This window comes from Scyliorhinus torazame, chromosome 27, assembly GCF_047496885.1.
Source record: "Scyliorhinus torazame isolate Kashiwa2021f chromosome 27, sScyTor2.1, whole genome shotgun sequence".
In the NCBI taxonomy this organism is placed as follows: Eukaryota; Metazoa; Chordata; class Chondrichthyes; order Carcharhiniformes; family Scyliorhinidae; genus Scyliorhinus; species Scyliorhinus torazame.
Genome location: NC_092733.1, coordinates 22184625 through 22472982, shown reverse-complemented (window position 1 = coordinate 22472982; position 288358 = coordinate 22184625). Strand labels below are relative to the sequence as shown.

Sequence of the window (288358 nt, the reverse complement as noted above, 5' to 3'; positions counted from 1 at the left end):
CATGTACTTAATGATCTGTTGAGCTGCTCGCAGAAAAATACTTTTCACTGTACCTCGGTACACGTGACAATAAACAAATCCAATCCAATCCAATCCCAACCTCTGAACGAGCGCCCCACCCAAGCCGACCCCCCCCCCCCCCCCCCCCGCACCCTATCCCGATGTCCCCTTTAACCTAACCCGCACATCCCTGTACACTGAGGGGCAATTTGTCACGGCCAACCCACCTAACCTGCCCGTCTTTGGTCCGTGGGAGGAAACCGGAGCACCCGGAGGAAACCCACGCAGACACAGGGGGGAACTCCACACAGACAGTGGCCCAGCGGGGAATCGAACCCAGGTCCCTGTTGCCGTGAGGCAGCAGTGCTAACCACTGTGCCGCCCCTAGTTATAAACTAACCGCAGTGCCCCATGAGTGTGAAAAAATGGGGCCTGCGGAGTCTAGGGGTTCACAAGGGGGCATTCGCAAGAGTTACCGAATCAAACGGAAAAGGCTAGATTTTTCTAAATTGTAGCTTTGTGCCGACTTGCTCACTTCCCCAGTTCCTCAGAATGTTAACGGTAATCTGCATCCTGTCTGCATTTAGTTCACACGCTTTTGATAATCCCACTCCCCTTTACTTAACAAAGGAATGCATTATATTTTATACATATGTATTGATGCAGCTTAAAGATGGGAATTTGCTGCTACGCTGGATTCCGTGACTGTGACACTATGATTAAGTGGGAGGTTTCAGTGAAATTGTGCCGCAGATGTGTGGACCCTACGTCTGCTACAGTTTGAGCTTTTTAACTCTCTCCCGCCATCCCAGTTTCAGCCTGTGTGCATCCCGTCTTGCGTCGTGTAACCTCGGAGGATTGCAGTGGTCTTTACGCCCAGCTTCTCAGCTGAAGGCACGACGCGCTTGTCAGCCGCTATAGTCTAACGTGGGAGTCCAAAGACAAAGCTGACTTGCTAACCGTGTCGGAATCTGTGAAGTAGATCAACTCATTACTCTGTCAGCGCTAATTCTCCCTCTTGGTGGTGTTGACTCCTGCTTTAGTAGGACATCGGGGTCAGTCTATGCTTGGCCCAAATAGTCATCCTTCAGACATGGCCAAGGCAGTGGCAGTTCTACTTTGGAACGCCCGATCCTAACATCCGCAATATGTGAACTTCCTATCAGGTGGGAGGCTCATTAGAGAGTGATTATGAACATCTTGCACCACGCGTGCCGCCATCACATAGAATCCTAGAATCCCTACCGTGCAGAAGGTGGCCATTCGGCCCATCGAGTCTGCACCAACCCTTCGAATGAGCACTCTACCCATGCCGACTCCCCGCCCCTATCCCCGTAACACCATAGCCTAACCTGCACATTCCTGCACACTAAGGGGCAATTTATCATGGCCAATCCACCTAATCTGCGCACTGTGGGAGGAAACCGGAGCACCCGGAGGAAACCCACGCAGACAAAGGGGGAACGTGCAAACTCCACACAAACAGTGACCCAAGACCGGAATCTAACCCGGGTCCCTGGCGCTGTGAGGAAGCAGTGCCAACCTCTGTGCCACTGTCCTGCCCAATGCGCCCGCATCCACTTTTAAATAAATTTATATAATAATAATCTTTATTGTCACAAGTAGGCTTACATTGTCACTGCAATGAAGTTACTGTGAAAATCCCCTCGTCGCCACATTCCGGCGCCTGTTCGGGTACACGGAGGGAGAATTCAGAACGTCCAATTCACCTAACAGCACGTCTTTCGGGACTTGTGGGAGGAAACCGGAGCACCCGGAGGAAACCCACGCAGACACGGGGAGGACGTGCACCCAATTCTTTTTTTTTTCTAATTAAGGGGAAGTTTAGCGTGGCCAATCCCCCTACCCTGCGCACCCTTTTTGGGTTGTGGGGGTGAGACCCACGCAGACACGAGGAGAATGTGCAAACTCCACACGGACAGTGACCCGGGGCCGGGATTCGAACCCGGGGCCGGGATCGAACCCGGGGCCTTGGCGCCGTGAGGCAGCCGTGCTAACCACTGTGCCACAGTGCCGGCCCGATGCCCCCGCATCTGTTAGCAACAATTGTACGATAAAAACATGACCCACAAAATGCCACGTGTTGGAGGGTCAACAAAACAGGGGACAGGAAATGTATCAGCCACTGTGTGATCCCAGTCACCCAGCACCTTACCCGCACCCAGCACATTACCCCACAGTGTGTTTCCAGCACGTTACCACACTCTGTGTCCCAGCCTCCCCTTTTCAACGTACGCAAAAGATTTTGACCATTTTGTTGACGCTCAGCTCCTGCACCAGAACAGGGTCTAGGAAAGCACCGTGGACACACGGGCAATCTGCGGCAGATTTGCTCCAATTAAACCCGGGGGACCCTCACCCAGACCTGAAGCAAAACAAGGCTGCAGTTTGTGCTGGTGATGATGGGGCTGGCTCTTCTTATTTCTCATACCCGCTTTAATTCCTGATGTGCAAACTGTGCACAGAAAGGAGAAGGAGCTATTCCGTGAAGGAGGGGGCGAGGGACTGAGCAAGCACTGAATCGGTTTGTTCGACCCAGTTGAACAAAATCCTGAAGAGATCCCATGTTCAAAGGGGGGGGGGAGAATTTGGGGTCTAATGTGTATCAATATTTAACCCACGCCCAATGTATCAAATAGCAGGAGAGCCGCGATTTACAAATTAACGCGGCACGCAACTGTGAAGCTTGACATGGATAGAAAGTGATTGTAGGATTAAATTAGAGAGACAGCTGATGGCGAAAGCAGTTTGAATGTAGCGATTTGTTCTGAGGGGCGATTGTGGGACTGTACATTTTGGCGGATGATAAAGGTTTGCGCTACACCGCCTTCCGAAGACGGGGCGGCGGTTACCAGCTGAGACGCAGCCTGAGGTAACCTGGGCAACGTTACAGGGTGTTGAGGTAAATGTGCTCCTAGGGGTGAACAGTGGAAATGGATTCAGACTAAACTAGGGGGGGGGGGGTCACTTCTGCTATCAGGGGTGTGACCTGACTGGACAGTTAACGGACTCAAAATACCAGGGGGAGCAAAGACCCCAGTGGCTTCCCACCGCAGCAAAAACACAAAAAAAAACTATACTGATTTTACTTCGAAATTCGTTGATTCACTCTTCTGTGTTGGAAGCACGTTTGAAAATTCTGAAACTTGAGGGGAAAGATTTATATTGGGTCTTGCGACTGCTCATGTGAAATCCATGATTTCGCTTCCGTGGATAATTGGTAGGCCTTGTAGAAACCTGAAACAAAGACTTGCATTGTTATATTGCCCTCCACCACCCTCAGGATGACCAAAAGGGCTCGACAGCCAGTGGCGGGTGTACCTTTGAGGTGGTTTCACTGTTGAAAAGAGGAGAGCCAATTTGTGCACAGTAAGCTCCCACAATAACCAGGTCACATGATCACTTTTCATGTTGCTGATTGAGGGACACGTTTTGGGCTAGGTGGGGTGGGGGGGGGTGGGGGGGGGGGGGGGGGGGGGGTGGATAACTACCCTGGGATGTTTCTTAATAATCCTTAATCTCTATTAGTATCACAAGTCGGCTTACATTAACACTGCAATTAAGTTATTCTGAAAATTCCCTAGTTGCCACTCTCCGGTGCCTGTTGGGGTACACAGAGGGAGAATTCAGAATGTCCAATTCACCTAACAAGCACGTCTTTTTTGGGCAGCACAGTGGCTCAGTGGTTAGCACTGCAGCCTCACAGTGCTGAGGTCCCAGGTTCGATCCTGCCTCTGGGTCACTGTCCGTGTGGACTTTGCAAACCCAAAGATGTGCAGATCGGCGGATTGGCTACGCTAAATTGCCCTTTAATTGAAAAAAATGTATTGGGTACACTAAATTTATTTTTAAAAACTAACACGTCTTTTTTTGAGGACATGTGGGAGGAAACTGGAGCACCCGGAGGAAATCCCCACAGACACGGGGAGAACGTGCTGATCATCATGGGCGGCAAGGTAGCATAATGGTTAGCACTGTTGCTTCACAGTGCCTGGGTCCCAGGTTCGATTCCCGGCTTGGGTCACTGTCTGTGCGGAGTCTGCACGTCCTCCCCGTGTCGGCGTGGGTTTCTTCCGGGTGCTCCGGTTTCCTCCCACAAGTCCTGAAAGACGTGCTCGTTAGGTGAATTGGACATTCTGAATTCTCCCTCTGTGTACCCGAACAGGCGCCGGAATGTGGCGACGAGGGGATTTTCACAGTAACTCCATGGCAGGTGTTAATGTCAGCCTCCTTGTGACAATAAAGATTATTATTATCTAGCTGAGAGGTTCAGCAGCTGGTTAGAAAGGTTTTAAGGGCAGCACGGTGTTTAGTTTAATAGTTTAAGGGGATCAGGGGTTATGGGGAGCAGGCAGGAGAATGGGGATGAAAAAATATCAGCCATGATTGAATGGCGGAGCAGACTCGATGGGCCGAGTGGCCTAATTCTGCTCCTGTGTCTTATGGTTTAAAGGCAGCATGGTAGCACACGTGGCTAGCACTGTGGCTTCACAGCTCCAGGGTCTCAGGTTCGATTCCCCGCTGGGTCGGGTCACTGTCTGTACGGAGTCTGCACGTCCTCCCCGTGTCTGCGTGGGTTTCCTCCGGGTGCTCCGGTTTCCTCCCACAGTCCAAAGACGTGCAGGTTAGGCGGATTGGCCGTGATAAATTGCCCTTAGTGTCCAAAAAATGTTAGGAGGGGTTATTGGGTTAGGGGGATAGGGTGGAAGTGAGGGCTTAAGTGGGTCGGTGCAGACTCGATGGGCCGAATGGCCTCCTTCTGCACTGTGTTCTATGTTCTATTACTTCAGGCAGTTATTTCCCCAGAAGCTAATTAGCGTTCACTGGACGGCACCCTGTCGTCACCCTTCATGTTGGTCCAGATACCACAGCCCAACACTGACCTTGCACTTATCGGTCCACGCCCAGAGTCAAGCAGACAGACACACACCCATAGTCAGGCAGACAGACACACACCCATAGTCAGGCAGACAGACACACACCCATAGTCAGGCAGACAGACACACACCCACAGTCAGGCAGACAGACATACGCCCACAGTCAGGCAGACAGACACACACCCACAGTCAGGCAGACAGACATACGCTCGCCCACAGACACAGACACAGTCACAAACCACCCACACACGATACTACATGTAAGCACACACACAAACACACATGCACACCCATACACACCAATGCATATGCATCGACACACACACCTACCACACTTGCGCATGCACACACATATATATCCAGACATGCACACACACACACACACACATTCTGCTAGAAGGCACTGTATAACAGTCAGAAGCCGTACCCCAGTCTCATTTCCGCCCCCCTTCCTAGCCCAGTTCCAAAACCCCACACTTACTGTCCAGCCGAAACCAGTGAGGTGTGAGCCGGCTGGGTACACATCCCATTCCATCGGGCACCACCGGGAACCACTCGGGATCAGAGCCCTTTGGGCATGGCACCTTGACGGAGAAATGCATAGAGATTGGGTGCCTCCTGCTGAGGACCAGGTAGAGGTGCAACGGGCAGGTTAATGTCAGCCTCCTTGTGACAATAAAGATTATTATTATCTAGCTGAGAGGTTCAGCAGCTGGTTCGAAAGGTTTTAAGGGCAGCACGGTGTTTAGTTTAATAGTTTAAGGGGATCAGGGGAGTTTCAGCTGGGAGTTTCAGCGATTCTGGGAGTGGCAAAGCATTAACCCATTGAGGCCATGATAACTGCGGGCCCCGTCCACGGCAACATGAGTGTTTGCGGAAACACCAATGTTTGCTTGTCTAGCAGGAGATGGTGGATTTACCCTGGACTGTGGGTTAGACACAGACTGCGGAGAGTTAAACCTGGGTAATGGGTTCAATCAATTGTGGGTTAAGTTAAATATGGACTGGTAGCGGTGTGTTATTTCTAAATAATGCACAAAATTGGAAAAGGTTGATATAACGTGGAAAGAAAAACTTGCATTTATACACCACAACCTCAGGGCATCCCAAACTGCTTTACAGTGAATGAACCACCTGTCTGAAGTGTTGTCACTGGTCTAATGTAACAAAATAAAGATTCCTTTCTGATGAACTGATGTGTGTGAAGCATCTTCAATTGTTTTCACACAGCAAGGTGCCATTTGAGGAGAAGGGGGGCGGGGGGGGGTGTTTATCGTTCCGGAGGGCTGCACCTCTCCTTGTGTTTTACATGGATCCTCTCTCCGCCCACGGCAACTTCTCCCAGTTAGGCCACCCATTAATGTTGTCCACGATAGCGTTTTTTTAAGGGGGAAGAAAATGCAAGCAGAGAGTCACTTATCGTCACATTGGCGATGATGGCTAAATTTGAAATTGTGGGCAGCACGGCGGCGCAGTGGGTTAGCACCGCTGCCTCACGGCGCCGAGGTCCCAGGTTCGATCCCGGCTCTGGGTCCACTGTCCGTGTGGAGTTTGCACATTCTCCCCGTGTCTGCGTGGGTTTCGCCCCCACAACCCAAACGATGTGCAGGGTCGGTTATTTGCCACGCTAAATTGCCGCTTAATTGGAAAAAATGAATTGGGCACTCTAAATTTTTTTTTTTAATTTTTAAATTTGAAATTGTGTCTGAGTTGAAAGGAAGATTTGCATTGATATAGCGCCTTCGCGGCCTCCAGGCATCCCAAAGTGCTTTATACCCAATAAAATACTTGTGCGGTGTCATCAGTGTTGACAAATAGGAAATGCAGTGACCAAATTTCTGCACAGCAAGCTCCCACTAACAGAGAAATGATAATGAGGAGGTGACGTCTTTTTATCATGTTAGCTGAGGGGTAAATATTGGCCAGGGAGTGCTCCCCTGTTCTGCTGCGGGGTCCTTCACATCCTCCTGACAGGGCAGGCATCTTGGTTTGATGTTGATTGGGAAAGACAGCACCTCCAACACTGCAGAGCTCCCTCCGTTCTCTGCCGGTGGGTCAAACTCCTTTACATGGAGCTCATTAGTGGCTAACACGAGAGGGTGGAGTGGTAACATTGGATCACTGCTGATCCCTATTACTACTGGCTGTGAGGTCCAAAATCTACGCAGTCGAGAGGAACATAGGAATTATAGCTAATGAGCTGCTCTCCCTTGACATTGCACATGAAGAGGAATGTGTAATCCTCAGCTGACCAAGGGTCGGAGGGCAGAGGCTGGAGGCGTGCCGCCATTTTAACATTCTGATCAATTCTCTACATTATAAATTCCTGTGTCTTCCTCTAGAATGGAAACTGTCCCTGAAACTTATCACACTGCAATTACCGCCGTTTCCAGTGGCTGTGCTGCAGTGCCTCCATTGGTGGGAAGGTGTAATTACAGCGTGACGTGTTTACATAGCTAGTTCTCATTATAATTGTGGGTTTGGGGATTGGGGATGATTTTTGGAATTGCCGGAGTTGCTGGCGGGGAAGGGAGGGGGGTCTTCTTCCTGAGCTGGAGGTTGGCAGTGCCGCCGGGGTCTCGGCCTAGTTAGGGGATTTGTGCAAAATTTCTAAAACTGGAGAAGATCAAAGTTTGCTCTCAGGGTGTCGGAAGAGGGGTTCGATGCAGGGTGAAGGACATACTGTCCTAATTGGAGATCTATTTGTCGCCGCTGGGGGGGGGGGGGGGGTCGGGGCGAGGGGGGGAGGGCGAGGGGGGGAGGGCGAGGGGGGGAGGGGGGGAAAGGAAGAGGGGGGAAGAGGGGGGCTAGGGAAAGAGGGGGAGGGGGAAAAGAGGGGGAGGGGGAAGAGGGGGGGGGGAAAGAAGGGGGGGGGGGTCCCCTGGCCCTAGTCTGAGGAGGGGCCAGAGGAATGACAGGATCACCATCTATCCCTCACTCAACATAGCTGGGGAAATGCTGTCTGCGGGATCTTGCTGTGTGCAGCTTGGCTGCTGTGTTTCCTCCGTTGCAGTAGTGACGACATATCAAATGTATTTTGTTGGCCTTAAAGCCCACTGCGCCCTCCCGAGGCCATGAAAGGTGCTATATAAATGCAAGTGCTTTCTCCCTTTTACCTTGCCTTTTGCCCCAAGGCTGGACCACATAGCTCAGGTCTTTGGGGCAGTGGGTTAGCGACCCTGCCTCTGAGCCAAATAGCTGAGGGTTCGAGTCCCACCCCAGGACTTGACGGCCGAGGAAGGTGCGATCGTAACGCGGCGAAACAGGTTGAGTATCAACCTGCAAAATCCTTCCCAGCAAGCTAATGTCTGGTGGTAAGAGCAATCCGCGGTTGATGTGAAGCGGTGTCCCCCCAGCTATAAGCCCTGGCGACAGACCCGCGACCTGCTCCGGGGATTATTAACTATGGAATTCTGCCTTCGAGACCACTAGGTTCGGGAAGAGAATTGCAACGGCCCACCTCGCACACTATTAAAATCCACTGTCACGAGGTGGTCAATCTGACTGCAGCCTTCTCTCTGATTTGGGTTTTCCGTCCTCTCCTCTTCACCTCATTCATCCCAGTTGGGAAGCAGCTGATCTTCGTAATCCTTACCACGGCATTCCTCAGTGTTCCCCCCCCCCACTCGATCTCCCTGTCCAGTACATGGCTGTAGCAGTGAATGCCGCTAACTACATGAGGGCTTTAAATGAACTGTACGAAATTGGGAAAAGCCTGGAGGAATTCTGTGCACTGCGGGTCCTTGGCCCGACTCTGGCATTTTGACCGGAAAATACAGAAATGATCCTTTTAATCCAGTGGAAAATCTATTTCATTTGACTTAATTTCATTGCAATAACCCGCCATCATGCATGGCAACACCATTCCACTACTTAACGGGGTGCAGTGCTCATCATACTCGAGGCTACAAGTGCAAAACTCCTCTAACGTCTGCTCCTTGCAGTTTAGAACAGCAAATTAATGTCAGCACGGCGGTGCAGTGGTTAGCACTGCTGCCTCACATCGCCGAGGTCCCAGGTTCGATCCCGGCTCTGGGTCACTGTCCGTGTGGAGTTTGCACATTCTCCCCGTGTTTGCGTGGGTTTCGCCCCCACGACCCAAAGATGTGCAGGGTAGGTGGATTGGCCACGCTAAATTGCCCCTTAACTGGAGAAAATGATTTGGGTACTCTAAATTTTTAAAAATAGAACTGCAATTTATACCTCAAATTCATTTATCAAAAACAATACCCCTCATTCCAAAACCCGGGGGCAGGGCCAAGTTGAAGGGGCAGGGAGGGGTCGAAGGTCGCAGGCGGCTACGGGTCACTGTGCCGGGGCATGGGTGACAAAAGGTTTTTGGACAATAGCCTGAGGTAGCGCGGGCAGCCTGCGTCGCCGGACAGGAGTACAGGAGGAAGGTCGGGCTGAAGCAGCTCAGTCCAGGGGGCATCGGAATTGTACAATTATTATGAATATGGGAGGGTTGGGGAGGAGAAAATTACAATTATATTCTGCAAGGATGCCCCTAACATTCTACTGCGCCCAGCTGATAGGCCAGCGTCTTGCCACCTACGTTTTGGTCACTTGGTCGTCTTGGCAACTGACCACTTTCTCTGCCTCAGTCCAAATGCCCCCCTTCCTTCACACCCGTGGTATTGGGAAACGGGTCTGTTTTTATAACTGCTGTGACCCACCAAGTACATAGCATACTGCTTGCTGGGTAACGAGACAGGAGCAGCGGCAAGCTGTATTGGGCGGGTTCACTGTAGTTCAGCAGACCTGATTTGCAGGCGGGCTTTGGCCAGCTGGAGAGAGGCGGGAAGTGAGCACGCGATTCTCGGCCTAACGATTCTGGCTCCCAACAAGATCTGACACCTTTCTCCGGTATCGGCGCGATGTCCGCCGACCGGCGCCAAAAACGGCGCAAATCAGTCCGGCATCGCGCCGCCCCAATGGTGCGGAATCCTCCGCATCTTGACCGGCCGAGCCCTAACCTTGAGGGGCTAGGCCCGAGCCGGACTGATTTCCGCCCCGCCAGCTGGCGGAAAAGGCCTTTGGTGCCCCGCCAGCTGGCGCGGAAATGACATTGCCGGGCGGCGCATGCGCGGGAGCGTTAGCGGCGGCTCACGGCATCCCCACGCATGCGCTGTGGAGGGAGTCTCTTCCGCCTTCGCCATGGTGGAGACCGTGGCGAAGGCGGAAGGGAAAGAGTGCCCCCACGGCACAGGCCCGCCCACGGATCGGTGGGCCCCAATCGCGGGCCAGGCCACCGTGGGGGCACCCCCCGGGGCTAGGACGCCCCGCGCCCCCCCCAGGACCCCGGAGCCCGCCCGCGCCGCCTTGACCCGCCGGTAGGAGAGGTGGTTTAATCCACGCCGGCGGGACAGGCATTCTAGCAGCGGGACTTCGGCCCATCCGGGCCGGAGAATCGTGGGGGGGGGGGGGGGCCGCCAACCGGCGCGGCACGATTCCCGCCCCCGTCGAATCTCCGGTGCCGGAGAATTCGGCAACCGGCGGGGGCGGGATTCACGCCAGCCCCCGGCGATTCTCCGACCCGGCGGGGGGTCGGAGAATCTCACCCCGGCACACCGCTGGCTTCCTTCTCCCGCTACAGTTAAAACCTGAGCTACAAGTAAACATCCCCAGAGTTCTATTAAAACCAGTTGACGAGTGATAATAGTAATGGAGCCAGTTTTTAAGTCAGCCTCGCGTTTAGCAGCTGTGCAGCACAGCTGGCTAGCAGCTCGGAGTTATAAGGTTCTACCTTCCAAGTCCTTGAGCAGAGCTGACACCCCATCGCAGTATTTTGTTTCTATAAATTTAGAGTACCAATTCATTTACTCCAGTTAAGGGGCAATTTAGCGTGGCCAATCCACCTACCCTACACATCTTTGGGTTGTGGGGGCCGAAACCCACACAAACATGGGGAGAATGTGCAAACTCCACACGGACAGTGACCCGGGGCCGGGATCGAACCTGGGACCTCGGCGCCGTTCGGCCCATCGTGTCTGCACCGGCCCTTGGAAAGCCCAAGCCCACTCCACCACCCTATCCCCATAACCCAGTAACCCCCACTTAACCTTTTTGGACACTAAGGGCAATTTAGCGTGGCCAATCCACCTAACCTGCACATCTTTGGACTGTGGGAGGAAACCGGAGCTCCCGGAGGAAACCCACGCACACACGGGGAGAGCATGCAGACTCCGCATAGACAGTGACCCAAGCCGGGAATCGAACTTAGGACCCTGGCACTGTGAAGCCACAGTGCTAACCACTGTGCTGCCCGATTGCTGTCCCAAGAACTGTGCAGAGGCGGTGGCATAGTGGCATTGTCACTGGACGAGTAAACCAGAGACCCAGAGCAAATCTCTGGGGACCCAGGTTCAAATCCTGCCACTGAAGTTGGTGAAATTTGAATTGAATTAAAAATCTAATGATGACCATGAAACCATTGCCGATTGTCGTAAAAACCCATCTGGATCCCTAATGTCCTTTCGGGAAGGAAATCTGCCCTCCTTACCTGGCCTGGCCTACATGTGACTCCAGACCCACAGCAATGCGGTTGACTCTTAACTGCCCCCGAGAGGGAAACTAGGGATGGACAATAAATGCTGAGACAGCTGAGCTGTTCAATTGGTCTTAATCCTCGGCCCTTTCTCTGCGAGGGTGAAGATATTCCTCTTCATCCAATTCCCTTTTGGAAGTTACTGCCTCCACTGCCCTTTCCGGAAGAACCTTCCAGAACATAACATTCCGAGGTAGTATGGGCTGAGGTTAGAAACAGGAAAGGAGAGGTCACCCTGTTGGGAGTTTTCTATAGGCCTCCAAATAGTTCTAGGGATGTAGAGGAAAGGATGGCGAGGATGATCCTGGATAAGAGCGAAAGTAACAGGGTAGTTATTATGGGAGACTTTAACTTTCCAAATATTGACTGGAAAAGATATAGTTCGAGTACATTAGATGGGTCGTTTTTTGTACAGTGTGTGCAGGAGGGTTTCCTGACACAATATGTTGACAGGCCAACAAGAGGCGAGACCACGTTGGATTTGGTTTTGGGTAATGAACCAGGCCAGGTGTTGGATTTGGAGGTAGGAGAGCACTTTGGGGACAGTGACCACAATTCGGTGACGTTTACGTTAGTGATGGAAAGGGATAAGTATACATCGCAGGGCAAGAGTTATAGCTGGGGGAAGGGCAATTATGATGCCATTAGATGTGACTTGGGGGGGATAGGTTGGAGAAGTAGGCTGCAAGTGTTGGGCACACTGGATAAGTGGAGCTTGTTCAAGGATCAGCTACTGCGTGTTCTTGATAAGTACGTACCGGTCAGGCAGGGAGGAAGGCGTAGAGCGAGGGAACCGTGGTTTACCAAAGAAGTGGAATCTCTTGTTAAGAGGAAGAAGGAGGCCTATGTGAAGATGAGGTGTGAAGTTTCAGTTGGGGCGATGGATAGTTACAAGGTAGCGGGGAAGGATCTAAAGAGAGAGCTAAGACGAGCAAGGAGGGGACATGAGAAGTATTTGGCAGGTAGGATCAAGGAAAACCCAAAAGCTTTCTATAGGTATGTCAGGAATAAGCGAATGACTAGGGTAAGAGTAGGACCAGTCAAGGACAGGGATGGGAAGTTGTGTGTAGAGTCTGAAGAGATAGGCGAGATACAAAATGAATATTTTTCGTCAGTATTCACTCAGGAAAAAGATAATGTTGTGGAGGAGAATGCTGAGACCCAGGCTATTAGAATAGATGGCATTGAGGTACATAGGGAAGAGGTGTTGGCAATTCTGGACAGGCTGAAAATAGATAAGTCCCCGGGGCCTGATGGGATTTATCCTAGGATTCTCTGGGAGGCCAGGGAAGAGATTGCTGGACCTTTGGCTTTGATTTTTATGTCATCATTGGCTACAGGAATAGTGCCAGAGGACTGGAGGATAGCAAATGTGGTCCCTTTGTTCAAAAAGGGGAGCAGAGACAACCCCGGCAACTATAGACCGGTGAGCCTCGCATCAGTAGTGGGTAAAGTCTTGGAGGGGATTATAAGAGACAAGACTTATAATCATTTAGATAGGAATAATATGATCAGGGATAGTCAGCATGGCTTTGTGAAGGGTAGGTCATGCCTCACAAACCTTATTGAGTTCTTTGAAAAGGTGACTGAACAGGTAGATGAGGGTAGAGCAGTTGATGTGGTGTATATGGATTTCAGCAAAGCGTTTGATAAGGTTCCCCACGGTAGGCTATTGCAGAAAATACGGAGGCTGGGGATTGAGGGTGATTTAAAGATGTGGATCAGAAATTGGCTAGCTGAAAGAAGACAGAGGGTGGTGGTTGATGGGAAATGCTCAGAATGGAGTACAGTCACAAGTGGAGTACCACAAGGATCTGTTCTGGGACCGTTGCTGTTTGTCATTTTTATCAATGACCTAGAGGAAGGCGCAGAAGGGTGGGTGAGTAAATTTGCAGACGATACTAAAGTCGGTGGTGTTGTCGATAGTGTGGAAGGATGTAGCAGGTTACAGAGGGATATAGATAAGCTGTGGAACTGGGCTGAGAGGTGGCAAATGGAGTTTAATGTAGAGAAGTGTGAGGTGATTCACTTTGGAAGGAATAACAGGAATGCGGAATATTTGGCTAATGGTAAAGTTCTTGAAAGTGTGGATGAGCAGAGGGATCTAGGTGTCCATGTACATAGATCCCTGAAAGTTGCCACCCAGGTTGATAGGGTTGTGAAGAAGGCCTATGGAGTGTTGGCCTTTATTGGTAGAGGGATTGAGTTCCGGAGTCGGGAGGTCATGTTGCAGCTGTACAGAACTCTGGTACGGCCGCATTTGGAGTATTGCGTACAGTTCTGGTCACCGCATTATAGGAAGGACGTGGAGGCTTTGGAGCGGGTGCAGAGGAGATTTACCAGGATGTTGCCTGGTATGGAGGGAAGATCTTATGAGGAAATGCTGATGGACTTGAGGTTGTTTTCGTTAGAGAGAAGAAGGTTAAGAGGAGACTTAATAGAGGCATACAAAATGATCAGGGGGTTGGATAGGGTGGACAGTGAGAGCCTTCTCCCGCGGATGGAAATGGCTGGCACGAGGGGACATCGCTTTAAACTGAGGGGTAATAGATATAGGACAGAGGTCAGAGGTAGGTTCTTTACGCAAAGAGTGGTGAGGCCGTGGAATGCCCTACCTGCTACAGTAGTGAACTCGCCAACATTGAGGGCATTTAAAAGTTTATTGGATAAGCATATGGATGATAATGGCATAGTGTAGGTTAGATGGCTTTTGTTTCGGTGCAACATCGTGGGCCGAAGGGCCTGTACTGCGCTGTATCGTTCTATAACAACTCTCACAGCGTGGGGAATTTTAAAAAAACTTTTGCCAACGATCTTAAACGTGTGTCGTCTGGTTTACCCATCCTTCCATCAGGAAAAACAGCAGGCGGACCTTCATGACCTCGTCGCGGTGGGTGGGGGAGGGGGCGGGACCGGAAAGTGCAGGCGATTCAAAAGCCCACTGAGCTTCAGCAGAGGACCCTGCCACCTGGAGAGGCCTTAAAATTCCGTCCCTTTTCTCTCTTTACTTATTCCGCCAAGACACCTCCAGAGTTTTGAACGCACCTATTTAATTGAGGATAGCACAATTGCTTCACAGCTCCAGGGTCCCAGATTCGATTCCCGGCTTGGGTCAGTGTCTGTGCGGAGTCTGCACATACTCCCCGTGTGTGCGTGGGTTTCCTCCGGGTGCTCTGGTTTCCTCCCACAGTCCAAAGATGTGCAGGTTAGGTGGATTGGCCATGATAAATTGCCCTTAGTGTTGGGTGGGGTTACTGGGTTATGGGGATAGGGTGGAGGTGTTGACCTTGGGTAGGGTGCTCTTTCCAAGAGCCGGTGCAGACTCGATGGGCTGAATGGCCTCCTTCTGCACTGTAAATTCTATGATAAATTTAATCTTCTCTGTCGTGCGGGCAACAATTCCAGTTTCTCCGGTATCTCCACATAACATGGCCCCTCCTTCCTAACAGTCAGAGGGAGGGCTCGAAGTGTTGATGACTGTTCATAGGGAGAGCAGGGAGCACTTTATTTTAGAGATATAGAAAGGGTACAGCAGAGAAAGAGGCCATTCAGCCCAGGCCTGTACCAGCTGTGAAAGAAAACCCAAAAACTAGCCGCTCATTCTCATCCAACTTTGAGGTACGACAATTTGATACACTTTGCACCTCACCTGGGGAAAGAGGTTTTGGAGGGGCGGGGGGGGATTTGAGGAGAAACTTTTTTTACCCAGAGGGTGGTGAGGGTCTGGAACGCACTGCCTGGGAGGGGGGTAGAGGCGGGTAGCCTCACATCCTTTAAAAAGTACCTGGATGAGCACTTGGCACGTCACAACATTCAAGGTTCTGGACCAAGTGCTGGAAAATGGGATTAGGTAGGTAGATGTTTTTCATGGGTCAGTGCAGACTCAATGGGCCAAAGAGCCTCTTCTGCGCTGTATTACTCTGCGATTCATTCCCCCCTGCACTTCCTTTCCGGTTTTGAACTCTCGTAACTTGCGTTTCACCGACCTGAAGTTATACCCTTCCGTTTCCACAGATGATTGGAACTTTGGACAGCTCCCGGGCTGCATCGCAAAGTGTGGAGGGTGAGCGTTTATTCTTGCATTTCCCGAATAACAACTACAACTTATTACTATAACGCCTCTAATGCAGCGAAACACAGAGGGGCACTTCCATAGAAACGATACAGGACAGAAAGGGGCCATTTGGCCCATCTTGTCCATGCCGACCCAAAGACATCCAAGCGCCCTTTCTCATTCCACCTTCCTGCACCCAATCCATAGCCCTGTAGCTTACAGCACTTAAGTAGAGATTAATAATCGTTTGGTTGTACAGAACTTGCTGATAGAAGAGACACGTCGGCTTGCACTCATTAGGACACTTCACAAGACTAGCAAAATAAGGAGAAAACAATTTAAACTGTATAAGGAGGAAGGGCTGGTTGGCTGGCAAGTAGACTCTGATCGGGGGGCTGCCATGGCGAGTGCACCAGGTGATGGTAACTGACAGTTAACTGCCAAGCACTGTTTGAAATTTAAACCAGGCAGTCTGACCCTGATTGATCAAAGCACCACCCTGCAGTCAGTGAATAGTTGTCACTTATTTTGATTAGCTGAAAGAGGTGCAATGTGTGTACAGGTTCTTTCTGTCTGCCGAGAACAGGGCCCCGTGTATTAATATATGTAGCCTCCAATACATGCAATTGAGCGTTTAGCGCTCCCTCCTCGAGCTCCCTTCACAGTTGGTTTATCTTGCGAAGTATCCTGATGAGCGAAAGACAGAAAGCTTTGACCACATGTCTGCTTTTTAAGTAATACTCAAATAACTATGTTTTTTATGTAAATCTAACCCTTCTCTCTCGTCCAAATAAGTTGGCCTGTTGTTTAAGCCTGCTTAAAATCTGATGAGGAATTGAAGCTGGCTGGGGTGGGGTGGGGGGGGGGGGGGGGGGGGGGGGGGGGGGGGGAGACAAGACGCAGCTAAACTGGTGACATCACATCAGGAGCCAGCCTCTGTAAATCTCCAGCTTTTGTCCGGGGCCTTTGTCAGTTACGAGCGTCAGGAATTGTAACGAGCGAATGAAAGCAATTACCATATGTAACAATTACATCCTGTGTTCCGCGGCAGCACTGCTCCAGTCTCCACTTGTAAAGCCACAGAATTCCCCTTTTGTTTCCCAGGCTTGTCCGTTTGTGGTCAGCATTATTCGTTTGGGGAATCAACTTTTACCGAGGAGTGACCCTGGCACCGGAGAGGTGGGAAAGACAGGCCTCTGGGGACAAGGGGCAAGAGATTCCGCAGGGAGGGATAATGTAGAATGGCTTGTGCTTATAGGGTCGCTTTTCACCATCTCGGGATGGCCCGAAGCTCTTTGCAACCAACTAGCTTCTTTTTGAGGAGAGGTCACTGTTGTAATGTCGGAATTCTGCAGCCAAGCTCCCACTAACAACGATAAAATAATGACGGGATACTGGCCGGAAGGCTTACGGCAGGATTCTCTGGTTCGCAGAGAATCTCGTTGCCAGCGAAGGCCCCCCCCCCCCCCCCCCATCGCCGTGAAACACGCGGCTGGGAGACCAGAGAATCGGCGCTCCATGATTTTCGGTGTTGGTTCAGGGATAACTCGGCGCAACATTGAGGGCCGAAGGGCCTGTACTGCGCTGTAATGTTCTATGTTCTATTGACCGGCCGGACCAAAGTGCTGGAAAACTCAGCAGGCCGGAAGGATAAAAAAAAGGCTGGGTATATTTTAACAGGTGAGTGTTGTTGAGTGTTTTTTAGCGTGGCCAGTCCACCTAACCTGCACGTCTTTGGTCTGTGGGAGGAAACCGGAGCACCAGGAGGAAACCCACGCAGTCACGGGGAGAACGTGCAAACTCGGCACAGACAGTGACCCAGCGGGGATTCGAACCTGGGACCCTGGCGCTGTGAAGCCACAGCACTATCCACTTGTGCTACCGTGCTGCCCATACTTGGTCTCCATATTTGAGGAAGGGTATTCTTGGATTGGAGACAGCACTGCGCAGGTTCACTAAATTGGTCTCTGGGATGAGGGGATTGTCCTACGATGAGAGGCTGAGCAAATTGATCTTTTAGGGAGGCACGGTGGCTCAGCGGTTAGCACTGCTGCCTCACAGCGCCAGGGACACGGGTTCAATTCCGGCCTCGGGTGCCTGCCTGTGTGGAGTTTGCGCTTTCTCCCCGTGTCTGCGTGGGTTTCCTCCGGGTGCTCCGGTTTCCTCCCACAGCCCCAAAGATCATAGAATCCGTACAGGGCAGAAGAAGGCCATTTGGCCCATCGAGTCTGCATCAACCCTCTGAAGGAGCACCCTAGCTAGGCCCACGACCCCACCCAACAAGCTGCGATGGTCGGGAATCGAAACCAGACCACTACACCACTCATCGCAAAATGTGCAGGTTAGGTGAATTGGCCACGCTAAATTGCAGATGAGGTTACGGGGTGGGGTGGACTGGGAAGTGGACCTGGGTACAGTGCTCTTTCGGAGGGTCAACACAGGCGTGATGGGCGAATGGCCTTTTTCTACCACTGTAGGGATTCTCCGATCCTCTGGAGTTTAGTCGAATGATCTCATTGATACCTGTAAATTACTGCGGGGGTTTGAACGTGTGGACACAGAGAGATTGCTTCTGTTGGTCGGGGAATCTTAAATAAGGGGGCCAATTATTTCAGACTAAGGTGAGGAGAACCGGAAGGGTTGCGTCCACCCCTGAGGCTCCATCGTCGAATATACCGAAGGCTGGGATGGACGTATTTTTGCTGTCTCAGGTGGCACAGTGGTTAGCACTGGGGTCCCGGGTTCAATTCCGGCCTCGGGTCAATGTCTGTGCGGGGTCTGCACGTCCTCCCCGTGTCTGCGTGGGTTTCCTCCGGATGCTCCGGTTTCCTCCCACAGTCCAGAGACGTGCAGGTTAGGTGAATTGGCCGTGATTATGGGGATAGGGGTAGGTTAGTGGGCCTGGGTGGTGTGTCAGAGGGTCGGTGCAGACTCGATGGCCTCCTTCGGCACTGCAGGGATTCTCCATACGGGGAAATGGGTGGGAAAGGGGACTTGAAGCCATCATCGTATTGAAGGGCAGAGCAGGCTCGACAGGCCGAGTGGTCTACGCCACCTATAACTCGTATTCCAGTAGCACTAAAGGGTTCTTTTACATTCACCTGAGAAGACAATGGGTGGGATTCCTCCATCCCCCCCGCCCCCCCCCTCGCAGTTTAATTTCCGACGGCGAAGACCGGCCGTACAATCGTTTGGTCTCACCAATGTCTACAGGGTGTTGTGTTCCCCGTGCTCTCCGCCATTGAAAAAACATGCTGTGGGGGAGATCCCACTGGTGTGAAGGCTTGAGTTAGTGTCTCCAGTTGTGCGATCGGCCCTCGTTACGCTTTGAACGAGCGGCCTGGATTATGTGCTCCAATGCCTGGACCTGGCACTTCGTTTTTTTTATTTTTGAAATGCATTTTTTTTACAAACATGCATCAAAACAGGTTACAGCGAACGAACCCCCCGGGAAACATACTTCCCAGCAATCAACTATACAGTCTGTACTGATTTGTTCCCTTTTTCACCCCACCCCCCTCCCCCGCGACGAACAGTCCCTCAAACACGGTCACAAACACCCCCCACCTTTTCTCAAACTCCCCTGCCCCTTAACTCATACTTTGTCTTCTCTAATCGCAGGAAGTCGTACAGGCCACCCAACCAAGCCGCTACCCCCCCCCGGGTGGCGATGCCGACTGCCGCTCCAGCAAAATTCGCCGCCGTGCAATCAGAGAGGCGCAAGCCAAGACATCGGCCTTCTTCCTCTCCATGAGCGCCGGCTTCTCTGAGATCCCAAATATCGCCACCAATGGGTCCGGGTCCACCTCCTCCTCCACTATCCCGGCTAAGACCGCGAACACTCCCGCCCAGAATCTTCCCAATTTTTCGCAACCCCAAAGCATGTGCGCGTGATTCGCTGGCCCCCGCCCACACCTCTCATACTCATCTGCTACCCCTTGAAAGAACCCACTCATTCTCGCCCAAGTCATATGCACCCTGTGCATCACCCTAAACTGTATCAGGCTCATCCCTGCACAAGAGGAGGTCCCGTTCACTCTATGCAGTGCCTCACTCCATACTCCCCAATTGATCTCCCCTCCCAATTCCGCTTCTCCTTGATCTTCACCAGCCCATCGCCTCCCTGCTGGACCGCCAATGAAGCATTTATTCCTGAACACCCCAAGGAGCCAGTCTGGCTGATACGGTCACATTGCAACTAAGTGGGCCAATAATTTCCTTTACCTTTTTAATAGACCCAATATTTATAATAACTCACAAGGAAACTGCCATAAATGTTGGTGAATTTATTTACGTATGTACAAGTTATACTTTACATAGCCTCTCACTCCCAGTGCAGGCCCTACTGGGAGGACAGGTCTTACCAGGCCCTGACTGGAGTCTGGGGCCTGCTTTTATCTTGTGTCTTAATGAGCCCTCCGGTGGTGAGTCTCCGCCCCTCCCTGGGGAGCTCGTATTCAATGAGGCCCATTGGGAGATCAATGATTGTGGGGGTTCTAACAATATTCAAATCAGGAAATTACATCACTCCCTCACATTAAATCTTCCGCAAAAACCAGACTAATTTGTAATGGAAAATTATTGAGAAAAGTGCGCAAGAGAAAGCACGGACTGAAGGTCGACAAAAACTTCTGTATAATTTTTTAACCTTTAAAGAAAGACTTGCATTTATATAGCGCTTATCACATCTGCCGGACATCTCCAGGCTCTTTGAAGTTAATTTTAAAATGTAGTCACTGGGGTAATGCAGGAAACGTGGATGGTTGATTTGTGCACAGCAAGATCGCACAGACAGAAATGTGATTGTGACCGGATAATTTTTGCACGTGTGATCGAGGGATAACTATCGACAAGGACGTTGGGGAGAATTCCCCTGCTCTTTTTCAAAATTGCACCATGGGATTTGTTTTTTTTAACCTCTGTCCAAGTCGGCAGGTGGGCCCTACGTCTATCGGCAAATCTGAAAGAACGATCTTCAACAAGCTCATTCAGCACCGGAGCATCAGACTTCAATCTTTATGCTTAAGCCCTGGAGTGAGACTTCGAAGGCTTGTGTTCTGCCAGCGGAGTCCCAGTTGGTACATTATTTTGAAGGAGGGAGGGTCGAGCACCCTATGCTCGTGCACGAAGAGTAATGAGCAAAATATTTGGCCAAACATCATGGAGATGAGTAAAATGAGAAGAGAAAATCAATCCTTTTTCATCTTTTTGAGACGAGCTTGAAAACGCTCCAGATAGCCGAGTCCCCAATGTGATTCACCCATAAAGGCATAGTATTTTACCGGACAGAAAGAAACCCTTCGGCCCATCCTATCTGTGTCGGCCATCAAGCACCTATCTATTCTCATCCCATTGTCCAGCACTTGGTCTGTAGCCTTGTGTGCTTTGGCTGATTTAAATGCTGTGAGGATTCCTGCCTCCACCACCCTCTCAGGCAGCGAGTTCCAGACCCCCACCACCCTCTCAGGCAGCGAGTTCCAGATTGCCACCACCCTCTCAGGCAGCGAGTTCCAGACCCCCACCACCCTCTCAGGCAGCGAGTTCCAGATTGCCACCACCCTCTGGGTCAAAAGGTTTTTCCTGAAATCCTTTTTGAAATCTCCCATCCCTTACATCTATGCCCCTGGTTATTGATCCCTCTACTAAGGGACAACATTCTTCCTATCTTCCCTATCTATGTCCCTCATACTTTTATGCATCCCGATCAGGTTCTCCCTGTCTTCTCTGCTCGAAGGAGAACAGCCCCAGCCTGACCAGCCTCTCTTCAAAGCTGAAACGCTCCAGCCCAGACAGCATCCTGGTGAATCTCCTCTGCACCCTCTCCAGTGCAATCACACCCTTCCTGTAGTGTGCCGACCAGAACTACACACATACTCTAGCTGTGACGTAACCAGCGCTTTATACAGCTCCATCATAACCTCACTGCTCTTATATTCTATGCCTTGTTTTTTTTTATTTAAAAAAATTAATTTAGAGTACCCAATTCATTTTTTCCAATGAAGGGGCAATTTAGCGTGGCCCATCCACCTACCCTGCACATCTTTGCGTTATGGGGGTGAAACTCACGCAGACACGGGGAGAATGTGCAAACTCCACACAGACAGTGACCCAGGGCTGGGGTCGAACCTGGGTCCATGAGGCAGGAGTGCTAACCACTATGCCACCGTGCCGTCCCCCATTTTCCTTCTGAACCACCTGTCCTGCTGCCTTCAGGGATCTTTGGACATGTACCCCGAGGTCCTACTGCTACTCTGTACTTCCTAGTGTCCTACCGTTCATTGTGCATTCCGAAGCTCGGAGCTGACATCTCTCTTATTTTACTTCGCGATTCGAGGACCCCGATCACTTCCCAGTTGCTCATATTTAACTGTTGCAGCAATTTCCCCAAACGCTTCAGCCTCTTGAACGGGAGCAAAAGAAAATGATAACAGTGACCCATCCAACAGAACCGCGATCAAAACGCAGAATTTGAATGAGCCAAACCCCCTTTCCATTCAGACACCACATGGACCAAACCCCTCATAGAATCCCTCCGGATCAAACTCCTTCCTGTTCCGTTATTGTGGAAATCCCACTGGGCCTAACACGTTGCTTTTTGCTTCTGCCATACTAAATTTCGTGGATAAAACACTTCACATAATTATGGACCCGAGTCGTCCCATCCATTCTCAATTGTATAGTTTCTCGACGCACCAAATTCCTTCTCCTACATACCGAGTCTTAGAATTGTTAAGGCACAGAATGAGGACATTTGGCCCCTCAAGTCCATGCTGGTTCTCTGAAAAGGAGTCTAGTCAGTCACAATCCCCCGCCCCCGCTCTAACCCCCATAGCCCGACAGGTTCACGACCCTCAAGTGCCCCGGCCCATTAGCTTTCAAAATCATCAATTGTCCCCACTCCCGCTACTCTCCTAGGACGTGCGTTCCAGGTTACTACCACTCGCTGTGTTGAGGAATGTTCTTCCTCACGTCCACCCCCTCTGCATCTCTTGCCCCAAACCTTAAATCTGCATCCTCTAATCCTCTTCCTATAAACTAAGTGGGGCTAGCTCTTCTTTGTCCATCTTATTTGTACACCTCGATCAAATCTCTCCTCAATCTCCTTTGCTCTGAAGAGAGCAGCTTCTCCGACCTGACTTTCTGGCTAAAATTCCCCATCCTCGGAGCCATTCCGGTAAATCACCCACTCGAGGGCCTCGCATTCTTTCATGGGTTGTGGGCGTCGCCGACTGGGCCAACATTTATTGTCCCTTCCCTAATTAGCCTTGAACCGAGCAGCTCGCCCACCATTACAGAGGGTGGCTTAAGTGTCAACCACATTGCTGTGGGTCTGGAGTCCCACGGAGACCATCCTCCCCTCGAGGGGCATTCGTGGAGCAGATGGGTTTTTACGACAATCGATGATAGTTTTATGGTCATCGTTGCTGAGATTGGCTTCACATGCCAGATTTTATTAATTGAATTTGGATTCTACCAGCTGCCGCGGTGGGATTTGAACCCGCGTCGCTAGAGCATTTCACCCAGGCCTCGGGCCTAGTCCAGTAGTATTACCGTTGCCATGGTGAGATTTGAACCCGCGTCGCTAGAGCATTTCACCCAGGCCTCGGGCCTAGTCCAGTAGTATTACCGTTGCCATGGTGAGATTTGAACCCGCGTCGCCGGAGCATTTGAGCGAGGCTTCGGGCCTAGTCCAGTGATATTACTACCATCTCCCTACTGTGCGTGACTGTTGTAACCCGCAAGTGGCCTACGGGATGGGAAAAGTTAACTTCCTTGTGGCCCTTGCAGAATAAACTCCCCCATTAACTGGGAGGGGGTCCTCTAAACAATGTGTAGTTGTACCATATATAAAGCCAGCCAGTTTTGGCACTGCCTGGAGAGAAAACCAAGTCGGGAAGTACTGGAGCTGTACATAATAGTAAATTGGAAAATAATGTAAGCTGTTTGATTCAACCAACTCTATGCGGACCCTTCGTTGCCCTTCCAAAAACGACACTCCAGCTCTGAGTGAACCTGAGTTAATAAATATTGCACACAAAGGGATTAAACCTCTTCCCATTTCCCACTCCTCACACGGAATGTCACTGCAGCAAACAGTTTCCCATTTCCAATAGGTTTAGCCACGAGCTAATGAGAGCGGTGGAACATTCCGGACGTTGGAGGCTGCCGGCTGGGCTAATTCTGCTTGGTGTCGAGTATTTCGAATTGAACTGCTAGCTGGGCGACTGAATAGGCTGCAGGATCAATTTGTGAGTGAAAACCATTCCTAATTTAAACATAATTCCAATTCAAAAGCTTTCTTAACAAGTGGACTGTAGATTAGGATTCAGCTAACTGAACATCCAGGATTCAACAAACTGAATATCCAACAGAAACTTGTAATTGGAAGCAACATATACCACGTTGCAGCAAATATAAGTGTCAAGTTATTTGGCATGTCAGGATTCTTGCGCCAGAAGTATCTTTATGTATAGAATGCTCGTTAGGTCACAGCTGGAGTATGTGTGTAGTTCTCGTCGCCACACTATCGGAAGGTTGTGATTGTACTAGAGAGGGTGCAGAGGAGATTCACCAGGATGCTGTCTGGGCTGGAGCGTTTCAGCTTTGAGGAGAATCGAGGAAGGTTTTCCCTGGAGCTGAGGAGGCTGAGGGGGGACCTGATTGAGGTGTACAGAATTATGAGGGACGAATCTTTCTCCTCGGTTGATGGGTCAATAACCAGGGAGCATTCATTTAAGGTAAGGGGAAGGGGGTGTAGAAGGGATTTGAGGAAAAGCTTTTTCACCCAGAGGGTGGTGGGAATCTGGAACTCGCTGCCTGAAAGGGTGGGAGAGGCAGGAACCCTCGCAACAATGAAGAAACGTTTAGATAGGGCAGCACGGTGGCGCAGTGGTTAGCATTGCTGCCGAGGTCCCAGGTTCGATCCCGGCTCTGGGTCACTGTCAGTGGGAGTTTGCACATTCTCCCCGTGTTTGCGTGGGTTTTGCCCCCACAACCCAAAAATGTGCAGATTAGGTGGATTGGCCACGTTAAATTGCCCCTTAATTGGAAAACATTAATTGGGTACTCTAAATTTATTTTTTAAAAGTCTACATGACCACTTGAAATGCTATAACATAACGGATCAAGTGCTGGAAAATGAGATTAGAATAATTAGGTGTTTGATGGCTGGCGCAGCCATGATGGGCCGAATGGCCTCTATTTTGGACTGTAAAACGGACTCGAAAGGACACAGAATATTTTGGTGCTGCGTTACATTGTACATAGTATTTAGAAAGTTCGACAAAAGAATCAACCCAAAGCCTCCTTGATAACTCACTTAGTAAATGCAGAGCGTGGTGTCAATCTGGATCAGGAAGATCCCATGTTCCACTCTCAGTCCGTGCTGAGGTGAGGTGACCTCTCCAGATGTGGCCTCAGCAAGACCTCCCCCAGTGAGGAAAAGCATCTCAGTTCTTGACAAGGCCGCCGTCATTGTCCTGACAATCCCGAAGATCAATCTCGGAGACAGCCGTCGGGAGTGACACCCGTGAGAGAGATAGGAGGGAGGGGGGGGGGAGGGAGGGGGTGGGTGGGGTGGGGGGGAGGGGGCTCCCATCGCATTACAAAGAAACAGCGCCTTGGTTAAACAAACACATGTTGGAATTTGGGGAATAAGATGCTGTTTGGTTGACTCGTCCAATCGAGTAACGGTTAGTCTGTTGGATGGTCAATTGGGGAAGTCGGGGCGGGGGACGAAGGAGGTCATGTGTTGAAGCTACATCCAACCTGAGCTAACCAGGTCAGTCGTGATCCCTGCAGGCACATAGACCATCCGCCCTCTCGGCTTGCATATCCCAAAATGGCTGACCTGCACCCATGTGACCACACCCAAGTCAGAGTTGGTCCCTTCAGGAGAGAAAGTCGGAAGGAAATCTAACCTACTGGGATTATTTGCCTCGGTGTTGTTTGTGAAACTGCAGATTAGGTTTGTGCTGCCTCCCAAACAACAAAGAACAAAGAACAAAGAAATGTACAGCACAGGAACAGGCCCTTCGGCCCTCCAAGCCCGTGCCGACCATACTGCCCGACTAAACTACAATCTTCTACACTTCCTGGGTCCGTATCCTTCTATTCCCATCCTATTCATATATTTGTCAAGATGCCCCTTAAATGTCCCTATCGTCCCTGCTTCCACTACCTCCTCCGGTAGTGAGTTCCAGGCACCCACTACCCTCTGCGTAAAAAACTTGCCTCGTACATCTACTCTAAACTTTGCCCCTCTCACCTTAAACCTATGCCCCCTAGTAATTGACCCCTCTACCCTGGGGAAAAGCTTCTGACTATCCACTCTGTCTATGCCCCTCATAATTTTGTATACCTCTATCAGGTCGCCCCTCAACCTCCTTCGTTCCAGTGAGAACAAACCGAGTTTATTCAATCGCTCCTCATAGCTTATGCCCTCCATACCAGGCAACATTCTGGTAAATCTCTTCTGCACCCTCTCTAAAGCCTCCACATCCTTCTGGTAGTGTGGCGACCAGAATTGAACACTATACTCCAAGTGTGGCCTAACTAAGGTTCTCTACAGCTGCAACATGACTTGCCAATTCTTATACTCAATGCCCCGGCCAATGAAGGCAAGCATGCCGTATGTCTTCTTGACTACCTTCTCCACCTGTGTTGCCCCTTTCAATGACCTGTGGACCTGTACTCCTAGATCTCTTTGACTTTCAATCCCCATTGCTGCCCAGTTCCTTTCGCTTGCTGGCCAGTATATCAAGGAAAAGCATTAAAGCCTGGCTAAGGGCCTGACACAGTCTAATTCTGTAAGATTCAGGTCAAGCATGTGGTGCTTTGGTGTGTATAGTACTCGAGGAGGAAGGAGAGTCGGAAATGGTTCATTTCCAATTCTTGGTTTAGGAAAAGTATAAATAAGCAACAATCCAAGTCGCAGCCAGACCATTCTGGAATGCCGGCACCAGATGGGCGGGCTTGTATCATGTGTCATTAATGAGACCGCCGGTGGGCCTCCGCTCCTCAGCGGGGGAGCTGGTTCTCCATGAGGCTCATGGGGGGATGAATCGGGTTATCCTCATGAGGGTTGTAATATCCCCCCCCCCCCCGCAAAAATCTGTACATCCCTCTGAGGTAGGGAGTGTGGGAGGTCGTCTGTGCTTGTGGTTGCGTAGGGGAGGGGCTGGGTAGGGGAGGGGGACTGTAGTGTGCCGGAGAACATCGTTTCCACGGTGACCGTCTGGGGGGCACCTCTGCCGATTTTTCCCTGGTACGGTCGCCGTCGGAAACCTCTGATGCTTGGGTCTCCAACTCGGAGTCCGAGTCGCGTCTCGGTGTCGGGACCCGGGGGGGGGGGGGGGGGGGAGATGCCCCCATGTGCCAGCCTGATCTGACTGGAAGACAGTTCCTCTGGTGGGGCGTGTCCTAACACCGGCCCCCTTCTCCTGAGGTGTTCGAGGTGCTCCCACGTTGTCTGTTCGCGAGTCTTTACTTGGTACAGGACTGGTCCGGTCTGTTGTCACCACAGTCCCTGGAATCCAAAGGGCTCCGTCCGTGAAGTTTCGGACAAACACCACGTCCCCTGGTTGGGAACTTGGTCAGTGTCTGCCTGCCTCGACTTGCCTCTGGAGGTCCTGACTGTATTGCACTCTCTCGCCAACGTGAGGCTGAGGTGGGTCTTGAGCCTCTGCTCATCAATAGTTCAGCCGGTGCTACGCCAATCTCGGCATGTGGTGTAGTCCAGTAGCTAAATAGAAATGCTAATCTCGTTTCCATGCATCATATGGTCAATATCTTCATCTCTCTCTTGAAGGTTTGCACTGCTCGATTGGCCGGTTCGAAGAAGGTGATACGAGGCCGTCTGGATGTGTCTCACAATGCCTTCCTTCATTTTCTTCCCCTAATGGACACTAGTGAGCCAGATGGGCTTTTACGACAATTGATTTCGCTATCACTGTTAGCCTTTTAAGTCCAGATTTTTATTGAGTTCAAATTTCATAGTCTGCCCTGGTCCGATTCGAACCCGGGTCCCTGAAGCATGTCGCTGGGTCTCTGGATCACTGGTCCAGTGGCAATACCACTACTCCACTGCCATCCTTTATAAAGTGATCAAACATATGAGCAAACTCCTCTTTTTGCTCGGTGTCTCCCATTAATGAGGTGGCACTGTACTAAGGCTCTCTCGGGAATGTGGATGATCCCATGGGAAATGTTTTGGGGAACAGTGGGTGCGGGGTGGGGTTGGGGGGGGGTTTGCGACAGGCCAGTCTTTCCCCTTCCACCAACGTCAGGGAGAGATGGATTGTTCGGTCAAAGAAGCGAAGACCACATGAAGAAAACATTTTGAAGCGGCTTATGGTTACGACCTGGGAATGCATTGCGTGGGAGCGTGACAGGGACAGTCGCGGCGTTCAAAAGGAGAATTGGAAAAGCACCCATAGATTTTTTTTTAAAAACACTGCAAGGTAGTGGAGACTGGGCGAGAGGAGTGGGACTAGTCGGGTTGCTCTTGCGGAGAGCTCGTATGGGCATGGTCGGCTTAATGGCCTCGTCCTGTGCCCTAACCGTTCCATGGTTCTATAAAAACATGGTACTTTTTTCCCCCAAGGTGAGCAGGCAAAGTTCTACCTGGTGAATATTTATCCTCAATCGACAGCTAAAACAACATCACCTGGTTCTATCACCTTGTCGTGCACGAGAGGGGGGCTGTGTGAAGGCTCGCTGACGCATCCCCTACGTTACAGCAGAGAGCGTCATTGGTTGTAAATCGCTTGGCAACGAGCTGAGGCTGCGAATTGTTGCCATAGCAATGCCGGTTTTTCCCGCCTTCACCTGGGAAGTTCCTCGAGCCGGGATTCCCCCCACCGTGGTGGAATTTCCAGAGTGGGGGTGGGGGGGGGGGGGGGGGGGGGGGGGCGCCATTGGCTGAGGGGTTGTCCGCTCACGCGGCTGGCGGGCGATGCAAATTGCCATCAGCGGGACCGGAATATCCCACCAGCAGCCAATGGGGAGCCGCCTCCGCTGACGGGATGCCTGCCGCGGGGGTGGGAGGTGCGGAACACCGCGGCCCCTGCCTCCCGCCATTGTCTCCTTCTCTCAATATGTCACTCCCTTTCTTTTGGTCTTTCTCTCCGAGACCCTAGTTCAGGTAAGATCCCACCACTCTATTTTAAAAAGAGTTATCTCTGTTGTCCCGGTCAATATTTAAGTCTCTCAATCAAAATAATATATATTTTTTTTTAATCTGCTGGGAGTGACTAAAACACTTCAAAAGTGAAAAGCGATCTTGGATTTCCCGAGATTGTGAAAAAAATGAAAGATCTGCATTTATATAGCGTCTTTCTCAACCGCCAGATATCTCCAAGTGCTTTGTGGTCGATGAGAAACGTTTCAGAGTGTGGCCGTTGTTGTTACAGAATCCGTGGGCGGCACGGTAGCACAAGTGGTTAGCACTCTGGCTTCACAGCGCCAGGGTCCCTGGTTCGAATCCCCGCTGGGTCACTGTCTGTGCGGAGTCTGCACGTTCTCCCCGTGTCTGCGTGGGTTTCCTCCGGGTGCTCCGGTTTCCTCCCACAGTCCAAAGACGTGCAGGTTAGGTGGATTGGCCGTGATAAATTGCCCTTAGTGACCAAAAAGGTTAGGAGGGGTTATTGGGTTACTGGGATAGGTTGGAAGTGAGGGCTTAAGTGGGTCGGTGCAGACTCGATGGGCCGAATGGCCTCCTTCTGCACTGTGTGTTCTATGTTCATACAACCCCCACAGAGCAAGACGAGGCTATTTGGTCCATCGAGTTTGCACCCTGCCCTATCCCCGTAACCCCACCTAACCTACACATCTTTGGACACAAAGGGGCGGTCTGTAGGAAAGACAGCAGCAAATTTGCGCATGGGAGGTTTCCCCCAAACAACAATGTGATAATAACCAGATAGTCTGTTTATTTTTATTTATGGTTTTGATTGAGGGATTATTGGCGATAACTTTTCTTTGGGGGGAAAAAATAGAGCTGTGGAAAGTTATCTGAGCAGGGAGATGTGATCTGAGAGAGAGAGAGAGAGAATCACCGGTGAAGGGAGAGAGGGAAGATGGCGAGACTGGAGACAGAGAGAGAATGATGGAAGAGCGAGCGAGAGACGATGAAGCATAGGCGGGGGTAGTCTTGAGGGGACGGTCTGGAAAGAGGCAGGGAACAGGGATTCTGAGAACTGGTGGGAGCAGAGAGGTGTGGGTGGGCGCAGACAGATACAGAGCCAAGCAGGCCGGGAGAGAAAGGGGAGGGGGGGAGGGGGGGGGGAAGAGACGGAACGACAGAAAGAGAGAGGGAAAAAAGCACTCTGGGATGGAAAGAAAAATGGGCTTGCAGAGAGTCAGAGCCACGCAGTGGGTAAAACAAAAAAGGTATATCAAGACAAACAAAGAGAAAGGGACAGAGATAGAGAAGGGGTGGGGGGGAGGGGGGGGGGGGAAGAAAAAAGTGTGAGAGCAAAGAGAGGAAGAATGAACAGGTGTCAAGGCAAATAATCCCCTAGGAGCTGTCTAGACATTTTTAAAGCCTTATTATCCAGTAATGTTGGTGAGGATTGACCTTTAACCTCTCCCCCCTCCCCCCCCCCCCCCACCTACAGCAGCAGGTGCTGTTACTGTCCAGATGACCACGCCGTGGGGGCGACCCCCCCCCCCCCCAGCACAATGGGGCCCTTTGTCGCTCTGGTAGTTTATGTTCAAATACTGCTCTTATTCAGCTCAACTTGATTTTTTACTTTTCCTTCCCTCAACTCTACCCCCCCCCCCCTTTCCTCCTCCAGCCTCTGTAAGCAAGCAGAGCGAACGAGACGGGGGAGGGGGAGGCGAACTGCCTTGGACACTGCACGCTGAATATTAAAGAGCCTCTCAGTCAATAAATTCTCATTAATCTGTCTCGTCTCCAAATAGTCTATTGATATAGCGTTGCGCTTTATCTTTGCTGCCAGTGCCTGCTCGATATGAAATGAAACATTTAATGGCACAATAGCCTCATTTATCCGTTCCCCAGAACCAAGTCCCCTTCACCCATCGCCGTATACTGGCTCCTGACCTGACAGCACTTTGATTAGAAATGGTCAAGCTTGTTTTCAAATCCCTCCCGCGAAGGCCTCGCCCCCTCCCTGCCTCTGTAACTCCCTACCCCTTAAAGCCCTCAAGAGACAGCTTGGCCTCTCGAATTCTGGCCCCCTTGGAAACAATGTCTCAGCATCCACCTTCTCAAACCCCCTCGGAATTTTGTATAATTCAATGGGATCGTCTCTAGTTCTTCGAAACTCCAGGGAATCTGAGCCCTGGGTTGAGTGGCTCATCGGAAAGGTGGAAGCATGGCCCACGCTCCCCTTGGGTAGGGAATTCCCAAACATTTGCTCCCGCGCTCGGCAATCGTAGAGTCCCTACGGTGCAGACGGAGACCGTACAGCCCATTGTGACTGCACCGCCCCTCTGAAAGAGTACTTCACCCTATCCAACTCCCCACTCTATCCCATTAACCCCTCAATCTCACCTACACATCTTTGGTCACTAAGGGGCAATCCACCTAACTCGCAAATCCTTTGGACTGTGGGAGGAAACCGGAGCACCCGGAGGAAACCCACGCACACACCCATGCAGACTCCACACAGACAGTCACCCGAGGTCGGAATTGAACCTGGGACCCTGGAGCTGTGAGGAGGCAGTGCTAACTGGGCAGCACGGTAGCACAAGTGGATAGCACGGAGGCTTCACAACTCCAGGGTCCCGGGTCCGATTCCCAGCTTGGGTCACTGTCTGTGCGGAGTCTGCACGTTCTCCCCGTGTCTGCGTGGGTTTCCTCCGGGTGCTCCGGTTTCCTCCCACAGTCCAAAGACGTGCAGGTTGGGTGGATCGGCCGTGATAAATTGGCCTTAGTGACCAAAAAGGTTAGGAGGGGCTATTGGGTTACGGGGATAGGGTGGAAGTGAGGGCTTGAGTGGGTCGGTGCAGACTCGATGGGCCGAATGGCCTCCTTCTGCACTGTATGTTCTATGTTCCAACCAGTGCCACCAATCGATAAGTGCCCCCAGTTGACTTTCCCCACCCCGGCATCGTTTGCGGATACTGGCAGCATCTGGATTCCTGAATTAAATTCCAGCTGCACGGCTCACTCTTAATATTCCACCCATCGCCTTGACAGGAGCCTGGGGTGAGGGTTTGCTTTTGGGTGGGGGACAAAATACAAAGGCTGGCTGCAGCTCGGAGTTGTGCTGTCTCCATGCACTTCGATCATGAGATTCCAGTGGGAAATATGATTCACAGAAACGAACCATAGATCCAGCCACTGCCAACGTCTCGTTAACCAGAATATCCTTGAAGCAGGCTTCCCAGAACATTGCTGTATAATAAGCAGTCCGGGAGCATCATTTTACAGTGACGCAAAGTTGAAATTGTTTCCTCGTTGGTTGTGAAGTCAGTCCAAAAATAAAATTGACTAAGGAGATGCTGCTAATCTGTGTGTGGTGCTTCGGCGCGGCGGCTGGTTTCGATAACGGGCAGTTCTCCGTGGGAGATTTTTGAGGATTTTTGTTTTTTGACAGTGCGCTGGCCTGCAGTATTTCGTCTTCTGAGCTCGCTGATCTGCACTGACCCCTGGATGGGCAAAGCCGCAATTTAAAAAAAATTCCCCTCCCTCCCGGTCACGGAGCGGAGCAGAAGGATGCCATTCGGCCCGTCGGGTCTGCACTGGCTCTCTGAACGAGAGTTTTACCTGGTTCCACTCTCCTGCCTATTAACCCCATGACATTCTCTATTTTCATGCAGCAAACTCTGCCCCCCTCTCCAGCAACTGAAGAGAGGCTGGTTGGGCCCGGTTGTCCGGCACCCTGAAGAGAGGCTGGTTGGGCCCGGTTGTCCGGCACCCTGAAGAGAGGCTGGTTGGGCCCGGTTGTCCGGCACCCTGAAGAGAGACTGGTTGGGCCCGGTTGTCCGGCACCCTGAAGAGAGACTGGTTGGGCCCGGTTGTCCGGCACCCTGAAGGGAGGCTGGTTGGGCCCGGTTGTCCGGCACCCTGAAGAGAGGCTGGTTGGGCCCGGTTGTCCGGCACCCTGAAGAGAGGCTGGTTGGGCCCGGTTGTCCGGCACCCTGAAGAGAGGCTGGTTGGGCCCGGTTGTCCGGCACCCTGAAGGGAGGCTGGTTGGGCCCGGTTGTCCGGCACCCTGAAGAGAGACTGGTTGGGCCCAGTTGTCCGGCACCCTGAAGAGAGACTGGTTGGGCCCGGTTGTCCGGCACCCTGAAGAGAGGCTGGTTGGGCCCGGTTGTCCGGCACCCTGAAGAGAGGCTGGTTGGGCCCGGTTGTCCGGCACCCTGAAGAGAGGCTGGTTGGGCCCGGTTGTCCGGCACCCTGAAGAGAGGCTGGTTGGGCCCGGTTGTCCGGCACCCTGAAGAGAGGCTGGTTGGGCCCGGTTGTCCGGCACCCTGAAGAGAGGCTGGTTGGGCCCGGTTGTCCGGCACCCTGAAGAGAGGCTGGTTGGGCCCGGTTGTCCGGCACCCTGAAGAGAGGCTGGTTGGGCCCGGTTGTCCGGCACCCTGAAGAGAGGCTGGTTGGGCCCGGTTGTCCGGCACCCTGAAGAGAGACTGGTTGGGCCCGGTTGTCCGGCACCCTGAAGGGAGGCTGGATGGGCCCGGTTGTTCTCCTTCAAGCCGATGAGGCTGAGGGGGGGGGGGGAAACCTCATTGAGGTGTACAAAATTAAGAGGGATGTAGATGGGAAGAAACCTTCTTCCTTCGTAGAGGGGTCAATAACCAGGGGGCACAGATTTAAGGTAAGGGGCAGGAAATTTAGAGGGGATTTGAGGAACGTTTTCACTCGGGTGGGAATCTGGAACTCGCTGGAAGGGTGGCGGAGGCGGGAACCTCACAACATTTAAGAAGCATTTAGATCAGCACTCAAAAAGCCAAAGTACAAACGGCTACGGACAAGATTCTGGAAAATGGGATTACGATAGGTGCTTGATGGGCATCAAAGACACAATGGGCTGAAGAACGTCTTTCTGTGCTGTAAAACTCTTGACGACTCAACCCTCTGTGAACTCTCCTCTTGGCTCATTCCCAACTTTCATCGCTCGGCCATTGGCCCTAATCATTCCCTCTCCGCCTCATTCTTCTCCTTTGAGGAATCTTCTTAAAACCAACCTGTTTGTGCTAATATATAATTAAACATGAGCCCCAACATTCGGGCTTTTCCTCGCTTCATATTTGCATCGACTTTTCTTATTCATTCAGGGGATGTGGGCGTAGTTGGCATTTATTGCCCGTCCCTAATTGTCCTTGAACTGCGTGACATGGGAGGCGATTTCGGGTAGTGAACCACATTGCTGTGGGTCTGGAGTCACCTGTAGGCCAGACCGGGTAAAGACGGCAGATTTCCTTCCCTAAAGAGGTGTCCGTGAATCAGATGGATTTTTATGACAATGGCATCGTTCTACCCACCATTAGGCTTTTCATTCCTGGGTTCTTAATAAATTCAAATTTCACTGGCGCTGAGGAGCCGGGTTCGATCCCGGTCCCGGGTCACTGTCCGTGTGGAGTTTGCACACTCTCCCCGTGTCCGTGTGGATCTCACCCACACAACCCAAAGATGTGCAGGGTAGGCGAATTGGTCACGCTAAATTGCCCAATAATTGGAAAACAAAAAGAATTGGGTACTTTTAATTTATAAACTAAATTCAAATTTCACCAGCTGCTGTGCTGGGATTTGAATCCAGGTCCCTCAGAGCATTGCTTTACGATCTATCTATCACTAATCCAGGGATAATGCCACTACGCCACCACCTCTCCTCAAAGAAAGCTGTAGATTAAGGGCTAGAGATTGATTTACATGATTAATCAACGACCCCACTATTGTATCGTGCAGCGACCAGAGCCATGGAAGACAAAGCTGATGGACCTCGGCCTATTTTAGGCCTAACATTTCCTATTTTCCTTTAGTGAAACCACGGCCTGTTGACGGCTGGTTTCCTGCTTTCCTTCCTCCTGACTGACGTCAACAGAAAGTTACATTTACGTAGCACCCTTTATGCAGCGAAGCATCGCAAACCGTTTCCCAGGTGCGCGAGCAGACATAAAAAGCCATATAATGCGCTCGGACTGACGACTCCAGGTGTAATTGGTCAAAGAGACGGGGCCAAAGCAGCATCTTAAAGAGGCGGAGAGGCTTAGGGAGGGAGACCCAGCGCTCAGGCCTCAGGAACCCGCAGGGCACAGCCTACAATGGCGCAGCGATTAAAATTGGGGATGCACAGGGAGGTCGAAATTGGAGGAGCGCAGAGATCACGGAGGGTTGTAGGGTGAGAGGAGCAGGAGGACGGGCATGGAGAGGGCAGAGGCCTCAAGGTTTGTAAAACAAGGGCGTAAATGTTAACGTTGATGGGCGGCACGGTGGCGCAGTGGTTAGCACTGCAGCCTCATGGCACCGAGGACCCGGGTTCGAGCCCGTCCCGGATCACTGTCCGTGTGGAGTTTGCACATTCTCCCCCGTGTCTGCGTGGGACTCGCCCCCACAACCCAAAAAGATGTGCAGGGTAGGTGGATTGGCCACACTAAATTGCCCCTTAATAGGGGAAAACGAATTGGGCACTCTAAATTTAAAAAATATTAAAGTTGATGCATTGGTGGATTCTACTTTGTCCCGTGACATTTATACTCCATCAAACTCATTCCCAGTGGGACACATCCTACATTGCTCAGAAGGAAAGCACGGGAAAGATTCAGACGCAAATAAACCTTGTTACTTTGCCCCTTTTGAGAGCCGGGCTTCAGTGTGGTTCATGTCTAACCTAATTAATCACAGCAAGGAGTTGCGAATAATTAAAACTACCCCATTGCCCTTTATTATTTTTTGGAATGGGCTGAATGATTGTGAATATTTCCTCGGCAGCAACGCGTAGGCGGCTGGGAACATGCGGCCCTCTGGCTGAAGTGGAAGGCGAGCATTGCCCAGAGCTGGCATCATTACTGAATCCACAGGGAGCTGATGATTATAGCGAAAGGGATTGCCACACCCACCTCCTAATCCTTGATCTTCAACTTGGCCGTCAGCCAGATTCGCCTGACGTAGGCTGCTCCCATTTCGGGAGGAGGAGAGGGGGGGGGGGGGGGGAGGTGGCCAGGGGGAAGTGCAAGAGCCTGTACCAACTGGAGAGAATGCAAAAGAGCCCGGTTCTGTCCCACACACGAGGGAGCTGCTCGCACAGCTCGGGGTCTAAGGCTGGAGGGGGCACGTTTTACGGTAAGGCTGCCTCGCAAGACTTTTTCAGTTTTTCTTTTCTGTGCCCCCCGATCTTTAATCCTCTCCTGAAAGTGTTTAACACTCGCTGGGGAGGGTTACAGCTTTGCCCCGTGTCAGTCGCCCTGTGTCTGTGGTGGAGGGCAAGCCCATTGAGTGTTTTTTGCCGTTCTCGAACATGCCATACGGCATCGCCTCCATTATAGCTGCGGAGGCTGAATACATTTAAGAAGCAAATAGATAGATTTCCAGGCTCTGAAGGTGTATGGGAAGAGGTGGGGGGGGGGGGGGTGGCATGAGGAACAACCATGATCTTATTGAATGGCGGAGCAGGCTAGATGGGCCGAATGGCCTAGCCCTGCTTCTAGTTTACTGTTTCTATACTTTGTTTTTTTTAATTTAGAGTACCCAATTCATTTTTTCCAATTAAGGGGCAATTTAGCCGTGGCCAATCCACCTACCCTGCACATCTTTTGGGTTGTGGGGGCGAAACCCACGCAAACACAGGGAGAATGCGCAAACTCCACACGGACAGTGACCCAGAGCCGGGATCGAACCTGGGACCTCGGCGCCGTGAGGCAGCAGTGCTAACCACTGCGCCACCGTGCTGCCCCTCTGTGCTTTTTGTTTCGCCCTCTAAAACAGTAAGTGTAAAGCGAAAGACATATATTCCTGCCAGCCATTATTGCAAAGCGTGAGCCAGTCAGTGAAGAATCCTGGAAAGTGTACCGCTGTTAGTAATGTTGGAGACGGCGACAATTTGCGCATAGCAAGCTCCCAGAATGACCAGGTAATCTCTCTTTTTTTTAGTGATGTTGTTTGAAGGGCAAATATTGGTCTGGGTGAGGAAGGTAAATGCAATGTTAGCATTCATGTCGGGGGGACTAGAATACAAGACCAGGGATGTACATCTGAGGCTGTGTAAGGCTCTGGTCAGACCCCATTTGGAGTATTGTGAGCAATTTTGGGCCCCGTATCTAAGGAAGGATGTGCCGGCCTTGGAAAGGGTCCAGAGGAGGTTCAGAAGAATGATCCCAGGAATGAAGGGCTTGTCGTATGAGGAACGGTTGAGGACTCTGGGTCTGCACTCATTGGAGTTTAGAAGGATGAGGGGGGATCTTATTGAAACTTACAGGATATTGCGAGGCCTGGATAGAGCGGACGTGGAGAGGATGTTTCCACTTGTTGGAAAAACTAGAAGCAGAGGACACCATCTCAGACTGAAGGGACGATCCTTTAAAACAGAGATGGGGAGGAATTTCTTCAGCCAGAGGGTGGTGAATCTGTGGAACTCTTTGCCGCAGAAGGCTGTGGAGGCCAAATCAGTGAGTGTCTTTAAGACAGAGATAGGTTCTTGATTAATAAGGGGATCAGGGTTCTGGGGAGAAGGCAGGAGAATGGGGATGAGAAAAGTATCAGCCATGATTGAATGGCGGAGCAGACTCGATGGGCCGAGTGGCCTAATTCTGCTCCTATATCTTATGGTCTTATGGGTGAGAAGTCAAAGAATCACCACAGTGTAGAAGGAGGTCTTTCGGCCCATCGAGCCTGCACCGACCCTCTGAAAGAGCACCCTACCCAGGCCCATGGTCCCACCCTAACCCCACCTAACCTGATGGACACTTGGGGGCCACTTATCACGGGCAGTCCGCCTAACCTGCACATCTTTTGGCGTGTGGGAGGAAGCCGGAGCACCCGCAGGAAACCCACGCAGACACGGGGGAGAATTTGCAAACTCCACACAGAGAGTCACCTGAGGCCGGAATCGAACCCGGATCCCTGGCGCCGTGGGCAGCGGTGCTAACCGCTGTGCCACCCTGCGGCGCGACCCTCCCAACCTTCATTGAAATAGGGGCGAGGCATCTTTTGCGTCCTCCGAGAGCTCAGGTGGGGCCTTGCGATCTCGTCTGCAAACTGCTGCCGAAAAAAAAACCAGGGAAGGTAAAATAATAAAACAAAAGGGGTCTCCGAAGAATCAGCCGCGCTAAATTGCTACCCAGTCTTTCTCGTGCACCTCGAGGACTTGAGAAATCAGGATGGCAGAGGTGCTCAATAAATAACAAAGACCTTGGCATATGGCCGAGGGTTTTGAACAAGTTGGGAAGGAAGCTTGTAGGTCACTGCTTATAACCATGAATGAATGGAGCTGAAGTTCCACATGGCTGAACAGCAACAGAGGCTGAGCATTTAGCACAGGATTCCGTCAACGGAGTATAGACAAATTGCAAATTAAATTTAATACTGATTTTAACTAATCTTCACTGATCAGAAATAATATGCAGCTCTCTGAGAGCCCATTAAATGTTATGAATATGCAAAGAAGGGATGGACTAGGATTTCACAAAGCACTTGGCAGACCATGCTCGGAGAATTATAGAAACGTACAAAGCTGAAGGAGGCCATTCGACCCATCGCCCCATTGCTGGCCATTTGAAAGAGATTTCCCATTTAACCTTACTCCCCTGCTATTTTCCCTGTAGCCTTGTAATAGGTTCCTCTCCAAGTTTAAATCCAATTCCCTTTTATTGCATTTGCCGCAGTCTTTCAGACTGTGTGTTCCACGTGTGGGGTGTTATCTCAGGAAGTGTTGGCGCCCCCACCTTGCGTCCACCTTGTCACTATTTTAGCAGAACTTTGAACCCATTTCAGTTCACAGAGTGAAGGCGGCCGTCATGCCCAGCTCGTGAAGTGCGCTGCCAGGGTGGCACGGTGACACAGTGCTTAGCACTGCTGCCTCACAGCGCCAGGGACCCGGGTTCTATTCCGGCCTCGGGTGACTGCCTGTGCGGAGTTTGCACATTTTCCCCGTGTCTGCGTGGGTTTCCTCCGGGTGCTCCGGTTTCCTCCCACAGTCCAAAGATGTTAGCTGCGTTGACCATGCTAAATTGCACCTTAAGTCGGGCTACATGGTGGTGCAGTGGTTAGCACTGCTTCCTCACGGTGGCGAGGACCCAAGTTCGATCCCGGCCCCGGGTCACTGCCTGTGCGGAGTTTGCACGTTCTCCCCGTTGTCTGCGTGGGTTTCCTCCGGGTGCTCCGGTTTCCTCTCACAGTCCAAAGATGTGCAGGGGTAGGTGGATTGGCTTAGGCTAAATTACCCTTAGTGTCCAAAAAAGGTAAGGTAAGGTCGGGTTATGGGGATAGGGTGGAAGTGTGGGGATAGGATAGAGGTGTGGGCTTGGGTGGGGTGCTCTTTCCAAGGGCCGGTGCAGATGTGATGGGCCGAATGGCCTCCTTCTGCACTGTAAATTCTGTGATTTTGTGAACTGGAGGCCTGTGACCAGTGGTGTGCCTCAGGGATTGGTGCTGGGTTCACTGTTATTTGTTTTATATATATATATATATATATATATATATATATAAATGATTTGGATGAGAATGTAGGAGGCATGGTTAGTAAGTTTGCAGATGACATAAGATTAGTGGCACAGTGGATAGTGAAGGTTATATAAGATTGCAATAGGATCTTGGGCCAGTGGGTGGATGAATGGCAGATGGAGTTTAATTTGGATAAATGTGAGGTGATGCATTTTGGTCGATCAAATCAGGGCAGGGCCTACTCAGTTAATGGTAGGGAGTTGGGGAGAGTTACAGAACAGAGATCTAGGGGTACAGGTTCATAGCTCCTTGAAGGTGGAGTCGCAGGTGGACAGGGCGGTGATGAAGGCATTCAGCATGCTAGGTTTCATTGGTCAGAATATTGAATACAGGGGTCGGGACGTCTTGCTGAAATTGTACAAGACATTGGTAAGACCACACTTGGAATACTGTGTTCAGTTCTGGTCACCTTATTATAGGAAGAATATTGTTAAACTAGAAAGATTGTGGAAGAGATTTACAAGGATGTTACCAGGACTTGATGGTCTGAGTTATGAGGAGAGGCTGGATAAACTGGCACTTTTTTCCCTGGTGCATGGGAAACTTAGGGGTGAACTTATAGAGGTCTATAAAAAAAATTAGGAGTTTGGATAAGGTAGACAATCAACATCTTTTCCCAAAGGTAGAGGAGTCTAGAACTAGAGGGCATAGGTTTAAGGTGAGGGGGCAGAGATACAAAAAAGACCAGAGGGGAAATTTCTTCATACACAGCGTGGTGAGCATCTGGAGCGGGCTGCCAGAGGCAGTGGTAGAGGCGGGTACAATTTTGACTTTTAAAAAGCAGTTAGACAGTTACGTGGGCAGGGTGGGTATAGAGGGATATGAGCCAAATGCGGGCAAGTAGGATTAGCTTAGTGATGGGCGGCATGGACAAGCTGGGCCGAAGGGCCTGTTTCCATGCTGTAAACATCTCTGACTCTACGTATTTAAAATGCGGCTGGAAGCTTCAATAATAGGGTTGGGGTACGAGAGGTTGCGATAAATGGATTTCTCTCATTTTTCTTATGTCAGTCGGCCATTTGACAGGGGGCAGCATCGCAACCAAGTCTAATCCTGTCTTGACTGAACTTGTCCACTTTACAGAATGGGTCCATGGATAGCAACCAGGAACGGAGGTTCCCTTCCTCTCCCAAAGGTGCTGTGGCCATTTTTCAAGGCCTAATTGCCGCTCCGCTAGCTAAGCACAGATAGCAATTGCACTTGGGCCTTTTTTGGTGGGTCAGGCTTGCGGGCTAGCACCATGGAGGGGAGCCACCTCATAGAATGACTGCTCAAACTTCATAAAGGATGCTGTCCCGCAATGATGTCATTTTAAAATTAGAAATTCAAACTCCAACAACAATTTGCAGTTAAATAATGGAGCAAAACATCCCAGAGGTGTTTATAAGAAGCCTTATCAGACAGAATTTGGCACCGGGTCACGTAAGGCCACATTGGGTTGAACAAAGGCAGAGAATGGCTTCCGTGCTGTAATCATTCAGTCCATCGGGTCTGTGCCTACAGCTCACCGAGTCCCACACTGCTAGCTTCGTAGAATTTACTTTCCTGATAATTATCCAGTTTTCTTTTGAAAGCCACGATCGAATTGTCTCCATTGCCTCAGGCAGTGCATTCCAGATCCGAACAACTCTGTTTACAAAGAAAATTCTCACATCACCGTTGGCTCTTTTTCCTCTAATCTGTGCCCTCTGCAAGGTTCTCCATTCTTCTGCCAAAGGGGCACAGTTGCTCTCTTCCTCCTTCGGCTGGACCCCTCATGGTTTTGAAAACCTCTGCCAAACCCCCACCCATTCCGGCCTTGGGTGGGCGTGTGCAGGTTGCACGTTCTCCCCCGTGTCTGCGTTTCCTCCGGGCGCTCCGGTTTCCTCCCACAGTCCAAAGATGTGCAGGTTAGGTGGGGGTCACGGGGATAGGGCAGGGGAACGGGTCACGGTCGGGTGCTCTTCCGGAGGGGCAGTGCAGACACGATGGGCCGAATGGCCTCCTTCTGCACTGTTGGGATTCTAACACACTCCGCCACTTTGTTCTCCTCTAAGTTACTCTTTAAAACATTTCAACCTGGTTCCAGGAGCGAGAGACTGCATGTCCTTCTCAAAAAAAGAAAATGTAGAATCATAGATTCCCAACAGTGCAGAAGGAGGCCATTCGGCCCATCGAGTCTGCACCGTATCTTCGAAAGAGCACCCTACCTAGGCCCAATCCTCCCCCCATCCCCATTGCCCCTCCCAACCCTTGGACACTAAGGGGCAATTTATCACGGCTAATCCACCTAATCTGCACAGCGTTGGACTGTGGGAGGAATCCCACGCAGGCGCGGGGAGAACGTACAAACCCCACAAAGACACCCGAGGTCAGAAAGCTCCACTCAGTCACCAGAGGCCGGAATCGAACCCGGGTCCCTGGCGCTGTGAGGCAGCGGTGCTGACCACTGTGTCACTGTGCCGCCCTTGGGCGGAATGGAGTTGGGGATGGAATTCCATGGTTTTGGGCCTAAGCTGTGGCCGCAACGTTGGAGTGAGGGAAATGGAGGTGGGGGAGGGGGGATTGTAGACATTTAGTCAAGGCGGTGCCTGCCTGAAGCGTGCCCAATGTTGCTGTTTGTTGATGGAGTTAGGGGGTCGCTGGCTACGCCAGGATTTATTGCTTATTTGCAAGCCGCGATATCTATTTGGGGCCTTGTTCATGGTTTCATGCAGACCTCTCACTGATTGGGGTGTTGTCATGCTCTTCAGGACAAAAGGGTGGAGTGGGGCGGGGGGGGGGGGGGGGGGGGGGTGAACGGGGGACGGGTGGGGGGGGGGACACAAAAGCACTATCTGTTGTGCTGGGGAGTGTCCAGATAACAGGACTGGGCTGTGCTGTCAGTCCCTCCCCTTTCCCTGGCATGTAACCTGGACATGCAAACCATGAAGTGGCTGTTTGGATACGGTAGCGTTCGATGGGAGGTGGGGGGCGGGGGGGGGAGGGTTCTGTTCAGAAATGTTTCAACACGAGCTCAGGGCACTGTCGGAAATTGGACAGGAGGGCACAAGTGTTTTCCCGTGCATCATACCTTGACCAGGATTCTTGTTTTCCGGTTGACTGAGGGGGAAGTGCCTCTGCGGCCCGAGGCAATGCCCCTCAAAATCTCTCTCGCTCTGTGGACGGTACCGCCCTCCACTTTCCCCCAAGTGGCAAACCCTCAGTCCTGCTTCTCCACAGGGTGCATTGAACCCAACTTTAACCTCTGTGCCCATCCCGGGAACATTCAGAAAATCATGGTCTCTTTGAAGACGACCTTAGTGCACAAGGAATCGAGGCAATGTCAGAAGGAAATCGGTTGTCAGGTGTGCGGGGGTGGGTTGGAGAGGGGTGTTTAAGATTACCAATGTCAATCGGAGGATCCCTTGGTTTCATCGTCGACCTCTCGCCTCCAACCATACAAGCTCCTGCCCTCTGATAACTGGTCACCGATCACCATCCTTCCCAGCACCACCTTGCCTATTCATGCCAGTCTGAACAATGATCAACTGGTCACCGATCACCCCGACCGCCTTGCCTATTCATGCCAATTGGAAGTTAACAGATTCTGTCTCCCAATTGGATGATTCGGCTGAACAGCCATTTTTACTCCTCTTCATTCGCTGGTCAACAAAGATTGTAAGGAAAAACGGACGATCAAATTGAATGCCCCCGCAAAGAATTTTCTCCAAGTTTGCTTTCAGCAGAGTCTGAGAGATTGTGCCCTCGGGGTATTTAGTCGCTGCGCACGATTATGTCAGCTCGAATTGTGAACTCCAGTACTTGTGACACCCACGTCCTTGCCATCTTCAGGCGAAGACAGGCGAGCTCGAGACTAACCCTCTGAGTGCTCGGTGCCCTTTTTCAGCATTAAATCTGCGCGCACCCTCCCTGCCACACAGCGTCTGTGTAGCAATGATGGCTGCAAGGACTGAGCAAGCGGCAGTCAGAATGTCGGACAGCGTTGAGAATCTCCCTGAGCCATGGCATATGGATGATGAGGCAAAGATCAATGAGAGGATTAGACTTATTGTACAATCACCGTGTCGCACTCTGTGTCACTAGCAGCCGGTCAGCTCCATCTGCAAGAGGACATTAAATGCTTTGGTTGTCTTTCGATTTTAATCTCGGGCGATGGTGCAAAATGAGCCACCTTCGTAGAATTGTCCAATCTTCCTACTCCGTAAATGTGGTAAGAAGGGGCGAATCAGGGGCAGGGTGTATAATAGACGATCAATTGAATATCATCCATCGCATTGCCCCAAGTTCAAATTAGTCTTTGTTTTGTTTCAGTCTCACGGCGCCGAGGTCCCAGGTTCGATCCCGGCCCCGGGTCACTGTCCGTTTGGAGTTTGCACGTTCTCCCCGTGTCTGCGTGGGTTTCGCCCCCACAACCCAAAGATGTGCAGGGTAGGTGGATTGGTCATGCTAAATCGCCCCTTAATTGGAAAAAATGAATTGGGTACTCTAAATTTTCTCTGGTTAACTGATTTCTCAGACACACACACGTGTACATACACATGCACACCACATGCAAAGACACCCCATACAACACAAACACATACACACGTACATACACTAACAAAACACAGACACGTATTACATGGACATTCCTACATCACACAAAAGCAAAGAAATACCGGCACACACACACACTTTCTACCCCGCCAAAGCATTCAATCCTCCAGAAAGATATTTTGCGTTAAAGTCTACAAGGAAAATGAATGAACATGCACAGCAGTTTCTAAAGACTTCTGGAAGAATATCATTTTTTATGAGGTCTTTGTTCTCCTGGCTCAGAATTACGTCCACTCTCTTAAGATTTCCAATTAAGGGGCGATTTAGCGGGGCCAATCCACCTACCCTGCACATCTTTGGGTTGTGGGGGTGAAACCCACGCAAACACGGGGAGAATGTGCAAACTCCACATGGACAGTGACCCGGGGCCGGGATCGAACCCGGGTGCTCGGCTCTGTGAGGCAGCAGGGCTAACCCACTGCGCCACCCTGCCGCACCACACTCTAAGACTGACGCACCCTATAAAACACCCCAGCTACGTAAACTGGATTAGACTTCATCCTTTGATCCAGGAGATTGAATTTTATTTTTGTGATCACATTTTCTGTTTGGAAATGGGAGGTGGGGGCGGATTTTGTGCAGCTTTAAGAAGCATCAAAGTCGGGTTTGGCTCTGCCCTCGGCTGATGTCCCTATGTCTGATTGGCAGTGAGCCCTCTAAACTTCCTTTTCTCTCATTATAGGGCTGGAGCAGCGGCCTTTCGGCACTGATCCAATCCGGGACCTCTCCCGCATTCTCCCTCTGACGTTGTGCACGCATCCAGGACGAAGGTATTAGCCAGCTTAAAGAGGTTGCACAGGTGAGTCGGACGGCACAGGTAAGAGATCGGAAGTGGCGGAGCTCCCCACTCCTTCCCGTGCCAATGAAGGATTTCCCAAAAGCGTTTGAAATCCAATTCTCAAGTCTGATTTTAAGAATCGTGACAACCAATTTGCGCACAGCAAGCTCCCGCGGACAGCAGTGCGACCATCACCGGGTAATCTGCTTTGGCGCTGTCACTTTGGTGCCAGGGACTCCTCCGCTGCCGCCGAATCTTTTGCTTCCGCCTCAGACACCAGTAGGGATCTTTTGATTTGATTTGATTTATTATTGTCACATGTATTAGTACACAGTGGAAAGTATGGTTTCTTGCATGCTGTACAAACAATGCATACCGTACATAGGGAAGGAAGGAGAGACTGCAGAATGTAATGTTACAGTCATAACTGGGATGTAAAGAAAAGATCAACTTAATACGAGGTAGGTCCATTCAAAAGTCTGATGGCAGTAGGGAAGGAGCTGTTCTTGAGTCGGTTGGTACGTGACCTCCAACTTTTGTATCTTTTTCCTGACGGAAGGAGGTGGAAGAGAGTATGTCCGGGGTGCGTGGGGTCCTTAATTATGCTGGCTGCCTTTCCGAGGCAGCGGGAAATATAGATAGAGTCAATGGATGGGAGGCTGGTTTGCGTGATGGACTGGGCTACATTCACGACCGTTTGTAGTTTCCTGCGGTCTTGGGCAGAGCAGGCTCCATACCAAGCTGTGACACAACCAGAAAGAATGCTTTCTATGGTGCATCTGTAGAAGTTGGAGAGAGTCGTAGCTGACATGTCAAATTTCCTCAGTCTTCTGAGAAAGTAGAGTCGTTGGTGGGATTTCTTAACTATAGTATCGGCATGGGGGGACCAGGACAGGCTGTTGGTGATCTGGACACCTAAAAACTTGAAGCTCTCGACCCTTTCTACTTCGTTCCCATTGATGTAGACAGGGGCATGTTCTCCTCTACGCTTCCTGAAGTCGATGACAATCTCCTTTGTTTTTTGCTACACTGGAAAATCAGCCGCCATGCCGGGAATCTGAAATATAAACAAAGAGCTGGAAAGGCCCAGCCGACCCAGCAGCACCTGTGGAGACAGAAATAGATGTGACTCTTGAGCATCTAAGATCCTGGACGTTCTTGACAAGGTGGACCTGGGCAGGATGTTTCCTTCTTGTGGGTGAGTCCAGAGCGAGGGGGCACGGTTTTTAAAATGAGGAGTCGGAATTTTAGGGCCGAGATGAGGAGAATTTTTTTTCTGAGGGTTGCGCCACTTCGGAACTGTCTGCCTCAAGAAGGCGGAGGAAGTGGAGTCACTGAATATTTTCGATGGGGGCGGATTGATCCCCCTGCCGAGCAAAAATTAAAGGGTATCGGGGGCCGATGGGAATGTGGAACGGATCGGCCATGATCTTATCGAATGGCAGAGCAGACACATAGATTACATAGAACACACAGAGCAGAAGGAGGCCATTCGGCCCATCGAGTCTGCACCGACCCACTTAAGCCCCTCACCTCCACACTATCCCCGTAACCCAATAACCCCTCCTGAACGTTTTGGACACTAAGGGCAATTTATCATGGCCAATCCACCTAACCTGCACATCTTTGGACTGCGGGAGGAAACCGGAGCACCCGGAGGAAACCCACGCAGACACGGGGAGGACGTGCAGACTCCGCACAGGCAGTGACCCAGCGGGGAATCGAACCTGGGACCCTGGCGCTGTGAAGCCACAATGCTATCCACTGTGCTACCGTGCTGCCCACGAGGGGCCGAGTGGCCTACTTCTGCTCCTATTTCGTCTGCTTGTGAGTAAGTGGGCTCTGAAGAAGTGACATATTGGACTTGAAGCGGTTTTTCTCCCTCCACAGATGCTGCCAGACCTGCTGAGTTTTAAATACTGAATAATAAATACTGGTTTATTATTCGGTGCAGCAGTTAGCAGTTTGATAAAGGTCTGGGTAGCCCATTCACTAAATACTGCAGTGGGGGGGGGGATGGGAATAATAATAATAGTCATTATTATTGTCACAAGTAGGCTTACATTAACACTGCAATGAAGTTACTGTGAAAAGCCCCTAGTTGCCACACTCCGGCGCCTGTTCGGGTGCACGGAGGGAGAATTCAGAATGTCCAATTCGCCTAAAAGCGCGTCTTTCGGGACTTGTGGGAGGAAACCGGAGCACCCGGAGGACACTCACGCAGACACGGGGGAGAACGTGCAGACGCCACACAGGCAGTGACCCAAGCCGGGAATCGAACCTGAGACCCTGGTGCTATGAAGCAACAGTGCTAACCAGTGCGCCACCGTGCCGCCTCTACCTCAAAGGAAACTTAACTAGCCAAGCTAAAATGTCATTGCCAGGGGTGATGATGCGCCCCAACCTCAAACTTTATGAACCATTCCACGAAACAGTCGCTTCCGACTTCTCTTAACTTTTGTCCCTGGCACTTAAGCCCTTCACTACAGCCGACATTTGTGGTCGGGCGGTGGAGTTGGTATTGAATGCACTCCCGGCGGGAGTAAGGAGCTAGGGCGGGCGGGGCGGGGGGGGGGGGGGGGGCGGGGGGGGGAACTGGGCCTTGGCACTTGCAAAAAAAAAAAAAAAAACGGCTGCACTTGGATCGCACAGCAAAGCGTGTGCTGTAGAAGATAACCCCAGTGGATGCTTTCCCTCTTTCCAATCTGCACAGACGCGCACTGCTATTCAGGGGCGGATTAGAGCAAACGTACGTCCATCGGGCCCTGTGCATTTTTCCAGCTGGAAGCTTCTCCAGCAGAATTAGGTCACCACACATCGAAACAGTTGGTCATCTGTTCTGCATATTATCTCCCTGGACAAAACTTTTGTGTTGTTATTTTTATTCTGCGATTAAATATTCACGAGCCGTGTTATTTTTAACCATTATTCTAATTTGCCAGCTCTTTCTTCCAGAATAACATATTAAACTTTAAAGTCCTGCACAGCTTCTATATTTCTAAATATAGAGCCTTCTATATATTTTTTTGCATGAATGTGCTTGTGGAGGCGGTGATGCGTAGCCGGGGTGGGGGGGGGGGGGGGCTGTGCGCTGGAGCATTTGAGTACAAATGCCGATCGGCGGGTACCTTAGACTAGCTCCACATGTAAGTACGTAAGAACTAGGAGCAGGAGTAGGCCACTCGGCTGCTCGAGTCTGCTCCATTCAATGAGATCATGGCTGATCTTTTTGTGGGACTCAGCTCCACTTACCCGCCCGCTCGCCATAACCCTTAATTCCCTTACTGTTCAAAAATCTATCTCTGCCTTAAAACATCCAACGAGGTCACCTCAACTGCTTCACTGGGCAGGGAGGGAATCCCTTTGGGTGAAGAGGTTCCTCCTCATCTCAGTCCCAAATCTGCTCCACCTTATTTTGAGGCTAGGCCCCCCCGAGTTCTAGTTTCACCTGCAGGGAAACAACCTCCCTGCTTCCAGCCTTTTTAAAAATAAATTTAGAGTACCCAATTATTTTTTTTCCAATTAAGGGGCAATTTAGCGTGACCAATCCTGCTACCCTGCACATCTTTGGGTTGTGGGGGTGAAACCCACGCAGACACGGGGAGAATGTGCACCTATCTATTCCCTTGATAATATTTTTTTAAAATAATATTTTATTAAGGTATTTGAAAATTTTTACAACAGTAACATAAACAATGACATCAACATGGTAAAATAAACATTTCCCCTCCACCAGCCCTATCTTCACACACCTCGACCATACAACAACAATCCCCCCCGTCCCCCCTTGGAATACTGCATCTGCTGACACTTTTTACTTGTCCCCAAGAAAGTCGACGAACGGCTGTCACCTCCGGGTGAACCCGACCATTGACCCTCTCAAGGCGAACTTTATTTTCCCCAGACTGAGAAACCCAGCCATGTCACTAACCCAGGTCTCTACACTCAGGGGCTTCGAGTCCCTCCACATTAATAAGATCCGTCTCCCGGGCTCGCAGGGAGGCAAAGGCCAGGACGTTGGCCTCTTTCGACCCCTGAACTCCCGGCTCTTCCGACACTCCAAAGATCGCTACCTCCGGACTCGGCACCACCCGTGTTTTTAGCACCGTGGACATTGCCTCAGCAAAACCCTGCCAAAACCCTCTAAGCTTCGGGCATGCCCAAAACATGTGGACATGATTTGCTGGGCTTCCCGCGACCTCGCACAACTATCCTCTACCCTGAAAAACCTGCTCATCCTAGCCACTGTCATGTGTGCCCGGTGGACTACCTTGAATTGTATCAGGCCAAGCCTGGCTCGTGATGAGGATGTATTAACCCTGCTTAGGGCATCCGCCCATAGGCCCGCCTCTATCTCTCCACCTAGCTCGTACTCCCACTTGCCCTTCAGCTCCTCCACCGGAGTTTCCTCCGCCTCCGAAAGCTCCTGGTAAATATCCGATACCTTCCCCTCCCACCCAGGTACTGGAAACTATCCTGTATCCCCCGTGGCAGCAGCAGCGGAAAGGCCGGTACCTGATTTCTCAGGAAGTCTCGCATCTGCAAATACCTAAACCCATTCCCTGCTGGCAATTCAAATTTATCCTCCAAGGCTTTCAAGCGGGGGAAGCTCCGATCTATAAATAGATCCCCCTCCCTTCTAATTCCTGCCCTTTGCCAACTCCGGAACCCGCCATCTAGCCTATATTATTGGCTGCGAAACACTTTGGGATGTTCTGAGAGAGAATTTCCTTTATTTTTTTTATCCAATGGCTATTCCTCAAGTGTCAGCCACACAGTGCCAGGATATCTGGTCGCAGAAGGTACTGACCCAACACTCACAAGCTCGCATTTTGCAGCAAGGGGCGCAGAAGTACTCGAGAACAGGCCTTAATTCCGTTAAAAACTCAACTGATTCCATTAATATCTTTTAGGGAAGGAAATCTGCCATCCTAACCCGGTCTGGTCTACATGTGGGGCAAAATTCTCCGCAATCAGCGCAATGTCCGCCGACCGGCGCCACAAACGGCGCGAAGCAGTCCGGCATCGCGCCGCCCCAAAGATGCGGAATCCTCCGCATCTTGAGCGGCCGAGCCCTAACCTTGAGGGGCTAGGCCCGCGCTGGACTGATTTCCGCCCCGCCAGCTGGCGCGGAAATGACTTTGCTGGGCGGCGCATGCGCGGGGAGCGTCAGCGGCCGCTCACTGCATCCCCGTGCATGCGCAGTGGAGGGGGTCTCTTCCGCCTCCGCCATGGTGGAGACCGTAGCGAAGGCGGAAGGAAAAGAATGCCCCCACGGCACAGGCCCGCCCGCGGATCGGTGGGCCCCGATCACGGGCCAGGCCACCGTGGGGGCACCCCCCGGGGCTAGGACGCCCCCGCGCCCCCCCCAGGACCCCGGAGCCCGCCCACGCCGCCTTGTCCCGCCGGTAAGGTAGGTGGTTTAATCCACGCCGGCGGGACAGGCATTCTAGCAGCGGGACTTCGGCCCATCCGGGCCGGAGAATCGCCGGGGGGGGCGCCAACCGGCGCGGCGCGATTCCCGCCCCGCCAAATATCCGGTGGTGGAGAATTCGGCAACCGGCGGGGGGCGGGATTCACGCCGGCCCCCGCCGATTCTCCGACCCGGCGGGGGGTCGGAGAATCTCACCCGTGATTCCAGACCCACACAGCAATGTGGTTCACTCTGTTTTTTAATAAATTTAGATTACCCAATTATTTATTTCCAATTAAGGGGCAATTTAGCGTGGCCAATCCACCCACCCTGCACATCTTTGGGTTGTGGGGGCGAAACCCACGCAAACACGGGGAGAATGTGCAAACTCCACACGGACAGTGACCCAGAGCCGGGATCGAACCTGGGACCTCGGTTCGCCACTGCCCCACCGTGCTGCCCTATGGATCACTCTTAACTGCCCCTCTTAGTCCAAATATGTGCAGGTTAGGTGGATTGGCCATGATAAAAATAATTGCCCCTTAGTGTCCAGGGATGTGCCGGTTAGGTGGGGTTTCGGCGATAAGGTGGGGGGTCGGATGCTCTTTCAGAGGGTCAGTTTCAGACATGATGGGCTGAATGGCCTCCTTCTGCATGGTAGATATTCTATGAAATATTGGTCTATTCTATACAATGGCTGAGCAAGCCACTGGGTTCAAGGGCAACTAGGGATGGGCAACTAATATTAGCCTTGCCACGTCCCATGGACGAATTTAAGAAAAATACCTTGTTGTGAAGCTTTATCCTGAGTGCTGCTGATTTCTATTTCTGCCCCCACCACCCCTCCCGCCCTAAACACCCAGAGCTACGACTTGGGTGGAAATATTTGGGAGCATGGAGCAAAAGGACATAAAGTGGCGGAGACAAACGAGAATGCTTCCTGCCCGCAGGGGGGGGAAGAAGATGGCCACCGAACGGGAGAGACGGCACCCTAGGGTGCCCCGGTCAGCTGTGGGGTGTGGGGTGTGGAATCCAACATTAATCACAGAACATGGAGGAAATTTTGCTTCCCTCAATCTTCAACGGCGCCTGGAAATGTCTGTTGCCGTTTTAAAACTCCCATGTCTAGGTTCTGTTCGAGGCTGAGGTATTAATTCGCGACGCGTCACCCACCCAGTAATTTAAAAAAGAGGCCGAAAATTGGGGGTCCTTTAACTCATCCTTATATAACCATCCACCCCCCCCCCCCCCCACCCACTTCCCCAGCCGTCATCTGACTGAAGAATTTGACTACAGGCTGGCCGCATTCTTCCACATTAAGATGAGGAGATTTGACCGCGGGGTTATACAGAGACACCGTCATCCTCAGTGCAACTCACAGTAATGATCAGACCCAATTTGACAGGAGGAGAGAACAGATAACTGCACATTCTAACCCAGAGCTCTCCGACGCAAATCCAGTCAATTCCACTCAAATGAATCTCTGTTAACCCGTTCGCTGCCCGCCACAGTTGCTCACGGGAAGCTGTGCCCACTCGCCTTGGCTGCAACCTTTGGCACCCGTCCCTGGCCCCCTCAGCAAATGGTAAGGGTACTTGCCGGCTGGCTCTCTGAGGGCTAGCGTTCTGGCTGCTCCCCCTCTTCAAAACGTATTGGGGGGGGGCAAAAGCACCGCCCGTCCTTTCCTTTATTCTTTTGTGGGATGTTGGGCGTCGCTGGCCAGGCTGGCATTTGCTGTCCCATCCCTAACTGCCCTTCAACCGTGAGTGGCTCGCTGGGTGGGTGGGGAGGGGGGGGGGGGGGGGCAGATGTTTTAGCCTTCGCCTCGCTGATTGCTCGCAGGCGGGTTCTGTTGGCTTGGAGGTCAGCCCCCCCCCGCCCCCGCTCAGTGTCTCGGCGTGGTTGGGGGACCGAATGGAGTTCCTGTATTTGGAAAAGATGACATTTGTTCTTGCGAAGGGCGGATGAGGGGATCTCCGGAGATGGACCTTGTTTGTTGTTTGTTTTACATTTTGGTGACCTGTTGCTGTCAAGGGGGGGGGGGGGACTGTGCAACGCCAACTGATACGAAACAGGAAAAGGTGATCCAGCACAAGAACAATATGCATCTTCGTTCACTTATTTTTCACACCAAGGTGATCTCCACTTCAGCCGATAGTTGGGCCAAGAGTTGAATTGACTAGTTCGGGTCTCATCAACATGGCGAGCTATGGTGTTGCCCCGCCTCAGTTCTGTTACTCATCTTTGCTGGTGTGGTAATTGGCTCTCTAACGTCACAAGTTCAATACCCGCCCTTTTCTTTATCATTTCAGGGGATTGTGACCAGCCGCTCTTGCCCGCCCCTAATTGCCATTGAATGGAATGGCTTGCGAGGGCATTTAAGAGTCGACCGCACTGCTGTGTGGGGTCTGGAGTCACATGTCGGCCAGCCCGGGTAAGAACAGCAGATTTCCTTCCCTAAAGGGGCATTAGTGAACCAGATGGGGAACAGTGAACCAGTCAACAGTTGCCTTGGTCACCGTTACTGAGACCAGGGCATGGGTGTACCAGATGAGATTTTTTTTAAATGACAGCTCAGTAAATCATTTTATATTTATTAATTGAATTAAAATTCCCCCCAAATTCCACGGGAGGATTTGAATCCATGTCCCCAGAGCATTAGCCTGGCCTCTAGATTGCTGGTCCAGTGGCATTAACACTTTTGGGAAGGAAATCTGCCGTCCTTACCCGGTCTGGCCTACATGTGACTCTAGATTCAGATTGACTCATTAATGCCCTCTGAAATGACCGAGCAAAGGGCGGCACGGGGCGCAGTGGTTAGCACTGCTGCCTCACAGCACCGAGGACCCGGGTTCGATCTTGGCCCCGGGTCACTGTCCGTGTGGAGTTTGCACGTTCTCCCCGTGCATGCATGGGTCTCACCCACTGTGGTAATACCAGGTATTGCAGTACCTGAGAGGTGGATGCCCATTGGCTAGACCTAGCAGTCTACCATTGGCTAATGTACATAGCTCCGCCCTGAGAGGCGGAGTATAAGACCCAATGCCGTCCCAGCAGCCTTCACTTTCTGTATCGAAGCTGCTGGGTACAGTTCTAGCTGATTAAAGCCGATTAGTATGACTCTCCTTGTCTCACGAGTAATTGATTGTGCATCACCCACACAATCCAAGAAGATGTGCAGGGTAGGCGGATTGGCCAGGCTAAATTGCCCCTTAATTGGGAAAAAAAATTGGGTACTCTAAATTTTTTTTTTTAAAAAGAAATGACCGAGCTAGCCAATCACTTAATGGGCAATAGATGTTGGCCCAGCCAACGATGTCCAATGGGGAAGAAAGTCTTCAAATGTAACCCTTTCAGTTCCCGTATCACTCTGATGAATCTACATTGCGTCCCCCGCACCCGCCCCCACCCCACCCCAACCCGTGGCTATTCTCGCTGAGGTACGGTGCCCAGAACTGAATGCCAGTGAGGGTGTAATCAAAGTGAATTAGTGTAGATTTGGTTTGGCCGGCGGAACTTTTCAGAGATTGGAGATGAGGTGCCGTTTTAACACGGAGTACAGAGTTTCACCTTGCACCAGAACCTCGATCCGCGCTTCTAATTGTTCTTGTCTTTCCGCAATTGAGCCCCCGGCGCAGAGTTGGCGAAACCGGCGCGTGACCCGGCCTTCAAACGCCACATGGACGCTCAGTGCGACGAAGTGGCGCGCACACACCGTTGCCGTCGAAGTGCACCAGAACGGGTTGTCGGTCGAAATGGCATCGCGTCTCGGCAGACCTCCGGAGGGACATCTCGGGGGACACGGAGTTGAGCTGCGGTGATTCGGGCAGTTTCCATGGAAACGGAAAATTTCACGAGCCAATTGGTGAAGCTTGTAATGAAACGGGCCTGTGGTGGTGCCTTGGGATCGCACTCTTCCAGGTCAGTGGACACTTGAATCTAATTGAAAGTGCTGGCTGTTAGCTTTTAAATATATAGAGCACCTTAGGCTAATGCACTTGTAAGGTCCGTAATTGTCTATCTTCATAAGATGAAAGTGATGTCTTGACAACTGGTGCATGAAAAGGATGGGACGTTTCTAGGTTATCTTGTTATAAAAGATGTTACAAGGGATTAAGCAGAAATCCACAGCCATGTCTTATGGTCTTGGCACATTGGGGGCATGCTGGAAAGTTGAAGGACATTGCTGAAGGCTGGGTTTATCAGTCTTTCAGTCCCCCTCCCCACTCTGCCTTTCTCAATTTGGGGCGACAATGCATCACATCTCCAGGGTCGGAATGAAATTCTGTCTTCTGCACTGCAGTAGGGGGGACACTGGAGCAAACGAGAGCACAACAGACCAATGTGAGTCCTTCACGCCCATTGGATGACGTCTCGCACAAAGCACCTTTTTGAGCGAAATACCGCAGGTGCTGGGAATCTGAAATAAAAGCCGTGACTGCTGGATAAACCCAGCAGGTCTGACAGCATCAGAGTTAACGTTTCGGATCTCCATGGTTCTTCTACAGATCCTATTCCTTCTGTGGAAGGATCATTGAGATCTCTCTTTCTCTCTGTCCCTCTCTCTCTGTCTCTCCACTGCCAGGCCTGCTGAGTTTATCCAGCATTTCTGTTTTTTTCGCATGGCGAGGAGCTCGAGATCCTCAGCAGTCCGTGAAAGCGATGGGCTGGGGGAAAGGGCCTCCTCCCAGAGGAGACTGAGGCAAAGTCAGACTTACACTTGTCACGGGCAGCGGCGGCACGGTGGCGCAGTGGATAGCACTGCTGCCCCATGGCACCGAGGACCCAGGTCACTGTCCGTGTGGAGTTTGCACATTCTCCACCGTGTCTGTGTGGGTCTCACTCCCCAACAACCCAAAGATGTGCAAGATAGATGGATTGGCCATGCCAAATTGCCCCTCAACTGGGGAAAAAAGGACAGCACGGTGGCGCAGTGGGTTAGTACTGCTGCCTACGGCGCTGAGGACCCGGGTTCGAAAACCGGCCCTGGGTCACTGTCGGTGTGGAGTTTGCACATTCTCCCCGTGTCTGCGTGGGTTTCACCCCCACAACCCAAAGATGTACAGGGTAGGTGGATTGGCCACGCTAAATTGCCCCTTAACTGGGAAAAAAAATAATTGGGTACTCTAAATTTAATTTTTTTTTTTAAATTGGGGGAAAAAAAGAATTGGGTACTTTTAAATTTAAAAAAGAAATGATTGTCAAGTGCTCTGCCCTGAAACTCTGGGTCCCTTCATGTTAATAAGCTTCGGAGAGAAGACGATGTAAATCGATCCAAATTTGGGTTTTTGAAAGACTGCCAGAGCGTGAGCAATAAGAATAAAGGAGTTGTTGAAGGGAGACAGACGGGAAATAGGGGTGCAATTAATCCTTTTGAGGCAGCACGAAGCACTGAATTATCCGTTCTCATTTAGGAATGTAGGGAAAGCAATGGGCCGAAATGAGGAGGTAAATGTAGTCACGTTCTCAAATTGCAGCAAAGGTCACGTGATCCAACATCACCTGATCAAACCGCCGGGGATACGGCCAATCAGAGTTGGAAAGACAACCTCACCATGCTCGTCCGGTTCAATGATGTTGGTGAATCTCCCCATTGCTTACCTTGTTTACGGGTCCCATCATTTCATTATAATATAAAAGCAAATCACCTCAGATGCTGGAATTCCAAAATACTAAAGAGGAAACGCTGGATAAACGCAGCGGGATAGGCAGCATCTGTGGCGAGAGAAACCGCGTTAACGTTTCGAGTCCGTACGACTCTTCCTCGGAGTCCATTATTTAATAACCGGCTCTCGTGAGGCCTGGCTGACTGGGTTCAAAGCTTTATCTTAACCATTTTTATTTTCAGGACGAGGTATGGTAGCGCAGTGGGTAGCATCTCTGCCTCTGGGCCGATAGTTCCAGGTTCGAATCCCACCTCGGGGCTTGGTGGCCGAGGAAGGTGCGTTGATAACACGGCCGGACAGGGTGAGTGACTCAATGAGCAGCAGTGAACAGAGGTTGGAGGAGGTGAAAGAAATGAAGTAAGCCCAGAACTGGTTCCTGGTTATGATGCAGCCTCTAAAGGGCAGCATGGTGGCACAGTGGTTAGCCCTGCTGCCTCACGGCGCCGAGGTCCCAGCTTCGACCCCACCTCTGGGTCACTCTCCATGTGAAGTTTGCACGTTCTCCCCGTGTTTGCGTGGGTTTCGCCCCCACAACCCAAAGATGTGCTGGTTAGGTGGATTGGCCACGGCTAAATTGCCCCTCAATTGGAAAAAAATGAATTGGGTACTCTAAATTTAACAAAAAATGATGGAGCCTCTACGATCACCATCCACGGCTTCCAACCGTAACGTGCATGTTGCCCCAGCAACCCGGACTCCTTACGGGGCTGGGTGATCGGATGTGCCTGACAGCTTGGGGTTTGATTCCCTGTTCCAGCTGGGATGGGTTAGGGACCTACTTCCTTGCGCTGTGTCCAACTGGAGAAGAAGATGATTTACTTTCTGATGCACTATCTATTACGACGAGACGAGAGTAGAGAGTAGTCGAGGCTCGTCGTAATTGATAGTGCATCAATTTATTGCACAGAGATGTGTGGCCTCCTACAGCTGCTGCCGAAATGGCTGCAGCTCGGTGAGCACACACATTTATACTCCGCCTACTGGGCGGGGCCAGAAGGCAGGGATCTACCCCCGTACCTGTAGTACAGGGGCCTTACCGTAATACCCTTGTATGCAGTGCAGTATATACAATGTAATACAACAGTGGTGATTAATACACTTTCCCCGTTTTGTTTTTAAGTCTTTGCGTGTCAGAGGTGTCCTCTAACTTTGGAACTGACTGGCAGGCAGTGCTTGACCGCAGTTCAGGATTTACTCCGTCTACTCTGTAACCTCTGTTCATTGCTATTCCCAGATGGCTTGACCGACGTCAGCAAGGTGGCGCTCAGCACAGAGCACTATTCCGTCACGGCCGAGTGTCATGGTCTGCGCAGCTGCATCCTCTACCGTGTCTCCCCGGGGGTTTGGGAAATGATTGGACGGAGTTCATTTCACTGAGCACCGGCGAGCCAAACTTTCTGCCGCTTCCAAACCCGGCCCCCCCCCCCCCCCCCCCGCTCGTCCCGACGGAGAAACGCAGGCTGACGTTGTCCGCGAAATCTCCAGCCGGAGCTCCGAGCTGTCAGTCTCTTTCGGAAGCTCTCGGTTGACACTCCTGGCATTGGAGTCGCAAGAAATTTCGACCGGCGGACTTCATTTTTGGAGATCGCTGTGACACTGTGTCATCCCCTTGTGCGTGTCCCAGGAGTGTACGAAGTGATGCCTCCAGACATCAGAATTCGCAGCTACTCCTGCCTTGTCACCTGTGAGCAGACATCGTTGGGACAGGGTGCTGTCCATCAACCTCTCCCCTCCGTCAACCTGCTCAAAATGGCTGTTCAGCTTAGCCTTGCTCTCAATATTGTGAGATTTAGTTTGTATTTTATAAGAACTAATTTCACGAAGAGCGACTTAAGTTCTGTTCTCAATATGTATGTCCCCTGTTCCCCCCCCCCCCCGTTACTCACTAACACGGATTCTCAAACTTTTCTTGCTGAAGGATGTCTTTTCAAAGAGATTAGCATTTTAGTTCACTGCCCCCCCCCCCCTCCACTCACCCACCCACCCATTTAATTTAGAATACCATATTCACAATATGAAGGCAGCACGGTGGCGCAGTGGTTAGCACTGCTGCCTCACGGCGTCGAGGACCCGGGTTTCGAATCCGGCCCTAGGTCACTGTCCGCGTGCAGTTTGCACATTCTCCCCGTGTCTGTGTGTGCCCAAAGATGTGCAGGGTAGGTGGATTGGCCACGCTAAATTGCCCCTTCATTGGGAAAGTGTTTTTTTTTTAATTCACAATATGAAAATGCTGCACTGGAAATCCCCTGTTTATTTATGGATATCTGTGAGATGGTTGTGTCCAACTTCTCACTTCACCGCCTGTCTACCCCAGCTAGAGGCACAAAATGTGCAGCCCAGAGGCTAGGGATCCTGTATTGAGTAACTCTCGTCCTGACTCTCCCCAAAGCACGTCCACCTTCTCTGAGGCACAGGTCTGGAGTGAGATGGGATATCGACCGCTTGGCTGGATGAGTGCAGCTCCAAAACAAGCTCGACACCATCCAGGACAAAGCAGCCCCGCTTGATTGGCACCTCTTCCACAAACGTTCACTCCTTCCACTGCCGACGAACAGTGCACCGTCTACAAGATACTCTGGAGGAACTCACCGAGGCTCCCTCCATAAGACATGGGAGAAGAACTCGGCCAATCGGCCCATCGAGTCTGCTCCGCAATTCAATGAGATCATGACGGATCTGATGTGATAATCCTCGACTCCACTTGCCCGCCTCAACTCCATAACCCTCGATTCCCTCCCTGATTAAAAATCTGTCTCTCTCACCCGTGAACATAATTAACGGCCTAGCCTCCCGTACCAGCCTCCCCGAACAGGCACCGGAATGTGGCGACTAGGGGCTTTTCACAGTAACTTCATTTGAAGCCTACTTTTGACAATAAGCGATTTTCATTTCATTTCTACAGCCCTCTGCGGTAAAGAATTCCACAGATTCACTCCCCTCTGAGAGAAGAAATTCCTCCTCATCTCTGTCGGAAATGGGCGACCCCCCCTCACTGAAATTCTGCCCTCTGGTCCTAGACTCTCCCACAAGGGGAAACAACCTCTCAGCATCGACCCTGTCAAACCCCCTGAGAATCCGATATGTCTCAATAAGGTCGCCTCTCATTCTTCTAAACTCCAATGGAGTAGGCCGCAACCTACTCAACTTTTCCTCTTTAGAAAATCCCTCCGTACTCGGGATCAACCAAGTGAACCATCTCTGGACTGTCTCCCTCCAATGCCAGTATATATTTCCTTAGATAAGGGGATGCTCTTCTCCGTATCCCAGGTGTGGTCTATCGAGTGCCTTGTACAGTTTTAGCAAGACTTTCCTTTGAACAGCATCTTCCATACTCAGCCCCTCTGTCACCTTGAAGGGCAAAGGTCAGCAGATGCATGGGAACACCACCACCTGCACCACGTTACCCCCACTGACGTGGAACTATATTGCTGTTCCTTCACTGTCACTGGGTTAAAATCCTGGAATTCTGTTCCATTCAGCACGGTGGGTGTTCCTACACCAGATGGACTGCGGTGGTTCAAAATGGCAACCACCATCTTTGCGAGATCAACTCGGGGTAGCACGGTAGCATTGTGGGTAGCACAATTGCTTCACAGCTCCAGGGTCCCAGGTCCGATTCCGGCTTGGGTCACTGTCTGTGTGGAGTTTGCACGTTCTCCCCGTGTGCGCGTGGGTTTCCTCCGGGTGCTCCGGTTTCCTCCCACAGTCCAAAGATGTGCGGGTTAGGTGGAATGACCGTGCTAAATTGCCCTTAGTGTCCACAATTGCCTTTAGTGTTTGGTGGGGTTACTGGGTTATGGGGATAGGGTGGAGGTGTTGACCTTGGGTAGGGTGCTCTTTCCAAGAGCCGGTGCAGACTCGATGGGCCGAATGGCCTCCTTCTGCACTGTAAATTCTATGATATAATAGAAGAACCAAAGCCGTCATTCTTTTTCTGTTATGAATTTGAAGTACCCAATTTTTATTTCCAATTGAAGGGCCAATTTAGCGTGGCCAATCCACCTGCCCTGCACATCTTTGGGTTGCGGGGGTGAGACCCGCGCAGACACGGGGAGAATGTGCAAACTCCACACGGGCAGTGACCCGGGGCCGGGTCCTCGGCGGCGTGCGTCAGGCAGCCGTGCTGCCCACCGCCTCCCCGAACCAGCTCCGCCCTGAGGGGAAAAACCTTTCCCTGCAGCGAGTGGGTAGGGTGCGGAATGCACTGTCTGAGAGGGGGGGTGGGGGGACGATCCAATCGTGGCATTCGTAAGGGGAGAGGCCACGGGGTGGGGGAGTGGCTGAGTTGCCCCCCCCCGCATCGGGGGCCCAATGGCCTCTCACTGTGCTGTAACCGGCCCGCGGTTCTCAAACCAGCTGCTGGCAAGTACTGCGACAATCGCTCCCCTGCCTCCGGCTGGCAGCGTGCAGGCGGAACCTTGCCTCTCTTGGCAATTGTGCCACTTAGTTCAGGGGGTCCCAATTAACTGAGACACGTGGGGCGTTTTTTCTTCTTCTTTTGTTTCGGCGGCTGGGGGGGGGGGGGGTCGTTAGCAATCCCGGTTAATCTGCCTTTGACAAAAAAAAAAAGATCGTAAGTGCCCATTATGCCACCGGGAGGTTGGGGGGGGGGGGGGGGGGGGGGGGGGGGTGGGGGGGTGGGATTGGACGGAAAGAGGCATTGAATGGTGCCACTGTGAGAGAGACGAATTCAGGAGGATGAATTTACCATGCAGGATATTTCAATTCCATTTATAATTGGGGGGGGGGGCAGCCATTTTAATGCAGGGCAGATCAGCAGACACCGAACATGTAAGGATTCAGGTCGGGATAGGGGAGGGGGGGGCTATGAGTGAAGTGAAATGAAAATCACTTATTGTCACAAGTAGGATTCAATGAAGTTACTGTGAAAAGCCCCTAGTCGCCACATTCCGGCGCCTGTTCGGGGAGGCGGGAATGGGAATTGAACCGTGCTGCTGGCCTGCCTTGGTCTGCTTTCGAAGCCAGCGATTTAGCCCAGTGAGCTAAACAGGATGAGGAAAGACTGGGGTTTGCCTGTTTGCAACAGGGGCTCCTGAGAGCTGAATTTCCAGAGGTCTGGAATCGAAGGAGCAGCGGCGGTAAATCCAGATTCCCGCATTATTAACAGCTGAAGTAGAAGAAGAGGTTCAAATTGTGAAAACCGGAATAAGATGAGGATAAATTCTGGAATCATTCCGGATGCTGCAATGGAGAGGGATGATGGAAGAGAGATTTTAGGATATTTCTGGTGGGTGAATTAAGATGGGCCTTCTCTGTCCACAACAATCTTCCGATTTTCCTCTCTGTCTTCACATTTATTAGCCAACAACGCTGGAAAAACTCTCGATGCTACAGACCTGCCATCTAGTGGTAGCGTGGAGCACTGTCACAGTACAGTACAGAAACCTTACCAGTTCTACCCAAAGCCCAGCTCCAGCTCTTCTGAAAGGGGCGAGTCAGAGTTTCACGAGGCTTTTTGACCCATCGTGCACATCCCGGCGATCGGCTTTCCGACTGACAACAATCTAACTTCATTCCCGATCCCTGCCAGTGAGGCCCTCTCAACAACCGACAGAAAAATCCCTCGCCAGGAGTGTGGGCTGTTGGTCCTTGGTGTCTTGTCCCACCAAAGGCTGAACTGCCTGTCCACACTCGCCGTCGACATATAGATTGGATAAATCAGATTGGCAAAAGCAGCCTGGAGTGTTTTCCGCGCAGTTTCTGCAGCGGCCAGAGAGCAGGCTGTGGTAGATCTGGTAATATGCATCATAATATGGTAACATAGAACATTACCGCGCAGTACAGGCCCTTCAGCCCTCGATGTTGCGCCGACCTGTGAAACCACTCTAAAGCCCATCTACACTATTCCCTTATCGTCCATATGTCTATCCAATGACCATTTGAATGCCCTTAGTGTTGGCGAGTCCACTACTGTTGCAGGCAGGGCATTCCACACCCTTACTACCCTCTGAGTAAAGAACCTACCTCTGACATCTGTCTTATATCTATCTCCCCTCAATTTAAAGGTCTGTCCCCTCGTGCTAGACATCACCATCCGAGGAAAAAGGCTCTCACTGTCCACCCTATCCAATCCTCTGATCATCTGGTATGCCTCAATTAAGTCACCTCTTAACCTTCTTCTCTCTAACGAAAACAGCCTCAAGTCCCTCAGCCTTTCCTCGTCAGATCTTCCCTCCATACCAGGCAACATTCTGGTAAATCTCCTCTGCACCCTTTCCAATGCTTCCACATCCTTCCTATAATGCGGCGGCCAGAATTGCACGCAATACTCCAAATGCAGCCGCACCAGAGTTTTGTACAGCTGCAACATGACCTCATGGCTCCTAAACGCAATCCCTTTACGAATAAAAGCTAACACACCGTACGCCTTCTTAACAACCCTCTCAACCTGGGTGGCAACTTTTAGGGATCTATGTGCATGGACACCGAGATCTCTCTGCTCATCCACACTGCCAAGAATCTTACCATTAGCCCAGTACTCAGTCTTCCTGTTATTCCTTCCAGAATGAATGATCTCACACTTTTCTGCATTAAACCCCATTTGCCACCTCTCAGCCCAGCGCTGCAGCTTATCTATGTCCCTCTGTAACTTGTAACATCCTTCCGCACTGTCCACAACTCCACCGACTTTAGTGTCATCTGCAAATTTACTCACCCATCCTTCTACACCCTCCTCCAGGTCATTTATAAAAATGACAAACCGCAGTGGCCCCAAAACAGATCCTTGTGGTACACCACTAGTAACTGGACTCCAGTCTGAACATTTCCCATCAACCACCACCCTTTGTCTTCTTCCAGCTAGCCAATTTCTGATCCAAACTGCTAAATCACCCTGTATTTTCTGCAGTAGCCTACCATGGGGAACCTTATCAAACGCTTTACTGAAATCCATATACACCACATCAACTGCTTTACCCTCATCCACCTGTTTGGTCACCTTCTCAAAGAACTCTATAAGGATTGTGAGGCACGACCTACCCTTCACAAAACCGTGTTGACTATCTCTAATCAAATTATTCCTTTCCAGATGATTATACATCCTATCTCTTATAAACCTTTCTAAGATTTTTCCCACAACAGAAGTAAGGCTCACTGGTCTATAGTTAAACCACCTTCCTGCCTGCCGGTACACTCCTGCAACTTTGAAACCTTACTCATGACCTCACTACTCTCAACCTCCTGTATACTGGAGCTACAATTCAGGTTCCCAAGCCCCTGCTGAACTAGTTTAAACCCTCCCGAAGAGCATTAGCAAATTTCCCCCCCAGAATATTGGTACCCCTCTGGTCCAGATGCAGACCATCCCGTTTGTAGAGGCCCCACCGACCCCAGAATGAGCCCCAATTATCCAGAAATCTGAAACCCTCCCTCCTGCACCATCCCTGTAGCCACGTGTTCAACTCCTCTCTCTCTCCCTATTCCTCGTCTCGCTATCACATGGCACGGGTAACAACCCAGAGATAATAACTCTGTTTGTCCTAGATCTAAGTTTCCACCCTAGCTCCCTGAATTCCTGCCTTACATCCCCATCCCTTTTCCTACCTATGCCGTTGGTACCTATGTGGACCACGACTTGGGGCTGCTCCCCCTCCCCCTTAAGGATCCCGAAAACACGATACGAGACATCATGCACCCTGGCACCTGGGAGGCAACACACCAACCGTGAGTCTCTCTCGTTCCCACAGAATCTCCTATCTATCCCCCTAACTATGGAGTTTCCAATGAGTAATGCTCTACTCCTCTCCCCCCTTCCCTTCTGAGCAACAGGGACAGACTCTGTGCCAGCGACCTGTACCCCATGGCTTAACCCTGGTAAGTCCCCCCCCCCAACAGTATCCAAAGCGGTATACTTGTTACTAAGGGGAACGACCACAGGGGGTCCCTGTACTGACTGCTTCCTCCCAGCCCCTCTCACCGTCACCCATCTATCTTTATTCTTCGGAATAACTACATCCCTGAAGCTTCTATCTATGACCACCTCTGCCTCACGAATGATCCGAAGTTCATCCAACTCCAGCTCCAGTTCCCTAACGCGGTTTCTGAGGAGCTGGAGATGGGTGCACTTCCTGAGGGGTGGATGCTGCCAGGAGACTTCCTCTTGTGGGAGGGACTAGAATCGGGGGAGACAGTTTAAAACTCGGGCGTCTCCCATTTAAGACGGAGATGAGAAGAATTTTTGTGAATCTTTGGAACCCTTTTCCTCGGAATGGTGGAGGCAGGGTCAGTGAATATCTTTGAGGCAGAGGTAGACAGATTGGTGGCCAACGCGTTATCCGGGGTAGGTGGAATGTGGGGTTGAGGTCACAATCCGATCAGCCATGATCTTTATTGAATGGTGCAGCAGGCTCGAGGGGCCGAATGGCCTCCTGTTCCTAATTCGCAGGTTCATAGCTCAGTTGATGCTCGGAACACTATGCTGGGGAGCTGCTGGTGTGCACAGAATGTCCATCGAGTCGCGACCGAATAAATGCACGAAACGCACCGACAAACACTAAATAATCTTAATTTCTTCATAATGGGTTGATTTTTGGCAAGACATCCTGATCATTGCTCTTTCCTGGGGGTGCTGCTTTTGAGGCTGGGTCACTGGGAGACTGCTCCCTCTGTAATACCCATAGAGCCCTTGCAGTCCAGAAGGAGGCCTTTCGGCCCATCGAGTCTGCACCGACTTTCTGAAAGAGCATCCCGCCTAGGCCCGCTCCCCCACCCTATCCCTGTAAACCCAGTTAACGTGCACATCTTTGGACACCTAAGTGGAAATTTAGCACGGCCAATCCACCTAACCCGCACATCTTTGGATCTGCAGAAAAATCTAAACTCCAGATGTGTGTGACACCGGAGAGGCTATTTCTGCTCTTTGTATTTGACATTTTCCCTGATTCTCTCCGCTCCTGTTAACCTTCAGTCAGGGGAGGCTAATCTGGAGCCTGAGCTGTAGGCCCTTCACCCACCCTCCTTCAAACTCACCCAAAAGATGTACAGGTTAGGCGGATTGGCCATGATCAATGTGGGGGGTTACGGGGATAGGGCGGGGGAATGGGCTTGGGTGGAGTGCTCTTTCAGAGGGTCGATACAAAATCAATGGGCTGAATGGCCTCCTTCGGCGCGGTAGGGATTCTATGGATTGAACGGAGGCGAATTCTGCGGGAGCCCTCATATCCAGCTATGCCTCCTCTGAACATAGATTGAAGATAGTTAATCCAATAGGTGCTGCTCCATCCAGTACAGCCCATAATTCACACATTGAGTAAGTGTTGGAGTTCTCGTTCTCCCTGCAGACACGATGAACAACTTTCCTGTTTTTTAAGGGATTGTCCCTGACTTTGATTGATTTGTTTGTTTGTTTGTCCCGTGTTCCCGAAGTGATGTCTTTTGTCCCGTATTTTCCAGGACCACCCTGTGGGGAAGACGGGTCCAGGGTGACTCGAGCGGCACTGCAAGTGAGCGAGTTTTCCAGCAGAGAGAGACGACAGCACTCTGCCTGAACAAGAATAGTTGTAGGTTCTACATCCCCCCCACCTCCCCCACCACCGGTATGGCCTCAGGAGCCCCACATCCCTCCTTACTGCCCCCCCCCCCCCTCCTTTCCCAAGTTGAAAAGCCCTCCCCCTCTGATGTGCCATCAATTATAACAAAAACGAGTCGTGGAACGAAACTGTGGCTTTAATAAGCTAAACGGGAACCTGCTGGCAAACTGATCCTGAACTGGGGCAGGGCCAGAGGTCGACCACCTTTATACAGGGCCTGAGGGGAGGAGCCACAGGCGGAGCCAGCAGAGACAACAAACAATATATACAGTACAGTAACAGTGGTTTACCACAATATATACAGTACAGTAACTGGTTTACCACACCCTCAGAGTCAAATGTCCCTCATTTTATTTTACAAGAATCAACCACCCTGATGTCCAGTTGGGATGAGTATGTGACAGGTGGAGGAGGAGCAATACTGAGGTTTGGAAATCTGACTGAACAATAACACTATAGAGCAGGTGGCCTGCTACTGTGAGTAAAACGCCTCACAGTTAGATCTGTCCGCCGCCTGAGGGAGTCTAGCACCATGCTGCTGGAACTGCCTTCGCCGTGGCAGTACCTTGAAAGACTGACGGCCACCGAGGAGATCAGCAAATAACCGGTTTATTAAGGTAACTATATGCAGGGAGTGAGATAAACGCTACCGTACTTTTTAAAACTAATTTCTACGGGATGTGGGTGTTGCCGGCCAGCCCAGCATTTATTGTCCCCCTGGGAAGGTGATAGTGAGCCGACACCTTGAGCCGCTGCAGTCCCTGTGGTGTAGGTACACCCACTGTGCTGTTAGAGAGGGAATTCCAGGATTTTGACCCAGTGACAGTGAAGGAACGGCCGATATATTTCCAAGTCAGGGTGGTGAGCGGCTTGGCGGGGAACCTCCAGGTGGTGGGCTTCCCAGGTATCTGCTACTCCTGTCCTTCTAGCTGGTGGTGGCCGGGGGTTTGGAAGGTGCTGCCTACGGAACCTTGGGTGCATCTTGTAGATGGTACACATGGCGTCACCGTTCCTCGATGGTGGAGGGAGTGAATGGTGGTGGAGGGAGTGAATGTTTGTGGAAGGAGGAGCAATCAAGCGGGGCTGCTTTGTCCTGGATGGTGTCGAGCTTCTTGAGTGTTGTTGGAGCTGCGCCCATCCAGGCAAGTGGAGAGTATTCCATCACACTCCTGACTTGTGCCTTGTGGATGGTGGACAGGCTTTGGGGGGTTGGAGGTGAGTTACTCGTCACAGGATCCCAACTTTTGACCTGCTTTTGTAGCCACAACATTTATATGGTGGGTCCAGTTCAGTTTTTGTTCAATGGTATCCCCCAGGATGTAGATAGTGGGGGATTCAGTGACGGCAATGCCATTGAACGCCATGGGGCGATGGTTTGATTCTCTATTATTGGAGATGGTCATTGCAGGAATTTGTTTTCCTCCCACTTGCCTCCTCTCCCACCCGGGGGGCGCTGACTCTTGCCGGGTTAATGCTTCCAAAGGCACCCCTAGCAGCCCCGCCTCTGAGTGACTCGCTCAAGCCCTGATACCTGAGTATGCGCATCGCGGCCGATCTCAGTCCCTTCCCCAGCTGACGGCGATACCTGCACCCTTCACTTTGGGAAGTCACTGGACATCATTCAGGAGTCCGCAGCCTGGCCTATTTGAACAACCCCGCCCTCTCTTAGATCATGAGCACCACTGCAGCACCTCCTGGTGGTGACGTAGTGGTACTCTCAGTGGACTAGTAACCAGGAAACCGAGGGTAGTGCTCTGGGGAGGTGAGTTTGAATCCCACAACAGCTGACGCTGAAAAAAAACCTGGGCTAATGATGACCATGATAACTTTATACTCCAGCTGCCAAAGTTCTGTCCACTCACTATGTCCCTTTGCAAGACTCCGTATGTGCTCTTCACATCTTACTTTCCTACCCATCTTTGCGTCAGTGGAAAATTTAGCAACCATACAAATCGTTCTCGATGGCTGCGATAACCCATCTGATTCACGGTCCTTCAAGGAGGGAAATCGGCCGTCCTTACCCGGTCTGGCCTTCATGTGACTCCAGATCCACAGCAATGTGGTTGACTCTCAAATAGGGCAATTAGAGATGGGCACTAAAGGCTGGATGGCAGTCTTGTGGCGCAGTGGGTAGTGTCCCCTTGCGTCGGAAGCTCCTGGTTCAAACCCCTCCCCGAGCTTTGATGGCCAAGGAAGGTGTGTTCATAACGCGGCCAGACAGGCTGAGTGTATCAATGGCTGGCGGTAAGAGACCCCTGGCCCCCGACGTTTGATGGGGAGCGCCGCCCCTCAAACTATACCCCCCTGGCGACAGACTACGACCTGTTCTGGGAATTACGAGCTATGGAAACGGATGAAAGTCTGCCTTAGTGACCACTAGATTCGGGGAGAGAATTGGGATAAATGCGGGCATAACCTGCGATACCCACATCCCATGATCATACTTAAAAAGCAGCTGACTTTAGCCAGGGCTCGGAACTAACATCGTCTGACATTTTCAGATTCGGCCTTGTCAGGGAAACTCCTGCTTGACGTCAACGACTCTTATTAAAAGAAGCGTCTTCCACGATGCATGGGGCACAAAGCGGCATTGAGCTAAGGACGGACAGTGTGCCAAGGTTTTATTGAGGTGGAGATGGTTGGGCGGATAATTAGCTTGGGGAACTAGCCCTCTGAAGGCAGGGCTGCCATTGGTAAGGTGCAGGGAGTGGGGGGGGGGGGTTGGTACGAAATGAAATGAAATGAAAATCGCTTATTGTCACAAGTAGGCTTCAAATGAAGTTACTGTGGAAAGCCCCTAGTCGCCACATTCCAGCGCCTGTTCGGGGGAGGCTGTTACAAGAGGCCAAAGTTCGAGAAACGCAGAGTTTAAGGAGAGTTAGAGGGCTGGGGGAGGACGGGGAGAAGGTAGGGATGGGGGTGGGGCTGGGGGAGAGAGTGGCGAGGCCCTGGAAGGCTTTTGAACAGAATGACGCTGGAGCGAGGCAATGGTCTCAAAAATATTCAACGCAGCCTCCGCTGCGGATCAGTGACGACCTCAGTGAACATTCAACGCTGTCGGTGAGTTTGGAAGTATAAATGAAACCATTGACCGTTGACTGTACCCTGCGGCCGGGATGGTAACTGCTGTGGAAGGGGTTAGGAGAGGGAACCTGCTACCACAAGGGTAGTCAGGAGGAATAGAACAAGCGCAAACAAGATAAACGCACGAGGGAAAAAGAAAAGCATGTTGTGGTGTTGGAGCTGGACGTTACGCAAGTTATATTTGTCGAGCAGTAGCTCCCCTGACTAGGCCGAACCTCAAAAGGCAGACGATCTTAGTTCCTAGCCCTGACTAGTGTTAGCAGCTGGAGGTGCTAACAAGGAGCTTGTGGATCATTGAACTACGAGAGAGCGGACAAGGTTGGGGGGGTGTTGCGGTGTAGGTGATGGGTAGTATGGAGACCCGTTGGGATGAATGGCCTCTGTTTCAGTGCTGTACATCCCAAAGTCTGGCCACCATCCACAATGCACAAGTCAGGAGTGTGATGGAATACTCTCCTTGCCTGGATGGACGCAGCTCGAGAAACACTCCAGAAGCTCGGCACCGGGCGGCACGGTGGCGCAGTGGTTAGCACTGCTACCTCAGGGCGCCGAGGACCCGGGTTCGATCCCGGCCCCGGGTCACCGTCCGTGTGGAGTTTGCACATTCTCTGCGTGTCTGTGTGGGTCTCACCCCCTCATCCCAAAGATGTGCTGGTTAGGTGTATTGGCCGCGTTAAATTGCCCCTTAATTGGAAACAATAATTGGCTATTCTAAATTTATTTTTAAAAATAGTAAAAGAAAAGAAGCTCGACACCATCCAGGCAAAGCAGCCCGCTTGATTCAAAGAAATCATAGAATTAAAGTGCAGAAGGAGGCCATTCGGCCCATCAAGTCTGCACCGGCCCTTGGAAAGAGCACCCTACTTAACGTCACACCTCCACCCTATCCCCATAACCAGTAACCCCACCTAACATTTTTGGACACTAAGGGCAATTTACCATGGCCAATCCACTTAACCTGCACATCTTTGGACTGTGGGAGGAAACCGGAGCACCCGGAGGAAACCCACGCAGACACGGGGAGGATGTGCAGACTGCGCACAGACAGTGACCCAAGCCGGGAATCGAACCTGGGAGCTGTGAAGCCGCCGTTCTAACCACTCTGCTACCGTGCTCCTCCTTCCCCAAACGTTTACTCCCTCCGCCACCATCGCACTGTGGCAGCCGTGTACCATCTACAAGATGCACTGCAGTAACTCACCAAGGCTACTTAGACAGTACCTTCCAAAACCACGACCACTACCATTTGGAAGGACAAGAGCAACAGATACCTGGGAACCCCACCACCTGGAGGTTCCCCTACAAGTCACTCACCACCCTGACTTATTACCGCTCCTTCGCTGTCGCTGCGTCAAAATCCTGGAACTCCCTCCCTAACAGCACTGTGGGTGTACCTACACCTCCGGGACTGCAGCGGGCACCTTCTCGGGGGGCAATTAAAGATGAGCAATAAATTGCGGCCTGGCCATCGATGCCCACATCCGGTGAACAAATTTAGAAAGATATTTTACATGCCAAACCGATGATCAGGTAGCTCTTACATGAGGCAGCAAAGTCGCGATTGGCCAAATGGCCTCGTTTGGTGTTGCACGGCTCTGATCGGTGAAAATGATGGTGTTGCATTGCACTCCTGCAGGTCGATTGGCTGCTTGGAGGTCACGGTCATGACTGTAGATCAGGAGATCCCATGGGAAAGTGGCCTTCATTCCCCCCCCCCCCCCCCCCCCACCAACCCCGCACACACACTCAATGGTCAGAAAGTGGCTGCGTTCAGATAAAAGGGCTTTTAGCGAGGGAACGGTCTGGGAATCTGATGTGGCAGGAGAAAATATCCGGCAAAGCAGGCCGACGGTAATCCGAAAAATGGCAATGGGCGGCGGAACAACGATGCCGGGACACCGAGTGCGGATTCGGCGCTCCTGAGGGCGGGGGCCTATCGAAGTTCCAGCCAGGCCTCAGCCGTTAATTTCCAGGGCAGGCTTGAGGCCGGCATCCCGCCCAGTCAGTGTTCGAGAGTGGGACGTCCGGCCTCCCCAGGTTGTTGACTGTGTCAGGGAACCCAGTAAATGCAGGAATGCTTCAGGACCCCACAGGGTAATTTGTCCCTGAGCGGTTTGCAGGCCTCTCGCCTGAGACCTGCTAGGCCGTGGTACTGATCAGAGGCGGCATTCTTTTTTTAAACCTGAGGGGTGAAACCAGCCTCTAGATTTGACCAGGCCTTGCTCCGAGACCTCCTATGTGTAGTCTCCGACCGGCGTGAGCAGCTGATTCCTACCCCTGGTAAGAGGAGGAGGCCGGGCCAGACACGTGCAGCCTGCGAGGAGGCGAGCAGCATTGGGCCGGCCAGAGTAAGGAAGGCCTCAGGGTGTGCAATCCTGTGCCAGTGTGCTACAGGGTGCCCTCTAGAGGGCAGAAGGTAAGTCAGTCCGGCTGGACCTCAAAGGCAGCGTGATTCAACAAGGACACAACTATCTTTGACCGTGCCAATGTGCATTTAAAGCCTTGCTCCGGTTGTATGGTTGGCACAATGAGCACAGCATCCAGGCTGGCACGCACTTCGCTAACAATGACCCCTCCCACCCGGCTTACTCACTCTTCCAACTTCTTCCATCGGGCAGGAGATACAGAAGTCTGAGAACACGCACGAACAGACTCAAAAACAGCTTATTCCCCGCTGTCACCAGACTCCTAAACGACCCTCTTATGGACTAACCTGATTAATACTACGCCTGTCTGCTTCACCCGATGCTGGTGTCTATGTATTTACATTGTGTACCTTGTGTTGCCCTATTCTGTATTTTATTTTAATTTTATTTTCATGTACTTAATGATCTGTTTGAGCTGCTCGCAGAAAAATACTTTTCCCTGTACCTCGGTACACGTGACAATAGACAAATCCAAATCCAAATCAACAAATCCAATGACGATAGGAAGCCTATCATAAAATAACCTGAACCTGTTAATGAGTGCATTCTTGGACTGATAATAAGTCTCTGGAGGCAGGGAACACTTTGGGACCCTCTTGCTCTGCTCAATCCATTCCATATTTTTTCAGGAGAAGTGAGACCACACTGTCCATCTCTCTCAGGAAGTTTGTAGCCCTGGGAGTTGGCCAGGAACAAGTATGACACTCAGCAGCCAAAGAAAAGACCTAATAATAATCTTTATAAGTGTCACAAGTAGACTTACATTGACACTGCAATGAAGTTAGTGTGAAAAGCCCCTAGTCGCCACACCCTGGCGCCAGAGGGGGAATTCAGAATGTCCAGTTCACCTAACAGCACGTCTTTCGGGATTTGTGGGAGGGAACCGGAGAACCCCCGCGCAGACACAGGGAGAATGTGCAGACTCCGCACAGACACTGATCCAAGCCGGGGATCGAACCTGGGACCCTGGCGCCGTGAAGCAACAGTGCTACCCACTGTGCTACCGTGCCACCCATAGAATAGAACCATAGAATGCATACAGTGTAGAAGGAGGCCTTTCGACCCACCGAGTCTGTACCAACCCCCTGAAAGAACATCCTACCCAGGCCCACTCCCCTGCCCCATCCCCACAATTCCACCTAACCTGCACATCTTTGGACTGGATATGATTTGAAAATGGATAGTCTGCTTCTTCAAATCGGCACTCCCAGCGGTAAGAGATCTTCTAACTGCTGAGCGGAGACTCCGGGCCCATCTGTGGCTTTTAAACCCACTCGAACAATCTGCCCCTTTTAAAAAAAAACAAGAACCACGCATGGCTTGAATCTGACTCTAAAGGCGTATCGTAGCGCTCACATCGGATTATGGCAGTCAATTGGGCCAGTAACGACCTTAAATTCTCCTGATTTTGGGACCGTATTATTCTGCCCAATGCAGGAGTCATCCTAATTGAAATGGAAGAAAAAACATTCAAAGTGCGAGGAAAAGACTTCCCAGCTGGAATTTGGTCTTCACCACCCGTGGGAATGGTTTGGCTACTCCGAACCCAGATTTCATTCCCTATCTTAGGGTCTCAAAGATGCAACAGCACTGAGCTCATTTACTCATTTCCACCGCCCATTGGCACCTGTACATTCAGCTGCCTCTTCCTTACCTCTGGAATTCCCGGCCTAAACTTCTACATCTTAAAACTATCTTAGACCACGCACCTGCCCTATTACCTCCCCATTTTGTCGAAATAGGGTGGCAGGGTGGCACAGTGGTTAGCACTGCTGCCTCACGGTGCCAGGGTCCCAGGTGACTGTGCGGAGTTTGCATGTTCTCCCCGTGTCTGCGTGGTTTTCCTCCGGGTGCTCCGGTTTCCTCCTGCCGTCCAAAGATGTGGGGGTTAGGTGGATTGCCCCTCAGTGTCCAAATGGTTAGGTGGGGTTATGGGCATAGGGGCAGGGGTGGGGTGCTCTTTCGGAGGGACCGATGGGCCGAATGGCCTGCTTCTGCGCTAGTGATTCTACGAATGCACCCCAGCGAAAAGACCTGGGACATCTGACTCCGTTTGAGGTGCTGTGTTGGATGGGAAGGGCTGCTACCTGGTAAAGTCGGCCACCTTTTCTGTAAAGGCCACAATCAACATTCATTGCTGTCGGTGGGTTGTGAATTATGGAAAACTCGCTGACCAATGAGTGGAACTGTGTCCGGATTGAACACCTTTCACTTGGGAGGATGCACCCGTCGCGGGTCAGTACATTAGAACAATAGAAGCCTACCTGACAGGAAGAGGCCATTCGGCCAATAATCCTCTCCCGGGTCTATCCCCAGGCAATCCAAAACTAGCCCCTGCTTTCTCCCAGCATCTGGTATATGTGTGCTGATTGTTGAAGGTGGCATGGAGGGTTGAGAAAAACATAGATGGGTTCCTGGGCTTTAGAAATAGAAGCAAGAAGTAAGTAAATCAGCGTAGTCCCAGATGACCATAGGCTGCTTACCCCTTTGAGGAGGGAGAGCTGACTGATGGTGATTTAACCAGAGGGTCACCACACCTCAGGCGAGGGGGAAGGTTGAGAAGGCGGGGCCTTCATGAATATCCTCAGCCCGTACGGAGGTTGAACCCGCCGCTGCTGGCCTGGCTCCGCATCACGAACTGGCTGTCTAGCCCACTGAGCTGAACCTGCCCCCGGAAGCACGGGAGCAGCAATGGTGAACCTTAACGAAAGGTTTGCCTCAGTGAAAGTATTGTGGATGCAGGACTTTATGGAGGATTTTTTTTTAAAAAACAATTTGTTCATGGGATGTGGGTGTCACTGGCTAGGCAAGCATTTATGGTCCATTCCTTTTATTTTAAATTTAAAGTACCCAATTCATTTTATTTTCCAATTAAGGGTTAATTTAGCATGGCCAATCCATATCTTCGTGTTTCGGGGGGGGGGGGGGGGGGGGGGGTGAGACCCACGTAGACACGAGGAGAATGTGCAAACTCCACAGGGGCAGTGACCCGGGACTGGGATCGAACCCGGGTCCTCGGCGTCAGTGATAACCACTGCGCCACCTTTATTGCCCTTTCCTAATTGGTCCTTGAAAAGGTGGTGGTGTGCTGCCTTCTTGAGCCACTGCAGTCCATGTGGTGCAGTTAGGGAGGGAGTTCCAGGATTTTGACCCAGCGATAGTGAAGGGGCGGCCGATATATTTCCCAGTCGGGGTGTTGGGTGGTTTGCAGGGGAGCTTCCAGGTGGAGGTGTCGTTCCCAGGCATCTTCTGCCCTTGTCCTTTCTAGGTCGCGGAGTTGGAAGATGCTGTCTGAGCAAAGGCTTGGTGAGATGCTGCAGTGGCTCTTGTAGACACAGCTCCCACTGTGTGTCGGTGGTGGGGGGAGTGGATATCTGTGGCTGGGGTGCCACACCTGGAAAAGCCTGATTGTTCCCCAAGTTGAGAGGAGTGTTGAGGCGGCAAATAGGGAATGCAAATGAACATCTGACAAAGTGATGCATATCTCTAGATCACCTGCACCACAGCAGGTGTTTTAAAGATAAAAGTTATTGTTTATTTTTTTCACCAAGCTTGAGACTTCAAACTCTGAAAGTCACTGTCAACAATATGTTAAATGCCATTTACACCTCACTGGAGAATGACAGAAAATTGCAGCTCATTTGGCTTCGTCACTGAAAATTCTGGTCAAAATTGTGCTCAATGCTGGATGGCTATCTGCTGAATCATAGGCTTTTCTTTTTTTTTAATGTCATTTTTATTAAAGCTTTTTTCAAACAGAATTTTTACACAACTAATAACAGAAAAATAAAAGGAAAATATTTAACAAAACTAGGTGGCTGTTATCATTATACAAAAAGAGAATATACATTAAATAAACAGTTCCCCACCTAAGCCCCCCCCCCCCCCCCCCCCCCCCGGATTGCTGCTGCTGCTGACATTTTAACGCTCTCCTAGAAAGTCAAGGAACTTTCCACCGCTGGGGGAACCCCAGCAAGGACCCTCTCAAGGCAAACTTTATTCGCTCCAGGCTGAGAAACCCAGCCATGTCACTAACCCAGGTCTCCACACTCAGGGGTTTTGAGTCTCTCCACATTAACAAGATCCGTCTCCAGGCTACCAGGGAGGCAAAGGCCAAAACCTCTGCCTCTTTCGCTTCCTGCACTCCCGGATCCTCTGACACCCCAAAGATCGCTATTTCTGGACTCGGCTTCACCCGCGTGTCCAAAATCCTGGACATAGCCCTCGCAAAGCCCTGCCAGAATTCTTTAAGCGCCGGGCATGCCCAGAACGTATGGACATGGTTTGCTGGACTCCCTGAACATCTCGCACAGCTGTCCTCCACCCCAAAGAACTTGCTCATTCTCGCCGTCGTCATGTGTGCCCGATGTACCACCTTAAACTGAATTAAACTGAGCCTGGCACATGATGAGGAGGAATTTACCCTGCTTAGGGCATCAGCCCACAAGCCCTCATCCAGCTCCTCCTCCCACTTGCCCTTCAGTTCCTCCACTGGGCTTCCTCCGCCTCCTGCAGTTCTTGGTAGATGTCTGACACCTTCCCCTCTCCTACCCAGATGCCAGACACCACCCTGTCCTGTATCCTTCGAGGGGGTAGCAACGGAAATGTCCCCACCTGTTTTTTGAGAAAGTCGCGGTCTTGGAGGTATCTGAAGGCGTTTCCAGGGGGCAGGCTGAATTTCTCCTCCAGCGCCTTCAAGCTAGGGAAAGTCCCAGCTATGAACAGGTCTCGCATCCTTCTAATGCCTGCCCTGTGCCAGCTTTGAAACCGCCCCGTCTATCTTGCCCGGAACAAATCCATGATTGTTCCATATCGGGGTCCAAACTGAGGCCCCCTCCTCCTTCCTGTGCCTTCTCCACTGACCCCAGACCCTCAGTGCCGCCGTCACCACCGGGCTTGTGGTGTACCATGCCGGCGGGAATGGCAGCAGTGCCGTTACTAGTGCCCCTAGGCTGGTGCCTTTGCATGACGCTGCCTCGAGCCACCCCCACACCGACCCCATCTCCATTACCCATTTCCTAATCATGGCTACATTAGCCGCCCAGTAGTAGCTACAGAAGTTCGGAAGCGCCAACCTTCCTCCCCCCGGCTGCGCTCCAAAAACAGTCTTTTAACTCGCGGGGTCTTGTTTGCCCACACAAATCCCGTGATAATCCTGTTCACCTGCTTGAAGAAGGATTTGGGGATGAAGATGGGAAGGCACTGGAAAACGAACAGGAATCTGGGGAGGACCGTCATTTTCACAGTCTGCACCCTTCCCGCCAGGGAATGCGGGAGCATGTCCCACCTTTTAAAGTCTCCCTCCATCTGCTCTATAAGCCGAGATAGATTGAGCCTGTGTAGGGCATCCCAGTTCCTAGCCACCTATATACCTAGGTAACGAAAGCTCCTCTCCACCATCTTGAGTAGAAGTCTCTCCTCTTGACCCCTAGCGTGGATTACAAACAAGTCACTTTTCCCCACGTTCAACTTGTTTCCTGAGAAGCTCCCAGTCTCTTAGGATCCGCATGACCTCCCCCATCCCCTCTAGTGGGTCCGAAATATACAATAGCAGGTCTGCGTAGAGCGAAACCCAGTGCTCCTCTCCCCCCCGAACCAGCCCCCTCCAGTTCCTTGAAGTAATCATAGGCTTTTCTAACACTGGGAAGCACAGTGGTTAGCACCACTGCCTCACTGCGCCAGGGACCCGGGTTTGATTCTGGCCTCGGGTGACTGTCTGTACGGAGTCTGCACGTTCTCCCCGTGTCCTTCCTCCGGGTGCTCCGGTTTCCTCCCACAGTCCAAAGATGTGCGGCTTAGGTGGATTGGCCTTGATAAAATTGTCCATTAGTGTTTAAGGATGTGCCAATTAGGTGAGGCTACAGGAATAGGACGGGGGATTGGGCCTAGGTGCCCCTTCAGAGGGTCAGTGCATACTTGATGGGCCAAATGGCCTCCTTCTGCACTGTAGGGATTCCATAGACTAGTTAGCCAGAACAGTGCTGAAATAAGATGGGCTCCAGGCAGCAATACAAATCATTGGTGTAAGCTACAAACTAATGCGAGCACAGCGTGCGATATCTATCTGCCCTTTTGTAAAGACTGATGAAAATCTGATGATTTTATCCTTTTCAAAAACAACCGATAGATCATTAAAATCAATATAACATAGTCACCAGGAAATCCAATACGGAATTCAGAAGAAACGCCTTTCCCCAGAGTGGTGAGACTGTGCTACCACAGGAAGTGATTGAAGCAAATAGTATACATGCGGTTAAGGGAAAGTTAGCCTGGACAGGATGGACCCTTCTGTAGAATCATAGCATTTACAGTGCAGGAGGCTATTCGGCCCATTGAGTCTGCACCAGCCCTTGGAAAGAGCACCCTACTTAAGCCCACACCTCCATCCTATCCCCGTAACCACACCTTCCCATTTTTTGGACACTAAGGGCAATTTTAGCATGGCCAATCCACCTAACCTGCACACCTTTGGACTGTGGGAGGAAACCTGAACACCCAGACACAGGGAGAAGGTGCAGACTCCACACAGACAGTGACCCAACCCAGGAATCGAACCTGGGAACCAGGAGCTGTGAAGCAACAGCGCTAACCACTGCGCTACCGTGCCTCACCCACTGTATCATTTCCGTGGTTCTATATGAGGGATGAAAACAGAAAGTTCTGGAAACACTCGGCAGGTCTGGCAGCATCTGCAGCGAGACAGAGGGAGAAAAACAGAGTTAACGTTCGGAACTGATCTTATTGGCTTGCTGGTGATTGGGACCGAGGGCCAGGGCTTGGCCTGGGTTCTGAGATAGAAAAACCCAGGGTGTGTGGGATGGTTGGTGGAGCTTGCAGGCTTCAGGCATGCAACAGGTAGGAACTTGAATTTAGGTCCAAAATTGCTGAAGCGTAGCAGGGGAAAGGGGCATTGAGCCCAGAGACTGAAAAGTAGCTGGTGCACACCTCCCTGTCAGTCTGTATGTCGACTGTGACCGGTTCACAGTAAATCCACAATATAAACTTCCAGCCACAATAGCAAATAGTTTTGATCAATTTGTTTTTAATCATTTTTTAAAATCTTGATTTCGATATTTACAGCCAGGATTGGGTACACACGTTTTCTGTGATATTTGCGGAACCCAGGCAGCCCACAAAACTATCTTTAACTTCAGGAATCCTCCCTTGGCAACACACCAGAGGCTGATAACAATCTTTAACCAATCCCAACATCTGGCCTTCAATTGGTAAATATGCAGCCTTCCCACCTCTTTAAAAAGATCTGACCACTCCAGCCACTGATTAAAACTCAAAAGGAGTGCTCGGGTGGAGGGAAGAATTGGGATTCACTGGCACTTCAATTGGAAAGGTCTTGAAATGCACTTTTGAGGAATTTTCTGAATAACGTCTATTTTGCTGTGGGAGAGAGAGGGGGGAGAAAGGGAAGCAAGGACCGGTTTTGAAGATGGCAAACAGGGCTTTTGATATGTGGACTGACTACCTGGGGTTGAGTAAGGTGGTGGAGAGCTTTCTGCACCAACAGCAGCGGGAGTCCTGTGCGAGACTGGAGCCATTGCGGGCTGGAGCAGGGGGAGAGAGGGACCCTGCACCTCGGGGGCATCACCACCAGCCAGTCGACCTGAGCAGCCACGGCTTAACCCTGGAAATGGGCACTGAACTTTTCTTGACCATTAATGTGAAAGGCACTGGGCGCTGCTCGCTGGGAGAGGATTCCCAGAATTGGGACAGGGACAGGGACAGGCGAGCTGATACGATTGGCGGGAAATCCAGTAGCAGGAGGTGGACCACAGCCGGGAGTGTGGGCGAGGCCAGTCCAGCCCCCTGTATTTGCACCTTCTGCAAGCAAAACGGGGAGCCGAAGCACATCTACACCTCGCATATCCTCAAAGACCAGAAGGACAGGATCGTGTGCCCGGTCCTCCGGTGCTACACCTGCCCCCTGTGCAGCGCCACCGGCGACAGTGCCCACACCAAGCGCTTCTGCCACCTGCTGCGGGGGAACTACAGGTCCATGTACACCAGAGCATCCAGGGACGCGGCGTTGGGGAATAACGCGGAGAGACGCTGAAACAATTCAATCCTGGTGTGCCTCACACTCTGCCAGAGGTCAGTGTCTGCACCCTCCTACCTGTCAGCAGAAAGTCTGAGCTCCATTTGTCAAGTCAGCTGTCAGCTCACTGAACACCACCTATCCTTGTTCAAATATTATAACATTTTATACTGTTCTGAATAAACAAACTACTTTGTTAGGATGTGTTTTTATTTGGTTCCATTGATACAAACATCACTGCAGTGAAACAACATGTCACTCTGGTTGCTCCCTCTGCCCACACAGTGAGCACTGGCTATTACAGGACCAGGGGCTAAGGGGCATCGATCGCCCAGTCCAGTGCCACATTGTCCCGGTGGCGAATGGTCAGTGCCCCCCCTCCCCCGAGTGATTTCAAAAACAGGTCAGCTCAGAAAATTGCCCTGTGTTTGCGTGGGTCTCACTGCCCTGTGTTTGCGTGGGTCTCACCCCCACAACCCAGAAGATGTGCAGGGTGGGGGGGGGGCGGTTGGACACCCTAAATTGCCCCTTAATTGGGGGGGACAAAATTATTGGGTACTCTAAATTTCAAATAAGCGCTCAGCAAATGCCCCCGAAACTGTAAAACTGGGGATTGCTGTGTTGATAACAAGGGTGTTGTTGCTAAAATTAAGCAGAGGTCAGAACCCCCCCCACCCCTCCCCTATTCCTGTGTCAATTTCATCCAGCTCTTTAGAATCCCGACAGTGCAGAGGCAGGTCATTCGGTCTATCGAGTCTGTACTGAAGGGGCACTCTGTAACTCGGCTCACTCCACCCCCCCCCCCCCCCCCCCCCCACCCCCCCGGGCCCGGTCCAGCATTGATCACGACCAATCCACCTAACCACATCTTTGGACTGTGGAAGGAAACCCACACAGACACGGGGAGAAGGTGCAAACTTCACACAGACATTCACCCGAAGCCGGAATTGAACCCGGAACCCTGTGGGGCAGCAGTGATAACCACCGTGCCTCTCTTTGCATCTTCGGCAATTTCCCAAAGTTCAAGCTGTAATCAAATCCCATCAACAGAACGTTTGTGTACACAATTATGAGGGACGTAGATAGGAACAAAGCTTTCCACTGAGAGAAGGCCGAGAGGGTCCTGACTGAGGTGTACAAAATTATGAGGGGCATGATCGGGTAGATCAGAAGAAACTTTTCCCCTAAGTAGAGGGGTCAGTAACCAGGGGACTTAGATTTATGCTAAGCAGCAGGAGATTTAGAAAGGATTGGAGGGAAAACCTTTGCACCCAGAGGGTGGTGGGAATCTGGAACTCGCTGCCTGAAAGGAACCCTCAGAAGCATTCAGAGGAGCACTTGTAACATCACGGCATACAAAGATACCGGACCAAGTGCTGGAAAATGGGATTAGGATAGATAGCGAGTGGGCCTAGGTTAACGTAAGAACATAAGAGCAGGTGTAGGCCATCTGGCCCTTCGAGCCTGCTCCGCCATTCACTGAGATCATGGCTGATCTTTTGTGGACTCGGCTCCACTTTCCCGCCCGAACACCATAACCCTTTATTCTTCAAAAAACGATCTTATCTTTATCTTGTTGGGGTGCTCTTTCGGAGGGTTGGTGCACACTCGATGGGCCGAATGGCCTCCTTTTGCACTGTAGGGATTCTATGATGGCTGTCAAGACATGATGGGCTGTATCACCCGACAACTCTAACTCAAGTGGAACCCACAAGTGGGGATTTGAAGGGCAAGTTGGATAATGCCAATGATTTAAGGTCATCAATTTTCATTCCCCGTTTCCTCCAAAGCTCTCAGTTTGGCCACTGTGAGAACCTTCGATAGATTCGTCTTCCACGTCTGAAGGGCACATCTGACCCCTTTCATAAACGCACCATTTTGCAAGATGCTGGAAATCTGACATATAAACAAGAGAAAATGTTGTAAAATCACAGGGGGTCTGTGTATTCCCAGTAGGCACGTCGCAGCCATCTGGACTCAACACTGAGTTCAACAACTTCAGGGGCGGGATTCTCTGGTCTCCCAGCCACGTGTTCCTCGGCGGCGTGCCATTTGATTGTGGCAGGATTCTCTTTACCCGCCACTTGTCAATGGGATTTCCCATTGAAACCAGCACGCTGCCAGGGTACCCATGGTTTGCGCTGCTAACAGGAAAAGAGCCTCCCAACGGTCAGGGAATTCCGTCCCCAGACCATACACTCAGTCCTCCATTTTGATATGGAATCATAAAATGTCCACAGTGCAGGAGGCCATTTGGCCCAGCGTGTCTGCACCAGCCCTTGGCAAGAGCAGCCTAGGTAAGCCCACTCTTCCCCATAACCCTACCTGACCTTTTAGACACCAAGGGTCAATTTAGCATGGCCAATCCACTTAGCCTGCACATCTTCGGGCTGTGGGAGCACCCGGAGGAAACCCACGCAGACACAGGGAGAAAGTGCAAACTCCACACAGTCACCTGAGGTTAGAATTGAACCCGGTCCCTGGAGCTGTGAGGCAGCAGTGCTAACCACTGGGCACCATGCCGCCAATTAGCTGATTTATTGGCAAACCTGCTCCCACCACAGGGTGGTCTGTAATTTATTATTTTGCTTTCAGAAGGCGATGCCCTTGTTCTGCTGTAAATACAATCTACTAATGACCTTTATACCATTATTAGCCCCTGCCTCCCGTCTTTAACACTCATTCCCACTCACTTTGTCTTGCGACCTTGACGTCTTTGTTAGACCTCCCGCGAGATCCCATCTATCCCTAATCTTCTATTTTGTTCCACCCCCTCTCTCTCTAACATCTCTACCTCTCTTCAACGCTGAAGAATCATACAGACTCAATGGTTTCTTTATCCACAGCTGCAGCCAAACCTGCTGAGCTTTTCCAGCATTTTGTCTTTTTAACCCCACCCCGTAAGACTCATTAGAAAAGGTATCAGGCAGCATGGTGGCAGCAGTGGGTTAGCACTGCTGCCTCACGGCGCCGAGGTCCCAGGTTCGATCCCGGCTCTGGGTCACTGTCCGTGTGGAATTTGCACATTCTCCTGCGTTTGCGTGGGTTTCGCCTCCACAATCCAAAGATGTGCAGGTTAGGTGGATTGGCCACGCTAAATTGCCCCTTAATTGGAAAAAATGTATTTGGTACTCTAAATTTATTTTTAAAAAGAAAAGGTATCAAGAGAATCATCCATCGAGTGCTTGGTTCATTTAGGCGATGATTCAGCCTTTTCAAATCCTTTTGGCACTTCAATAAAAGAAAACACTTTTAAAAATATATTTTAATTAAATTTACATTTATTTATAACAACATCCGCCGGGGCTATCACACAACAATAAAGAAGAATCTATAAAAGTGGATATACAACAAACAAGTCTACACCCAAGAGTAATATGTACAGGTAAGGGCACCTATTACTGTGCCCCCGGTGGTCAGTTACCGCAACCGTACGTACTGTTTTAATTATGTACATGCTGCCCCCTGGAACATACCAGGGGTTGAGTTTGGCATCAACCAGGCCTCAGTATTGCTGTTGTGGTCGTGTCCATGTGTGTCCCGGCTCCTTGTCCCTTCTGGCTCCCCGCTTGCCCAGTTTTGCTTGATGTCCCACCCCCCCTCGTTTCTCCTTCCATCGTCCATTTCGATCCGCCCCTTCTCCCCCCCTCCTATTTATTGCTGGGCACAAACAGGTCTTGGAATAAGCTGGTGAATAGCCTCCATGTATCATGGAAGCTTTCCTTCGATCCCCGAACGGCAACTTTTATTTTTTTTTCAATATAAGGAATTCAGCCAAGTTGGACCACCAGACTGCGGCCTCGGTGGTACTGCTAATCTCCAGCCGAGCAGGAGTCTCCGGTGGGCGATCAGGGAGGTATAGGCTAGGGCGTCTGCCCCATCCCCGATAGTTCTGGCTGTTCTGACACCCCGAAGACCGCCGCTAGTGGGCATGGCTCCACTCTCACAACCTTGAACGTGGCCTCGGAAAAGGCTGTCCAGTGCCCGACGAGTCTAGGGCATAACCAGAACGTGTGGGTGTGGTTGGCCAGGCCTCCCTGGCACCGTTCACATTTGTCCTCCACCTCCAGGACGAACCTGCTCATCATGCGTGTTCTGGTTATGTGCGCCCAGTGCACCTTTAGTTGCATTAGGTGCAGCCCTGTGCATGAGGAGTTGGAGTTTGCCTTGTGCAGTGATTCGATCTAGAGGTGGAGTTCGCCCTGTGCAGTGATTCGATCCAGTCCTCCCCCACCCCACCGAACTCCATGCCCAGTTCTTCCTCCCATTTCTCCTGTGTCTCATCCAGTGGTGACCGAACCTCCTCCAATAGTCCCGACTCTACAGGTCCCTCTTTACCTCCTCTACCAGACTCGATTGATGTGTCCAGTCGTGGGCTATTTGGACTCCAGGTATCGGAACTTCTTTTGGGTCAGCTTGAATGGCAACCTCCCCAGCTCTGGTTCTCTCCCCCCCCCCCCCACCCGGGTCCACTGGGAAAATATTGCTCTTGCTCAGGTTGAGTTTGTGGCAATAACTGAGGTTCCGCGCTCTCTGATGTCTTCAATTATTGCTCCCATGCTGGTTAGGGGGTTTGAGACGTAGAAGTGCCAGTCATCTGCAGAGACTGATACTCTGTGCTCCCCGTCACCCCTCTGGATGCTGAAAAACACTTCTATGCATCTTCCGCTTAATGATCTACGGCAGGGGCAAAGGGTGGGTTGTAGGTTGAAAATACACTCTCCATTCTTTGGTGTCCTTTTCTCATGGGATGTGGGCACCGTGGACAAGTCCAGCATTTGTTGCCAGTGTAGGTCCCAGAGGATGAAATTAGGTAGGAGCAATGACGCGACAAAAGTGATACATGGTAATAGACGCTGCTGTGAAAAATCAACAAATGGTGCCCCTCAGTCCTCAGGCTGATTGCTGCTCATCCCAGGGTCCCACTGAATCTGTCCACTGCCACAGTTGTCTTTCTTCATCTTTGCTGTTTCAAGTACCTCCGATTTTCCACCCCCCCCCCCCCCCCCCCCGATAAAACTGCCCCCTTGCATTGGTGGTCCACGAGCTGCTCTGGCGGTCAACTTGCCTGAATCGTTATCCAGCAATTAAAGATCCATTTCCAGGACACTGCTGCAAGCATCTTGAGAGAGAAAGAGAAAAAGGAAATCGCAGGGGTTTTAAAAAAAGTATCTTCCTTTCCTTTGGACACTTTTGTTTGTGGCAAAAATATTGGAGAGATGGCAAAAAGACCAAAAGAGCAGAGCAGATTAGGTCATAGATCATAGAATTTACAGTGCAGAAGGAGGCCACCTGGCCCATCGAGTCTACACCGGCTCCTGACAAAGCACCCCACTCAAGCCCACAACCTCACACCCTCCCCGCAAGCCAGTAACCCCACCTAACCTTTGGACACTACGGGCAATTTTAAAATTATTTTTTTAAATTTAGTGCACCCAATTCATTTTTTCCCATCAAGGGGCAATTTAGCGTGGCCAATCCACCTACCCTGCACATTTTTGGGGGCGAAACCCACCCAGACACAGGGAGAATGTGCAAACTCCACACAGCCAATGACCCAGAGCCGGGATCGAACCTGGGACCTCGGCGCTGTGAGGCAGCAGTGCTAACCCACTGCGCCACCGTGCCGCCCACACTACGGGCAATTTAATATAAATTATAATCTTTATTGTCACAAGTAGTCTTACATTAACACTGCAATGAAGTTGCTGTGAAAAGCCCCTAGTCGCTACATTCCGGCACCTGTTCGGGTACACAGAGGGACAATTCAGAATGTCCAAATTATCCAACAGCACATCTTTTGGGACTTGTGGGAGGAAACCGGAACACCCGGAGGAAACTCATGCAGACACGGGGAGAACGTGCAGACTCCGCACAGACAGTGACCCAAGCTGGGAATCGAACCCGTGGGATCCTGGCGCTGTGAAGCAACAGTGCAAACCACTGTGCTAACGTGCTGCCGCAGCTATTGGAGGGGTTTTCGTTTGTTTGTTAGTGGGCAGCACGGTGGCACAAGTGTATAGCACTGTGGCTTCACAGCGCCAGGGTCCCAGGTTCGATTCCCTGCTGGGTCAGTCTGTGCGAAGTTTGCATGTTCTCCCCGTGTCAGCGTGGGTTTCCTCCAGGTGCTCTGGTTTCCTCCCACAGTCCAAAGACGTGCAGGTTAGATGGATTGGCCATGCTCAATTGTCCTTAGTAACAAAAAAGGTTAGGACGGGTTATTGGATTACGGGGATAGGGTGCAAGTGAGGGCTTAAGTGGGTCGGTGCAGATTCAATGGGCCGAATGGCCTCCTTCTGCACTGTGTGTTCTATGTTCTTTTCCAATTGGGAGAGCAAGGGAATGAGGCAGCAAGGTGGACATCAGCGATGGCAGTGTGGGGTCGGGGGTCATTTGATGAAACCTCACTGAAATAATGCCAATCAAAATCCATACCTTGTTTTTTTTCAATTGCAGTATCCTGGTATCAGCAGGCGGGTTAAGGTGGCAGTCAGTAAAACACCCTGCTGGTGAGATTCTCACTGAAAAGCACGACACTCTCTTGAAGAGCTCACTCGCCTTGTAAATCTGAAAACGACTGCTGAATTTAATGTTGTGCTTTCTTCTGATATCGAACGACTGTGTGTGTGTGGGGGTGGCAACGATTCGTCTGTGCCTGATTTCATTGGAAGCGACAAACAGGGGGAACATTTACCAACAAGCTTAGAGGCACATTGCGCACAGCAAGCAGAATGAGCTGAGTTGAGGCACTGACGCCCAATATCTGTGCGCTGCAGAAGCAAAAAACTTCAGAGCTGCTCCAAACATGAAAACGTGCCTGAGTAAACTTTATTTTCAATGACGATTTACAAACATTTGAACGTAATGAGATCCGCCAATATTTGTTACTAAGTGAGCTGTTGGCATTGTTACCTACTAAACAAGTCATTTATCGCAGGAGTATGGAACAAACTCTGATTACATGCAATTCTGATTTTCCCCAGCACTTGGGAAAACCGGCCCTCAGAATTACAAGCACAATCAGAGTTTGTTAGTTAAACAATATGCATTGGAGCATTCTATACTTTCTAACTTAAAAGAGAAACACAGACCTGAGGAGTTCTTCCCTTACTTGTTTATCGATCCTACATTTAAAGGTTCTAGCCGGCATTGTTCTCATACGACGCGAGGAAAGGGCCATGACTGAAACTTCTGCCCAGCGATGAGAAATGATTCCCATTGGGGTCCAAGCCACACTCTTACCAATTGTTTCCCATGCAGATAACCATCTTCCAGTGATCCCCGCTTTGTGGCTGAGGAATATTAGCCTGCTACAGGTGACCTCCTAGTTTCTGTTCCTCTTCCTCCATTTCTTCATCCCCACTTCAAATCATAGAATTCCTACAGTGCAGAAGGAGACCATTCGGTCCATCAAGTCTGCACTGACCCTTCGAAAGTGCACCCTACTTAGGCCCAATCTCCTGCCCTATCCCCGTAACCCCGCACAAACTTTGGACACTTCGGGACAATTTAGCATGACCATTCCACCTAACCTGCACAACTTTGGACTGTGGGAGGAAACCGGAGCACCCGGAGGAAACCCACGCAGATACGGGGAGAACGTGCAGACTCCTCACAGTCACCCGAGGGTGGAATCAAACTCGGGTCTCTGGCGCTGTGAGGCAGCAGTGCTAACCATTTCCCCATGTTATTCCCCAAAGGCAACAAGATTTGCTCATGTGACAATTGAAAGCTGGAGTAAAAGTTAACTGTTACCCAGACTGGCGACGGGAGTTAAGCGACAATCCACAAGGATCAAAACCGGGACCACTGGTGTTCACCATTTACATGAACAATTTGCTTTTGGGGGTATCTGAAGTATAATTTAGAAATTTGTCGATGGCACCAAATATTGGGGGTGGGCAAATTGTTTATTGTTAATACTCTGGAGGGTTGCATCAAAATACCGGAACATGTTAAGAAATCTTCAGAGAGGGCATGTAATTGGCAAATTAATTTCAGTACAGACGAGTGTGAGCTGGCACTCTTTGGTGGAAATAATAAGGAGGCTGTGTGAACTTGTAAAGCACACAGCTGACTGGGTTAGAGGAGCAGGGGGTCTGTGGGTAGAGATACACAAAGAACTATAGGAAGTGATGCAGGTTAATAAAGCCATTGGATAAAACAAGCAAAACACCAGGACTCATTTCTGGGAAGGGCACCATTTAAAAGCAGCAAACTTATGTTAAGCTTATATTGAACTTTGGTTAGATCACTCTTGGAGCGGTTCCAGCCATCATATTATAGAAAAGGGATATAGGGGCATCGGTGAAGGTGCAAACAAAATAAACTAGGTCGATACCAGAACTGAGAGATTGTACAAATCAGGCAAGATTGAAGAATTTATTTTCTCTGGAAAAGGGAATGCCTGGTAATGGTAGTGAGCCCTCATTTTGAGTTGCGCCCTTTTAAGTTGTTTCGCTTTAACTTCCGTCAGTTTATAGGGCCCATATTCTCATTGAGTGTCGCGAGTTTCATTTTAAAGTAGATTTACGCTGAGTTTGACCTTGTGAGTGGATCAGCACCATTTTGGAATGACGTCTGCTGCTCCCCTGACCTGACCAGTCACTGCAGGCCCTCCGGTTCCAGATTTACCTGCTGCAATTCGAAGCTGCTCTTCCTGCCTCTCATCTCCAGAGCCCTCACCCGCAGGGAGAAGGGAGCGGCAAGAGGGAAGGCTAGGGAGCAGCAGAGGACATGAACCGGGTGGTCCGCAGCGATGGGGAGGGTCAGGAAACAGCAGAGGTTTCGAACCAGAGACTTGGCAGTGTGAGGTAAGGTCTGGGAGTGACAGATTTCATAAACTGGAGGGTCCATAACGACCGGGAAGGTCAGTGAGCAGCATAGGGCATGAATCAGAAAGTCTGCAGTCAGGATGAAGGTCAGAGACTGCAAACCGGAAGGTTGGCTATGAGGGTCTAGAGACTGGGGGAGGTTGCAAAACAGGGGGTCGGCAGTGAGAATAGGGATCGGGGGTGGGAAGTTCAGTGAGCAGGGTCAGTGACGAGCAGGAGGCAAGTCGGAAGTTAGCATATTTTGTTTATTTTACTTCAGAAGTTATTTTTAAGTTATTTAATTAAGAAATTCAGAAAAGTACTTTAACTTACACGGTGTATATAATGCTGTACCTGACGAGAAAAGTCCTAAAGAACCTAACCACAGCTTTTACATTGGTTTTAATGGGAAAATCTGGTTTTGTTTAAAGTTTTAAAGTTGTTTGATTTAGAAGCTGCACTTTTCAGGAAAGTACCGACAACTTTAAGTGAGGACTCACTGGGCGGGATTCTCCACTCCCGCGCCGAAGTGGCCGCGCTGTCGTGAACGCCGTCGAGGTTCACGACGGCGCGAAACGGCCCGGTCCCGACCGATTCAGGCCCTGACAATGGGCCAGAATCGGGGCCGCGTCATCTACACGCGCCAGGCCTTGTCGCCCGTGTAAAAGCGGCGCGGCATAGATGACGCGGCCGGCGCCGCATAACGGACATCATCCGCGCATGCGCGGGTTGGCGCCCTGCAAGAAGATGGCGGACGGATCTTGCGGGGCCACGGAAGGAAGGAGGTCCTCCTTCAGAGAGGATGGCCCGACGATCGGTGGGCACCGATCGCGGGCCACCCCACATCTGAGGTACCCCCCGGTGCAGGATCCCCCCTCGCCCCCCCGCAGGCCGCCCCCCCCAGCATTCACGCACCGCTCACGGCTGCAGCGACCAGGTGTGGACGGCGCCGGGGGGGAACCCACCGTTTTGGTCTGGCCGCTTGGCCCATCCGGGCCTCAGAATAGCGGGGGTGCCGGAGAATCGTCGTTTTCGGTGTCTCCGGTGATTCTCCGGCCTACGTAACTCGACCAGGCCGTTCCCGCCGCTTGGGAGAATCGCGGGAGGGCGTCGGACCGGTGTCCCGGGAATTTTGGCGGCCCAGACGATTCTCCCAACTGGCGCGGGAGTGGATAATCGCGCCCACTGTATTGAAGATAATGAAACGGTTTGGCAGAGAATATATAGAGATGTTTCTTACAGGCAGGTCCAGAACTGGGAGATATGAATACAAATCATTAATAAATCCAATAAGGGATTCAAGAGAAAGCTGCCGGCCAGTGATTAGAATATAAACGTCACTACACCACACGGAGTGGTTGAGGCTGCTCGTGTGGATGCTGTTAAAGAGAAACTTGATAAGCAGATAAGGAAGAAAAGAATGAAAAGATATAATGACGGGGTAATATTAGGGAGGGAAGGAAGCTTGTGTTGAGCATAAGGACTGGCATGGGCCTACTGGGCTGCGTGGCCTGTTTCTGGGCGGCCACTGTGTAAAACATGAAGACTCTGATCAGGTTGCAAGCCGTTAATATTTTTCATAGATCTTTTCTCTTCGCTGAATACGTTACATTTGTTGCTCCTCTTGAGATGTGTCTGCCAACTGGTCTCCCTCTCCTGTTTTTGTTACGTCTCATACTCTCCAGTTCCCGATGAGTGAACATAATGGCGCGACTGAGGAGATTATCAAACAGGGAACAGTTAAACAATGCCATACACGAATATGATGTACTTTATACAATAACATGATCAATGATGAATTGTTACAGCTCGGCTCAGTTTGCAGTGTTCTCACGTCAAGAGTCAGCAGATTGTGGCTTCAGTCCCAGAGTTGGGCCACAGTTGATAAAGTTGACTCTTCGGTGCAATAGAACATAGAAAATACAGCACAGAACAGGCCCTTCGGCCCACGATGTTGTGCCGAACCTTTGTCCTAGATTAATCATAGATTATCATTGAATCTACAGTGCAGAAGGAGGCCATTCGGCCCCCTGAGTCTGCACCAGCTCTTGGAAAGAGCACCCTACCCAAACTCAACACCTCCACCCAACACCAAGGGCAATTTGGACATTAAGGGCAATTTATCATTGGCCAATTCACCTAACCCGCACATCTTTGGACTGTGGGAGGAAACCGGAGCACCCGGAGGAAACCCACGCAGACACGGGGAGGACGTGCAGACTCCGCACAGACAATGACCCAAGCCGGAATCGAACCTGGGACCATGGATCTGTGAAGCAATTGTGCTATCCACAATGCTACCGTGCTGCCCTTAAGAACAAATAAATCTACACTATATCATTTTCCCGTAATCCATGTACCTATCCAACAGCTGCTTGAAGGTCCCTAATGTTTCCGACTCAACTACTTCCACAGGCAGTGCATTCCATGCCCCCACTACTCTCTGGGTAAAGAACCTACCTCTGATATCCCTCCTATATCTTCCACCTTTCACCTTAAATTTATGTCCCCTTGTAATGGTGTGTTCCACCTGGGGAAAAGGTCTCTGACTGTCTACTCTATCTATTCCCCTGATCATCTTATAAACCTCTATCAAGTCGCCCCTCATCCTTCATCAATGATGAAGGAGTGCAGCGTTGTCAGCAGTGCTGCCTACCCTTTCTGATGGTCCAGGTGTACGGCAAGGACCCAGAGTAGCACGTAAAGAAAAACAGAGTACTCTCACATCATCTACTCCCCCTCCCCAATGAAGATCGGAAAGAACAAATCAGCTGGCCCTCCTCTCACTGCACGCATTGTTCAGGAAAAGACCACTGCCTGTTCGCAGCCCTTTAGCTGCATATCAGACACTTTCTAGGAATTCCTTTCTCAATTCTAAACTTATGGTATGGCCCATGCTGCAGGGGGAGGAGGCCAGCCCTAATCCTGAGAAAAACAAACTGGCTGCACAGGAAACAGCACAGAGCACCACATCTCACCATCGCTCTGCTGGGAGAGAAAATGTGGCCACAGGATGGTCGGGTCGGGGATAGGAAAATGGCAAAGTTTACTCGCTGATGGTCAGGGTTTGAGGATAATGGCCAGGTTTGTTAGCTGATGATTGGGGTCGAGGATAATGGCCAGGTTTCTTAGCTGATGGTCAGGGGTTGGGGATAATGGCCAGGTTTGTTAGCTGATGGTCAGGGGTTGAGGATAATGGCCAGGTTTGTTAGCTGATGGTCAGGGGTTGAGGATAATAGTCAGGTTTGTTAGCTGATAGTCAGGGGTTGAGGATAATGGCCAGGTTTGCTGGCTGATGGTCAGGGGTTGGGGATAATGGCCAGGTGTGCTAGCTGATGGTCAGGGGTTGGGGATAATGGCCAGGTTTGTTAGCTGATGGTCAGGGGTTGAGGATAATGGCCAGGTTTGTTAGCTGATGGTCAGGGGTTGAGGATAATGGCCAGGTTTGTTAGCTGATGGTCAGGGGTTGAGGATAATGACCAGGTTTGTTAGCTGATGGTCAGGGGTTGAGGATAATGGCCAGGTTTGTTAGCTGATGGTCAGGGGTTGAGGATAATGGCCAGGTTTGCTAGCTGATGGTCAGGGATGGAGGGTAATGGCCAGGTTTGTTAGCTGATGGTCAGTGGATGAGGATAATGGCCAGGTTTGTTAGCTGATGGTCAGGGATGGAGGGTAATGGCCAGGTTTGCTAGCTGATGGTGAGGGGTTGAGGATAATGGCCAGCTTTGCTAGCTGGTCAGGGATGGAGGGTAATGGCCAGGTTTGCTAGCTGGTTGTCAGGGGTTGGGGATAATGGCCAGGTTTGCTCACTGATGGCCAGTGGACGAGGATAATGACCAGGTTTGCTAGCTGATGGTCAGGTTTGCTCACTGATGGTCAGTGAACGAGGGTAATGGCCAGATTTGCTAGCTGATGGTCAGGGATTGTGAATAATGGCCAGGTTTGCTCACTGATGGTCAGTGAACGAGGGTAATGGCCAGGTTTGCTAGCTGATGGTCAGGGATTGTGAATAATGGCGAGGGTTGCTAGCTGATGGTCAGTGAATGAGGGTAATGGCCAGGTTTGCTAGCTGATGGTCAGGGGTTGGGGATAATGGCCAGATTTGCTAGCTGATGGTCAGGGATTGAGGATAATGGCCAGGTTTGCTAGCTGATGGTCAGGGGTTGTGGATAATGGCCAGGTTTGCTAGCTGATGGTCAGGGGTTGGGGATAATGGCCAGGTTTGCTAGCTGATGGTCAGGGATTGAGGATAATGGCCAGGTGTGCTGGCTGATGGTCAGGGATTGGGGATAATGGTCAGGTTTGCTAGCTGATGGTCAGGGGTTGGGGATAACGGTCAGGTTTGCCAGTTGATGGTCAGTGGTTGAGGATAATGGCCAGGTTTGCCAGTTGATGGTCAGGGGTTGGGGATAATGGCCAGGTTTGCTAGCTGATGGTCAGGGGTTGGGGATAATGGCCAGGTTTGCTAGCTGATGGTCAGGGGTTGGGGATAATGGCCAGGTTTGCTAGCTGATGGTCAGGGGTTGGGGATAATGGCCAGGTTTGCTAGCTGATGGTCAGGGGTTGGGGATAATGGCCAGGTTTGCTAGCTGATGATCAGGGGTTGGGAATAATAGCCAGGTTTGCCAGTTGATGGTCAGGGGTTGGGGATAATGACCAGGTTTGCTTGCTGATGGTCAGTGATTGAGGATAATGGCCAGCTTTGCTAGCTGATGGTGAGGGTTTGGGTATAATGGCCAGGTTTGCTAGCTGACGGTCAGGGGTTGGGGATAATGGCCAGGTTTACTCGCTGATGGTCTGGGGTCTGAGTTACAAAAATGGTTAGGTTTGCTAGCTGATGGGCAGGCATTGTGAATAATGGCAAGGTTTGCTAGCTGATGGTCAGGGGTTGGGGATAATGGCCAGGTTTACTCGCTGATGGTCTGGGGTCTGAGTTACGACAATGGACAGGTTTGTGAGCTGGTGGTCAGGGATGGAGGATAATGGCCAGGTTTGCTAGCTGATGGTCAGGGATGGAGGATAATGGCCAGGTTTGCTAGCTGATGGTCAGGGATGGAGGATAATGGCCAGGTTTGCTAGCTGATGGTCAGGGATGGAGGGTATTGGCCAGGTTTGCTAGCTGATGGTCAGGGGTTGGGGATAATGGCCAGGTTTGCTAGCTGATGGTCAGTGGTTGGGGATAATGGCCAGGTTTGCTAGCTGATGGTCAGGGATGGAGGGTAATGGCCAGGTTTGCTAGCTGATGGCCAGGGATTGTGAATAATGGCCAGGTTTGCTAGCTGATGGTCAGGGATGGAGGGTAATGGCCAGGTTTGCTAGCTGATGGCCAGGGATTGTGAATAATGGCCAGGTTTGCGAGCGGTTGAGGATAATGGTTTGCTAGCTGATGCTATTGAGAATTTCATGTTTCATTTGCTGTTTTGCCCAATCCAGTTTTCAATTTCAAAAGCAATTCCACTTTCGAAAGTAATTCCAGGTACAAAACAAAACCTATTTTCCTCAGACAATATCTCGTTCTTCAGGAAACTTCCACTGATGTACAAAAATGTGAACCTACATCTGAATCTGGGGGTGAATTTTCCTGTCTTCTCACTGGTGTATCTGAAGATGTGAGAGCTCATAAAAATGGGTGACCTGCCCACCGTCACTCACCCACATCTCCCATATTACAATGGGTGGGAAACCAGGCTGGCCACTCACCCTTCGACCTAGCGAGGCCTTTTTTAAAATAAATTTTGAATACCAATTATTTATTTTAATTTTTCCAATTAAGGGGCAATTTAGCGTGGCCAATCCACCTAACCTGCACATCTTTGGATTGTGGGGTTGAAACCCACGCAGACACGGGGAGAATGTGCAAACTCCACACGGACAGTGACCCAGGGCCGGGATTCCATCCCAGGTCCTCAGCGCTGCAGTCCCAGTGCTAACCACTGCGCCACATGCCGCCCCACCGAGGCCTTTAACTGGCAAATTATTTGCCTAATTCTGGCTCCGTCGCTATAATATGTATAGCTGAGAGCAAGCCAGCGGGTGGAACCTTCTTTGGGGTTCCCCCATACCCAGAGGTACCCCCACTCTCTCACTCAAGGTCATACTCTCCTGTAAGCTTCCATGCCCTACCCTGCCTCTGAAGCAAAGCACCCCTCTCCCGCCAAATCACCCAGTTCCCTCCGCAGGTGTCTGCTAGGCAGGCAGGCCTGTCCAAAATCGCTAGGTTTACCTGAAATCCGGGACCCGCAACACAATTTCTCGGGGACTGACACAACTTAGCCTTGCCGCTGCTGAGGTGACAGAGCTGCCAGCCAGCCAGTCAGATTAGCCAGCAGCTCTCCAGGGTAGTATTTCCTCATCAATGAAAGCGGGCGTCCCCAGTCTGAAACAATTAAGGCTGAACCCAGCGTAACATCACCACAGGCTTCAGGTTGGTGCTATGCCAGCAGACTTATCGGTCGGGGAGGGGCAGCAGGTGATCCGTCCCCCACAAAAAACCACCCTCACAGAATCCGCACCTTGCTTGGCCCATGGCATTGATTACAGGCAACATTCTTGGGAAGCTCCACAGGGGCTCAACTTCAAACCAGGCCTCACAGCTCCCCAATTCCAGCAGACCATACTGCCAGTTAGAGACACAGGTTTCCCCATTCCCTACAATGGTTTCTCAAGGCTCCAGGGTGGGCTGGACGCTACTCAGAACCAAGCAACACTGCTGTTAAAAATGCTGCCTGCCTGGGAGGTTACCTGCAATTGTCATAATTGGAGTCAAGCTGACAGTGAGACAGGAATTTGTGTTGGTGAGAAGGCGTCAGAGATGTGTAAGGCTGACAATTTGGAATAAAGGAGTACTTCAAACAAAACGCTTTCCTCAGACTCTCATTTTCTCATCGAAAATTTCCACTGCGAGCGAATGAACTCCTACTTTCCCCATCCTTTCCCTAATGAGCCTGCTACAACCAAGTTGCCCATGTTTGGTGTGTGAACAGGATCTAAGCCGGGAGGTGAAGCCGAAAGCAAGACACAGGGCTTTTCTTTATTGATAAGGTTCATTGACTTGCTCAGTCTCACAGCTCTCCTCCCACTCGGCCCAGTGTCCCAGTTATCCCCTATTTATACGTGCTCAATTGTTTCTCTTAACTGTAACAATATAATTGACATTAACAACGTAATTGATAAGACATTGACACAGCGCTGCTTTTGGTTGCTTCCCTCTTTCACGGAGTTGCCCGACTCACACTCAGCGCCTCCGTGCACTCAGCTGGTCAGGAGCTGACTGCCCAAATACTCCCTCCAGCATTAATGATTTGTGAAACGATAATGCCCAGGGAAAACAGATATCTCCCCAGCGAGTCACATTTTTGTACAAATGATGGGCCTGAACACACAACACATTTGTATCTCTGTCACTCATGTGTGCGATAGTCAGCAGCAATCACCGCATTAAATGTCACAACACAGGACCCACACAGCACTCAATGATTCACTCGCAAAACAACCACTGCGATCATGCCACTCACATCAGTTGCTTTTCCTTCAGCGTCTATAAATTGCTTTGAACAGTCGTCAGAAATACCATAAACCTTTTCAGTGCCAGAAATGATTCGGGGGGGGGGGGGGGGGGGGGGTGAAGAGCCGAGCGATTACTCACTTTATTTTGGAAAGTTCATTAATGAGCCCGCAGACAACATGTGTAGCGTCTTCCTCTTCTTCTGCGGAAGGGGAAAAGGCCTGCCAATCGGATTCACTGCAACCATATGAAGGACAGATTCACTGTAGACTGTGTTGTTAATGGAAACACTCAAAGATCCGGTACACCTCGGGGGTAACTTTCAGCCGCTGACTGCCTATTTCCTGCCTGAGGTCCATCTGCAGTCCCCAATTTTAACCGGGATCAGTTCAAAACTCGTCTGCTGCAGTGAAAATGAAGCCCAGGACACTCTAACCCCTGGGCCTCTTTCTAAATGCCACGTCCCACCCATTTAGGTATTAAATATGATTAAACATGGCATAACTTCAGATCCATTGAAAACAAATCCAGAAACCTTACCATAGCCCAAAGCTTGAAACGCTGAGGTTTGGAGAATAATAGAAAACAATGAAATCTTTTCAATGAGTGCCTTGGACCTGTAACATGCCAGTTTTCCACATCCGCATCAAAGTCATTAGTGAGCACTCTGAGCTTTAGGTAGGTCACAGCAACTGCTCACATCAACTGGCCTTGCTTTCCCAGTGTGGTACTTATCCATTTGTCCATAGTTACCAGTTATCCAATGGTAGCTATAAATAAGATTCCAATTTGACATTCTCCCCGTGTTTGCATGGGTCTCACCCCCACAACCCAAAGATGTGCAGGCTAGGTGAATTGGCCATATCTTGTTACTAAAACAGTAAAAAAATTTATACAAGGCCAAACGGTACAAACCAACGTACGGGGAGGCAGGGGTAGGATACTCTGATTATTAAAACAGTTCACAACACAGTTGTACAAACACTAAACTTTGCGCTGGAGAGACCAGATACCCTTGCCTCTGTACCAACAGAATGGAAAGGAAGGGGGGGGGGAAGGGAGGGAGTCGTGGTGTTAATGGAGGGAGGGGGGGGGGGGCAATAGGGCATTGCCTGAACTATCCAGGGAGGCAGAAAAACAAAAGAACCTTCAATTATGATGTGCCTGATTCCGGGAGTCCCCCAGACGGAGTGAGGGGTGACACAGGTGAATTGGCGACGCTAAATTGACCCTTAATTGGGGAAAAAATAATTGGGTGCCCTAAGTTTATAAAAAAAAAGATTCCAATTTAGAACCAACTAACAGACAAGAGGCACAGTTTGGTGCCAAATGTTGATGGCAACTAGGAATTGTATTGAGAGTACCTCAAGCTCATTACACAATAGATCCTTATGGTGTAGATGGGGTAAGGGCAGAACGATGGCGCAGTGGTTAGCACTGCTGCCTCACAGCACCAAGGTCCCAGGTTCGATCCCAGCTCTGGGTCACTGTCCGTGTGGAATTTGCACATTCTCCCCGTGTTTGCGTGGGTGAGGGGGTGTTGCCTTTGGCGGGACCAGAACATCTTGCTGTTGGGAAGGGCCTGACAATCCCACCCAAGGGACGTCATTCTCCGACCCCCCGCCGGGTCGGAGAATCGCCGGGGGCTGCCGTGAATCCCGCCCCCGCCGGTTGCCGAAGTCTCCGGTACCGGATATTCGGCGAGGGGCGGGAATCGGGCCGCGCCGGTTGGCGGGTCCCCCCGCTGGATTCTCTGGCCCGGATGGGCCGAAGTCCCGCCGATAAATTGCCTGTCCCGCCAGCGTGGATTAAACCACCTTTTGAACGGCGGAACAAGGCGGCGTGGGCGGGCTCCGGGGTCCTGGGGGGGGCGCGGGGCGATCTGGCCCCGGGGGGTGCCCCCACGGTGGCATGGCCCGCGATCGGGGCTCACCGATCCGCGGGCGGGCCTGTGCCGTGGGGGCACTCTTTCCCTTCCGCCTCCGCCACGGTCACCACCATGGCGGAGGCGGAAGAGACTCCCTCCACTGCGCATGCGCGGGAAACTATCAGCGGCCGCTGACGCTCCCGCGCATGCGCCGCCCGGAGATGTCATTTCCGCGCCAGCTGGTGGGGCAACAAAGGCCGTTTCCGCCAGCTGGCGGGGCGGAAATCCCTCCGGCGTCGGCCAAGCCCCTCAATGTTGGGGCTCGGCCCCCAAAGATGCGGAGCATTCCTCACCTTTGGGGCGGCGCGATGCCCGTCTGATTGGCGCCGATTTGGGCGCCAGTCGGCGGACATTGCGCCGTTTGGGGAGAATTTCGCCCCAGGTGTCAGCATCCAATATATAATGAATCCAGTATTCATTACAAACCATTGATACCTTAAATGCAGGTCTTCGAGCTCAGATGCAAAATTAGCATTATCCTCCGGAGGGGCAATGACTGGTGAAAGGTCCGTCACAGCCTTGCTTTCTAATGTCGGTTTCATGAGTGGTAATTCACGATCTTTGTTATCTACGGGGAAGAGACAACTGGTTTAGTCACTAATTACAACAGCTTTCCAACCATTTGCAAGTTCAGAAGTCACAATGTTCCATACACCTAAGGTCATGGGAACAAGTTTAAAAAAAATAAATTTAGAGTACCCAATTCATTTTTTCCAATGAAGGGGCAATTTAGCGTGGCCAATCCACCTACCCTGCACATTTTTGGGTTGTGGGGGCGAAACCCATGCAAACACGGGGTGAATGTGCAAACTCCACACGGACAGTGACCCAGAGCCGGGATCGAACCTGGGATCTCGGCGCCGTGAGGCAGCAGGGCTAACCCACTGTGCCACCGTGCTGCCCTATGGGAACATGTTTTAAAGGTTTTTGTAAACCATATTCCATGAGAAACTATCATAGAACTTTTTTGCAATCGGACAGTCAGAAACTACTGTGTAATTCCCTGAAAATGTTCCAGTACTGGCAAGTGGTACAACGTTCTTCCAACAGAATTACATTTTCAACATTTAGTTTTGTAGAAATCATGTTTAAAAAGATCCTTTACGAAGCCCAAAAAGTCAGGGTAGGTGAATTGACCACACTAAATTGCCCCTTTAGAATAGGGTACTTTTTATTTTAAAAAGAGGATCATCAGAACAGAAGGGGAGGGAAGAGCCCACAAATGAGTTAAGCCCTGGGCTGAATTATTATGCTGCAAAGTTCATCATGCTGATTGTGTTCACAGTATACCTGCCTCCATCTCTTTTTTAAAAAAAATTATTCTATGTTTCCAATGAAGGGGCAATTTAGCATGGCCAATTCACCTACACTGCACATCTTTTTAGGTTGTGGGGGTGAGATTCACTAGGTTAATCCCAGAGCTGAAGGGGTTGGATTACGAGGAGAGGTTGAGTAGACTGGGACTGTACTCATTGGAATTTAGAAGGATGTGGGGGGATCTTATAGAAACATATAAAATTATGAAGGGAATAGATAGGATAGATGCGGGCAGGTTGTTTCCACTGGCGGGTGAAAGCAGAACTAGGGGGCATAGCCTCAAAATAAGGGGAAGTAGATTTAGGACTGAGGTTAGGAGGAACTTCTTCACCCAAAGGGTTGTGAATCTCTGGAATTCCTTGCCCAGTGAAGCAGTTGAGGCTCCTTCATTAAATGTTTTTAAGATAACGATCGATAGTTTTTTGAAGAATAAAGGGATTAAGGGTTGTGGTGTTCGGACCGGAAAGTGGAGCTGAGTCCACAAAGATCAGCCATGATCTCATTGAATGGTGGAGCAGGCTTGAGGGGCCAGATGGCCTACTCCTGCTCCTAGTTCTTATGAGGCCCACACAGACACGGGGAGAATGTCCAAATCCCACACGGACATCGACCCGGGGCCGGGATCGAACCCAGGTCCTCGGCGCCGTGAGGCAGCAGGGCTAACCACTGTGCCTCCCTGCATCTCTATGATGCATTGCATTCACACTTATTTCTTAGATTTGTGCCAAACACCAGTTACATATAAATGAGCTAAATTACATCCAAAACTTAAGAGATCAAATGATGCATCATTAAATGAAAGTATTTTTACAGAATGCAGCTTCAGGAATCTTTAGGTGGCAGGAAGTGTCCGCTTTATTCATTTGGGGGTGGTGGGGGGGGGGGGGGGGCACAGAAACTAAAAGTAGTTCATGAACAGGCTGCACAACAGCGAGTGAGATCTGTGCCTAAAACGCTTCACAGAGCAAATTCTCAATTTCGACCACCCTGTTACGATGAAAAGCCAAACGGTAAAGAAATGTTTCCAGACTGGAGAAAAGGGATGGAAAGTCAGTGAGGCTAGCCTGTCATAGTCTTTAAGTATCCCCTAGCAACCAGTTCAACACTGACAGAAGCCCCAAATCCAATTGGCTGCTTCCCAAAGGATCAATGAGCAGTGCCAAGGGATTTACTGAGTAGACATGAAACAAATCAAAACCTAAAGCTACTTGCTATAGAAGTATTCGGTGGTATAATAAAATTACTTTCTGCCGTCCAGTTCCTGGGGCGAGATTCTCCGACCCCCCGCCGGGTCGGAGAATCGCCGGGGGCTGGCGTGAATCCCGCCCCCGCCGGTTGCCGAATTCTCCACCACCGGATATTCGGCAGGGACGGAAATCGCGCCGCGCCGGTTGGCGCCCCCCCCCCCCCCCCCCCCCCCCCCGCGATTCTCCGGCCCGGATGGGCCGAAGTCCCGCAGCTAGAATGCCTGTCCCGCCAGCGTGGATTAAACCACCTCTCTTACCGGCGGGACAAGGCGGCGCGGGCGGGCTCCGGGGTCCTGGGGGGGGGGCGGGGGGCGATCTGGCCCCGGTGGGTGCCCCCACGGTGGCCTGGCCCGCGATCGGGGCCCACCGATCCGCGGGCGGGCCTGTGCCGTGGGGGCACTCTTTCCCTTCCGCCTTTGCCACGGTCTCCACCATGGCGGAGGCGGAATAGACTCCCTCCACTGCGCATGCGCGGGAATGCCGTCAGTGGCCGCTGACGCTCCCGCGCCGCCCGGAGATGTCATTTCCGCTCCAGTTGGCGGAGCACCAAAGGCCTTTTCAGCCAGCTGGCAGGGCGGAAATTCGTCCGGCGCGGGCCTAGCCCCTTAAGGTTGGGGCTCGCCCCCAAAGATGCAGAGCATTCCGCACCTTTGGGGCGGCGCGATGCCCGACTGATTTGCGCCGTTTTGGGCACCAGTCGGCGGACATTGCGCCGTTTCCGGAGAATTTCGCACCAGATCTCAGGCTCTCTGCTGTGTGGCAGCCGAGGAGATTTTAAGAATAAATTTAGAATACCCAAATCTTTATTTCCAATTAAGGGGCAATTAAGCACAGCCAATCCATCTACCCTGCACATCTTTGGGTTGTTGGGGAGAATGTGCAAACTCCACATGGATGGTGACCTGGGGCTGAGATTGAACCCGGGTCCTCGGCGCCGTGAGGCTGCAGTGCTAACCACTGCATCACCGTGCCGCCCCTAAGGACTTAACCATGGAAAGATTACATTTGTAAAATGAAGGCAGCCAGTCACTCTGGGCCAATTTCACTTCTTCGAACAATTCTCCGACCCTAATTTGCTCTTTCAAGAATGATTTCAAGATGGGCAGCACGGTAGCACAGTGGTTAGCACTGTTGCTTCACAGAGCCAGGATCCCAGGTTCGATTCCCAGCTTGGGTTACTGTCTGTGGGAAGTCTCCCTGTGTCTGCGTGGGTTTCTTCCGGGTGCTCCGGTTTCCTCCCACAAGTCCCGAAAGACGTGCTGTTAGGTGAATTGGACATTCTGAATTCTCCCTCCGTGTACCCGAACAGGCGCCGGAATGTGGCGACTAGAGAATTTTCACAGTAACTTCATTGCAGTGTTACTGTAAGCCTACTTGTGACAATAAAGATTATATTATTAAAATATATATTTGGCACGGAAGGTTCCAAAGGAAAAAGGTAAAAAAGCAGCTAAAATAACTCATCCAAAACAGATAAATAAAACTATACTCCTTAATTTAAACAGTGGAAATAATACTTCTGCCATTAAAACATGATTGTGTCAAAAAACTTTGATGTTTAATTACCTGGTTGTACCTCGTCGTGAGTGAGTTTGGTCAGTACCTAAAACAAGAGGCATGAAAAGTTAAGTGAAATGTCGAAAACTCTCCAATAGGCAATCAGGGATTTAATGACTGATCATGGTTAACATTTTTACATTCTGTGCTGACGAGAGTTATTTTGTAACAATGTGCTGTACAAACATTTTCATGGAAGATAACCAAAACTGTCCCGATTGATTTGGGATGTGTTAATGTCCACTGAGCAAACTAGCCATGTACATGGATTACATTCTACAGTTAAGGGTAAACACAATCGTTGGTTTTGCCCACAAAAAGGCTCCACAAACAGAAATGGTATGCATCTCCGGTTACTGTTTTTATGATGTTGTCTGGGGGAGAAATGTTGGGTCAGGACAACATGCATCTCTTGAAACTGCGCCTCAGTTTTGAGTCCATCCGAAGCTCTTTAAGAGGCTACGGTTCGACTGAATTATCCGCTTTCTTCAGATTATGTGCTGCAACGGAGTTTGTACCCGCTGTCTTTGGATTCAGAGGCAACGATGCCACCAGCTGAGCCAGTGACACTTGGCACAGGAAAAATGGAAAGGCCCCCTACAGCAGGAGATCAGGAGTTGGGAACCAACACACAACTGGAGGCAATTCACCCCACTAAAAATTGAGGGAGGAATTACTCTGGTCAGTTTGTGCAGCAGCATCGTAAGCACCCTGGTGACTATTTCCCTTGGTCAGTGTTTCTAAATAAATGCAACTTTTCCTTTTCTTTTTGAATAGGTTTATGCTAGAAATAAAGAAGATAGAAATCTTCATCAAGACATTTACCATGTCGCAAGCTTTGGAATCAGAGAAACCATTCCCCCAATACATTTTATTCTGAAGTCCCGAGGTTAGTATATGCAATTCTACTGGTTGAAAACAGATGTCAGTAACGTTTTTCGATTGAACATTTTCTTTCAACCTTTATTAATAAAAACACCCGTACCTTGCTCTTTGTACAGGGGAATGGTTTTTGTTCGCTTTTGTTCCCTTGGTTTGCGCTCTGAGTTGCTGTTCGACATTGAATCTCCTGTTCCTTACTGGAGGAGCCCGCACCCACCATGGAAAAACTGCAGCCTTTGGTTTCACTCACAATGCTACTTGTCCAGTGACGTTCTTTTAATGTGCCACAGCGACCAGTTTCTGTGTTAACGTCACGGCTGTCAGAACAATGACCTCGCGTTTCATTTCCTGCAGGTGGAAATACAACTGAAAGGCACCCGCGACCCTTTGTGAAATCTTCAGGTGGCTGGTATAGCGGAAAGGCCACTGGAATGGCCGCTCGAGTTGCACCAGTTTTGGGTAACGTGTCCGCATCTCCAGACATCTCCGAACCCAGTTCCATATCCATCTTTTCCACAGGGAAACCTGTTTCGCCAAAAGTACCACTTTCATTTGAACTTCCTCTCTCTGCAATATGACCCATTAAAGGCTGGGCAGATTGTTCTTTTAAGGCTGGCTCCTGATTATTGCTGATGTTCACGCGCCCACATTCTATGCCCGTAGATATGCTCCCTCCAGCTTGAATCGCTTTCTTCGCTTTATCTTCCTGCTGACGCCCAACAACACAGTGTTCCATTCCAGTGCCTGTTAACAGCGGAGATAGAGTAACATCGTCTCTCATTCTTTTAATCCCGGTCTTACACTGACTCTCTCTTCTACCAAAACCTACTTTGTCTTTTTCTTCACTGATGTTGCTCAAATTGGTTTCAATTTGGAAGTCTGTGTTATCCAACGATAAAAACATGCTGGAGCTTAGCTCATTGCTAATGCCAAGTCTCATTTTACTGTCTAATCCTTTGTTGTCCTTTATAACCCCGCGATTGCAATTACTATCAAAAAGTATCTGAGGGGCATTGGCCTCACCGGGAAGAATGCCTTCATTCTTGCTTGAATGGGTAGTTTGTTGTGAAGAATTGAGGCCTATAACGGGGAGCTCTTTCTCTGTGATTTCCAGCCCTTGCGATCCGGTGATGCCACTTTGCCGACCAGGTGGAGGTTCTGCACCACAGCTGCTTCCGCCATGCACCTTAAAAGCCCCAGTGCTCTCAGATATGTCAACTGCCCTGTTTGCTGGAAGCAGATTGGTTTGTGAGTGAAGGAGCATTGTGTTAAGTGACGGAGCTTCTGAATGCTCAGCTGGCTGTTGTCTTACACATTGCCCTCCCGGTCCTGCACTTTGTGCAGCAGAATGATACTCCTTTTCTGCCAAGTCAGCTGTTAACAGGCTGTTGCTATGACTATTATTTAATACCTCTTGGATCAGCTGCTTTGTTTCCTCACCAGCATTGCTACAGTTTGTAGAATTGCACCTCTCATTGGGAACTGCTTGGCCATGAAAGCTTTTACAGAGATTCTGGGTAATTTTCTGATTTTCTATCTCCATTTCACCTCGGCGCTCAGGCAGAGTCTCGCGATCAATCTCCATTGTTTTATCTCCTGGAAAGCGTGGGCTGGGCTGTGGTTGAGGTCCAGGTTGATGGCCACCTGAGTCTTTGTGGAGAGTTTTGGCAATAGCCACTGCGGTCCTAGAGTTGTTAGGGCCACTCAGGTCAGACCAGTCACCATCCTTTTGGCAAGCATCAACGTCTTGCAGAACACTGTCATTTCTCGTAGCGACGCTTAACTCAGCCTCACAGCTGGGTGACTCCTGCAGTTCCTCACTTGCATTTTTATGTCTATCCATTGTATCGGCTTGGGAATTAAAGGTGTTCTTTACCTGGATCACAGCGTTACTTTCAAGTGAATGGTGGAGGGTGCTGGAACACAAGAGGTCAGTGGACTGTGAACAGGTCTCGTCTTTCAGATCATTCTGCGCAGGTCTATCTGTGGTTAAATTCATTGGGACAGCCAGTTCTTGCCTGTTGCCCTCACTTCCAGTTAACTCTTCACTGACTACTACAAGATTATCAGTCTTCTCTCTGCAGCTGGAGTTCTTGTAAACCTCAGCTGGAAGAACACATCTTTCTTCTGTCCCATCAACATCCTTATTGATTGCTATCGTGTATTCCCTGGCTGCACCTTGGCAGAGGGCCAATTCCTCGTGAGCGACTGGCACGACATCAGTCTGTTCCTGGTAAAGAGAATTACGCGACAGCTCAAAGTCAGGCTCGTCTTTAGAGAAGCTCCGTCTTGTACATTCTGACTGAGTTAGTGGCTGTTCATCTGGAGTGCTGTGAGCTATTGGAATTGGAGTCCTGCAAAGCATGTCCATTTCAAACAGGTGCTGGTCTAGTTTGTTGCTTTCATTCTCCACTTCGGTGATGTCAGAATTTCTTTGGTCCGAAGGGCAAGTCAGCTCCTCTGCCTCATGGCCAACATGCCGCATGTCTGCCCCCATTTGTGCATCTGAAAGCGCCACATCACCATCGCTCCTTTCTTTAACACAGCGCCCAGCTGCCTCGGTCTCTTTCTGCTCTTTCCCTGACTCCTTTGCGGGCGGTTGACTTGATGTTGCGTTACAGGCAGTCTGTTCGGGTGATTGCTGCGACATCTGTACTTGGTGCTTGGCAGCAGGAAGGCAACATCCTGAAATTTCAAGATCCATGTCCTGAGGATTTTTGTCGCCTTCCACGTTGCTGTTCCTTAAGCTCTTAAGTAATAAAACGCAAAAAAAAATTAAGTGAGAACTTGTTTAAGTCTGAATGATTGCATTTACTTACACACATAGCTGGTATACAGGGTGATTTTCAATGTATGTTATGGAGCTTCTGAAGTAGAAGTGAGTGAGCAGTTTGTTGACAATGTGTGGAAAAGGAACACATGTACACACACTATCTAAAAATATGCAATTTACAGGAATATCACCGTTATAAAATATAGGCTGAAGAGTTCCCTCCTGCAGTAGATGCTGCAAACTATAGAAAAAACATAAGAGTCTATGGTAAGGCAGTGTTGCAACATACTGTGTGCCAAGATATGGAGCGATAGCTGATTATTGGAGCATTCAGAAGATTGTATAGTGGCCGATTGGCTGGTATGCATGCTACCTGCAATGTTGTCAAGCCACGCAGACCAGGTAAGACTCTGATATTCTGCTATCAACCAAGGCAATGGAAGACATGCTACTATCAGTTTATTAGTTAATGTCCCGCAGGCAATAAGAGAGAAAATCTTCCAACAGCTATGCTAGAACACCTGTTGGAGACTGCACAAATGGACGTTGGAGACTAAGGCCTGGATTTTGGCTCTGGTGATGTATACACTGATGTAATTTACACGGTCGTTCTTTAAAATACTTGAGAGCAAAAAATACTTGTGATAATGCAGTAATTATTGTACTGCAGCAACATGACACAACGGCAATATATTACCTCTTTGTCTGTGATCTCTATATCGTGCTTCACAAGGTTACTGCGGGAAAGTCGGTTTTTCAGCTTTGGAAAGACAGGAACATATTTTCCCAGTGAATTCTATCAGGTCAAACGAAAATAGGTCAAACAAAACTGGAATGTTGAGAGATGATTTTTTTTTTTTAAAGTTGCATTCTACAGAATGAAACATTTGATATTAATGCAGACAACATCAGCCAAACAATAATTTCACCTACATTTAACCTGCATGACTGAGATATTGGTGTCACTAAGTAGCAACTCACTGCAGTGCGAACGTGGACAGGAGTGCACCCAGCAGACACATGGCTTTCCCTCTGAACTATTTACAGAATTTAGAGAGTGCTAATATAGCAACAACGTCCCTTCAATTCCTGGTTCTAATGCCCAGAAATACAAGTGTGACGAGCTGAACAAGAAACAAGCACCCAAATCGCAAACCGACAATTCAATCGTGGGGTTTAGGATAGTTATTTTGAAAGCGATTATTTTCTCAGATAGGGTGGAGTTGGATAAGGAATCCAAAGTTTTCGGAAAGTGGGCAATCTTTTGTTTGTTATTTTTGTGACTGGTGTGCTTTCAAAGAGAGAAATGTTAGTGCTGGGGAATGGAGAAACTTTCCACCTTAGATCCCTAACAGCAACATTACAGGCAACATCAAAGTAACAGCAGAAACAGACTAAAAGGTCATTGTCATTTTATACCGATGCTCCTTTTTAGGTTTCTGAAATTAAATCGAACCTTTGAAGGGAAATATCTCCCTTCCTATACGATTCTGAGTGGGCTTCACAAGGTAGATACTGAGAGGATGTTTCCTCTTGTGGGGGAATCTAGAACGAGGGGAGCACCGTTTCCAATGGGTATCCTATTTAACATTGAGCTGAGAGGGAATTTCTTTCTTCAAAGGGTTATTAATTGGAATTCTCTTTGCAGAGAGCAGTGGAGGCTGGGCCATTCTGCAAAGCGGACTTGGACAAATTTTGATCTACAAAGGAGTCAAGGGTTATGGGGGACAGAGAGGAAAGTGGAGTTAAAGTCACAATCAGATCAGGCTCAATGGCCTTTTGGCCTAGTCCTGCTCCAATTTATGATGATCGACAAGAACTCGAGTATTAACTACAACCAGATCTTGGAAAGTTAGGGGAATAAAAGTATATTTTACAATTCTGTCAATGACTGAGGAATGTTGCGAGAATGCATTTATTTGTCCAAAGGAGGCTTGATCCATGCTGTCAAGTCTCCAACAACCAGCAGCTGAACAGGAGATGTTTCATCATGGTTAAAATTATTTGGAACAGGGCAGCATGGTGGCGCAGTGGTTAGCACTGCTGCCTCACGGCACCAAGAACCCGGGTTCAAACCCGGCCAAGGGTCACTGTCCGTGTGGAGTTTGCACATTCTCCCCATGTCCGCGTGGATCTCACCCCCACAACCCAAAGATGTGCAGGGTAGGTGGATTGGCCACGCTAAATTGCCCCTTCAGTGTAGACACAGATAACCTTGCAGTCGTAAAATCTATTCCTTTTTTAAAAAGGGTCCATAGAATCCCTACAGTGCATGAGGCCATTCGGCCCATTGAGTCTGCACCGAACCTCTGTAAGGGTCTACCCTACCTTGGTCCACACTCCGCCCTATCCCCGTAACCCCACTCCGCCCTATCCCCGTAACCCCACCCAACCTGCACATCTTTGGGCTGTCGGAGGAAACCAGAACCCCCGGAGGAAACCCACGCAGACACGGGGAGAACGTGCAAACTCAACACAGTCACCGGAGGCCGGAATCGAACCCGGGCCCCTGGCATGAAGAGGAAGCTGTGCAGACCACTGCACCACCGTGCCGTACTGTTAGGACACAAGAGTAATTTGAGACCAGGATCAATGAAGACAAATAAACTGAAATCCTGTGTAAAATTACAACGCTCAAACCCTTGCGATTCACCAACAAACCTGAGAAAGTGGAAACAAGAAATGTTCCCCATCCTGGGATCTATTTGCTCTGTCGCCTTTTCCTTCTATCTCTTGCTCAACCTGACCAGTTCTAAGACAAGAAGGAAAACAGAAGAGCATGTGGATCAAATGACAAATACACAGCAGAAGAAGTTGGACTGAAATCTGTAATTATACATTCAGCCAGTCTTTCACCAGCATAATCCTCTTTTTCTGGACAAGACACAAGTGTGTGGGAGAGGGACCAACTATTATACAGCTAACAAGAGCCATTGGTAGTAGTAATAATAATAAACTTTATTAGTGTCACAAGTAGGCTTACATTAATGCTACAATGAATTACTGTGAAAAGCCCCTAGTTGCCACACTCCGGCACCTGTTCGGGTACACTGAGGGAGAATTTAGAATGTGCAATTCACCTAACAAGCACGTCTTTCGGCACTTGGGGGAGGAAGCCGGAGCACCCGGAGGAAACCCACGCACACACGGGAGAACATGCAGGCTCCACACAGACAGTGACCCAAGCTGGAATTGAACCCGGGTCCGTGCCGCTATGAAGCAACAGTGCTAACCACAGTGCTAAGATATGCATTCAACACATCCTAACCAACCATTTGTTTCGCCCCATTTAGTGATACGTGGCAGGAAGGGGGGGGGGGGGGGGTCTATTGGAATAATTGGAAGCTGCTCTCAGCTGTGAGATTTTTTATTATCAAGCAAAATAATTGGATTTTTACACATTTACATGATTCTACGGTCAAGTGACAACTTTAAAAAAACTGCATCACTAATACATTTGTTTTCAGATTAGCAATTCAGGGATCAAAACAAAGGACAGTATTCGAGGTGGCAGACGCTGGTTGGGTTGGTATGCTAAAGTAAGGCTTTTCTACACAGCAGCTGCCTTTTGTTCCATTATCCTCGCTGGTATAATATCAACCTATGCCTAAAATAAAAACGTGTTGTATTTCCTCACAAGTACTCAGAAACAGAACAGCTTACAATGTCCCACTGAATAGCCATCCCTAGTTCCTTGTTATTTCGATTGTGTGGCTTCCCGCATTAAATCAATGTACAAGGTGAAAGATCACACGGAAAATTCCTTCACCTTTTCTCAGCATGTTCCACACTGAGACTTCCGCTTGCTAGTTCTTCCTCCTCGGCAGGTTTCATTGTAATATCCTCCGTTTCCTGTTCTTCTGTCGTGGTCTTGTCTTCTGTTTCGAATGTGTCTGTGTTCTGTTCCTCATCGGGCTGCACATTTTTCTTTCTTGCCTTCTTTACAACAGGTAACAATGTGCCATCCACTTCTACATCAGTCAAAAACAAAGTTATTCGCAAGGAAATGCTCACCACGCTCAGAACGTAAAAACGCTGTGCAAATTGTCTGAAGGGTGTTGTCAAAATAGAGATTTAGATTAACAGGGAAATGTGCAGAAATACAAAATAGACGTGGTTAAGAACACATACTGTCCAGGTACTTGGGGCAGGAGAGCGTCAAGGGAACTAGTAATTCTGGCACTAATTTATTCACTGGTTAGGTTAGGTGGATTAGACGTGCTAAATTGCCCCTTAGTGTCCAAAGGGTGTACAGGTTCGGTGGAGTTACAGGGAGAAGGCGGGGGAGTGGGCATCTTTCAGAGGGTCGGTGCGGACTCGATGGGCCGAATGGCCTCCTTCTGTACTGTATGGATTCCATGGATACCCCTGGATCATCCAGATTGGTCAAGTGCATCAAATTCCAGAAAGATATCAATGGTTCGGTCCAGTGTGCAGAGAAGTGGCAAATGGAATTCAATCCGGAAAAGTGTGAAGCAATGCATTTGGGGATGGCAGACAAAGCAAGGGAATACTGAATAAATGCGAAGGTTTCGAGAAGTGTTGAGGAAATGGGAGACCTTGGAGAGCATGTCCACAGGTCCTTAAAGGTGGCAGGACAGGTGGACAAGGTGGTCAAGAAAGCATCTGGAATTATTTCCTTTATTGCGCGAGGGATTGAATACAAAAGCAGGGATGTAATAATGGAACTGTATAAAAGGCAGGTTCGGCCACAGCTGGATTTCTGTGTGCAGTTCTGGTCACCACGTTACTGGAAGGACAGAGAGAGTACAATGGACATTTACAAGAATGTTGCCAGGCCTTAAGAATTACAGCTCTGGTGGTGCCGTGGTTAGCACTGGGACTGTGGCGCTGAGGACCCGGGTTCGAATCCCGCCCCGGGACACTGTCCGTGTGGAGTTTGCACATTCTCCCCATGTACACGTGGGTTTCGCCCCCACAACCCAAAGATGTGCAGGTTAGATGGATTGGCCACGCTAAATTGCCCCTTAATTGGAAAAAATTAATTGGGTAGTCTAAATTTATAAAAAAGAATTGCAGCTTTGAGGAGGTGTTGGATGGGCTAGGGCTGTTTTCCTTGGAACAGAGGAGTCAGAGGGGTGACCTAATTGAGGTGTACAGAATTATGCGGGGCCTAGACAGGAAAAATCTATTTGCCCCCTCGCTGACGGGTCAATTACCAGGGGATTAGATTGAAGGCGATTGGTAGAAGGATTAGAGGGGACACGAGAAAACGTATTTTCACCTAGCAAGCATCAGGGATTCACTGCCAAAATTGGTGGTTGAGGGTGAAGCGCTCAACTCATTTAAAAGGCACCAAGATAGGCACTGCTACCTCATGGCGCCGAGGTCCCAGGTTCGATCCCAGCTCTGGGTCCACTGTCCGTGTGGAGTTTGCACATTCTCCCCGTGTCTGCATGGGTTTCGCCCCCGCAACCCAAAAGATGTGCAGGATTGGCCGTGCTAAATTGCCCCTTAATTGGGAAAAATGAATTGGGTACTCTAAATTTAAAAGAAAAGCACCAAGATCTGTATCTGAAGTGCTGGGACCTGCAAGGCTACGGACCAGGTGCTGGAAAGTGCGATTAAAATGAGCGGCTAGTTTCCTTTTTTGGTTGGGGCAGATACGATGGGCTGAATGGCCTCTTTCTGCACCGTAACCGTTCTATGGGGTTCTGTGGTTTTCAGCAAAACTGACGAAAAATTACAATTCTCGGGGGGGGGGGGGGGGGGGGTCTCACACTTACTTGTAGCCACAGGGAGAGTCTTCTTCCGTTTGTGCATGTCACTTTCCTAACGGAATATCTACAAAACAACAAAATCCATAAATAACAAATACCGTGACAAAATGTACGACGCAAAAACCGAATATGCATGTCAGCAAGTCCGCCTGGAACAGAAGCTGGATTAACACTTGAGACTGGACCAGCAATTGTTGTCTTCTGATAAATCAATCATTTCTGCATTAATAGACTGTGCTATTCATTGATTTAAAGCAACATAAATAGTACAGAAAAGTGGGAATTAAGTGCTAAAAATTGAATGTAATGATCATTTGCATTGACGCAAGTTTCAAAACTGTCGGTTATAGCATCTTAAGTGCTCCATTTATTCCGACAGAAACAGCTGTGTTTACCCACAAGTTCACACTTCACTAGGATGTACTGAATGTTAAAATAAAATTACCATCCCCCATATTGTAGCTGTAATACTAATTACATAGTTGTATTAGCAAAGAATTCATCACCAGCGTGAGTAACTGCACCCAATGGCAATGCAACTCAGTACAAGCTAATATAAAGCCCACAAGTATCCCGGATGAGAAAAAATCCTCAATCACACAGGTTGAACTATTGAAGAAACACAATGCTGCAGTTTTAAAGAAAGAAAGACTTGCATTTACATAACGCCTTTCACGACCAGGATATCCCAAAGCGCCTTACATAGGAATGAACACAGGAACAGGAGTAAGTCATTCAGCCCCTCGAGCCTGACTTCCATTCAAGGACATCATGGCTGAGCTGTGGCCTAACCCCATACTATCCCTTAATATCTTTGTCTAATAAAAATCTATCTCCGATTTAAAATTAACACTGTTCCAGCTTCAACTGCTGTTTGTGGGAGAGAGTTCCAAACCTCTACCACTCTTTGAGTGAATAAACTCTTCCTAACATCCGTCCTCAATGGTCTAGTCCTAATTTTTGGACTGTGCTGCCTAGTTTTAGAATTTCCAACCAGTGGACATAGTTTATCTTTATCTACCCTGTTAATATCTTGAAGACTTTGATCAGATCATCGTCTAAATTCTGGTGAAATCGGGCGTAATCTGTCTTATCTCTCCTTGTAATTTAACCCCAGTAGTCCAGGTATCATTTTTGTAAACCTACGTTGCACTCCCTCCACGGCCAAAACATCCTTCCTGAGGTATGGTGTCCAGAACTGCTCACAGTGACTCCAAGTGGGGTCTTATAGAGTCATAGAATTTACAGTGCAGAAGGAGGCCATTCGGCCCATCGAGTCTGCACAGGCTCCTGGAAAGAGCACCCTACCCAAGGTCCACACCGCCACCCTATCCCCATAACCCAGTAACCCCACCCAACACTAAGGGCAATTTTGGACACTATGGGCAATTTAGCATGGCCAATCCACCTAACCCGCACATCTTTGGACTGTGGGAGGAAACCGGAGCACCCGGAGGAAACCCACGCACACACGGGGAGGATGTGCAGACTCCGCACAGACAGTGACCCAAGCCGGAATCGAACCAGGGACCCTGGAGCTGTGAAGCATTTGTGCTATCCACAATGCTACCGTGCTGCCCAGGGTCTAACCAGAGTTTTGTATAGCTGCAGCTTAGCCCCTGTGTCTTTATATTCCAATCCTCTATAGATATAAAGGCCAGCATTCCGTTAGCCTTTTTGATTATTTTCTGCACTTGTTCGTAGCATTTTAAAGATCTATACACCTGAACCCCCAAGTCACTGTACCCAACCTCTTTCCATTTAGAAAGTACTCTGCTCAATCCTTTTTTAGTCCAAATTGGGTAAACTCACATTTGCTTACATTAAATCCCATCTGCCACAATTTTGCCCATTCACCTAGTCTGTCAATGTCTCCTTGTAATTTGATGCTATCATCTCGGCGGTCCACAATGCCGCCTAGCATTGTATCATCCGCAATTTGGACATGTGACTTTCTGTGCCATTATCCAAGTTGTTAATCAATAACATGAATAATTGAGGCCTCAACATAGATCCCTGTGGTACACTACTAATCATATCCTGCCAATTAGAGTAATTACCCATTAACTATACTCTCTGTTGCCTGGTATTTCCAAAACATAACTTTATTATAAATACAATATTGAGGACCCAGGTTCGATCCCGGCCCTGGGTCACTGCCCGTGTGGAGTTTGCACATTCTCCTCGTGTCTGCGTGGGTCTCACCCCCACAACCCAAAGATGTGCAGGGTAGGTGGATTGGCCACGCTAATTTGTCCCTTTATTAGAAAAAATGTTTTTAAAAGTAAAAAATATTTAAATACAATATTAAATTTTTAACTTCACACTCCAAAAATCCCTTAACACAACTACACAATTTCCCATTAAACAATAAGAAAATAAACTTACAGCTCTTAATTCATCTTAAAGTTAGCAGGGCATAGAGTAATACTTGCTTTATCGAACAGATTTGGCTCCGGTTGGAACCCCTTCAGACTCTAGCTCATTATATTGAAATAGCTGCTTAAGCTAGGTTGTTTCAGCCTCTTCCTTGTCTTCAGGTAAGAATACTCTGCTTTAAAATATTTTTACTCTTTTTTTTAACCTATCCTTCTTGTAAAGAATTATGGACACAGAGTCGGGCAGATCAGAACTCACCTCCTCTATCTCTCTCTCTCTCTCAATGCTTTTCCAAACTCACTGCCTTTCTGGGCTCCACCCAGCAATTATCTCAAGCTAAAAAACAAATTATCCCTGCAGTCTGCAGAAGCACATTAACTCCTCAGGGACCTCCCCTGTCAAACCACAGTCCATTATCTTAGCCTGAAAAATAGGTGCCTTGTCAATTTCGCCTTCTGTTTAACTCACAATCCTTTTTAATACACACTGGGCGTGATTCTCCGACCACCCGCCGGGTCGCGAATTGCGCGACGCGCCCCAACGGCGGGATGCCATTCTCCGATGCGTGCCAAAACGGGCGCGCGCAGGCACCCGGCCGCATGGAGAATCGCGGAAAACGACTATCGCGGCGATTCTCCGATGGAGCAGCGATTCTCCGGGCCAGATGGGCCGAAGTCCCGCATTTGTGACATCTGGTTACGCCGGCGCCATTCGAACATGCTATAAAACAGCGTCAACCAGTCGTGCTGGCTGACGCTGCGGGAGGAGGTGGGTGACGACGTGGGGAGGCCCCCGGGGGGGGGGGGGGGGGGGGCGGTGAGGGGGGGTTAAAGGCGTTGGGAGTGGGGACCCCGGGAGGGGTAGCAGCACGGCCCTGCAGGCGGTGTGGGTGAGGCTGCCGGGGGTGGGTGGTCCCACATATCCGCTGCTGGGGGTGGGTGGGGGTGGTGAAGGAGCGGTGGGGGCGACAAAGGCTGCGGATGGCTATGGCCCGCCATGGCAGGGCGGATCCAACAGCCAGTCGCCATGATGGTGGACACGCGGTTGTCCACCCAACCCGTTCGCTGTCGCAGCGCAGGCGGCCTGGCCGTCCTGACGTGTGCTCGACCCCCCGCCACCAAACTGGTGGCAACCACCAGTGGGTTAGGTCCAGGGCGGCACACACAGCAGCCCCCCGGTGAGGGCAGTGCCACCAGACGGTGGCCCTGGCAGGGTGGGACGGCCGACAGGTCTCAGGACACCGAGGGGACAGGGGTGGGGCACGTGCTGGCAACCGGGCCGGCCATGTATCCCATGGCACCTGTTGTGGAGGGGGGGGTATACCAATGCTGAAACCCTGTCTACTCCCACCCCCTACATATCGTACAATGTTTAGCCATCTTCCAGCGTTGTTGGCCGTTGTGGCGGGGGCGGCTGCCGTGCATGAGGCCCAGTGGGAGCTGGAGCATGGGCATGACAGGGAGGTGGCTGATCCTGCTGTAGAGCAGCGGGCTGCAGTGGGGCACGTGCAAGGCACCCAGGCGGCAGGGCTTCACGCGAGAGGCGCAGGAGCACCACGCTGTGCAGGAGCCACGGCATGGGGATAACGAGGAGATGGGTGTGCCACGGCCACGGAGGCGTCCGATGCGACGTGTACCGGTCCCGCATGTTCTTCGAGGACCTCCCGGACAGGGCGTGCAGGAGGAGACTCCGGATGAGCCGGGAGACCATAACCCACATCTGCCACCTGATGGCACACCTGGCACCACGTGGGACCGGGGGTGGACATGCAATCCTGCTGGCTGTCAAGGTGACGGTCACCCTTAACCTCGTCGCGATTCCAGTCGCCGATTGAGGGCCTGGCTGGTATCTCCCAGCCATCGGTGCACAGGTGCATCCGGGCCGTCATCGACGCCCTGTACGACATTGCGGACCAGTACATAGTTACCTGTGGACCACGCCCACCAGGATGCCCGCGCAGCGGGGTTCGCCGCTGTTGCCCGGATACCCATGGTGCATTGGGCGATCGATGGAGTGCTCATCGCCATGTGACCCACCTCGGATGAAAGGGCCATGTGCTTGAACAGGAAGGGTACATATTCAATGAACGTGCAGCTGGTCTTTGACCACAGGATGACGATCCTGTATGTCTGCGCCAGGCACCCTGGCAGTGTGCATGACTCCTTTATGCTGTCCCAATCATTCATCCCCGCCATGTTCGAGGGACACCCCTCACCGGCTGCAGGGCTGGTTGCTGGGTGACAGGGGTTATCCGTTGTGGTTGTGGCTGATGACGCCTATACGGAGGTCACAGACCGACGCGGAGCACCTCTACAATGATGCCCATGCAGCGACCAGGAGTGTGGTCAATAGGTGCTTTGGAAGATGCGCTTCAGGTGCCTTGGCCACTCTGGAGGGGCCCTCCAGTACCCGTCGGAGAGGGTCGGCTGCATCGTCGTGGTCTGCTGCGTCCTGCACAACATAGCCCAGCAGAATGCTGTGTGCTGGAGGAGGAGGAGGACGATCAGAATGAGGGGAACTCCTCTCCAGATGAGGGGGATGGCGAGGGGGGAGCCGATGCACGGGACATGGGGGATGGACGGCAACAGGACGCTGCCCAGTGCCGCCGGCTGGGCCAGTAGGCACGGGTGTCACTGGTAGCTGCACGTTTCAGCGACCAAGGTGGGGGTCAGTAGTGATGGGCATGGGCACAGACAGCAGAGTTCAGCACCTCCTCCACCACCAACCACCCTCACCTCCCCCACCACCACATTACCCACATGTATACCTCCCACCATGATACATTCACTGGCGGCACAACGGGATGGGAGCACACGGTTGATTGTGTAAGCGGGTCTGGTACAAGGCATGGAGGATGATGACAGCCCGCTCTGCGATTGGCTCTGAGCCATACATCATTCGACAATGTCTGACTCATGGCCACATCAAGACCCTCCACCTGGGTGGACCCTGCACACGGCCCAGACACTGCATCTCATGGCCCTGCCGTACGGCTGGGAGTGGGATGGTGTGGTGCCACCCTGTTCTGCCCGCAGCCCCCCAGATGCACCAGGGACGGTAGGGAGAGGATTCCGAGGTGGCGTGGCGTTCCGGTACCCCACCTGCAGGGAGACCCGGAACGGGCCCCAGCACTTCCTCCTCCCTTGGGGTGCCCCGTGGCCCCCGGGGCTCTCCATGGGATGGGGGTTTGAGCGGTCCAGCACCCGGGGCACCACCATCACCTGGCACTGCCAGTCCTGGAGGCCTGCGCTGGTATCGACCAGGGTCTGGACGTTCGCTGCCATGGAGCTCAGGGAGTTCGCCACCCTGTCTGGCTCCGTACAACTCCGTTCATCACCCGGGCAATGGGGCTGATGCTCTCAGCGATGGCCTGCTGAGACCGGGCCATGGCCTGCTGAGACCGGGCCATGGCCTGCTGAGACCAGGCCAGGTTGTTGAGCGCCTCTGCGGATGTTCAGCTGGTCCTGGCTCATGGCTGCCTGTGAGATGGCAGCCCTGTCCTGGGCCGCGGAGGCCGCATGCACAGATAGCCCCAGGCCTTGCAAATTCAGTCCCATGCCTGACATCGTCGCCACCATTATCTCCACCGCGGATGCCACCCGTGCCGTGTTGGCCTGTGTGGCACTCATGACAGGCACCATTTCCTGTTCTTGGACGCGGATGCACTCCTGCACGTGCGTCTGCAGGTGCTGGAAATGGGCCATCACATTCTCACGAGCCTGGTCCCTCACTGCATCGGGTCTATGGGTGGGCGGGGGAACTCCAGGAACCCGGGACCTGTCCCGGCAGCAGGTGTTTGCCGGGGCTGGGCTGCCCTCCCCCGTCCGGCCCCTCGGCTGCTCCTACCTCCTACTGCTGTGTGGTGCGCACCAGTTAGTGTCCCAGAAGCCTCACCACTAAAATGGCCAACCGAGGTGAAAGTATCTGTGGTGGCAGAGGATGCAGTGGGCAGCTGTGACGCAACCTCAGTGTCTTCATCGGACGTGTGGTCGGGGGGCCCCTGGGGTACCATGTCCTGTCTGTCTATCCCCTCCGTGGTGGTGTCGTGTTGTGTTCTTTCATGTGTCTGTCCCAGAAAAGCTGTGACCTGAGTGGCTGGTTGGGATTCTAACCTAAATTTTTTTGACTATTTGGGAACTAATTAAACATAATAACTTAATTATAATTTAGAGGATATCTAAGCCAGAGATCGGAGGATATTATAGTTAGCTATCGCATTTCTATTAGAAATCTAGTGCTAGGAAACAGATAGTTGACAGTAACTTTGTAATTTAAAAAAAAAAAAGTATTTATAAAAAAAAAAAGACAAATTTTAATTTTAATTAATTGACGCAATGTCAGTTAGAGGGGTGCTGTGCTCTGACTGTGAGATGTGGCAGGTCCGGGAGGCTTCCAGCGTCCTGGATGGCTTCATCTGCAGAAAGTGCACCCAACTGCAGCTCCTCACAGACCGCATGGTTCGGTTGGAGCAGCAATTGGATGCACTTAGGAGCATGCAGGTGGCGGAAAGCGTCATAGATCGCAGTTATGTAAGTGTGGTCACACCCAAGGTGCAGGCAGAGAAATGGGTGACCACCAGAAAGGGCAGGCAGTCAGTGCAGGAATCCCCTGTGGTTGTCCCCCTCTCGAACAGATATACCCCTTTGGATACTGTCGGGGGGGATAGCCTATCAGGGGAAAACAGCAGCAGCCAGAGCAGTGGCACCACGGCTGGCTCTGATGTTCAGAAGGGAGGGTCAAAGCGCAGAAGAGTAATAGTTATAGGGGACTCTATAGTCAGGGGAACAGATAGGCGCTTCTGTGGACGTGAAAGAGACTCCAGGATGGTATGTTGCCTCCCTGGTGCCAGGGTCCAGGATGTCTCCGAACGGGTAGAGGGAATCCTGAAGGGGGAGGGCAAACAGGTAGAGGTCGTTGTACATATTGGTACTAACGACATAGGCAGGAAGAGGCATGAGGTCCTGCAGCAGGAGTTCAGGGAGCTAGGCAGAAAGTTAAAAGACAGGACCTCGAGGGTTGTAATCTCGGGATTACTCCCTGTGCCACGTGCCAGTGAGGCTAGAAATAGGAAGATAGAGCAGACAAACACGTGGCTAAACAGCTGGTGTAGGAGGGAGGGTTTCGGTTATCTGGACCACTGGGAGCTCTTCCGGGGCAGGTGTGACCTGTATAAGATGGACGGGTTGCATCTAAACCGGAGAGGCATAAATATCCTGGCCGCGAGATTTGCTAGTGTCACACGGGAGGGTTTAAACTAGTATGGCAGGGGGGTGGGCACGGGAGCAATAGGTCAGAAGGTGAGAGCGTTGAGGGAGAACTAGGGAATATGGACAGTGTGGCTCTGAGGCAGAGCAGACGGGGAGAAGTTGCTGAACACAGCGGGTCTGGTGGCCTGAAGTGCATATGTTTTAATGCAAGGAGCATTACGGGTAAGGCAGATGAACTTAGAGCTTGGATTACTACTTGGAACCAAGATGTTGTTGCCATTACAGAGACCTGGTTGAGGGAAGGGCAGGATTGGCAGCTAAACGTTCCAGGATTTAGATGTTTCAGGCGGGATAGAGGGGGATGTAAAAGGGGAGGCGGAGTTGCGCTACTTGTTCAGGAGAGTATCACAGCTATACAGCGAGAGGACACCTCAGAGGGCAGTGAGGCTATATGGGTAGAGATCAGGAATAAGAAGGGTGCAGTCACAATGTTGGGGGTATACTACAGGCCTCCCAACAGCCAGCGGGAGATAGAGGAGCAGATAGGTAGACAGATTTTGGAAAAGAGTAAAAACAACAGGGTTGTGGTGATGGGAGACTTCAACTTCCCCAATATTGACTGGGACTCACTTAGTGCCAGGGGCTTAGACGGGGCAGAGTTTGTAAGGAGCATCCAGGAGGGCTTCTTAAAACAATATGTAAACAGTCCAACTAGGGAAGAGGCGGTACTGGACCTGGTATTGGGGAATGAGCCCGGCCAGGTGGTAGATGTTTCAGTAGGGGAGCATTTCGGTAACAGTGACCACAATTCAGTAAGTTTTAAAGTACTGGTGGACAAGGGTAAGAGTGGTCCGAGGATGAATGTGCTAAATTGGGGGAAGGCTAATTATAACAATATTAGGCGGGAACTGAAGAGCATAGATTGGGGGCGGATGTTTGAGGGCAAATCAACATCTGACATGTGGGAGGCTTTCAAGTGTCAGTTGATAGGAATACAGGACAGGCATGTTCCTGTGAGGAAGAAAGACAAATACGGCAATTTTCGGGAACCTTGGATGACGAATGATATTGTAGGCCTCGTCAAAAAGAAAAAGGAGGCATTTGTCAGGGCTAAAAGGCTGGGAACAGACGAAGCCTGTGTGGCATATAAGGAAAGTAGGAAGGAACTTAAGCAGGGAGTCAGGAGGGCTAGAAGGGGTCATGAAAAGTCATTGGCAAATAGGGTTAAGGAAAATCCCAAGGCTTTTTACACTTACATAAAAAGCAAGAGGGTAGCCAGGGAAAGGGTTGGCCCACTGAAGGATAGGCAAGGGAATCTATGTGTGGAGCCAGAGGAAATGGGCGAGGTACTAAATGAATACTTTGCATCAGTATTCACCAAAGAGAAGGAATTGGTAGATGTTGAGTCTGGAGAAGGGGGTGTAGATAGCCTGGGTCACATTGTGATCCAAAAAGACGAGGTGTTGGGTGTCTTAAAAAATATTAAGGTAGATAAGTCCCCAGGGCCGGATGGGATCTACCCCAGAATACTGAAGGAGGCTGGAGAGGAAATTGCTGAGGCCTTGACAGAAATCTTTGGATCCTCGCTGTCTTCAGGGGATGTCCCGGAGGACTGGAGAATAGCCAATGTTGTTCCTCTGTTTAAGAAGGGTGGCAGGGATAATCCCGGGAACTACAGGCCGGTGAGCCTTACTTCAGTGGTAGGGAAATTACTGGAGAGAATTCTTCGAGACAGGATCTACTCCCATTTGGAAGCAAATGGACGTATTAGTGAGAGGCAGCACGGTTTTGTGAAGGGGAGGTCGTGTCTCACTAACTTGATAGAGTTTTTCGAGGAGGTCACTAAGATGATTGATGCAGGTAGGGCAGTAGATGTTGTCTATATGGACTTCAGTAAGGCCTTTGACAAGGTCCCTCATGGTAGACTAGTACAAAAGGTGAAGTCACACGGGATCAGGGGTGAACTGGCAAGGTGGATACAGAACTGGCTAGGCCATAGAAGGCAGAGGGTAGCAATGGAGGGATGCTTTTCTAATTGGAGGGCTGTGACCAGTGGTGTTCCACAGGGATCAGTGCTGGGACCTTTGCTCTTTGTAGTATATATAAATGATTTGGAGGAAAATGTAACTGGTCTGATTAGTAAGTTTGCAGACGACACAAAGGTTGGTGGAATTGCGGATAGCGATGAGGACTGTCTGAGGATACAGCAGGATTTAGATTGTCTGGAGACTTGGGCGGAGAGATGGCAGATGGAGTTTAACCTGGACAAATGTGAGGTAATGCATTTTGGAAGGGCTAATGCAGGTAGGGAATATACAGTGAATGGTAGAACCCTCAAGAGTATTGAAAGTCAAAGAGATCTAGGAGTACAGGTCCACAGATCACTGAAAGGGGCTACACAGGTGGAGAAGGTAGTCAAGAAGGCATACGGCATGCTTGCCTTCATTGGCCGGGGCATTGAGTATAAGAATTGGCAAGTCATGTTGCAGCTGTATAGAACCTTAGTTAGGCCACACTTGGAGTATAGTGTTCAATTCTGGTCGCCACACTACCAGAAGGATGTGGAGGCTTTAGAGAGGGTGCAGAAGAGATTTACCAGAATGTTGCCTGGTATGGAGGGCATAAGCTATGAGGAGCGATTGAATAAACTCGGTTTGTTCTCACTGGAACGAAGGAGGTTGAGGGGCGACCTGATAGAGGTATACAAAATTATGAGGGGCATAGACAGAGTGGATAGTCAGAGGCTTTTCCCCAGGGTAGAGGGGTCAATTACTAGGGGGCATAGGTTTAAGGTGAGAGGGGCAAAGTTTAGAGTAAATGTACGAGGCAAGTTTTTTACGCAGAGGGTAGTGGGTGCCTGGAACTCACTACCGGAGGAGGTAGTGGAGGCAGGGACGATAGGGACATTTAAGGGGCATCTTGACAAATATATGAATAGGATGGGAATAGAAGGATACGGACCCAGGAAGTGTAGAAGATTGTAGTTTAGTCGGGCAGTATGGTCGGCACGGGCTTGGAGGGCCGAAGGGCCTGTTCCTGTGCTGTACATTTCTTTGTTCTTTGTTTGTTTGTGTCGTCGTGTCGTGACTGAAATGAAATGAAAATCGCTTATTGTCACAAGTAGGCTTCAAATGAAGTTACTGTGAAAAGCCCCTAGGCGCCACATTCCGGCGCCTGTTCGGGGAGGCTGGTACTGTCTGTCCCCTGTGTGCTGGTGTCCTGTGTCGTCACTGGACTGGGCCGGAGGGCTGTTGTTGGAGCTGCCCTCCCCATCGCTGCTAGAGTCTCTGTGGACTGGCCGCCCAGGCGCTGGCCGGGGGCGGTGTAAACCTGATGCGTCCGGTGATCTGCGTCGTCTGGCCGTCCAGGCGCTGGATGCGGGCGGTGTCTGCCAGGTGCTCCGGGTCGGTCACCGCGTGGTCCTGCAAAGCACAATACACCATCATGGTTAGGCAGGTGGAGGGGGTTGTGGGTCGCGGTACGGGGTGAGGGGGGAGTGCCGAGGCGAAAGGGCTGAGGGGAGAGTGCTGAGGGGAAAGGTCTGAGGGAAGAGTGCTGAGCGGAAAGGGCTGAGGGGAAAGGGCTATGGGGAGAGTGCTGAGGGGAAAGGGCTATGGGGAGAGTGCTGAGGGTAAAGGGCTGAGGGGAGAGTGCTGAGTGCAAAGGGCTGAGGGGAGAGTGCTGAGGGGAAACAGCTGAGGGGAGAGTGCTGAGGGGAAAGGGGCCAGGCAGGGGAGGGGATCTCACTTGGTGGCGCGCCCCCGATCTCGGCATGGGCAATCACCCGGCACTGCCCTCTGCTCGTGCACGGTGAGGTGATGCAGGTCAGGTTCACCCCCTCCGGTTCGGGCACGCTCTCGTTGGTTATGGGCGCTCTTCTCCTGGGGGGCTGGGGGGGGCGGGGTGCCATGCATGCAGTTGGATTTATGTTGACATGGGTGCACAGGGCACACGGCCAACGCGGCTTGCCTGGGTGGCTGCAGCCATGTGGGTCACGGCTGTGGTTGTACCGTACCCGTGGGAGGGGGTGGGTGTCACAGATGTGGGGGGTAGGGGGGTTGGTGCCATGGGCACATTGCTGGGTACTCACCCTGGCTGCCCTCAGTAGGTCGTTGAGCTTTTTGCGACACTGCTCGCCAGTCCTGGGTGTCACCGCAATGGCACTGACAGCCGCGCCCACCTCCCTCCACAGACTCCGGACCACGCTGGGTGGGACCCTCGGCTGGGTCCAGGAGCGTCTCCAGGTCGTGGTCTGTGAACCAGGGCGCTGCTCGGCGTGGCGCCATGTTGCTCCATCGGCGGCCTGTGCGCTCACGTCGACTTATGTGCGCCACGGTGATTGCGTGGTGCCGGGTCTCCGACACTGCTCTGAGCTTCCCGCCGCGCCCCTGCGAGCCCCCTTGTACGCCGGAGAATGAAGTCCCGGAACGGGCGTCGACCGCGGAGTGAAACACTCCCGTTTTGACGCTGGCGTCGACACTCTGCCATCGGAGCAGAGAATCACGCCCACTCCTATATCTCCAGGCTTTTAACTCTCAACCTGTCCAACTATTAGAAGCCAATAATCCTAAAATCCTCCAATCGTCGCACCATATAAATAACATCCATAGGCATGAATTTCAAAAATATTCAATGAGATTTGTCAGGCATTACCTTCCCTGATCGGCCGTGGATACGTAATCATGTACTTTCAGAAATGCAAATGCCACAGCTAATTTGCGCACAACAAGCTGCCACAAACAGCAATGTAGCAATAACCAAATAATCTGCTTCTGAGAGGTAAAAATCAGCCCTTTCTCTGGCGTCTTTTATGTTCACCTGAGAGGGTTGACAATTTAACATTTAATTTCAAAAAAGGCATCTCTGGTGCTGCAACACTCTCTCAACGCTGCACGGGATTAGCAGCCTTGAATGTTCTTATGCTCACATACCGGAGTAATACTTGAACCTACAACCTTCCCGACTCAGAGGCGAGAGTGCTGCTACTGACTGAACCACAGCTGATACTTCTTTAAATCCAAACAGCACCCTCTGAAAAAGTTAAGGTGTTAAAAACTGTCAGATCCTCCTGCTGGCTGAAATGTATTTTGTATTCAATTTGACACCTTCCAAGGGAAGTAAAAAGTGATCATTTTACCAATTAAGTTCAGCCTTTGTTAATTTACATCACGCTCTTCAAATTGTAGCTGCCATTCTCTACATAATTAGCACAGCACTGTTTCAATTATGTTGTCTGCAAGAAGCTCATAACAGTGGCTTTCGAGCCAAATTGGAAATCTTTGGCAGCTCTGGCAACACCCAGTTAAAGACTTCAAATGTCCTTCAAGCACCCTAATTACAGGTTACTTACAGGCATCATGATGCTTTCTGCTAGCTCATACAGCTGAGCAATATTCCCGACACTTGCAATAGTGTCACATTCAAACTGGGTGCATTATTTTGGATGCTCAGCTGCCCTGAAGTCTGCTGAGTGCTATGCTGGCCATCGGGTATGACGGGCAAATCGAAACTGTACGCGTACACCTACTATTAGCAGTGGAAACATTATGTAACTTCTGTCAACAGCCTAACTTTTTGCGAGTTTAATATATGCTCTGAGGATAAAGGGATACAAGAAAGCACTAAATCAGAAACGGTGAAAAATATACTCCGGGTATCGGTGTGGCCCAGATTGCAATCCACCCACACTTCCAAGTTTTTTTTGGAGCAAGGGTGATTCACACCGTGGGGGCCTGCAGAAGCCGGCTTGACCAGATCCTCAGAGGGCGGGATGCCGTTTTTCAATGGCGCCCCGATCTCTGAATAACCCACAGCCCTCCTCCCCCCCCCCTCCTCCCCCCCCCCCCCCCCCCAATTGTTGGCTTCTCGCCCCTCCCAAAGTGTGTGACACCGCACCATGGGTTTGCCCCCTTCAGGGTGCCAGCCATGTCTCTGACCACCCGCAGATTACAAAGGGCTGTGAGCTCCCCAGTGAGGTCATCACGTCTATCCAGAGAACTTAACTGTGGCTGTGAGAAGGTCCTCACTAAGGAACCTTTGCATTTCAATGTCTGAGTGGTGCCAGCTGTTTCTATGGTAGAAATGTTCCTCTAGTACAGGCACCAGAGGTTGAAAAAAATCCAGTCAGGGCAGCGTGGTGGCGCAGTGATAAGCATTGCTGCCTCACGGCGCTGGGGTCCCAGGTTCGATCCGGACTCTGGGTCACTGTCCGTGTGGAGTTTGTACATTCTCCCCGTGTTTGCGTGGGTTTCGCCCCCACAACCCAAAGATGTGCAGGCTAGGTAGATTGGCCACGGTAAATTGCCCCTTAATTGGAAAAAATGAATTGGGCACTCTAAATTTATTTTTAAAAAAGAAAAAGAGCCAGTCTAAACAAAAAGCTCTCAGACTTCACACATAATCTTTCTAGGAAAAAGTATAAAAGAGTAGGAAAAGACCCATTGTGAAAGAAAAGTACTCAGAGCACCTGCTCTTTCTAGGAAGCACATCAGAGTAGAAAAAATCCAATATGAAAAAAAAACCTGACTGGATAACTGCTGAAAAGAGGAAGCACTTCAGAGTTAATTAACCATGAAGTGCTATTAAAACAAACAATTCTAAGCCCTCCTTTAAATTAGCCTTCAGCTGACAATCAAGAGGCTCATAAAAGTCAATGGGTGTAAAATGGAATGTAAACAAGCAAGTACAAAGGGAAAACTTCAAGGGGAGTGAAATGCTTCTCCAAGAAACAAGCTGCAGAATGGCTCTGTCCTGTGAGAGAGGACAGAGAGCCTGCAGCTGTGCTTTGCCCTGTTTTGAGCTGCTCGGCGTTAAAGAAAGCCTGGTTCAAGGCTTCACAGACCCAAAGAGACCTCCAAGGCCCCCAACGTGGTCCCCTCCAGGTCATCCCGAGCCCCCAACCCCTAGCTCCCTTGAAGGACCCCCACCCCACGGCATCTAGCCAGTGGCTGCTGTGCCCTTGTGCTCCCTGGAGGTAAGTGGAGCGGGTGCTCGCCTCCTTTCTGCACTTCAGAGTTCATGGCAACTGCTCCCCACTTTTCAGGACCATTTTCAGCACGGTAGCATTGTGGATAGCACAAATGCTTCACAGCTCCAGGGTCCCAGGTTCGATTCCCGGCTTGGGTCACTGTCTGTGCGGAGCTAACACGTTCTCCCTGTGTATGAGTGGGTTTCCTCCGGGTGCTCCGGTTTCCTCCCACAGTCCAAAGATGTGCAGGTTAGGTGGATTGGCCATGCTAAATTGCCCTTAGTGTCCAAATTGCCCTTAGTGTTAGGTGGGGTTACTGGGTTATGGGGATAGGGTGGAGGTGTGGGCTTGGGTAGGATGCTCTTTCCAAGAGCCGGTGCAGACTCGATGGGCCGAATGGCCTCCTTCTGCACTGTAAATTCTATATAAATTAATGAGTTGTGCCTGGGTGACTTCCCACTGGGAGGAGGGGGGCAGGAGGAGGAGGAGAAAGAGAATACTGGGAAGCCGCTGCATTTAACTTTAATCTGAATACAAATTATTTTTGATAGGTTTTTCGCCCTTTCCAGGCAAGATCCAGATCACACCAGTTGGAGTGGGCCAGGAGAATGGGAAACAGATTTCCATCGGGCGCAAATTCTGTTTTGGAGCTAACTCGCAATTTTTCAGATGTAGCAGGATTTGCGCTGGGTGCAACATGGCGTCAGAATCATCCCCTCTATTTCATTTTCAAGGTCGGCACCTGAGCACAGTGTTTAGCACTGTTCCTTCACAGCACCAGGGACCTCGGTTCGATTCCCGGCTTGGTTCACTGTCTGTGCGGAGTCTGCACATTGTTCCAGGGTCGGCTTGGGTTTCCTCCCACAAGTCTCGAAAGACATGCTTGTTAGGTGAATTGGACATTCTGAATTCTCTCTCTGTGTACCAGAACAGGCGCCAGAGTGTGGCGACTAGGGGATTTTCACAGTAACTCTACTGCAGTATTTATGTAAGCCTACTTGTGACACTAGTAGACTACTTTTTTTTAAATTGCCAACTTTAAAAAAAACTGCATTAAAATCAACATTGCATGATATTCAGGAAATAAATATATTTTGAGAAGCTACTAAAATTATGACTAGACTTCCAAGACGATGAGATGAATAAATAATATTAGGTTAGAATGTTTGCAGAGATTCTGCCGATATTCCAGTTACTTCAATGGAAACCCTGGCTGTTTCTGCCAAGGTGGTGGCAGGACATCGGGAGAACTACACAGGTCTACCCTGTTGTACAGTGCAACATCAACATGTGTTTCAACCCTGACACTGTGGTAGCCTGCTTGCCTCTGGACCAGAAAGTCATTTGTTCAAGGCTCACTTGAGCACATAATTTAATGGAGCACTAAGGGGGTATTACTATGATGTCCCACTTAGATTACAAAAGTTTAAAAGACACTAATCTGCTCTGGAAAGCTTGGTCCAAACCTCCGCCGGCAGGGTCCGCTTGGAGACCCACCCCACAAGCCACAGTGCGGAGCAACTCCAACAAACCCAGGGAGGGCACGCCCCCTTCTTTTTTTTACCACATTGGCTGCCGGAAAACAGATATGTTTAAAGCGTCCGGTGAAATTGACAGGCCAGGGAGAAGATCAGTGTTCAGTTAGGTGCATGGAATTTAGGAGGGGTGGTGTTCAGATTTGTTTGCTTGGGTGTTGGTGTCCTGATCCGCTCCATGGCGGATTTGGAGGAGGGATGGTCAGATAGGCTGAAGAGTCGGGCCCGTGTGGCTAGGATTGAGGGGAAATCCCTTGGGAGGAGGGGGTTGGGAATACCCTGGGTGTTGGTTAGTCGGGAGTAATCAGGGGTTGTGGGTGCGCAGTGTTTGGAGTGCCCATGCAAGACTCGGTCTGGGGATTTAAAGTAGAAGGTGGTGGAGCACCAGTGATTCCTGCTTTCGTTAAGCCAGCTAACATCTGTTTTGTCTCCAAGCAATGCACACACACATCTGCCTGGGAGTGGTAGCTTAATGTTACTGACCTCCTAATCCAGAGGGCTGGATTTTGGGTCGACAATGTCCTTAAGGAAAGGACATCTGCGCCGTACATGATGCCTGTGCAAAATAAACCTTCTGCACCTCTTGGGTCTGTATCCCTCTATTCCCATCCTATTCATGATGTGGAGATGCTGGCATTGGACTGGGGTGGGCACAGTAAGAAGTCTTACACCAGGTTAAAGTCCAACAGGTTTGTTTCGAATCACTAGCTTTCGGAGCACAGCTCCTTCATCAGGTGAGTGAAGAGATGGGTTCCACAACCACATATATAGACAAAGTCAATGATGCAAGATGATACTTTGAATGCAAGTCTTTGCAGGTAATTAAGTCTTTACAGGTCCAGATGGAGAGGGATAATCACAGGTCAGTTGGTAGGATTTCACAAGCCCAGGCCAGATGGTGGGGGATGAATGGGGGGGGATGTCCATCCTATTCATGTATTTGTCAAGATACCTCTTGAATGTCACTATCGTACCTGCTTCCACCACCTCTTCCGGCAGCGAGTTCCAGACATCCTACCCTCTGTGTAAAAAAACTTTCCTCACATATACCCTCCATTGCAAGTTGCTCCTCAAACCTTAAACCTATGTGCCCTCGTAATTGGCCTTTCCACCCTGGGAAAAAGCATCCGGCCCCTGCCTCAACCTCCGTTGTTCCAGTGAAAACAATCTGAATTTATCCAACCTCTCCTCATAGCTATTACCCTTCAGACCAGGCAATATTTTGGTAAACCTCTTTACCCTCTCCAAATCCTCCACATTCTTCTGGTAGTTTGGCGGCCAGAATTGTATGCAATATTCCAAATGTGGCCTAACTAAGGTTCTGTACAGCTGCAGCATGACATGCAAATTTTTAGACTCTGTTTTCCTTCATTGTTTACGGGATATAATTGAAGGATTATATTTCTCTTTGAGCCCAATAACTATTGGGCATTGGGAATAAACACACAGAATAGCTGTGCCATTAAAGGCTATAATCAACATAATAATGACTCTAGAAAACATCTGGTAGCCTCTTGCCACCAAGAGAACAGTTGGCGGTGTGGAGTGGATTTTGTGGTAAAAATGTACAATTTTTGTACATTTACTGAAGTCCGCTTCAGAATGCAGGATAGCCGCTGCAACAAAATAGGGATAATATTACATACTGCAATTGCAGCTTTTTAATTATATGACAAAAATGAAGCTTGTTCTGCGTGATTTCCTGGATATGGTATCAGAGAATCTGAAATTTAAATTAGAGACCGTAGTTGTTAGTGAGATAATTATCACAAGATGTTGTGGATGTTGAGTTTCTCTTTAATCGACTGCAGGTTGTTATTCCCTGACACATTTCCCAGCAATAACATCACATGGGGAAAAATAGTTATTTGGGAGTATTTGCAGGGCAGCTGACTCAGATGGTCTTGGGTATAAGCAGACATATTTCTATGGCTTATGAACTGAAGCCTAACAGTAGCATACAGTCCTTGTCTTTCTTGTAGAGCCCTGGCATTGCTCTGATGGACTAAAATGGTGTCTTCTTGTCCCGTACAACTCCATTTGTACAGAGCCTCTATCATAGTAAAATGTCTCACAGCAGGAATGTTTTAAGATATTAGGCCGGGCTACCAAAAACATGGCCCAACAGGTAAGGTTGAGGGTCAATCTTAAAGGAGGTTTAGGGAGGGAATTCCAGAGTTTAGGGTGTAGATAGCTGAAAGCATGACCACCTGGGGCTGAGGAAATCAGGGGTGTATCAGGAGTCCAGAGGGTCCTTCTCTGAAGCACATGAGAAAAGGGACCTTTCACTAAACACCCAGAAACCCAAGATTCTCTTCCAACCACCTACCACAGCATATTCCTGGGATGGCGGGACTGACATGAGGCGAGATTGAATCAGTCAGGATTGTATTCACTGGAGTTCAGAAGAATAAGGGGGGGGGGGGGGGGTTCTCACAGAAACCTATAAAATTCTAACAGGACTGGACAAGGTGGGATGCAGGATGTTCCCCATGGTGGAGGCGTCCAGAACCAGAGGTCACAGTCTGAGGATATGGGGTAGCCTATTTAGGACAGAGATGAGGAGAAATTTCTTCACCCAGAGAGTGGTCGGTTTCTGGAATTCGTCACCACAGGAAGGTTCCATGTTTTCAAGAGCAGTTAGATATAGCACTTGGGGAAAAGGGGATCAAAGGATATGGGGGGAAAGCGGGATTAGACTATTGAGTTGGATGATCAGCCATGATCATATCGAAGGCCCGCATGACCTCCTCCTGCTCCTATTTTCTATGTTTCTAAAACGTCCCCCAATCGATTAAGGTCAATGGTGAGATCCAACAAAGTGGACTATTTTCCATATCTTGGGAGCCTCCTCTCAATAAAGGCAGATACAGACAACTAAATTCAACATGGCCTCCAATGTGCCAGCTCATCCTTCAGCTCACTGGGAAAAAGAATATTCCGAGATCAAGGTCATGGTTTACTGGGCAGCAGTGATCCCTATGCTCCTATGACATTCAGACTTGAACAACTTCTAGCAGGCACCTCAAAGCACTGGATAAGTGGTACCAGATCCTCCAAATGCAACGGCAAGAAAGGTCATCCAATATCAGACTCCTCTTTCCAAGCCACCATACCCCGAATCACTCAAAACTACCACTGTTGGGCAGGACATGTAATTTGTACATGACACCAGGCACCCGAAACAACGGCTGTACTTGGAACCTGGTCAGGGCAGGAGACTCCCAGGAAAACAATGGAAACATTTCAAGGATGTCATCAAAGCATCCCTGAAGAGGTCAAACATCCCCCTTGACTCACGGGAAACCCTGGCAAGTGGCTGACTAAAATGGAGACGGTTAATTTGGGAAGGCATCCAACAGATCAAGAGATTATTGTCGTAGACATGCAGAGGTGAAGTTGAGATTTTAAAAGGTGCGCACAAACCTCCCAGCAAATCATCGATCTGACCCTTCAAACACTACCTTTTTTTTTTCACCTGCCCCATATGTGACAGAGACTCCAGATCATACATTGGACTAATCAGCCATCTCAGAACCCATCAAACCTAATTTGAAGCAAACTATCTTTGATCCCGAGGGACTACCGAAGAGGAAGGAGAGAAATAGGAGTCATCGAAGACTATATACCATGCACTTTGGTATTGTTTCATACATTAATCTGACACTTATCATGCTATAGTCATTATCAAGTGATAAGGGCCTGTTCCTGTGCTGGAATGAGTCCAACACTAAAAGAGAAATCTTTTGTTCTCTCTGTGGACTGCCATTAGCACTCTTTCCCCTTGGTTTCTGGGCCATTAGCACCCGGTTTCTGTGGTTATGACTCATCTTTCATTCTCACTCCACAGTATAAATATTTTCCATTTTCTCTGTCTGTTCGCTTTGACACTCATTGGACTCAAAACATTAGCTATTTTCTCTCCCTACAGATGCTGCCAGACCTGCTGAGATTTTCCAGCATTTTCTCTTTTGTTCCTGTGCTGTACTGTTCTTTGTGAACCAAAAACAACCATGAACACAGTGAAACCCAAGAGGGAATACTGCAGTTGGGGAAAACACATCAAGAAGAGCTTGCTTTTCTCTCTCACCCTTTGCAACATCAGGCGGCTCCAAAGTGAACGCACAAATTAGGAGCAGGAGTCGGCCACTCCATTCAATTTTTAATAATAAATTTAAAGTGCCCAATTCTAAGGGGCAATTCAGTGTGGCCAATCCACCTAGCCTGCACATAGAATCATAGAATTTACAATGCAGAAGCAGGCCATTCAGCCCATCGAGTCTGCACCGGCCCTTAAAAAGAGCACCCTACTGAAGCCCACGTATCTACCCTACCCCGTAACCCCCATTTAACATTTTTTGGACCCTAAGGGCAATTTATCATGGCCAATCCACCTAACCCGCACAGCTTTGAACTGTGGGAGGAAACCGGAGCACCCGGAGGAAACCCACGCAGACATGGGGAGAACATGCAGATTCCGCAGACAGTGACCCAGCCGAGAATCGAACCTGGGACCCTGGAGCTGTGAAGCAACTGTGCTAACCACTATGCTACCGTGCTGCCCCCACTATGCTACTGTGCTGCCCATCTTTGGGTTGTGGGGGTGAGACCCACGCAGTCACAGGGAGAATGTGCAAACTTCACACAGACAGTGACCCTGGGCCGGGATTGAACCCAGGTCTCCATGAAGCAGCAGTGCTAACCACTGCAGCACCGTGTCGCCCCTGCTCCGCCATTCAATGGTCGGAACTCTCTGGCCGTTGTCGTCAGCGGGATTTTCCGGTGCCGCCGCTGGCGAATGCCTGCCGCGGTTCTCCAGGCGGCGCATAGAACGGGAAACCCCGATGACAGTGGCGGGATCGGAAAATCCTGCGCCGGCCGAAGGCGGGCCACTATCCGCCACTGCGAAACACGCCGTGCTGGGCAGGAGGGTGGGATGCAGGACGCGAGCAAAATCCTGCCCGGTAAGACCACGGCTTATCCGCTTCACAGCCAATGACGCACGTCTCCTGCAACATTTGGGTGCCATTTGCGCACAGCAAGATCCCACAAACAGTAACCTGACGATGCGTATTATTTCCACGAGGTTGACTCAGGGGCGAATATCGAAGCGAGGGGCACCGACGAAGGGTGCTTGGGGATCTTCTACACCCTCCTGAGAGGGCAAGTGGGTGAAGGTCTCACCTCAGAAAGCGGCACCTCAGACAGTGCGCACCCCCCCCCCCCCCCCAGGCTGGGTATCAGCCTAAATTTTGTGCTGGGGTCTTTTGGGTTTTTTCACCTGAAGATGGAGCAGCCTGACAACAACCGCCACCCCACAAAAAAAATGGCTTGACCATAATGATTCATTATTTGTTTCAAACCTCTTTCCCCCCAATAAGCCTCTTTGGCGCAACTCCAGGTGTAAGAACTACCTGTTTGCTGCCGGCGCGGACAGGTTGTCGATATGAAGCCTGCCACCTGCTCCTCACACGACGCTGGCCTTTCCCGCCCGCGGTGGCAGGGCGGAGTGCGCCTGCGCGCACCCCGCCTTGCCCACCGGGTAATGTAGTTCCCCTCCGGGCCCGCGGCGGCCGGGTTAAAAGTGAAGAGGGGAAAAAAACTACAAAGAAGCCCGGCACGCACCGCGCGCGGGGGCGGCCACCGCGTCGGCCTCCCAGCTGACCTCACCCCGCTCCACCCGAAGACGGCCGACTCTTCACGACAGTATGGGCAGCGCGGGTGGTTTGGGCGTTGCCGCTTTGCGCCCGCACGCCGGGTGCGCTTCGTCGGCTGTCTTTACGACGGTGCGGGCATTGCCGTCTGATTATTATTTAACGTTGGCGAGGGCAGCCCAGCGGCGGAGAGTTTTCTTTTTGATCTCCCTCCCCCCCCCCCTTCGGCCGGGCATTAAATACACAGAAGAGAGGGAGGGAGAGAGAGAAACAAAAGACAAGGATTTAAATTTCTTCTTCCTGGTGGGTCATGGTGCGCTCCCCGAGATGAAGAGGAATAAAAGGTCTCCCGAGCCCCGGGGCCGGGGAGCGGCGAAGGGCCGCCAGGTAAGAGCAGGGCCACCTGTCAATCATGGGGCGGGAGCCTGCGGGGAAAGGCTCTGCATTTACATAGCGACTTCCAGCACCGCAGGACGGCCCAGAGTCCTTTTGCCACAGTCAATCCAGTGCTGCCGTTGCTGTGACGTCGGAAACGCCACTTGGGCACAGCAAGATCCCACACACAGCAATTTGACAACCACCCACCAAATCACGTTTTTGTTTTCTTATTTTGTTTGGAAGGGGGGTTTATTTTGTCATGATATGCAGACATGCACATAATGAGATACAGGCAGCTAATGAACACAGAGAACAGGACATAACCAATCAGCAGGCAGAACACTTGGGGGTGGTTTCCCACTATAAAAGGCACGAGGCACTCACACTCCGCCTCTTTCCACGAGGGACATCTACAGAGTGAATCCGGTGTGTATATCCGGTGTATATATTGAAGGGGCTGTTTAGCACCGGGCTAAATCGCTGGCTTTGAAAGCAGACCAAGGCAGGCCAGCAGCACGGTTCAATTCCCGTAACAGCCTCCCCGAACAGGCGCCGGAATGTGGTGACTAGGGGCTTTTCACAGTAACTTCATTGAAGCCTACTTGTGACAAGCGATTTTCATTTCATATCATGTAACGCATACAGCACGTGGCTAAGAGCTAGTCTGGTTCAGTCAGACAGAGAGATCACACTTAGGTTAGCAGAGAGTCAAACTCACAGAGAACTGTGTGACGGGTTCAATAAATCAAATTGAACTAACTTCAAGGTCTGGAGTCTATTTCAGTTATAGCTGCATCCAGTTGCAGCCTGTGTTATCTCAGTGTGCTTAACATGACATATCTGATTTAGTATTATTACCGAGGTGCGGGGAGGTATTTGGGGCAGTAGTTAGCTCTGGGACTACGGCGCTGAGGACCTGGGTTTGAATCCTGGCCCCGGGTCACTGTCCGTGTGGAGTTTGCACATTCTCCCAACCTCTATGTGTGAGTTTCACCCCCACGACCCAAAGATGTGCAGGATCTGGATTGGCCATGCTGAATTGCCCCTTAATTGGGGGGAAAAAAATAATTGGATACTCTTAAAATATTAAGAAAAAAATTATTACCGAGATGCAGTGAAAGGTATAATGTTCTGTGTGTAGTCCAGGCAGATCGCTCCATACGTGAATAGAGCGTTCGATAAATATGCGATGTAAACACACAAACATAAGACACCGGGTTCAGCATGTAGAATATAGTATAATTTATAATAATCTTTATAATAATAGCTTATTGTCACAAGTCGGCTTCAATAAAGTTACTGTGAAAAGCCCCTAATCGCCACATTCTGGCGCCTGTTCGGGGAGGCCGGTCCGGGAGTTGAACCCACGCTGCTGGCCTTGTTCTGCAAGCCAGCTGTTTAGGCCAACGTGCTAAACCAGCCCCTTATAATAATCGCTTATTGTCACAAGTAGGCTTCAATGAAGTTACTGTGAAAACCTCCTAGTCGCCACACTTCGGCGCCTGTTCGGGGAGGCTGTTACTTATGCCACAAGTAGGCTTACATTAACACTGCAGTGAATTTACTGTGAAAAACCCCTAGTCGCCACACTTCGGCGCCTGTTCGGGCAGACTGAGGAGGAATTCAGAATGTCCAGTTCACCTAACAGCACGTCTTTCGGGACTTGTGGGAGGAAATCGGAGCACCCGGAGGAAACTCAGGCAGACACGATGATTGTGCAGACTCCGCACAGACAGTGACCCAAGCCGGGAATTGAACCTGGGACCCTGCTGCTGTGAAGCAACAGTGCTAATCACTGTGCTGCCCAAAAAGGGGCATGTCAGGGGCAGTGCTGCAACTGTAGAGGAGAAACATAGAAGGGGTTAGTGCTGCTGTCTCATGGCGCCGAGGATCTGGGTTTGATCCCGTCCTGGGTCACTGTGTGGAATTTGCACTTTGATCCGTGTCTGTGTGGGTCTCATCCCCACAACCCAAAAAGATGTATAGGGTAGGTGGATTGGCCACGCTAAATTGTCCCTTTAATTGGAAACTAATTTTTCAATAAAAAAAAAAAGAGGCGTCGAGCGATCAGTTCAGTCCCGTGAAAGGGCTATTCAGGAGTCTGGTAACAGCGGGGATGTAGCTGTTTTTGAATTTGTTGGTGTGTGTTCTCAGACGTTTGTATCTTCTGCGCGATGGAAGAGGTGGAAAATGGTTTGCATTCCCAACAATTTTTAGGACTGCAGCATGTCTCAAAAGTGCTTTGCAGCTGCCGAAATACTCTAAAAAGAAAATTACTGCGGATGCTGGAATCTGAAACAGAAAATGCTGGAAAATCTCGGCGGGCCTAGCAGCATCTGTGGAGAGAGAGAAAGGAGCTAACGTTTTGAGTCTGGATGACTCTTTGTCGAAGCTTTTTTTCATCAAAATACTTTTTTGAAGGAAGTGTAGGAAGTTGTTTTATATGCGGGAGGGTGATCAGTATCAGGCCAGGACTGAGGGGGCACATAGCTCCACAATGTTGTGGGATATTTTATCCACCTGAGAGAGTAAATGGCACTTCCAATGGTGCAGCACTCCGTCGGTACTGCGCTGGAGCACTTGTGCACGAGGTCTGGAGTAGGACTTTAACTTGGTAGAAGCAGAGACCTTCATAAAATTTAAGAAGTATTTAGATGTGCACTTGCGATGCCAAGGTATACAAGGTGATGAGCCAAGTGCTGGAACATGAGATTAGAATAAGTGCTTCTTTTTGACCGGTGCAGACACGATGGGCCTTTTCTGTGCTGTAGACCTCTGATTCTAACCCACATCCCTCTGACCCAGAGGCAAGACTCCGACCAACTGAGCTCTGACTGACTTTTGGGGTATCCATTAAAGTCTCTGAAAAAACTGGTAAATTTTGCAACATTTTATGAATACACTATTTTGCAATATATATATATATATTACACTGTAAATACAACATTTTGCACATAGCACCCTGGGCTCAATAATAGGAGCATAGAGCAGAAATGCACAGCAGTTGTGTTGAATTTGGACAAATCACTTGTTTGGCCTCAGTTAGAGTATTGCCCATTGTGGACCCCGCACTTTAGGTAGGATGTGAAGTTTTTAGAGAAGGTGCAGAAAAGATTCACAAGAATGGTTCCAGGGATGAGAAACCTTGCTTAAGAAGATAGATTTGGAGAAATTAGGCCTATTTTCCTGCGAGGAAAAGAAGGTTCAGGGAAGATTTGGTGGAGATATTCAAAATTCTGAGGGACCCGGACAGAGAGAAACGTTCCCACTCATGAAAGGATTCAGATTTAAGGTAGTTAGCAAAATAAACAATTGTGATTTGAGGGGAAACCTTTTCATGCAGTGAGTGGTTAGGGTTTGCGGTGCGCTGCCTGAGAGTGTGGCAGAGGCAGGTTCAATTGAAGTATTCGAAAGGGAATTGGGCTGCTATTTGAAAGAAAGAATTTGACCGGTTACGGGGAATGGAGCTCATCGGGAGAACCAGACACAATGGGCCGAATGGATTCCTCCTGCGCAGTAACAATTTTGTGAATTCCGTGATGTGAATGTGGCATCAGAAGCAACATTAGGAAACCTCCAGCAAGTCACTGTATTAGGTTATGTTTTCTTTTCCATATCATTTTGCATGGTATTAATTTAGATGCTGTCTTTCCAATCTTGTACTGGATTTTTAATTGCCTCATTGCTCCCGATATCATGGCAGACCGGTAACCACTGAGACTTTACTAGGATGTAGTAATCGGGGTAGTAACTGATCTCTCGGTGATGGTAGGTACAATGTACGATGGTGAATTAAAAAGTACTTTGTGAGACGTTTATCACATGGCATTAAACAGTATTGGCTTAAGTATGATTGCTGCCTATTCCAGTAAGTAACAACACCGCCGCAAGTGTGGGTCTCGGGATTAATCTTGTCAGGTTTTATCCCTTGTGTCTATCTGATTAATTCAACACTTGGACTGGGCACCTTCCCCAGAGGCCAGGACTAATACGAGAATGTACACCAGCTCAAATATCATTTTGTGGTTAAATTAAATGATGCATTACACTTTATGTAGCCGTTAACAAAAGTATAATTCTAACTTGTTAAATTAAAATATTTAGGCTCAGTAACAAAAACATTGTTGGATATTATGATTTATCAATTATGATTGTTTGACACCCTGTTGTATGAGGCGTAGAACATAGCAATGAGGTCATACTGCCCCTTGCACTTCCACTTGATAAGATCACAGCTGATCTGATTGTGGCCTGAACTCTACTTTCTAAATGGGTTCGCAAGATGTAACTAGTGGGTTGTCATAGGGTTTGGTCCTTGGGCTATTTACAATCTATATTAATGACTCGGGTGCAGGGATTGAATGTACTTTAGCTATAAAATAGGTGGGACAGTAAGCGGCAATGAGGAAATACAAATGGATATAGATAGATTCAGCGAGTGGGCCAAACTCTGGCAGATGGAGTTTCATGTGGATAAGTGTGAGGTTATCCATTTTGGTTAAATGGAAAGGTAACTTATGATCTAAATGGAGAGAAACTTTGAGTGATTCAGTGCAGAGGGATCTGGGTGTCCTTGTGCATGAATTGCAGAATACTAGCATGCAGGTACAACAGGTAATAAAAGGAAAATAAATGGAATTTTGCCCTTTTATAGCCTAAGGAATAGAGCATAAAAGTAGGGAAGTGTTGCTGCAACTGTACAAGGTATTAGTTGTTAGACGTTTTAGTTGCTGTGATATGAAGAGTCTAAAGTTCTGTTCCTTTATCACAAACACGCATTTATTTCCTTCCAACAGCCTTTGCACAAATCTCTCACTATACATCACCTGACAGAGGCCACCTGAAGCCCCTTTACATATCAGTGTCAATTAATGGATACTTAACATAAATGCGACAACTAATTGCAATGTCTCTTAACCCATTACTTTTTGAAAAAATATATTTATTAAAGTTTTTTACCAACACAATTTTTCTCCCTTACAAACAATAACCCCCCCGCCCCGGTAACAAAATAACAAGAAATCGCATTGAGCAAGATACATACATGGCAAAATGGTATATTTACATAGCTTTATACACTGGCTCTCTCCCGCACGTGCCAGTTTCCCCCACCCGTCATATTATCTCTTGCTCATCCACCCTCCCAAGCATTCCCCCTCCCGCACCCCCCTCTCCCAAGACGTTCCCCCCCCCCGGGTTGCTGCTGCTGCTGACCGACCTTCCTCTAACGCTCCGCGAGATAGTCTAGGAACGGTTGCCACGCCTGTAGAACCCCTGCGCAGACCCTCTCAAGGCAAACTTAATCCTCTCCAGCTTGATGAACCCAGCCATGTCGTTTATCCAGGCCTCCAGGCTGGGGAGCTTCGCCTCCTTCCACATTCGCAAGATCCTTCGCCGGGCTACTAGGGACGCAAAGGCCAGAATGCCGGCCTCTTTCACCTCCTGCACTCCCGGCTCGTCCACTACTCCAAATATTGCTAGCCCCCAGCTTGGCTTGACCCGGACTTTCACCACCTGAGATATTGCTCCCGCCACTCCTCTCCAGAACCCCTCCAGTGCCGGACATGACCAAAACATATGGACATGGTTCGCCGGGCTCCCTGAGCACCTTCCACATCTGTCCTCTACTCCAAAGAACCTGCTCAACCTCGCCCCTGTCAAGTGAGCTCTGTGAACCACCTTAAATTGTATCAGGCTGAGCCTGGCACACGAGGAGGAGGAATTAACCCTGCCTAGGGCATCAGCCCACAGACCTTCCTCGATCTCCACCCCCAGCTCTTCCTCCCATTTACCCTTCAGCTCTTCTGCTAGCGCTTCCCCCTCTTCTTTCATCTCCTGGTGTATTGCCGACACCTTGCCCTCCCCGACCCATACACCCGAGATCACCCTGTCTTGATTTTCTTGTGCCGGGAGCAACGGGAATTCCCTCACCTGTCGTCTCACAAACTCCCTCACCTGCATATATCTAAAGGCATTTCCCGGGAGTAACTCGAACTTCTCCTCCAGTGCCCCTAGGCTCGCAAACGTCCCGTCAATGAACAGGTCCCCCATTCTTCTAATCCCCGCCCGATGCCAGCTCTGGAACCCCCCTCCCCCCCCGTCCATCTTCCCCGGGACAAACCGGTGGTTACCCCTGATCGGGGACCACACAGAGGCTCCCACTGCACCCCTGTGCCGTCTCCACTGGCCCCAGATCCTTAGCGTTGCCGCCACCACCGGGCTTGTGGTATACTTTGACGGCGAGAACGACAGCGGTGCCGTCACCAACGCCCCCAGGCTCGTTCCTTTACAGGACGTCATCTCCATCCTCTTCCATGCCACCCCCTCTCCCTCCATAACCCACTTGCAGATCATCGCCACATTTGCTGCCCAGTAGTTGCTCCCTAGGTTTGGCAGCGCCAACCCTCCTCGGTCCCTACTGCGTTCCAGGAACCCTCTCCTTACCCTCGGGGTCTTATTTGCCCACACAAACCCCATAATACTCCTCCCTACTCTCTTAAAAAAGCCCTTGGTGATCACGATGGGAAGGCACTGAAACACAAACAGAAACCTCGGAAGGACCACCATTTTGACCGACTGCACTCTACCCGCCAGCAAGAGCGGTAACATGTCCCATCTTTTGAAGTCCTCCTCCATTTGCTCCACCAACCTCGTCAGATTCAGTTTATGTAGGGCCCCCCAACTCCTGGCTATCTGGATCCCCAGATACCGAAAACTCCCCGCCGCCCTCCTCAGCGGTAGCTTCCCTATCCCTCTTTCTTGGTCCCCTGCCTGTAATACAAAGAGCTCACTCTTCCCTACATTGAGCTTATAGCCCAAAAACTCCCCAAACTCCCTTAGAGTCTGCATGACCTCCACCATCCCCTCCATTGGATCCGCCACGTACAGCAACAGGTCATTTGCATATAGCGACACCCGATGCTCTTCTCCCCCTTGGACCACCCCCCTCCATTTATTAGACTCCCTCAATGACATGGCCAAGGGTTCGATCGCCAATGCAAACAACAGGGGGCACCCCTGCCTCATTCCTCGGTACAGCCGAAAGTACTCCGACCTCCACCGGTTCGTCACTACACTTGCCACCGGGGCTCTGTAAAAGAGCTTAACCCAACTGATAAACCCTCCCCCGAACCCAAACCTACGCAGCACCTCCCAGAGGTACTCCCACTCTACTTGGTCAAAGGCCTTTTCCGCGTCCATAGCTGCCACTATCTCCGCCTCTCCCTCCTCCGATGGCATCATTATCACGTTTAAGAGCCGCCGCACATTAGTGTTTAATTGCCTGCCCTTTACGAATCCCGTCTGGTCCTCATGGATCACCCCCGGGACACAGTCCTCAATCCTCGTGGCCAGCACTTTTGCCAACAACTTTGCATCCACATTGAGGAGCAAAATTGGCCTGTACGATCCACATTGCAGTGGGTCCTTGTCCCGCTTTAGGATCAAAGAAATTGTCGCTTCCGACATTGTCGGAGGCAGGGTCCCCTCCTCTCTTGCCTCGTTAAAGGTCCTCACTAGTAGCGGGGCCAACAGGTCTACGTACTTTCTGTAGAACTCCACCGGGAACCCGTCCGGCCCCGGGGCCTTCCCCGCCTGCATGCTCCCTCCCTCAGCTCCTCCAACCCAATTGGTGCCCCCAAACCAGCCACCTCTTGCTCCTCCACCCTCGGGAACCTCAGTTGGTCTAGGAATCGTCTCATCCCCGCTGGGGGCTGGGATCTGTACAGCTCTTCATAGAAGGCCTTGAATACCTCGTTTATTTTCGTCGCACTCTGAACCGTGGCTCCCCTTCCATCTTTGATTCCCTCTATTTCCCTCGCTGCCGTCCTCTTACGGAGCTGGTGTGCCAGCATCCGACTAGCCTTTTCCCCATACTGGAAGGTCGCCCCCTGCGCCTTCCTCCACTGTGCCTCCGCCTTCCCTGTGGTCAACAGGTCAAACTCCGTCTGGAGCCGTCGTCTTTCCCCAAGTAATCTTTCCTCTGGGGCCTCTGCGTATCTCCTGTCCACTCTCAAAATCTCCCCCACTAACCTCTCCCTTTCCATGCACTCTGTCTTCTCCCTATGAGCCCTGATGGAGATTAGCTTTCCCCTGATCACCGCCTTCAACGCCTCCCATACCACCCCCACCCGCACCTCCCCGTTGTCGTTGGCCTCCAAGTACCTTTCGATACACCCCCTCACCTTCCCACACACCACCTCATCTGCCAGCAGTCCCACATCCAGCCGCCATAGCGGGCGTTGGCCCCTCTCCTCTCCCAGGCCCATTTCCACCCAGTGCGGCGCGTGATCCGAAACGGCTATGGCCGAATACTCCGTCCCCTCCACCCTCTGGATGAGCGCCCTGCCCAGAACAAAAAAATCTATCCGGGAGTAGGCTTTGTGCACGTGGGAGAAGAAAGAAAATTCCCTGGCCTGCGGCCTTGCAAACCTCCATGGGTCCACTCCCCCCATCTGATCCATAAACCCCCTAAGCACCTTGGCCGCCGCCTGGATCTGGAGCGGTCCAGTGCTGGGTCCAGCATTGTATTGAAGTCCCCTCCCATTATCAGGCCTCCTACCTCCAGGTCCGGAATGTGCCCCAACATGCGCTTCATGAATCCAGCATCATCCCAGTTCGGGGCGTATACATTTACCAACACCACCCACGTCCCTTGCAACCTACCACTCACCATCACATATCTCCCTCCATTATCCACTACAATAGTCTTGGCCTCAAATGACACATGATTTCCCACCAATATTGCCACCCCTCTATTCTTCGCGTCCAGTCCCGAGTGGAATACCTGTCCTACCCATCCCATTCTTAACCTGACCTGGTCCGCCACCTTCAGGTGTGTCTCTTGGAGCATAGCCACGTCTGCCTTCAGTCCCTTCAAGTGCGCGAACACTCGAGCCCTCTTCACCGGCCCATTCAGGCCCCTCACGTTCCACGTTATCAGCCGGATTGGAGGGGCTCTCACCCCCCCCCCTGTGTGGGAGTCTCCCAATCAATACGAGTTCCTTCGTTCCCCTTCCCGCCTTTCTTCCCGCGCGCGGGAAAAACCCCGCGCTTTCCAAAGCCTGCCCCGCCCCCTCTGGCGCAGCACCTGTCGCGGCTTTGTCTCTCTCCCCCAGCCCATGTAACATTTCCTGCGCGTGATTGACCCCCTATATACAACAACCGTCACACTTCAACCCTCAAACATCCCCCCCACCCTCACAAACCCTCAGTTAGAGTCCAACTTTTCGGTTTGTATGAAGGTCCACGCCTCTTCAGGCGTTTCGAAGTAATAGTGTTGGTCCTTGTATGTGACCCACAGTCGCGCTGGCTGCAGCATTCCGAATTTCACTTCTTTCCGGTGCAGCACCGCTTTGGCCCGGTTGAAACCCGCTCTCCGCCTTGCAACCTCCGTGCTCCAGTCCAGGTATATTCGGATTTCTGCATTGTCCCACTTACTGCTCCGCTCCTTCTTGGCCCATCTCAGGACCCACTCTCTGTCTGTGAACCGGTGAAATCTCACCACCATCACCCTTGGCAGCTCATTTGCCTTTGGCTTCCTCGCCAGCACCCGGTGTGCCCCGTCCAGCTCAAGCGACGTCGTAGGGGCCTCCGCACCCATCATCACCCCAATCATTGTGCCCGCATATGCCACGGCATCGGCCCCCTCCACTCCTTCAGGGAGACCCAGGATCCGCAGATTCTTTCTCCTCGACCTGTTCTCCAGGTCTTCGAGTCTTCCCGCCCACCTCTTGTGTAGCGCCTCGTGCCGCTCCACTCTCACCGCCAGGCCCAAGAGCTCGTCCTCATTCTCACTCTGACTCTTTTCTGTACCTCCTGGATCTTCACCTCGTGGGCCTTCTGGGTTATCCCTAGTCCTTCAATTACCGCCAGCATAGGCGCCAGCATCTCCTTGCGCAGCTCCTTAAAGCAGCGCTTGATGAATTCCTGCAGCTCCGGCCCGCACTCCGCTTTGTCCCCGGCCGCCGCCATTTTGATTTTTTTTCCCCTCGCTTCTCCCGCTGCTCCAATGCCGCTTTTCTGGCCGTTGCACTTCTGGCCCGGTCCATAAAAGTTGGAGGGGGACCTCTCTCTTCACTTCCCCACGGGTTGTCTTCAAAAGAATTTCCGTTGGGGCTCCTCCAATGAGCCCGAAAGTCCGTAATAGCGGGAGCTGCCGAATCGTGGGCTTAGCTCCGCATAGCCGCAACCGGAAGTCTCTTAACCCATTACTTAACAGTCTGGAGAAAAAAAAAATTAGGTGAAAACAAAATTTCAAGAAACTCAAAAACACATGATTTTCCCCCCTTATATTTTGGAAAAGAAAGAAAAAAAAACAGTCACAGAAACAAGCGCCCTTCATTAACAATATCCAAAAGTTTCTGTGAACTCGCCCCTCTTTTCATAAAACAGTCTGACAGTTAATAGCTCCTGTCGACCCATTTAATTTTTGTTATTTCCCCTCTGTCCAACATCTGCTTCAAACTTGCGTTGTCTATCCGTAACCTCTTTTCATTGACACTTTTTGTAGAGTGCACATTTTCCCACAGGGATTTATTGTCAATGTGACAGTCAATAGGTATATTACCCTAATCCCAAAATTTCTGTCAATATCATACTTATATAAAAGGCCATATCCACCACCTCTACAAGGCTTAACATCTCAGCAGCCAAAGTCTTTTTTACCACTCTCCTTATTTTCTTAGTTTCCCACACAAGCGGACAACATTTACCATTGTTCCCCAAAAGGAAAATTATAAAACCTCCTGCGCTTGAAACCCCATCACATAAATTTGCCTACGGTGTCCTAAAACCTGAACTTCAAAACACACTCCTGCATTTTTAGTTTGGCCAACGCTTTATTTGCTCTTATTATGTCTTCCACTTTGGGATCATTCATTTTTGTACCCAACTCTTAAGACATCAAAAGTAGTCTGTCTACCTAACCAGTTCAGTTGCCCAATTAAACTTTGCAGTTGTTTTTCTCTCTTTGAAACCATTGCGTCTTTATGTGAAACTCGGCCATGCCTAATTGCTATTGGGCTGATGCTTTCCAAATAAGATTGCTGACGTAAAGTTGCCCCTAACTTAGTTTGTCCAATTTCCAGTCCAGTATATTTAAATGCACCGGAAGCCTGACTTCCAACCCTGAATTATTTCCTCAAACCAGAGATTACAATAGCTTCAAAATCACTAGTCCCACCCCACAAAAAATCATCGACATGCATCATAAAAATGCCAGAAAGATTTCCTTGATAGTGCCAGTAAAACATGGCAGGATCTGCTTTCAACTGGCAACAGTCTAACTCTAACAAAACTGACCTTACCGAAAAATACCAGACTCTAGATGCATCATTTAATCCATATCCACATTTGTTCAACTTCCAGAGTACCCCTTCTGTGTTAGCTGCTTCTTTAGGAGGACGGAGAAAAATGTCTCTCCGGAGCTGATGCCCCTGCAAAAAGGCTGCTTTTATATCTATAGATTTGCATTCCCATGCCTTTGTGGCTAATAGAGCCAAGAAGATCTTTAACATAACCTTTCCTACTGTAGGTGAATCTACCCTTAAATCCTGATCTTCTAAGTTTTCTTCAAATCTCCTTGCCACAAACCTGGCCTTTGCCTTATAAGTTCCATCCGGAAGAACCTTTTCCGTGCAAATCCATCTGTGGGATAGAGCTCTTTGTCCCCTATCCGGTACTTCTGTGTATACCTCAAATTCACTCCAACTATGCAATTCTTGCTGTTTAGCTTCTTTGATAACTTTTTCATCTAATTTATTTGAAGCCACCAAAATCTCACGTGCATGTGGGCTTCTACTCCTATTAGTATTCGTAGTCTTACTCATGTTCCGAGATCTTGATAAACTACGTCCCCTCTCCCGCCTGGTATCTCGTTCTGTACTGCTACTGCTCGATCTTTCCCTTCTGCTGTGGGATGTCCTTTCAATAGTGTTGCTAACTTTTGCCTTAGTTTAATTGCTCTGTTTTATCACCTTTGCTCTTGAGTCGCCAGGTATCTTTCTGATACCGCCACGTGGTTCAAGTCCGAGTAATGATCAATAATCCAATACGCTGCTTAGTAAGATTTAAATCAAAGCACATTTATTATACACAGTAATCACTACTCATGTACAAATTCTACGTCTAAGCTACTTCTACAGCTAACAGGCCAATACTTAACTTGGAACTGGCCCACCAGGTCAGGGAAACGAATGGCCTTTCGTTCGGGTTCTGAGCCTGCGGGATTCGAAGTTGGTACAGATTGGTAGCTAGGAGCACCTATCTCGTAGCGAGCGTTGAAGTAAGACTTACTGGATATCAGCAGCGGCTGGACCGGTCACTGTCAAGGGTTGGTTCGCGTTGCTGAGTGACCCGGTCAAGAAGAACAATTTGAACTTGGGCTTGATTCTTATAGTCCCCAGGGGCTTCCCGCCTTTCGGGGCGGACCCTGTACCTGGTTCCAAGTGATTGGACTTTGTCCCAATCACTTGGTTCGATTTTCTCCAATGCTGGAGCGGTTCCCTGATCGATGGGCGGTCCTGAGGTGGTCATTCACCTCCCTTTGTGTAGGCTTCTGCTGGCGCCAAAGAGTCTGGTTTGGCTTTATGTGTCTAAATGTTGCTCATTGTTCCTGGGGATTGCTCATTAATGTGCAGATGGCTGGTGTTTTGTTATGCTGATGGTTGCCGGTATCGATCTTGTCTGGCCTTTCCAGGAGATAAATACACACTCAACCTGCAGCTGCTCGATTGTGTCCTGTTGGCTGACTTTCCCACCAGCCATTGCCATTCGCCATTTTAAATCGGGAGTTAGCCATTTTAACTGGCTACAAAAGTTCTCCACTTTTTCCTGCGGACCTGTTCACTATCCGATGTACTATCTCAACTAGCACTGCGTTTCTGTGCCCTCCATTTTTGAACTTCGTTTTCCCAATCCATTGTCTTGACTCCTTCCCCTGAATGCTGTACATTCAACCAATGTTTATACTTTCCAGTGGCCTTCCCAGCTCTACTAATAACAGTTGCATCCTTTCATTGACTAGACCCTTCAGGCAAGTATGTCACTTTTGTACCAACTTTTGGCAGTTGCCCTTTCGGAAAAATGGCCTGTTCTAATTCATCAGAAGTGTTGTGTTCCTCCACAGAAACTCTGTCTATAATCAGTTAATTGGTCCTCATAGTTCTGTAACACATGCGTACCAGATGACACTGGTTCCTCGTCATGTCTGTCTGCTCTGTCTAAATTTGAAAATTTGTAATCTGTACCCATTATCCTTGATGAATGTACCCTAACAGTTTGATTACCATGTTGCAAAATAATTGTTTTGCCATCTATGCCTATGATCTTCCCTGGGCCTTTTCATTCATTAGAATTGTCTCTCTTATAGTTATACCATGCCTCCTTGCTGAATAACGGCATCTGATGGCTGTACGTTATGTCTTAAAGCTCTGAGAATTCTTTCAGAGACTTCTGCTTCCAAAAAAGCTTTTCTACTGCTATGTAATGCATTTAAATGTTCAACAAAACCAGAGCTAATTGTAGTCCCCTCCCAAGCTGGAGGCTGGTCATCCAAAATGGATGGAATTTTAGGATTTCTACCAAACACTAATTGACAAGGACTATTGCCCCCAACCATCTGCAATGAATTATTTGCATGTACTGCCCATGCTAAAGCTGAATTTAACCTGCAATTTGGTCGATCTGCCAAAATACTCCGAAGCATGTCATCGATGACAGCATGATTTATTTCACAGACACCATTACTAAATGGGCTTTCTGCAGCTGTGTTAATAACTCTATATTCATGTTTTCACACATATCCCTAAACTCATCATTAGCAAATTCTCCCCCATTGTCTGTAAAGAATTTTGCCGGTGGACCCATTCCTGGCCCTATCCATGTTTCCATGATTTGATCCAGAATTACTCTCTTTTCTTTACTTCGTACAATCGTTGATTGACTAAATCTGGTTGCTAAATCTACAAGATAAATATATTATTTGCTTTATCCCAGATCTTAAGTTCCATGGCCACAATGTCGTTAAAATCCCTGGCCAAAGGTAGGGTTACTATCGGTCGTGCTGGTGTCCTTCTGTACTTCCTACAAACTTCACAGCGGTCAACTAACCTGTTCTATCAGTTTAGTATAGTCGTCATCCCTTACCCCTGCATCCTTGAATAAATTTTTCAGCCTCCGAGGAGATGGATGTGCAAATTGCCTATGCAGTTTTAATACCACAAGCTTTTTATCAGCTAAAGTCCCATTTTCAACTGCCATTAACACATCCTTAACCACTCTACTTGAAATATTACTTGTCAGTAATGGAATACAATAGTGTCCCGAATGTGTAAATTGTAAGTCCACCGTCTTTCCAAAAACTGTTGCCTTATCCTGTTCCATATCCAGTTTCATGTGTGCTTTCTTCATCGACGGTCTGCTCAGAAGCAAAGATATCTCATTTGATACAACATCCGTGCTAATGTAATGATTCACTCCGGCAATATTGCAAGGGATCACCACTCTTTTCAGCGATTTCAGAGTATTATCATCCCCAAACCTGAAACTTGTGGAACTTTCAAATTCCTTAACCTTGTCAGGATTTTCAGCATTCAAAGAGTCCAGGTAACATTTTAACCAGTCAATTCCACACACAGTAGATGTGCAGCCACTGTCCAATACAGCACAGTTGAAGGATTCTGCAACCAACACCCTCATTACCGGCGTAAAACTGCTTGTCAATAGGACAATGCCTTCTTTCTGGTCACTATCTTTTTCCTCTTCTGACTCTTCCGTGTCATGTGTCGCTTCAAACACTCTATCATAGCGAGTTGGACAGTTGAAAGCATAATGGTATTGAGAGTCACATCGAAAACATCGATTTATCATGCCCCGTGCATTTCTGGGGTTCATCTTCCTATTGTAGGTTCTAACTGGGTTTCTGTCTTCATAATTTCCTTGTCTCGGTCTCCGTCTATAGTCTTGAGCCCTGTTCGTAGCCATACGATTTCGCCATCCTGTTACTAGTGTATCTTCCATATTCTGCCTTATTGCAGGCTGACCTATTTGAGTCGTCAGAGCCATCGGAATCGAATGTTTCCCCAGAAACGTTTGTAAAGCTTTTGTCATCTGTTCAAATAAGGTATCCTGATCAGTAAACTGAACTCCTGTCAAAACCAGGAGCCTATCCATGTTGCTCACTCAAGCACAGTCAAGTAATTTAAAGGCCACCACAGACTGTGGAAATTCCAGGTTGTGTTTCTGCAGCCTTTTATATAGTCTGCCAAATTCCATTATATAGTCTTCCATGGGGATATCCTCCATTTTCCGGAACTTATCAAAATCCGACCATGCTTCATACGCACTTAACAAGTCATCTTTCTTATAAATCTTATCCATATAATGTACTAACTCTTCCAATTCCAGCTCAGAAAGCACTTTATTTTGGATTTTACTGCCATATGGTAGAGAAAGAGCCAATGCCATACCTTGTTTTCTCTTTCCCAAAGCAGTTACCTTAGTCCACATAACTACTGCACTTCTCCATTGGTTGTACAATTCCCTTTCAGAAAATAAGGGAGGATAGTCATATCCAGCCATCTTTATCCTCGGTTCAGCCATATATCCCTTTTTTTTTCTTTTCTCACTCACTTCTTGGTTTGATCTGGAAAAGTTGTATCTTTCAACCCTTCACATTTACACAGCAACCATCCTCTGCTACCAATTGTTAGACGTTTTAGTTGCTGTGATATGAAGAGTCTAAAGTTCTGTTCCTTTATCACAAACACACATTTATTTCCTTCCAAGAGCCTTTGCACAAATCTCTCACTATACATCACCTGACAGAGGCCACCTGAAGCCCCTTTACATATCAGTGTCAATTAATGGATACTTAACATAAATGAGACAACTAATTGCAATGTCTCTTAACCCATTACTTAACATTGGTGAGATCGCGTCCGGAGTATTGTGTACAGTTTTGGTCCCCTTATTTGAGGAGGGATGTGGTTGCATTGGAGGCAGTTCAGAGGAGGTTCACTCGATTGATTCCGGAGATGAGGGGTTTGTCTTCTGAAGAGATTGAGGCGTTTAGGCCTATACTCTCTCGAGTTCAGAAGAAAGAGGCGGTTGAATTGAGCTCTATAAGATGGTAAAAGATATTGACACAGTAGATCTAGAGTGGATGCTGCTTCTTGTGGGGAAATCCAGAACAAGAGGGCATAGTTTTAGGATAAGGGGTAACAGATTTAAAACAGATGAGAAGAAATTACTTCTCTCAAAGGGCCACGAATCTGTGGAATTCACTGTCCCAGAGTGCGGTGGATGTATATTTAAGGAGGAGGTGGACAGATTTTAGTAATGGGTTGAGGGGTTATGGAGAACGGGCAGAAAAGTGGAGCTGAGGCCGAGATGAGATTGTGTTGAATGGGGCAGCACGGTGGCACAGTGGGTTAGCACTGCAGCCTCACAGCCTCGAGGTCCCCAGGTTCGATCCGGCTCTGGTTCACTGTCCGTGTGGGATTTGCACATTCTCTCCGTGTTTGCATGGGTTTCGCCCCCACAACCAAAAGATGTGCAGGCTAGGTGGATTGGCCACGCTAAATTGCCCCTTCATTTGAAAAAATGATTTGGGTACTCTAAATTTATTTTTTAAAATGATCGTGTTGAATGGCGGAGAGGGCTCGAGGGGCTGAATTGCCGACTCCTGCTCCGAGTTCTTATGTTGTTCCTGTAGACTTCCTTGCCAATCAATAATCCAACTAACTCAGCCTTGAATAATAATAATCTTTATTCGGCTTACATTAACTGGAATGAAGTTACTGTGAAAATCCCCTAGTCGTCACACTCCGGCGCCTGTTCGGGTACACAGAGGGAGAATTCAGAATGTTACTTAATACAAACATGGTTTGATTTATTGTCACGTGTACCGAGGTACAGTGAAAAGAATTGTTCTGCGTGAAGCTCAAACAGATCGTTCCGTACATGAAAAGAAAATACATAATAGGGCAAACATAAAATACACTGTAAATACATAGACACAGGCATCAGATGAAGCACAGGAGTGTAGTACTACTCAGTAGAGAAGATGTGTGAAGAGATCAGATCAGTCCATGAGAGGGACATTTAGGAGTGTGGTAACAGCGGGGAAGAAGTTGTTTTTGTAAACTCTCCTGCCTGATGGAAGAAGTTGGAAGAGTGAGTAAGCCGGGTGGGAGGGGTCTTTGATTATGCTGCCCGCTTTCCCAAAGCAGCAGTGACAGAATTAATGGATGGGAAGCGGGTTTGTGTGATGGACTGGGTGATGTTCACGACTCTGTAGTTTCTTCCGGTCTTGGACCGAGCAGTTGCCATACCAGGCTGTGATGCAGCCAGATAGGATGCTTTCTATGGCGCACCTGGTACACTGTAAAAGTTGGTAAGAGTCAATGTGGACATGCCGAATTTCCTTCGTTTCCTGAGGAAGTATAGGTGTTGTTGTGCTTTCTTGGTCATAGCGTCGACAGGACAGATTTTTGGTGATGTGCACACCTAGGAATTTGAAGCTGTCAACCATCTCCACCTCAGCACCATTGATGGAGACAGGGGTGTGTACAGTACTTTGCTTCCTGAAGTCAATGACTAACACAGCACGTCTTTCGGGACTTGTGGGAGGAACCTGGAGCACCGGGAAGAAACCCACGCAGACACGGGGAGAATGTGCAGACTCCGCATAGACAATGACCCTAGCTGGGAACCAAACCCGCGTTCCTGGAGCTATGAAGCAGCACTGCTAACCAGTGTGCTACCGTGTCGCAAAGACCCTGCCTCCATTGCTCTCTGGGGAAGAGAGTTCCACAGACGAGCGACCCCTCGGAGCAAAGAATTCTCCTCTTCTTCGTCTTAAATAGGAGATGCCTTTATTTTTAAATTGTGTCCCCTAGTTCTCGTCTCTCCTGTGAGGGGAACCCCCTCTCAGCATTCATCCCGTAAAGTCCCCCTCAGTATTTTATATGTTTCAATTAAATCACCTCTCAACCTTCCCAAGCCCGGTGGATACTGGCCCAACCTTTCCTCAGAAGACAACCCCTTCAAGCCAGGTATCAAGTGAACCTTCTCTGAACTTCTTATAATGCAATGATATCCTTTTTCAAATAAGGAGACCAAAACTCTACTCCAGAGGTGGTCTCACCAACACCCTAAACAACTGTAGCACAACAATCCTGACTTTTTTAGGTAAAAGCAAATGACTGCAGATGCTGGAATCTGAAACAAAACCAGAAAATACTGAACAATCTCAGCAGGTCTGACAGCAACCGTGGAGCGAGAAGGGAGCTAACGTTTCGAGTCTGGATGACTCTTTTTTTTTGTTTAAAGCTACTTTTATATTCCATTTCCCTTACAATAAATATCAACACTCCACCTGCCTCCCTAACCACTTGCTGTACCTGCACACTAACTTTGTGGGTCATTTACCAAGACACCCAGGTCCCTCTGTAATCACAATCTCTCTGCCTTTTAAATAATGTGACACCTTCCTTCTGCCAAGTTGGACAAGTTCCCACTTTGCACTCTGAAGCAAATGACTGATTTTCATTGTAAAGTGTTTTAAGCTGTTCTGAGGACCTGATGAAGTGCTATACAGCATGAAGTTTTTTTTATTGATTGAGGTTTGATTGATGGCACCCTATGATGTATTGATACCGTTAGTGTTGGGTCCGAGAGTTGGGATCTAAATCCCGAGTGGGAATCTTTGGACGAGGAGGGCTTGCTGTGCTTTGCCTCGAAAGTAACTCAGGAATGTGTCTCTCCCTCTCTGAAGGTTTTACTTGGGAGTTTTGATATTGACTTTGAGACCTGGGAGAAGCTCATTCGGGATCGTTGCACCTGGTTCAACCAACGTTTTAAAAAACCTCCATTTGAAAGTAAGCACATATCCGGAGGCAGTGGGAAAACCCAAGGGGAGGAAATTCTGAGCCAGCAACTCATCCAAGACTCGGTCACCTGCACTATCCTTTAAACTGGCAAGTTGGGGGGAAGGGAAGGGTAAAGCTATGGACAGTATAATGGTTAATGGAGAGCAAGGCAGCAGGTTATGTGACAGGTTATTATGTAGAGATAGGGGTTCAAAGACTAGGAAAATTAGGAGAAGGGGTAAGAGGAAAAATAAATTGCGAAAAGTTACTGATCAAGGTGTTAGGATTCATAACAAAGACATAAAAAACAGCATAAGTGTACTTTACCTGAATGCTCTTAGTATACGGAATAAGGTGAATGAGTTGATGGCGCAAATCATCGTGAATGTCTATGATTTAGTGGCCATTACTGAAACATGGTTAAAAGATGGTCACGACTGGGAGTTAAATATCCAAGGGTATCAGACTATACGAAAGGATAGAATGGATGGTAAGGGCGGTGGTGTAGCTTTGTTGTTTAAGGATGGCATCCGGGCAATAGTAAGGGATGATATTGGTGCTATGGAGGACAAGGTTGAATCAATTTGGGTGGAAATCAGGAATAGTAAGGCGAAAAGGTCACTGATAGAAGTAGTCTATAGGCCACCAAATAGTAACAGGATGGTAGGGCAGGCAATAAGCAAAGAAATAACGGATGCATGTAGAAATGGTACAGCGGTTATCATGGGAGATTTTAATCTGCATGTCGATTGGTTTAACCAGGTTGGTAAAGGCAGCCTTGAGGAGGAGTTTATAGAATGTGTCCGGGATAATTTCCTGGAACAGTATGTAATGGAACCTACAAGGGAACAAGCGGTCCTAGATCTGGTCCTGTGTAATGAGGCAGGATTGATTAATGATCTCATAGTTCGGGATCCTCTTGGAAGGAGCGACCACAATATGGTGGAATTTAAAATACAGTTGGAGAATGACAAGGTAAAATCAAACACTAGTGTTTTGTGCTTAAACAAAGGCGATTACAGTGGGACGAGAGAAGAACTAGCTAAGGTAGACTGGGAGCAAAGACTTCATGGTGAAGCAGTTGAGGAACAGTGGAGAACCTTCCGAGCGATCTTTCACAGTGTTCAGGAAAGGTTCATACCGACAAAAAAGAAAGACGGTAGAAAGGGGAAAAACCGACCGTGGATATCTAAGGAGTAGGGAGAGTATCAAATTGAAGGAAAAAACATACAAAGTGGCAAAATTAGTGGGAGACTAGAGGACTGGGAAGTCTTTAGGGGACAACAGAAAGCTACTAAAAAAGCTATAAAGAAGAGTAAGGTAGACTATGAAAGTAAACTTGCTCAGAACATAAAAGCAGACAGTAAAAGCTTCTACAAATATATAAGACAAAAAAGAGTGGCTAAGGTAAATATTGGTCCTTTGGAAGATGAGAAGGAAGATTTAGTAATAGGAGACGGGGAAATGGCTGAGGAGCTGAACAGGTTTTTTGGGCCAGTCTTGTGGAAGACACAAATAACATGCCAGTGACTGATGGAAATAAAGATATGATAGGTGAGGACCTTGAGATGATTGTAATCACTAAGGAGGTAGTATTGGGCAAGCTAATGGGGCTAAAGGTAGACAAGTCTCCTGGCCCTGATGGGATGCATCCCAGAGTGTTAAAAGAGATGGCGAGGGAAATTGTAAACGCACTAGTGATAATTTTTCAAAATTCACTAGACTCTGGGATGGTCCCAGAGGATTGGAAAGTAGCAAACGTGACACCACTGTTTAAAAAAGGAGGTCGGCAGAAAGCGGGTAATTATAGGCCGGTGAGCTTAACTTCGGTTGTAGCGGAAAATGCTGGAATCTATCATTAAGGAGGAAATAGCGGGGCACCTGGAGGGAAATTGTCCCATTGGGCAGACGCAGCATGGGTTCATAAAGGGTAGGTCGTGTCTGACTAATTTGGTAGAATTTTTTGAGGACGTTACCAGTGCAGTAGATAACGGGGAGCCAATGGATGTGGTATATCTGGATTTCCAGAAAGCTTTTGACAAGGTGCCACACAAAAGGTTGCTGCATAAACTAAAGATGCATGGCATTGAGGGTAAAGTGGTAGCATGGGTAGAGGATTGGTTAACTAACAGAAAGCAGAGAGTGGGGATAAATGGGTGTTTCTCTGGTTGGCAACCTGTAACTAGTGGGGACCCTCAAGGATCAGTGTTGGGCCCGCAGTTATTCACAATTTACATAGATGATTTGGAGTTGGGGACCAAGTGCAATGTGGCAAAGTTTGCAGACGACACTAAGATGAGTGTAAAGCAAAAAGTGCAGAGGATACCGGAAGTCTGCAGAAGGATTTGGATAGGTTAGGTGAATGGGCTAAGGTCTGGCAGATGGAATTCAATGTTGGCAAGTGTGAGGCTATCCATTTTGGGAGGAATAACAGCAGAATGGATTATTATTTAAACGGTAAGATGTTAAAACATGCTGCTGTGCAGAGGGACCTGGGTGTGCTGGTGCACGAGTCGCAAAAAGTTGGTGTGCAGGTGCAACAGGTGATTAAGAAGGCTAATCGAGTTTTGTCTTCCATTGCTAGAGGGATGGAGTTCAAGACTAGGGAGGTTATGCTGCAATTGTATAAGGTGTTGGTGAGGCCACATCTGGAGTATTGTGTTCAGTTTTGGTCTCCTTACCTGAGAAAGGACATATTGGCACTGGAGGGAGTGCAGAGGAGATTCACTAGGTTGATCCCAGAGTTGAGGGGATTAGATTATGACGAGAGGTTGAGTAGACTGGGACTGTACTCATTGGAGTTTAGAAGGATGCGGGGGGATCTTATTGAAACATATAAAATTATGAAGGGAATAGATAGGATAGATGCGGGCAGGTTGTTTCCACTGGTCGGGGAAAGCAGAACTAGGGGGCATAGCCTCAAAATAAGGGGAAGTAGATTTAGGACCGAGTTTAGGAGGAACTTCTTCACCCAAAGGGTTGTGAATCTCTGGAATTCCTTGCCCAGTGAAGCAGTTGAGCCTCCTTCTTTAAACGTTTTTAAGAAAAAGATAGATACCTTTCTAAAGAATAAAGGGATTCGGGGATATGGTGTACGGGCCGGAGAGTGGAGCTGAGTCCACAAAGATCAGCCATGATCTCATTGAATGGCGGAGCAGGCTCGAGGGGCCAGATGGCCTACTCCTGTTCCTAGTTCTTATGTTCTTATTATCCTATCCTATTTCCTAGGAGTGGCACAGTGGGCACCAGGCTCAATTCCGGCCTTGGGTGACTGTGCTTGTGGAGTTTGCACATTTTCCCTGTGTCTGCACGGGTTTCCTCCCGGGTGCTCTGGTTTCCTCCCACAGTCCAAAGATGTGCGGGTTAGGTGGATTGGCCATGACCAATTACCCTATAGTTCTCAAAATAGGCTAGGTGGGGTTTACGGGACTAGGGCGTGGGCCTCGGTCGGGTGCTCTTTCGGAGGGTCAGTGCAGACTCGATGGGCTGAATGGTCTCCTGCACTGTAGGGTTTCTATGATTTGTAGCAGAACCTTGCGGGTCCAAATCTACCTCGTCAGTCACCTACCAACCATCCCAGATGATGAACAAGGTCATCTTTGTCTTGAAGGATGACCAAGAGTTCAGACCTTAACCCCCGGCTGGCATTGGTCTAGTATCCGTGCCTGTGCTAAGTGGAATCACTGATAGATATGGGACAGTACGTTTGTGCTAATGCTTTTTTAATTTGTTCACTGGGTTATTGCCAATCCCTAATTGCCCTCTGAGTTGGTGAACTCTCTTCTTGAATATAATCGCCTGGTCCCTTCGGAGGGTAGTTAAGAGTCAACATATTGCTGTGGGTCTGGAATCTCTGATCCCGGCAGGTAATATCCTAAAAGATATTCTGGACTGGGATGGATTTTTATGACAGTCTAGTAGTTTCAGAGTCACCATTATTAATAGATTTAAGTTCCAGGTCAGTTTAATGAACTGAGTTTCAGTTCCCCAGCTGCTGTGGTGGGATTTAAACTTGTGACTCTGGATTATTAGCCCCGTAGCAGACCATGCGAGTGAACCCGTGTGTGCTTAATCAGCGTCTTTCCGACCATGAGATTTGCTCCCATCGTTTTGATGCATTTGACATCCGGTGAAATTCACCAAGGAGGATGTTCTGTGTCAGTGGCGGTCAAGACCAACGGCAATTTACATTGCTTATGCTCTGTCGCTTGAGCTGAGGATGCCACAGAATCTGAACGATATTAAGTTTTAGTCAGTGTGGGATTTCGGAGACGCTCGCTGTGTGCAATTTCCAATCATGTCCATTTGAATAATATGCAGCAGTGCAGCTGTAGCATTAACAGGGGTTACACAGAGACTTGGGTTGTGGGAGGGCAATGGTGCACATCGCTCGCTCGCTTTTATTCACAGGCCGCAGCACCTTCTTTGAAACCATCTGTAAAATGTGTTCACTATTCCATGTATGCACAAGCTGTTTGTGGCAAATGGACCATGACATCGTAGAATTCAGCTGAGAATCACTGCGCATGTATGTGACGGCGCTGAGACATTCCTACCATCAGTGCCAGTAAAGCAGTACACACAGTGTACGGCAGGAAGACTGGCAGCATTTGGAAAGGCGCAGTTCACACTGGTCTTTTTAACCTTCAGGTAGATCTGCTTAGTTTGCATTCCAGTAGTGAAGGATATTCCAATCATAGAATTTACAGTGCAGAAGGAGGCCATTCGGCCCATCGAGTCTGCACCGGCCCTTGGAAAGAGCACCCTACCTAAGCCCATACCTTCACCCTATCCCTGTAACCCAGTAACCCCACCTAACCGTTTTGGACACTAAGGGCAATTTATCATGGCCAATCCGCCTAACCTGCACATCTTTGGACTGTGGGAGGAAACGGGGAGAAAGTGCAAACTCCGCACAGACAGTGACCCAAGCTGGGAATCGAACCTGGCACCCTGGAGCTGTGAAGCAACTGTGCTAATCACTGTGCTACCGTGCTCTCCTTGTCAAGTGCCGACTGAAGACTAGGAACTGCTCAGAGATTTGCTTAAATTGGCGAGTTTTGTTTTTGGCAAGCGGTGGGTAAATGTGATTGCACTATATATGGATTGGGGGAGGTGACCTGGCTTTATGGCTGAGATGCCTCACAGTGCCAGGGATCCAGGTTCTATTCCTGCCTTGGGTAACTGTGTGGAGTTTGCACGTTCTCCCCTTGGCTGTGTGGGTTTCCTCCGGATGCTCCGGTTTCCTCCCACAGTCCAAAGATGTGCAGTTGGTTGGATTGGCCATGCTAAAATTGTCCCTTAGTGTCCAGGGATGTATAGGTTAGGTGGGGTTATGGGGATAGGGTGGGGGAATGGGTCTGGGTAGAGTGCTCTTTCAGAACGTTGGTGCAGTTTGATGGGCCTCCTCCTGCACTCTAGAGATTCTGTGATTCTAAGATGAATTGAGTATCTCGTGCAAAACAGCACCTTCCAAAGTGTGATCCTGGGTTCCCAATTCTTGGGCGGAATTCTCCCCCGACGGCGCGATGTCCGCCGACTGGCGCCCAAAACGGCGCCAATCAGACGGGCATCGCGCCGGCCCAAAGGTGCGGAATGCTCCGCATCTTTGGGGGCCGAGCCCCAACATTGAGGGGCTAGGCCGGCGCCGGAGGGATTTCCGCCCCGCAAGCTGGCGGAAATGGCGTTTGTTGCCCCGCCAGCTGGCGGAAATGGCGTTTGGTGCCCCGCCAGCTGGCGCGGAAATGCGGCGCATGCGCGGGAGCGTCAGCGGCCGCCGACAGCTTCCCGCGCATGCGCAGTGGGGAGAGTCTCTTCCGCCTCTGCCATGGTGGAGGCCGTGGCGGAGGCGGAAGGGAAAGAGTGCCCCCACGGCACAGGCCCGCCCGCTTATCGGTGGGCCCCGATCGCGGGCCAGGCCACTGTGGGGGCACCCCCCGGGGTCAGATCGCCCCGCGCCCCCCCCAGGACCCCGGAGCCCGCCCACGCCGCCTGGTCCCGCTGGTAAATAGTAGCTTTGATTTACGCCGGCGGGACAGGCAATTTCTCGGCGGGACTTCGGCCCATCCGGGCCGGAGAATTGAGCGGAGGGTCCCGCCAACCGGCGTGGCCCGATTCCCGCCCCCGCCCAATCTCCGGTACCGGAGACTTCGGCGGGGGCGGGATTCACGGCGGCCAACGGCCATTCTCCGACCCGGCGGGGGGTCGGAGAATGACGCCCCTTGTTCCTCTCTTCTTTTGTTGTTGATATAGCAAATAAGCGTAGAGACAACACCAATTTCATTGGAATTTTTATGTTGTTACGGACAGGAGGCGGGTCAGTTTGAATAGTTCTGATTTTTACTCCCACCGCCCGTCTGTAAACAGTGTTATGGTACCTGGATCAGGCTCCAGTTTATATTAGGAAACCAGACGAGACCCAGAGAAATTTTCAATTTTGTAAACTGAAGAAAGGATATTTCGCTCCAGGAATGATTCCACGGACAGCCAGAGACTTTTTATATTAAAACAAACATTATTATTAACGCAGGATTAATCCCATTACCATCCAAGGAAAAAACAGCTTTTCAATTGACAGTTAAACAGTTCTTTAAAAAAAAGAAAGGTCTTTGCACTAACGTCCTCATCTACTTCTAAATTTAAATTAAGCAAAATCCATGCGCGGGCCAAACGCCACTTATTAGTACGGTTAACACTCAGTGGCTTCCACATTTATGCTCTAAGTCCTTGGGAGAGAAGCTTTCGGACGTCAGTCTGAGAAACGCATCTTTTCTCAGAAACTAGAGCAGAACTAAGAAAAACTAAAAAAACAACAGGCACAGGGCAAGGCTGCAAAACAAAACAGCCCCTCCCATGAGTGACATCACAGCCTGCCTCGCTGTTAACCCCTTCATCACCGCTTTAGCTGACATATAGGACAGGATTCCCTGCCGCCCCAGCCACGTGTTTCTCAGGGGTGTGCCATTCGCTGGCGGCAGGATTCTGGGATTCTCTCTTCCCGCCCTTGGTCAATGAGATTTCCCATTGAAGAGACCCCCACACCGCCGGGAAACCCGCCGGCGGGGGTATGCTGCCAGTGGGAAAAGACAATCCCAATGGTCGGAGAATTCCCGCCATTATCCAGATACCTTAACCCAAGTTCTTTCAATAACATGACTGCACCAGCCACATAATACAATATGTATGAAAATGTCCTACATTCCTCATGGGTCTTTTGAATTTTTTTCCCTTAATAAATGGTGACATATTTCCCAACCCTTGGGTCTTTCATCCAATTTCTACTAATAACCCCACTGCAAACCAGGAAGTATTAACTCAGAGGGTTAGTTTATTGCAAGCGTTCATAAACTGAGAGAAAGGAGGTCCACAACTTCCTCCTCCACACTCGTACAGTAAAGGAAGGGGAACACAGATGTTGGGGGGCTAAAATCGGAATCCTCTGTTCTGGTGGTGTTCGTGTCACAAGGCGAAGTCGGCTCATAGATGATCGGCAGTCAGGTTCGATGGGAAGGGCAGTTGTTCAGCCTGGCCAGGCAGGGCCTGCCTGTCAGCTGCCAAGCAGCAGATTGGAGCTTGCTGCTCAGGAAGGCAACACAAACCTGTTCAACAAGCCAGAGTCTGAGGTCACGTGAACGTATCTCACCACAATGCCTTCGACAAAAGGTTATTTATCCAGTGTTGGCAAATTGGCTGTGTGTTCCGGGGCCGTTAACATCTTGGCCATTATGCGTTGGAAGGGGTGCGATTTGTTTGAGGGTCTGATATGATTTGTCTTTGTAGACTTTCGGACTCCGCTAGCAAATGTTTTTGACCGGCGCAGGCGCGATGGGCCGAAGGGCCTTTACTGTGCTGTAGACCTCTTATGGTTTGCAAATAGCCTTTGTGTAGCCAGCTTCCTTTGATGTTGGGATGTATGGTTCCCCAGATAGTGTGATAGAAGCTTCTGAGACATACTGAGAAGTGACATTCCCGAAACTGGGAATACTTCTGTTATGGAGACTCTCCGGTGTTAACGGTAACTTGCAGACCGAGGGTGACACATCTTGGGCGGGATTCTCCCACAATTGGTAAATTAGCCCAAGAACGGCGCGAACCAGTCCGGCGTCGGGCCAACCGGAAGTTGTGGAATCCTCCGCACTTCCGGGGGCTAGGCCGGTGCCGGAGGGGTTGGCACGGCGCCAAAGGGCTGGCATGGTTCTGCTCAGGGTGTGTCTTCTCCGCACCGGCCATGGCGGAGCCCTACAGAGGCCGGCGTGGAAGGAAAGAGTGTGTGTGTGTGTGTCCCCCCCCCCTCCCGGGGCCGGATCCCCCCCCGAGGACCGCACCAGCCGGCCTACCAGCCAGGGCCGCCGTGTGGGACCATGCCCATTTCCCGCTGGCGGGACTGGCCGAAAACGGACGGCCGCTCGGCCCATCGGGGCCCGGAGAATTGCCGGGGGAACCGCTGCCAACGGACCCCGACCGGCGTGGCGTAATCGCCTCCCCGCCCGAAAACCGGCGGCGGGGCGGGATGGACGCCGCCCCCTGGGGATTCTCCGACCCGGCGTTGGGGGGTTGGAGAATCCCGCCCTATGTCTTTGTTCAGCCGAAAAAGTTGTTTTAAAAATAAGAATTTTTTTTCCCCGAAAAACTTAATGGGTTACGCTCTGTTCAGCCGCAATGTGGAAATGCTGCCCCCCTGATCACTCAATTCAAAGGAAATGTATGTTTTCACAGCTTGGATTGCTGATAGACCTCTCACCAGACGGTATGATGATGGATGTGAACGGTGATGAGAACGATGCTGATTTGGAAGCAGAACTGGCAGCGATTACTGGAGAACAGCCAGCTGGCAGAGGCAAACCAAAAGGAAAAGGTCTGTAATCTGATGGCATCCCAGTAAATACTCCCACCCTTCAAATGTGAGATGATGTTAAAGATGAGTGCCCCTTTCCCGGAGCTGTCACAGGTAGGGTCAAGCGTTCATCGAGACCCGGCTTTTAAACTACACTTCGTACCTGGGGTGAAATTCTCCGGTATCGGCGCGATGTCCGCCGACTATCGCCCAAAACGGCGCAAATCAGTCGGGCATCGCGCCGCCCCAAAGGTGTGGAATGCTCCGCATCTTTGGGGGCCGAGCCCCAACCTTAAGGGGCTAGGTCGGTGCAGGACGAATTTCCGCCCCGCCAGCTGGCTGAAAAGGCCTTTGGTGCCCCGCAAGCTGGCGCGGAAATGACATCTCCGGGCGGCGCATGCGCGGGAGCGTCAGCGGCCGCTGACGGCATTCCCGCGCATGCGCAGTGGAGGGAGTCTCTTCCGCCTCCGCCATGGTGGAGACCGTGGCGAAGGCGGAAGGAAAAGAGGGCCCCGATCACGGGCCAGGCCACCGTGGGGGCACCCCCCGGGGCCAGATCGCCCCGCGCCCCCCCCAGGACCCCGCGCCGCCTTGTCCCGCCGGTAAGGTAGGTGGTTTAATCTACGCCGGCGGGACAGGCATTTTAGCAGCGGGACTTCGGCCCATCCGGGCCGGAGAATCGCGGGTGGGGGGGGGGAGGCCCGCCAACCGGCGCGATTCCCGCCCCCGCCGAATATCCGGTGCCGGAGAATTCGGCAACCGGCGGGGGCGGGATTCACGCCAGCCCCCGGCGATTCTCCGACCCGGCGGGGGGTCGGAGAATCTCGCCCCTGATCTCTAGTTTCCTTTTGCACAGTGTGTTTTGTCAAAAGAAAGAGAATGAATGGTCCGGCCTTTCAAATCAGGCCTCACCTATGGGTTTGAGGGGAGCGCAGAGTGGCAAAGATCGCAAGTTCCGACAGGGACTGGAAAGGTAGCACAGTGTCTGAAAGGAGTTGTGAATAAAATAATTCTGGGCCTTAAACTAAATGGAACCAAAAAGATGGAAATATTGTTTAGGGGCACGTTTTACTTCTCTTTATCTTTTTGTAGCTAGAAGCTTGGGGGAGTTTAAAAACCGTAACCCACATTTCAGCAAGTTGCAAAACTTTGCTGCCTGTCTCCTAACTCGCACCAACTCCCATTCATCCATGGCCTCTGTGCTCGATGACCTGTATTGGCTCTCGGGTAAGCGATTCCTTGAATTTAAAATCCCCCCATGACCTTGTCCCTCTCGATCTCTCCCTATCGCCTGCAACCTTACAACATCCGAGTATCGGCACTCCTCCAGTTCCAGCCTCTTGAACGTCACTGTTGTAATTGCTTGTAATTACTTCACAATTGGTGGCTCAACCTTCTGCTATGTGGCACAGTGGTTAGCACTGTTTCCTAACAGCGCCAGGGATCCGGGTTTGATTTTTGCCTTGGGTGACTATCTGTGTGGAGTTTGCACCATCTCCCCGTGTCAGCTTGGGTTTCCTCCCACAGTGCACGTTAGGTGAATTGGTCGTGCCCCATGGTATCCAAAGATTAGGTGGGGTTATGGGGATAGGGCGTGGGCCTAGGTTAGACTGCTCTTTCGCAAGGTTAGTGCAGACTCGATGGGCTGAATGGCCTCCTTCTGCACTTTAGGAATTCTATGATTCAATGGTTTTCAGCAATGATCAATACAAAGAATACTCAGTATGGCTGTACAAATTCAAAGTGGTTTATGCATTATTTGGAATCAATATTTGCATTGTTGTTCTTTGCAGTTATTTCTATCAGGTTCGATAACCTGTCTGCTGTCTCTTGTCTTTCTTTTTAAAAACGTCCTCCCTTCCTGACCAACGAGACGGCAGGCTTCCTGTCCGTTAGCTCTTCCTGAAGCTGAGTCTTGCTGGCCGAATCTCTCTTGTTTCAAAAATAAAAATAAATCTCTCCTGACTGCATTAACCCTATGCTGTGTCATTACTCGCAATAATCCCGTATTTGGCGGCACGGTGGCCCAGTGGTTGGCTCTGCTGCCTACGACGCAGAGACCCGGGTTCGATCCCGGCCCCGGGTTACTGTCCGTGAGGAGTTTGCACATTCTCCCCGTGTCTGCATGGGTCTCATCCCCACAACCCAAAGATGTGCAGGGTAGGTGGTTTGGCCACGCTAAATTACCCCTTAATTGGAAAAAATAATTGGGTACTCTAAATTTATAAAAATAATAATCCTGCATCAAACCTTTCTTTGCTTCTTGTGTTGAATCCTATTGAATCAGCTGAAGGCGAGAGTTTGCAAAAGGAACGGGCAAGTGGGTCTGCTGGACCATATCCCCTGGAACCTTTATAAGGTATGGCATTGATGCCATTCACAGAAGTGTTCTTTTCTCCCCCCCCTTGATCTATCTGTTGAATAAGCTGAGGGTAAAACATTTTTGGTGCCCGTAGCTGGCACTCCCTGACCAAGTGTGCATCTTCTTTTCCACCTGACAGTGCTTTTTGAAGCTGTCCTCAAGGCATGAAGCCTGAGTTCTTTTTCTTTTCCGTCAGCAACCATTGCCACTCTGCTAATTTACAAAAACAAGGTGCATTTCTATAGCGCCTTTAATATTGCAGTGTGTCCCAAGACCCTTCACAGGAGCGCCAAGAAACATAATTCGATGGGGGCGGCACAGTGGTTAGCATTGCTGCATCACAGTGCCAGGGTCCTGGCCTTGGGTGACTGTGTGGAGTTTGCACGTTCTCCCCGTGTCTGCATGGATTTTCTCCTGATGCTCCGGTTTCCTCTGTTGCTAACTTTGCCTTAGTTTAATTGCTCTGTTTTATCACCTTTGCTCTTGAGTCGCCAGATGTCTTTCTGATACCGCCACGTGATTCAAGTCCGAGTAATGATCAATAATCCAATACACCGCTTAGTAAGATTTAAATCAAAGCACATTTATTATACACATTAATTACTACTCATGTACAAATTCTACGTCTAAGCTACTTCTACAGCTAACAGGCCAATACTTAACTTGGAACTGGCCCACCAGGTCAGGGAAACGAATGGCCTTTCGTTCGGGTTCTGAGCCTGCGGGATTCGAAGTTGGTACAGATTGATAGCTAGGAGCGCCTATCTCGTAGCGAGCGTTGAAGTAAGACTTACAGTTTTGAGCGGCTGTTGAAGAGTTGGAGCTGAGGAAGAGCTGGAAGAGAGCTGAAGAGAGCGCCTTGAACTTGGGGTTCAATTCTTATAGTCCCCAGGGGCTTCCCGCCTATTGGGGCGGACCCTGTACCTGGTTCCAAGTGATTGGACTTTGTCCCAATCACTTGGTTCGATTTTCTCCAATGCTGGAGCGGTTCCCCGATCGATGGGCGGTCTTGAGGTGGTCGTTCACCTCCTTTTGTGTCGGCTTCTGCTGGCGCCAAAGAGTCTGGTTTTGCTTTGTGTGTCTAAATGTTGCTTATTGTTCCCGGGGATTGCTCATTAGTATGCAGATGGCTGGTGTTTTGTTATGCTGATGGTTGCTGGTATCGATCTTGTCTGGCCTTTCCAGAGGTAAATACACATCCAACCTGCAGTTGCTCGTTTTTGTCCTGTTGGCTGACTTTCCCATCAGTCTTTGCCGTTCGCCATTTTAGATCGGGAGTTGGCCATTTTAAGTGGCTACACCTCCCACAGTCCAATGATGTGAGGTTAGATGGATTGGCCATGATACATTGTCCCTTAGTGCCCAAGGATTAGGTGAGGTTACAGGGATAGGGCAGGAGAGTGAGCCTGGGTGGGGTGCTCTTTCGGAGGGTCGGTGCAGACTGGATGGGCTGAATGGCCTCCTTCTGCACTGTAGGGATTCTATGATTTGATACGTAGAGATATTAGGACAGATGCCCAAAGATTTTCTCAAAAGGTTGGAAGGAGCTCCTGAAAGGGAGGGAGTGGACATGTGGGGAATTGAGAGCAGTTTGCAGTTGGGCCCACTTGGGAATTAAATTGAAACTACTTCAGATTTATTTCAGCTAGGGCAAACAGACAGTAAAGATAGATGTCAAATTTCTATCAGCCTTTCTGGATTTGAACCCGGACCCCAAAAGCACAGGGACCGAGTTCAAATATAATTCAATTACAATTCAATCCTGTCATGCTTCTTGAGTGGGGAGTGGAAAAGCCAATACACAAAGCTACTCAAAGCAAATAATGCCTAGTGCTGACCAGGCCTCTGTTTCTATAGCCCCGCTCCCAATGGAAGATATTGAGAGAATGGCTGCTCTGTGTATGAAGGACCTCGATGAAGAAGCTGATGATGATGATGTGGATGATGATGACGAAGCAGACTTGATGGTAAATAACTTTGAAAAACATTTATTATATTGGCTGCTTTCACATTCTTTTCTCCAACTTGGCGGGCAATTGGGAAGGTCATGGTGTTACGTGAGCACCTTTACCGCTCAACACTGCACCGAAAGCCAGTGCTACTGCTGGTGCTCGAGATGGGAAACAAAACTGGTGATAAGCCCTTGCTTCAGCCAGGCTAGCTGATTCCCGATTCCATTCCTAACATCGGCACCGACAAATGTCCGTAGTCTAGTATTCAAATCCTTTAACCATTTAGGTAATTAAACACAAAGGACCGTAGGCAAATCGCTCCCTTGGAGAGAGTCTGTCGTCCAGATATAGATTGAGGGGTGCGGCAAGGTGAGGACGGAAGGCTCCGTGAATTGCCACGGCCGTTATGGAGGTTCGAGCCCGCACCATTGGCATCGTTCTGCATCACGCGCCCTCCAATCTCGCCAACTCAACTAACCAAACCGCCTCCTTTAACCATTGAAATGTGATGTGAAGTGTGCCTACTATTGTTGCTTTCCAGTGGCATTATGATATTATCAAAGGCTTGTGGAATACAATGGAACCATTGTGCACTTAACTTTTTTAATAGTGTGCACCTGATTTCATGTTTTACACACGAGGGCTTTTACAGACTAAACTTGGGACCTTGTTGGTGCGGCTGGCTCAGTATTGCACACACTACTTTCCCTGAAGACACGAAAGAGCCTAAATGCTACTTCCCAATGCTTTGAATTGGCGCTAATGTAATATTTAGTTTTATTTATAGTAAGGCTTTGCGTTAATGTTATGAACATATTCATGCATTTTACTGCCAGTGTTTGCTATGAAGAGACTTTCTTATATAATCTCTATTGTGCAGAAGGATGCCATTTGGCCCATCGGATCTGCACCGACCTCCAAAATAGCACCATACTTAGGCCCTACCTAACCATTAAACACTAAGGGCAATTTAGCAGGGACGAGCCACCTAATCTGCACATCTTTGGACTGTGGGACTTTGTTTATTGATGAAGAGCGACTCTTGGTTCTTCCCACTGCCATTTCAGCCAGAACGGCAAATTATTGCCGAGCGCAAACCCCTCCACTCCTATTTCACTCCAAATTTAACTTCTGCTGGAAATCTAAAATGAAAACCAAAAATGCTGGCAATACCTAGCGAGTCTGGCAGCGCATCAGTGGAGAGAGAAACTGAGTTAACGTTTCAAGCTGTGGCCTTCTGTCAGAATTCTCCACAGATGCTGCCTGACCTGAGTGTCTGCAACATTTACTGTTTTCATTCCCCATTTCCAGCATTCTCCGTATTTTGCTTCCGGCTTCCACTGGAAGTTTGCTTTTCCGTACAGGGTTGGGTGAGCGACAGTTTAAAAAAACGAAGGAACTTTACAAGAAGGCATTTACAAGAATGTCCCATCGGAATAGAACCCTTTCTATTTTTCAAAGTTCTGACTACTTTCCGAACCAGCACCTGCTGACGTAAAGAAGAAACTTGCTGCGGCTCCTTTCCATTTATGAGTTTCAGAGGACAAGTGTTTGGCTTGTGTGTTAAAAGAGGCTGTGTGGTATCTTGACACTGTTTTGATGAAGCCATTGCTTTTCTAGGCTGAGCTGAATGAAGTACTGGAGGACGATAGACAGAATAAGAATGTACCATCCCCTGTGGAAAGTAAACCCGCTTCTGGCTCTATCCCGCAGGTAGGTTGCGGCTCCATCTCCACGCTCAGTTAAGAGAATTAATTGATCAAGCTTGTTTCTTGCAGTTTGCACTCTCTTCACAGTGCTTCACTCTAATTAATTGTTGTGTCTCTTTCCGCACCGTAGCGGAGCACAAGGCAGACTTTCATCTCATTCCATAGTGGGTTTTTCCTGGAACACGTCACTAGTCTGTCACCAGAGGCTTCTAGCTTGAGGGACGCCGCTCCACACCCAAGAGTGTCTGACCAGGAGTCTCTCCCGCCCGCGCTTACCTCCAGTGATTGGCATATGTTGGAAGGATTTTACAGGTTGATACTCAACCTGTTTGGTCACCTTATGGACGCACCTTCCTCGGCCGTCAAGTCCTGGGATGAGACTCTAACCCTGGGTTTCTGGCTCAGAGGCAGACGATAACCCAGTGCGCCACAAGACCTCCCTACTGTAATTAATGCATTTTCCTTTTGTCTCTCTCCTTTAAAGAATGGCACATTCTACTTGTGGGCTACCGGTCCCCAAGGTTTATCTCTATATTGTTGTTGGCATCATGTTCTAAGAAAATCTCCCGCAACTAAGATAATTTAGTTAATGGTATGTGCAATGAGACTACTGTACTTTGGAGTGGAGCACCCAAATCAGGATGAGCTCAAAGGCAAGAAGCGTTTTATTTTGCATGATTAATTACTGGGATACGGAATGCATTGCAACGAATGTCTGCCACAGCTTCAACAACGCGCATTTAAGAAGAAGTTAGACAGCCGCTCGGGCAAAAATATCTGAGCATTTGAGAAAAGAGTTGATTGGAATAGATTGCCCTGCTCAGGGACAGACAAGCACCTTTTTATTTTTAAGTTTTAATGCTGTTTGCTTCTCCTGAGAAAACCAGAAGGGATTTTCAAATCCAGGGCTGCTCATCTCCAGTGCCGTAGTAACCACCCTCTGTTGGACCATATAATTTTGTTGCTTCAGAGGAATTTTTCTCCTTGATTTGTTTTGATTTGATTTATTATTGTCACATGTATTAGTATACAGTGAAAAGTGTTTCTTGCATGCTGTACAGACAATGCATACCGTACATAGGGAAGGAAGGAGAGACTGCAGAATGTAATGTTACAGTTATAGCAAGGTGTAGAGAAAAGATCAACTTAATACGAGGTAGGTCCATTCAAAAGTCTGATGGCAGTAGGGAAGGAGCTGTTCTTGAGTCGGTTGGTACGTGACCTCAAACTTTGGTATCTTTTTCCTGACGGAAGAAAGTGGAAGAGAGTATGTCCGGGGTGCGGGGGGTCCTTAATTATGCTGGCTGCCTTTCTGAGGCAGCGGGAAATATAGATAGAATCAATGGATGGGAGGCTGGTTTGCGTGATGGACTGGGCTACATTCACAACCTTTTGTAGTTTCCTGTGGTCTTAGGCAGAGCAGGCTCCATATGAAGCTGTGACACAACCAGAAAGAATGCTTTCTATGGTGCATCTGTAGAAGTTGGTGAGAGTCGTAGCTGACATGTCAAATTTCCTTAGTCTTCTGAGAAAGTAGAGTCGTTGGTGGGCTTTCCTAACTATAGCATCGGCATGGGGGGACCAGGACAGGCTGTTGGTGATCTGTACACCTAAAAACTTAAAGCTCTCAACCTTTCTACTTCGTTCCCATTGATGTAGACACGGGCATGTTCTCCACTACGCTTCCTGAAGTCGATGATTATCTCCTTTGTTTGTCCAAAGGGACCTTTGTTTTGCAGACAGCAGGCAGATGGCGAAATTGCCGAGCATTGTGCCAAACTTGATGTTGCACTTAATTTTGGAGGTGCCACTTGAAGAAGTGCTTGGATTAATTTTATCTGGGATCTTTATTTCCTGTTTGTTATGGACCAGGGCTTAGAAACTCCAAAGTATATTATGAAGTTCACCTGACCTACAACCTTTATGCTGAATTTGGCTTGGATGAGCACAAGAGCCTTCACTGCAGGTCTGATTCATCAGACTTCCTAGACACTTTAATCCAAACCAGGTTTATTCTAAGAATGTAGTTAACACACACATATATTATATATATATATATATATATATATATAAAAACACAGCAATAATTTTTATCAATTACAAACATAAAGCCACCGCACAGTTACAGTAATCGATATATAACACTTAATGAATTCCCCCTTAACTGTTCCAATTCAATAACAAAATCCAATTAAACCAAAACCCCTTTTCAACGGTGTGGCCCAGCACACTGTATTCTCACTTGAACGGGACTTGTCTTTTTACTGAAATTCTGATCCAGTTCCAAACAGATTCAAACTCTTTTTCTGGAAAACAACCATATCTTTAAAGTTAACAAGGCAGTGAGCCACACCCAATGTGGCTTTTTGCTGGAACAACTTTTAAAATGAAAACAGAGCGAAACAGGCAAACACTTTTTTCTCTTTCTGTAGTCCACAGCAGTCAAACTGAAACTGAAACCCCCTCTTACCTCGCAGCCACAGCCCAATGTGCTACAAGTCACATGATAAGAGACTAAACCTTTCTTAAAGGGACATGAGATGTTGGAGAGGGTACTCTTGAATTTGGAATTAGGTTCCAGAACTTAATTACAAGTAATCCTGGTCTATAATTTGACACAGTCATAGCATTCCAGTCAATACTATGCAATAGTATTTTGCTTTGACGCTTGGCTGTAATTTAAATCTGTTTGTCTTTAACTGCAGTCCAATACAACACCTGAAGTTACTGATGGACTGGGGAGCACTCTGGCTGAGAGGATTGACATGTACAGATCTGCGGTCAACAATGCCAAACAATCTGGCGAGAGCTCCAAAATTCGGAGATACGAACGTGGCCTTAAGGTTAATGAAAAATGTTAACTAATTGTCTGAGATATCTGCTGATTAAAGAACTGCTTAAATGGTACTGTGCCATAGAGACCTGGATGCCCCTCACCCCACTTCGGTTCAATCCCTGGTCTGTGCTGGGTTCATTCCATCAAAGTTTCCATCATAGAACGAAGCTGTTTTTATCTGTAATTCCGCTTTGCCAGAACAATCCAAAGTTAATCTTTCCCCTTAACAGAGAATCTGGAACTAGGGGTCACTGTTATAAGAGGTCGCTCATTTAAGACTGAGATGAGATGGGATTCTTTCTCTGAGGTTGAGTCTTTGGAGCTCTCTTCCTCAACAAGCAGTGAAAGCAGAACCTTTGAGTGTTTTTAAGGCAGAGCTAGCTGGATTAAGCAAGGGTCTGAAAGGTTATAGGGGGTCGGGAGGAATGTGAGGTTGAGGTTGCAATCAGATCAGCCATGATCTTATTGAATAGCGGAGCAGGCTCGAGGGGCCGAGTGGCCTACCCCTAATTTGTATGTATATAGTCGGGATTCTGGAGTTGGCCATGATTGGCAGTGGTTAGACCCGAAGAACCATTCACCTGGTGTTTCTCGTCTTCCCCTTCCAATAATGCAGGCAGTATTGATCGAAGCATTATGACGGTACCATGTCTGTTTCCTGAAGAGTCAGAATGGAAACTCCTGTTTCTGTGGTGTGATGCCACTTGAATATTAAATGCAACCCGATGTTTCTACTGTGTTGAGGTGTCAGCCTAGATGATATCCCAAAGTTCAGAAGTAGGACACAACCTTCTGACTTTTGGTGGCCTGTTAGACTTCCACTATCTTGACCTCCGGGTGCTCCGATTTCTTCCCACATGACTCGGGGGGCAGCACGGTAACACAAGTGGTTAGCACTGTGGCTTCACAGCGCCAGGGTCCCAGGTTTGATTTTCCGCTGGTCACTGCCTGTGAGGAGTCTGCACGTTCTCCCCGTGTATGCGTGGGTTTCCTCCGGGTGCTCCGGTTTCCTCCCACAGTCCAAAGATGTGCAGGTTAGGTGGATTGGCCATGACAAATTGCCCTTAGTGACCAAAAATGTTCGGAGGGGTTATTGGGTTACGGGGATAGGATGGAAATGAGGGCTTAAGTGGGTCGATGCAGACTCGATGGGCCGAATGGCCTCCTTCTGCATTGTATGTTCTATGTCTCGAATGATGTGCTGTTATTCTGAATTCTCCCTCAGTGTACCCGAACAGGCGCCGGAGTGTTGCGACTAGGGGCTTTTCACAGTAACTTCATTGCAGTGTTAATTTAAGCCTACTTGTGACACTAATAATGATTATTATTATTATAATTGAAGGTTGATCCATAGTGGTCACGAATGGGAAAATTAGCTTTTAAAATTTTCCATCACTAATTTTTACACGGATCTTTCATTTTTTTAGACTTTAGAGGCCATGCTTGCATCGGTGAAGAAGGGAAAGCAGATTAACGAAGATGACATCCCACCCCCTGTGGGTTCTGGAAAAAGTAGTGATGCCCCGAGAGCCCCGCCCACCTCGGGGACCTCGCCGTCTTTAACTGAACACCCGTCTGTCTTGCCTGAGCTGGCTGTGCCCAGAGAGCATCCGGTGCCAGCAGCACAGCCCGCGCCACCTCCCTTACTACCCAAACCAAAGATGTTCGTGCCCGAGGTTGCGCCTCCTCCATCAGTCAGAATACCAAACACACGGGGGGAGGTGCCACTGCCTGCCAAAATGGAGATGGCCACCCCAGTTTCCAATAACCGAGCAGGTAGGATCAGAACGACATCTTCTGCTTTTTAAAAAAAATCTTTTTATTGGCATTTCTCATATTTATAAACAGTTGTATATATACACATCACATTTTTCTGTCCAGAACCCAGCAAGCTTGGGGCAGGCCCAAAACATGTGGGTGTGGTTGGCCGGGCCCCTCTGGCACCGCTCACATTTGTCCTCCACCTCCGGGAAGAACCTGCTCATTCGGGTTCTGGTCAGGTGCGCTCTGTGCACCACTTTGAGCTGCATTAGGCTTAGCCTTGCGCAGGAGGAGGTGGAGTTCACCCTGCTCAGTGCTCCAGAGTCCCCATCCTACCTCTGTCCTCAGTTCGTCCTCCCATTTTTGTCTGATCTCGTCCAATGGAGTCTGGGCTCTGTCCAGTAGCTGTCCGTATATTTTCCCACATAGCCCCCCCTTCTCGTTCCTTGTGCCTATCAGGTCTTCTAGTAGTGTGCTTCCTGGGGCCCCAGGGCACCCCACTGTCTCTTTGCGGAGGAAGTGTTTTATTTGGAGGTGTCTCATTTCCTGTCCATTTGCTAGCCTCCACTTCCTCGTCAGTTCGTCCAGTGTCGCCAGTCTGCGCCCAACGTAGAAGTCCCCGACCGTCAATGTGCCCCCGTCCCGCCTCCATCTTTTGAAGGTGGTATCTAGCATGGCTGGGGGGAATCTGTGATTGCCGCAGATGGGGGCCATGGGGGACATTTTAGTTATCCCGAAGTGTTGTCTGAGCTGGGTCCATGTTCTCAGTGTGGCCGCTACCACTGGGCTTGTTGTGTATCTTGTTGAGGGGGATGGGAGTGCTGCTGTAGCCAGGGCCCGGAGGGTCGTTCCTTTACAGAATGCCTCCTCCATTTGTACCCAATCTGTGTCAGGTTTTTGTACCCATCCCCTCACTCTTTCTGCCGTTGCTGCCCAGTGGTAGTATTGTAGGTTTGGTAAGGCCAAGCCCCCTTTGATTTTCCTTTGCAGTGTCTGTTTTGGGATTCTCGGGTTCTTACCCCCCCCCACACAAACGCCATGATTAGACTGTCTACGTTTTGGAAAAAGGCCTTTGGGATGAAGATCGGAATGGATCTAAACAGGAAGAGGAACCTTGGCAGTACGTTCATCTTGATCGTCTGCACTCTCCCCGCCAGGGAGAGTGGGAGTGAGCCCCACCGTTGAAGGTCTCTTCTTACTTCCTCCACCAGGCTGGTCAGGTTCCACTTGTGGATCTGTATCCAGTCTCTGGCTATCTGGATCCCCAGACTCAGGATCCCGAGGATCTCCTTCTGTTTCTTGAGGGTCTTGAGGGTGTATTTTTTTTTCATTTGAAGGGACGGATTTGACTCTCTGCAGCCTCTGAGTCTGCAGCCTGTGACCTCGAACCCGCCCCAGAGACTTGAGCACAAGATCCACACTGACACTTACAACGTCACTTCCTGATACACAAGTTACAACTCTGGGTGTAAGATGAGCACAAATCGACACCGGCACAGTGGTTAGCACTGCTGCCTACAGAGCTGAGGACCCGGGTTTGAAACCCGGCCCTGGGTCACTGTCCGTGCGGAGTTTGCACATTCTCCCCGTGTCTGTGTGGGTTTCGCCCCCAAAACCTAAAGATTTAGGGCCGCACAAGTGGATAGCACTGTGGCTTCACAGCGCCAAGGTCCGGAGTCTGCACATTCTCCCCGTGTCTGCGTGGGTTTCCTCCGGGAGCTCCGGTTTCCTCCCACAGTCCAAAGATGTGCAGGTTAGGTGGATTGGCCGTGATAAATTGCCCTTAGTGACCGAAAAGGTTTGGAGGGGTTATTGGGTGACAGGGATAGGGTGGAAGTGAGGGCTTAGGTGGGTCAGTGCTGACTCGATGGGCTGAATGGCCTCCTTCTGCACTGTATGTTCTATGTGCAGGTTAGATGGATTGGTCATGCTGAATTGCCCCTTAATTGGGAAAAAAGATAATTGGATACTCTTAAATTTATTTTTAAAAAGAGGGCAGCACGGTGGCGCAGTGGTTAGCACTGCTGCATCACGGCGCCGAGGTTCCAGGTTCGATCCCAGCTCTGGGACACTGTCCGTGTGGAGTTTGCACATTCTCCCCGTGTTTGCATGGGTTTCGCCCCCACAACCCAAAGATGTGCAGGGTAGGTGGATTGGCCATGTTAAATTGCCCCTTAATTGGAAAAAATGAATTGGGCATTCTAAATTTTTTTTTTTTAATAAATTTATTTTTAAAAAGATGAGCAGAAATCAGTTCGAGAGACGTGTGGAGCTTACACCATATTCTGCCTCTCTTTTAAGTCGCTCTTTGTTTGGGGTGGAAATTGGGGTTTGAAACTGTCGCACAACTCCTCTGTGTACCGAGTGCAGTGTGCTTAAGAAAATGCAATCATTGAAGCTTTTCTGACCTTAATGCATCTCATTCAGACGCTTTTGAAAATACATAGACGGGTCTCCGCGAAGAGAATTTGAGTAAAGATCGCTTTAAAAATCAGAGTGCGGTGTTAGAAATATAACTTTGTGCCCTTCTGCACCCAACGTTTTAGTCATGCTTGTTCAAAATGGTGTGAATGCAAGAAAGTTGTATTCTCTGGTCTTGGGCATGAGGAGGGCACAGCTGTGTTAATGTAACGGTGGAGGTTTTGGAAGAGGTTTAATTTTTTTTTGCAAATTAGGGTGTAAGTTTAACAATTGACATAAGTTACTGGGGCTTAAATTTCCCATCATTTTTTTTGCACTATAAAGCATCTTTAGGTCAAACTGTTGGCAGAAGTTTATAGAGAGCATGGAACTGCTGACAGAAATGCTTCTGGATGCCGAGCAGAATAAATATTTGTTACATCTTTTAGGCTTCACAAGATATTTTCATTTTGAAGCATATTTTAGACGACTTGACGCATTTAGTGCTCTGTTTAACTGCAGAGCCATTGAACCAAGTACTGAAGTTTGTTTCCCTGAATCCGTAGAATCTCTACAGTGCAGGAGGTGGCCATTCAGCTCATCGAGTCTACACCAACCCTTCAAAAGAGCACCCGACCTAGGCCCACTCCCCTGCCCTATCTCCATAACCCTACCTAACCTGAACATCTCTGACCCTAAGGATCAATTTAGCATGGGCAATCCACCTAACTTACGCACCTTTGGACAGTCACCCGAAGTCAGTATTGAACCCGGGTCCCTAGCGCTGTGAGGTGGCAGCGCCAACCATTGCGTCACCGTGCCGCCACGTTATGTAGAATTACAAATGTTGCATATTAGCAACTGGCAAAATGGGTGGCTGGTCAGACAGTTCTTGGGTCAGACTGCTGGGGGGAAAGTCTCTTCAAGCTAAAAAAGTTTAAAGAAAAGTCTCAACTGAAGATGGATTATGGTATGTATGAATGTGAACACCATGAGCAGGGGAAAATCTTTGTGTACTTCATTCCACCCCCTCCACTCCACCCAGTTCTTGCGTGATTAACTGAGAACTGGCTATCTTCACCTGGCTCTTTGGTGCCATATATATATGGTAGGATATATATATTTTTTAATTTAGAGTACGCAATTCGTTTTTCCAATTAAGGGGCAATTTAGCGTGGCCAATCCACCTACTCTGTTTATCTTTGGGTTGTGGGGGCGAAACCCACGCAAACGCAGGGAGAATGTGCAAACTCCACACAGACAGTGACCCAGAGCCGGGATCGAACCTGGGACCTTGGCGCCGTGAGGCAGCAGGGTTAACCCACTGCGCCACCGTGCTGCCCGGATATTTTTTTTAATGAGTATGAGGCACTACAATTCTGCTCATCTGTGGCCTTTTCTATGATATATTTTGTTTAGTATCATTCCAGTCGAGCATGAAGGGAGCCGCACTGAGCAGGCAAAGAGAATACAAGTTGGCAGCACTGCAAGCCAAACGCAGTGGGGACACTGAACTTGCATCAAAATACTATCGAATAAGCAAGGTGAGACAACGCCAAACTGTAGCAACCCTCGGGTTCTGAGCAGACAGCGGCAGCTTGGCCAGAATATGGATTATGTGGGTGGTGGGGATATCTGATAGCGCCCAGATCAAAGCTTTGGCTCGGGCATGTTTTAGATGTTTAATATCCCTTCCTCAATTTGTGGACATCCAGATTTTTAATGAGTTGAGAGCTCATGTCAATAAAACGCTGGTACAGTGTGCTGATGATGGAATAGGTTCAACAGCGTAGACTAGTTTGATGGCTGCTGATGGTAAAGGTCTTGCTGAAGTCTATTTGGTGAGTCTAAATCTGTTTCCTTCAATGTTGATCCAAAGCACCAAATTTAAGATTAAGTAGGCAGCCTCGCTCAAGAGAGTCCACTGGATCACCGGTGAAGGAATTGGTATGGCGGGCATTAGCTAAGAGGAGAGATAGGATAAACTCGCTTTGTTCTCACTGGAGTGACGGAGGTTGAGGGGCGACCTAATAGGAGTCTACAAAGTTGTGGGGGGCATGGACAGTAGATATTCAGAAGCTTTTTCCCAGGGTGGAAGAGTCAATTACTAGGGGACATAGGTTCAAGGTGCGAGGGGCAAAGTTTAGAGGAGATGTGCGAGGGATGTTTTTTTTACACAGTGGGTAGTGGGTGCCTGGAACTTGCTGCCTGAGGGGGTGGTGGAAGCAGGGGCGATAGTGTCGTATAAGGGGCTTCTTGACAAATACCTGAATAGGATGGGAATGGAGGAATACGGACCCCGGAAGTGAAGACGGTTTAAGGTTAGACGGGCAGCATGGTCGGCACGGGCTTGGAGGGCCGAAGGGTCTGTTCCTGTGCTGTACTTTTCTTTGTTCTTTTGTCATGGAGAGATTTACCCAGCAACTGGTCCAGCAGAATGATGGAGCGGGCTCAAGATTGAATGTCCTTTCAAACATCATTTGGAGGGTGTGGGGATGGAGGTAATGGTCCAGCACTCCAGCAAGGCTCCTGTTTTGCCTTCCATTCAACTGGAGGCTGTGCAGAAAATGCAGATTAATCTTGTATCTTTATAACAGCTTTCCTTTCTCTTCAAACCAGAAATTTGACCCTGTTCTTGAGGCACTGGATAGAGGAGAGAGCGTGGACTTCAGTGGCCTGCCACCCCCTTTTGGTATGCACTAGATCAGTTGTGCGTTTGTGTCATTAATATATCCACGTGGTCCTTAATCTTTGCGATATTTTGTGGGAACCAGTTCTTGCAGACTATTCGATCGGGGATTCTGAATTGAGAAAACCGAGTCAAGAACTCCACTTGGTTACTCCCATTGCTTAGTTGGGTCTTTTTTTTCCCTCTCTCCTCAGATCTTTTACCAAAGGGCCAACCGTCAATCCCTCCTTCTCACTCGGCTGTTCCCTCAGTCCCAGCCGCCTCTCCTGCACAGCCGCTGACTTCATCAGGTGGGTCTTGTATCCGAAGGGTCAATGCTCTGTCCTCTGTGCCAGTTTGGGGTAACTCTGGCTATTTTCTTCTGTGCTTTCGCTGAAGAGCTGTCTCGCAGGGAACGAGGTTCCTTGTGTTTGGTTACCTCGGCAAAGTGACTATTCTTCACGTCGCAGAAATGACTCATGGACAGCGCGACAGTCCAGCGAATCCTGTCCTGCCAAGTGGGGAGTCCGTATATAACAATCAGGAATGCTGGCTGAGTTTTGTTATTTAACCCCTCCAGCTCAGTAGCTCTACCTGAGATTAACTAACACATGTTGCAAATAGAATCACGGACCCTCTCGCTCAGTACAGCTTGATTCCGTACTGGACTACATGTTTGTGCCAAATATACATGTATACATAAATGACAGACAGGAAATGGCCTAGTGATCTCACGTCTGCCCCATTCAATCATATTGCACTTTGACATCATGAGCATTAATGTCTCATTCCTCAGCAGCCATGTCACCTCCGAGAATAGGTTTTGGGCGAGAAATTCCACACCAATTCTCAGACAGTCAGCAGACGCCAGGTTTTATTTTCACAATCACTAACCTCTCATTGTATGCTTGAGTTACTTTTGTGTGGATGTCCCCTGGTTCTTCCTGTTCCACTCAGTTCAAATCGCCTATCCACACAGACAAGATCTAGACCCTTTATTAATAAGAGCAGAAGAAATAGTAGACCATTCGGCCCTTCGAGCCTGTTCCCCCATTCAATATAATCAGTGCTGATTTAAAAAAAAAATATATATATTTTTATTGAGTCTTGAAGCAAGTTGGTGAACGGCTTCCGTGTCCTGTGGAAATCTTCCGATCCACGGATGGCAAATTTAATTTTCTCCATCTCTTACCCCGAAGACCGCCACCTTGGGGTCATTGCTGATCTTATGCTTCGACCCCTCCCTGCCACAACCCTTGATATCTGAGAGACCAAAAGTCTATCTCCGCCTTAAAATAGTCAACAATTGTGCATCCACGATCCTTTGGAATAGGGAATTCAAAGATTCACAACACCTTTGATTAAATTTCTGTGATCTCATCCCCTCTCCTGAGATTGTGCCCCATGTTCTGGATTCCCCGGTCAGGGAACAACCTCCGTGTCAACCATGTCAAGTCCCTTCCGATTCTTACATGTTTCAATGAGACCACCTCTCATTCTTCAAGAGAATAGAGACCCAATTTACTCGGCCATTCCAGAGAATATAGGCTAGATTAACACAGCCTCTCCTCCGTATTATAAATGGCCATTATCCCAACGTTTAGTTTGGGTAGAAGGAAACACTGGGCATTCTCAGCCTATTGTGAGAGCGAAGGGCTTTTGCATCAATTTTAGTGGCCTTCCTCTGGGCCTGTTTCCAGGGCATCTGATTGACTGAGCCAGCCCCGATACTACCCATGTCCTGAATGTTGCAGAAAGAGAGGTCATAGTGCAGTTCACAATGTGACCGAGAAGAATTACCACAGATTACGTAGGAAATAGGAGCAGGAGGAGGCCATTCGGCCCTTCGAGCCTGCAGCGCCATTCATTAAGGGGCAGCACGGTAGCATTGTGGATAGCACAAATGCTTCACAGCTCCAGGGTCCCAGGTTCGATTCCGGCTTGGGTCACTGTCTGTGCGGAGTCTGCACATCCTCCCCGTGTGTGCGTGGGTTTCCTCCGGGTGCTCCGGTTTCCTCCCACAGTCCAAAGATGTGCGGGTTAGGTGGATTGGCCATGCTAAATTGCCCATAGTGTCCAAAATTGCCCTTAGTGTAGGGTGGGGTTACTGGGTTATGGGGATAGGGTGGAGGTGTGGACCTTGGGTAGGGTGCTCTTTCCAAGAGCCGGTGCAGACTCGATGGGCCGAATGGCCTCCTACTGCACTGTAAATTCTATGATAATCTATGATTATGATAATGTACGCTGGCTTTACCCTGACAAGAACAACCACAGCACGATCAAGGCAATGGACGTTCTGCTGTTTCAATGCACTGTATTGGAGCACTTATCACACCAGCCATGTTGATCAAGGGGAGCCTGAGGCTCGCCCCAAAGCTTTTGTAAATGTGGCTGAATTGCAGAGTTGCAAATGGGAAACTGAACCCTTTGAGCGATCAGGGTTTTTTTGTTTTCTTCTTTATCTGCAGGCGTTCCACCTCCACCTAAAGATGTCATGGAAGCCCTTCAGCAGCGAATGGACAAGTACAAGTCAGCGGCTCTGCAGGCCAAGAACGCAGGGAATGGCCGGAAGGCGAGGATGCATGAACGCATAGTCAAAGTAAACCAGCTTCCAGAACTTGTTCAAATATAAAATATCGTCCTTATTTAACATGCAAATGGCTCCCTGTGTTGTGCCACTATTGAAGTCCCCTGAGCCACTTGATTTTATGTGACTATAAAATGGGTCAGAGTGAGGTCGCAGCCAGTTTTACATCTCTCCCAATAGTTATTAAATTGAAACAAAAACAGAAGATACTGGACAATCTCAGCAGGTCTGGTGGCATCTGTGGAGAGAGAGAGAGAGAGAGAGAAGGGAGCGAACATTTCCACTCTGGATGCCTCTTTGCCATCTGGATGTCATCTTTTATTAAATTGAAGTAGAAATAAAATCAGAAGAGATGCAAAACAGACTGCTGGCTCGCCATCCCCATTTCCCACTCCCACAGAGTGGGGATCTACCCTGCCTGCCTTGCTCCATCCCACTGTTTGCCTTGTGCGTTGTCTAGCCCCCCCTGCTCTGACTTTACTGAGCGCACACCTTTTCTGCGCCTCGAGTATTTTTCTCCCGTTTGCTAAAAGTTGCAAAATGTCAGTTTAAAAGTTTTTTTTTTTTTGTCGCTTTTACTCTCTAAGCCGATTTTGCGGATGTGAGAGTTCAGGCTCCACCCAGCGTCTCTCCCTCTTCACCTTCTCCCACGAGGGAATGTGTGACTTTCTTGTCTTGGCACCAGTTGGAGGAGGAGGGAAACACCGGAGAGATGGATGGATGGTGCAAATTTACCCGTCACTGGTGGCATCGGAAGGAGCAGAAGCTCAGCGTGGCAGATCCCTGCTCTCGAGCCGTGACCACTGTTTTCATTAACCCTTTCAGCAATACCAGGATGCCATTCGAGCCCATCGAGCAGGAAGGAGCGTGAATCTTGGTGAACTCCCAGTGCCACCAGGTAAGGAAGAGATTTTAATTGATCTCAATCGTACAGTACTGCTTGGAAAGCTCATCATGAGATCACTGGTAGCGCTGATTGATAACTACTGTGAGTGTCATGATAAGCAAACATGCAGCCAATGAACCGGATAGCACAATTGCTTCACAGCTCCAGGGTCCCAGGTTCGATTCCGGCTTGGGTCACTGTCTGTGCGGAGTCTGCACGTCCTCCCCGTGTGTGCGTGGGTTTCCTCCGGGTGCTCCGGTTTCCTCCCACAGTCCAAAGATGTGCAGGTTAGGTGGATTGGCCATGATAAATTGCCCTTAGTGTCCAAAATTGCCCTTAGTGTTGGGTGGGGTTACTGGGTTGTGGGGATGGGGTGGAGGTGTTGACTTTGGGTAGGGTGCTCTTTCCAAGAGCCGGTGCAGACTCGATGGGCAGAATGGCCTCCTTCTGCACTGTAAATTCTATGAAACACTCAGAATAGGACACAACCAATGGGCAGTCAGGACACTGAGTTGGCATCACCACAAGGGGGCATGACATAAACACTATAAAAGGGATGAGGCACTCACACCCCGCCTCTTTCCGCAGACAGACATCTAGAGAGTTAGACAAGGTTGAGCAGCAGCATCACACCCCAGCACGTGGCTTAGAGCAAGCTGGTACAGTTAGACTGAGTTACTACAGTTAGATTAGCAGAGAGTCGAACTCATTTGAGAACTGTGTTAATAGTTCAATAAACACGTTGAACTCATTTCAGAGTCTGGAGCATCCTTTAGTTAAGGCTGCATCAAGTAGCAGCCTGTGTTATCCGAAGAAGCATAACACAACAGTGAGCAGTGACCTGCGAGGGCAGGTCCTATTTGTTTTTTAAAAAAAATCTTTTGAAGACGCATTATCCTTTCTCTAGCAGTAATGAGTGCTGAGCATTAGCAGGAAATGAAAAGCAGTTTGCAGTCACAATTAATATACTGAGTAGGTATATCTTCCACAACAACTGTAGTCCCTCTGCCTACCACACCAGGCCATCTGTCTTTTGTTCTTAAAGTTGCTACATCTTGTTGCATTCTCTGACAATTACAGTGTAGTATATTTTTTATAAATTTAGAGTATCCAATTCATTTTTTCCAATTAAGGGCAATTTAGCATGGCCAATCCGCCTACCCTGCACATCTTTGGGTTGTGGGGATGAGACTCACGCAGACACGGGGAGAATGTGCAAACTCCCCACAGACAGTGATTCAGGACCATGATCGAACCCGGGTCCTCGGCGCCGTGAGGCAGCAGTGCTAACCACTGCGCCGCCGTGCCGCCCCTACAGTATAATATCTGACACATTTCTCTCTCTCTCTCTAGTTCCGATGAAGAGCCAAAGGACTCGAAACGTGTTAAGCCTGTTTCTCTCTCCCTACAGCTGCTGCCAGACCAGCTGAGGTTTTCCAGCAAGCTCTGTTCTTGTTTCAGATTCCAGTTGCTTCTTTAAGTGCAACTTCCATTTTATTCAATCTTTCATTGGGTGTAATGAGTTCTGTGCCTGAACTCCTTGTAATTTAAGTACCATCAAAATATTGCCTGTTTTGGTTGAATCAGGGAAGAGGTGACGTCACGCTCCTGCTTTGTGACCAGAATGAGGTTAAGTTGGGTGGGGAAGGTGCACCTTTGCATCTTTGGGATGTCTCTTTTCAGCTGTTCCCGGTTGTTGGCACCTTATTGAGGTGCAGGGACCTATTCTGCCCACATGGTGTCACTGGGTGACCACTCTTTAAAAATAATATTTTATTTCTGCTGTATCCAGTTTCTCTCCAGTCACTGCATAGAACATCGAACATGACAGCGCAGTACAGGCCCTTCGGCCCTCGATGTTGCGCCGACCTGTGAAACACTCTAAAGCCCATCTACACTATTCCCTTACCGTCCATATGTCTATCCAATGACCATTTGAATGCCCTTAGTGTTGGCGAGTCCACTACTGTTGCAGGCAGGGCATTCCACGCCCTTACTACTCTCTGAGTAAAGAACCTACCTCTAACATCTGTCCTATATCTATCTCCCCTCAATTTAAAGCTATATCCCCTCGTGCTAGACATCACCATCCGAGGAAAAAGGCTCTCACTGTCCACCCTATCTAATCCTCTGATCATCTTGTATGCCTCAATTAAGTCACCTCTTAACCTTCTTCTCTCTAACGAAAACAGCCTCAAGTCCCTCAGCCTTTCCTCATAAGATCTTCCCTCCATACCAGGCAACATCCTGGTAAATCTCCTCTGCACCCTTTCCAATGCTTCCACATCTTTCCTATAATGCGGCGACCACTCGAGTAACTCCCAGAAAAGTTATTTCACTGGGATAGTGTGAGGGCAAAATAGAAATCTACTTTTCCATCTGATCAGCTGCAATGAAAGATTCCTGTCTTTGAGGCCTTGTTATTTGGAAACTAGAGCAACAGTGTGATCGCATCCCATTGGTCTTCGGAATACTGATCTTCTGTCATGGACAGACATGGAGAAAATGTTTCCATTTTTAGAGGATACCAAAACTTGGGCCGTAAATACAAATTGGTCACTAATAAAACCTAATGGGGAAATCAGGACAAATTCCTTTACCCAGACAGTACACCACCGTTACAATGTGCAACGTGCCTCATCAAGAAATAGCTGAGGCGAATAACATGGATGCCATTGATGGGAAGGCAGGAAAGTACAATGGGGGAGAAAGGAATTGAAGGTTACATGCTGATGGTGTTAGATGGAACATAGAACATTACAGCGCAGTACAGGCCCTTCGGCCCTCGAGGGGTGGGAGGGAGGAAGCACATCCTGGCAGTTTGGGTGGGGTTGCGGGGGTGTGGGCCTGGGTAGGGTGCTCTTTCCGAGGGTCGGTGCAGACTCGATGGGCCGAATGGCCTCCTTCTGAACTGCAGGTATTCTATGATCAACACTGGCATGGTTTGGCCTCTTCCTGTGCTGTAAACTCCACATAATTCCATGAATATCGGTGTTCATTTCATTCTTAACTCCTAAAACAATCCGTGCTCTGTGGCACGGGCAAGGACTGACACTCGCTACTCCATCCCGATAGCTCACATCTTCCCCTATAGCTGAGATGGTGGCAGGAAAGGTGATTAAACCCTGCACTGATTTAACCAATTTTATTTATTTTTTCCCTCTTTATTCCGCCACTCCCTCCCTCTCTCAGGTTTCCCACCACTTCAGGGAGCAGAGGTTGGTGCACAGGATCAAAGCTTTGTGGGAGTGCTGGAGAGTGCCATGAAGCTAGCCAATCAGGAGGTGAATGTAGGTGATGACGAGGAGAATGAGGTGAGCTTGCGTAAATGGTGGTTTTAAGAGAAAGTTCCCACTTTGAGTGTCACTTTTGGAAGCGTTAAACGTTCTGCGCTCGTGTTGAAATCCATTTTTTATCCCCTCTGTTATATCGCCACAGCTAGTGAGCTGTCTATTCCCTACGATTTAGAATGAATAATAATGTCTCATGACTAATGTCGTCATAAAGCGTGGGTGACCTCGGTTATGCATTCCTTCCCTTTCCAAAAGAGCCCGAAGTTTTACTTCCAGATGCTTAATGCCAAAGCAGGTGGTGTGCACTCGTTCCAATGTTGACTTCAGGGCACAACTAAGAAAGCACTATCTGACGCAACAAAATGTGCTCCTTCGCCATAGTTCCTCCTCCTCCTCCTCCCGAGGAAAGGATGAAGTGGAGCATTAGTCTGGCAACTCTCACACCTCTTGGGCGTGTGGAGGTGAAGAGAGCCAACAAAGATCAATGGGCATCTTAGCGAGGGCTGTAAAGTAATTGCAGACATGAGAGGGCAGCAAATTCTAGTGTCTGCTCTTCCTCGCTCTCTACTTCTTAACAAATGTGATGGAGCCTCCAGCAGACAGCAAAACAAAATGTGATCCAGCTTCCTCTGGCCAGCTAGATGTTAATTTGCAATGATGCCCCAAACAGAAAGGGCAGGCAGATTTTATTCACTTTTTGTCCGTTCAGCTTCGTTTGAAATTTGCTCCTTTATTATAATTTTTTACAAAGACGCTCCTCAAAAATATAGAACCCGAGTCTTTCTGCCCAAAGAGAGACTGAATCCTTCTGCATTTATTTAAACATTGAGCCTTGGGCAGCACGGTGGCGCAGTGGTTAGCACTGCTGCCTCACGGCACTGAGGTCCCAGGTTCGATCCCGGCTCTGGGTCACTGTCCGTGTGGAGTTTGCACATTCTCCCCGTGTTTGCGTGGGTTTCTCCCCCACAACCCAAAGATGTGCAGGCTAGGTGGATTGGCCACGTTAAATTGCCCCTTCATTGGGAAAAATGAATTGGGTACTCTAAATTTATTTTAAAAAACATGAAACCTTGACTTACCTTTTTTTTGTCTGTGTAAAAGTGCGAGAATTACACGTGATTTATAAGATTACTTTCTCCAACCCCCGCCCCCCAATACTTTAAGCTAGCAGACCGGATGCCTACTGCGAGACCTGCACCGCAAGCACGACCCAGGACATCGGCATCAGGAGCACCAGCGGCGGCCCCAGCTGGCACTGGGAATCCAACTCAAAAACAGCTGACAAACAAAGGTAACGCATGAGGGGGGAGAGAATCAATCCCTGTTTTTAATCTTGCGGGTGTTAACTCGAGAGACTTGGTGAGTTATCCGAGTGGTCATTCTTTATTGTGGACTTAATATTTTCCCGGAGGAAACCCACGCAGACACGAGGAGAACGTGCAGATTCCGCACAGACCGTGATCTAAGCCGGGAATCGAACCTGAGACCGTGGTGCTGTGAAGCAACAGTGCCAACCACTGTGCAACCGTGCCGCCCAACTAAGATCATGTTCAAAAATGGGCATCACGGTAGCACATGTGAGGGCAGCATGGTAGCACAGTGATTAGCACTGTGGCTTCACAGCGCCAGAATCCCAGCCTCAATTCCCTGCTGGGTCACTGTCTGTGCGGAGTCTGCACGTTCTCCCCGTGTCTGCGTGGGTTTCCTCCGGGTGCTCCGGTTTCCTCCCACAGTCCAAAGACGTGCTCGTTAGGTGGATTGGCCATGATAAATTGCCCTTAGTGACCAAAAAAGGTTAGATGGGGTTATTGGGTTATGGGGATAGGGCTTAAGTAGGTCGGTGCAGTCTCGATGGGCCGAATGGCCTTCTTGTGCACTGTATGTTCTATGTTCAAAAAATTCTAATCTTTTCCCCTCTCTGCCTGACCCCCTCCCAACCCCAAATGCTACCAAACACAGACTGAAGGTCGCATGCTGCAGCTTCTAGTTTGTATGGCTCAGCACAGCGCACGGCTTTTACGTGCAGCCATTTGATCGGCTCAAGCATTCTGGTAGACACGTTGTGGTACATGGCTGGGCTAAAGACTTTTTTCATCCGTCTTCCACCCTTGCAGCTCAGGTGCAGTTGGATTTCTTGCAGAACAGGAAGAAGCAATTCATGCAGGCAGCACTCCGGACAAAACAGAAGAACGATATTGAGGGGGCAAAATTGTATCTCCGGCAGGCTAAAGGGTTGGACCCCATGATCGAGGCTGCCAAGGGGGGCCTGCCTGTCGATATTACCAAGGTAAAAGAATGTTCTTTTCTAAATTGACTTTTTTTTTTGTCTTTTTGAATATGTGTAACTGCACAATTTTAACTTGAAAGAAAAACGCTGCAAGCTCTCCCCAACAGCAGTGCATGTTGTTTTGGGTGATGTTGATTCAGGGACGCCAGGACAAACCTCACGGGCGAAATTCTCCGGAAACGGCGCGATGTCCGCCGACTGGCGCCCAAAACGGCGCCAATCAGACGGGCATCGCGCCGCCCCAAAGGTGCGGAATGCTCCGCATCTTTGGGGGCCGAGCCCCAACATTGAGGGGCTAGGCCGACGCCGGAGGAATTTCCGCCCCGCCAGCTGGAGGAAACGGACTTTGTTGCCCTGCCAGCTGGCGCGGAAATGACATCTCGGGGCGGTGCATGCGCGGGAGCGTCAGCGGCCGCTGACGGCATTCCCACGCATGCGCAGTGGAGGGAGTCTCTTCCACCTCCGCCATGGTGGAGACCGTGGCGGAGGCGGAAGGGAAAGAGTGCCCCCACGGCACAGGCCCGCCCGCGTATCGGTGGGCCCCGATCGCGGGCCAGGCCACCGTGGGGGCACCCCCCGGGGTCAGATCGCCCCGCACCCCCCCCCAGGACCCCGGAGCCCGCCCGCGCCGCCTTGTCCCGCCGGTAAGGTAGGTGATTTAATTTACGCCGGCGGGACAGGCAATTTATCGGCGGGACTTTGGCCCATCCGGGCCGGAGAATCGAGCGGGCGGGGCCCGCCAACCGGCACGGCGCGATTCCCGCCCCCGCCGAATATCCGGTGCCGGAGACTTCGGCAACCGGCGGGGGCGGGATTCACGCCAGCCCCCGGCGACTCTCCGATCCAGCGGGGGGTCAGAGAATGTCGGCCCACATGTTTCTTTTTGTGGGGGGCGGGGGGAAATGCCGTGGGATCTTCTAATTTCCACTTGAAGGGGGGGTGGGGGGCTTTGTTTTACATCTCAGCTGAAAGACAGCCCCCCCAACAGGCGAGCACTCCTTCACGTATCGAGTTTGGCCCGAACCACGTGCCCCAGTCTTGAGACTGGATCTTGAACCTCCACCATTCTGAGGGGCGGGATCCACCCACTGAACCTTGGCTGGTGCAACTTTGGCACACTAATCAGGCTGTATCCCCTTTAAAAACTAGTCCCAATACATCCTTAATCATCCTTAAGTGCCATTTTTAAAAAATCTGGTGCTATCTGATTAGACTGTTATCTCCAGCGACGAGGAGAAATGTTTTCTCTGGAGGGCTGTGTGACCTTGGAACTCTGTGCCTCCGAGGGCAATGGAGACGGGATGGTAAAGGTGGAGGTAGATAGATTCCAACGGTTATCGGAGGTAGATGGGAATGTGGAACTGGAAACCCAAACAGGTCAGCGGTGATCTTATTGAATGGCTGAGGAGGCTTGAGGGGCTGAATGGCCTACTTTTCCTATTTTGTATATTTTTCCCTCACTAAAATATATTACTGTTCATGATCAGATTGCTGCTTGTGGGTGTAATTGAGCTGCTGTGTTTTCTATACGTAAAACGATGATTACACTTCCAAAGTACTTCATTGAATAAGGATCTTGAGGTAGTGAAAGGCAATCCATAGTGCAGATGTTTCCCTTTCTTCTGTGGGTGATGTGGGATGGGAACAGGAAACAGTGCGGAGATGGAAGCCGGCAGCCACAGTGATGGGCAGAAGCTGAGCTCTGGGTTCAGCAGGACAGCGAGGATTTGTACAACCTGTTTCAGGCTGAATTCAGGGAATGCCTGCAGTCTGTGACGAGGGACAAGTTTTTTATAATGAGAGTCTGAAAATGTGTTTTGTCTTTCTGAAATTGGAGAATACTTTGATTCAATGTTAGACGGGGGGGCCTGATCATACAGGAGGTGGTCATTGAGATGACTGGAGTAATGGGTAGGTAATACCCAATGTCACCCGATACCCAGCATATTTATGGAAGCTGATCTTTTCTGTTTGCAGCCAACGCCACCCAGGCGTAATGTCTTTGAGGAACGTGGGGATTGCTATCAACGCATTGGTTGCCTTGAGCTTTGTTGGAGTGGAACCACACTTGAGGGAAATCTTGTGGCGTTGGCCAGTGAAGAGTGAGATCAAGGAGGACGGAGGAATCAATGGGGAACAGCCACAGAAGATATCATTTGTGACTTTGGCCAGGATCGTAGCTTTGTTGAGAGCAGTGAGTGAGACAGACTGAAGTGATTCAGACAGGGAGTTTTTGGAGAGGTGAGCCAGTGAGGACGGAGATGGTGACCTGTTCGAGGATGTTAGAGAAGCCGAGGAAGTTGGCTTTGGCCAGGAGAGGAGCAAGCCGAGGCTGTGTTTTATAAAGAAGGAACATGAAATATAAGTAGGCTTAATTGATGTGGAGGCCGCAGGTCCAAGCTCTATCTTCCCCACATACATGCACACGCGGCGTTAATCACCAGACCCTCCGATGAACAGCCTCTCTGATCAGTTTTGGTGTATTAGTAGAAAAGTCTCATTCTATGCTGCTTGATAAATTCCTCATAGAGTTGAGACCATGAGAATGCCGCGTAAGTTGGTTAACTTCGCCAGTGTGATTGGCAGCCAGACATCGGTGCCAAGTACATGGACCTGTGGTGAATGGCCGGTGCCTACATTCAGACACGGAGAGGAGCTGGCGGCCTACATTTCCAGCGTGGCACAAGCACTCGTTTCATCACTTGGGGCAATTTTAAACAATGAGGGGGAAATTATTTGAAAAGCAAAAAATATTTAACCTTTTTGTGATGACCCTTAAACTTCCAGGTACCTGCGCCCCCGGAAAATGAGGAGGACTTTGTGCTGGTGCAGCACCGGGGAGTGCATGTCCCCCAAAAGACTGCAGAGCAGTACGGTCAGCTGATGGACGTGCTGAAGCAACAGTATGAGGTAAATGCACACCATGCCCACAGCAAAGGCTGCGTGCAACATCTCCAGTCTTTTTAAATGATCTTAGGAGGTCTTGTAGTGCAGTGGTAACGTCCCCACTTCTGAGCCAGGTTTGAGTCCCACTCTGGGACTTGCTGGCCACAGAAAGTGCATTCATAACATAAATGGGTTGATTATCAACCTGCAAATCCTTCCAAAGCCCCTGTGACAGATCGTAAGAGCGCAGGAGTCTCCTGGTCCGCCATAACCTGCAGAAGGCGTGCTGCAAACCACCACGACCTTGCCACGTATAACCGTGGACCAACACCTGGAGGTCCATGTTCGTCTCTTGGGGCATGGAGATAGAGCAGGTCCTATTTAAGAAATTCTAACTGAATCAGTGGTAAAGATTCTGCAATCCAGTTGATTCAGCTCCCACTTTTATTCCCGAAAAACCTGCAGAGTCGACATATTTTGGAATGGATCTGTAGCACTTGCTCATTGGCGGTTTAATTATGCCACTACCCAGGGCATTTAAATGCCTCCATCCACATAACACTTCACTCACTGCTCTAATTTTGATTCATTTTGTGATTGTTGAAATGTTCCTTACGATGCCTGGGCTCCGAGGGTTATACTGGTAGGAAAGGGCAGCACAGTGGTTAGCGCTACTGCCTCACAGCGCCACGGACCCCGGGTTCAATTCCGGCCTTGGGTGACTGTGTGGGATTTCCATATTCTCCCCGTGTCTGTGTGGGTTTCCTCCGGGTTCTTCCCACAGTCCAAAGATGTGCAGGTTAGGTGGATTGGCTGCGCTAAATTGCCCCTTAGCGTGCAGGTTAGGTTACGGGCATTGGTTGGGGGAATAGGCCTCGGTAGGGTGCTCTTCCGGAGGGTCGGTGCAGGCTCAATGGGCCGAATGGCCTCCTTCTGCACTGTAGGAAATCTATGATTAAACAAACCAGGGTTGTGTTCTTTGGAAATTAGAGGGTTTACAGTGTAGCTTTATTGAGGTTTTCAAGATATTGAGGGAGACAGAGAGAGAGGGGATGATTCCCACCCTGGACAGCAATTGGATGCCAAAGGTTTACCCCAGTATTTTCCCCCGCTATGAAGATTAGGGACAATCAGCCTACTCCTGATCACTCCCTAGAGATAACTGCTGGGCAGCCATCTGTGTGTGGCCCTCTGGTTAAGGACAGCAAAAGCCTCGCTTAAGCTTCTCGACCCTTCCACCCAATCATAAAATAGCTTGTTAAAAGTCACCATCTAGCCTTGCACCTAACTACTTGGACTAGGCAGTAGAGAGTGGCTGGCATGAGCGGGACCAGAGCCTGGACAAAACTGACCACATTCTTTTATTACTAGGAGGGAGGGAAGCTAGTAATCAGATTGTACCTCGTGCTGTTAATCAGCTAACCTGATGGTAAACCTGAACAATGAATGGGGGAAGAGAGAGGGGGTAAGAAATTATATATCTTTTATATTAGCACCAGATACATAAATGTAGGTTTATAATGTTTTTGGACAGACTTTAATGTTTCCACATCAGCATTGAAACTATTTTTTAGATCGTTGTAGCCAGAACAGCTTCAACAAGTACCTGTCCTCCAGCCCGACATTATATCAGCAGTATGTGTAACTTGCGGCATTCTATTATCACCAGACTGGAGTGAAGAAAGTACGGCAGTATTTTAATCTTTCCGTCTGAAATAACAACCCATTTCATTCTCTCTCAATGTGATACAGTAAACTTTACTGGAGACAAAAGCCACCTGTACCTTGGCAGAAAAATCCATTTGATCACTTTGCCTACTAATAATCTTGTGTTATCTATCTTTCGATAGACATGTATGCAGTACTCCAAGCAATACACGCACCTCGGAAGTGTGTCAGAGACCACCAAGTGAGTGCACATGAGCCCTTGTCTATGTAAAGTCTTTGTCATCTAGAGTGAATTGTAAATATATCATTGAATGTGGCAGTTTCAATGAAGTTATAAACTACGGGGTGAAACCCAACCTGTTTTCTTATAGCCGGACTTTTACAGCCGGTCAACTCCTGCTGGACTGAACCAGGAATTGAATCCCTGGCTGTCTAGTTGTAAATGTCTCTTCCCTATCCTAGAGATGTCAGGATTTGCACTGACGCCTTAGCCAAGATGATCGAATTTTCCAAAGATTAGGGAATCTGCAACATTCCTGGTGAACTGGATAGGTTTTGTACTGAACAACGTATTAATTAAACCTTTTTGACTCACTTTGTGCTGTTTATATCTCTGGGTAGCACAGTGGTTAGCACTGCTGCCTCGCGGCGCCGAGGACCCGGGTTCGATCCAGGCCGCTGTGCGTGTGGAGTTTGCACATTCTCCCCGTGTTTGCGTGGGTCACACCCCCACAAAGGTGTGCAGGGTAGGTGGATTGGCCACGTTAAATTGCTCCTGAATTGCAAAAAAAAATTTAATGTCTCGGGGTGTTACTACAGTATCTCTTACAGTCTCAATGTCATATTATTCAGAAAACTAACACTTTGGAAATGAGGTACCAGATACACTGCATTTCACTTTAAAGATTGCTGACCGAAAACTAAATTTTGGATCATTTGATATTGTTCACCTGAATTCCATGGGCTTTTTAGATGTGTAGTATTGAAAATGAAATGAATTAAGTAAATGAAGAATCCCCTGCCTTTCTTAGAGTATTTATCGCAACTTCAAGTGATCCTGGTGGATGTTTTCATTGCTGGGTGTTAAGTAGACACTGATATTTATTTACATTTTGTTAAAAGTTGACCATGCAATGCTGATGTTTTAAAAAAGAAAACCTTCACATGTCAGCGATTAGTATTTAGGCCTGAAAAACTGAATCTTGGGGTAGAGTTCTCCCATCTGGCACCAAGACCTGTGGCAGGAGGTTTTCGCACTGCAGAGTCCGACGGGAGACCACGCCGTATCTTCCGGTCTCGACCTCATTACTTCTGCGTCTGGGGATTTAGCGCTGTATTCTGTGCCAGGGCAGACTTGATTGTGTGCGTCTTGCCATCATATCTGGGCGCCATGCTTAAAAAGCGCCCAAGATTAATGACTTACTGTTGAACAAAGAAGGTGAATCTCCAGGATCTAGATTTATTGTCATGTGTGTGGTGATATGTCTGTGCACAGTTCTGTATATAACCGTGCGACCTCCAACCAACTGGTGGCGATAGATAGCGATCATGTGATTGAGACTACCAGGCGGTAGTAAGACATACACGAGGATTGTCGCACTAGAAGTACCTCTAGGAGAATTCACTGAATTCATTTAATGGTATCTGTCTGTATCACAATTCGTTAGTTATCTTTCCACGTGTTAATATTGTTAATAAATCATCTTACTAGTCACAGAACTGGATGTTCTTTGTGCATCTGTACTACGGTCATAACACAGAGCATAACATGTGCCGAGGTACAGCGAAAAGTATTGTTCTGCGTACAGTCCAGACAGATCTCTCCACACATGAAAATATAGAAGATATGATATATACATGAGGATAAATAATGAAAATACAGAAACATAGACAGCGGGCAAATAGTGCTGCAACTGTAGAGAAGATGCGTAGGAAGATCAGCTCAGACCCTACCAGGGTCATTCAGGAGTCTGGCAGTGGGGAAAAAGCTATTTTTGAATCTATTGGTGCGTGTTGTTAAACTTGTATCTCCTGCCTGATGGAAGAGGTTGGAAGAGAGAATAACCAGGGTGGGAGGGGTCTTTGATTATGCTGCCCGATTTCCCAAGGCAGCGAGAGGTGTAGACGGAGTCAATGGATGGGAGGCGGGCTCGTGTGATGGACTGGGCTGTGTTCACAATTCTGTAGTTTCTTGAGCTGAGCAGTTGCCATACCAGGCTGTGATGCAGCCAGATAGGATGCTTTCCATGGTACATCTGTAAAAGTTGGTAAGAGTCGTTGTGGACATGCCGAATTTCCTTGGTTTCCTGAGGAAGTATAGGCGCTGCTGTGCTTTCTTGGTCGTAGCATCTACTTGGGTGGACCAGGACAGATTGTTCGCGATGTTTATATCTAGGAATTTGAAGCTGTCAACCATCCCCACCTTGGCACCATTGATGCAGACGGGTGTGTATGACACTTTGCTTCCTGAAGTCGATGACCAGCTGCTTAGTTTTGCTGACATTGAGGGAGAGATTGTTATCTCCCTCCTGTACTCTGACTCATCGTTGTTCGAGATCTGACCCACTACAGTCATGTCATCAGCAAACTTGTAGATGGAGCTGGAGCTGAATTTTACCACACAGTCATGTGTATATAGGGAGTATAGTAGGGGGCTGGGAAGCAGGCTTGCGGTGCCCCGGTATTGAGGACTATCGTGGAGGAAGTGGCGTTTATCCTTACAGATTGTGGTCTGTGGGTCAGGAAGTCGAAGATCCAGTTGCAGAGGGAGGAGCCAAGTCCTAGGTTTTGGAGTTTGTATATGAGCTTGGCTGGGATTATGGTGTTGAAGGCGGAGTCTGATGTAGGAGTCCTTGTTGTCGAGATGCTCCAGGGATGAGTGTAGGGCCAGGGAGAGAGCATCTGCAGTGGAGCAGTTGTGGTGGTATGCAAATTGCAGTGGATCAAGGCATTCTGGGAGTATGGAGTTGACGAACACGCTGAGGCTGGAAGATTGACCTCTATAGCTGCCGTCCCCACACCCACTGCTGTGGTGTTCCAGGATTCCGGATCGCTGGCAGCCTCCACCCCGAACTCCGGAGGCAGCTCCAGGCATTCTTCAAGTAAATCCGGACTTTGTGTTCCAGACATGTTGTGGACTGGACTGTTTTCCCACCTGTGTTGCGGCGAATCAGGTGTGGGAGAAGATTGGCCGTTTCTGGTCGGACTTTCATCAAATCTGTTTCATGCCAGTCACCAGCGGGTTTCCTGCCGTGGTGGGGCACCAGTGGAAGATCCCACAGGAAATTCACACCAGCATTGAACCTGTGGGTCAGGTTTTTTGAAAGCAAGTAAGCCATTATGTTTATAATTGGAGATTGAGCTGTTTTTAAAAAAAAAAACCTCATTTCATATCTTTGTGTGTACTTCTATTTAAGATTCGAGAGGATGGCAGACGATTGTAAAAAGAACATTGAAATTCTGAAGAGGGCGCATGCCCAAGGCTACCCTCTACCAAAGTACCATCGTGAGGAGAGGACCTTCCAAGTGGTAAAGTGAGTAGCAGCCACAGAGGTGTGCAATAGGTTCAGCCATGGTAATCAATAAGTTTTGCCTTTGTGAAATTAGAAACGTTTTTGGGATGACTTTGCAGCACTTAAACAATCTCGTCTGGAATTCTGTTAGCTGGGAGTTGATGGAGGCTTGGTCATTCTAAAATAAAGAAATGAATTCTACTCCAGAACTTGGGACAAATAATCTGAACTGTTCTGGAGGGAACGTACTGGTCGTATTTTGGGTGTGCTGTCAAGCCCATGTCTTTCTGTGGTGTAGGAGGATGGGAAATGAAGAGCAGGCAGTTCTCCCAAGGTCCTGCCCAATATTCATCCTCTACCAACACGACAGAGATGTGCAGGTTAGGTGAATTGGCCGTGCTAAATTGCCCACTAGTATCCAGGAATGTGCAGGTTGGGTGACAGGAATAGGGCAGGGTGTGGACCTGGACAGAATGTTCCCTTGGGGGGAGGGTTGGTGCAGACTCAATGGGCCGAATGGCCTCCTTCTGCCCTGTAGGGATTCAATGGAAAACCCTTACGAAGACAATGTGCTGAAACTCCTGGAGAGTCCAGAATGGATTTAGTTCAGCTGTGTAGGTGAAATCCTTGCACGTCTATGGTGATATCAATACAGACGCCGAATGCTAAAAATATATCTATAATAAAACAGCTCATTTTCTGAAGCGCAGTGGTTTAAACGACCAGAATGATCTGGGGCTGGATTCCCTGCCCCGTCGCGCCACATTTCTGTTTCAGCACGTCGGCGGGATTCTCCGTTGCGCCGGCTGGTCAATGGGGTTTCCCATTGTGGGGCAGCCCTACGCCGTCGGGAAACCCCCGGGCTGCCGGCAAAATGGATAATCCCGCCGGCGGAGAATCCAGCCCCTGGGGCGAAATTCTCCGACCCCCCGCCGGGTTGGAGAATCGGCGGGGGCTGGCGTGAATCCCGCCCCGCCGGTTGCCGAAGTCTCCGGCACCGAAGATTCGGCGGGGGCGGGAATCGCGCCTCGCCGGTTGGCGGGCCCCCCCCCCGCGCGATTCTCCGGCCCGGATGGGCCGAAGTCCCGCCGCTAAAATGCCTGTCCCGCCGGCGTAAATTAAACCACCTACCTTACCGGCGGGACAAGGAGGCGTGGGCGGGCTTCGGGGTCCTGGGGGGGGCGCGGGGCGATCTGGCCCCGGAGGGTGCCCCCACGCACCTGGCCCGCGATCGGGGCCCACCGATCCGCGGGCGGGCCTGTGCCAAGGGGGCACTCTTTCCCTTCCGCCTCCGCCACGGTCTCCACCATGGCGGAGGCGGAAGAGACTCCATCCACTGCGCATGCGTGGGAAGCTGTCAGCGGCTGCTGACGCTCCCGTGCATACGCCGCCTGGAGATGTCATTTCCGCGCCAGCTGGCGGGGCACCAAAGGCCTTTACCGCCAGCTGGCGGGGCGGAAATTCGTCCGGCGCCGACCTAGCCCCTCAAGGTTGGGGCTCGGCCCCCAAAGATGCGGAGCATTCCGCACCTTTGGGGTGGCGCGATGCCCGTCTGATTTGCGCCGTTTTGGGCGCCAGTCGGCGGACATCGCGCCGTTTCCGGAGAATTTCGCCCCAGATTTACTGACACGTGAGAATCTCGGCCAAGACTTCCTGTGATTGTTCACATGGGCTGGAATTCTCTAGCCATTCGCTGACGGCCGGAATCTCGGGTCCCGCCAACCGAGCACCCCCACACGCAGATTTCTCCGTGGCACGGGATAGCTTCAGTGGGACTTCCAATTGACAGCGGTGGGAACACACAATCCCGCTGCTAGCGAACGGTGTGCTGGCTCCCGCCGCCGGACTGGGAGGCCAGAGAATCCGGCCCGTGGTGTCTTGGAATCTTTAGTGCTCACCTGAACGTTTGGTAGAGGCAGAGGGGACATTGGTTTATCTTTTTTCCTTCGAGCAGTAGCACTGCCAATCTGTCTGCCCAAGTTACTCGGTCAGTTTCTAAAGTGAGGGCCTGAATGCCTTGACCCAGAAGTCAGAAACCAGTAGTTGCGCTGTCCTGATGCACTAATACTGAAGTCTATTTTCTTTTTTGCCTTATTTCAGGATATTTCCTAATCTCACCAACAGTGACATGATCCTTTACATCGTCAAAGGAATCAACCTGCCACCTCCGTCAGGTAGTGAACTATGCTGATAATATTCCGACATCTCGACCTGCTCCTAGATGTAGGATCCACTGCTGAGCCAGGAGAGTGGGGAGTGCCCCTAAATACAGATTAACGACCACTTGCCTTCGCTGTTAACTCCCCGGCGTTAGTCACAGAAGCATCGAACAGAAATCCAACAGCAGAGGTTGTTTCCGATTAACGTAGTTACTCATCTTGTTCCGTTCAGTACCAATTGTTTTCCATCCCTGCTTCTCTCTCCCCGCCCCCCCCCCCTCCCCTCAACTTCCATCCAGCCCATTTTCTTACATAGATACATAGAAGATAGGAGCAGGAGGAGGTCTTTTGGCCCTTCGAGCCTGCTCCTCCATTCATCACCATTATGGCTGATCATCCAACTCGATAGTCTAATCCAGCTTTCTCCCCATAGCCTTTGATCCCATTCTCCCCAAGTACTATATCTAGCCGCCTCTTGAATATATTCAAAGTTTTAGTAGCAACTACTTCCTGTGGTAATGAATTCCACAGGTTCACCACTCTTTGTGTGAAGAAATATATCTGTCCGAAATGGTTTACCCTGAATCCTCCGGCTGTGACCCCTGGTTCTGGACACACCCATCATTGGTAACATCTACCATGTCTAGTCCTGTTAGAATTTTTTAAATTTCGTACTCCCTGTTGCTGAACCTTGGCTGTATAAATAACGGCCGGTTAATATTCTGTTTAGGTGTTGCTCCGAATGACCTTGATGCCTTTGTCAAGTTTGAATTTGCCTTCCCAAACTCGGTAAGTGCCTTATCACATTTGTTGGTTCAGCCTTTCTGGGAATTTGGACAAAGGGTCAAAGATCAGGGTAGAGGGAAATGCAATGGCTAATCAGGAACCGATGTGGAAGGTAGTTTTGGTTTGAAATTCTGCATAATTTTGGTGGAAGTGCAGACGGAGGAAAACAGTTTTGCGCTTTTATTCCCCAGAAAGGTAAGTTGGCAGTAGGCATGTTTAGCCGGTGTTGTGAAAAAAACCATGCCATGAAGTGTTCCGCAGACTTCGTCACTAACGTGCAAGGTTTGCGACTCAGTGTAATGCGTCAGGATTCCATTGGATGTCAGACTGCCTGCTGTTTGCTTATCATATTAGAGAGCTCCACACAGAGGACTGCGAAAAATAGGAGAGATAAACCACAATAGGGAACGCCATGGGCGTATTGAAGAGCTGAGTACTTTGAAAGATGGAGATTAATGACGCCGACTCCTGTGCTCACCCTACGCGAGTTCACAGTCTGGCAACTCCTCAATTTGAAAATCCTCATCTCAGTTTTCAAACCTCTCCATGGCCTCCCCTCTGTCTCTGCAACCCAACCTTCTCCAGCCCTAAACAGTCCTTCCACATCTCTCTGCTCCTCCAATTCTGGTCTTTTGCGCATACATAGTTTTCTTTGCTTCATCATTGGCAGCTGTGCCTTCAGTTGCCTAGATCCTAAGCAGTGAAATTCTCTTCCCAAGCCTCACTGCCTCGCCCTCCATTTTAAGTTAATTCTTAACCAGCTCTTTATTATCTGCCCTAACATCTCCTTCTGTAGCTCAGTCCAAATTCTCTCCGATTACGTTCCTGTGAAGTACCTTGCAAGATTTTACCATAAAGATACAATATAAATGCCAGCTATTATTGTCTTAGCTTAACCCTGAATTGGCTTCTGTTTAGTTTCTGACGTTTTGGCCTGTGGATTGTTTTTTTTCACAATCCATTTTGGTTCTTAAAGAAACCCATCCGTCCTCGTCAAAGCTTCAGTTCTAATTAGTTTGCGCCTTTGTTCTCTTAAGATCTGTGCACTGCCGCAAGTCATGGTGCACGTTTCTGTTTTGTTCATTAGGAAGAAGCGCAGAAGGACAAAACCGACGTGGTTAAGAACACAAACTGTCCAGGTACGTGGGGCAGGAGAGCAGCCAAGTGACGTAGTAAATCTGACACTAACTTGTTCGTCGGGTGGGTTAGGTGGATTAGCTGTGTTCAATTGCCCCTTAGTGTCCAAAGGGTGTACAGGTTCAGTGGGGTTACGGGGATAGGGCGGGGGAAGGGGTCTGGGTAGGTTGCTCTTTTCAGAGGGTCGGTGTAAACTTGATGGGCCGAATGACCTCCTTCTGCACTGTAGAAATTCTATGGCTAGTGTTGGTCACGTGGCCAGTTTGCTGTGGCCACTCTGGACCATGTGATGTCAGTCAGTGGGTGAGAAGGTTCCGGGTTTACACCCCCGCAATAGAGACTTCAGCACCTCATCTAGGCTGATGCTCCACTGAAGGACTGCGGGAGGGTTGCATTATCCGAGGTTTTGGATTATGCAATACACCTGGAGGCCCTGTTGCCTTATCGGGCGGGTATGAGAATCGCTGGCACATTTCGAAGGCTTTTCTCCTGTGTCCCTCCACCAGCATTAATAAACGGATGGTCTGCTCAATATTTAGGGCAGCACGGTAGCATAGTAGATAGCACTATGGCTTCACAGCGCCAGGGTCCCAGGTTCGATTCCCGGCTTGGGTCATTGTCTGTGCGGAGTCTGCACGTTCTCCCCATGTCTGCGTGGGTTTCCTCCGGGTGCTCCGGTTTACTCCCACAAGTCCTGAAAGACGTGCTATTAGAGAATTTGGACATTCTGAATTCTCCCTCAGTGTACCCGAACAGGCGCCGGAATGTGGCGACTAGGGGCTTTTCACAGTAACTTCATTGCAGTGTTAATGTAAGCCTACTTGTGACAACAAAGATTATTATTATTATCAGAATGCAGTTTAAGGGAGCTTGCGATATCAAAACTGGCTGCTACATTTCCTGCATGACAACAGAGATGACAGTTCAGAAAGCGCTTCATTAAGTGCTTGAGAATGTCTCCAGGTCATTAAAAGGAGTCTTTCTTTTCAGTCAGATTGCTGGGATGTGTGGTGGACGGGAGTCTCAGTGGTTGTCAGTGGTGAGGCGATGGAGTGCTGGTATTGTCACTGGAGTAATAATCCAGTGATCAGGGGGCCTGGGTTCCAATCCCATTTGAATCCATTAAAATCTGGAATTTAAAATCTAGCGAATGGACCATTGGTCCGGTTTAGCTCACTTGGCTGGCTAGCTGGTTTGTGATGCCGAACGAGGCCAACAGCGTGGTTCAATTCCCATACCGGCTTTGCAACTTGCCCGAGATGTGGTGATCCTTAAATCACCACCAATCAGCTCTCCCCCTTGATGGAGAAAGCAGCCTCTGGTCATCTGGGACTATGGCGACTTTACTTTTACTTTGTCCCTAATGTCCTTTAGGGAGGAATCAATGTGCCACCCTTACCTGCTCTGGCCTGCATGTGACTCTAACTACCCTCTGCAATGGCCCAGCAAGCTACTCCATTCAGGGGCAGTTGGGGATGGGCAATAAAGGCCTGCTTAGCCAGTGATGCCCACATCCCATGAATGAATAAAAAAAATAGTTGGAGGAGGATTTAGGTCAAGCAGTTGGATTTGGGGGGCCAAGGAATGGAGTTGGCAAGAGCCAGAGTTGATGTGCGCAATGGGTTGGTTAACCGCGGAAACGGAGTGGTGGCGGAGGTAAAACAGAGAGGGGTGGCGATCACGGGGTGTGATGAGGAAAGGGCTAGCCGCCCACCATTTCTTTCTGATACGGAAGACCGCGGCACTGCTTTGAAATGGCAACAGGGGCATTTCAAACACTTCACGCAGCAGCCTGCTTCAATGAGTCGTTTGCTCTCAACTATTGAGCATAAACGGTGCTATAATAATCACTTTTTGTCGTCTAACCAGAATTTAATGGACAGTTCAAGCTGAACATCAACCGGGGACATCGAGCATTCAAACGAGTAGTACAGACCAAGGGAATTAAATTTGAAATACTCCATAAAGGGTATGTTCCATTTTACGGGAGAGTGTTTGGTTTAGAAACTTTGACTGTTGGTTTGATACAGTTCTTGATCATTCTTTAGTATGATACGGCCTGATGTTCTGAAACCAGTCACAAGGAGGCACTTGAGGGCAGCAGTTGTGACGCAGTAACTCCATACAGTGAAAGGCCATTTCTCCACCGTATCACTCGCTTACAGTTTTAGAGCCGAGAATATTCACGCAGTTTGTGCAAGCTGAAAATCAATGTCACCTTATTTCCTTTCGTACCAAATCTCAGCTTGTGTACGTTTTGCCCCACAGCTTGTCCAAGGTACTGTCAAGGAAGGTGAGAGGTCTGGCTGAATTGTAGCCAGGAGCAGTCATGCGAAGTGTTCTTCCCCATTCTGTTTTTCTCCTTCGCCCCTACAATTCTGCCTGCATTTGAGAATTGTACCTGTTGCAGGGTCGGTTTTTAACGTTAGGACCTTTATCATTTGTGGAGTTGATTTTTGTTTTCTGTCTGTAGTTTTAAGAAGTAAACTTGAAAGTAAGGTGAATAAGTCCACTTGCTTTACTCCCTCCTATCCCATGATTGCCGTTCTTAGAGGTGGCGTTAGATTCAAAGAAGAGAATCATGAAATTTACAGTGCAGAAGGAGACCATTTGGCCCATCGAGTCTGCGCCGGCCCTTGGAAGTGCACCCCACTTAAGCCCACACCTCCACCATATCCCCGTAACCCCACTTAATCTTGTTGGACACTAAGGGCAACTTATCATGGCCAATCCACCTAACCTGCACATCTTTGGACTTGTGGGAGGAAACCGGAGCACCCGGAGGAAACCCACGTAGACACAGGGAGAATGTGCTGATTCCGCACAGACAGTGACCCAGCGGGGAATCAAACCCGAGACCCTGGTGCTGTGAAGCAACAGTGCTAGCCACTGTGCTACCGTGCTTCCCAGCAATCTGCCAGGGAAGATTGCTTTCCTTCATCAGTGGCTGCTGCCACCAGCTTGTAGGAACAGGAGTAGGCCATTCAGCCCATCGAGCCTCTCCTACATTCCAGAACCACATCCCTTGACACCCTACACTAACAAGAACGCCTTGATCACCTTCTGAGAAAGATGCAGACTTTCTCTCACCTTTGTGAGGAATGAATGCTTCCTGATTTCATTCCTGAATGCTCAGCTCTGATTTGAAGACCCTGGGCTGAATTCTCTGCCGTTGGGATTCTCCGTTTTGCTGGCAGCCCGGGGGTTTCCCGATGGCGTGGGCTGCCCCACAATGGCAAACCCCATCGATCAACCGGCGAAACGGAGAATCCCGACGGCGTGGTGAACCAGGGGCCCGATTCTCCGACCCCCCACCGGGTCGGAGAATTGCCGTGGGCTGGCGTGAATCCGGCCCCCGCCGTGTCCCGAATTCTCCGCCACCAGAGATTCGGCGGGGGCGGGAATCGCGCCGCGCCGGTCGGCGGGCCCACCCCCGGCGATTCTCCGGCCCGCGATGGGCCGAAGCCCCGCCGCTGTCAACCCACGCCAGCCGGTGTGGATTAAACCACCTACCTTACCGGTGGGACAAGGCAGCGCGGGGAGGCTCCGGGGTCCTGGGGGGGGGGGGGGGGGCGCGGGGCGATCTGGCCCCGGGGGGTGCCCCCGCGGTGGCCTGGCCCGCGATCGCCGCCCACCAATCCGCAGGCGGGCCTGTGCCGTGGGTCACTCTTTTTCTTCTGCCTTCGCCATGGTCTTCACTATGGCGGAAGCGGAAGAGACCCCCTCCCCTGCGCATGCGCGGGGATGATGTTAGCAGCCGCTGACGCTCCCGCGCATGCGTCGCCCAGCGAAGACCTTTCGGCGCCGGCTGGCGTGGCGCCAAAGGCCTTTCCCACCAGCCGGCGGAGCGAAAACCACTCCGGCGCCGGCCTAGCCCCTCAAGGTGAGGGCTTGGCCCCTAAAGGTGCGGAGACGTCCGCACCTTTGGGGCGGCCCGACACCGGAGTGGTTCCCGCCACTCCATTACGCCAGAACCCCCGCCCCGCCGGGTAGGGGAGAATCTCGCCCCAGAGATCTGGCAGGGCGTGACGGAGAATCCAGCCCCCCTGTCCCTTGTTCTGGGTTCCTCCACCAGAGGTAATAATGTTTCTCCCTCTCTATTTTTAAGCACTTTTAATAGCTCACCGTTCAACCTCCGAAATTCAAAAGAATATCACCATGTTTATGCGATCTGGCCCCACGATCCAGCTCCCATCATTTTGGTGTATCTGCGGCGCCCACATCCCAAAAACTAATAAAGAACAAAAGATCTTCAAATGGGGTTTGTATCCAATCTCTGTACAACTGGAGCGCAACCTCCTCCCCCTTTTTATATACAGTCAGTCCCCTTGAGGTAAAGGTCAAAATTCTATTAGCTTTTAAAATTATTTTTGTACCTGCCCACTACGTTTAGTGATTCCTAACCCTTGCGCCCCCCCCCCCCCCCCAATTGGCATTAAAATTATTCCGGTGTATCCTCCTCGAATGCAGAGGGGATGATCCAGTACTTCCACACACACAACTCGATTTGTTGCTTTTGACTATTCACTTAGCCTGTCCGTGTCCCTTTCAAACTCCAGCAATCATCTTACTGAGCATCCTAGCTTCATTCTCTGCTGGTAGTAAAGGGTGGGGGGAATATAATGATGCTGCGTTCTTCCTTTAACAGGGGTCTCTTCAAGAATGACCGAGTTGTGGGAACAGCTCAGCTCAAGCTGGACAAACTGGAGTCGCAGTGTGAGATTCGGGAAATCCTGGAGGTGAGATTTCAAAACTTTGTGAAGGACAGGCTGACGACATGCTAAGGGGCTCATTTTTGTGATCAATTGCCAGTTCGATACCTGAGGTTATGGAAACTGGAATTAGACCGCCGTTTAGGGGAGACCTTCATCTTGAAAGTTATAAAATCCTATAAAGCATCAATAAAACTGAACCTTAGTAAATCATTGTGGACTCTATCCGTATCCACCTATTCATTATCCTCTGAGTGACTGTGAAGACATTAGTGTAGCAAATTCAGAAGTGAACGGATAGTGGTTTTAACCTCCCACACAGGAGGTTCGTAAATAAAAATTGGAGCGCATGGGGTTGGGAGTAATAAACGGATTGCGAATTGGTGAACAGGCAGAAAACAGAGACACGGAATAAAGGGGTCATTATCCAGGGCAGTTAGGGATGGACAATAAATGCTGGATGAGCCTGGGTGAGACCGCATCTGGAGCATCGTGTACAGCTTTGGACTCCTTATCTACTCCCATCGAGGGAGTACAATGGGGGTTCTCCTGGGATGTCAGGATTGTCCTATGATGAGAAATTGAAGAAAATGGGCCTGTTTTCTCTAGCGTTTTGAAGAATGAGAGGTGATCTCATTGAATCCTACCAAATACTTACAGGGTGGATGTTGATGATTCCCCTGGCTGGTGAATCTAGAAGCAGGAGGACAAAGTCTCAGAATAAGGAGTAAGCCATTTTAGACTGAGATGAGGAGTTTGGTCACTTGAGGGCGATGAATCTTTGGAATTCTCTATCCCCGAGGGCTGTGGAAGCTCAATCTTTGAGCATACTCAAGACCGGAGTCAATACTAATGACATTGAGGGATATGGCGGTGGGGCGGGAAAGTAGCATTGATGGTCAACCATGATCTTATTGAATGGCTGATTGGGCTCAATGGGCTGAATGGCTTACTCCTTTTATGTTTTGTGAATGAACTGATTGAACGGTATAGGAAAGGTACCATGTAAACTCACCAGAATTGGCTCTCTGCTCATTGACCATTGTGTCTCAGTACTACCTTCAATCAGAATTGTAAATATTTGCGTTGCTTTTACTTCATCTCCATCCTAGCTGCCCAAGCTCAAGAGCACAGCTGTTCCCTCACGTTTCCTGTGACTAGGGTGGCCATCCTTGGCATTACACTTCCTGGCAATAAGAGCCGCTTTCACATGTACACTGGCACCCTGCTCTGCCTCTCCATCACTGCCCTTGACGCCACAAAACAGCACCATGTTGTTTACCTGACAGATCAGAGTGTTTTCTAATTGGTGAAATGTCAGGATGAGCAGGAAGATTTAATGTCCCAATTACAGATATCAGCAAATAATTAGTGGGAAGGTGCTATAAAAAAAAGACGGCTGAAGGAATACTGCCCTAAGGGGAGTATTGTGCTTGGAGAGCCAACACAGACTGAATGGGCTGAATGGCCTGCTGTGCTGTAACCGGTTTGTGATGAGTCATTTGACAATTGCAAAAGCTCTGGCTGGAATCCATCTGGATTACTGCATTTTGTTTTGAGCACGCTACCTCCCCAATATTGCAGTTGCCTTGGATGGGCTGCAGCTCCGATTCCACAAAAGTTATTCCGGGAGGAAAGCTGTTTAATTAATGAGGGCGGATTGAATCGGAGAGGCTGGTATTTCCCGGAGCATGGAAAATGAAGAGGTCATCTACTTGAGGCGTTTAGGAGTCGATCGAGAGAAACTATTTCTGCCGATGGGGGAATGAGTTCGGAACAAGTGGGCATAACTTTAAAATGAGAACTTGACTGTCCAAGGGGGAAGCACTTCTTCATGCACAGGTTATTAGAAATCTGGAACATACTTTCCAAAAAGCCATAGAGGCCGAGGGGGGGGGGGGGGGTAATTGAAAACTTGAGATTGATGGGTTTTGTTTGGGCAAGGATGTGATCGATGGTTCCACAACTGCAGCATGTAGCTGGGGATACGGTGATGGGACATGCTCCTGGGGTTGAAAGACCTACTCCGGTTCCCATCAGTTAGTGAATGCATAAAGAACTGTCTTCACAGCACGACTGAAACAACCCTCTTTGGCGAGGACAGGGAGGGGGTGGATGTGCAACTGGTATTAGACCTGGCACCCTTCCCTCGGAATTCTGGCTCCGACGTATGCTGTTTATGAAGGGGCAGTGTGCACTGAAGAACATGCTAAGCTGGCAGAGCAGCTGTCCGTCGCTGCCAGGCCCGTCGGATAGGCTCGCCAGGGCTGTCTCTTGAATTCATTCCTCCCAGTCCAGCTCTTCTCCCCACAAGTTCCTGGACGCAGTCAATGGAATTCGCTGTCCAAACTAGGATATTCCAAACCTTCAGTGCAGACTAACGGGAAAGAATATTAATTGGGTCGTTTTTTTTTTTGTGTGTGGGGAAAGCGAGAAGCAGGCTAAGTAAGGGAGGGGACCGGCGTGAACCTGATTGACAGCCTGCCTAGGAGAAAACGTCACTGTTTGTTGGCACTGCATTAAAATCAGCAGAGTTGTTAGACATCAAAATAACTTCAGCTAAACAATTTTATGTTGGCTTGGCAAGTGAAGAGGTTTTCATTGGGATTTTGTGATTCTATTTTTTTTACCGTCCGTTTCAATCATCCATTTTGGTTGTTTTCTCCTCTGCGTGGAAATTTTGGTAACTGGCAATTATCCCACCCCATCGCAACCAGCCTGCCTGCTTTCCATCTGATCGGACCGGCATGTTACAGAGTATAATATATCCTTATTAATATCAAACGCTTCAAATTCTTCCCAGATTTTGGATGGCCGGAAGTCGACCGGGGGCCGGCTGGAGGTGATTGTGAAGATCAGAGAGCCGCTGAGCTCCCAGCAACTGGAGAAAGTGACCGAGAAGTGGCTGGTCATTGACCCCCAGAGCTTGCCAGTGGTACGGTTCACGGTTACACTTGCATGATGTTCATTTACACTCACCTTGTAGATTCACGGGATCGGAGAGTACACAACGGGCAGAATTTTCTCTCGTTTAGGCAGAATGGCGCAACAGGCGGAAGCAAATGGTGTGGAAGCCGCCGGCCCCAAGCGCGGCTTCCTCCGCCATGTTTTTAGGGTCATGAGGACGAGCAAAAGAAAGGGTGGGTCCCGCGACACCACACTGGAGGGGTGCAGCACCCTCTTGGCATTGCCAGGGTGCTGCCTGGGCATGACCCTCTCCCCACTGGGGGATGTACTCACCTGTGAGTATCCAGCAGGTTCTTCTCACCAGGCAGGCATATGTCGTGGAGGACCTGTCGCGAAGTGACCTGATGGCGATATTTCAATTCATTCAAATGGTGACCTGATGTTCAATATCAGGATTCCCGTTGCGAAGAGTAGCACGGTAGCACAGTGGTTAGCACTGTTGCTTCACAGCGCCAGGGATCCGGGTTCGATTCCCGGCTTGGGTCACTGTCTGTGCGGAGTCTGCACGTTCTCCCCGTGTCTGCGTGGGTTTCCTCTGGGTGCTCCGGTTTCCTCCCACAAGTCCTGAAAGACGTGCTTGTTAGGTGAATTGGACATTCTGAATTCTCCCTCAGTGTACCCAAACAGGCGCCGGAATGTGGTGACTAGGGGATTTTCACAGTAACTTCATTGCAGTGTTAATGTAAGCCTACTTGTGACAATAAAGAATATTATAGGATCCAGATTCAATCCCAGCCCTGGGTCACTGTCCATGTGGAGTTTACACATTCTCCCCGTGCCTGCATGGTCTGGTCTCAACCCCACAACCCAAAAAGATGTGCAGGCTAAGTGGATTGGCCACGCTAAATTGCCCCTTAATTGGAAAGAAAAATTAGGTACTCTAAATTTATTTTAAAAAAGGATTTCCGTTGTGTCTTGTTGGGGGTTGGGACAATCTGAACAGGAAGACTCACCGATGTAAACCGTGTTTTGGGACACCTGAGGAATCCCCTGCTCCCGCTGATCCTGCATACCCCCGAAAACGGGAGTGGAAAACACCCCAGCACCCAACCCCCTCAGCTTGAAGGCTTTGTAGAACAGCCAATGTATCTGTGCGTTACTTCCACAGAGGTTGGTAGATGGGGAGGGAACACTGCGATTATCTGTGTAACTAATATCTTGGGCGAAATTCTCCGACCTGGATCGCCGGGGGCTGGCGTGAATCCTGCCCCCGCCGGTTGCCGAAGTCTCCGACACTGGAGATTCGGCGGGGGCGGGAATCGCGCCGGTTGGCGGCCCCCCCCCCCCCCCCCCCCCCCCCGCTCGATTCTCCGGCCCGGATAGGCCGATGTCACGCCGCCAAAATGCCTGTCCCGCCGGCGTAAATTAAATCACGTACCTTACCGGCGGGACAAGGCGGTGCGGGCAGGCTCCGGTGTCCTGGGGGGGGGGGGGCGCGGGGCGATCTGGCCCCGGGGGGTGCCCCCACGGTGGCCTGGCCCGCGATTGGGGCCCACCGATCTGCGGGGGGGCCTGTGCCGTGGGGGCACTCTTTCCCTTCTGCCTACGCCACGGTCTCCACCATGGCGGAGGCGGAAGAGACTCCCTCCACTGCGCATGCGCGGGAAACTGTCAGCGGCCGCTGACGTTCCCGTGCATGCGCCGCCCGGAGATGTCATTTCCGCGCCAGCTGGCGGGGCACCAAAGGCCTTTTCCGCCAGCTGGCGGGGCGGAAATTCCTCCAGCACCGGCCTAGCCCCTCAATGTTGGGGCTCGGCCCCCAAAGATGCGGAGCATTCCTCACCTTTGGGGCGGCGCGATGCCACGGACATCGCGCCGTTTTCGGAGAATTTCGCCCCTGTGTCTATGAAAATGTAATTATGAAAAGTTTAGATCCCCCAAGGTTCTGCATTCTTGTGACCGTGTTATTGCTTACTCAATGTTGACTCTGTTATTGCATGTCTTAGCTCCAACTTTGTGCTGACAATCAGCCAGATTGAGTAAGCCAGTAACTAAACAAAATGTAGCTGGCTGTCTCTTGTGGTTAAAGTGAGGGCCAGAACCCTGTACAAAGACAGTAAAATATACTCACTTGGATTACAAAATGGTCCATAAGTCACAAGGAGCTTTGCCCAGCTCCCACACAGCAGATGACTGGTCCCTGTCGGAGTGGAGAAGCTCTAATAGATTATTGGTGCTGTAGTTTTTTTTTTTCTCCATGGGTCCAGCAGGCAGCTGCCCCATTGGATTGCATCATTGGGTGGGGAATGGTGGGCTTTGACTGACATCCCTCCGCTGAATAGCGGAGCATTCCTGCCTGTGGGACTCTCCCAACATCGTGATTTTTGTTTGTCGCTGGGCTAGCAGGCTCAATAACAGAAGATGTCGAATAAAACCAAACTTGTTCCCTTTCAGATTGCGGTTCCAAAGCCAAGGGAACAGCGAGATCCTCCACAGGTGGTGGGCGGAAGGTAGGTTTCGATCCGCATTAGTACCGTTCCTTCTAGGAGGGAATTGGACCCCGCAATGGCATCGCAACCTTAAAATTTAAACTACCCAACAAAAATGAGGGGGCGGGGATGGGGGGGTGGTGTTGTTGGTATGTGGTGGGGACTGATATGTTATCATGAACTAGGACTGGCTAACACTTTGATTCCTGAAGTAAAGTCAAACATCTGTTGAGTCACTCCTCCTTAAATCCTCCTCTGGAGCTGAGCTGCCAGGAGAGCCCAAAGCACTTGCAATTTTAGCGAAGGGAAGCTCACCATTGAAGCTTCATCGATGGCTGCCATAGGGCAAGTTTGATGGGCCAAATGTTCTTGCAACTCTGGGCTTTTATACATTGCATCTTTCCTATTGTTCATAACATGTGTAATTTTTAAAGTGGCTTTCCTCAGTTCATGAAACACTCCTGCATTTCCTTCACGGAATGCTTTCTCTGCCTGCTTGGAGATTTCTGGACCTCTACGAATCCCATTTTGAAAATAAATTATCCGTAACCCGCGCGTCTGCTTTGAGAAGCTGGAACAAAGCATCAAACCCGAGCAACAGGTTTGTGCTTCCTCCGGTCAGCACGGTTTATTGGATCAGAGGGAAATGTGCAATAGGGGAGTAATAGGGAGCGTTGCCAGTTAAAGATTTGCAGCTAATCGAGCCGGCACTGCGTGGAAAGCAAAGGGAGCATATTTATCTATCACTGGTTTCTGAATTGAGAGTTCAGTGGTGCTTGGAAATGTCCTGTGTTTTCTTGCGATCGTACAGACGGTGATAATGCACCACATCTGGCAAAGTAACCTGATGACTCTCACTCTTCTCCCCTTCTAATGGTGACTCAGTCTTGACATCCATCTCCTGCAATATCCAGATTAAATCCGATCGTACTGCCAAATTTTGTCTGGTAGTACACAGCTTGAGTATTGCTGAAGAAAGAGACACATTGCCAATGGTTTCCGTCTTTCACTCTATCAGGAGAGTTTGCAAGAATACCAATCATAATGGGACCACAACGGAAAGACAGTGCTGATTCGTTGGTTAGAAGAGGTGTTGCCATGGAGGGTGCAACAGGGAACAGTTAACTACCAAGCTTTTGTTCAAATTCAAACCAGGCAGGTCAAGGCATTCATTTACTTGACCAATCCCAGTTCTCCATGCCAACGCCTCTACCAATCAGAGTCCACTTACCAACCAATCAGCACACTCGTACACTGCAGAATAAATGTTGCTCCTTTTTACTATTGGTATTCTTGCGAACTGACTTGATGAGTACAAGATTAAAAGGTTTGATGACATGTGTCTTTTTTCAGCAAAGTGTCTATATAATCAAAAAAAAAATAGATGAACAGGTGACCAATCTGCATCTGAAAGAGAAAAGTTTATCTTTCTTCAAATTTGACGTGCCCTTGACAAATCTTTACGGTTTTTCTCTCACAGTCTAACTGCGTTTGCCGTATTTTCAGTTTGTTCCACATTCATGATGTTGGAGGGGGTTTACAATTTTCTTTTCACCCAAGAGTGAAAATATGCCAGTTCTAGTTTTAGTGATGAGTCAATGGAGGGACTTTAATCAATCTCTCTCTCTCTCTCTCTCTCTCTTTCAAAGTAGAGAGCCCGCAGTGCATTATAAACTAATTACATGGGGGTTAATCCATGGCAGAATCCTACACATTCGGAAAAGGCCTTAATTAGTTTGTCCATGCACTGATTTAACCTGAAAGGTTTGAAGCCTGACGTTTCCACCCATTTCCTCCTGACTGGTCGGACCAGAACTGACTGGTTTAGTTTCACTAGCCCGGGTTTCTTTCACCGGCAAGAAGATTATACATCATAAGCTGCAGCATCTGGTGCACCAGTCTGACCAGTAATAATCTGCTCTGTATTATTTTGCATGCAGTCAAACGGAACAACCATTGTGACCCAGCTGAGTATTTTCCAGTGCCCATGTCAGCGTGTAAGAGTGCGGTAATCGAGGATTACATAATGATACCTGGTTGAAACCTACTTCGTTCCTTTGTCAATCGTATTTCTAAATTGTTCAGGAACACATTTTTAAAGTTTTTCTAAAAGAATAGATGGTTTCCCTAATCAACTAGTATCATTAATCCTTACTTAAAATCAGTGCGCTGTTGAAGGTCGCCGTTCTTTCCATGTTGTGACTTAATCTTTCAAACGTATGTTTTGTCTTTCACTAATGGTTTTTAAGAAATTAGAGACCCTAACTGATTTTGCGGTGAATATTGTTTTTTTAATTTAAAGTACCCAATTACTTTTTTCCCCAATTAAGGGGCAATTTAGCGTGGCCAATCCACCTACCCTGCACATCTTTTTGGGCTGTGGGGGTGAGGCCCACGCAGACACTGGGAAAATGTGCGAACTCCACACGGACAGTGACCCCGGGCGGGGACCGAACCCGGGTTCTCGCCGCTGTGAGGCAGCAGTGCTAACCACCGTGCTGCCCACCCTTAATGTATATTGTAAAAGTTCACTTCACCTCAACTGATGTACAAGTCATTTGACATTGTGCATCGCAGGTGCCTGAAGGGCTAGTCAGCTGTGTTACTGTAACCCCAGAATCCATGGATCAAATCCCATTCACGTCATTGAATGATGGCCATTTTAAAACATGCCATAGGTTGACGCAGGTGCATTCGGTGATGGAGTGCAGGCGCAGGGGTAACGGAGTCGGAATGAAATACATAAAATAACCTGAAAATCATCTTCAACCACTAAGCCTGACCTCTGGCACTATCCTATTTTAATGGAAAGTCAGATGTACAATTAGCATTCCTTTAGAGCTGATTTGCATCAGTACATAATGTTGTACATCTCATTTGTTGGGAAACTGAACACAGACCTTTGAATATCTGGAATAAGTCAAGTTTAATGCTTCTGCCGATGGCCATATAGCAATAAAAAGTGAGAACAAGGTCCACACAAGAGTGCTCCCGTTCATTCCTTCCTGTCCCATTGAAACCCAACACCTCACAAAAGCCAGTCTGCGAGTTTCAAACTGTGTTTTTATGTCTTTCATCTCTGAGAACAATAAAGATGTCCAGTGCCTGCTCCTTATCAGGCTGAAAACAAGCAGCAATAAAACAGGCTCTAAAGTCACTATTGCTGCTTTTGCTGAATAGGATGGGATAGGGGTGGGGGTCATTCTATGATAATTCTCCCTCTAATTGGAAACTGGCACCATGATAATTAGCCTAACCAGGGGCAGATCTATGATAGTTACTGCAACGTCTCTACAGTACAAGACGAAATCGATGAGCAAATCTGGTTTGATCTGATTAAAGGACAAGGGACGTTGGGACTGAATGACCCTTCCTGTCCCAATGTAAACAGTGGTGAAAAAGTGGTGGGGGGGGAAAAGGGGGGGGAAATACAGAGAGTCATAATTAATGGTGTTAATTCACAGACTCCATTAACCTTTTTCTTCTGCATTCTCCAAGGATCTCAGCACTTATAGGTACATTACGATGCCCCAAGAACCCCCCCCCCCCCCAGGGAAATCTGGGCTGTTAAATGGAATGTTAAATGTTTCTAGAGCCTTGGCTGTTCAGTTCAGTAGCTACTCATGTTTTAATTTTTAATTTCCTTTTCAGATCCTCAATTTGCACTTTAATTTAATGCAGCAAAAATCCTGAGCCAGCTCTCCTGCAGATCTCCAAACCAAAAACCCGGTGTCTTTTTTTTTCATGTATTGCTCTTTGAGCCCGAGTTGAGATTTTGTTTTATAAAGTTTCAACCTGGGGTCAGGAGTCTGTGACGGAAGTCCCAAGCCAAGTTCCCTGGAAAATGCAGACATCTTCAGATTCACTGAACAAGAAGTCCAAGCACTGCACTCTAGTCCAAGTGAAATATACCATCTATTGTTTTATTTCACATCCAGTATCTTTGCCAGTATGGAAAAACTGGAAGATAAAATTCTGGAAATATGCAACGGATCAGTCAGTATCTGGAGAGAGAGAGAGAGAGAGGACAGGTTTAACATTTCTGGTCCAGACTCTGCGTCGGAAATGGAAAAGAAAGGCAGGGAAATCTCCCTTTTGAGGTGAAGTGTGTAAAAGCCAATAAGTCACAAAATCATCTTCACAGGCCTTCCAAACGGTGATAGCGGCTGTTCGACTCTCCTCCAGATCCAAGGTTTTGTCCAGTAGCACAGAGTTTCTCTCCTTAGCCGTTTGAGAATTGTAACTCTGCATTACAAAGCGCCTGCTGTGTCTGCCTGCAAACCTTCCGGGCAATACTAACAGAAGGGGAAGATGACCGTCTTTTTGATTTGTCTACTAATCTCGGTTACACATCACTTGATTATTTTGCAAGTGTTCAGCAGACGGCGAAGGCCATCGAATTCGCCAAACAGTTTAGACAGTGTGTCGATCATTTTCAAAAAATCTTTATTAGTGTCACAAGTAGGCTTAGTAGCCTGTTCGGGTACACTGAGGGAGAATTCAGAATGTCCAATTCACCTAACAAGCACGACTTGTGGGAGGAAAACGGAACACCCGGAGGAAACCCGCACAATTTTTGTTCTGTATCTCTGCACAATTCTGCTGAACACTGATCCATCCAGTGCAAGAGATTGCATCCTCTTTCTTACCGTATTTATTAGGAAATTTCTATTTTTATATTGTTGTGCCTTTCTAGTTTTATCATATAATAGTTTTCTACACAAATAGCTCAAAAGTTTTGAAGTGTTACAGCCGTTCTGGTCTTAAATTAATGAAATAGGAGAACCTACCATTGGGTATCTATATCCATGTTTGATATTCTGCCGATCAGCCATTTAAGTGATTTTAGTGGAATATAATATACGTGTCTGTTAGCATTTCACTTGGTTTATTTTTGATTCAACAGTAAATTTATCATTGATAGATATCTGACCTATTCTATTTATTAGGAAAGATGATTTTCAACACTTGAGTCTCGGTGCATTAAGATTAGGTATCTGGGCAGGCGATTACTCCTCACAGTAGAAATGCAACTGTGCCCCTCAATCATGTTAACCACCTTCACCAGTCCACCCCACCAAAACACCCACCAAAACACCCAGCTGATTCATGCAACCACCCCCCCCCCCCCCCCCCACTCCCTCAAACTGTCCCTCTGCCTTACCTTGTCCTAATTGTGAAACAGTCTTCCTTAATCTTACTGGTAGTTTGCTTACCTAGCTGAAACCATATTATAGCACTTTGGATATAGAATAACGCAGTGTAGAAGAAAGCTATTCGACGCATCGAGTCTGCACTGACTCTTTTTAATAGAGCAATTCACAATTCAATGCAGCTCCTTTCTCCATATCCCTGTGCCTTGTTCTCCAGCACTTCAGACTGAGCTAATAATGGGACATTGTAAAGCTTTTAATTTTATTAAATAAGGATACTGCAGTATGTTCCAACACTAAGTCCTGCTCCCTTGCCTTATCTTTCATCAATCTCTATTGCCTCTCCAATTGCCAATGTGTAGAGCATTCAAATCCCTCACCTGCAGATTGCTCTCTGGGTTTGCCCCGGCCTACATGCCGGTTCAGCTCCGTGGTTAGCACCCGTTCCTTAAAAGTCAAGGGTTCAAATTCCACTCCAGAGATTACAGCACTTAGTCCAGGCTAACACACTAGCGCTGTTCTGAGGGAATGCTGCATTGTTGGAGGTGCCAATTTTCAGATGACGCTTTAAACCGAGGCCCTGTCCATTATCCTGACCAGTATTTCCCCCTCCACCAACATCATCAGAGGAACAGATTATCAGGTGCTTGCTGTTTGTAGGACCTGCTGTGTACAAATTGGCTACACTTTTTCCCCGTCTGTAATAACAACACCGAGACTTAAAAACGTATTTTTATCAGTGGAGCGCCTAGAGACATTCTGAGGACATGAAGGGGGCTGGCGTTATTTTCCATTCCAGCAGCTCCCCTCGCTCTATTTGCATTCTTTGTGCATCCCTCACGACCACCCCCTCCCCAACACAGCACTCCCAATATTTTGTGGATTTTCTGATCCTGAAATTCCAGCTTGAAGTCAATGGAACTTTGGTTTGTCGAATTTTCCTGTTCTGCCCGTGACGATTCCTGTCACAGGCGGAACTGGAAAATTCCAGCCTGTCTCTCTCTCTCCACCTTTTTTTCCCCTAAAATTTAGAGTACCCAATTCATTTTTTCCAATTAAGGAGCAATTCGGCGTGGCCAATCCACCTACCCTGCACATCTTTGGGTTCTGGGGGTGAAACCCACGCAAACACGGGGAGAATGTGCAAACTCTACGCAGACAGTGACCCAGAGCCGGGATCGAACCTGGGACCTCGGCTCCGTGAGGCAGCAGGGCTAACCCACTGCGCCACCGTGCTGCCCTCTCTCCACCTTTCTAACATCTCATTCAAGTCGACCTCTCTAACCATTACTTTAGTACTCCCTCCAACATTCGGTGTGTTACTCAAGTACAGGTTGCTGTGGTTTGTACCTAAGCAGAGTTTTTTTTTCTGATACTTTGACCTGATTAGAAGCTTAAAAATATATTTTGCTACAGTTCATGCATACTTTATCTGTGCATTGTAAGGTCTAATGAAAGCAAGATGTTGTGTATCGATGGGAGCTTTAGAGAGGACTGATGCAAACAGGGGGGAAAACTTGAGATGATTTAGCACCTTTCATCATCTGCGGAAATCCCAAAGTGCTTTTCGGCCAAAGAAGTACTGCTGAATGCATGCAGTCCCTGTTGTAGAAAGATGTGTAGAAAGGGTTTTGGGCGCAGCCAAGTATTCTCCAGCAAATATTGCCAGTGAAGAGCATTTGAGCCCTTCGAGTGCAGAGGATAGTGAGTTGATGGATATACTAAAACCAGCGTGGAGCTACTGTACACTTTGCAATCTGGGAGAAAGCAAATTGTGGTCAGTTCAAAGCAACATGAGCAACATTTTTACTTTTTTAAAAGTTCAATAGGAAAGTATTCAAAAAGTAAGACTTTGAGGGAAATGGGGGACACGTGGTCACGGGTCTCTGAAATTATGTTTGAGTTCCATTGAGACTGGATGCGTGCTGGAGGACCGAAGAACGGCCAGGGCAATCTCCATTTTCAAAGAGATGTGACTGACCCTCTCGGTAATTACAAGTTATACATTTTTAAAATGGGAAATAAGTCTTCACTCAAAGGTATTAAATCCACGGATCAGAAGAAAATAAATAGAAGCCGCCAGCAAAGAATTCTGAAAGGACAATGGCATTTGACCAGCGTGTTGGCATTCTCTGAGATGTTGACTTATGGTGGATGTGGTGGCCACGGACATTGAGAAAGCCTTTTGCCTGGAGATTATTGGAGAAGGTTATGGAATTAAGAGGAGTGTAGCCAGCTGGAACAAAATTGGTTAGGAGGTGAAAGCAAAGAGTTCAGTCCTGATTTATAACTTTCCCTTTGCCAGGTGGTTGGCGAGTGAGGGCCCAGTGACTTACCCTGTCTCTACCTTCCAACCCTGTTGTCACCTTAACATCTTTTGAGCGCAGATGGGGCACCTGTAGGTAGGAATTAAACCTTGTTTAATTCTGCAGCTTGAGGGTTGATGTCTTTCTTACATTAAAGACGATGTAAATGTTTGCTGTTACTATTGTGATTGAAACATGGACCATGACCATATTTAAGGATAGATTAAACAGGCGGTTAGCACAAAGATAATTCAAGGATATGGGCAGGAACATGTATTTATGCTTCACACAATAACCAATGCAGATAAGTGAAGCCAAACAACCTGTTCCCATGTTGTAACTTCCGCACAATACACCTGCAGCCCTGGATCTAGTCTCCTCTTGAAGGATTTTATTCTTTAGCCTGTACTTCATGGTTCTATTCCCAGCTGGCCTTGGTGTTGGTTGAGGGAGGAATATTGGCCCAGACACCAGGGAGAACTCCCCTGCTTTCCTTTGAAATAGTGCCACGGAGTCTCTTATGCTCACCTGAGAGGGCAGATGGGGACTCGGTTTAGCTTCTCTCCCAGAAGACTGGAGTGTCAGCTTAGATTTTTGTAGGCGAGTCTGTGGATTGGGTTTCAAACTCGGCCTTTTTGATTCCAAACTGAGAGGTTTAGGAGGAAACGTTGCTAGAACTGGAATGTTTTTCTAAAGAATAATGTTGTACTTAATGAGGATGCCAACACACTAGCCAAGATAAGGGTTCATTGAGTTGGGGGTTACTACATTAGCATGGATAGAGGATTGGTTAATAGTTAGAAAACAGAATAGGCATAAGCGAGGCTCTTTCAAGTTGGCAGGTGGTGAATAGTAGAGTGCCTCGAGGATCTGACCTGGGGCCTCCGCTATTTACAAATCTATATTAATAACTTGGATGATAAGAGACCAATGTATCTACATTTGCTGATGATACCAAGCTAGATGGAAAGGTAGACTGTTTGGAAGACACCGGGTGCCAAGAGATATAGACAGGTGAGCGGGCAACAAGGTGGTGGATGGATTATAATACAGGGAAGTGTGAAGTTATTCACGTGCATTGTAAGAATAGAAAAGCAAAATGTTTTTAATAGATGAGAAACTTGTCAAGTGTTGGTGTTCAAAGTGACTTGGGTGTGCTTGTACAAGGAACTCGGAAAGGTAGCATGCAAGTGCAGCGAGCAATTAGGAAGGCAAATGGCATCTATTGCAAGCGGACTGGGGAACATGAATGAACTCTTGCTGCAGTTGTACAGGGTTCTGGTGAGACAGCATCTGGTGTAGTGTGTGCAGTCCTGGTCTCCACATTTCAGAAAGGATATTCTTGCATTCTTGCAGCAAAGGTTCACTAAATCCGTCCCTGGGATGAGGGAGTTAGCTTCTGATGAGTTGAGTACATTTTATGCTGATGAGAGGCGCTTTCATTGGAACCTGCAAAGTTCTGAAGGGGTTTGATGGAGTGGACACTGAGAGATTGTTTCTGTTGGTCGGGGGAATCTGATTCTTTGCAATTCTCTCGACCCCAGAAGGTTGTGAATGCTTTGTTGTTGAATACATTTAAGGCCGGCATAGACAGATTTTTGGTGTCTGGGGGAATTGAGGGATGGGGGGAGCAGGCTGGGAAATGGAGTGAAGGCCAAGATCAGCCATGATCGTAATGGCTGGCGGAGCAGTAAGCTCGATGGGGAGTATGGTCTACTGCTCCTAATTCTTGTGTCTGTGTGTGTGTCTCTTTGAAATGAAAATGAAAATCGCTTATTGTCACGAGTAGGCTTCAATGAACTTACTGTGAAAAGCCCCTAGTCGCCACATTCCGGCGCCTGTTCGGGGAGGCTGGTACGGGAATCAAACCGTGCTGCTGGCCTGCCTTGGTCTGCTTTAAAAGCCAGCTATTTAGCCCAGTGTGCTAAACCAGCAACTTGCTAATGGAGTTCACAGTAATAGGTGCAGGCACTTCTACTTTTAAAGTGGAGCAGGAATTGGAGTCAGAATTACAAAGTCGTAAGCTGCCTTGGCTTCTATGTACCTTATGTTCGTAGAATCATAGAATTTACAGAGCAGAAGGAAGCCACCATTCAGCCCATCGAGTCTGCACCAGCTCTTGAAAAGAGCACTAAGCCAACACCTCCACCCTATCCCCATAACCCATTAAACCCAGCTAACCTTTTTTTGAACACTTAAGGGCAATTTATCATGGCCAATCCACCTAACCTGCACATTGTTGGACTGTGGGAGGAAACCGGAGCACCCGGAGGAAACCCACGCAGACACGGGGAGAACATGCAGACTCCGCACAGACAGTGACCCAAGCTGGAATCGAACCTGGGACCCTGGAGCTGTGAAGCAACGGTGCTAACCACTGAGCTACCGTGCTGCCCTATCATTACAGCTTTCCAGTTGGACACGGCTTCTCAATTTCAATTGCTGCTATACCAACTGCATTAGTCAGTCGGGATTCAAAATGCACTCTGGAGTACCACAGTTAATTCATGATCAAAGCAAAGGAAGGCGGCATTTGGCCAAGTTGAGCCTCTGCGCTTTGGTTTTGTCACTAAGCCCGAGGCTCATCCCATTCCCTCACACCCTAATAGTTCATGCCCAGTTAATGTGTACCAAGGCAACGAGAGCGAGTGGGGAAAAAGTTTGCGAATTCTGTTGACCTACTGGGTTCGCAACCAGTTTACAGTGGCGGCTCCACTTCATAATTTGGGTTGTCCTGTGTTTGTGAAGGGTGCAGCATAGGCCTTTGCTGATCACAGGTCTGCAGTTTCTCTCTCCGGAATAAAACACACAACTTCACCATTCACTCCTATTTTTGAACCAGTGATCTAATTGGAGACAGACTGACTGAGTCGCAGCATTATCTGATATCCCTTGCCAGCCCAGCCAAAAAAACTGTTTCTAATTTAAAGATTCTGTCTTTTTTTAAAATTCCATGTACCACATGTGTCCAAGGTCAAGTTTACTTCTCCTGCTCAGGGCTGTAGCTTTAACCTATTCCTTACTTGTTGCCAGGATTTGTAATCTGAGTTTCAAGTTTGTTTTATTTTATCCCAATAATTTTTTTAATAAATGTAATTACCCAATTATTTTTTCCAATTTAGCGTGGCCAATCCACCTACTCTGCACATCTTTTTGGGTTGTGGGGGTGAAACCCACGCAGACACAGGGAGAATGTGCAAACTCCACATGGACAGTGAGGAGCCGGGGTCGAACCTGGGACCTCAGTGCTGCGAGGCAGCTGTGCTAACCACTGAGCCACCATGCTGCCCCTGTTTTATCACAATAATGAGCTAATACAAAAAAGTCTCCAACCAGCTTCTGGTAACCTTGAACCACGGTAAACTCCTCCAAATTGCCAATATCCTATGCAGACCTCCCAAAATGGTTGATGTAGAAGATAGTATCACATGATATGTAGGGGCAAAGCAGTTTAAAAAAAAATTTAGAGTACCCAATTCTTTTTTCCCCAATTAAGGGGCAATTTAGCGTGGCCGATCCGCCTAACCTGCACATCTTTGGGTTGAGACCCACGCAGACATGGGGAGAATGTGCAAACTCCACACGGACAGTGACCTGGGGCCGGGATTAAACCTGGGTCCTCTGCGCCGTGAGGCTAACCACTCCTCCACCGTGCCACCAGGAAGACAAAAAATTAAACATTATTAACTTTTTTTATAAGCAGCTTGTACTTCAAACTACCAAACAGTCTGCCCCTTCCTGCTCTTAATGACAACCAAAAAACAGAATTTTGCTAGATTACTGATGTACCATCAATGACCACGAGACGAGAATGGTGAAACATTTGAGGCTTTATTTATTTTTATTATTTAAAAAAATATATACTTTATTCATAAAATCTATCATAAACATTACAGAACATTTCGAATTGTCTTGACTGTACATTTCCATCAGAGTTACACATTCACTTGACTTTCTTCCATTCAATTTTGATAACCGTACACACATATCGCTCTTTACGTTACACGAGCAGCTCTGTGACACAGGACTCTGTGCTCTACGGACTGTTTCCAGGGGGACACACCGAGACAAACATCAACTGCTGCTGGAAGGTCATCAACTCGGTGAAAGACGCTCTGGTCTGCCCGAAACTTGCTGATCTTCCAGTGCAAAGAGCTGTCCTCGACCGAGTGTTGCAGACTGGCACATTCCAAGGTCCAGGACTACGTGCTGAGGGACGCACTCAAGCTTGGGGCAGCTGCTGCCAAGGCGCAATGGGGAAAGACCACTGTGTAAGGTCTTACCAGCAAATGTACACCGAGGGGCAGGTAACAGTGTAAACCCCCCTCGGTCTGGGTCATTAGCACTCCAATGTATAAAAGAAACATGACAATGTAAATGTTTAAGAAGCAATTGAGGCTTTATTGCACAAGATGTTGAGCCTCCTGCAGCTGGAACCAGAATGGGATCAGCGCAGGAGAGCATATACTTTTATACGGCGCCTGCTGGGAGGAGCCAGCAGGCTGGGATTACTGTGGTACCTGTAATACAGTGGCAGTACCGTAATACACATAGTGTGTTACCAGTGGTGTTTACCACAATTTCTCGGCCTCTAAAGTAGACAACCAATCTCATGCAACCAATCCAAAGTGTTTATCAGTTCCCAAACTTCTCATTTCCTTTCCCAATATTATTTTCCACCTTGGGAATTCTCCTAGCTCCAGATAGGCCCAGCATGATTCGTAACTCCTCTCGAACGTGGCCTGAACTCCCATCCACATTCTGCATGTTGAACGATGAGAGTCAGCATTTTCCATTTTCTTTGCTTAAGGTGAAGGCCAAGCTAACATCTATCTTTCTGTGGCAAAAACTATAGCGGCACCTCTGCCTGTGATACCTCTAGGTTTAGAATTAAACCTGCAATCCGATTTCAAAATGGCTTCCTCTGCTGCCCTCTCCATGGCGAGGAGGGGATTACGCACGTGTTTTCTATTTGAATCCAAGTAGAAGTGTTAACACCACTGCTTTTCATCTTGCTAACAAAGGGGCAGGTTCCAGTGCAACCTGATACCGATAACACCTTTTCTGGGTTTTGGGAGACAAGGGGTCTCTGGATTATGTATTTAGAAGCAGCTGTGATTGTCCTCAGCTATAAAAATCCAGCACCTTCACTTCAATAAAATAATCTGCCTCTCCCTGTGATCTTTCGCAATTAAACCACCGCAATTAAAGGTGTACTGCCAGACAGATTCCAACCAACATAAACTTCGGGTGAATGACGGTTCTGATGTTAACAGGCTCCACTCACGCTCTTACAAACCAAGAGATGTAATCCTACAACATAATCCTTTAAACATCACCATTTTAACGCCGATCTATCGTGTGTTCGGCCTCTATTCTTATTTGATTTTTGTTCCACCCGGCCATGTATCCAAACTGTGCTATACCTGACTCTGCTGCGTGTATGACCCGTGCTATACCTGACTCTGCTGCGTGTATGACCCGTGCTATACCGGATTCGGCTGCGTGTATGACCCGTGCTGCACCTGACTCTGCTGCGTGTATGACCCGTGCTATACCTGACTCTGCTGCGTGTATGACCCGTGCTATACCGGATTCGGGTGCGTGTATGACCCGTGCTGCACCTGACTCTGCTGCGTGTATGACCTGTGCTATACCTGACTCTGCTGCGTGTATGACCTGTGCTATACCTGACTTGGGTGCGTGTATGACCCGTGCTATACCGGATTCGGGTGCGTGTATGACCCGTGCTGCACCTGACTCTGCTGCGTGTATGACCTGTGCTATACCGGATTCGGGTGCGTGTATGACCCGTGCTGCACCTGACTCTGCTGCGTGTATGACCCGTGCTATACCTGACTCTGCTGCGTGTATGACCCGTGCTGCACCTGACTCTGCTGCGTGTATGACCTGTGCTATACCGGATTCGGGTGCGTGTATGACCCGTGCTGCACCTGACTCTGCTGCGTGTATGACCCGTGCTATACCTGACTCTGCTGCGTGTATGACCCGTGCTATACCTGACTCTGCTGCGTGTATGACCCGTGCTATACCGGATTCGGGTGCGTGTATGACCCGTGCTGCACCTGACTCTGCTGCGTGTATGACCTGTGCTATACCTGACTTGGGTGCGTGTATGACCCGTGCTATACCGGATTCGGGTGCGTGTATGACCCGTGCTGCACCTGACTCTGCTGCGTGTATGACCTGTGCTATACCTGATTCGGGTGCGTGTATGACCCGTGCTATACCTGATTCGGGTGCGTGTATGACCCGTGCTATACCTCAACCTGGGCCTCTATCTAGTCCATTCTGTGCCTGATCTTGGCGTGTATGATGCAGGCAGTGGGTGCCTGCAACAGGAATGTGCTCCATTCCGTAGCACTAACCTCCCTTATCTTAAACTTGCACACACATTAAAAGAAAAATGTGTGGTTTTAGCCAGGAGCTCAAGTTAGACTTCTGTTTTTTAAAAAAGCAAGCAAACAAGTGCTGCTACCATGTGTCAGTAATCCAGTCGCTAATCCTTCGAGTCAGATTGTATTACCTGATCTTTTTTAAATGCTGATTGAAACTAGATGTTTTTATGTAAAAACACGAGTTGTTGGACCAATCATTTTGTACATCTGTATTTTAATAAAACATTTGTTTATGTAGTGCCTAGCCCATGGCTGATTATTTGAAATGTTACCTAGTGAAATGAAATGAAATGAAAATCGCTTATTGTCACAAGTAGGCTTCAAATGAAGTTACTGTGAAAAGCCCCTAGTCGCCACATTCCGGCGCCTGTTCGGGGAGGCTGGTACGGGAATTGAACTGTGCTGCAGGCCTGCCTTGGTCTGCTTTCAAAGCCAGCGATTTAGCCCTGTGCTAAACCAGCCCCAATGGGGAATGATATCCTGAATTTTAAAGTCCAGCTGCACTGGAGATCTGGGAGAAAGGCTATGTGGCATCATCGTGTTCCCCTTTTCGCACTCCTTCTTTTCCACTGTCTTCTATCTGAAGGCCATTTATTAAAACCAAAAAGGAGAAACATTTTTAGAAAATCTCTCATTTTGAACCCCTCACTCCATTTTCTTCCCATAAGGTTCTGACAGTTAATGGGTTCCTGGCACCACGCCCAGCTGGTCATTGAAGTACATATGTGTATACTAGACATGGACGTTGGGTTATAATAATAACCTTTTTATTGTCACAAGTGTGAAGTTACTGTGAAAAGCCCCCAGTCGCCACATTCCGGCGCCTGTTCGGGTCAGCTGGTACGGGAATTGAACCCGCGCTGCTGGCCTTGTTCTGCATCACAAATCTGCTGTCTAGCTCACTGAGCTAATCCTGGTCCTGGTCTAAGCCCAGCTTAGACTTTCTGAAAATATTGCTCATCAGCGCTCGCATTTCTGTGTCCTAAACCAAGGTGCCATTTGTGCCACTAATTTTCCCTTGACTGAGGTCAGGCGAATCAGCACACTCAGGAGAGCCTGCCTCTTAAATGGGTAAGCGCAACATTTACCTACAAGTTTTTAAAATTCTTCTCCCCAGGGCTAGACCGAAGTACAGGTCCGAGTATCCGTTCTCAAAATTCCCCGGAGCCAGATTGCGCTTTGGACTTTGGATATTTGTGGTATTTGGATGCCGTGTATTAAACATGTATCACCATAGTCTCAGCCTAGGCTAGCTATAGTCCAAATGGAATGGCTGGAAAAGTAAGACATTTCACTGAGTCAGGGTGCCTGTAATAAGTGTCTTTTTGGCTTGTTCATCATAAAGATCACAAGGTAAACAGTGTAGAGAAACAAGTAGACTTCCCACGCAAAAGGTCGATGATATAAAAATAACGGTTTTTGGACGTGTTCGGATTTGCGGATAAAGGACTTGTAGCACCTTTTGTATGGAGATGATGAGCAAGAGCTGCACCTTCAGCAAACTCCGGTGTCACCATATCCATGGTGGGGGAGTGAGGCAATTATAATGGGAGCTGAGAGTGAAATGTTGAATGTGGTCGTCCCGTCTCCCCTCTTCCCCCCCACCTCACCCCCAGCCTCCCAGTGTCTGCTGACTGGCGAAGGCATCGGATCGGAGCCAAGACTGCTGCGAATCTTGCCAAGCCTAGTGCTCATCCTGCCCGGTATCTCCACCCGGACTGGCCAGAAAAGGTCATCGGGCAGTGGTCAGGAGTCCTGCCACTCTCCCAACACAGATTGGCCAACCCATCATTGACTGAGATTAAAATTGTGTATCTTGATCTAGAAGCCAGCATTCCAAGGGGAATACTGTAGTTGGCCAGTCCTCTACCGTAAGTCATTTTCTTGAGGCATCTCAAATAAAACATTTTCTTTCTTTGCCTACTAAAAGAGTTTTAAAATTTAAGCCTGTTCTTATCTAGACAATTTACCTTCTCTGTCCCCCACCCACCCACATTTCAATCTGAAGCTTTCATTTATATAGCACCTTTCAACCTCGAATGATCCCATTTACTTTGCAAACAATTTTTGAAGTGTACTCACGGTTGCGGGAAGAAAAATTTGTGCACAGGACGCTCCCACAGACGATGATTGGTCAGGTCTCTGGGATGGTTGTTCTGTGTTCGAGTGCCGTGGAATCCTTTGCGTCGAACCCACGACCTTTTGATTCGGAGGCAGAGCGCTGCCAACCGAATTAGATGGTGTCCTTCACTGTTTTTTTTTTTTACAATTTCCCACAGTCCCCCCCCCCCCCCCCCCACGCTGTTAGCAGCCTGGGGCTGGTTGGGTTGCTGAGCTTAGTGATGTTGTTCGACTCAAAATTAAGCTCGCTCCTTAAATCTTCTTCCTGCTTTCAACATTCCCAACTCTCTTTCTCCAATTCCCTCATATCGTGAGCGTGTGCGGGTTTCCTCTGCAGCATTCTGGAGCATTTTGACATTGAGCTGAAGAGTGAAGCTGGGGCCTGAACTGACAACTGTATGCGCATGTGATTATTTACAAATTCGTACTTTTCAACATGATTAAAAGTGTTTCTTTTTGTTATTCGCAGCAAATCGACCTTCTCTCTGCACAGCTTCAACATATTGAAGTTTGACAGAGAGCGAATAGAGAGGAAGGTGAGTGAAGTCTGAGAATGGTGTGGGTTTGTTACATTTGGGGTTTGGCGCTGTGATCTCCAGAACGATTCCTTGCTTCCAGTGCACAGAATCTAACTTTTTCCCATTCTGTAATTTAAAAAAAAATAAATAAATGGCTCGATCCAGAACCGAATTCTCCCAAGTGTCTGGGCCAACATTCCTCCCTCGAGCAATTTTTAAAAAGAAACTCCAAGCTCATTTAAAAACAAACAATGTTGGATAAGATCGATTATAAAAAAAAAAAAAAAGGCAATGTTTTCTGACCCAGGTTGGAAGCTGGAAGTCAAACTCTTAAATTGAACTGATTTAGGAAGTTACAGTAGACCCTAAAAAGGCTCAAATTTAGACCTGGCAGGGGTGGGTGGGGGGGGGGCTAAAATTCTACTGGGCTGTTGGCCAACAGCTGAACAACTCTAGATGTAGGTCCTGCTCCGTAAAGTTCAGTGGAAGGATAATGGTTGAGCTTTGCTGTGATGCCCCAAATGGTCAAATAGCCCACATCTCCCAGTGCCTGGTCTTGTATAAGGTACCCGAGTACAGCCTGGCCTGTGGAGCTACACACCAGCTCTCTCAGTCAAAGACAATAACCTGTTCCCTGCAAGGGTTATGATGTCCATCCCATCTGTGTGTGTGTGAGAGAGAGGCAGACTGGATGTGCTTAGTCCTTGTCCAGTTCATTCATGGTGGACGCAGAACAACGTGTCCCTCTTATTTCTCATCTTGACTCGTCCATCTTAATAAAAAGTGTTTACAAAATGGCAGAGTGACTAGGTGATGTTGAATTTAAACATGCTTGTTGGGATCTTCATGCATGTAAAGAGACCTGGATATAGTGTAGGATATCTGTGCCCTTTATATATACAGAAGAGGGGAAGACGAGACGACCACATTCAACATTTCACTCTTAGCTCCCATTATAATTGCCTCACTCCCCCACCATGGATATGGTGACACTGGAGTTTACTGAAGGTGTAGCTATTGCTCATCATCTCCATACAAAAGGTGCTACAAGTCCTTTATCCGCAACTGAATTCATCACTGTCTTGCCTGAATTGATCTGAAGCCCACCCCGTATAGGTTTTGAATGGTCTCCATACTATACCAAACAGGTCCGTGTTAAATACCGCACTAAGTCTCAGAAATCATTTCCATATTATGCAAGTGAAGGGCTTAACTTTCTGTTGAGATGTATTCTAACAGCTTGTGTTCAATAGATTATTGGGAAAGAGACTTGCAGCCGAGAGACGCTCCATTTTAATGGGGGGGGAAATTCTGGGCTTTTATCCTCCACTACCATGTGAACACTATGGTGCTGATGGATTGCGTGAACGTGTACTGATTGTGGAATGTGTTTTAATGGAGCCAGTTCCCGGTGAGAATGGATTAAACGGCTGTCTCGTTCACGTTTACAGATCCACGCATACAAACAGGACCGCAAAGCTCCTCCAAAGGAACTCCTGGACCAGCACCGGGAGATCACGCAACGGATCCAGTGGCAGAAATCACAGCTGGATCGCAGGGACCCTGGAGTTCTGAAAGGTGAGCTGCCAGATTTCACTGAAGGCGCACGTTGTCACATTGTTTTGTTTGGGAGCTTTGTTGCTGCTTTTATTTCCCACATTATAACAGTCAATATGTTTCAAAAAGCACTTCAGTTGTGAAGCGGTTCGAGACGTGCTGGGACTGTGCAGCATTCCCGCCCCCCTCCATTTTCTCTCTAAGCCCTTGCAGCATAACTAACTAATAGAGGATTGCCCAGGGTCCGCTGTATCACTGGTGCTGTGTTAGATAGGCAGAACCTCCAAATTGTTAGGACTCATTTGAGCAGCAAAATTTGCCAGAGAATTATTGCCTTGCCTGAAAACAAGGGATATGTCATGGAGTTTTACAGCACAAAATGTGGCCCTTCAGCCCATCGTGGCTGCGCCGACCATCAGGCACCTAGCTACTCTAATCCCGTTTTCCAGCACTTTGGTCCGTCGCCTTGTCTGCTATTACATTTCAAGTGTTCATCTAAATGCTCCTTCAGTGTTGTGAGGATTCCCGCCTCTACCACCCTTTCAGGCAGCGAGTTCCAGATTCCCACTACCCTCTGGGTGAAAAGATTTATCGCCAAATCCTTTCTAAATCTCCTGCGCTACCCCCCTGTTATTAATGTGCAGTACAAACAGCAAGGGACCCAGCACCGATCCCTGAGGTACACCACTGGACACAGGCTCCCAGTCACAAAAACAACCTTTGTCCATCACCCTCTGCCTCCTGCCACTAACCTAATTTTGGATCCATTTGCTAAATTTCCCTGGATCCCATGGGCTCTTACCTTCTTAAAATGTTTATATAAATAGAAAACCTCTCCAGGACAATTTTGTCCCTTGTTTCACCTCCAAAAGTTATCTGATAAATGCGGTGGTGTGCCATCGGTTGGTGGGGACTGTAGCGATATGAATTGTCTTGGATATAATGTAGGTTTTCTGAAGCTTCCCTGTAATAGTGTCATCTCCAGCTATAAAAGCAAAGCACGGCAGAAACTGGAAATCTGAAATACAACAGAGACCTGGACGGTTTTCCAGCATTTTCTGTTTTATTTCCGATTTCCAGCACCTGCAGTATTTTGCTATGCTTCTCTTCCGGGAATGCCTACCTTGAGGTTCTACTCTTCTCTCCGACGGTATTTCCGTTTGTCTCTTTTACCATGTTCACCTTCATTGCTTTTCATTTCCCTTCGGGTGTTTGCCAAAATTCACTTTCACGGCCACTTGCTCAGCGATTTGTTTCTGTCTCCAACTCACCCGCACTTGGATTCCAGCTGAGGTTCCATCCCTCTTGTTTCAAATCCACCCAAATAGCGTTCTGCCTTCTTACCTTTATACCACTAACAACACCTACTTTAGTCTTTAACACGACCATTATAGGGTGTTGAAAAAAGGTTTTGGGACAATTGCCTTTATCAATCGAGGCATAAATTATAAAAGCAGGGAGGTCATGTTGGAGTTGTATAGAACTTTGGTGAGGCCACAGCTGGAGTACTGTGTGCAATTCTGGTCGCCACATTATAGGAAGGATGTGATTGCACTGGAGGGGGTGCAGAGGAGATTCACCAGGATGTTGCCTGGGTTGGAACAAGTTATAAAGAGAGTTTGGATAGGCTTGGGTTGTTTTCGCTGGAGCAGAGAAGACTAAGGGATGGCCTGATCGATTATGAGGGACCTGTACAAGATTATGAGGGGCATGGACAGGGTGGAGAGGGAGCAGCTGTCCCCTTAGCTGAAGGGTCAGTTACGAGGGGGACGCAAGTTCAAGGTGAGGGGCGGGAGGTTTTGGGGAGATTTGAGGAAAAATGCTTTTATCCAGAGGGTGGTGAGGGTCTGGAACGCACGGCCTGGGAGGTGGGTAGAGGCGAGTTGCCTCACATCCTTTAAAAAGTACCTGGATGAGCACTTGGCGCGTCACAACATTCTAGGCTATGGGCCAAGTGCTGGCAAATGGGATTAGGTGGGCAGGTCAGGTGTTTTTCATGCTTCGGTGAAGAGTCGATGGGCCAAAGCCCCTCTTCTGCGCTGTATTATTCTGCGATTCTGACTCCCTTTGCCTTGTGCCCAGAATATTTTTGTCAAATTTCACATATTTAGCGTCTATCTCTGACTTATTCTGCTCCCCTCTTAAACAGTACAAAACCCATCACATTTCCCCCTCTCTTAGATGTGAAGCAGAGTCCTATGGGCTCGAGACGTGGACTGTATTTCTCTCTCCACAGGTGCTGAGTTATCCCGGAATTTCTGCTTTATTTCTTCCCCAGTTTCTTCTCCCTGATTGTCACTGCTCCTCGGGGTTGCGCCGTGTTTTGCTGGAGTTGACTTTGCTGACTGAGCATCAATCTCCAAGGTGTAACTCGGAAAGGAAATCCTGTAAGAATCTGCTGCCGAAACAGGACAAAGTATTTTGCCCAGTGTTAGAGGCCTATCGTATGGGATACAGTTGAGCGTGTTTGAAGCAATAGGTCACAAACAGAAGTTGAGATTTTTGTTTGAGCTTAACTCGTTTGAGTCCCCCAATTTGCTCCATATATATCACTTACTTATATTTAATCTTCGTGTTTTTTTTTAAATTACAGAATATGTAACCCAGCTGGAGAAATATACCCACTATTACACAGATGCAGCTAAGCGACTAGGTGCCGAAGGGAATCGGGTAAGTGATGGGAACCTTTGGTCACTGTGTCTGGGGGATGGACAGAGGGGGAAAAAGTGCTCAGCTTCCCATTGGAAGAGGTTCTCTCCTTTTCTTGAGCTACACTTGCTTAGGGTTCTGTTCCAGCAGAGAACGTGTAGGATAAATGTGACCGGAGTTATCCCGAGAACCGCTTCAGAAGGGACCTGTAACTCCGGGGTCCCGTTAACTACAAAGTTCTTGGGAGTCCATTCAGCTTTCTGCTTCCTTCTCCATAACTCCCATCAAGCCGGATTCCGCTATCCCTCCATGTGTTCACTGATGACGTTGACATTGAAAAATCCTCGTTGTTTTAAACCCTTGGTGACCTGGAGATGCCTGCTGTGTGCCTGCCTGCCCTGCCACCAGCCTGCGCGCCCTGTCTGTCAGCACTCTCAGCGCTATAACCCTCCTCGATATCTGCCTACCTCCAATTCTGACCTCACACCCCTGATTTTCATCGCTCCAAACTAATGATGGCTGTGCCTGCAGTTGCCTAGGTCACAAACTCTGAAAGTGCCCCCCGAAATCTCACCACCTCTCTTCACCTTCTAATCGTATTCCTCAATATTAGAGAGCAAATAGTGTTGACCATTTCGACAAAGTTAAACTTTAACAGTACTGAGGCAAACAACACAGAGAAGGGGAGTGAGGCTACGCTTCTGAATGTTTTTGTTCTCTTTGCTGGACAGGATTTGGCGAAAGAGGCTTTATACAAGAGGAAGCTGGTGGATGACGAGGTAAGATAAGACCATGAAATGAAATGAAATGAAAAATGAAAATCGCTTATTGTCACAAGTAGGGTTCAAATGAAGTTACTGTGGCCCCTAGTCGCCACATTCCGGCGCCTGTTCGGGGAGGCTGTTATGGGAATTGAACCGTGCTGCTGGCCTGCCTTGGCCTGCTTTCAAAGCCAGCGATTTAGCCCTGTGCTAAACAGCCCATATGACATAGAAGCAGAATTAGGCCACTCGGCCCATCGAGTCTACTCCGCCATTCAATACTTTCTCATCCCCATTCTCCTGCCTTCATCCCATAACCCCAGATCCCCTTATTAATCAAGAACCTATCTATCTCTGTCTTAACTTGGCCTCCACAGCCTTCTGCGGCAAAGAGTTCCACAGATTCACCACCCTCTGGCTGAAGAAATTCCTCCTCATCTCTGTTCTAAAGGATCGTCCCTTTAGTCTGAGATGGTATCCTCTGGTTCTAGTTTTTCCTACAAGTGGAAACATCCTCTCCACGTCCACTCTATCCAGGCTTCGCAGTATCTTGTAAGTTTCAATAAGATCCCCTCTCATCTTTCTAAACTGCAACGAGTACAGACCCAGAGTCCTCAAACATTCCTCATACGACAAGTTCTTCATTCCAGAGATCATTCTTGTGAACCTCCTCGGGACTCTTTCCAAGGCCAGCACATCCTTCCTTAGATACGGGGCCCAAAACTGCTCACAATACTCCAAATGGGATCTGACCAGAGCCTTATACAGCCTCAGACGTACATCCCTGGTCTTGTATTCTAGCCCTCTCGACATGAATGCTAACATTGCATTTGCCTTCTTAACTGCCGACTGAACCTGTACATTAACCTTAAGAGAATCGTGAACAAGGACTCCCAAGTCCCTTTGTGCTTCTGCTTTCCGAAGCATTTCCCCATTTAGAAAATAGTCTATGCCTAGATTCATCCTTCCAAAGTGCAGAACCTCACACTTTTCCACATTGAATTTCATTTGCCACTTCATTGTCCACTCTCCGAGCTTGTCCAAGTCCTTCTGCAGCCCCCTTGCTTCCTCAATACTACCTAAGGGGCTGTTTAGCACAGGGCTAATTCGCTGGCTTTGAAAGCAGACCAAGGTAGGCCAGCAGCAAGGTTCAATTCCCATATCAGTCTCCCCGAACAGGCGCCGGAATGTGGCGACTAGGGGCTTTTCACAGTAACTTCATTTGAAGCCTACTTGTGACAATAAGCGATTTTCATTTTTCACACGCTCTACAGATCTTTATATCATCTGCAAACTTAGCAACAGTGCCTTCAGTTCCTTCTTCCAGATCATTAATGTATATTGTAAAAAGTTGAAGTCCCAGCACAGACTTGATGACAGACTCGGGGCTACTTTCTCCACATCAAGGATAGGTGCAGCAGATCAGCATTCGCATATCTATGTAGAAGTCTTGTGTTTTCATCTATTTGTGTCCCACTACACAATTTGTTGCAAATATAAGAGTCTCAGGAAAAAGGTCAGTGACCCGTTGGCTCAGTGGATAACAATTGAGTTTCTGGGTCAGAAGGTTGTGAGTTCAAAACCCACTTCAACATCTTGAACACCAAATCTAGACCGACAGATTCGTGCAATACCTCGGGAATGTCACATGTCAGGAGGGTCTATCATACAGGCGACATGTTAAACCCATGTTTGCCCCCTCGCATGGATGCCAAAGATTGAAGAGCATGAGAATCTTGATATCTTGGCCAATATCTATCCCTTAACATCATGAAGATATTAACTGACCATTGTTGCATTGCTGAGTTGTTGTCACGATTCCCACATTGTAACAGTGCACATGTTACGGATTGCTTATGTGGACCCAAATTTTAAAACCACATGTAAGAGACAGAACGGGTTGGCTACCAAATATTGCAACATCACTGAATAATGCAGTGCAGAAAAGGCCTTTCGGCCCATCAAGTCTGCTCCAACACACAAAAAACACCTGACCTACCTACCTAATCCCATTTACCAGCACTTAGCCCATATGTTATGACGTGCCAAGTGCTCATCCAGGTTTTAAATGATGTGAGGCAACCAGCCTCTACCACCCTCCCAGGCAGTACATTGCAGATCGTCATCACTCTCTGGGTAAAAAAGATTTTCCTCAAATCCCCCTTAAACCTCCTGCCACTCTGGGCGGCACGGTGGGGCAGTGGTTAGCACTGCTGCCCCACGGCGCCGAGGTCCCGGGTTCGATCCCTGCCCTGGGTCACTGTCCGTGTGGAGTTTGCACATTCTCCCCGTGTGTGTATGGGTCTCACCCCCACAATGCAAAATGTGCTGGTTAGGTGCATTGGCCACGCTAAATTGCTCCTTAATTGGAAAAAAAAGAATTGGGCTCTTTAAATTTAAAAAATAAATAAATAAACCTGCCCCTCACCTTGAACTTGTGTCCCCTCGAAACTGACCCTTCAAGTAAGGGGAACAGCTGCTCCCGATCCAACCTGTCCATGCCCCTCATAATCTTGTCCACCTCGATCAGTCTTCCCTGCTCCAGCAAAAGGGAGCAATGCCATGGGGAATCATCTAGCTGGCTGTACTTATTTCTCTGCTCCTCTCCTTGGATTGCTGAAAGTCCACTTTCTTGGGTAGTCGGGAGCCCAACAGTGAGTCTAACAAGAACCTTTCAGCATGAATCCAGACAGTGAGTGCCAAAGGGGCGTTCAGACACTGAGGGCCTTTCTGCCGAGCCTGATACCGCACAAGTATGGGCACTCACACTCGTGTGCACACTCGCGTGTGCAACTGCACACTGAGGGGTTAATTGCATAGTTCGTGTGGAGTCCATCCATATATTGCGTGCCCAATCTCTCTGGTTTACTGCCATTTTCTACGAAAGCTCTCTTATTCAATGGCTGTTTTTTATTAGATATGTAAAAGCTGTTGATAGTTTTTTTGTTTTGGTCACTGTAAAGATGGTGTCAATGTTGCGTTAAAATAACATTCTTTATGTTTCTCTCTTGCCCTCTCTCACTCCTATTGTCTCTTTTTTTTTTCTCTCACCCATTCTTTTTCTGACCCTCTCATTGCCCTCTTTCTCTTGCCTCCAATCTCTCCCACATGTTCTCCAACCTTTTCTCTCTCTCCATCTCCCCTCTTCTTCCCTCTCCCTCTTTCACTCTCTTCTCCCCTCTTTCACTCTCTTCTCCCCTCTTTCACTCTCTTTTCCCCTCTTTCACTCTCTTTTCCCCTCTTTCACTCTCTTTTCCCCTCTTTCACTCTCTTTTCCCCTCTTTCACTCTCTCTTCTCCCCTCTTTCACTCTCTCTTCTCCCCTCTTTCACTCTCTTTTCCCCTCTTTCACTCTCTTTTCCCCTCTTTCACTCTCTTCTCCCCTCTTTCACTCTCTTCTCCCCTCTTTCACTCTCTTCTCCCCTCTTTCACTCTCTTCTCCCTCGTTCCCTCTCTTCTGCCCCTCCCTCTTTCCCTCTCTTCTGCCCCTCCCTCTTTCCCTCTCTTCTGCCCCTCCCTCTTTCCCTCTCTCCTGCTCCCTTCCTCTTTCCCTCTCTTCTGCCCCCTTCCTCTTTCTCTCCCTCCCACACCCTTCCTCTTTCGCTCTCTCTCCCACACACAGCTGCAAAGGTTCAGACGATAGAGACTGCAGTGTTGGATTGGCGCCACCTCCTCCCTCACAGTCTACAGTAAACACTGGTAGTTTCTAGGTCGCACATGTATGTCCAAGGAATACTTTTTGGGGCTGGTGGATGGGAACGACCAGTTAACCCCTTGGCCCCTCCAATATCTTCTGCAACCAATCCTCTCCAACCCCTGGAGCTCATGAGAGGACCTCTCTACCCCTCAATCTGGAGTGTGGAGCTGGAGAGTGGAAAAACCTATAGAAGGCCACGTAGGCATTGGAACTGAAGCACCCAGACGCTGCAAGATTCCAATGGAGGAGGCACTGGACAATCTTATCAACAAAGACTGTAAGATTAAAACAAACAAGATGTCACTTTTTGCGTTACTGGGGTTACATTTGCCCTATAACCCTTTTTCCTTTTTCTCTCTTTCCCCCCCCCCCCCAACCATTATTTGTGAGGGGGTGTCAGTTAAATAGCGTGAAATATTTTCTGATTGTGATATGTTACTTTTTGGCGCTAAAGTCTTTATAGAATCCTCTCGCCCTTGTCCTGCAGTTTTCCGTATCCTCCACACGGTCTCTAATTGTGTCCCAATGTGGGAGATAGAATTGGGCACGATTGAACAATTCATTTTATTTTGCGGGATTTCAGGATTTTTTTTTTTTTTTAAACCGCTCTGGGATCTCATTCTGCTATCCCGATTAAATTTTTCCTTTCAAGATCAGAAGCGGGTGGCCTTAAATTTGTGTCCTGTCAGCCTGACGTGATTTGAATGGTCTCTCGAGCAGGCTGGCCGGGCTTTTTACTGGGTGGAGTTATGTGCTCGAAGGGTTCATGCTTAATGTTGACGTGTAGGTTGGAGGGAGGTCAAACGGTTTCTGGGATATCAGGGTTGGTTAGTTGGGGGGGGGGGGGGGGGTTGATGATCCATCTGAATCAGGCCACAGATCCTGCTAACTCTGACATGCCATGAGGAGGCACTTGATGGGGCTGCAACTACATGTATATTGATATTTCTTTTTTTTAAAAGGGTGTTTACCGAGACAAATGGTGGCAAAGTGTTCTGCTTCACACTACGCCGCTCCCAGGTGGGTGAAGTTAGCACTGCTGGGTGCAGCCAGAAACGCCCTTGCTGATGGTACCGCTGCCCCTTAATGAAGCAGTCTCCACATGCCCCGGCACTTGAGGGTAACCCTAAATAGAGGGCTAACAGCTTTAATGCAAAGAACACAAGTCTTTAATCATTTTCCTTAGCGCTCCAACACCACGAAGGTTGGTCGTAGGTGGGTGGATGGGGGCACGGGGAGAATATCCGAGCTCCTGCCTTGACGCCGTCACATCTCTGTAATAACTGGCAAGGTGACCGCAGTTCCTGTTTCTCTAGCTCTCTCTTTCGTTTGCCGCTAGTTATTCTGACCTTCTCACTGACCCACTGCCAATGGCTTCTGACATTGTTGAGTATGACGGCGTTTGATTGTACTGTAACGGTAAATTGATGATCTTGGCCAATCAAAGTGAATGAATTGTATTTTATCGTCAAGAGACTGAGAGTTTAATCAGGACTTTCTCTCAGTCGCGGGGTGGGGGGGCGTGCTGCACAATTTCAAGCCGAAGACTATGGATTTAAATCCCTCATTTAAAGATGTCTCATCAGACTCTAAAGTTCCCGTGAACATCCTGCCCAGTTTCAACGTCCCAGGAAGGGGTATTCTGATCTTCAATCTGCTCCACAATAAAGTGGTTTTTCTTCCTTCTCTTTCCAAAGCCTGGGCCCCTGGGGGCAGGATTCCATCAACCCGCCAGCCCTCTGTTCCTCAGCCAGCTAACTATTAGGAACCGAGAAAATAGGAGCAGGAGGAGGCCATTCGGCCCTTCGAGCCTGCTTCGCCATTCATTCTGATCATGGCTGATCATCCAACTCAATACCCTAATCCCGCTTTCCCCCGATATCCTTTGATCCCCATCGCCCTCAGTGCCAAATCTAACTGCTTCTGGAACACATACAATGTTTTGGCCTCACCTACTTCCCTGTGGTAATGAATTCCACAGGCCCACCACTCTCTGGGTGAAGAAATTTCTCCTCATCTCAGTCCTAAATGATCTACCCCGTGTCCTCAGACTGTGACCCCTGGTTCTGGACACCCCCCACCATCAGGAACATCCTTCCTGCATCTACCCTGTATTATTCACGTAGAAGTCCAGTGTGTTGATTATGATGGCACTTTCTGACTGGAAGAGATTCCAAAGGAGTCCTAAACACACCTTCATTATTCAGGAATCCCGTGTCCTCTGGCCAGTTCTGGGTTGCACAAGTGCCAAATAAAACCCAGAAAGAGACGGCAGTTTCATTGAGACTTGAAAGGAGGAGCGAGGGACAAGACCTGAGGTCGAGGTTCAGCCCTAACACAGTCTGATTGAAATCCGATGAAAATTTAGCTGGCCTCTCATTGCTTTTGACCCCCCCCATTTCCTCCCTGGATGAAATATCCACCTCGCAAACGGTGCGAACTCTGGGAAAGGTGTAAAGTTTCAGCCACACTGACCAACTCCCAGCTCTCTTGCTTTGCGCGTGGAACCCCTTGCAAAATGATCGACCGCTCGGAACATAACAGGATATGTTACTGACGCCTTGAAAATAGCACGTTTTGGAGCACCAGAGTATATTTATTTAAAAAGCTTTAATTTGCTATTTTGGTGTAAACTGACAAGAGATTGCACTGTTTCTGGCAGTGGAGAGGGCCCCAGTGTAACACACACATTGCACGCAGGTGTGCACGCACGTGAACATACATGTACACACTTGTGATCTCTGATCACTAAACCTCTTACCAATCAACACCATTTCTGCTTATTTATGTATCAAAACCATTCATGATCTTGAACATTGCTATTGAATTTTCCCCTTGCGTACTGTAAGGAGAATAGCCCTAGCCTCTCCACACAAGCATGTGTTCTCTCATTGCTGGTACCACTCTGGTCGATGTCCTCCACACATTCCCCAGGGGTCTTGCTGCCCTTCCTGAAAGTGGCACTGGCACAGTACTAAGGTCCACACACGAGAGACACTCCCCCCCCCCCCCCCCCCCCCCCCCCCCCCCACTCCCCCAGTGTAGCACATAGCAGTGACCCGGAGATTGATCTTCAATTCCTGGAGACGCTAGGCCGATCCCTGAGGGGTTGTTGGCAACCCCCACTTGCTGCGTATTTCCACTATATTCTCTGATTGCAGTTAAAATAGCAGCTCCCCTGTACCCGTGGAGGATCAGAGCCCGGGTTCAGCAATGAATGCAGCAGGTCACCTAGTGCCAGAGAGGTACCATCAGCTCAACATTGCAGGGAGGGCCTCTGATCAGAGCTTTCCACTGGAAAAGGTTACCCAGCCCCTCTGCCAAATACTGACCAGCCTGTCGGTGTGTTTATAGCGTTGTATTTTCCTGTTGTGATGGGCAGGACCCCTGATGTAATTCGGTAAACCAGCGCACACCGGAAATGCCACAGTCCTACCACGGTTTTCGACGGTGGCTGTGGATTTGGGGAGGTGAGGCCTAGCCAGCCGGGCAGCAGAGGGGGACGAAGGGACTGCGATATTTATTTATTTCTTCATTCTTATATGGGAATGTGGGCGCCACTGGGAAGGCCAGCATTTGTTGCTCATCCCTAACTGACCTTGGGACTTGTTCGGCCATTTCAGAGCACGGTAGCATTGTGGTGAGCATAATTGCTTCACAGCTCCAGGGTCCCAGGTTCGATTCCCGGCTTGGGTCACTGTCTGTGCGGAGTCTGCACGTCCTCCCCGTGTGTGCGTGGGTTTCCTCCGGGTGCTCCGGTTTCCTCCCACAGTCCAAAGATGTGCAGGTTAGGTGGATTGGCCACGCTAAATTGCCCTTAGTGTCCAAAATATGCCCTTAGTGTTGGCTGGGGTTACTGGGTTATGGGGATAGGGTGGAAGTGTGGACCTTGGGTAGGGTGCTCTTTCCAAGAGCCGGCGCAGACTCGATGGGCCGAATGGCCTCGTTCTGCACTGTAAATTCTATGTCTATTCAGAGGGGGAAGTAGGCCAGACCTGGCACGGAGAGCAGATTTCCTTACCTAAAGGACATTAGTGAAGATGGGCAATCAGTGATACTTATCATGGCCGCCATTACTGAGGCTGACTTTTGTATTCCAGACTTCTCCTTTTTTTCTTCTTTTTAATATAAATTTAGTGTACACAATTCATTTTTTCCAATTAAGGGGCAATTTAGCGTGGCCAATCCACCTAGCCTGCACATCTTTACCCCCACAACCACGGGGAGAATGTGCAAACTCCACACTGACAGCGACCCAGAGCGGGGATTGAACCTGGGACCTCGGCGCCGTGAGGCAGCAGGGTTAACCTACTGTGCCACCGTGCTGCCCGTATTCCAGACTTCTTAATAAGCTGTCTGACATACGGTGGGATTCGAACCTGCGTCCCCCAGAGCATTAGGGGCTGGTTTAGCACACTGGGCTAAATAGCTGGCTTTTAAAGCAGACCAAGGCAGGCCAGCAGCATGGTTCAATTCCCGTAACAGCCTCCCCGAACAGGCGCCGGAATGTGGCGACTAGGGGCTTTTCACAGTAACTTCATTGAAGCCTACTTGTGACAATAAGCGATTTTCATTTCATTAGCCTGGGCCTCTGGATCGCTAGCCCAGTGACATTACCAGTAAGCCACTGTGTCCCCTGCGGCCTGACATGCAGGGGGCAGGGTTTGCTTCAGTAGAGAGCGGTCTGGCCAGCAGGAGGAGGGTTGTGATTCAGTAGGTTTGGCACACTTCATATGAGAGCTTACTTAGCATTTCCGTAGTCGGGGAAAGCACTGCACCTGCCGCCTACTAAGCGGACAGTGGGAGAGCATTTACCAGGACCAAAGAGTAGATAATAATCTGATGACGAGGAGTGAAAGGTCAAAATGAAACTTTTGCAGCTTTTGATGTGCTTACAGTCGGGTGAGATCAATGTATTACCATAATCTTTTTTAATATGGATAATCCCTCTGCGCTGATCGTGATTGTCCAGCTGAGGGGAAGGGAGGGTGTGGGGGGAGGTGGGGAGAGGTGCGAGTGTTTTGTCCTCTAGGATGTGCTAATTCCCAAAATTGCTTTGCGCGAACAGCTCCTAACTAGAATCACAGCAGAGTGAGACCTGCCAATATTAGAATGGGTAAGCAATTCAATTGACGCATTTCAGCCTGAGAAGATCTGCTGCTGCCCCGCCCCCCCCCCCAGTATGTATGGTAAGGCTGCACCCTGACAATAAACCGAGTGGTATTACAAGTACTGCCCTGACTAACTGAGTGATGGATGGCCTTCCTCCTCCTGGGTCAGGCCTAAGGCACTAGCAAATGGGTGTTGCAGGAAGAGGAACACCCTTCCCATTTCCCGATTCAGATGTCCATGGGTGGACTCTGTCAACGCTGCCTTGAATCAGTTGGCAAGCGTGGGGCGACTTACCCCATCAGCTTCCCCTTTGCAGGTGTCATTTGAGATCAATAGCACCGCTTGGCTATTCTGCCATCTTCAGTAGTTTCTGTGGCTAGTTGCGTGCGCCCTTCACAAAGAACACGCACACATCCAGCAAAGCAGGGCCAAAGGTTTTCCGTGAGCTTTTCAGACTTGGCGGAATAAAAAAAGAATCTCCTCGGCTCTCCACCCCTATCCTTGTTTGTAGAAGAATTCACACCAACTCTTTGCAGCTGAAATGGAGACCGTCCCCAGCTGAAATGCGGACCGTCCCCAGCTGAAATGGAGACCGTCCCCAGCTGAAATGGGGACCGTCCCCAGCTGAAATGGGGACCGTCCCCAGCTGAAATGGGGACCGTCCCCAGCTGAAATGGGGACCGTCCCCAGCTGAAATGGGGACCGTCCCCAGCTGAAATGGGGGACCGTCCCCAGCTGAAATGGGGACCGTCCCCAGCTGAAATGGAGACCGTCCCCAGCTGCAATGGAGACCGTCCCCAGCTGAAATGGAGACCGTCCTCAGCTGAAATGGGGACCGTCCCCAGCTGAAATGGGGACCGTCCCCAGCTGAAATGGGGACCGTCCCCAGCTGAAATGGGGACCGTCCCCAGCTGAAATGGGGACCGTCCCCAGCTGAAATGGAGACCGTCCCCAGCTGAAATGGAGACCGTCCCCAGCTGAAATGGAGACCGTCCCCAGCTGAAATGGGGACCGTCCCCAGCTGAAATGGGGACCGTCCCCAGCTGAAATGCGGACCGTCCCCAGCTGAAATGGGGACCGTCCCCAGGTGAAATGGGGACCGTCCCCAGCTGCAATGGAGACCGTCCCCAGCTGCAATGGAGACCGTCCCCAGCTGAAATGGAGACCGTCCCCAGCTGCAATGGAGACCGTCCCCAGCTGAAATGGGGACCGTCCCCAGCTGAAATGGGGACCGTCCCCAGCTGAAATGCGGACCTTCCCCAGCTGAAATGGGGACCGTCCCCAGCTGAAATGGGGACCGTCCCCAGCTGCAATGGGGACCGTCCCCAGCTGCAATGGAGACCGTCCCCAGCTGAAATGGAGACCGCCCCCAGCTGAAATGGGGACCGTCCCCAGCTGCAATGGAGACCGTCCCCAGCTGAAATGGGGACCGTCCCCAGCTGCAATGGAGACCGTCCCCAGCTGAAATGGAGACCGCCCCCAGCTGAAATGGAGACCGCCCCCAGCTGAAATGCGGACCGTCCCCAGCTGAAATGCGGACCGTCCCCAGCTGAAATGCGGACCGTCCCCAGCTGAAATGCGGACCGTCCCCAGCTGAAATGCGGACCGTCCCCAGCTGAAATGCGGACCTTCCCCAGCTGAAATGGAGACCGTCCCCAGCTGAAATGGGGACCGTCCCCAGCTGAAATGCGGACCGTCCCCAGCTGAAATGGAGACCGTCCCCAGCTGCAATGGAGACCGTCCCCAGCTGAAATGGGGACCGTCCCCAGCTGAAATGGGGACCGTCCCCAGCTGAAATGGGGACCGTCCCCAGCTGAAATGCGGACCGTCCCCAGCTAAAATGCGGACCTTCCCCAGCTGAAATGGGGACCGTCCCCAGCTGAAATGGGGACCGTCCCCAGCTGCAATGGGGACCGTCCCCAGCTGCAATGGAGACCGTCCCCAGCTGAAATGGAGACCGCCCCCAGCTGAAATGGGGACCGTCCCCAGCTGCAATGGAGACCGTCCCCAGCTGAAATGGGGACCGTCCCCAGCTGCAATGGAGACCGTCCCCAGCTGAAATGGAGACCGCCCCCAGCTGAAATGGAGACCGCCCCCAGCTGAAATGGAGACCGCCCCCAGCTGAAATGCGGACCGTCCCCAGCTGAAATGCGGACCGTCCCCAGCTGAAATGCGGACCGTCCCCAGCTGAAATGCGGACCGTCCCCAGCTGAAATGCGGACCTTCCCCAGCTGAAATGGAGACCGTCCCCAGCTGAAATGGGGACCGTCCCCAGCTGAAATGCGGACCGTCCCCAGCTGAAATGGAGACCGTCCCCAGCTGAAATGCGGACCGTCCCCAGCTGAAATGCGGACCGTCCCCAGCTGAAATGGAGACCGTCCCCAGCTGAAATGGAGACCGTCCCCAGCTGCAATGGAGACCGTCCCCAGCTGCAATGGAGACCGTCACCAGCTGAAATGCGGACCGTCCCCAGCTGAAATGGAGACCGTCCCCAGCTGCAATGGGGACCGTCCCCAGCTGAAATGCGGACCGTCCCCAGCTGAAATGCGGACCGTCCCCAGCTGAAATGCGGACCGTCCCCAGCTGAAATGCGGACCGTCCCCAGCTGAAATGCGGACCTTCCCCAGCTGAAATGCGGACCGTCCCCAGCTGAAATGCAGACCATCCTCAGCACTCTAACTTGGGAATGGAGCTATTGCAGTCTGTACAAGAGAAGGGAGGTGGAGGCTTAGTAGTATTGTCACTAGGTTAGTAACCCAGGACGCAGGTTCGAATCCCGCCAAGGCCGATGGTGAAATTTGACTTCAATAAAAATCTGGAATTAAAAGTCTAATGATGACCATGAACCATCATCTAAAATCCCACCTGGTTCACTAATGAATGATTTTTTTTTTTTTAAATGCCAATACCAATTCTGTGGGCTGATGGTGAGGTTACTGGGGTGTGCCTCATGTGGACGCTGTGGGCTCTCCTTGCGTTGTGCACAAGTTGCTGTACGGTACCTCTTATTCCCAACTCCAACAGAGCTTGGGGGCGGTACGGGTGTTTAGAATTCGGTGAAGTGCCTGCTAACTCTGTACTTGAATGTCTTACAGATTGGAATGTAATGTATAAAATGGAGATGATACTGATTGCTAATTGTTCATAATAAAGGAATACAGGAAGAACTGGTTTGAAAAAGAACTTGTGCTTTTTTAAAAAAGAGAACTCACCCAGCAATACTTTAGCACAATCTGCACTATTCCGAGGGGTTTGTTGGTAACATTTACCCCTCTTGTTTCCTCTTTTCTCCATGAAGTGATCACAACTGAAGGATGTGTTTGTGGGAGCAGCACCGTAGCACAAGTGCCAGGGTCCCAGGTTCGATTCCCCGCTTGGGTCACTGTCTGTGCGGAGTCTGCACGTTCTCCCCGTGTGCGCGTGGGTTTCCTCTGGGTGCTCCGGATTCCTCCCACAGTCCAAAGATGTGCAGGTTAGGTGGATTGGCCATGATAAATTGCCTTTTGTGACCAAAAAAGGTTAGATGGGGTTATTGGGTTACTGGGATAGGGTGGGAGTGCGAGCTTAAGTGGGTCGGTGCAGACTCAATGCACCGTATGTTCTATGTTCTATTGTGTTCAAAATGGCTGTCATGTTTCCTACATTAGTGACTATACAACCATTCTAAGGTGTTTTCGGACATCCTGAAGTCGTTAAAGACATTATATAAATATAAGCACGTAACAAGCTTTCTCCAACATAAAGGAATCAAAAGGTGTTAAAATAAAGCTCTCGTGCCTGGGTTTCAAGCGATGATGGATGAATTTGGTCGTGGAGGGGCAAACTTGCATTCGTTTTTAACTTTAAAATTTTTTCCAATCTTTTAAATCCCTTTGCCTTCAGAGATAAGTGAGAGGAGATTCACGCAATGTGCATAAATGAGTAAACGCAGGGCGGCATGTGGCGCAGTGGTTAGCACTGCTGCCTCATGGCGCCGAGGACCCGGGTTCGATCCCGGCCCCAGGTCACAGTCCGTGTGGAGTTTGCACATTCTCCCCGTGTCTGCGTGAGTTTCACCCCCCACAACCCAAAGATGTGCAGGGTAGGTGGATTGGCCATGCTAAATTGCCCCTTAATTAGAAAAAAAAGAATTAGATACTCTTAAATTCAAAAAGAATTAACGAGTAAACAGCATAGAAGAGGTAAATCCGGATCAATACTTCAAATAAATTCATGTATTGCTAGGCCAAAGCGGGCTTGAGGGGCTAAATGGCCTACTGCTGTCCCCCAAGACTGCACACAAAATACTCCCAACTACGGAATTCGTATGAATCTTTGTAGCGTGGCTGCAAATCTGCGCATAGCAAGATCCCAGCAACACGATAAATGATCGGAAAGCCGGGAATCGTGTACGAAAGAAATGGGAACTCTGTACAGACGAGCTGGAACAAGCCTGTTGCCTCCTCCATCTGTCTGTCTTCTGATTTTAATCAATCAATGTGCGTACGTGTAAATTGTGTGTGGGTGGAAATGTTAGTGAAGTTGAGAATTTTTTTAAAAACACCTTGGTTTGATTATTCCTTAAAACCCTTGCCCAACAAAAAACACCAGTCTCAACTGCTCTTTGGGAGGGCAAAGTGTGTGTGTGTGTACATGAATTTAATCTCTTTTTCAAGATAGTTCTTTATTAGTGCACAGGATTTGGGCATCACTGGCCTAGCCAGCATTTGTTGCCCATCCCTAATTTCCCTCCAGAAGGGGGTTCCAGTGTTTTGATCAGGCCCCATTGAAGGAACGGCGCTTATAGCTCCAAGTTGGGTTGGTGTGCGGCCCATTCCCCCAGCATCATTTTTTTTTTCTTTTTTAAATTTTAGAGTACCCAATTCATTTTTCCAACGAAGGGGCAATTTAGCACGGCCAATCCACCTAACCTGCACATCTTTGGGTCGTGGGGGCGAAACCCACACAGACACGGGGAGGATGTGCAAACTCCACCCGGAGAGTGACCCAGAGCCGGGATCGAACCTGGGACCTCAGCGCCGTGAGGCAGCAGTGCTAACCCACTGCGCCACCGTGCTGCCCTCCCCAGCATAATTTTAAGGATTCGGTGAAAAGACCACGCCATGATGATGGACCTCTCCTGTGAGAAGTGGCTGAAAGGAATTTTTTTTTTTTTAAAGCCAAGACTGAGAGAAATTTGGAGGTGTGGAGCTTCCAGTTGCATAACAGGTTGTACCCACATTTTTAACTTGTACTGTGTGCTCTTTGTTAATTTTCTCCCATGTTCAATGCATTCACATAATAGTGAATAACATTTTGACTGGCAGACTGAAAGTGAACAGTTTACAGTGCAGCCAAAGGAATGGCTCACTTGGTAGTCCCTGGATCAGAATCCCAACTCGAGGACGATCTTGATCTAAAAGGAGTACATTACTAAGGCAGTACTGCAGCCCCTGCTGGCCTGTCCATTGGTACTAGGTGAAAGGCTGCAGTGTCCCGGCCAACATTCCTCCCTCGAGAGACTGGCCGGTTGCTTGTGCGTTCCAGCAGGGCACAAATTGACTCCTGTGTTTCTCTGCATCATTCCAACCACTGCCCTTCACGCAAGGTAATTCTTTGCATACGAGGTGTTTTTTGGGTATCGAAGCAATGTGATGAGGGTGTTTCTAAAACTGTTCTACCTTTGGTCAATGGACGTTGGACCACAATTCACTCTAGAACGACCGAGTAGAAACTCATCGCAAATAATGCAGCTGGTCATGAAGCAAGCATTTGTTTATATTAGATTCAAAATCCCTATGTACATAATGAAATTCGGCAAAAAAACAGTTTAGAACATGATTGTGTTCCATTAGAAATTGGAACTAAATCCTTTGGAACTGTACCTGTGAATATTCAAGAATACCAACAAGAAATCGGGGGGGGGGGGGGGGGGGGGGGGGGGGAAGAGAAAAAGCAAATGAGGATTTAAAAACTGTAACCTTGATTTTCCATAGAATACAGCGTAGAAGGAGGTCTTTCGGCCCATTGCAATGACCCGCTGAATGAACACCTTGACTAGGCCCACTATCCCGCCTTATCCCCAGAACACTGTAACCCCACCTAACCTGCACACCTCTAGACACTAAGGGCCAATTTAGCATGGCCAATCCACCTAACCTGCACACCTTTGGACGGTGGGAGGAAACCGGAGCACCCGGAGGAAACCCACGCAGACACGGGGAGAATGTGCAGACTCCGCACAGACTGACACCCGAGGCCGTAATGGAGCCCCGGTCCCTGGCACGGAGGCGGCAGTGCTAACCACTGTGCTGCCCGCCGAGGAGGAGGAACTGGAAGATTTCAAAATGACAAGGCAGATGAAAGATAAATCCCAATCATCGCCCCCCCCCCCAAAAAAAAACATTTCTGTACTGCCTTTAACATAAAGAAAACGTGCCAAGCTGTTGCATCGAGGTCAGTGAAGCCATGACCTCGGTACCCCAGTCAGGTTTGGCCATTTGAACAGCACTGGATGGGGTTAAGTACACCATCTACCTCAAGAGGTTGCATTGTACTTGACCACACAATCGGTAATGTGTCGACAACCTGGTGTGGTGACTGATATAGCTGAGCTTTTTTTTTATGTCCCCCCCCCCCCCCTCCCCATTCAAGCTCTTTGATTTAATTCCACTGGATCTGACTATTAGAGGAATTATATATTAATTCAATTACGGGAGTCCTCCGGTAAATAGATTGAGGTGTCCATTGTCGACCTTTGTCTGTCTTCCGATTACTTCAGCTGGTCACTCAATGGATTGTCTCTGACTGGTTGGTTATATGGATAATCCCTGTGCTAAGCTGCTGTTTAGTTCTCCGGGCTGCATTGCCCGGGGTTTTTAGCCAGCTGTGGGCAGTCGCTGTATCTCTCGGCTGGGCCGGTTGTTCGCTCTTTGGCTTCCCGCTGTACTGGTGTTGCCCGCCTGTGACAGGCTCCGGTTGGTGCTGTGTAGAAGGACGCTGATGTACTCTGGATTGCTAGTCATGTCCAGGACCTGCAAGTATTGCAGGCCAATGAAGGACTCCTTCCCTACACCGGCCGAGGTCAGCCTGTTTGACCTGTGGGATAAATCCAGCAAGAGAACGGTCAGATTAGGAGAGCATAGAGAGCGTCCTATCCAGCTGCATCACAGCCTGGTATGGCAACTGCTCGGCCCAAGATCGCAAGAAACTGCAGAGTGGTGAACTCAGCCCAATGCATCACACAAGCTTGCTACCCTCCCATTGACTCTGTCTACACCGCCCGCTGCCTCAGGAAAGCAGACAGCATTGTCAGAGACCCCTCCCACCCAGGCTTTGCCCTCTTCCAGACCCTTCCATCAGGCAGATAATACAGGAGTCTGAAGAACCGCACATCCAGACATAAGAACAGCTTCTTCCCCACAGCTACAAGACTCCTCAACGACTCCCCCTCGGACTGATCTGTTCCCTGTAAGAACATTATTCACGACGCCCTATGCTGCTCTTGCCCATGTATTTGCTTTGTTTGGCCCCTTGTTCCGCACTGTAACCAATCACTGTTTGTCGATGTACCATTTGTCAATGTACTCTGTCGATTATTCTTTTGTCTACTATGTATGTACTGTGTACGTTCCCTCGGCCGCAGAATAATACTTTTCACAGTACTTCGGTACATGTGACAATAAATCCATCAATCAATCAAGGGAGATTTTGGTGCGCCACAGCATTAAAGCAGCGATGGTAATGTGGCGAGAGGTTGCGCTGCGTTGCCAGGCCTGGCAATTTGGGAATGCCCTCTTTTGTGAGCGTGGGGTAAATAACCGGCACCTGATTGATAAGGAACGAGCCACTCCTGATATTCAGCCTCAGAGCTCATCGCCATATAGGCATGAGACAGTTGTTGTGACACTAAAGTCCATAGAATCCCTGCAGTGCAGAAGGAGGCCATTCGGCCCATCAAGTCTGCGTCAACCCTCCAAAAGAGCACCTTGCCCCCCCCCACCCCCGTCCTGTCCACGTAACCCCACTCCACCCAACCTGCATTTATTTGGACACTAAAAGGCAATTTTAACATTGTCAATCCACTTAACCCGCACATCTTTGATCAGAAACCTTTCGGGAGGAAATCTGAGCACCCAGAGGAAACCCACACAGACAAGGCATTACACTGATCTCCGGCTTGATGCTGTGCTTGACCTTAGCCAGAAGGCCGTGACCTAAGTGCTCCTGAGCTGGTAGTGGTGAGTCAACTGCAGACGAGTGGCTTATCAAGTCATTTCCAAGAGCAGTTAAACGTCAACCACATTGCTGTGGGCCTGGGGTCGCACGGAGGCCAGACTTGGGCAGGACTCCTATTTAAGGCCACATTTGGAATAACCTTGGTTAGGCCACATTTGGAATACTGCGTGCAATTCTAGCCGCCATAGCACCAGAAGGATGTGGAGGCTTTGGAGAGGGTACAGAAGAGGTTTATCAGGATGTTGCCTGGTGTCATGTGAGAGTACCTTTAAGAAATGGGTGTTTATAAATGGGTGTGTATATAAGTATCTGTAGTGAGAGTACCTTTAAGAAATGGGTGCTTATTACTGCAGTGATGTCAGAGAGTGGGTGGAACTGGGCTGTCTGTCCGCTTTTTACTTTCGTTTTAGGCTGTTTGCTGCAGGGTGTGTTTTAGTTTCGTTTCCAGAGCTGGATAGCTGCAGTCACAGCCAGAAGGTGTATGAATCTCACTCTGTAATCTAAAGAGTGTAAATCGATCCTGGTGATTTATAACTAATAACAGTAATGACTTTAACCTGGTGTGCTTCTGGTAAAAGGTGTTAAAAGGAGAGCTTAAAGCATTACTTAATGTTGTATTCTTTGGGGGGTGTATTTGAATTAATGGTTGCTAAGATATTCACTGTATGTTTTAAAAAGGTTAACTTGAGTTCATAGAATAAACATTGTTTTGCTTTAAAAAATACTTTTCCATTTCTGCTGTACCACACCTGTAGAGTGGGCCGTGTGCTCCCCATACCACAATCTATTAAAAGTTGTGGGTCAGGTGAACTCCATGATACACTTTGGGGTTCTCTAAACCCTGGCCCATAACACTGGGCTGGAGGGTAATAGCTATGAGGAGAGGTTGGATAAACTCTGATCGTTATCACTAGTACGACAGAGGCTGAGGGACGACCTGATAGAGGTTTACAAAATTGAGTTACAGGGACAGAGTGGATAGTCGAGATGCTTTTTCCCAGGGTGGAAAAGTCTATGAATAGGGGACATCGATTTAAGGTGCGAGGGGGAAAGTTTAGAGGAGATGTGCGAGGCAAGTATTTTTACACAGAGGATGGTCAATGCCTGGAACTCGCTGCCGGAGGAGGTGGTGGAAGCAGGGGATAGCGACGTTTAAGAGGCATCTTGACGAATACATGAATAGGATGCGAATAGAGAGATACGGACCCCAGAGATGCAGAAGGTTTATTTTGGACAGGCCTCGTGTACGGCGCAGGCTTGGAGGGCCGAAGGGCCTCTTTCTGTGCTGTACTGTTCTTTGTTCATTGACAGCAGATTTCCTTGCCTGAAGGACATTGCTGACCCAAAATCCAGCCCTTTGGATTAGGAGGTCAGTAATAATAAGCTACCACTCCCGAGCAGAAGTGTGCATGTGTGTGCGTTGCTTGGAGACAAAACCGATGTTAGCTGGCCTAATGAAAGCAGGAATCACTAGTGCGCTACCACTCTCTCTGTCTCAACTTGTCTATGTTCAACAACCGAGTTAAACGCCATCTCCACCGTGAAGTACGCCACTGTAAGAACATCTGGCTTTTTAAGATGGTGAGGGTTAGATTGCTAAAAGTATCCCATCATTGCTGCAGACCACTTACCTCAGGATTATCACTTTAATGTTTGGCACAGAGATGAAGGAGTCGGAGGTGATTTTTGAAATGCGGTTATTCTGCAAGTAAACGTACTCCAGGGATTCAGGGAGATCCGGGGGCATGTAGGACAAATCGTTATATCCCAGGTCCAACAACTAGAAGTATTTAAAACAGAATTAAGCACATCTTGTATTTAATGTTAAATGTTGCACACCTCCTTGATTGCTAAAAATGGCCTTTTAAGATTAAAAATGGCTGATTCTATTCCTTCATCTCAAACAATTGCCTTTGCTTGCTCCTAACTCAGTGCCAGTTTCTCAAAATCCTCAATCCTTAAAGCAGGTCTGCCATCCATTCACCTCTCTTCATTCATTTCTCCCCAGTTCTTTTTTTTATAACTTTAGAGAACCCAATTTATTTTTTCCAATTAAGGGGCAATTTAGTGTGGCCAATCCACCTACCCTGCACATCTTTAGGTTGTGTGGGGGGGGGGTGAAACCCACCCAAACACGGGGAGAATGTGCAAACTCCACACGGAGAGTGACCCAGAGCCGGGATCGCACCTGGGACCACGGTGCCGTGATGCAGTGGTGCTAACCACTGTGCCACCATGCCGCCCTATTTCCTCCCCGTTTTACTTGGTAGTTTTGTTAAATTTCCTGGGCATCACCGGCAAGGCCAGCATTTGTTGCCCAGCCCTAATTCCCCTTGGTCTGAGGCCTTTTCGGAGGACCGTTATTAGAGTCAAACAGAGTGCTGTGCGGCTTGAGTCCACCGTAGGCCAGACCATGTAAGGACGGCAGATTTCCTTCCCTCAGTGAACCAGATGGGTGTTTACGACAGTCGACAATTGTTTTGGGGTCACCACTAGGCTTTTAATTCCAGATTTTTTTTTTAATTGAATTTTCAAAGCCGGGTCACCAGAACATTACTCTGGATCCCTGGATTACCAGCCCAGTGACAATACCACTACGCCATTACCTTCCCGAATAGTCATGAAGTGGAGATGCTGGCGTTGGACTGGGGTGAGCACAGTAAGAATTCTTACAACACCAGGTTAAAGTCCCAACAGGTTTGTTTCAAATCACTAACTTTCGGAGCACTGCTCCTTCCTCAGGTGAATCCTGAGGAAGGAGCAATGCTCCGAAAGCTAGCGATTTGAAACAAACCTGTTGGACTTTAACCTGGTGTTGTAAGACTTCTTACTGTCCCCGAATAGTGGTCAGGGCCTGGTCCCTTCAGCTCCCAATTGGGTAAACAAGGCTCTCCGCTGAAGACCGCGTTCCTGCCACATTTGGTCAACGTGACGCTTGAGAGCATTGGGACAGCAGTGAATCCTGGGGCTTGGGGCTGCGAGAATATCGATGGGGATAGGTGAGAAAGGGAGATGATGTGCTAGATTCTCCACCCCGCCGCACCACTTTTCTGCCCCGACCCGCCAGCGGGATTCTCCGTTACGCTAGCCGGTCAATGGGGTTTCCCATTGTGGGGCAGCCCCACGCCTTCGTGAACCCCCCAGGCGGCAGCAAAATGGAGAATCACGGCGGCGGAGAATCCTGCCCATTGTCTCCCGTGCTGCTAGAATGTCTCTCTAACCGTCCAAGTGGGTGTGAACAATATCACGGCACTATTGTGAAAAGCAAGGGAATTATCCTTGGTGCCCTCTTCAATATTTCCCATCAAACCAGATTGCTGTTGGTGAGATCTTGTGTGTTTCCTGCATTATAATAGAGGCCTGGATTTTCTGAAGAGCAGGAATTATTGTCAGACCACTGCTCAGCATGAAATTCGCCTCGCACCCCAAGTCGACGCTGCTCTGCATTTCTCTGGGAACTTCGGAGACAGGTTTTTCCGGAAATGCGCAGTGCAGCATCCATCGGGGAACTCCATTGAAGCGGAGTAGAGTCGGGGGGAAGGCAGGGCACCCTTCTTTCAGTACCAGTTAGTTCAAATGCCCAGTTAGTGAATGGATGCGTGCGGGACTGGGTAGGTGGTTGTCGGGTAGTTAGGTCTAGGGGTGGTCAGATGGGCAGGGGTTAGTCGGATGGTCGGTGGAGGGTAGTAACGTCCGGTTGGGGGTGTAGTTGGATTGAGTTGGGGGGTACGCATGGGGTCAGGGGGGTTTGGTTGGGTCGGATTGGAGATCTCGTCAGATTGGGTATTCCATAAAAACCCTACAGTGCAGGAGGAGGCCATTTGGCCCATCGAGTCTACACCAACCCTTCGAAAGAGCATCCTACCTGGGTCCAATCCCCTGTCCTGTCCCACATGGCTGGACACTAAGGGACAATTTATGATGGCCAATCTGCCTAACCTGCACATCTTTGGACTGTGGGAGGAAACCAGAGCACCCGGTGGAAACCCACGCTTACACGGGGAGGACGTGCAAACTCCACACAGTCACCTGAAGCCGGAATTGAACCCGGGTCCCTGGCGCTGTGAGGCAGCAGTGCTGACCATCGTGCTGCCCCAATTCTTGTGAAGTAATTGGGGAGGGGGTACATTTTTACAGAAGAGAGGTGTAGTTATCGCAATTTTGGAGTTATCCAGGATCAGACTAGGTTCTTTTCTGTTAAATACCTCCTGGGTAACAATTCAGGAAAGTACTGCAGAACTCTACAAAGTTCCCAACTTTAACTCCGAGTCAGAGACATTCGCTGAGGGTCCCAGGGAGCAGGGGAATTTCCCATTGGAGCTTCAAGCTTCCGGAGCAATTCCCAGGTCAAGATCCCCAACACGCATCTTTGGTGGAATGCCGGGTCTCCGACAGTGCAGAGACCAGATTGAGACTTGGCCCAAACACAACCTTGTTGACTGTGAAGTGCATTGGGGACATCCTGAGGTTGTGACAGGCGCTACAGCAATGCAGGCTTTTCACAGCGTCTCCACCAACCTTAAGACTGGGCACCTCCCTCCATGTGCCTGGTGCTATCTTGCCAATGGTTAGCTTGTTGTGGCACAGATGCAGTTCCCTCAAAGCTTTCAGGCCGAGCAAGGCCTGGGCCGAGAGTTGACTGATTTGATTGCGCTGGATCTTCAAGGCCTGTAGGCCGGCCGGGAGTCCGCCGGGGATCAGGGTCAGGTTGTTACCCGAGAGGTCGAGCGTCTCCAGGCGGCGGAGCTTTCGGAAGGCCAGTCGATGAAGGCGCGCACTGCGCAGATGGTTGTAGCTCAGGTTGAGCTCGGTCAGGTAGTAGGTGGCAGCAAAGTCGTCGAGACCGATCCGCTCGATAGCGTCGTGGAGCAGCATGAGGGAGTTGATGCGGCGAGGGAGGCTGGCCGGCACCTTGCCCAGCGGATTATTAAAGATGTGAAGGGTATGCAACTTCCGTAGCTTCCCGAAAGCGTCCTTGTGGATTCCGCTCGCCGTGATCCTGTTATTTTGAAGCAGCAGGTATTCCAGATTGCGGATCCTGTTGACGCTGTCCTTGGAGATCGAGGAGATGTGGTTCTTCCCCAATTGCAAAACAACGATATTTGGAGGCAATCCTTCGGGCACCTTCATCAGATTGTTGCTGGATAAATCCAAGTATTGCATCCCTTTCATTTTACTGTCGGGTAGGAGAAATAGGAACATCCTTACTCAAATGGAAAAACATCTGGAAACTAATAGAATGGTCAGCAAGGAAACGTCACACTTAGAGCCACCTTAATCAGTTCTTTGATGAAGCAACCAAAGGGATAGTTCAGGGGATGTTAGTACATTTCCCATGCTTGGATTTCCTAAAGGCTTTCGATGAGTGGAAATGTCACCACAGTCCCCCCTTTGAGAGCTGACTCGTGGTGATTTAACCTGAGGGTCACCACACCTCAGGCTAGGGGCAAGGTTGAGAAGACGGAGCCTCCATGAATAACCTCAGCTGGTACAGGAATTGTTGCCGTCGCCCTGCATCACGAACCAGCCTTCCAACCAACTGAGCTAATCCAGCCCCATTTTTAGGCTCATGACGAATGTTGGAATGTGTGCTCGGTCAGGGGATCAATGGAAGTTGACTACCAGGCTGCCCACAGAACAGAGAGCAGGGTTAAAGCTTGTTACAAAGGGTAGGAAGTGATGTTCCTCGAGGACTGGTGCTGACACCATTGTCGGTCGCCATTTCCATTCAGGATTTAGACTCGAGAATAAAAAGTACTAATTCACCATTTGCAGAGGGCACAAAAATGTGGAAGGACTGTGGCAAAATAGAGGAAGATGCGAATAAACATGTAGAATGGATATCCATTCCTATTCTAGTTCTCTTCCCACACCTAAAACAATACAGCACAGGGACAGGCCCCTCGGCCCTCCAAGCCTGTACCGGTCATGTTACCAACCTTGGCCAAAACCCTCAGCACTTGTGCTGTATCCCTCTATACCCATCCTATCCATGTGTTTGTCGAGATGCCTTTTGAACGCCATTAATATATCTGCATCTACAACCTCCCCTGGCAACCCGTTCCAGGAATTTACCACCTATTGTGTAAACAAACCTGCCTCTCAAATCTCCTCTAAACTTTACCCCACGGACCTTAAACCTATGCCCCCTGGTGACTGACCCCTCCGCCCTGGGAAAGAGTGCCTGCCCATCCACTCTATCCATGCCCCTCATAATCTTGTAGACCTCTATCAGGTCACCCCTCAACCTCTATCTTTCTAATGAAAACAGTCTGAGTCTATTCAGCCTCTCCACATAGCTAACACCCTCCAGACCAGGCAACATCCTGGTAAACCTCTGCATCCTCTCCAAGTGGGAGTGGGACACAAACCTGGAGCTTTGGCTCAGAGGCAGAGATACTAATGCACTGTGCAACGAGAAACGAGACGAGAATGGATGCGCAAATGGCAAATTTAATTCTAATATATGTGCTGTTTAGCACAGGGCTAAATCGCTGGCTTTGAAAGCAGACCCAGGCAGGCCAGCAGCACGGTTCGATTCCCGTACCAGCCTCCCCGAACAGGCGCCGGAATGTGGCGACTAGGGGCTTTTCACAGTAACTTCATTTGAAGCCTACTTGTAACAATAAGCCATTTTCATTTCATTTTTCATTTCATTTTTTCATTTTCATGTGCTTAAGTGTAAGGTGGTACATTTTGGTAGAGGGAATAAGGAGGATACATACCCTTTGGACAATAAGAGTTGAAGTGGGGTCGGGGAACAGAGGTATCTTGGGTTGAATCATTAAAAGTAGCAACACAGGTTAATGAGATCATTCCAAAGTGAACAAGGCCCTGGGGCTCATTTCTGGAGGAATAACATTGAAAAAGCAGAGAAATTAGGTTAGATAGCACCCGGAACACTTGGCACATTTCTGCTCTCCATATTGAACAGAGACACAGGAGAGATTGGGAAAAGGGTGAACTAGAACTGAGAGGTTATACTCCGCAAGAAAGATTGAATGGAGAGGAAATATAACGACTGAGGGGGTAACTGATCGGCGATCTTTAACATGTTTCACACCCGGATGAGTAAATTCTTCGGGCTGGAAGACAAGTGTGACAGATGCGCCGGTGACCGGCTAATCACGTGCGCATGTTCTGGTCGTGCCCTACACTCAGCGGGTACGGGCACGGATTCGCGGACATCATGTCCCGGGTTTTGAAAACGGGTGGTAATGAGTCCGGAGGTGGCAATCTTTGGGGCGTCAGAGGACCCGGGAGTCCAGGAGGAGAAGGAGGACGACGTCTTGGCCTTTGCTTCCCTGGTAGCCCGGCTGACGACTACTGTTGGCATGGAGGGACTCCAGACCCCGAAGACCAAAGTATGGCTATTGGACATGGCCAGCTTATCGGTCTAGAGAAAGTTAAGTTCGCCTTGAGAGGTTCACTCTCGGGGTTCGCCCGGAGGTGGTAGCCATTCATTGACTTCTTCACGGAGAATTAAGCGTCAGCAGGGGGGGCTGGGGTAGAGTAGAGTAGGGGGTGGTTTAGGCAGGGCCTTGCGAGGATGGAGTTGGGGTTTGTACTATGCGCTATTTGCTTTTCTTTTTGTACAGTACTATACAATGTCATTGTTTTGTAGGCCAAAAATATCTCAATAAAATTGTTTATCAAAAAAAAACATGTATCGCAGAATCACAGATTTGTTGCGCTGCAGAAGGAGGCCATTTGGCCCATCGAGTCTGCACCAGCTCTCCAAACGAGCATCATGACTTTGTGCCTTTCCCCTCCCACCGCCCCGCCCCGCAAATTGTTTCTAGTCAAATAACGCCCTCTCCAATGCCTCGATTGAACCGGCCTCCACCACACTTCCAGGCAGCACATTCCAGACACGCACCACATGTTGCGCAAAGTTTTTTTTATCACAGCATATTTACCTATTTTGCAAATCATTTTAAATCTGTCTCTCTCTCCCCCCCCCCCCTATTTTGCAAATCATTTTAAATCTGTCTCTCTCTCTCTTCCCCCCCCCGCCCCGTTCTCAGAAACAGAAAATACTGACAGCATCTGTGGAGAGAGAGAAGCGAGCTAATGATTCGAGTCTGAATAACAAACAGCTTTGACAGAGAGTCGTCCAGGATCGAAACGTTAGCTGCCTTCTCTCTCCACAGATGCTGTCAGGCTGGCTGAGATTGTCCAGTATTTTATGTCTTTGTTTCAGGTTCCGGCATCTGCAATAATTTGTTTTTACTCCCCCCGCACCCCTCTGCTTCGGACTAAAATTCTTGGGTGGAGGATGCCAGTCAGTGAGTTCTTTTAATGGGGGGGGCGGGGGGGGGGAGTTGCACAGCTACCACACGGGCTTGAGGGAGAAAGGCCTTGGTCCGGTGGTAAAAAGGGGGTCCAGGCTGACTGGAGACCAGATTCTGCTGAAGATCCATCTCCAGGACACTGCTGTGTGCAATCGTGAAGAAAAACCAATGGCCCCCTGATATGTGTTGTGTTCTGCTTCTTCATGTAGCATAAGCTGCTTCCTCTATGTATACTCTGACAAAGGAAGGTTCAGACTTGGAGATAGGTTTAACACATTTATTGAACAGTTAACAATTCTCCTACTTGAGTTTTGACTCTCCTGCTAATCTTGCTATAGTAACTCAGTCTAACTAACCAGTCTGCTCTAATCCATGCGGTGGGTGTGATACTTCTGATCTGCCCCTGTCCTTCTCTCTAAGTGTCGCCTGTGGAAAAGAGAAAGAGCATGTGTGCCCTGTCCTTTTATATGGGTAGCCCTCTTGTGGTAGTGTCACCTCTGGGTGTGTCTTGACAGCCCACTGGTCATGTCCTATCTTACTGACCTATTGGTTGAATGTCTGTGTGTCATGATGTCTCTGGTGCTCCCTCTAGTGTTTACCTAGTCCTAGTGTATCTACATTAACCCCTTGTGTATTTACAGTGATGCATATCACCACAATATGTTCCTTCCTCTGAGCAATCTTGGTAGAGGCAAGATCAAGGAGATAGAGACAATGTACTGTAGATAGCCCAGGCATTCATAGAACATAGAACATTACAGCGCAGTACAGGCCCTTCGGCCCTTGATGCTGCGCCGACCTGTGAAACCACTCTAAAGCTATTCCCTTATCGTCCATATGTCTATCCAATAACCATTTGAATGCCATTAGTGTTGGCGAGTCCACTACAGTTGCAGGCAGGGCATTCCACGCCCTTACGACTCTGAGTAAAGAACCCACCTCTGACATCTGTCCTATATCTCTCTCCCCTCAATTTAAAGTTATGTCCCCTCGTGCTAGACATCACCATCCGAGGAAAAAGGCTCTCACTGTCCACCCTATCCAATCCTCTGATCATCTTGTATGCCTCAATTAAGTCACCTCTTCACCTTCTTCTCACGAACGAAAACAGCCTCAAGTCCCTCAGCCTTCCCTCATAAGATCGTCCCTCCATACCAGGCAACATTCTGGTAAATCTCCTCTGCACCCTTTCCAATGCTTCCACATCCTTCCTATAATGCGGCGATCAGAATTGCACGCAATACTCCAAATGCGGCCGCACCAGAGTTTTGTACAGCTGCAACATGACCTCATGGCTCCGAAACTCAATCCCTCTACCAATAAAAGCTAACACACCGTACGCCTTCTTAACAACCCTCAACCTGGGTGGCAACTTTCAGGGATCTGTGTACATGGACACCGAGATCTCTTTGCTCATCCACACTACCAAGAATCTTACCATTAGCCCAGTACTCTGTCTTCCTGTTATTCCTTCCAAAATGAATCACCTCACACTTTTCTGCATTAAACTCCATTTGCCACCTCTCAGCCCAGCGCTGCAGCTTATCTATGTCCCTCTGTAACTTGTAACATCCTTCCGCACTGTCCACAACTCCACCGACTTTAGTGTCATCTGCAAATTTACTCACCCATCCTTCTACGCCATCCTCCAGGTCATTTATAAAAATGACAAACAGCAGTGGCCCCAAAACAGATCCTTGTGGTACACCACTAGTAACTGGACTCCAGTCTGAACATTTCCCATCAACCACCACCCTTTGTCTTCTTCCAGCTAGCCAATTTCTGATCCAAACTGCTAAATTACCCTGAATCCCATGCCTCCGTATTTTCTGCAGTAGCCTACTGTGGGGAACCTTATCAAACGCTTTACTGAAATCCATATACACCACATCAACTGCTTTACCCTCATCCACCTGTTTGGTCACCTTCTCAAAGAACTCAATAAGGTTTGTGAGGCACAACCTACCCTTCACAAAACCGTGTTGACTATCTCTAATCAAATTATTCCTTTCCAGATGATTATACATCCTATCTCTTATAAACCTTTCCAAGATTTTGCCCACAACAGAAGTAAGGCTCACTGGTCTATAGTTACCGGGGTTGTCTCTACTCCCCTTCTTGAACAAGGGGACAACATTTGCTATCCTCCAGTCTTCTGGCACTATTCCTGGAGACAAAGATGACTTAAAGATCAAAGCCAAAGGCTCAGCAATCTCCTCCCTAGCTTCCCAGAGAATCCTAGGATAAATCCCATCCGGCCCAGGGGACTTATCTATTTTCACACTTTCCAGAATTGCTAACACCTCCTCCTCATGAACCTCAAGCCCTTCTAGTCTAGTAGCCTGAATCTCAGTATTCTCCTCGACAACATTGTCTTTTTCCTGTGTGAATACTGACGAAAAATATTCATTTAGCACCTCTCCTATCTCCTCGGACTCCACGCACAACTTCCCACTACTGTCCTTGACTGGCCCTACTCTTACCCTAGTCATTCTTTTATTCCTGACATATCTATAGAAAGCTTTAGGGTTATCCTTGATCCTATCTGCCAAAGACTTCTCATGTCCCCTCCTGGCTCTTCTTAGCTCTCTCTTTAGGTCCTTCCTAGCTAACTTGTAACTCTCGAGTGCTCTAACTGAACCTTCATGTCTCATCTTTACATAAGCCTCCTCGTGTTTCGACTGCTTTCGTAAACCATGGTTCCCTTGCTCGACCACTTCCTCCCTGCTGACAGGTACATACTTATCAAGGACACGCAGTAGATGTTCCTTGAACAAGCTCCACATTTCCATTGTGCCCATCCCCTGGAGTTTTCCTCTCCAACCGATGCATCCTAAGTCTTGCCTCATCGCATCATAATTGCCTTTCCCCAGATATAACTCTTGCCCTGCGGTATATACCTATCCCTTTCCATCACTAAAGTAAACGTAATCGAATTGTGGTCACTATCACCAAAGTGCTCACCTACCTCCAAATCTAACACCTGTCCTGGTTCATTACCCAGTACCAAATCCAATATGGCCTCGCCTCTCGCTGGCCTATCTACATACTGTGTCAGGAAACCCTCCTGCACACATTGGACAAAAACGGACCCATCTAAAGTACTCGAACTATAGCGTTTCCAGTCAATATTTGGAAAGTTAAAGTCCCCCATAACAACTACCCTGTTGCTTTCGCTCCTATCCAGAATCATCTTTGCAATCCTTTCCTCTACATCTCTGGAACTTTTTGGAGGCCTATAGAAAACCCCTAACAGGGTGACCTCTCCTTTCCTGTTCCTAACCTCAGCCCATACTATCTCAGTAGACGAGTCCTCATTGAACGTTTTTTCTGCCACCGTAATACTGTCCTTGACTAACAATGCCACCCCTCCCCCTCTTTTACCACCTTCCCTGAGCTTACTGAAATATCTAAACCCTGGCACCTGCAGCAACCATTCCTGTCCCTGCTCTATCCATGTCTCCGAAATGGCCACAACATCGAAGTCCCAGGTACCAACCCATGCCGCAAGTTCATCCATCTTATTCCGGACGCTCCTGGCATTGAAGAAGACACACTTTAAACCACCTTCCTGTCTGCCGGTACACTCCTGCAACTTTGAAACCTTACTCATTGAAGTCTTAACGGCCTTTATTAAAAAGTCCAAGATTCTGTTGGGGGCGCACAGGACCCCCGTTCTGTCTGCAGTTTGCCTACACGCCAAGAGGGGGGTGCAGCGCAAGAGGCCAGGGTACCATAAAATCAACGTGGAATTGGTGATCTTTGGGCTTCCCACCCCCAAAGGTTTGGGAGTGGATTTGCCTCACCTGCAGATAGATCTACCAGAGAGTGCTTTGGATGAAAGGATAGGCTGCCAGTCACAACGAGAATTACAGCCCAATTCTGGGCTTCACATAGGTCAACATCACACAGCTTTTACAACAGGCCTAACATCCACCCTTCACCTCGGCAAGTGAGTCTGGTAACTGGTCTACGCTCACTGTACTTGCTTGGTTAAGCCTGGGTGTTGACTCAGAGCAAAGTTTACAGATCCCCCCCCCCCCCCAACAGAAGCTGCTAGAAGCTGAGGTGTCAGTATGAGTGAAGATATTTTGTGATTGCGGAGATGTTTAAAAACTCTTGTGAATAAAACCTGTTGCACACTTAGAAACGGGTGTCATCTCCTCAATGCTCTGAGGTAGGAAATGTGCAACAGAGACCACCTCCTAGTGAGGCAGCCCTCTTCCTGGCGAAGACCCAGAAATGGCAGCCAGGGAAGATGCCAGAAGGTGAACAAAAGGGTTGGAAATCAACTGCCAATGTTTCTCAAAAAAGAAGAAGAACGTGAGACGGAGAACTAATTGTTGCAGAAAAAGGATAACCGCTTGTGACTCGAGTGGAAAACACAAAACGCCATTCAGCGTATAGGTTGACACAATGGTTGGGGTGGAGTCAGTCTTGTTCTCCCACTCATGCCAACTCCTTTCCACCTCATCGCCACATTATCTTTTCCCTCTTTGGCGGAATCGGTCCCAATAAACATTTCTGGGAGTGGCCCCTGAACCTCTATCCATGGGATGGAGCTGGGTGTGCGTGCGTGCGTCCGTGTGTACGTGTGTGTGTGTACTTGGTGGCCCGGCTCATTATTTTACTTTGCTCACCTGAAGGTGTGCGAGTGAATATTGGACAGGTTGTTGCTTTGCAGGTACAGTTCGCGAAGTTGTTCCAGAGCACTGAAGACGCCTTTGGGAATCTTTGAGATTCTGTTGTTCTGTTAGAGAGAAACACACACACTCAAAATTATTCCAACAGTTCGGAGCCTTCCTCTTACCCAATGTATACACTTGATCACTAAGGGATCACCAGGTGGATGTCCTCAGTCTAGGTGCTGGCCGCCTGATTGAACTTTGACTCTGCACCGAGCTCACTCAGTGAATACTCACCGTGGAGAGCAGCCTGTGCCAGCCGGGACTGCGTTCACTCATGTAGCAGAATTCACTGTGATCCAAAGAGCTGGACTCCACCTCCAAATGGTCTTTCTTCTCTCTTTTTTTTTCTCCTTTCTCTTTATTTCTCTATTTTTCTCTTTCGTTTTCTGCTCTCTCCTTCACCCTCTGTTGCCCTTGGCACTACTTTGCTCTCCTCTTTCCCCCTCCTCTTTCCCCCTTTCCTCTTTCTCCTCTCCCCACTCCCCCTCCTCATTCCCCTCTCCTCCTTCCCCCTCTCCTCTCCGCTTTCTCCTCCTTCCCCCTCTCCATTTTCTCCTCCTTCCCCCTCTCCTCTTTCCCCCTCTCTTTATCCTCTCGTCTTTACCCCTCTCCTCTTTCCCCTCTCCTGCTTCTCTTCTCCTCTTCCCCCCCTCCTCTTTCTCCTCTCCTCATTCCCCCTCTCCTCTGTCCCCCTCTCCTCTTTCCCCCTCCTCTTTCACTCTCTCCTCTTTCCCCCTCTCCTCTTTCCCCCTCTCTCCCCTCTCCTGTTTCTCTTCTCCTCTTCCCCCTCCTCTTTGTCCTCTCCACATTCCCCCTCTCCTGTTTCTCTTCTCCTCTTCCCCCCCCTCCTCTTACTCTTCTCCTCTTCCCCTCCCCTTTCTCCTCTCCTCATTCCCCCTCTCCTCTTTCACTCTCTCCTCTTTCCCCCTCTCTTTCTGAAAACCCCATCATTGTTGTGGAAGTCTGCGTTGTGACAGAGGAACTCAATATGCTGAGAGAGATCAGATGGGTGGTTCCCCATGACTGAGGTGTTAAGGAAAGGACAGAGTGATTCGCTGTGGAGTTGGCTGCAGGTTTCGACAGAGCAGATTATTAACACAACAGGCCGGGGGAGTGGGGGGGGGGGGGGGGGGGTGGTTTCAGCTGCATTGTGCAAAGTAGGTTCAGGACATGTAATGAAATCACATCCACATGCATGCTAGACGGTACATGTGTGCAGTTAGTAAAATGACACTTTGGCACCTACCTGTAAATGTAGCTGAGTGAGCAGAGGCGGCAGATTCTCTGGAACACGGGTTAGATTATTGTTGGATAGAATTAAAATATTGACCATGTTCGAGCCACTAAACATGGCCTTGGGCAGGCCGGCATTTGTCAGGTTGTTGTTGTGAAGATATACCGATCTGTTGAGAAATGGTGCACGTCCGTCATTCCTATCAGTTATTGTGATGAAGAGCAGTAGAAATGGGTTCAAGAACTAGCTGGCTGTGTTGCCAGAGGGCACTCCCTCAGTATTACACTGAAGCACCATTAAACGGTGGCACATTGGTTAGCACTGCTGCCTCACAGCGCCAGGGACCCGGGTTCGATTCTAGCCTCGGGTAACGGCCTGTGCGGATCTGCACGTCCTCCCCGTGTCTGCGGGGGTTTTCCTCCGGGTGCTCGGGTTTCCTCCCACAGTCCAAAGATGTGCAGGTTAGGTGGGGTTACGGGGTCGAGGAGGGGGAGTGGGCCTAGATAGGGTGCCATTTCGGAGGGTCGGTGCATACTCGATGGGCCAAATGGCCTCCTGCTGCACTGTAGGAATTCTGTGGAACATTACAAACTCAAGTCCAGATGTCTCTGTAAACTCCTCCATCCTCATTCGAAATCCTCCACTCCAACATCGGCAAGAGAACGATCAGGCAACATACCTCGCCACTGGGAGGTTGTTCCAAGGTTGCTGAAGCAGTTAACTTGGTAACTCCTACAACCAATGGGGCGGTACAGTGGTTAGCACTGCTACCTCACTGCACCGGGGACCCGGGTCTGGATTGGCCTTGATTCACGTGCGGGGTTACTGGGATAGGGCGGAGGAGTGGGCCTAGGTAGGGTGTTCTTTCGGAGGGTCAGTGCTGACTCGATGGGCCGAATGGCCTCCCACTGTAGGGATTCTATCGATTCTATGAACTCCGCATCGTTCTTGCTCCCTGCAGAACTCCTACATCATGCACACGGTGGATGTACCGTCCCCACCTCCAGTCCAGGTTTAGGACAGACGGAAACTGGAGGTGGACCACACTCACTTCACCACAGGAGCCAATACCAATGCTGATGGTGGAGGAGCTGAATGGTTATCTGGCAGAGAGATAGATCCAGACAGTGAATAATACCGGTGATAAAAGAGCTTCATTAAGAGGGCAGATTAAATCAGCTGAACTTGCATTCCCTTGAGTATAAAAGATTAAGGAGCAGTGTTATTGATCTGTTTAAGTTGACGAAAGGATTTGTTAGGCTCGATAGAAATAATTCCTCTGGTGATGAGGGGGGAAAGGGGCGAGTCCAGGACGAGGAAGAAAGCGTTTAAATTCGAGCCGGGCCTGTGTGCGGGAATGACGTCAGGAAACACCTTTTCCCCGAGAGGCTAGTGGAAAACTGCCTATCCCGCTAACCCCACCCCCCTGACCAAAAACAAGGTGTTGACCAATCAAAGATGTCAAAACTGAGATTGATTGGATTTTTTTCTTAGGCCAAGGTACGGGGTTACGGACCCAAGGGGGGTAGACGGAGTTGAGATCTTGATCAGCGATGATCAAATTGAGTGCTCAAGCGACTCAATGGCCTACTTCTGTTCCTACGCCCATGTCACCACCAACTTATCGCTTTACCTTAGCTGGCGGGCGTACAGGACGACCTCATTTATTCTTCCTCTAAAATCATGGGTTGGATTCTCCGTTCCTGCGGCTGTGCTGACGCCAGCGGAGGATCCGTGCTGTTCCGTATTGGAGAAATCGGCGCAATACCCGCACCGATTCCGCGACCAGTGAGGGGCTAGCGCCGGTGTCGCGTGAAAACACCCGCAGAACGTGTGGAAAACGGTTGGAGAATTGCTGGGTCCGTGCTGCACATGCGCAGGGCTGACCAGCTGCAGCCACGCGTACGCCTACGCCCCCCCCCCACACACGCACCGATCCTGCCCGAAACGATGGTGCCGGGTGTGCTGGACCGTGTACCCGTCCACCTCGACCCCACAGCTCCCCTCCAGGCCACCCCCACCGCTCCCCTCCAGCCCTGCCAGAAGCTGCCCGGCCAGCGGCACGGAGCTGGGCCGAGTGCGGCAGTGCTGGACACTGAACGCACGCCCTCTCTCTCTCCGCAGCCGCCACGACCGCTGAGACCACGCGTGGCCCGCGCCATCGGGAACTCGGCCCATCGGCGGCGGAGCGTTGCGGGTGGGTGCGCTAATGACAGTCTTAACGGGGTTGCGACTGTGCGCGGTGCGCGTCCCGTGAAGCCGACTTGGAGGGGGCGGAGCATCACGACCCGGCGTTAAACTGGCGCCTGCCGCGAATTCGGCGTCGGGAGCCATTCTGTGCCGGATCGCCGTTCCTGATTTTGGCGGGCGGTGGACAAGGCGACCAGCCGCGCCCACATCGCCGGGTCACTTTGATACCGGGTGTGTAAGTCACCCCCTGTTTCTGGAGCGATTTCTTTCTCGAGGCCCCGCTGCGACACAGCTTCCCTTTACTCGCTGTGCCCAGAGGGCAGCCACAAGCGTGGGTCCGACAGGACCTTACCTGAGTTTTGGTTTGTGCCCGAAGGTGAGCGGGAAGATTTCCTCGAGATGGTTCCCAGCAAAGTCGGCAATTCGCAGGGTGTCAGGTAACCACCTGGGTGTTACAGTCAGCTGAATATAACAGCAGGATTATCACAATGCAATCACAGCTCTTGGTAGCACATAATTACATAACTCTTTGTAAGAGGAAGACTTTACTGTCTTGTCTCCTCTTGTCCTTGTTTGCACAGGATTCACTGTACTCCCCCTGTCTCAGTGTAATAGCCTCCATTCCCAGTGTTATCCCTCTCCAGCTTTGTTGCAAGACACTGGGGCTGGGTAACACCACCCTCCAACCTAAGCATTCATTCATAATATTTTCATTAAATTCATTCACTGGGTGTATGCATGTGCATGTATATGTGCATACATGCTTGTGTATATGTGCTGTGTATATGTGCATGTGTGCTTGTGCATGTATGTGGCATGTCTCTGTGCATGTGTGTGGATATGTGTCCGTGTGTGTGCATTAGCGTGTATGTGTGTGTGTTTGTGTGTACATGTATGTGTGTGTTCTTGTGTGAACATGTATGTGTCTATGGGTGTGCTTGTGTGAACATGTATGTGTATCTGTGTGTGTGTGAGCTTGTGTGTAGGTTTATGAATGTGAATGTGTGTGTGTGTTTATGCTTGTGTGTACGGTATGTGTGTGTGCATGTGGGTGTGTGCATGTGTGTGTGGTGTATGTGGTGTGTGTGCATGTATGTGTACGTGCTTGGGTGTGTGGGGGGTAGGTGTGTGTATGTATGTGTTTATGTGTGTGTGTGTGTATGTATGCATGTGTGTGTATATGTGTGTGGTGTATGTATGGGTGCGTATATGTGGGTGCGTGTATGTGTATGTGGGGTATGTGTGTGTGTGGGGGGGTGATGTGTGTATGTATGTGTGTGTATGTATGTGTTTGCGTATGTATATGTGTGTGTGTATTTGTGTGTGATGTGTGTATGTATGTGTGTGTATGTATGTGTGTGTGTATGTACGTGTGTGTGTATATATATGTGTGTGTGTATGTATGTGTGTATGAATGTGTGTATATGTGTGTATGTCGGGGGGGGTGATGTGTGTATGTATGTATGTGTGTATGTATATAGGTATGTATGTGGGTGTGCGTATGTGTGGTGTGTGTATGTATGTGTGTGGGTGTGGTCTGTGTATGTATGTGTGTGTGAATGTCTGTGTGTGGTAAGTATGTGTGCGTATATGTGTGTGTGGGGGGGTGATGTGTATATGTATGTGTGTGTGTATGTATATGTGTGTGTGTATTTGTGTGTGTGTGATGTGCGTATGTATATGTGTGTATGTATGTATGTACGTGTGTGTGTATATATGTGTGTGTATGTATGTGTGTATATGTGTATGTCGGGGGGGTGATGTATGTATGTGTGTGTATGTATATAGGTGTGTATGTGGGTGTGCGTATGTGTGGTGTGTGTATATGGGTGTGGGTGTGGTCTGTGTATGTATGGGTGTGGGTGTGGTCTGTATGTATGTGTGTGTGTATGTGTCTGTGTGTGGTAAGTATGTGTGTGTGTATATATGTGGGTGGGTGTGTATATGTGGGTGTGTGTATATGTGGGTGTGTATGTGTGTGTATATATGTGGGTGTGTGTATATGTGGGTGTGGTGTATGTGTGTGTGTGGTGTGTATGTGTGTGTGGTGTATATGGGTGTGTGTGTGGTGTGTGTGTATACATGTGTATGTGGCTGTGGGGGGGTGTATGTGGGTGTGTGTGGTGTGTGTATGTGGGTGGGTGTGTGTGTGTGGGTGTGTGTGGTGTGTGTGTGTCTATTGGTGTGTGTGTGGGTGTGTGTGGTGTGTGTGTGTCTATTGGTGTGTGTGTGGTGTGTTTCTGGTGCGTGGGTGTGGTGTGTGGCATGTGTGTGTGGTGTGGGTGTGGTGTGTGTGGTCTGTGTATGTGTGTGTATGTGTGGTCTGTGTATGTGTGTGTGGTGTGTGCCAAGCGATACGTGAGGGCAGCTCTGACTCACCCACAATGCTGTGGGTCTGGAGCCACAGGCAGGCCAGACAGGGGAAGGACGGCAGATTCCCTTCCCCAGTAGACATCAGTGATGCAGAGGGGTTTTTACTGACAATCAGGTAACCACCTGGGTTTTACAGTCAATTGTTTGCTGGTCTCCATGACTGAGGCCAGCTTGATATTCCAGCTTTCTTTTATCAATTGATTTTATTTAATAAATTCCCCAGCTCCTGTGACGGTTTTTGAACTGATACCTCCAGCTCATTGGTCCAGGCCCGGGGATTACTAACCATCATGCTACCTTTCCCCTCAGGTGTGAGGAGTGGTGAGTGAGCTACGACCTTCAACTTGGACATGCTGTTAATGCATTCATCGCCAGGTGGTGAAATAGGAAACCAGACCCCAATCTTGTGCTTGTTATTGGGTTTATTTACAGTTTGCAACTGTACATCTGTCTGACCCCTCCTTTGCCCCCAGCCCCAGCCTGTGTCCCAGCAGTCTCTATTCATTCTCTCCTGAGTAATCCAAGATAAATAAACAAATTGACTAATAATTAACTATTTGACAGCCCCTTAAAGAGATGCTTGTGGTAGCACAATGCTTAACAAAAGAACTTTAAAGGAAACGTAACAAATTAAATCACAATGATATTCCCGAGGCCCATGATGCGCTCCAGCTCCGCAGGGCCCACTGGTCATAGTAGGCCTCAAATGTGCCAGCAGGCACTGCGTGCTCCCTCCCCAGGGACACCCAGCCATGAACCTAGCCACGGAAGACGGCCAGACAGTCGGGCTGATTAATGGCCCCTCCCCCCTTCAACCGGTTGCTGCATGGACCTGTTAATGGTAACCTTGGGAGAGGCCCAGGAGGAGGTCCGCCACAATGCCTGTCACTCTGCACACCGGGTGGCCAAAGATCAGGAGCGTGTCGCTGAAGTGCCGCCATAAATCGATTGCAGCCCCTTTAGATAATAAAAGAGAGGCAGCACCCATTCACACGCTATAGACACGTGGAGCGTGTACTCCTTGAGGCGACAGGAAAGATAGGAGGTTCTTGAAACATCCTGGCCTTTTATTGCTTGGGGCTGCTGTGTGCAACACATCCAGGCCCCGATGGTGAAGGGGCGGACTCCCGTGTATGGAGACAGCCTCCCGCCAGGGGGCGCCGCAAACTCCGGACAGCAGGACGGGAACAGCATCGGCCTGTCCGGCCTGGTGGATGAGGATGAGGAAGTGAAGGGCGAGCAGCAGCAGCCCATACAGGAAGCCCCCTCCCAGGCGGGAAGGAATGGCACGGAGGGAACCTCCGTGAGGGGGCCCAAATTGTCAGGCTGAGTTTCCGAGGGAGGTGCGAGGGCCAATGTGGAATTCTCTCCCAAGGAGGAGGGGGGGGGGGGGGCGGAGAACAGGGACAGGTGCCAATTCAGTCGGGGGTGCCCCGCAGATTGGGCGTTCGAATCCCACTTCAGACACTGAGGCTTCCGTGTTGTATCGAGGGAGTCTGGGTTAGACAGTGAATAAAGACGCTCTCATAGCACTATTTCAAATACGGTCGATATTTATCCCTCAATCAGCATTGCTAGACCAAAAACGATCTGATTGTTGTCACCCTGTTGATTGTAGGGTCTTGCCATGCACCGATATGCTGTATTACCACAGTGGCTGCACTTCTTTAATTGTTAAACGCTTTGGAACTTACGGGCGCTACATAAATGCAGGTCGTTTTTCTATTGAAGGTGCGAGGGCTCAATCACAGCTTCCCTCAATCATGTACATTTTACTCCAATGGTGGGGTGGATGTAGAGGACGGAAGAGAGCTAATGTTGAGGCCTCATGGCCCTGTCCTCCCCTTAGCGCCTTGTCCAGTTTACCTTAACCGAACCGGTAGGTCCTACGTCAGGACTCTCACCTTGTTATTTGCCAAGTACAGATACTCCAGTTTATGCAGAAGCCTGAAGGCCTTATCCGGTATCCCTGGAAAAACAATAAGAAATGGGAACATCATGAGCCATGAAGCCCTTTGAGGCTGATCCGCCCACCATTCAGTTCCTCAAATATCACCGCTCCTTTCCCACCCTCTCACCTTATCCCGTGATCCCCTCATGCCCAAAAATGTATCGATCTGAGTCTTCAATGTATTCGACAATGGAACATCAACCGGCCAAACCCAAGCAATTGAGAATTACTTTTATAAAGAAATTCCAATTCAGGGGCAATTTAGCGTGGCCAATCCACCTACATATCTTTGGGTTGTGGGGGTAAGACCCACATAGACGCGGGGAGAATGTGCAAACTCCACACGGACAGGGTCCCGAGGCCGGGATCAAACCCGGGTCCTTGGCGCAGTGAGGCAGCAGTGCTAATTACTGCGCCAGGGTGCCGCCCTGCAATAGAAAATTACAAAGGTACACAGCCCTCTGAGGTTGTTTTTACTCTTTTCACTAGGCGAGGCATCGCAGGCTAGACCAGTGTTTATTACCCATCGCTAATTGCCCTTGAGAAGGTAGTGGTGAGTCGCTTTCATGAACCACCCTGTTCCATGTAGTGTAGGTGTGCCCATGATGGGCGTTCCAGGATTTTGACCCAGTGACAGTGAAGGAACAGCTGATATATTTCCAAGTCGGGGGGGTGAGTGACTTGGAGGGGAACCTCCAGGTGGTGGGGTTCCCAGGTATCTGCTGCCCTTGGCCTTCTAGCTGTTAATAGTCATGGGTTTGTCTATGAGCTGTCTCTGAGCATTAGTGAGTTGCTGCAGTGCATCTTGTAGATGGTGCACACGGCTGCGCACTGTGCATCGGTGGTGGAGGGAGTGAATGTTGAAGGCGCCAATCAAGCGGGCTGCCTTTTCCTGGATGGATTCGAGCCTATTGCGTGCTGTTGGAGCTGCGCCCATCCAGGAAAGTGTAAAGCATCCCATCACATCACACCCTGACCATTTGCACCTTGTCGATGATGGACAGGCTCTGGGGTGTCAGGAGGTGGATGAAGATATTTCTCCTCACCTCAGTCCAAAATGACTGTCCCCTTATCATGGGACATAGAACATAGAACATTACAGCACAGTACAGGCCCTTCGGCCCTCGATGTTGCGCCGACCTGTGAAACCACTCTAAAGCCCATCTACACTATTCCCTTATCGTCCATATGTCTATCCAATGACCATTTGAATGCCCTTAATGTTGGCGAGTCCACTACTGTTGCAGGCAGGGCATTCCACGCCCTTACTACTCTCTAACATCTGTCCTATATCTATCTCCCCTCAATTTAAAGCTATGTCCCCCTCGTGCTGGACATCAACATCCGATGAAAACGGCTCTCACTGTCCACCCTATCTAATCCTCTGATCATCTTGTATGCCTCAATTAAGTCACCTCTTAACCTTCTTCTCTCTAACGAAAACAGCCTCAAGTCCCTCAGCCTTTCAGATCTTCCCTCCATACCAGGCAACATTCTGGTAAATCTCCTCTGCACCCTTTCCAATGCTTCCACATCCTTCCTAGAATGCGGCGACCAGAATTGCACGCAATACTCCAAATGCGGCCGCACCCACTGGAACCCTTTTTGTTCTACACTCTCCAGCCAAAGTCCTCTCAGCATCGACAATGCCAAACCATCTGACATCTCAATGCAATCCCCCCCCCCCCCATTCTTCTAAATTCAAGAGAGAATGGGCAAAGATATCTGTCCATCCCTGCTGGATTTTCCAGTCCCGTCGATGTCGAAGCCCCGCAATGGGTTTTCCAGCGGGGGGAGGTGCATAAAACATTGACAGCGGCAGGACCAGAGGACCTCACTGCCAACCAATGGTGGACCACCTCCGCCACTGCGAACGCGTGGCAAGAAGGCGCGGTTAATCGGGCGCTATATGTTTATTCCATTTCTTCTCTCATGAGACAACCGCCTCACCTCATTCGTCAGTCTAATGAGCCCTTGTGTCGCCACCTCTAAGCCAAATATCTCTTTCCTTTGGCAAGGAGGCCAAGTCAGTAAACAATACTCCAGATGTGCTATCGCCAAGGCTTTCCGTATTTGCAACAATAATTGTAATTAAACACAGAATCTCACCTCATCACTAGGTCTACATTCTGAACAACAGGGATAGAATCCCGCTGACAACTATCGGGCAGGCAGTAAGTGTCACAGGGCATGGCCCGCTGTCCCTTCGGCCTACCTCTGGATAGGAGCCTGTTGTTGTGCAGGCTAAGTGTCCTCAATTTGGTGAGCCTGGACAAACCCTCGCTCGGAATATCTTCCAGCTGGTTGTTCTGCAAGAAAAAAACGATTGGAAATATTGTGGAACAGCTCTGCTTTCTGTACTTTTTTTATTCCCCTTTCCCAGTTTTTCCCTCCGTTTTCCGGGATTTCGGTGAAGCGGGGCTCAGGCCTGCTACAATTTGCAGAAGGAGGCCACTTGGCCCATCGAGTCCGCACCGGCCCTTGGAGAGAGCACCCGACCCCAGCCCACACCTCCACCCTTTCCCAGTAACCCCACCCAACCTTTTTTTTGGGACACTAAGGGGCAATTTAGCGCGGTCAATCCACCTAACCTGCGCATCTTTGGACTGTGGGAGGAAACCGGAGCACCCGGAGGAAACCCACGCACACACGGGGAGAACGTGCACAGACAGTGACCCAGCGGGGAATCGAACCTGGGACCCTGGCAATGTGAAGCCACAGTGCTATCCATTTGTGCTACTGTGCTGTCCTGGGAGTGTTAGTCGGAGAAGCGCTACAGCTAGGGCTCTGGAGCTGAATCCGACCCAGGGTTCCTGCTCCTGACCTGGTTAGAGACTCTGTGATGGGGTTTGCTGCTTGAAGCTGAGGTGGGTTCAGTACCTCTAGGGCCAGGTGCTGGGTGTTTCCCGACACGTTACTCGGGAACGAGCTGAGGTCCACACCGCTGCAGTCCACTGTCGCCTCCGAGCTACAGACGCATTGGAACGGACAGCCGGTCAGCCTGGCTCCTGGGGGTATGGAGAGTTCATCCTCATTGTCGCTAAAGGCGGGGGGGACGGAGATAGTGCTCATCAGGCAGACGAGTAGCAGAGGGCCCCATTGTACCATCTAGAGGAGGGAGAAGACAGATGCACTCGTGACTGCTGGAGCCTATTGCAGTAGGGTGAGATACCTTAGTGCCTCATTGCCCATTGTGTGGTAGAATCATGGAATACCTACAGTCCAGAAGGAGACCATTCGGCCCATTGACTCTGCACCCGCCCGATGAAAGAGCATCCTACCTAGGCCCACCCCCCATAACCCCACCTAACCATTAGACACTAAGGGACAATTTTCCATGGCCAATCCACCTATCCTGTACACCCCTGGACACTAAGGGACAATTTAGAACGGCCAATCCACCTAACCTGTACATCCCTGGACACTAAGGGACCATTTAGAATGGCCAATCCATCTACTCTGTACATCCCTGGACACTAAGGGACCATTTAGAAAGTCCAATCCACCTAGCCTGTACATCCCTGGACACTAAGGGACCATTTAGAATGGCCAATCCACCTAATCTGTACATCCCTAGTCACTAAGGGACAATTTACCGTGGCCAATTCACCTAACCTGTGTAATGATATGTAGACAGACTTGTAACTAAAGGGTTAATCACACCTAGCTGTGGCATGACCACTAGAGGGCATTACAAGACCCACTATATAATAAGAGCTCCTATAATAAGAGCTCCCAGAGGCTCTCCCTCTCTTTCCAGCAGGCATTACCAGGAAATAGAAGGGCAGCAGAGAGACCTCAGCCCTGACACCACGTGTAGCCTAGATACAGTTTGTACAGTTAGTTATCCTTATTTTATTGCTGGAGTTAGTTCAGTGGAGTGTCAAACTCATTTATTTGTTTAATTGTTACTTAATACATTCTTTCAGTTTACATCGAAGACTCGAGTGTTCTTCAACATCATCGAGTTAGTAACGACATATATTACTCAAACCAGTGATATAACAACCTGAACATCCCTGGACACTAAGGGGAAATTTAGCGTGGCCAATCCACCTAACCTGCACATCCTTGGACTGTGGGAGGAAACCGGAGCACCCGGAGGAAACCCACGCACACACGGGGAGAACAGTCACCCGAGGTTGGAATCGAACCCGGGTCCCTGGCGCTGTGAGGGAAAAGTGCTAACCAGTGTGCTGCCATGCCAACATGAAGAGAACCAATCGGTTCCTCCTATATTTCAAACAAAACTTTCCAAATGCTCGTCCTGCCCCCCCGCTCTCCTACAACAAAAACTTTAATTCAATTTGTGCTGTTAGTGTAACAATGCACTTCACAGGAAACTTGTCAATGAAGTTTGACCTGAATCGGGTTTCTAGGAGTGTTTGAAAGGATTAGAGAGCGTTGGGAGAGGTTTAGGGAGGGAAATCCAGAATTTAGAGTCCCGAGCGGCTGAAGGTAGGCTGTTAATGGTGGAGGGTGTGAAAACCCTCACGAGGGATCACTCATTGATCTCCCTGTGGGGCTGGTGGAAGTCGGGTTCCCATGGCAACGGCTGGAGCCTTTTAAATACCGTCCCAGACCCGGACTAGGAGTTCCTGTTAGCCCCGGGCTGGGGCACCCGTGTTGAACGCCGAATGTCTGGCTTCACTTTAGCGTTTAAGTAAATTTGGTTCAACCTTAATCTTCGTGTCTCCTGGGTTACTGCAGAGGGCTTCAAACGATGCAAGTGGCCAGAACTGGAGGAGTGCGGCCAGCTCGGAGGGGTGTGCCTTTGTTGGTAATAATCACATTTTATAAACTTGGGGAGGTCAGAGGTCTTTGGACGCGATTTGGCGGCCTGGTTACGCCCAACTTGGTGTCAGGACCAGGCCGCTGAATCTCGCGAGGGGCCTCTCCCAATCTCTCCTCGTGAGCTTCAACGGAGTCTCGCGATCAGGATCTCGCCGTCATTGCCCGTTATACAGATCTGCATATTCGAAAGAGCCCTTAGGCTCATTCGCATGATTCCCCTGGCGCCTGGGACCTAACGGCCGCGCCTGGGAGACTGCCCCAGAGCGCCGTTTAGCTCTGGGTTCCACAAACGTGTTCCAGTCGTAATTGCACCTTTGCGCGGGGGGGGGGGGTCTCCTCGGCCATTGTAGACCCCCAGGTGATCGAGGACAGGGCTGGGTGGCCCCCTAGCACTCCCTCTGGCACCTTGGCACTACCAGCCTTGGCAGTGCCACCTGAGCACCCTGGCAGAACATCCTCTCAGCATCGACCCTGTCCAGCCCTCTGAGAATCCGATATGTCTCAACAAGGCCGCCTCTCATTCTTCGAAACTCCAATGAGCACAGGCCCGACCCACTCAACCTCTCCTCATAAGAAAGTCCCTCCATAGCCGGGATCGACCGAGTGAACCTTCTCTGGACTGCCTCCAATGCCAGTATATATTTCCTTAGCTAGGGGGACCAAAACTGTTCACAGTATTGCAGATGTGGCCTAACTACTGCCTTGTATAGTTTTAGCAAGAGTTCCCGATTTTTTATACTCGCTTCCCTTAGAAATAAAGGTCAACATTCCAAGTGGAATTGCTGGAACATTCCGCAGGTTCAAGCAGCCACATTAGCGAGAAGGAAACACGGGGTTAATTCATCAAGATCAAAGTCTCTGTTTAAGAACATTCTGGATGTTGTTCGGCAACAGACATTTGCCTTTCGAAGCTCTTAATTGTTTGCCATATTTGGGATGACAGTACCTCAGCAGCATCCCGACTCTGGGTAATGAATACGCATTCCTTTCTGTGTTGTGTAGAATAAAGAGGAGAGCAGGATTCGGAGAGATTCCAGGACAGGCAGTGTCTCCTGGTCAGAGAGAGCATTAGCAGCTCATCACTGATCTCAAGTTTGGTGTTCAGTATGGGTATTGCAGATCAGGAGGATATAATTGTCTTGGGGCGAGGATGGGGGAGTGAATTATGTCTCCTCAAAGGGTTTAATGACGAGGACAGGCTGCGTCGAATAGCCTTTAAATCTCTCGAGTACTCAAGATGAAGGCGAGATCTAATTGAAGCGTTTAAGATGATCAAGGGTGGGCAGCAGGGTGGCACAGTGGGTTAGCCCCGCTGCCTCACGGCGCCGAGGTCCCAGGTTCAAATCCGGCTCTGGGTCACTGTCCGTGGGGAGTTTGCACATTCTCCCCGTGTTTGTGTGGGTTTCGCCCCCACAACCCAAAGAGATGTGCAAGCTAGGTGGATTGGCCACGCTAAATTGCCCTTTAATTGGAAAAAATGAGTTGGGTACTCTAAATTTATTTTTTAAAATAAAAATAAAAAGATGATCAAAGGTAAAAGAGACTGTAGCATACCTCAGTACTGACCCTCTGACAGTGCCGCACTCCCTCAGTACTGACCCTCTGACAGTGCAGCACTCCCTCAGTACTGACCCTCTGACAGTGCAGCACTCCCTCAGTACTGACCCTCTGACAGTGCAGCACTCCCTCAGTACTGACCCTCTGACAGTGCAGCACTCCCTCAGTACTGACCCTCTGACAGTGCAGCACTCCCTCAGTACTGACCCTCTGACAGTGCCGCACTCCCTCAGTACTGACCCTCTGACAGTGCAGCACTCCCTCAGTACTGACCCTCTGACAGTGCAGCACTCCCTCAGTACTGACCTTCTGACAGTGCGGCACTCCCTCAGTACTGACCCTCTGACAGTGCAGCATACCTCAGTACTGACCCTCTGACTGTGCAGCACTCCCTCAGTACTGACCCTCTGACAGTGCGGCACTCCCTCAGTACTGACCCTCTGACAGTGCAGCATACCTCAGTACTGACCCTCTGACTGTGCAGCACTCCCTCAGTACTGACCCTCTGACAGTGCAGCACTCCCTCAGTACTGACCCTCTGACAGTGCAGCGCTCCCTCAGTACTGACCCTCTGACAGTGCAGCACTCCCTCAGTACTGACCCTCTGACAGTGCAGCACTCCCTCAGTACTGACCCTCTGACAGTGCAGCGCTCCCTCAGTACTGACCCTCTGACAGTGCAGCGCTCCCTCAGTACTGACCCTCTGACAGTGCAGCGCTCCCTCAGTACTGACCCTCTGACAGTGCAGCGCTCCCTCAGTACTGACCCCCTGACAGTGCAGCGCTCCCTCAGTACTGACCCTCTGACAGTGCAGCACTCCCTCAGTACTGACCCTCTGACAGTGCAGCACTCCCTCAGTACTGACCCTCTGACAGTGCAGCGCTCCCTCAGTACTGACCCTCTGACAGTGCAGCACTCCCTCAGTACTGACCCTCTGACAGTGCAGCGCTCCCTCAGTACTGACCCTCTGACAGTGCCGCACTCCCTCAGTACTGACCCTCTGACAGTGCAGCACGCCCTCAGTACTGACCTTCTGACAGTGCCGCACTCCCTCAGTACTGACCCTCTGACAGTGCAGCGCTCCCTCAGTACTGACCCACTGTCAGTGCGGCACTCCCTCAGTACCGACCCACTGACAGTGCAGCACTCCCTCAGCACTGACCCTCTGACAGTGCAGCGCTCCCTCAGCACTGACCCTCTGACAGTGCAGCATACCTCAGTACTGACCCTCTGACAGTGCAGCGCTCCCTCAGCACTGACCCTCTGACAGTGCGGCACTCCCTCAGTACTGACCATCTGACAGTGCAGCATACCTCAGTACTGACCCTCTGACAGTGCAGCATACCTCAGTACTGACCCTCTGACAGTGCAGCACTCCCTCAGTACTGACCCTCTGACAGTGCAGCGCTCCCTCAGTACTGACCCACTGTCAGTGCGGCACTCCCTCAGTACCGACCCACTGACAGTGCAGCATACCTCAGTACTGACCCTCTGACAGTGCAGCATACCTCAGTACTGACCCTCTGACAGTGCGGCACTCCCTCAGTACTGACCATCTGACAGTGCAGCATACCTCAGTACTGACCCTCTGACAGTGCAGCATACCTCAGTACTGACCTTCTGACAGTGCAGCACTCCCTCAGTACTGACCCTCTGACAGTGCAGCACTCCCTCAGTACTGACGCTCTGACAGTGCAGCACTCCCTCAGTACTGACCCTCTGACAGTGCAGCACTCCCTCAGCACTGACCCTCTGACAGTGCAGCACTCTCTCAGTACTGAGCCTCTGACAGTGCAGCACTTTCTCAGTACTGACCCTCCGACAGTGCAGCACTCCTTCAGTACTGGCCCTCTGACAGTGCAGCACTCCCTCAGCATTGACCCTCCAACAGTACAGCACTCTCTCAGTACTGTTGGAGGGTCAATGCTGAGGGAGTGCTGCACTGTCAGAGGGCCAGTACTGAAGGAGTGCTGCACTGTCGGAGGGTCAGTACTGAGAAAGTGCTGCACTGTCAGAGGCTCAGTACTGAGAGAGTGCTGCACTGTCAGAGGGTCAGTGCTGAGGGAGTGCTGCACTGTCAGAGTGTCAGTACTGAGGGAGTGCTGCACTGTCAGAGTGTCAGGACTGAGGGAATACTGCACTGTCAGAGGGTCAGTACTGAGGAAGCGCTGCACTGTCAGAGGGTCAGTACTGACACTCTGACAGTGCAGCACTCCCTCAGCACTGACCCTCTGACAGTGCAGCACTTTCTCAGTACTGACCCTCCGACAGTGCAGCACTCCTTCAGTACTGGCCCTCTGACAGTGCAGCACTCCCTCAGCATTGACCCTCCAACAGTACAGCACTCTCTCAGTACTGACCCTCCGACAGTGCAGCACTCCCTCAGTACTGACCCTCCGACAGTGCAGCACTCCCACCGTCCTGATCCTCTGACAGTGCAGCACACCCTCAGTACTGACCCTCTGACAGTGCAGCACTCCCTCAGCACTGACCCTCTGACAGTGCAGCACTCCCTCAGTACTGACCCTCTGGCAGAGAAGCACTCCCTCAGTACTGACCCTCTGACAGTGCAGCACTCCCACAGTACTGACCCTCTGACAGTGCAGCACTCCCTCAGTACTGACCCTCTGACAGTGCAGCGCTTCCTCAGTACTGACCCTCTGACAGTGCAGTATTCCCTCAGTCCTGACACTCTGCCAGTGCAGCACTCCCTCAGTACTGACACTCTGACAGTGCAGCACTCCCTCAGCACTGACCCTCTGACAGTGCAGCACTCTCTCAGTACTGAGCCTCTGACAGTGCAGCACTTTCTCAGTACTGACCCTCCGACAGTGCAGCACTCCTTCAGTACTGGCCCTCTGACAGTGCAGCACTCCCTCAGCATTGACCCTCCAACAGTACAGCACTCTCTCAGTACTGACCCTCCAACAGTGCAGCACTCCCTCAGTACTGACCCTCCGACAGTGCAGCACTCCCACCGTCCTGATCCTCTGACAGTGCGGCACTCCCTCAGTACTGACCCTCTGACAGTGCAGCACACCCTCAGTACTGACCCTCTGACAGTGCAGCACTCCCTCAGCACTGACCCTCTGACAGTGCAGCACTCCCTCAGTACTGACCCTCTGGCAGAGAAGCACTCCCTCAGTACTGACCCTCTAACTGTGCAGCACTCCCTCAGTACTGACCCTTTGACAGTACAGCATTCCCTCAGTACTGACCCTCTAACAGTGCCGCACTCCCTCTGTACTGACCCTCTGACTGTGCAGCACACCCTCAGCACTGACCCTCTGACAGTGCAGCACTCCCTCAGTACTGACCCTCTGACAATGCAGCGCTCCCTCAGTACTGACCCTCTGACAGTGCAGCACTCCCTCAGCACTGACCCTCTGGCAGTGCAGCGCTCCCTCAGTACTGTCCCTCTGACAGTGCAGCGCTCCCTCAGTACTGACCCTCTAACTGTGCAGCACTCCCTCAGTACTGACCCTTTGACAGTACAGCATTCCCTCAGTACTGACCCTCTAACAGTGCCGCACTCCCTCTGTACTGACCCTCTGACTGTGCAGCACACCCTCAGCACTGACCCTCTGACAGTGCAGCACTCCCTCAGTACTGACCCTCTGACTGCGCAGCACACCCTCAGTACTGACCCTCTGGCAGTGCAGCACTCCCTCAGTACTGACCCCCTGACAGTGCAGCACTCCCTCAGTACTGACCCTCTGACAGTGCGACACTCCCTCAGTACTGACCCTCTGACAGTGCAGCACTCCCTCAGTACTGACCCTCTGACAGTGCAGCACTCCCTCAGTACTGATCCTCTGGCAGTGCGGTGCTCCCTCAGTACTGACCCTCTGACAGTGCAGCACTCCCTCAGTACTGACCCTCTGACAGTGCAGCCCTCCCTCAGTACTGACCCTCTGACAGTGCGACATTCTCTCAGTACTGAGCCTCTGACAGTGCAGCACTCCCTCAGTACTGACCCTCTGACAGTGCAGCACTCCCTCAGTACTGACCCTCTGACAGTGCAACACTCCCTCAGTACTGACCCTCTGACAGTGCAGCATACCTCAGTACTGACCCTCTGACAGTGCGACACTCCCTCAGTACTGACCCTCTGACAGTGCGACACTACCTCAGTACTGACCCTCTGACAGTGCGACACTCCCTCAGTACTGACCCTCTGACAGTGCAGCACTCCCTCAGTACTAACCCTGTTACAGTGGCTACAGCAAAACAAACCCACTTGGCTTCAATGGGATGTCCTGAGGGGATGATGGAAGCAGTATAAATGCTCAGCTCTACCTCGGGAGCTGAGTGGGTCTCCCGCTGAATGCGAGCTGCATTGTTGTCTCACTCTTTCTTGAGCAAGATGCAATTGAGGGGAGGTAGGAAATGCCTCCGATATGGGTGAATGTGGGGGCGATGAAGTCTCTCGGAGAAGGTATTTGTATTGTTGCTACCCAGATGCTGGTTAGAGGGACAACAAACCAGTCAGGCCAGGTAGATTGAGAAAGGGACGGTGTGATAATACATGAACAAAAATACAGGTCTCGAGTATTGCCCAGTGATAACCTCAGGAGCTGAATGTGGGAATAATCTCCTCGTTGATCTCGAGAAGGTTTAATTCTTCCCAACTCCCTTAAACGCAGGAGCATTTCCCACCTCACAGACCCGGTACTCCAGCCCCTCTGTCTCTCTCTCTCTCTCTCTCGATCGCCACTGGCATCAACATTATTTCAGATTTTTAATAGTATTGTTTTGTTTTAACCAATTAAATGGTCCCCAGCTGGAGTTAGAATATCTTCCCTCTCACTAAACCGCAGCTTGCAAGTGCGTGGAAGGGGAAAATAATTTCATTTCTTACCCTGAAGATTTTTGCAGCGCGCACAGACAGAGGTCCTATTAAGAGCAGAGCCCTCTGGTATTGCTGCTCTCTGCGATTAAGCTTTCCAGTTCGATCTCCCTCCTCTCTCTCTCTCACTTTCTCTCTCTCTCTCTCTCTCTCTCGTGGTTAAAGGCTGCTTTGCAAAAACTAACAAATGGTCATCAAAGTGTTTCCCTAAATCCACAATCCCTGCTGCTCTCCACTTCCTACTCCTAAAATGGGTTTCTGAGATTGGAGAGATCGAGCGGTGTCCCTTTGCCAGAATATTCTGTCAGTCTCGCCGTGTGGGAATGTCACATTCACTCAGACACACACTCACACTCACACTCACACACACTCACACAAACACAAACTCACACAAATACACACACACACAAATACACACACACACCCACGCACTCACATTCACACATGCACTCACACACTCACACACATACACACACACTCACCCACACTCACACAAATACACTCATTCACACACACACACACTCACACTCATTCACACATTCACATGCACACTCACACACACATTCACATTCACTCACGCACACACTCACACACACACACCAACTCACGCAAATACACACACACTCACTCACGCACACACTCACACACAAGCACACTCACCCAAAGACATATACTCATTCGCACACAAACACACACTCGCACACACACTCATGCACACAATCACAGCACTCACACAAACACACTCAAACAAACCCACACACTCAGTCACACAAACACATACAAAGACACACACACACACTCACACACACACACACAAACACGCATGCTCACTCTCGCACACACACACACTCATTCACACACACACACACTCACACACATTCACTCAAACACACACACAAACTCACACAAGCATCTTCTTTTTAAAAAAATATATTTATTAAAGTTTTTTAACAACACAATTTTTTCCCCTTACAAACAATAACCCCCCCCCCGCCCGTAACAAAATAACACAAAATCGCACTGAGCAAGATATATACATGGCAAAATGGTATATTCACAAGGCTTTATTTCCCCCACCCTCCATGTTATCTCCTGCTCATCCATCCCCTCAAACAATCTCTCGTTCCCCCCCCAGGGTTGCTACTGCTGCTGACCGACCTTCCTCTAATGCTCCGCGAGATAGTCTAGGAACGGTTGCCACCGCCTGTAGAACCCCTGCGCAGACCCCCTCAAGGCAAACTTTATCCTCTCCAACCAAATGAACCCAGCCATATCATTTATCCAGGCCTCCACGCTGGGGGGCTTCGCCTCCTTCCACATTAGCAAGATCCTTCGCTGGGCTACTAGGGACGCAAAGGCCAGAATGCCGGCCTCTTTCGCCTCCTGCACTCCCGGCTCATCCACTACTCCAAATATTGCTAGCCCCCAGCTTGGCTTGACCCGGACTTTCACCACCTGAGATATTGCCCCCGCCACTCCTCTCCAGAACCCCTCCAGTGCCGGGCATGACCAAAACATATGGACATGGTTCGCCGGGCTCCCTGAGCACCTTCCACATCTGTCCTCTACCCCAAAGAACCTACTCAACCTTGCCCCCGTCAAGTGCGCTCTGTGAACCACCTTAAATTGTATCAGGCTGAGCCTGGCACACGAGGAGGAGGAATTAACCCTACCTAGGGCATCAGCCCACAGACCTTCCTCGATCCATTCCCCCAGCTCCTTCACACAAGCATCTTCTAACACACACTCACAGTCACGCACACAAACTCACACAAACAATCATACACACTCACACAAACTCACTTACACAAACAAACTCACACTCGCACAATCTCAAACTCACTCATACTCACAAAATCTCACACTTGCACAAACTCACACTCACTAAAACACACACTAACTCACACTCACACAAACACACAGAAATAGAAACACATACCCACACAAACACCCACACAAACACACACACAAACACGCACAGTCACACAAACACACACTTACACAAATACACAAAACCACTCACACAAACATACTCACACACACATATTCACACTCACATACATTCATGGACACAAACTCACACAATCACACACACTCACACAAACTCAAACTCACTGATACTCACAAAATCTCACTTACACAAAGTCACACTCACAAACTCACACTCATATACACCCACACACACACTCATACAAACTCACATACACAAACTCACACAAATACAAACACACACTCACACTCACAAACTCACATGCACAAACTCACACTCACACAAATTCACATTCATACAAACACACACTTACATACACAACAGACACAAATGCACATTCACACAAACATGCACACTCAAACTCTCACACACTCACACAAACTCACACTCACATAAACTCAAACTCACAGTCACACTAACTCACACTCACACAAACTCATGCACACTTACAAACTCGGTCTCACAAGCTCGGCCTCACAACCTCACACACACTCACAATCGCACAAACTCACACTCACTCAGACACTCACAAACCTATACTCTCGCACTCACTCCCACGTGCACACACACTCACAAACTCACACCTATTCCATTCTTATTCCATTGCACGTATACTTCTAAAATGATTCATACCAAACAATAAGAATGGATTTATGCCCCAAAACATTAGCGCGACTTGGTGGGCCGTGGCTCAGAGCGAATTCAATGGCTGGTCTGAAATTTGCAGCAACGCCAATGTTCCTGAGCCCTGGGTGTGGGGATTGGGGCGGTCGCAATGTGACCATTCCCCTGTCTCTCCCTCTGCCCAGCCATTTCGTACAATGTTTCACCTTTTGAAACATTCCCAGCCGGCGTGAATTGAACCACCTTTGGGACGGCGGGACAAGGCGGCGCGGGCGGGCTCCGGGGTCCTGGGGGGGGGGGCGCGGGGCGATCTGGCCCCGGGGGGTGCCCCCACGGTGGCCTGGCCCGCGATCGGGGCCCACCGATCCGCGGGCGGGCCTGTGCCGTGGGGGCACTCTTTTCCTTCCGCCTTTGCCACGGTCTCCACCATGGCGGAGGCGGAAGAGACTCCCTCCACAGCGCATGCGCGGGGATGCCGTGAGCGGCCGCTGACGCTCCCGAGCATGCGCCGCCCGGAGATGTCATTTTCGCGCCAGCTGGCGGGGCACCAAAGGCCTTTTTCGCCAGCTGGCGGGGCAGAAATCAGTCCGGAGCGGGCCGAGCCCCTCAAGGTTAGGGCTCGGCCCCCCAAGATGCGGAGGATTCCGCACCTTTGGGGCGGCGCGATGCCCGACTGATTTGCGCCGTTTTTGGCGCCGGTCGGCGGACATCGCGCCGATTACGGAGAATTTTGCCCCCGGTGTGTCACTTTAATTGGGGTTTGATGGGGCTGGGAGGCTGGGGGTGGGGGTGGGGCATGAGGATGGGTGGATAGAGTGGGGGGAGGGGGGGGGTCGCATTTGCCACTAGCTCTTTCCTGCCCCCTCTGTGAGGTTTGGCTGAAATGTTTGCGGTTCCAGGGCCGGTGAGTGGGGTTTATTCTCGATTGTTCTTTGTTTAAAATTTAAAATACCCAATTATTGTTTTCCAATTAAGGGGCAATTTAGCACGGCGAATCCACCTACTTTGCATATCTTTTTGGGTTGTGGGGGTGAGACTCACGCAGACACGGGGAGAATGTGCAAACTCCACACGGACAGTCACCCGGGGCTGGGATTCAAACCCGGGACATCGGCGCCGTGATATTCTGGATTGTTCCAACAAAGAGTCAATGAGCGTTTGCCTGGCCTCTTTCTATGCCGGCAAGTGTGAGTCTCTATTGCATCCTTGGTTCCGGATGAGGTGCCTGGCTCGACCCTGCCCTCTGCTGGAGGTAGACAGTCAGCAGGAGCTGGTTCCCAGCTCACTGAGGTGTGGGACACAGGAGGGAATAATCCATCTGCCAGATCTCCCGACGACCAGAGCAGTGAAATGGGAGTCTGTGCTCCGTTTCGGCAGGTGCCGTAACTGTCCGGGAAGTTTCAACTTCCGCTTGGCCGATTAGCCAATCCTGGGACCCCCCACGAATGTCTCTTCCACTGAGCTCAGTGTCCCTCAGTTTAACCTCGAGAGCAACTCCGGGATTAAGCAGCAGAACCGATGTGAGGCTCACAAGCAAATCAAACCCCCCCTCAGTCTAGCGCCTACCCCCACCCGGCCTGACTGCCCCCACCCCGATACAGCAACCCCCCACCACCTTACTAAACCCTCTGACCAGATTACCCCCACCCAATTACGCCATCCTCACAAGACTACCCCCCTTGACCCGACCCCCCCCCCGACCCCCCACCCCGACCCGACTCCCCCCCCGACCCAACTCCCCACCCCCGACCCGACTCCCCCCCGACCTGACTCCCCTAATCCCCCCTGACCCGACTCCCCCCCGACCCCCCCAACCCGACCCCCCACCCCCGACGCAACTCCCCCGACCCGACTCCCCCCCAACCCGACCCCCCCAAACCGACCCCCCACCCCGACCCGACTCCCCCCCGACCCGACTCCCCCCCGACCTGACTCCCCGAATCCCCCCTAACCCGACTCCCCCCCGACCCCCCCAACCCGACCCCCCACCCCCGACCCAACTCCCCCCGACCCGACTCCCCCCCAACCCGACCCCCCCAAACCGACCCCCCACCCCGACCCGACTCCCCCCCGACCCGACTCCCCCCCGACCTGACTCCCCGAATCCCCCCTGACCCGACTCCCCCCCGACCCCCCCAACCCGACCCCCCACCCCCGACCCAACTCCTCCCGACCCGACTCCCCCCCGACCCGACTCCCCCCCGACCCGACTCCCCCCCCGACCCCTCAACCGGACTCCCCACCCCTGTCCCGACTCCTCCCCGACCCGACTCCCCCCCCGACCCGACTCCCCCCCGACCCGACTCCCCGACTCGCCCCTGACCCGACTCCCCCCCCGACCCGACTCCCCCCCCGACCCGACTCCCCCCCGACCCGACTCCCCCCCCCGACCCGACTCCCCACCGACCCGACTCCCCCCCCGACCCGACTCCCCCCCCCGGCCCAACTCCCCCCCGACCCGACTCCCCGACTCGCCCCTGACACGACTCCCCGACTCGCCCCTGACCCGACTCCCCCCCCCGACCCGACTCCCCCCCCCGACCCGACTCCCCCCCTCGACCCGACTCCCCCCCGACCCGACTCCCCCCCCGACCCGACTCCCCCCCCGACCCGACTCCCCCCCCGACCCGACTCCCCCCCCCGACCCGACTCCCCCCTGACCCGACTCCTCCCCCCCCGACCCGACTCCCCCCCGACCCGACTCCCCCCCCCCGGCCCGACTCCCCCCCGACCCGACTCCCCGACTCGCCCCTGACACGACTCCCCGACTCGCCCCTGACCCGACTCCCCCCCCCCGACCCGACTCCCCCCCCGACCCGACTCCCCCCCCCGACCCGACTCCCCCCCGACCCGACTCCCCCCCCGACCCGACTCCCCCCCCGACCCGACTCCCCCCCCGACCCGACTCCCCCCCCCGACCCGACTCCCCCCTGACCCGACTCCTCCCCCCCCGACCCGACTCCCCCCCCGACCCGACTCCCCCCCGACCCGACTCCCCCCCGACCCGACTCCCCCCCGACCCGACCCCCCCCCGACCCGACTCCCCCCCGACCCGACTCCCCCCCCGACCCGACTCCCCCCCAACCCGACTCCCCGACTCGCCCCTGACCCGACTCCCCGACTCGCCCCTGACCCGACTCCCCCCGCGACCCGACTCTCCCCCCCGACCCGACTCCCCCCCCGACCCGACTCCCCCCCCGACCCGACTCGCCCCCGACCCGACTCCCCCCCGACCCGACACCCCCCTGACCCGACTCCCCTCCCCGACCCGACTCCCCCCCGACCCGACTCGCCCCTGACCCGACTCCCCCCCGACCCGACTCCCCCCCGACCCGACTCCCCGACTCGCCCCTGACCCGACTCCCCCCCGACCCGACTCCCCCCCCGACACGACTCCCCCCCCGACCCGACTCCCCCCACCGACCCGACTCCCCCCCCGACCCGACTCCCCCCCCCCGACCCAACTCCCCCCCCCGACCCGACTCCCCCCACCGACCCGACTCCCCCCCCCGACCAGAGTCCCCCCCTCGGCCCGACTCCACCCCGACCAGACTCCCCACCGACCTGAGTCCCCCTCCGACCCAACTCCCCCCCCCCGACCCGACTCCCCCCCCGACCCGACTCCCCCCCCGACCCGACTCCCCCCCCCCGACCCGACTCCCCCCCCCGACCCGACTCCCCCCCCCGACCCGACTCCCCCCCCGACCAGAGTCCCCCCCCCGGCCCGACTCCACCCCGACCAGACTCCCCACCGACCTGAGTCCCCCTCCGACCCAACTCCCCCCCCGACCCGACTCCCCCCCCCGACCCGACTACCCCACCGACCCCACTGCCCCCCGACCCGACTCCCCCCCCGACCCGACTCCCCGACTCGCCCCTGACCCGACTCCCCGACTCGCCCCTGACCCGACTCCCCCCCGACCCGACTCCCCCCCCGACCCGACTCCCCCCCCCCCGACCCGACTCCCTCCCCCCGACCCGACTACCCCACCGACCCGACTCCCCCCCCGACCCGACTCCCCGACTCGCCCCTGACCCGACTCCCCGACTCGCCCCTGACCCGACTCCCCCCCCACCCGACTCCCCCCCCGACCCGACTCCCCCCCCGACCCGACTCCCTCCCCCCGACCCGACTCCCCCCCGACCCGACCCCCCCGACCCGAATCCCCCCCCGACCCGACTCCCCTCCCCGACCCGACTCGCCCCCGACCCATTTCCCCGACTCCCCCCCGACCCGACTCCCCCCTGACCCGATTCCCTCCCGACCCGACTGCCCCCCCGACCCGACTCGCCCCCCGACCTGACTCCCCCCCCAACCAGACCCCCCCTCCCGACCCGACTCCCCCCCCCGAACCGACTCCCCCCCGACCCGACTCCCCCCCCGACCCGACTCCCCCCCCGACCCGACTCCCCCCCCGACGCGACCCCCCCTCCCGACCCGACTCCCCCCCCGAACCGACTCTCCCCCCGAACCGACTCTCCCCCCGACCCGTCTCCCCCCCCGACCCGACTCCCCACCCGATCCGACTCTCCCCCCCCGACCTGACTCCCCCCCCCCCCGACCCGACTCCCCCCCGACCGGACTCCCCCCCCGACCCGACTCCCTCCCGACCCGACTGCCCCCCCGACCCGACTCCCCCCCCCCCCGACCCGACTCCCCCCCCGACCCGACTGCCCCCCCGACCCGACTCCCCCCCTGACCCGACTCCCCCCCGACCCGATTCCCCCCCCGACCCGTCCCCCCCGACCCGACTCCCCCGACCCGACTCCCCCCGACCCGACTCCCCCCCCGAACCGACTCCCCCCCCGAACCGACTCCCCCCCGACCCGACCCCCCGACCCGAATCCCCCCCCGACCCGACTCTCCCCCCCGACCCGACTCCCCCCCCCCCCGACCCGACTCCCCCCCGACCGGACTCCACCCCCGACCCGACTCTCCCCCCCGACCCGACTCCCCCCCCCGACCCCGACTCCCCCCCGACCGGACTCCACCCCCGACCCGACTCTCCCCCCCGACCCGACTCCCCCCCCCGACCCGACTCCCCCCGACCCGACTGCCCCCCCGACCCGACTCCCCGACTCCCCCCGGACCCGACTCCCCCCCAACCCGACCCCCCCAAACCGACCCCCCACCCCGACCCGACTCCCCCCCGACCCGACTCCCCCCCGACCTGACTCCCCGAATCCCCCCTGACCCGACTCCCCCCCGACCCCCCCAACCCGACCCCCCACCCCCGACCCAACTCCCCCCGACCCGACTCCCCCCCGACCCGACTCCCCCCCGACCCGACTCCCCCCCGACCCGACTCCCCCCCCGACCCCTCAACCCGACTCCCCACCCCTGTCCCGACTCCTCCCCGACCCGACTCCCCCCCCGACCCGACTCCCCCCCGACCCGACTCCCCGACTCGCCCCTGACCCGACTCCCCCCCCGACCCGACTCCCCCCCCGACCCGACTCCCCCCCGACCCGACTCCCCCCCCCGACCCGACTCCCCCCCGACCCGACTCCCCCCCCGACCCGACTCCCCCCCCCCGGCCCGACTCCCCCCCGACCCGACTCGCCCCTGACACGACTCCCCGACTCGCCCCTGACACGACTCCCCGACTCGCCCCTGACCCGACTCCCCCCCCGACCCGTCTCCCCCCCCCGACCCGACTCCCCCCCCCGACCCGACTCCCCCCCCGACCTGACTCCCCCCCCCGACCCGACTCCCCCCCCGACCCGACTCCCCCCCGACCCGACTCCCCCCACGACCCGACTCCCCCCCCCGACCCTACTCCCCCCTGACCCGACTCCTCCCCCCCCGACCCGACTCCCCCCCCCCGACCCGACTCCCCCCCGACCCGACTCCCCGACTCGCCCCTGACCCGACTCCCCGACTCGCCCCTGACCCGACTCCCCCCCGACCCGACTCTCCCCCCGACCCGACCCCCCCCCGACCCGACTCCCCCCCCGACCCGACTCCCCCCCCGACCCAACACCCCCCTGACCCGACTCCCCCCCCCCGACCCGACTCCCCCCCGACCCGACTCCCCGACTCGCCCCTGACCCGACTCCCCCCCGACCCGACTCCCCCCCGACCCGACTCCCCGACTCGCCCCTGACCCGACTCCCCCCCCGACCCGACTCCCCCCCCGACCCGACTCACCCCCCGACCCGACTCCCCCCACCGACCCGACTCCCCCCCCCGACCCGACTCCCCCCCCCCGACCCGACTCCCCCCCCCCCGACCCGACTCCCCCCCCCGACCCGACTCCCCCCCCGACCAGAGTCCCCCCCCCCGGCCCGACTCCACCCCGACCAGACTCCCCACCGACCTGAGTCCCCCTCCGACCCAACTCCCCCCCCCCCGACCCGACTCCCCCCCCCGACCCGACTACCCCACCGACCCCACTGCCCCCCGACCCGACTCCCCCACCGACCCGACTCCCCCCCCGACCCGACTCCCCGACTCGCCCCTGACCCGACTCCCCGACTCGCCCCTGACCCGACTCCCCCCCCGACCCGACTCCCCCCCCGACCCGACTCCCCCCCCCCCGACCCGACTCCCCCCCCCCCGACCCGACTCCCCCCCCCGACCCGACTCCCCCCCCGACCAGAGTCCCCCCCCCGGCCCGACTCCACCCCGACCAGACTCCCCACCGACCTGAGTCCCCCTCCGACCCAACTCCCCCCCCCCCCCGACCCGACTCCCCCCCCCGACCCGACTACCCCACCGACCCCACTGCCCCCCGACCCGACTCCCCCACCGACCCGACTCCCCCCCCGACCCGACTCCCCGACTCGCCCCTGACCCGACTCCCCGACTCGCCCCTGACCCGACTCCCCCCCGACCCGACTCCCCCCCCGACCCGACTCCCCCCCCCGACCCGACTCCCCGACTCGCCCCTGACCCGACTCCCCCCCGACCCGACTCCCCCCCCGACCCGACTCCCCCCCCCCCGACCCGACTCCCCCCCCCCCGACCCGACTCCCCCCCGACCCGACCCCCCCCGACCCGAATCCCCCCCCGACCCGACTCCCCTCCCCGACCCGACTCCCCCCCGACCCGTTTCCCCGACTCCCCCCCGACCCGACTCCCCCCCTGACCCGACTCCCTCCCGACCCGACTGCCCCCCCCGACCCGACTCCCCCCCCCCGACCTGACTCCCCCCCCGACCCGACCCCCCCTCCCGACCCGACTCCCCCCCCGAACCGACTCCCCCCCCGACCCGACTCCCCCCCCGACCCGACTCCCCCCCCGACCCGACTCCCACCCCGACGCGACCCCCCCTCCCGACCCGACTCCCCCCCCGAACCGACTCCCCCCCCGACCCGACTCCCCCCCCGACCCGACTCCCCACCCGACCCGACTCTCCCCCCCGACCCGACTCCCCCCCCCCCCCGACCCGACTCCCCCCCGACAGGACTCCCCCCCGACCCGACTCCCGACCCGACTGCCCCCCCGACCCGACTCCCCCCCCCCGACCCGACTCCCTCCCCAACCTGACTCCCCCCCCGACCCGACTGCCCCCCCGACCCGACTCCCCCCCCGACCCGACTCCCCCCCGACCCGACTCCTCGACTCGCCCCTGACCCCGACTCCCCCCCGACCCGACTCCCCCCCGACCCGACTCCCCGACTCGCCCCTGACCCGACTCCCCCCCGACCCGACTCCCCCCCCCCCCCCGCCCCCCCACCCCCTCCCCCCCCGACCCGACTCCCCCCACCGACCCGACTCCCCCCCCCGACCCGACTCCCCCCCCCCCGACCCGACTCCCCCCCCCCCGACCCGACTCCCCCCCCCGACCCGACTCCCCCCCCGACCAGAGTCCCCCCCCCGGCCCCGACTCCACCCCGACCAGACTCCCCACCGACCTGAGTCCCCCCTCCGACCCCAACTCCCCCCCCCCCCGACCCGACTCCCCCCCCCCGACCCGACTACCCCACCGACCCCACTGCCCCCCGACCCGACTCCCCCACCGACCCGACTCCCCCCCCCGACCCGACTCCCCCGACTCGCCCCTGACCCGACTCCCCGACTCGCCCCTGACCCGACTCCCCCC

General features: G+C 50.2%; 3 protein-coding genes across 4 annotated transcripts; 1 reads left to right on the top strand and 2 right to left on the bottom strand.

Annotated features, from left to right (window-relative positions):
* Positions 1–88396: 88396 nt before the first annotated feature.
* LOC140403299 (uncharacterized) lies at positions 88397–132086 on the bottom strand. Its single transcript, XM_072491121.1, has 10 exons — positions 131938–132086; positions 110442–110499; positions 108464–108665; positions 107356–107446; positions 105392–105490; positions 102025–104670; positions 101049–101085; positions 97354–97486; positions 95133–95228; positions 88397–89200 (listed from the first exon to the last, which is right to left on the bottom strand). The coding sequence occupies exons 2-10, from the start codon at positions 110476–110478 to the stop codon at positions 89065–89067; spliced, it is 3477 nt and encodes a 1158-aa protein (XP_072347222.1). The 5' UTR covers positions 110479–110499; positions 131938–132086; the 3' UTR covers positions 88397–89064.
* A 218-nt stretch (positions 132087–132304) lies between these two features.
* cc2d1a (coiled-coil and C2 domain containing 1A) lies at positions 132305–236591 on the top strand. The gene is made up of 29 exons (XM_072491120.1): positions 132305–132564; positions 160143–160281; positions 164480–164589; positions 166195–166287; positions 168989–169126; positions 170547–170895; positions 174700–174824; positions 175900–175972; positions 176164–176259; positions 178417–178547; positions 179361–179433; positions 182614–182735; positions 183879–184005; positions 184829–185001; positions 187789–187911; positions 189738–189796; positions 192972–193088; positions 195168–195241; positions 195957–196015; positions 197100–197151; positions 199019–199118; positions 201798–201888; positions 204665–204796; positions 207223–207278; positions 223726–223792; positions 225226–225352; positions 227925–228001; positions 228712–228759; positions 232363–236591. The coding sequence occupies exons 1-29, from the start codon at positions 132505–132507 to the stop codon at positions 232381–232383; spliced, it is 3012 nt and encodes a 1003-aa protein (XP_072347221.1). The 5' UTR covers positions 132305–132504; the 3' UTR covers positions 232384–236591.
* Positions 236592–243285: 6694 nt separating this feature from the next.
* LOC140403297 (podocan-like protein 1) lies at positions 243286–277927 on the bottom strand. 2 transcript variants are annotated; one of them, XM_072491117.1, is made up of 10 exons: positions 277709–277927; positions 269377–269604; positions 268712–268805; positions 266450–266514; positions 262525–262634; positions 259995–260151; positions 258701–258810; positions 250285–250942; positions 247398–247546; positions 243286–244626 (listed from the first exon to the last, which is right to left on the bottom strand). In XM_072491117.1, the coding sequence occupies exons 2-10, from the start codon at positions 269602–269604 to the stop codon at positions 244407–244409; spliced, it is 1791 nt and encodes a 596-aa protein (XP_072347218.1). In that variant the 5' UTR covers positions 277709–277927; the 3' UTR covers positions 243286–244406. The 2 variants fall into 2 exon arrangements, with proteins under 2 accessions (XP_072347218.1, XP_072347219.1); XM_072491118.1 differs by lacking the exon at positions 277709–277927 and adding an exon at positions 272237–272296.
* Between the last annotated feature and the right edge of the window lie 10431 nt (positions 277928–288358).

Excerpts from the sequence above, each read along its gene's own strand:
- cc2d1a (XM_072491120.1), top strand. The coding sequence starts at position 132,505 with ATGAAGAGGAATAAAAGGTCTCCCGAGCCCCGGGGCCGGGGAGCGGCG. Across the intron at positions 164,590-166,194 it reads ATGACGAAGCAGACTTGATG|GCTGAGCTGAATGAAGTACT; the intron begins GTAAATAACTTT and ends TTGCTTTTCTAG. Across the intron at positions 170,896-174,699 it reads AGTTTCCAATAACCGAGCAG|TATCATTCCAGTCGAGCATG; the intron begins GTAGGATCAGAA and ends TATTTTGTTTAG.
- LOC140403297 (XM_072491117.1), bottom strand. The coding sequence starts at position 269,604 with ATGGTACAATGGGGCCCTCTGCTACTCGTCTGCCTGATGAGCACTATC. Across the intron at positions 268,806-269,376 it reads CCCAGCACCTGGCCCTAGAG|AACAACCAGCTGGAAGATAT; the intron begins GTACTGAACCCA and ends TTTTTCTTGCAG. Across the intron at positions 262,635-266,449 it reads TGTACTTGGCAAATAACAAG|CTGACTGTAACACCCAGGTG; the intron begins GTGAGAGTCCTG and ends TGTTATATTCAG.
- LOC140403299 (XM_072491121.1), bottom strand. The coding sequence starts at position 110,478 with ATGCACAAACGGAAGAAGACTCTCCCTGTGGCTACAA. Across the intron at positions 97,487-101,048 it reads TCACGACGAGGTACAACCAG|ATAACAAAGATCGTGAATTA; the intron begins GTAATTAAACAT and ends TCTTCCCCGTAG. Across the intron at positions 95,229-97,353 it reads CTCGAAGACCTGCATTTAAG|TGAATCCGATTGGCAGGCCT; the intron begins GTATCAATGGTT and ends ATATGGTTGCAG.